This window comes from Pan paniscus, chromosome 22 (assembly GCF_029289425.2).
Source record: "Pan paniscus chromosome 22, NHGRI_mPanPan1-v2.0_pri, whole genome shotgun sequence".
NCBI lineage: Eukaryota > Metazoa > Chordata > Mammalia > Primates > Hominidae > Pan > Pan paniscus.
The window spans coordinates 41,105,005-41,393,362 of record NC_073271.2 but is presented as its reverse complement, the minus strand read 5'-3'; the positions used below and the strand labels follow the sequence as shown (position 1 = coordinate 41,393,362).

The following is a 288,358-nucleotide window of genomic DNA, read 5'->3' as shown; positions in this document are numbered from 1 at the left end:
CCTGAGTCCTGACCACCCTCCACCCTGAGGCCCTAAGTCCTGACCACCCTCCACCCTGAGGCCCTAAGTCCTGACCACCCTCCACCCTGAGGCCCTGAGTCCTGACCATCCTCCACCCTGAGGCCCTGAGTCCTGACCCCCCTTCACCCTGAGGCCCTGAGTCCTGACCATCCTCTACCCTGAGGCCCTGAGCCCTGACCCCCCTTCACCCTGAGGCCCTGAGTCCTGACCATCCTCCACCCTGAGGCCCTGAGTCCTGACCACCCTCCACCCTGAGGCCCTGAGTCCTGACCACCCTCCACCCTGAGGCCCTGAGTCCTGACCACCCTCCACCCTGAGGCCCTGAGTCCTGACCACCCTCCACCCTGAGGCCCTGAGTCCTGACCACCCTCCACCCTGAGGCCCTGAGTCCTGACCACCCTCCATCCTGAGGCCCTGAGTCCTGACCACCCTCCACCCTGAGGCCCTGAGTCCTGACCACCCTCCACCCTGAGGCCCTGAGTCTTGACCACCCTCCACCCTGAGGCCCTGAGTCCTGACCACCCTCCACCCTGAGGCCCTGGGCCCTGACCATCCTCCACCCTGAGGCCCTGAGCCCTGACCCCCCTTCACCCTCAGGCCCTGAGTCCTGACCATCCTCCACCCTGAGGCCCTGAGTCCTGACCATCCTCCACCCTGAGGCCCTGAGTCCTGACCACCTTCCACCCTGAGGCCCTGAGTCCTGACCACCCTCCACCCTGAGGCCCTGAGTCCTGACCATCCTCCACCCTGAGGCCCTGGGCCCTGCATCCTCCACCCTGAGGCCCTGAGCCCTGACCATCCTCCACCCTGAGGCCCTGAGTCCTGACCACCCTCCACCCTGAGGCCCTGAGTCCTGACCATCCTCCACCCTGAGGCCCTGAGTCCTGACCACCCTCCACCCTGAGGCCCTGAGTCCTGACCATCCTCCACCCTGAGGCCCTGAGTCCTGACCATCCTCCACCCTGAGGCCCTGAGTCCTCACCACCCTCCACCCTGAGGCCCTGAGTCCTGACCATCCTCCACCCTGAGGCCCTGGGCCCTGCATCCTCCACCCTGAGGCCCTGGGCCCTGAGCATCCTCCACCCTGAGGCCCTGAGCCCTGACCATCCTCCACCCTGAGGCCCTGAGTCCTGACCATCCTCCACCCTGAGGCCCTGGGCCCTGACCATCCTCCACCCTGAGGCCCTGGACCCTGACGATCCTTCACCCTGAGGCCCTGGGCCCTGACCAGCCTCCACCCTGAGGCCCTGAGTCCTGACCAGCCTCCACCCTGAGGCCCTGAGTCCTAACCATCCTCCACCCTGAGGCCCTGGGCCCTGACCACCCTCCACCCTGAGGCCCTGAGTCCTGACCATCCTTCACCCTGAGGCCCTGGGCCCTGACCATCCTCCATCCTGAGGCCCTGAGCCCTGACCATCCTCCACCCTGAGGCCCTGGGCCCTGACCCCCCTCCACTCTGAGGCCCTGGTCCCCGGCCTGGCTGGGCCCCCGAGCAGTGAGCAGGGCAGCAGGGCGGAGTGAGCAGGTTCCCCCAGGTGACCATCAGGTGATGCCTGGTCCTGGGCACCCTGCACCCTCCACTCAGCTCTCCCAGGCACCCTCTGTGCTTGGCCAGTGGCCCCTCCACTCAGCTCTCCCAGGCACCCTCTGTGCTTGGCCAGTGGCCCCTCCACTCAGCTCTCCCAGGCACCCTCTGTGCTTGGCCAGTGGCCCCTCCACTCAGCTCTCCCAGGCACCCTCTGTGCTTGGCCAGTGGCCCCTCCACTCAGCTCTCCCAGGCACCCTCTGTGCTTGGCCAGTGGTCCCTCCACTCAGCTCTCCCAGGGGCCTGGGCTGACCCTGGCTGCCCTAACCGTGTCGGTGTATGGTGCCCGAGGGCTCAGGCCAGACAAGTGTCTACCAAGGGCAGCAAACGCTGGGGCACCTGGCCCGAGGCCACAGGAATAAGCAGCCTCCCGCAGAGCCTGGCATGTGGGGGGTTGAATGCTCTCATCTCCCTGTTTAATGATTTCCTCAGCAAACACATCCTCGGGATTGCTCAAGGCTGAGGTCACTGTTCAGCTCAGCTTCCCGGGAGCCTGTGAAGACATTTGCAAAAGGGTCCACTGAAAACAGCACGGGCTGGGCTGCCAGCAACCCGGTGGGTGGGAGGGCAACCTCCAAAAAACCCTCCGGTCAGAAAACAAAATGGCAAAAAGACGTCTCCTCTGGGGGCCCGGTCCATAACAGATGCGCCTTTGAAATGCTGGGCCAGGCGTCTGTCCAGAGCAGTGAATTCTCCAAGGGAAGGCGGGGTTAGGATGCTGCACCCATCCCTGGCGGAATTCCAGGTGGAGCTGGGAAGAGCATTGCTCCTACCCACAAGAAAAAAGCTACAACTGCATGTCAACAGTGCGTGATCCATCCAGGAGCCCGGAACCAACCTGGAAGAGGCGGGTTCCTCTGCGGGTGGGACCCTGGGCAGGTGCCCGGCCAGATCACCGTGTCAGCTGGTGAGAAGTGTGAGCTGGGGATAGTCAGCAGACTGCGGCCTGGGATGGCTGCTGGGCGGGGTGGAGATCGTGAATCTCCACCGCAGGGGGACCTGCTCGCTCTGCCCTGCTCGTCTGGCCCCAGAGGGACCGGGGTCTTCCCACAGTACTGGCTGAGGGAGGGGCACCCTCCGGGGCCACGGAGCCCAGGGAGGCCCGGGATGCCAGGACATGGAGACGTGTGCTGTGAGCAGCGCACCTGGAGGAGGGGCCGGAGAACGCGGAGCACACCTGAGCCCAGGCCCACGGCGGAGGATGTCCCTCTGGGCTCTGCAGTGGGCAAGGCCAGGAGAGCTGGGAGGGACAGGTCTCTCTCTCTCTCCACCCCCTCAGGAGGTGAAGCCCCAGGGCCAGGCAGAGACAAGCACAGGTGTGGCTGGAGCAGCCTGAGGGTCGCCGTGGCCACAGCAGACATCAAGCCAGGGGACTCCTGCGGGGCTGGGCTCAGCCCCATGGTAAAGGCAGGCAGAGGGTGGGGGCTGTTAGGAGCTGAGCGGGGTCCCCCAAATCCATGCATCAAAGCCCTAACAGCCAGGACCCCAGAAGGTGACTGTATTTGGAGACAGCTTTTAAAGAGGTGATTAAGGTAAAATTCAGTCCTTAGGGCAGGCCCTGATCCAGTCTGCCTGGGGTCCTTATAAGGGGAGGGAGGACACAGACACACGGAGGGGTGGCCCTGCGAGGACCCAGGGAGGAGACGCCGCCCACAAGCCAAGGAGAGGCTGCGGGAGGAACCAGGCCTGCCACACGGGGACCTGGGACGTCCAGCCTCCAGGACGCAGAGAAACAACGGTCTGCTGAGGAAGCCGCCCGGCACGTAGCATTTGTGCTGGCAGCCCTGAGAAAACTTGAATAGGATGCTCCGCTGCTGGCATGAGAGCTGTTTTCCTCCAAGGCTGGGCAACTCCTCCACCGCTGGTGGATGGAAAATGGGGCGGCCGCCACGTGCCTGGTTTACCCCAGAGAGGTGAGGACCTGGGTACGCGCAAGCACACAAGCCTGTGTGGCAGTGTCCACTGTGGCGATGCCAGGACAATGATGGCTGGAAGGGACCCGAAGTGCCGCCCTGGTAATGGGGTGACAGACGGGAACATCTGAAGCAGGAGGCGGGGCTCAGATACTGGACCACATTGAGGCCTAGCTAACACAGGGCAGGGGCACAGGTAACTTTCCATGAGGCACGCCCTCCAGTGTGCCATGTCAGTTTACGGTTGCCACGGCAATACCTGGGCATTACTGCCCCTTTCCATGGCAACTACCCGACCATCCAAGAGTTACTACTCCTTCCCTAGAAGGAGTGTCCACCTCACACAAGGACCGTGCTGGGGCGGCGTCCGAGATGTGTGGGGCTGTCTGCGGCCTTGAGGGCCTCGTGGGCACAGTGCAGACTTGGACACAGGTGGCAGGGCTGGGCGCTCGGAGCTGAGGACGGGTCCAGGAGATGCCGACACCAGCTAAGCTCCTGCTGTGAGACCCCAAACCCGGGGCGTTCAGGAAGTCCACCCTTTCTGATCGCATCGCCCTCATGGACAGCCTGCAAGTCCAGTGACGTTGTCTCCATTTCACAGATGGAGAGGCTGAGGCTTGGTGCCGAGGGCTTCCCACACATCTGGGAGTGGGAGCTGTTCTCAGGCCAAGCCACCCTGGGTCCCTGGGAACTCACTCCATCCTGCGTGATTCCCTGTGTGTCCCCTGCCCAGACCCCTCAGAGCCAAACTCAAATGGCAGCTTGGCACCAACACCTCCCCTGACTACACAAAGGGAACATCCACCATCCCAGAACCCGCCCACTTCATTGCCCCGCACTGCTGCACACCCAGCCCTGCAGGCGGCAGCCCCAGGAGCAACAGACACCTCCTCACACACCTCCAGGTCCCCAGCATGGCACGCAGCCTCCAAGCACCTGACCACCGTGCCAGCTCCCGGTCCACCTGGCCCAGGCCCACTCCCCTGGGTGTTGGCAGGAGCCCCGCCTGGACTCTCACACCCCAGACCTCCAGTCTGCACCAGCATCTGCAAGCCCAGATCCTTCTATGGCCCTCCCAGCTGAGGACACACCCCAGGCCTCGCAGGGCCTGCTGGTCTCTGCCAGCACCTGCAAAGCTCTCTGCGCCTCTGCCCGGCAGCCTCCTCCTTCCTGCAGCTCCACCTCAGCCTCGGGACATTTGCCCAGCGTCCCCTCTGTCCCTCCACTCTCCCCTGGGTCTCCGTGCCCCCAGTGTCACCTGAACATCCCCTTGCTGACCTGCCGAGCAGCCACGTCCCCACCATAAGCACTGTCATTACGCCACTGTGTGGGTGTCTGCCTTGGGTCTCTGCCCCCGGCCGCCCCCAGGGCCTGTTCCTTGAGAGCAGGGCAGGTTCTGTGTGTTTCTTCCCCATGGTCTATCCCCAGCACCAAGCGCAGCGCCTGCCACACAGCAGGTGCTTCCCAAATAGAGTGGGGCAGGGTTTGCACCGTTTGACTCCTCAGGCCACCTGTTTCCATTGCACACAGAAGGGGAGGAGTCATTGCCACCCAGGCAGTCAGGGGAGGCTTCCTGGAAGAGGTGATTGGGGAACTGGGCTTTGAAGGATGCCCACACCTCACCAGGCAGCAAAGCCCAGAGGTAGCAATGCAGCCTGTGAGCTGTGCCAGGGTGAATGCCAGTGAAATGTTAGAGTCAACTGCAGCCAGGGGTGGGGCAGGAGGGAGAGAGGAGAAAAGAGGGGGCAGAGGTATCAGGAAGGGCCAGCGGGGGCCTCCACACCCAGCCACAGAGCGTGGGGCTGTCCTGTGAGCAGTGGGCATTGTCGGGGTGACTAAGAGATGACCAGCGTGGGTAGTATCGGGGGAAGCCAAGCCCGGGAGTTAGGGGGACCTGGGGCCCTGAACATACGGCTGCAGCACGTCTGGGGCAGATCAATGGGACCGTACGGGCCAGGGCAGACACTGGGCACCGGGTCAGGCGGTGACCTCTGACAGTGCGTCCCCACGGCCCACGCGCTCATGTTTCAGTGCTTTGAGGATGCTGTGGGGGCAGGAGCAGGGAACTGGACCCGAGTCCCACCCTGGGCATGTGGCGAGCCTCCTGCATGCATTCTTCCGGAAGCTTCCCCAAGGTGTCCGTACATGCTTTTCTGTGGAATTTCTCATCCTCTGCACCTCAGCGGCTGACTGGGGCCCATGCTGCAGCCTGGGGAGATGCAACCCCCAAGGACGAGCCGGCCAGACGGTCCCGAGGGCCACAGCTGGAGGAGGGTCTTCCAGGCTTGGGCTGGGGACAAAGCCCCTTTGTCCCTTCCTGGCCGAGGCCCCATGGAGGACAGAGCTCCTTTCAAGGCCGCCCTGCTCCTCCACAGTGAAGGCTGACTTGGCTTCGGGGATCCTGGGGCAACACCATGTGGTTGACACCACGGACTGATTAGAAACAGCTGGCAAAGGCACCAGGGCCCTGGGTTGTACGGGGTGGTTTCAGCCTTTTCTAATCTTGGCTCTGACTCAGTTAGAAACAGAGTGGGCCCAGAGCCTCCCAGGGGGCTGGTTAACCCCCCAACCCCGATACAAGGGCCCAGAGCCTCCCGGGGCTTTGCCAACTCCATGTGAAGATGTCTTCAAGGCAGGGGCCGTGTGGGACGAGCCCGCATGGCAGGGGAGCAGCAGCCAAGGCCAAGACACAGACAAGTGCAGGGTCAGAGGAGACAGCGGTCCAGCCAGGCCCCTTGGGGGGCAGATGAGAGCCACAGCACAGCCCACAGGGACCAGAGCCCACGAAACCACAGCCCACGAAACCACAGCCCACAGAACCACAGCCCGTGGAGGGACCACAGCCCACTGGGACCGTTGCCCGTGGAGCCAGGTAGAACCAGGTTGGAGACACCCCCGGGTGCACCGTGCACCTTACTCCTGGGCTGCAGGCATAGCAGTACCCCCCTTCACGGGGGCCCAGCCCGGAGTCTGCTGCTCACTGAGGCTGCTCGGGAATCCCAGGGTGGGAAAGTGAGGCCAGGTAGCAGAGGGAAGCACCTTCTCCTGGGGATCAAGTATTGCCACCTGTTGTGGGGGTTGGGGAGAGGAAGCTCTCCCGGGAACCAGTGGCTCCCTCCCTCCCCACTCTGCCCACAGCTCAGGCCTCCCACAAGCTTGGGCACCAGTGTCCTGCAGATAAGGGGGTGCGCGGGTTTTCCTACCGGAACAGGCCGGTGGGACTTGCTGGGGTGTAGGTGGCTGGGCCACAGGTGTGGACGGGTGTCGTGGGCGATGGGGGAAGCTGGGGTGGGAAGGATGTGCCCGCCTGCCACGCTGGGCCCCGGCTTCTCAGGGCTGTCCTGCTGGGCAGGGGTCCCCCACCCGCAGGGCACTCGCCCCTCCCCGCACAGTTCCTCCTTGGGGTCTTCCCTGCACCCCAGCCTCGAGGCCCCTCCGCACAGGCTCCTGGCAGCCCCGCCTCCCACGACTGTTTGTCCCCCAGGAGCCCCACGTGATCTGTCCCCTGCCCTGCTGGCACCGACTCTCTGGGATGTGAGTGAGCCCGAAGCAGGGGCACCGGGATGGGAATCGGGCGCTATGGCGCCATGGTGGCTGGGGATCCACATTAAGCTGGTGCAGGTGAGGAGGCCTCAGGCTGAGTCCGGGTGGCAGCTGGAATGGGACCCGCCGGCCTGAGGTGTTGAGGGGGGTCCTTTCCCCGCTTCAGGCCCACACTCTGTGGGGCGCACGGCCACACTGCGGATGGGCACTGCCCTCTGCACTCAGCCCCACCCAGCGGCCACTTCTGTCCACATCCTGCTGGCCAGAGGCCCAGGCGTCAGACACCCCCAGACCGCCTGCCCCATGGGTGAGCAGACCCCACCTTCTGCCCTGGGAATTTCTGGCTGGGTGTCAACAAGGGGAGCCTGGGGGTTCAGTGCCCAACTCTGCTCGGCCTACATCCCCCTCGGGACTCACCCAGCCCCTGGGGGCCTTGGACACTGGGAACACAGCGGACAGTTCACACTGAGCTTTCACCTAGACAGTCCCAACCCAGACGCAAATGCGGGAACTCTTCCTCCTCCAGCGTCCCACAGTCACCCAGGACGCACCACAGTGCCCAGACCCAGCTTCCTGACCCAGCCCTGCCCCTTCCTAGCTCAGGCCAGAGCCCAGGAGACCCCTCCACATCCCCCACCCCACCCTACCCCCTCACCTCCCTCCCACCCCCACCCCTTCACCTCCCTCCTGCCCCCACCCTCTCACCTCCCTCTCACCCCCTCACCTCCCTCCCACCACCATGCCCCTCACCTCCTTCCCACCCCACCCCCCTCACCTCCTTCCCACCCCCACCCCCTCACCTCCCTCCCACCCTGTCACCTCCCTCCCACCCTGATCCCCTCACCTCCCTCCCGCCCCCACCCCCCTCACCTCCCTCCTGCCCCCACCCCCCTCACCTCCCTCCGGCTCCCAACCCCCTCACCTCCCTCCTGCCCCCACCCCCCTCACCTCCCTCACCTCCCTCCCACCCCCACCCCCTCACCTCCCTCTCACCACCCTCACCTCCCTCCCATCCCCACCCCCTCACCTCCCTCCCATCCCCACCCCCTCACCTCCCTCCCACCCCCACCCCCTCACCTCCCTCCCACTCCCCTGCACCCCTCATTTCTGACTCCCTGGGAGGGTGACTCTGTCCTCAGTGTCCTGTCCACCTCCACTGATGTCTGCTCACTGCCATTCATTCAAGGGTCAGCCTTCTCAGCCCCCTGGGTAGGACAGTGCCTTCTCCCATCGCTGCCAGAACTCCCCAGGCAGTTTGCGTGGGTTTCTCACTGGAAGCTGCTGAGCCCCACCTGTGTGGGGTCCTGGGGCTGCCCCCCTCCTCACAGCAGGCTCAGCTCATGGTGGGTGCCGGGGGGTGGGGAGGCTGAAAGAAGGAACTATAGGTGAGGCACCTGCAGGTTGGGAGGGAGGAGGGGCAGGCAGAGGAGGCTTCTTTAGGATGAGCCCAGCGAGGGTGGCCCAGGGGAGACGGTGCGGATCCCAGGAGCCCACATCAGCTGGAGACCTTAGGGAGAGCTCCAGGCCCAGCACACCTGCCCCAGCCTCAGCCCAGGAACCCTGCCCTGTCGGGGGAAGGAATGTGTGGAATGTTCCAGCAAAGAGGAGGTGAGGGGCGCGGAGACCCTGGCCAGGTGAGGGACAATGAGACCCTGGTGGCCCCAGGAATGCTGTGGCCCGGGAGGAAGCAGAGGGGAGCTGGCCAGTGAACTGCAGGCCTACCCACACCCATGGCCCTGGCTGGGACCCCACGGGGGCTTGGGGAGGGCCCTCTGGGGCTGGTGGCCTCCCAGTTCCGGGAGTTGATGTTTTCACTTTCAGAGTTCCCACAAAAACGAGCTCACATCCCTGGGGATTTTCTGCTTGACCAGCATCCCACGAGGCTGCCCTTGTGCAGCTGCCAGCCCAGCCCTCCCTAAGCGCCTTCCAGGGCCTGGCCCCAGGCCTGCAGGCAGGAGCCTCCCGTGCGGGCAGCACCTGAGACCTTCAAGGTTTATTAAGCAGAGGTGATTTTGATGAGTGAAGCGCAGGGGTTGGAGGTGATTTTGTCCAAGGTGGGGAGGGTCCTGAGCTTGGCAAGAAGGCAGAGGGGCAGCTACATGGGTGCCCGTATGGCTGGCACAGAGCACCAGCCTCTGGAGGCCCACCCCGGGCTCAAGCTCTCGAGTCAGGGACGCAGACAATGGGCAGAGCTGTCCTGGCATCAGGGGGCGCCCAGACGCCTCCTCCTGACAGACAGCCAGACTCTTCATGCGAGTTTGGGGGCACCGGCTCCAGGTTCTGGGCCCGCCTGGAGTACCCGCTCTGGCTGGGATGGGGCCAGTTCCCTGCTTCCGTGGGTGTGGGCCAGGGCTGGGCACAGGGGTTGGTAAAGTTTGGGCATCTTCAAGAATGCTGAGGCCTCCCGAGAGCCCCCGTGCAGGACAGGACCTGGGTGGAGGCGAGACGGTGGGCGTGGCTTTCCCCCCACTCTGTCCTGAACGCCTCAGGGCTTGGGAAACAGCTCAGCAAGGGGGAACTCGGGCCCTGCCCCCGACTCCATCCTGGGGCACCGCCAGACGCTGTGAGGCTCGGCCAGCCCAGAGGTGGCATCAGAGGGACTGCCATGAGCAGAGGGCACCACACAGAGATCCGAAGAGTCCAGTCCCTGCCTCAGGGGAGGGTGGGTTCAGGGGACAGAATCCGGGCCGTGACCTTGACCTGAGGACTAAACACAGGAGCAGGGGGAGGAGGAGCGGGACCCGGAGGGCAGAACCCGTGCGAGGAAGAGGAGGGTGGGGCCGGGACAGCAGAACCCACGGGAGGAAGAGGAGGGTGGGGCCGGGAGGGCAGAACCCACGCGAGGAAGAGGAGGGTGGGGCCGGACAGCAGAACCCACGGGAGGAACAGGAGGGGCAGGGCCGGGAGAGCAGAACTCACGGGAGGAAGAGGAGGGTGGGGCCGGGAGGGCAGAACCCACGCAAGGAAGAGGAGGGCGGGGCCGGGACAGGAGAACCCACGGGAGGAAGAGGAGGGTAGGACCGGGAGGGCAGAACCCACGCAAGGAAGAGGAGGGTGGGGCCGGGAGAGCAGAACCCACGTGAGGAAGAGGAGGTGGGTGTTGTGTATGCACAAATATCATACATATGAGCACAAATGAGCCGTGAGGAAACGTACAAATCTGCATAAATGAATTCAAAAAGCCAAAGCAGGCATTCAGGGAGAGACCACAGTAAACAGAACAGCGCGGCTGAGCTGGGTGGCCCCGTCAGCCACATGGGGAACCGCGAGCAGCCTCCACTCACCCGTGAAGATAAAAGTGGCTGTATGGGCTCACCCAGCAAAACCCAACTCTATCCTGTCTACACCAGACATACCCCAGATCTAGCTCTTCAGAAGCCGCAGAGGGAAGAGCGTGCAGGATGGGGTAGGCAGGTGCAGGAAGGGGCCATCCCAGGAGACCCTCTGTCCCAGGAGCCAGCCTGCCTCGGCCAACAGCCCTCCTTGCCCGCTAGGAAGTGTGGCTCTCAGAGCCAGGCTGGGGCTGAGGTCTGGCCGCCTTGTTGGGGCTGCCTGCATGGGACAGGTCAGAAACTCAGGTCCACAGCAAGGAGGAGTGTCAGAGAAGGGGAAAGGAAGGACAGAGAGAGCCTTCTGCTTTCTTACGCTTTTTGGGGGGCAGGGAGGGGGGACAGAGTCTTGTTCCGTCACCTAGGCTGGAGTACAGTGGCTCAATCTCTGCTCGTCACAACCTCTGCCTCTCAGATTCAAGAGATTCTCGTGCCTCAGCCTCCTGAGTAGCTGGGATTACAGGCACCCACCACCACACCCAGCTAATTTTTGCATTTTTTAGCAGAGACGGAGTTTCACCATTTGGCCATGGTGGTCTCAAACTCCTGACCTCAGGTGATCCACCCGCCTCAGCCTCCCAAAGTGCTGGGATTACAGGCATGAGCCACAGCGCCCGGCCCGTTTTCCGATTCCTAATTGTGCTGGGTGGTCATGGCGTGGGGATAAGTAATGGGACAGTGACGTCGTTATGGGGCGGGAGGGGGATGGGAGGCTCCGTCGTCCGGCCCCCGCTACCTCAGAGCGTTATTTGGAGGTGGCTGAACCAGGCCCCCTAGGGTGTCTCCATCCTAACCTCAGGAATCGGCAGACATCGCCTTGTGTGACACAGATGCCATGAGGTTAGAATCCACAGTGGCAGAGTTGAGTTGTGACTGGCCAAAAAAAGCCTAAAATATTCATTCTCTGGCTCGTTACAGAGCAGTTTGCTGACCCCTGGTCCGCCTGCCCGCTCCCTGGCTGGCCTGTGGGCAGGACCTTGGCCACCGCCTGGGGCTCAGCAGGGGCGTGAGCTTCCCCCGAAACCAGCTCCCCCACTTCTCCCCCTTCAATGAGCCACAGATAAGCCAGAATCTGACTAAGTGCAGATGTGGGTTCTGGAGGTGCGACCCCAGGATGCACACGAGGGGACCCTGACCCCCCATGTACACATGAGGGGACCTTGATCCCCACCCACACACGAGGGGACCCTGACCCCAGGATGCACACGAGGGGACCCTGACCCCAGGATGCACATGAGGGAACCCTGACCCCAGGATGCACATGTGGGGACCCTGACCCCCCACGTACACATGAGGGGACCTTGATCCCCACCCACACATGAGGGGACCCTGACCCCAGGATGCACACGAGGGGACCCTGACCCCCACCCACATATGAGGGGACTCTGATCCCAGGATGCACATGAGGGGACCCTGAGCCCCCACCCACACATGAGGGGGCCATGACTCCCCACCCACACACGGCGTCTGAGTCCCGTCTCCTCAAATCTGACTTGCTCAACCAGCAGAAGTGAGACAGAGACTTTCTGGGGTTCCCAGGGTTACATCTTAAGGGGCCTGGCAGCACCCGCCTGGGTCTCTGGGGATGCTCCCACTTGGATCCCAGCTGCCGCCGGCTCTGCAAAGCCCCAGTGTGGCCACGTGGGGTGGCCTCAGCCAACAGTCCAGGCTGAGCCCCACCCCAGCCGCCTGCCCTTCCTGCCCTCCCTGCGCTGAGCCACTTGGGTGCCCTTCAGGAGTCCCTGAGCGAGAGCCACCGGCTGAGCCCCGCAGCTGCAGAGCCTGGTCTGGGAGGTTTCATGAGATCCACCACCCGTGTGATGGGGACTGAGGGTCCGTCCGCATCTCTAACAAGCCACTGGTGATGGTGATGTGGAGCAGGGGCCACGGTGGTGGGGTGAGGGCTCAGCCTCCAGTGGGGTAGATGCCTCTCCCAGGACAGGGAGGGCCAGCTGTTCTGGGTGCCTGCTGCATCTGGGGACTTCCTAGCAATGCCTCCTTCACCCAGTCCTGGGGAAAACTCGGCCCGCTGGCCCACCTGTCCGCCAGCTGCTGATCCAACGCAGCAGGGAGCTCCAGGGGATGCCGGGCTCAGTGCCAGGCCTCGAGGCTCTGATAGCAAACCAAAGGCTGCCCTGCCCTCCTAGGGCCAGGACGGTCACACTCTGGGTCCTGGCCTCCCATCTTCAGTGTGTGCTCCTGAGCCCGAGTCCCTCCGAGAGGAGGGATACATTTCCTGGGATTATAGCCACACGCTCCAGCTAGTCAGGTGCACCTGGGCCACCTGCAGGAGGAGGCCCGTGGCCCCAGGAAACCTCTCACTGCACTCACTGGTTTGGCACTTTCTCCACATCAAATGACTTACCATAAACTTATATTTTTGAACCACTAAAATACATGTGTTATTTGGGCCCAGCCCTGGTGTTGGAGTAAGAGCTTCTAAAAATAAACCCTTGCTAGGCTCCCACAGCAGAGCCTCCAAGGCGCAGCTTAGCAGGACCAGATGATCACCATGTAAGGCTGCCGAGGGCCAGCTCTGAGCTCCATCCCCCTCTTCTCTCCCAGGTCCCCCCCAGGCCAAGGTGTTGGTCAAATTCCTTCAAATCTTAGGGGAGACTCACAGGAAACAGGAGGGAGTCTGGACCCCAGGGCGAAACGGGCCAGGAGCAGCCAGGTGGCCGTGTGGCCCCACGTCCAGCTGCAGGCCATTGTCAGGGCAGACCTTGGCGCTCAGAGAGCATCTTGAGCCTGGACAGAGCCTTATAAGGCACTCCTGGGGTTGTGACACATGCTCCAAGAATAGCCTCCAGGCTTTGTCTTCCGACGGGCTGGCGCCAGGGTCCTGCAGAGAGTGCCCGGCGCCAACCAGGGGCCAGTCAGGCACATGCACACCGGCCTCCTTCCTGCCAGCCCACTGGGCTGGGGTTTCCCAGGGCTGCGGGAAGGGAAGTGGAGGAAGGACGCGGCACCGCGGCTGGCAGGTGCAGGCCGGGGCTCTCATCCTGGTGCTGACCCCACCTGGTCAGGCAGTGCCCACACGGGACCAGACTAGGACCCTCAACCTTTTCTACTGCACTTTGCTGGCCGGCGGGCAAAGCCTCTGGGCTCATGGAATGCCGTTTAAACATGTGTCGTGTAAAACATACAGGACCCTCACCCGAACATACTGCCATGTGGTCATAAAACATTTCAACTGTGTTGATGGAATACATGTGAGTCCGGTCTGGCTGCCACCACTGTCCTCTCCCGTCCAGCTTCACAAGTGGCCGAGCTCCTCCACGACCCTGCAGGATGGACCAGCAGCACGGCATCTCTCGGCATTGCCAATCAGCCGTCTGGTGGGGTCCCTGCGGAGTCAGGGCCATTCCTCCGACCTGTCCACCTGACCTGCTGCCTGCACACAGGCCTCACGCCCTCACTCACGCTCACACATGCTCCCTGTCCCGACTGCAGCAGCCCTTCCCCCTTGGGGCCTGGGTGTCCCTTCCTGTCTCCCTCTGCCTGAGGAGGGACCGGCGTCTGGTGCCCTTTGACCTTGGCCTGGCTCTGAAGTGAGTCATGGAAAACCTCGCCGCTGGGAAGGAAGGCGCTTGTCCTCCCAGACCCAGGTCTGCAGCAGTTGTGACCACGCCCATCCCAATGGCCCTGCCTGACAGCAGGGAGGCCAGTCCACCTCCAGGTAACAGGCCCCAATCCTGGAGCCCAGCCTAGAAGAACTGCCAGGGGGTGGACGCAGGGCCTCAAGGCTCCCAGAGCACGGCCTGCAGAGCAGATAGACACAGGGCCAGGGCAGGAAGGGGCAGGATGGGGGTGGGGGCAGGAGAGGAGGCCAGAGTGGGGCTCCAGAGGGGCCCGGCCTCACCCTGGAGCTGGGCCGGTGGGGGGCTGTGACCTCCAGGTTGGTTGGGCCCTGGGTGGGGAAAGGCACTCTCCATGTCATGCCCAGTGCATGCAGGGGTCCCCGAGAGGCCTGGGTACCCAGGGACAGCCCCCACCCCAGCCCACCTGGCAGCCACTGCAGGTGACCAGAAGGCTAGTCCCAGGCTGTGAGAAGATGGCCCAGGGCTTGGTGGGGAAGGAACATCAGGGGACGGGGCAGGAAGGGGAATGGAGCCCCTCTGGAGGAGCCTGAAGCCCCTGGGGTGGTGCACGTGGAGTTTCTCAGCCAGAGAAGTGGGGGCCAGAGGAGTGGGGGCGGCCACCCATGTCCTGGAGACGGTGACTGACCTGGAGGTGGTGGGGGGGTTCGATTTTTCATGAGTGGAGGAGCTTGGGGCTCCCCAAGCGCATGTCGGGGGGCACTTCCTGGTTCCTTGGCCTCTGGCCTGTGGGTGCCCAGCCCCTAGGACCAGCCTGGAGGTAACATCCAAATGGGGTGGGATTCCCTGAAGGCCACAGGGACCCCCCCCCAAGCCTTCTCCCAAGTACCCCCACCCTGGACCCTCTGAGCTGGCCTGAAGTGGGGGTCTTGGGGTGACCGTCTCAGCCCCTCCTCAGGTCCCCAACTCCAGGCTGAGCCAGGCGTGGCCTCCTCCACCATGACCTCCTCTGCCATGGGTGCTGAGATTGCCCTGCTTCCTCCCACCCTGTTTCTTCTTGAGATTGGGGTGGGCGGCCTGGCTGGGGACACTTGAGGTCACCCCCGGGCCCCCAAGGCCACTCACGGCAGGACTAGGCGTCCTAAGAGGAGGCGGAGTGGGGATCCGCTCACCAAAGCCACAGAAGAGGATCCCAGGCTAACCCGGGTCCTTGCAGACCGATGGGAATCCATGAAGTCAAACAGGGTGAATTTCTAAGACAAAAGCTGGTGTTGTTTATTTTTTGTGACTGAGTCACTCTTCCCAGCCTCTTCCCAGGATGGAGATGCCAGCATTGTTTCTCGCCCCCTCGCCTCTTTCATGTGTGTCCTCAATGCCCCAGTGAGAAAGGGAGGGACAGACAACAAGCTCAGGTCCCAGCCCCCACCCCACCTACATGCCCATTTCTGCAGCCGTCGGAAGCTGCGGTGCAAGTTCCACGCTAGTGGCTGGTGCTGTGAAGGTGCCACGGCCAGGAAGTGAGGTCCCAGAAGCAGCCTGGGCACCCCTGGGCGCTGGGTAGAAATGCAGAGTCCCAGGCTCCAGCCCAGACCTGCTGAGTCAGAATCTGCATTTTAACAAGAGCCGGCGTTCCAGGCCCCTGTTGAGGAGCACTCAGGGGTCTTCCATTGGCCCCAGCTCTAAAGAAGTGGTGCGGCCCGTCCCGTGTACAGGTATGACCATTTGGCCAAGGCTGCCCTTCTCAAAGACCGGGGTGGGACCCTTAGACGGCTCCTTAGAGGCCTGGGTGGACCGCCCCCCCCAACACCAGGGTCCGGGTGGGCCAGGGCACCTGCATTCCTACAGCACCAAGGGTGCCCAGGCTGCTGGTTGGGGCACACTTTGAGCCGCTCCCGGGCGTAAGACAGCAAACTCCACCCACAGGAGCTTTTGGCTGCATTTGGGCTAAGGATGGTTTGCACGTGTTTAAATGCTTGGAGAAAAATACAAAGAAAAACATGGGCAGAGCAGAGTGGGTGCACGGACCATGTGGCCACAAAGCTTAAATCCGTTACTTTCCAGGCCTCGATAGAGCTGGCTGGTCCCTGCTCTGAGTAACAGAGAAAGTAAAAGAGCCCCCTAAGAGAGCCGGTTCCCTTTGATAACCACAGCGCCTCACGCCCCGGCCTCCCCCACCTCCCCCGCCTCCGGAGATCACACTCGCGTGCCACTGATGCCTGGTGCCTTCACACTTTCCACTTTTGCCAGGATCTTCTCTGGCTACTATAAGCTGAGCATTCTTTAGCATCTATTATTCCCACGTCCACCACTGGCCTTCTGACTTGGTTTCTGGGGTCTTTTGTGATAAAGTTGTGTTAGCTCTGCTGCAGTCCCCTTTATCTTCTCCTCCTCTGCTCCATGTGGGGCTGCGTCTTTGTTTGGGAGAGTTGCTATTCTAAGGTCCATGTTCTCCTCTAATATCTTTTTGTTTTAAGTTCCGGTGTATATGTGCAGGTTTGTTACATGGGTAAACATGTCCCATGGTGGTTTGCTGCACCTATCAACCCATCACCTAGGTATTAAGCCCAGCACACATTAGCTCTTTTCCCTAATGCTCTCCACCCCCCACCCTCCCCCAACAGGACCTGGTGTGTGTTGTTCTCCACCCTGTGTCCGTATGTTTTCATTGTTCAGCTCCCACTTATAAGTGAATATGCGGTGTTTGGTTTTCTGTTCCTTTGTTAGTTTGCAGAGGATAATGGCTTTCAGCTTCATCCATGTCCCTGCAAAGGACATGATCTCGTTCCTTTTTATAGCTGCAGAGTATTCCATGGTCTATATGTACCACATTTTCTTTATCCAGTCTATCACTGATGGGCATTTGGGTTGATTCCATGTCTTTGCTATTGTGAATAGTGCTGCAGTGAACATATGTGTGCATGTATCTTTATAATAATTTATATTCCTTTGGGTATATACCCAGTTATGGGATAGCTTCTCAAATGGTATTTCTGGTTCTCAATCTTGGAGGAATCACCACACTGTCTTCCACAATGGTTGAACTAATTTACATTCCCACCGGCAGTGTAAAAGGGTTCCTATTTCTCCACAGCCTTGCCAGCATGTGCTGTTTCCTGACTTTTTCATAATTACCATTCTGACTGGCATGAGAACTCATTGTGGTTTTGATTTGCATTTCTCTAATGACCAGTGATGTTAAGCTTTTTTTCATGCATTTGTTGGCGGCATGTATGTCTTTTTTTGAGAAGTGTCTGTTCATATCCTTTGTGCACTTTTTAATGGGGTTGTTTGTTTTTCTCTTGTAAATTTGCTTAAGTTCCTTGTAGATTCTAAGTGTTAAACCTTTGTCAGACAAACAGATTGCAAAAATGTTCTCCCATTCTGTAGGTTGTCTGTTCACTCTAATGATAGTTTCGTTTGCTGTGCAGAAGCTCTTTAGTTTATTTAGATCCCATTTGTCCGTTTTTGCTTTTGTTGCCATTGCTTTTGGCAATTTCATGATAAAGTCTGCCTGTGCCTATGTCCTGAATGGCATTGCCTAGATTTTCTTCTAGGGTTTTTATAGTTTTGGGTTTTACTTTTAAGTCTTTAATCCACTTTGAGTTAATTTTTGCATAAGGTGTAAGGAAGGTGTCCAGTTTCAATTTTCTGCATATAGCTAGCCAGTTCTCCCAGCACCATTTATTAACTAGGAAATCCTTTCCCCATTGCGTGTTTTTGTTTGGCTTGTCGAAGACCAGATGGTTGTAGATGTATGGTGTTATTTCTGAGTTCTCTATTCTGTTCCATTGGTCTATGTGTCTGTTTTTGTACCAGTACCATGCTGTTTTGGTTACTGTGGCCTTGTAGTATATTTTGAAGTCAGGTAGCATGATGCCTCCAGCTTTGTTATTTTTGCTTAAGATTGTCTTAGCTATGAGAGCTCTTTTTTGGTTCCGTATGGATTGTTAAATAGTTTTTTCTAATTCTGTGAAGAATGTCAATGGTAGTTTAATGGGAATAGCATTGAATCTATAAATTGCTTTGAGCAGTATGGCCATTTTCATAACATTGATTCTTTCTATCCATGAGCATGGAATGTTTTTCCATCTGCTTGTGTCCTCTCTGGTTTCCTTGAGCAGCGGTTTGTAGTTCTCCTTGAACAGGTCCTTCACTTCCCTTGTTAGCTGTATTCGTAGTTATTTTGAACTCTATGCAAACAAACTGGAAAATCTAGAAGAAATGGATAAATTCCTGGGCACATACATCCTCCCAAGACTGAACCAAGAAGTTGAATCCCTGAATAGACCAATAACAAGTTCTAAAATTGAGGCAGTAATAAATGGCCTGCCAACCTAAAAAAGCCCAGGTCCAGATGGATTTACAGCTGAATTCTATCAGAAGTATGAAGACGAGCTGGTACCATTTCTTCTGAAACTATTCCAAATAATTGAAAAGGAGAGACTCCTCCCTAACTCATTTTATGAGACCAGCATTATCCTGATAGCAAAACCTGGCAGAGACACGACAACAAAAAAGAAAACTTCAGGCCGATATCCCTGATGAACACCAATGTGAAAATCCTCTATAAAACACAGGTGAACCAAATCCAGCAGCACATCAAAAAGCTTATCCACCACGATCAAGTCAGCTTCATCCCTGGGATGCAAGGCTGGTTCAACATACACAAGTCAATAAACGTAATCCATCACATAAACAGAACCAATGACAAAAACCACATGATTATCTCAATAGATGCAGAAAGGGCCTTTCATAAAATTCAACACCCTTCGTGTTAAAAACTCTCAATAAACTAGGTATTAAAGGAACATACCTTGAAATAATAAGAGCCATTTATGACAAACCCATGGGCAATATCATACTGAATGGGCAAAAGCTGGAAGCTTTCCCCTTGACAACCAGCACAAGACAGGGATGGCCTCTCTTTCCCAACATAGTGTTGGAAGTTCTGACTCCAGGGCAATCAGGCGAGAAAAAGAAATAAAGGGTTTCAAATAGGAAGAGAGGAAGTCAAATTGTCTTTGTTTGCAGATGACATGATCCTATATCTAGAAAACCCTATCATCTCAGCCCAAAAGCATCTTAAGCTGATAAGTAACTTTAGCAAAGTCTCAGGACACAAAATCAATGTGCAGAAATCACAAGCATTCCTATACACCAACAACAGACAAGCAGAAACCCAAATCATGAGTGAACTCCCATCCTCTGATATCTTATAGTTTCCCTTCCTGTTTAGGCTTTTACTGTCTGTGAAACATGTTTTTAGGAATGAAGTGAGGAATGGGAGGAATGGCTATTTATTACTGCCTCAATTTCAGAACTTGTTATTGGTCTATTCAGGGATTCAACTTCTTCTTGGTTCAGTCTTGGGAGGGTCTGACTTCACATGTACTGGGGAGTCCATCGCATACCCCTCATTTGAGAAACCGCCCTTATCACGAATGGACTCCCACAGTTGCGTGGAACTTTTCCTGCCCTCTCAACTCCACTCCGCTGGTTTATTTCTCTATTCCTGCTTCATTTACTCTCGCTTTCTTATGCATGTCTATTAACGCAGCTTGTCCTTCTTAGTTTTTTTTTAAATAGACTTTATTTTTTAGGGAAGGTTTAGGTTCACAGCAAAATCGAGCAGGCGGTACAGAGTTCCCATGCACCCTCTGCCCCACCACAAACATGCAGCCTCCCTCACCATCAACACCCACACCGGAGCGGCCCATTTATTACAAGCCATGAGCCTGCGTGGCCACATTGTCAGCACCCAAAGACCCTGGTCCACACGAGGGCTCGCTCTTGGTGCTCTTCATGCCGTGGGTTTGGACAGATGTGCAATGGCATGGATCCACCACTGCAGTCCCACACAGAGCGGTTCCGCTGCCCTGAAGATCCCCTGGGCTCTGCCTGTCTGTCCCTCCCTCCTGAGTGCTGGCGACCACGATATTGCCTTTTCCAGAGTGTCACATGGTTAGAATCACACCGTCTGTAGACTTTTCTGCATGGCTTCTTTCACGTAGTAATACATAGTCAAGGCTCCTGCATGTTTTCTCCTGACTGCTTGACAGCACATTTCTTTCTAGCACTGCATCATATTCCACTGTCAGGGTGTGCCACGGTCCATCTACCCCTTTCACCTACTGAAGGACATCTTGGTTGCTTCCAAGTTCTGGCAATTATGAATAAAGCTTCTATAAACATCTGCATGGAGGTGATTGTATGGAAATGAATGTTCACTTCCTTTGGGTAAATGCCAATAAATGTAATTGCTAGAATGTATAGTAAGAACACATTTAGTTTTGTAAGAAACTGCAAACTGGCTTCCAAAGTAGCTGTGCTGTTCTGCATTCCCACCAGTGATGAGCGAATGCCAAACTTTGCTCCACACCCTCACCAGCATTCAGTGGTCAGTGTTCTGGAATCTGACTTCCTAACAGGTGTGTGGTGGCATCTCATTGTTGTTTTAGGTGCATTTCTTACAATCTTTACATGTGCTTCTTTGCCATCTGTGCATCTTCTCCAATGAAGTGTCTGTTCAGGTCTTTTGCCCATTTTTTAATCGGGTTGTTTGTTTTCTTACTGTTGAGTTTTAAGAGTTCTTTATATATTTTGGATAACAGTCCTTTATCAGATGTGTATTTTGCAAACACTTTCTTTCAGTTTGTGGCTCATCTTCTCATTCTTTTGACTTTGTCTTTCGCAGGGCAGAGGGTTTTAATTTTAATGAGGTCCAGCTTATCACTGATATTTTTCATGGATCAGCCTTTGATGTTGTACTTTAAAAACATCACCAAATCCTAAGTCATCTAGATTTTCTCTTGCAATACCTTCTAGGAGTTTTATGGTTTTGCATTTGACATTTAGGTCTGTGATAAATTGTGAGTTAATTTTTATGAAGGTTTTATGGTTTGTGTCTAGATTCATTTGTTTTTTCTGCATGTGGATGTCCAGTTGTTCCAGCACCATTTGTTGAAAAGCCTATCTTTAGTCCATTGCACTGCCTGTGCTCCGGGGTTGAAGACCAAGTGAAGATATCTGTGTGCATCTGTGTGCACAGTGCTCTCCAGAGAAGCAGAGCCAAGAGGATTGGTGGATGGATGGATGGATGGATGGATGGATGGATGGATGAATGGATGGATGGATGGATGGGTTCATGTGTTCGTGCTGTCACTGGGCCCGGAACATCCTCCCCACACACCTCCACCTGTGGACATGCTGTGTGTGTGTGTGTGTGTGTGTGTACACATGTGTACACGTTTTCCTGGGCCACTCTGGTGTGGGTGTTGATGGTGAGGGAGGCTGCATGTTTGTGGTGGAGCAGAGGGTGCATGGGAACTCTGTACTGCCTGCTTGATTTTACTGTGAACCTAAACCTTCCCTAAAAAGTAAAGTCTATTTTAAAAAGCGAAGAAGGACAAGCTGCGTTAATGGACATGCCTAAGAAAACTAGAGTAAATGAAGCAGGAATAGAGAAATAAGTCAACGGAGCGGAGATGAGAGGGCAGGAAAACACGCACATGCATGTTTATATGTGTGTGGTTACATGAGAGAAAGAGAGACGTTTATTCTGAGGAGTTGGCTCACATGATTTTGGAAGCTGAAAAGCCTCACGATCTGCCATCTGCAAGCCAGAGACCCAGGAGAGCCGGTGTTGTGGTTCCAGTTTGAGTTGAAGGCCTGCACATGAGTGGGGCTGTGGGTTCAAGTCCCAGCTGGAGGACAGGAGAAGGTGCCACCTCTCAAGCAGTCAGGCAGAGAGATAATTCTCCCTTCCTCTACCTTTTTGTTTGTTTGTTTGTTTTGAGATGAAGTTTTGCTCTTGTCGCCCAGGCTGGAGTGCAATGGCGTGATCTCTGCTCACTACAACCTCCACCTCCCAAGTTCCAGCGATTCTCCTGCTTCAGCCTCCCAAGTAGCTGGGATTACAGGCACCTGCCACCATGTCTGGCTAATTTTTGTATTTTTAGTAGAGATGGGGTTTCACCATATTGGTCAGGCTGGTCTCGAACACCTGACCTCAGGTGATCCGCCTGCCTCAGCCTCCCAAACTGCTGGGATTACAGGCATGAGCCACTGCTTTGTGATGGGCTGGTGGGCAAAGGCCTATCTCGCATCTTCAGGAGACTCTAAGCCTCTAAGGGTGCCTCTGAAGCCCTGGAGGAGCCTTCTCAGAGCCATCTGAGGCTTCCTAAGTCCAAGGGCCAGGGAGCTGACTCATCCCTGCTCCCTGGGAGGAGAGGCAGATGCCAGGGGGCCAACCAACGGTGACAAGCCTCCCACAACCTCTGCCAGGTGGCGGGTCTGTCTCCCGGAACTGCAAGCCTCTGCCTCCAGAGCAGACCGGGCAGCTGGTGGACACGGATTTACCTGGGCTGACCTGGGCTGAAAGTCATCTTGGGACAGCAGAAGTGGATGAGTCTGTCTAGGCTTCCGTCTTTCTGCAGGCTCTGGGACCGGCCAGGGTGCCCAGCCATGCATCGGGGTCTATGGGTCAGCTAAGGAGCAGCCCGGTTCTCCGATGTCCTCACCTGGCTTCTGGGGATTTGGTCCTTAGGGCGGCACCCGGGAAGCAGAGGCCGGGCTGAGCTCGGGCACCGCCATCCTAGAGCTGCCCCCACCCGCCCAGCTCCCCCAGAACACCCTCCCCACCCACCTCCACCTGTGGACATGCTGAGTGTGTGGGGGCTTGTATGTGTGTATATGTGTGTGCACATGTGTGGGCACATGACTGCGTGTGCATGTTTTGCATGTGTGTACACGTGTGTGGATGTGTGTGCACATGGCTGTGTGCATGTGTGACTGCAAGTGTGTGCACCTGTGTATGGATGTGTGTGGATGTGTGTTCATGTGTATGGATGTGTGTATGGATGTGTGTGTGCACATGGCTGTGTGTGCATGTGTAATTGCATGTGTGTGAATGTGTGTGTAAGCGTGTGCATGTGCACATACGTGTTCCCAGAGTGTCTCCATTACCTAGGATGGTGCCTGACAAAGAGTGCAGTCCCATCTCTAGCCAGGGCCACCCCTTGCAGTCCAGGCCTAAGGCCAGCGTCGCTCACAGGCCCTGCCCCTTTCGTCGACAGTATCTGGGGATCCTGGGCTCTCCAGGGCGGGCAGGCTGCCTTGGGGTTGAGAAGCGGCTGGTTTCCCGGGGGCAGCCCTTTGACCTTAGTTGGGTCACTGCCCCCTTCTGGGATTCCATCTTCTCTCCCATTTAAGGACAAATAGGTCTTTCCCATGTGAGATGCGGTGCCTGGCCAGGGCAGGGATGCAGATATTGACCCTAACTTTGTTCAGAGGCTGGGCTTCCCCGGCCCTGAGCCAAGAGGAAGCCCCGTCCAGAAGCCAGGAAGCAGCAGCAGGGCCAGCCCTGGCACTGCCCAGGTCTCCCCACCTCGGCTCTGCTCAGCGCTGGCCTGGAGGAAACAGAACGGCAGCTGTCGGGGCTGATCCACGAAGTGTTGTTGTTTTGTTTTTAATTTTCTGATCAGGGTAGAGAGAACTAAAAGTTCAGGAAAAAACAGGTATTTTTGGAAATTGTAAAAGCCGTGACTCATTACTGGTAACTCATCTTCCTACAGATGAGTCAGATGAGCTTTTCTCTGAGCAGCTGGAATGTCCCCTCGTCCACAGTTTTGTGAAATTTGAATAAAATATGCTCCTTTGGGTCAAGGTGAGAGTCTGCATGTGTCCTGGGGCTGCGGTAACAAAGTGTCATGAGCTTGGTGCTTTCAGCATCAGAAATGTGCTCTCCAGGTCCGAGGCCAGAGTCTGAAAGGAAAGTGTCATGGGGCCACCTCCCTCCAGGGGTGCCAGGGGCTGCCGGGCGGATCCTTCCTGCCTCCTCCAGCTCTGGGAAGCCCCGGAGTCCCTTGGTTGGATCACGCCCCGTTCTCTTCTCTCTCCTAAGGACCCTTGAGATGTCATCTAGGTCCCCCCTCCAATAGACCAGACCCTCTCCTTGCCTCAAAAGGCTGACCTCGCCTCACCCACAAGACTCCCTCTTAGACAGGGTCCCACCCACAGGCTCCAGAGGTCAAACACGATGTAGGGGCGGCTAGGCTGGAGGAGGGCCAAGGCTGCTGGGGGGCACCAGTGCTGTGGACTTCAGGAAAAGGGTCCCTTGCGGGAAGAGGGATCAGCCGCCACCCTGCCCACGGTGCCACAGGACCCTTTCTGCCCCCCAGCAGCACGAGACAGCAGGCAGGCAGCAGTGGTCTGCAGATGGCAGCCTGGGCTCAGGAAGAACAGAGCGCCAGGCCCAGCCCAGCCTGCCAGGCACTGCCCCAGGTACTCTGGCCCCACCAGAGGCCCCAGCCTACAACTGAACTTCGGCTCCACATTTCAGACCCACGATTTTGCAATCTCCTCCAGTGTTTATCAGAGCCTCTTCCCACTGCCCCAGCACACTGTAAACTCCCAGGGCCCACCCGGCTCTCAACTGTGGTTTTGAGGGCAGTTTCAACAATGCTCCCAGTGCGGGTTTGGGGCCAGGCAGTTCATGGAGCTCCCACCGGCTGCCATTCTTCACACACCAGGACATTCCCTCCTGCTGTGCCCAAATGCATCTTGGGTCCCACTGTGCGAGAAGGACGAGAGTAGGGCACGGGCAGCCTGTGAGTGGGGCAGGTGAGAGATAGACCCTGAAGTCCCACTGCACTGCAAGCCCCTGCTGTCATGAGGCCACAGCTCTGCTGGGGCCGGCCGGCTGGGCTGTGGGCGTGAACATGTGAGTAAATGTCCTTAGGGAATGGGTTGTGTGTCTTCACTGTTCCACACAGAGCATTTCGTCTTTCTGTGCATTTCTACGTGTGCATTCCTGGTGTGTATTTGCACATCTGCCATCTGTGTGTGTTCTGGAGTGTGTCTGTACACGTATGTTCCTGGTGTATTGTTCATGCATATTCCTGGAGCGTGTCTGTGTATGTGTGTTCCCGGTGTGTATTTGCACATGCATGCATATTCCTGGAGTGTGTCTGTGCACGTGTTACTGGTGTGTATTTGCACAAGTATGCATATTCCTGGAGCGTGTCTGTGCACATGTTACTGGTGTGTATTTGCACAAGTATGCATATTCCTGGAGCGTGTCTGTGTATGTGTGTTCCCGGTGTGTATTTGCACATGCATGCATATTCCTGGAGTGTGTCTGTGCATGTGTTACTGGTGTGTATTTGCACAAGTATGCATATTCCTGGAGCGTGTCTGTGTATGTGTGTTCCCGGTGTGTATTTGCACATGCATGCATATTCCTGGAGCGTGTCTGTGTGTGTTCCTGGTGTGTATTTGCACATGCATGCACATTCCTGGAGTGTCTGTGCACATGTGTTCCTGGTGTGTATTTGCACATGCATGCATATTCCTGGAGTGTGTCTGTGCACGTGTGTTCCTGGTGTGTATTTGCACATGCATGCATATTCCTGGAGTGTGTCTGTGCACGTGTGTTCCTGGTGTGTATTTGCACATGCATGCATATTCCTGGAGTGTGTCTGTGCACGTGTTCCTGGTGTGTATTTGCACATGCATGCATGTTCCTGGAGCGTGTCTGTGCACGTGTGTTCCTGATGTGTATTTGCACGTGCACGCATGTGTGTGCCTGTGCACCCCGGCTCCGTCTTCCTCTCGTCCTCTCTGCCCGCCGCCCTCCTGGGCCAGACTCTCCTGCTCTGAGTGGAAGGCAACGAAGGCCGGGGTTGCACAGGCCCGTCTGGGGTCACAGGCATGTCAGGGCCGCCTGCTCCTAAACCTCCTGCACTGAGATGGGAACGGGAGGGGAGGCTGGCGAGGGCTCCTTCGGTTCAGACGCCTCCTCCCAAATGAACGGCAAATGTCAAATGCAGCCCCAAGGAAAATAGTTCCCACACCTAATCATGTCCGGGAGAGGTCGGTGGGGGGGCGCCGGGAGCACATGCTGGGTGGGAACAAGGGCCCTTTGTGTGCCGTGGGCAGCTGTGGCTGCAGTAGCGAAGCTAAGAGGACCGGCTGTCTGGCCGCCTGGCTGCCCGGAGACAAGCGCTCTCCTTGTTGCGTCAGCGCCCGAGCCCAGCCCCTGCCTGGGCTGCGGGGGAGTCTGGGACACTGGCAGCAGGGAGGGGCCCGTTCTCACTCGTGGAACATTCTCAGGCCAAGACAGTCACAAATGGGGTCACTTCTGATGGTGCTCAGCTGCCGCAGCGGCGAGCCATGAATCGCCCACGCTAGCTTTGGTTGAGGCAGAGTCCTAGGGCCTGAGTGAGAGATGAAGCAGGAGGGACAGTGGACCAGCCAGGCTCCCTGCGAGGTCCTCCCAATGGCACCTGAGGATGGGGAAGCAAGGGTGGCCTGAGGGACCCTGCAGCCTCTGTAGGCACCCCTTCCTCTGTTGCCTGGCCTGAGCACAGCTGCCCTAGGACCAGCAGAGCCTGCACCTCACCGCTCCCTCCCGCAGAGGGTGCGGCAGAGCGAGGGCCCACCTTCCACCAGAGACTCCACCCTCACTTCGGAGAAAGCTGAATTCAGAAAGACCCACTCCTTCCCACGCAGGCAGGGAGGGTGCCCGGTGGGGGTCTGGGCTCCATGGAGGAGGTATTGGAGCAGGACAGCGGGCAGCTTTAGGGGACGCAGCCTCTAGGCCGGTCTGAGCCCCAAGGGTCAGGAGACCGGTTACGCACAGGAGACCGAGCACGTGAGCGCATGCAGGGAGGCCGGCGGGGCTGACAGGAGGTGCGATGTAGAGAGGACGGCAGCCACAGCGGCGCACACGGTATTAGATTCACCTCGGAAGCACCGGAATGCAGGGTTCCCAATACAAATAGGTAGAAGAATCTGCAGATGAAATGTGTGTGTGCGTGCGTCTGCAAAGTAAGAAAATGCCAGGAAACATGGATGGAAAAGGCACAGATGCCAGCCTGAAGGGTCCCCCGCTGAGACAAACTTAACAACAAAATAAACTAAAGAAGGACAGGAACAGATGATGGCCCATGCATAAAATGAGACTCTGTGGTTCTATATAGATGTCAATATACTTAATTAATAAATGGGGGAAAAAGAAAGCTCACCCACCCCGGTAGAATTCCAGTTGATAAGTGACCGCATGAGGAATTCCCCCCGGCAGCCGTTGCTGTCACAATTAATTCAGGCAACAAGAACATCAGTCAGTGCCAAACCTGGTGGCGAACGTGGAGTGAAGAATGGGGTTTTACATCACCTCTGAGTGTCCCCACGAAATGTGCATGAATGACAGAGAAGGAAGGAATTTCCAGTGGAGACCCCTGCAGACGCCACGTTCCCCAGATGGTCAAGGTCAATGCCCCCTGGAGTGGACACATCGGTACGCCCACCTCCCAATCCAGATGAACCAGCTCCCTCCACCGACAACCTGCGTCTAACCATGAAATAAACTGAAACTTACAGTATTTCTCTTTTCCACAGAGTCAAGGTCTTAGAAGTCAAGGAGAGACTGAGGACTGTTCCAGGTTGAAGATGAGCATGAAGTCTTATAATCCCTGTAATCCCAGCACTTTGGGAGGCCGAGGTGGGCAGATCACCTGAGGTCAGGAGTTCGACACCAGCCTGGCCAACCAACATGGTGAAACCACGTCTCTACTACAAATACAAAAATTAGCCAGATGTGGTGGCACATGTCTGTAGTACCAGTTACTCGAGAGGCTGAGGCAGGAGAATCGCTTGAACCTGGGAGACGGAGCTTGCAGTGAGCCGAGATCGCACCACTGCACTCCAGCCTGGGCGACAGAGTGAGATTCCTTCTCAAAAAAAAAAAAAAAGAAAGAAAGAAAGAAAGAAAAAAGGCATTATTGGGACAGTTGGTAAAAACCAAATAGGTCTCTAGGTGAAGAATACGTACTCTTTGTACTATTCTTGCAACTTTTTGGTGTATTTGAAATTGTTTTGAAATAAAAAGTAAAATTAAAAGCGAGAAGCACCCTGTGTGGCTGGCACCCTGGCTGCTCGCATCTGCAGGAAGCATGGTGGGGCTGGGAGGTCCCAGGCTGCCACGGCCCCTTTGTGCTGCTGTAAGAAGGTACCTGTGACTGGGTGACTCATAAGGAGCAGAAATGTACTGCTCACAGCTCTGGAGTCTGGGAAGTCTAAAACCAGGGCCCCGGCAGGTTTGGTGTTTGGCGAGGACTGCTCTCTGCTTCCAAGATGCCCCTTGTTACCGTGTCCTCTCATAGCAGAAGGCGGGAGGGCAAAAGGGGCCTGGCCAGTCAGACAGCCCTTTCGTAAGGCTCTAATCCTACCCTTGACGGTGGAACCCTCACGGCCTAACCCTCCCGAAGGCCTCACCTCTGAACACTGTTGCACTGGGGATTAAGTTGCAACATGGATTTCGGAGGAACAGACATTGGAACCACAGCAGTGTCATCGCTCCCAGGCTGAGACCCCACCTTGGCTCTCTGCCCCTGGCATCTCCTCCCTGGCCCCTGGAGAGACACAGGAGGAGAGAAGGGCTGTTCTGTCGGAATCACAAGGCCGAGTGGACGCTCACCTGAGGGAGGGCACCTGCAGCCTGGCTGGCCCCAGGGATCTGTGGGCACGGAGCATGTGGCTGGGTGCCTATCACCTTCTTCCCCACTTTACCCTGGGCATCCAGCCCCTGGACCACGACTGCCAGGCACGGAGCAGGTGTGGAGGAGTGTCAGCACGATGAAATTCACCCACACCACGGCTGCCACAGATGGACAGCCTCATGGAGAGGTGTGGCCAGGGGAGCAGGGGAGGGGCCTGTGGGGTCAGGTGGTCCAGAGGAGAGCCTTCTGGCAGGGGGGCTTGTGAGAGCGTTCCAAGAAGGTGGGCAAGCTCAGCCAGGAGGGTGGAAGGGTGAGACGGACCAGGCCAGAGGACGGCAGCCGCAGTGGGAGGGAAGGTGAGAGGACCTGTGGTCTGGCTGGAACTGAACAGATGACAGCAGCAGGGGTAAACATGGTGGGAAGGTGGGGGCCCAAGCCGGTCCTTGGAGCTCAGAGAGCGTCTGGCTTTGGTCTGGGCTATGTTTGGTGTGATGGCTGGGAGAGTTGCTGAGGTGGGAACGCCCTTGAGGGCTCTACCTTGAAGGGTGGGATTATGCCTTAGGAAAGGGCTGTCCGAGGGTCCCTGTTTACAGGGAGATGGTTGATGTGGGAGGGAGTTCTGGCTGAACTCACAGTGCCCAAGGGCTGACCAATAACGAGCCCAGCCCAGTGTGGCCCAAACCTTGCTCGGCAGCTGGGACGGAGGACCATGAACGGGGGCTTGGCGTCCCACATCGATTCTCCCACAGTCCTGCAGGGTGGGGCCCACTGTCCAGGTGCTGCAGGGCCAGGGCCTCCGGGACCCCCCTGGCTGGCAGTCAACGGCTCCTCCCACCCTCCCAGGGCCCCTCTGTGCGCTCTGGGTCCTCAACTCCTTCTTGGGAGTCAGACTGGACAGGGCCACCCCAGTGACTCCCTTTTACTGTAATCACCTCCTTAAAGGCCCCACCTCCAAATCCAGTCCCACTCTGAGGTCCTGGGAGTTGAGGATCCAGTATATGGATTTTGGGGGCCCCACTCAGCCCTGACACTGCGCTGGACAGAGCATGCCTCAAATTCCAAGGGTGATGAATTCGCTGTGACCACACTTCTGTCGTTAAACATCAATAACCAGGTGCTGACATTTGCTGGACAGGTGCCGCCCACAGCCCCTCGCTGCCCTGGGTCCAGCTGATGCTCAGCTCCATGGTCCGGCCGCTGCTGGTGGCGGTGTTGGCCCAAGGGTGATGCTCTTCTCCCTCTGCCGGGAACACCCCTGGCAAGGACGCTGCCCACCCATCCCCGCACATGGAAAGGAGGTGAGGCAGCTGCGGCATCTTCACAGAACACGTACCCCCGACACGCACCAGGACATGGCTCGAGGCCCGGGCTTCCCACACACCCATGGGCTTCCAGCACGTCCTTCCCACATCAGACACCAGACAGAGCCGGTGCAGGTGGCTTCCGGGTGGCATGTCCCTTCGGATGGGCTCTGCCGTCCCTGTCATGTGCACCAGCTGCTGCGTCCACCTTTAGTGCCAGCTCTGGGGGCCTAAGCAGGAGCTCAGGGACATGGAGACTGTGGAGAGGAGGCATTCACTGTGGGGTGTCCCAGGGCTGGGCACCAAGGCAGGACCTCCATGTGCCCCGAATGCCGGCTTCCCTGGAGACTGCAGCCAGCCGGGATCTCTCACATCAGCCTCCCAAGACCACCGTGAGGGGGGCGCTTAGGAGCAGAAACACCCAGGCCGAGCAGGATGAGCAGGTGAAGCTGCCCAACGCAGGGGACAGGACATAGAGGCGACTCACGAGCCTGGGGCTCCAGCAGCAGCCAGGCGGATCCCACCACACCTTTCGCTCTCAGCTACCAGTCTGCCTGCCACCATCACCTTCCCGCGTGTGACTGGGGCCCTGGCTCCCCAAGCAGCCGCTGACTCCCGGACGCCTGCTGGCCAGGCCCCGGTCATGAGTGCATCCGGGGAAGGCTTCGGGCTTACAGGAACGGAAGGAAAAGCCATCCAGCCTCCCCGACCCTCCACACGGAAGCTGAGGGGTTCCCCACACACCGGCTGCCGGGGACTGCCTCGACTCTGGTTTTGGCACAGACAGGCCCTGCTGTGTCCGTCATCTCTGATGGAAGTGACAGCCGTTTCCCCTGCAGACAGGCCAGAGCGGCCCATCCACGCTCCACGGTGTGAGGCCAGTGGTGGCGTCCCCAGGGCCACAGCCCAGTGAGGGTGAGGTGGGGGAGCGTCCTGGCTGAGGGCTGGGCCGCCTCCCGCGTGCTCTGGGGAGCAATGCTTCCGCACCACCCCCGCCCCTTCCTGGCTTCTGTGAAACTGAACATCTCCAAGTAAATATTTTAACTGCTAAGCACAGGCCGCGCTTCGAGGCTTCGTGACGAAGACGTGGAAACCGCAACCCTGACCTCGCCGTCAGAGCCGGGCCTGCATTTCCCAGTCAGCACGTGTGTCCCTTCTCCTCAGCAACCGCCAGCCCTGGGACAAGCCCCACCCCACCCTGGTTACCCTCAGCTGCGAGACGGGAGGTGCCGGGCACAGCCAGGACTGCATCTGGTCCGTGCTGCGGGGATGCGGCCCCGCGTGGGGCCGGGGCTCAGATCAGCCTCCTGTCGGGTTGAGTGGGGAGGCGCACACCTGCCCCAGACTGCAGCTCAGAAGAGGCAGAGGCGAGGGTCAAGCGTTCCACACCCCGAGGTCCCCGGGGGCCCCGTCAGAGAAGGTGGGGGTCTCAGGGAGCTTTGGGCTTTGCTCTGCCTCCTGGGCCTGACCCTGGCCAGAGCTGAACCTTCTAGAAGCCAGGAAAAGTCAGGACCAATTCCTGGACTAGCCTCCCTGCCGAGCCTGCCCCTGAGTGCCCTGTGGCCTGGGTGTGGGAACCCAGAGGGAGACTGTGCTGGTATCACCGGGGGCCTGCTGGCGGTCAGGATGGCTCACAGGGAGGCACGGGGGGGCTGTGGCCAACCTGTGGGACCTGTCCACCCCCAGGGCTGCTGTGAGGCCTAAACGTGGCAGGGGCTCCCCGATGTGAGTCCTACAACGCTCAGTGTCGGACGGGGGGCAGGACCCACAGGCCCCTCTCAATGAAACCTACAGAGGCCCCTGCAGGTGACCTCGAGGGAGGCCACAGAGAGCACGACCCACGTGGGGGAAGAGAGCACCTGCCCCACAAAAGACAAATCAAGTTGCTGCCAAGGAGCCGGCGAGTTTGGGGCGGATGAAGTCACAGGATCACCCACAGCGAAAACAGGGAGGCAGCCACACACCCCCCACCTGGGGAGCCTCAGGGGCGGCCGGGGCCACGGGGGTGGCACAAGGCGGGCGACACCGGGCAGCAGGCGGGGGCGGCGCTCCGGGAAGCAGGGTCCGACCGGAGACGTGGGGATCTCGGGGCGGTTTGGGTTTTACTCTGCTTTGCCTGCGGCTGAGCACTGCTGAAGGGTGGTGTTGAGCTAACGGGATGCTGAGGCGGAGGAGGAGGGAGGAGCAAGTCCTGGGGGAGGCAGCAGGGGAAGAGCAGAGGCCCCCGGAGGGGAGTGGACGGCTGCGGGTGTGGGGGGCTTCTGGGACAGGTGAGGGTGTAGGGCGGCCCTCTGACCCGAGAGCCACCCGAGAGGCCCGAGCGACGGTCCTGGCGTCTTCACCTCCTGCAGGCGGCGCCCAGGACTCACTGGAAGTCAGGAGCTGCCTGAGACCCCGCAGGGGCACCCACTGCGTGCCTTGGGGTGGGACGTTCTGGGTAGGGGGGCTCCGAAAAAGAGCCACAGAAGGGGATGAACCGCATGAGGGTCTGAAGGACGGGCTACGTGGGGCCGAGATCCTCAGCAGAGACAGTTCCCAGGCTCGTCCCCCTCCCCCAGCGCTGTGCAGCGCCTGCCGGTGTTCAAAGCCATTTCCTGACTTTCTCATGGTCTGGGATTCCCAGTTTCATGAGATTAAGATAGAAAGTTGTGGTTTGCGAAACATTGTGCAGTTAGAGGATGAACATTCCATCGATGGGAGCCTCAAGTGGTCTGAAGGGAAGGCCAGCTGTGGGAAACCTCTCCCAGACGACTGTCATTGTGCAGAGGGGCGGGGCCCCAGGGACCCCGGGGTATGGAATGCTTGACCCTCACCTCTCACCTCTCACCTCTGCAGGTCCTGGGCGCAGACTTCACCTTCTGGACCTTCTCCTATCCGGAAAGTACGTGGCCCACACGGTGGTGCGAGGAGCCTTGGGCTGGGCAGCTGCTGGCCTGGATCCGAGTCCTGCCCTGGCGAAAGTGCTGATTACTTTACATACTTCTACATCTGCAGAACCAGGTGATTGATCCTCAAAGCCCAGCCAGCTCCAGCAAGCTCTGGTACCTGCAACCACGGGCCGCCCTGTGCCCGGCCCACCTTCCTTGAACCATGTTCCGCTCACCTGTGGCGCGGCCGCCCCCGGAGCAGCGCGTGCCGTGTGCCGAGGACAGAGGCAGACCCGGACAGAGTATGTGGAAGGGTAGCCAGTATCAGGGGCACCCCCGCTTGTGCCCACTGCCCCACCCACCTGCTTTTGCCTCTGACGTCCAGACATTCTTCTCTTAACCCCAAAGCCCCTGGGGTTCAGTTCCTGCTGTTGCAGCCCAAGGGCTCCACCAAGAGCTGGGGGCAGTGTCCACCTCCTGGGGGTCTCGAGGGGCTCCATAAGAGCCCCTCGTCCTGAGCCCCCACCCAGGCTGAGCACTGGCAGCTGTTCAGTCCCGGCTGGCTTTAATTGTTGTCGTTTAATATTCAATATTTGACATAAACTCTATTTTGATTGCGAAACCACTCAGCATTCCATGTCCTTATTCCTGGATTTTGATTCTAAGCCCCTTTAGGAAATGTCTGCCCCGAAGTGACCGTCTTGTCTGGAAGGTTCCCACAGAGCAGGGTATGATGATAGCCCGACGGGCTTCCTCCCAGTGCAGACACCGCCCCGGCGGCTCCGGCAGGAGCACGTTATCATCTGCAGAGGACAGACGCCGAAATGTGCAGGGGCCTGTAAGCCTGCGCAGTGTCACACACACTCAGCCCCAGCGAGCTGCACGCACACATTACCGTGTTTGAGATTAGTTTTACAGTGTGTTGATTGTTGATGTCCCCTACTTTTCTGGATTTTCCTCCAGTTTTGTTTTTTGTGGGTTTTTTTTTTGTTTTGTTTTTTGTTTTTGAGATAGGGTCTTGCTCTGTCATCCAGGCTGGACACTATCTCAAACAAACAAGCAAACAAAAAAAAATTAAAAGTGCAGCCCTCGCCTCCTCGGCTCAAGCCATCCTCCCACTTCAGCCTCCTGAGTAGCTGGGACTACAGTTGTCTGCCACCACCCCTGGCTAATTTAAAAAAATTTTTTTTTGTAAAGACGAGGTCTTGCCATCCTGCCCAGGCTGGTCTCGAACTCCTGGGCTCGAGCAATCCTCCCGCCTTCGCCTCCCAAAGTGCTTGGCTTACAGGCATAAGCCACCACGCCCAGCCATTCCCCAATTTTGAATTGGTATTAGTAGCTGTAATTCTGTTCTGTTTCTCTTACAATAAGCACCTTTCTCAACACATTTCCATCCATTGACAAAATAGGGAGAAAGGGGCATTTCCAGTGATTTAGACGGGTTACTTTAAAAAACATCTGCGTCATCTCTTTAAACTGTTCAGGAACTTCGTGTTGACAGTGTTTTCCTCTGTGCCATCAGACACATTCTCTACTGGTTTATAGAAATCAAGTTAAGAGCCATCTCTGGAATCAAGGTAACCTGGGTAAATGTTGAGACCTGAAGGGATTTGGTGATAGCAACTCTCCTTTCAAATTCTGCAGGAGGAGTGGATGTTAATCTGAGATAGCCACAGAGCTGAAGGTTCCTACAGGGAACGGTAACATGAGGCGTGTTTGTGGACTGGCCCCTGCTCCCCAGTCTCCACACAGAAGTCCTCGGGGAAGACACAGGCAGACACCTGGGACACACAGAGTCCCCGGGTCACAGGGAGAGAGGAACAAAGAACAAACAGGGCAGGTTTTTTCAATGATAAAACCACCATGTTCTGGCTTATACTGACACATTTTAAAAGCCAGGTTAAACAGATGATTTTCTTAGAAAATATAAAGTATGGCTGGGCACAGTAGCTCATGCCTGTAATCTCTGCACTTTGGGAGGCCGAGGCGGGTGGATCACTTGAGGTCAGGAGTTCAAGACCAGCCTGGCCAACATGGTAAAACCCCATCTCTACTAAAAATACAAAAATTAGCTGGGTGTGGTGACACACACCTGTAATCTCAGCTACTCAGAAGGCTGAGGCAGGAGAATTGCTTGAGCCTGAGAGGCTGAGGTTGCAAGGAGCAGAGATCACTCCAGCCTGGGCAACAGAGCGAGACTCCATCTCAAAACATAATGTAAAATTTAAAATCAACAACAAAAATGAAAATATAAAGTATAACATTGACTCAGGTAGAAATAGAAAATCTGATTAGCCCTATGGGACATGGGCAGGAAACAGAAAAAAAAAAAAAAGTAGTCAAATGATATCCTTTAAAAAAGCACCAAGCTCAGGCAGTTTTTTACAGGAATATGCAGGACTGATCTCTGCAACAGAGAGACAGAATGACCGTTTAGGAACCTGTCCTCTGAAGGCCAACGGCTCAGTTCAAATTCCATCTTCGCCCCCATGGTTGGTGACCTTAGGCAGACTACTTAAACTCTCAGCCTCTTCATCTGTCAGATGGACACGAAAGCAATACCTAGTTCACAGGGATGGCTTCCAGGTTAAAGACTTAACTCATGTAAAATACATAGAATTGTGTTTGTTGCAATAGGAAGAACTTGATACAGGTGAATTTTTACTAAGAATTACTATTATTTCCAGGCACAGACAAAGACAAAAGTATCACAATTCATTCTGTAATATATAGTTGTATGAGTCTATTCTCACATTGCTATAGAGAAATACCTGAGACTGGGTAATTTATAAGGAAAAGAGGTTAAATTGGCTCATGGTTCTGCAGGCTGTATGGGAACCTTCGGGGCGGCCTCAGGAAACCTTCAATCGTGGCAGAAGGTGAAAGGGGAGCTGGTGCGTCTTACATGGCCAGAGCAAAAGCAGGAGGGTCAGGGAGGTGCCACACACATTTAAACGACCAGATCTCGCGAGAACTCACTATTGCGAGAACAGTACCAAGAGGAAGGTACTAAACCATTCATGAGAAATTCACTCCCATGATCCAACCACCTCCCACCAGGCCACACCTCCAACACTGGGGATTACAATTCAACATCGGATTTGGGTGGGGACACAGATCCAAACCATATCAATAGTTAACCAAAAACCTGAGAAACTAATGGCAAGAATAACACACACACATCTACACACAATGATGCTGACATATTATTTATAATAGGGATGTAATTACCCAAAAATAAAAGTATTAACAAACAGAATCCAATCCATCAGGAGCAAGTAAAGTCTATCTCCAGAAAGCAAAGACGGTTCAACATTAGAGAATCTGTTAGTACAACTCACTACATGAAGAGACTAAAAAAGGGAAACTTCGGGCATCTCAAAAGATAGGCCCCTAAAAAGCATCTGGTAAATTTAATATTTAGTCCTAATTTTAAAGCACACACAACCACAAGATATTCAGAAAGCTAAAAATAGTCAGAAACTTCCTTAACCTGTAACAAACATTGTATTTAATGCATGAGAACAGATATTAGCAAACTTTCCCGTAAAAGCTCAGATGGTGAATATTCTAGGTTTTTCAGGCAATACCGCCTCTGTCTGGACTATTTAACACCACTGCTGTGGCGTGACAGTAGCCATCAGACAATATGTAGAAGAATGGGTGTAACTGTGTTCCAATAAAACTTTATTTACAAGAAGAGACCATTGGCTGGATTTGGCCCCCCGGCCACCAGTTTGGAAACCCCTGCATTAGAATCATTCGCATTAGTCAGAAACAAGAGAAAGACGCTTGAGTCCTGGCCAACATGATAATATATACAAAGTATAAATATTAGAAAGGCAGAGACACAACTATAATTATTTGCATAATTATATGACTGTTTACCTAAAAAGTTCAAAATAATGAACGGACAAACTATTACAAAAGTGACCAAGTGTAACATCAATATACATCAATCAACAGTGTTTACTAAAACAGCAATACAGAATTACAACATTTTATGGGAAAGTGTCCCATTCATTATAACAAAAACTTTGTGGATTTCATAAAAATCCATAAAATACTCAAGAACAAACCAAGAAATGAGCACATCGGACATCAAAGAAATCTTAAAAATTTTGCCAAAGCTCTAAATTCGTTGAGAGCTGGAATCCATTTTCAAGTAGTAGGACTCTAAGTCACATGAATGTCAATTTTCCAAACTGTCCCCATAAACTCCGTGCATCCCTTAAAACTCCCGCAGGACTGCTGTGGGTCTTGACACTGCTTCTAAACTTGACATGGGAGAGGAAACGTGTAGGACCCGCTGAGGAATGCTTCTGAACGGCCTCGGGGAGGGAGCCTGCTGTAAAGCTGTCACAGTTAATGCCAGTGCTACTGTGCAGAAAGAGAACTCAGCCTGTGAGTCAGGACTGAGACAGGAGAGACAGCAAGTATTTACGGGAATTTTATTTACGATGATGGTAGCATTTCATGCCAGTCGGTGGAGAAAAGATTCCTTTTTCAATAAATGATGTGACAACCGGCTATGTATTTGAAAAAGAAAACGTCAGACCCGTATCTCACATAACCCCAAACAAAATTCCCGCAGATTAAAGGGCTAACCATTTGTGATGGAGTGAATGCTGAAGTGTCCCCCCCAAATTCCTGTGTTGAAGCCTCACCCCCAGTGACACAGTATCAGGAGAGGGAGCCTTGGTTATGTTAGCCAGGAATCCCACCCTCACCAGGAACCTGACCGTGCGACACGGTGATCCAAGACTCCCAACCTCCAGAACCGTGGGAAGTAAGTTTCTGCTGTTTAAGCCCCACAGTCTATGTTATTTTGTTCTCAGCCCCGGCTGACGAGAACACCATTAGAACATCAGAAGCCACAGCCATAGAAGGACAGACGAGACGCTGAAGTTTGTTTTAACCGTCTTGCCATAAGAAATACCCTATAAGTCACACCTGAGACTCAGGCGTCCTAAGAAATAGGGGTGTGGACACTGCCCCCAGCACCTCTCGTGGCCGGGCTGGGTGACAGGCACACAGGAACTCATGGCACTCACCTCATAACTATTGTTCACATTAAACATGCACCAAAATTTACAATAGAACACCATCGACAAAGCTAAAAGGCAGGCAACGGATGGAAGAAACCATTTCCAAACTACCAGCATGGTGTCCCAACAGGAAAAGCTGGGCAAAAGATGCGGTTAAACAAGTCACAGAAGAACCCACAGGTACGGCTCCTGCAGAAGCTGGCGACTCTGCCGACACCGTCAGCGTGACGCAGAGGGGTCTCCTCCCCACACCCACAGCTCCGCGCGTCCTCCCCTGTGGGCCCGAGGTGGGCGTGTACTGATTCATCCCCACCTCTGTCTGCTCCTGAGAGCAGCGCCCTTCACGTCTGCGTCCTAGGCCCCACTAAACGCCGGACACCGAGGCCCTCGCAAATTTCTCGAATGAATGAACGAATGAAGGTCGTTTTCAAGACCTCTGGCCCTTCCCCTCTTAGAATCTCTAAATCTCACACTTGCACTTGCTCTGGAGGGGATGAAACAGACACTGCCAGGGCCAGGAGGTTTACGATGTTTATGCTGAGGCCCAGGGAGCTATGCGGGCTCAGGATCCATGTGGATTTGTTACCCTGAACTCAGCGGTCAGGGCCTGCGCGTGAATCAGCAAAACCTCCCGCTGTGCTTCATTCCAGGGAGGAAACCCAGCAGCCCCGTCCCCGTCTGCATTTCCGCTGACGCTATCATTGGAGAGGGAGACGAGGAGTCCTTGAAACCAGCCCTCCGAACATAAATAAGCAGCCGGGTTCAGTGAAGCACATGACGCCGGCTTCACCTCTGCCAGCGTTTCCATCCCAGAAAGTCCTGCGGGACAGATTCTCACAGTCCCCAGTGAGCCCCATCCGTGACCCCTGCTCGCCCTCCACGTTTCCCAGATGACGGCAGCTGGAGAGCCTTCCTCCGACAGCGGCCCCAGGCCACGGAGAGGCGGCCCCGCAGAGAGCGGATGTTTGTGAAGCTCCTCTTGGAGGGAAAGCTGCCCCCAACGCTGAACACTCCCGTCTCAAGGCACAGACAGGGGAGCGGTCACGAGCCGGCCAGTCCCTTTTACAGCCAAAATCGGGGGCTCAGAACATTCTTTAATGATTTCCGAGCCACCGAGTGCATTGGGCGGCCCCGTCTCTGTTTTCATTCCCTGAGATGTGGTGCTTTCTCTCCTGGAGCCCCGTGTTGGGGACGCTTCAACCGCAGGCCTTGCCTCCCTCCCACAGTGCTGAGGAAGGACAGGCCCTCCCTTCCCCAGGAAAGGTCAGGCTGGAGAAGCCCAGGTGTGGGGGGAAGTTCTGAGCTGGCATTGTCACCCCCGGGTCTAGTATCCCCACAGAGTGGACCCTGGCCCTGAGCCCAGGCTGTGCCTCCCCCATGTGCAGCCGCTGGGATGTGTCCAGGGCAGCACACGAGGCAGGTGCCCAGGTGCTCCCCTAGGCAGAAGGCTCGGGTTCTGTTCCAGGGCAGGTAGGCTGGCGTGGCCCTCGGGAGCACAGAGCCCTGACTGCAGCCCCCCAGATCCCCACAGGCGCCGGCCAGTCTCACCCAGGAGGGCAGGCCCTGCTGTGCTGCAGGCCCCCCGGGGCGCTGGTCCCCTCCCCCATGCTGACCACACGTGGCTTCCTTGGGATCAGCGCACCCCCAGGAAACCCTGGGTGCCTTCACGACTTGATCACTTGGTGACCTGGGACCCTCGGGCGCCTGCTCCGTGCACAGAGCTGGCCAGGCTGTCCGTAGGGAAGTGTTGACTGGGGGCCCCAAAGCTCCTGCTAAGAAATCCTTCTGAGCACGGCCTCTGGCTCTGGAGAACCAGAACTCCCTGCCCTGCCACTGACTCACAAAGTTGTCCCCTCCCTGTGCACTTCCAGGCACAAAAGCCAGGATTTGATTACTGGGGAACACGTGAACCTGGTAACTCACCTCGCAAACGGAGGAGCAGGCCTGCACGGGGTCCCTGGCGTTCGCGCTCTCGTCTCCTGGAAGAGTCCTCCTTGGGTCCTGAGCTCAGCGGTCCTCGGCCAGTCCACTCTCTGTCCTTCCCGCTGGCCAGCCCCTTCCGTGAAGGGACAGCTCCCTCGTCTCCATGGCAGGGTGGTCTCGGGGGACAGCGGCAACATCCCCAACTGCCTTTCTCTGCTCTTCACTGCCGACCCTGCTCCCAGGGCCGCCCCCACGGGGCCAGGAGGCTCCGAGGTGGTGACAGGTAGATGCTCCAGCTGTGCTGAGACCTGCCCAGCCTCTCCCCATCTGCACGTCTCTCAGGAGAGGACCCACATCCGGTCCCCACACATCTACCCGCTGTGGGTGTTCTGGCCGGGGGGCCTGTGACCCACAACTACCTCAGGCCCAGGGCTCACTCGGGGGGCTGGCGGCCTGGAGTGCCCAGACCTGACCCTGCTGAGTTCTGTGGGGACGGACGATACTCAGGGCCCAGCAGGGGTAGAAGGATGGGCTCTAACAGGTGTGGCCCCAGGACCACAAGCTGCACCTGCTGCGTCTGAGCCCAAACAGGGTCTCCTTCCCCTCAGGTGAGGTTTTGCAGGGAGCTGGGCGGGGCACAGAAGATCTGGGAGCAGGTCAGCAGTTGAGGAGTGGCTCCGGGAGGGGCCGCAGAGGCCCAGGGCCTGCTCTCAGGGGTCGCTGGGGACAGGAGAGGCTCCGACAGGGGCCGCCCAGTGTGCTCTTCTCTCATGTGCTGGGGCCTCTCTCTTCATTCCCTGCTGGAAACATCCATGCTGTGCTTGGCGGAGCTGCGTTTTCCCGTGGCACAGAGCTCCAGGGAAGGGCTCTCCTGCCCTCTCGTGGCGGCCTCGGGGCAGTGGCCTGTGGGGGCCGCCAGCCCTTCCTTCGCTGTGTGAGCCGCTGGTCACAGAAGACTGCGGTGCAGGGAACGGGGCCACTTCCTGATACTCAGGGACAGATTTTCTTCTCTTGAGGAAAGGCTCATAAGACCTCTTCCGGGTCATTCCTGATTAGGACTTTCATCCAGGGGTCAACAAAAGACTCCCCAACCTGAAGGAGGCTGCCCAGGCGGGGAGAAGAAAGGTCAGAGCCCACGGAGAGGCAGAGGGGCGCCAGCCTGGAGTGCCCCCTGCTGCGGCGCCCGGCACGTGGCTCGCCTGCTCTCCCGCCTCTGTCACCTGGGAAGAAACAGTGGGCAGGGGGAGCGCGCCCGGGACCTGAAGCAAGGCCGGGCCTTCGCCATGGACAAGTGACTTGGGCCTGCTGGAGACGGGGCATGGACCGTGGCCTCTAGGTGAGCACAGTACTGCCCGTAGGGCCCGGGTCTGTGGGCCCTGGCTGTGAAGGCCACTGAGCCCAGCAGAGCTCCACCCTGAGTCCTCACAATAGAGCCAGTGGGGTCAGGGAGGCCTGGCCCTGAGCGGCCCAGAGGCAGAGGCGTGGCCCGCTCGGTTCCGCTGTGGCCTTGGCTGTTCTGTGGATTTCTGGTTCGGGGTGACCTGTGGCCCCTTCATGAAGAGGGTCGGCTTCTGCTTGGGCGGTCACCTCCCCATCCATTAACCATTGACATCTGCAAGGAGAAGTATCTGTTCACAGAAACAGCAGCAGGCCTGTGTTCGGAGGCGGTGGCCTGGGCGTGGCTGCAGTGCTGTGGGACCCTGGGGGGGGGGGGCGAGGGCTGCAGTGTTGTGGGTCCCCGATGGGGGGGGCGAGGGCTGCAGTGCTGTGGGTCCCCGGTGGGGGGGGGCTGCAGTGTTGTGGGTCCCCGGTGGGGGGGGGGCTGCAGTGCTGTGGGTCCCCGGTGGGGGGGCGGGGCTGCAGTGCTGTGGGTCCCTGGGGGGGGGGGGCTGCAGTGTTGTGGGTCCCTGGGGGGGGGCGAGGGCTGCAGTGCTGTGGGTCAACGGTGGGGGGCGAGGGCTGCAGTGCTGTGGGTCAGTGGTGGGGGGCGGGGGGGCTGCAGTGCCGTGGGTCCCTGGAGGGGGGCGAGGGCTGCAGTGCTGTGGGTCCCCGGTGGGGGGGGGGGCTGCAGTGTTGTGGGTCCCTAGAGGGGGGGTGAGGGCTGCAGTGCCGTGGGTCCCCAGTGGGGGGTGGGGGGCTGCATAGGGAAACCCATCTCAAGGGGCTCTGTGCCCACAGGGCCCAGGCAAACCCCTTGGCCTGTCCGTGGGAGTGTCAGGGTCCCCAAGGCTGCACGAGGTCACAGCACCTGTCCAGGAGGACTCATGGGTGTGTAAGAAGTTATGTTCAGCCAAGTGGTGCCATTTCTCCCAGGTAAAGGCGAATGGCTGGATCATACAGCAGGTGTGTCCCCAGCTTCTGGCTTTCTGTGCCCTGACCACTCTGTGGCCCGGCCAGTTGCAGGTTTTCCCTGCAGGCCTGAACTCAAGCTGGGCCTTGAGCATTCCCAGGCACTGATAAAGGTGTTTAGGTCATTGCCCAAAACCCTGAAACAAAGCAGCCCTGGTCCAAATTCCTTAAACTCTCATATCAACTTGCTGCAGACAGACCTGGGTGGAATCCCCGTCTTGCCGTCTGTCCCAAAGATACACTATCTGTCCTATCTGTCCTGAGGATACACTGCAGCCCTCCTTATGCCAGATCCCCTAGTAAGTGCTCTGGACGGATCACCCTGGCAACGAGCGCCTCTCCCTGGAATCCCAACCAGCCCCATCTAGGAATGGTTTGAGGCACTCCCTGGTGGAAACTCCCCTGTCACTGTTTTTGGACAGACTCCAGCTGTGGGTTTGGCCAGGATGGAGCACAAACTGTGAAATGATTTCCAAAGGGTGCAGCTCCCATCGACCGTGTATGTGGGTTCCCGCCATTCCACTCACCCACCAATACTTGGTGTCCGTGTTTTTGACTATTCCAGTGGTGATAACGGCATCCCCAATGAGATGTTCACGTTCACTTCCCTTTCTGTCCATCGGCCACACGGGTTCCCTTCCTGTCCATCGGCCATACGGGTTCCCTTCCTGTCCATTGGCCATTCGGGTTCCTTTGTGTGTCAGGCTGGCTACCATCTTTATGTCAAATTACTGGATTTTAAAATATCTTTATATATTCTAGATACAGCCCTCCGTCAGATCCATTATTCTGAGTATTTTCCCCATCGATGGCTTGCCTTTTCATTTTAAGTGTCTTTCAAAGACCAGAAACGCTTATTTTTTGGTGAAGTTCAACTTATCTCTTATTTTTTCTTTTAAAGCTCCTGCTTTTGTGTCCGACTGAGGTCTCCTTTTTTTTTTTCCCCCAAGCGTTTGTCCATCACGTGGCATTTCTGGGAGCTCGGGACTCCACTCTGACGGAGGAGAGAGGCCATTTCTTTTACTGTCTCCTGTCTCTGAAGAGAAGGATGAAGTAAAAGTTGAAAAACAACAGGAATGAAGTCAGCGGCAAGACCAGCCGGTGCCACCGATGACCAGGCCTGAGGTTAAAAGATTACCCCCCCCCACTCTAACCACATGTGATCTCAATCTATCACGACCCTTTCACGTGGACCCCTTAGAGGTGTAAGCCCTTAAAAGGGCCAGGAACTCTGTTTTCGGGGAGCTCGGTTCTTGAGACGCGAGTCTGCCGAAGCTCCCGGCCGAATAAAGCCAAATCCTTCCTTAACCTGGTGTCTGAGGGGTTTTGTCCGCAGCTCGTCCTGCTACGTGACCTGCCTGTCTATCCTCTTACCCACGGCAACCTGCCTTGATTCCTGCAGCTTTAAAATAACCCTATCAGGGTTACAGTATTTTAATTTCTGCTTCACATAGTGTAAATCAAAAATAAAACTCTAAGCTTCCCCAACCCACTGAATGGACCCCCTCATCTCCACCAGGGGGATTCTGAAGAACCTGAAAAATGAGCTCAGGCCACGAAGGGACGGGGATTGGACATGGCTCATTATACCCACCTCCCTTTGGAGTTCAGGTGCAGCTGACCAGACGGACAGAGCAGACACCATAGCAGCAAGACACCAAGTTCCAATCTGACACTGGTATAGCATCACGTGACAACAGGCCCTCAAAGTATCAGTGTATTTTACCCCAAAATATATCTCTTTGACAAATTTTGAAATGGCCCCGCAAAGCTGTGTCTTGTGGGGAAATTCATATTCTGTAGACTCCCCTTCCCTTTCCAGCTCTTTTTCTGATCCTGAGGAGACTGGCTGAGAGTCTAGTGCCTTGTGAAGGTCTGAATAGGAAACATTTGCCATGTATTGCCTCTGAGGGCGGACACCTATGAGATTTCATCCACATAATAAGGACCTCGGTCTCCACAGCCCCTTCTCTTAACCCAGACACTCCTTTCTATTGATTCCAAGCCTTCAGATAGTAACTTAATTCTTTCAACCAACTGCCAATCAGAAACATCTTTGAATCCACCTATTACCTGGAGACCTTTCCGCTTGGAGTCGTCCTGACTTTCTGGATCAATCCAATGCACACCTCACATGTACTGACTGATGTCTTATGTCTCCCTGAAATGAATAAAACCAAGCAGTAAAACAACCGCCTTGGGCCAAGTTCTCAGGACGTCCTGAGGCTGTGTCATGGGTCATATTTGGCTGAGAATAAATCTCTTCAAGTATTTTACAAAGTTTGGCTTTTTTTGTAAACAATAGACAGATATAAATTCCATTTGCTAATTTTTTTAAATGCTGTGTCTTGGTTCATGAAAGACATTGGTCTGTGGTTCTACTGTCTGGTGATGTCTGACTTTGCTATCAAGGCAATGCTGGCCCATACATCGAGCAGGGAAGTGCCCCTCCTCGTTCATCGTCTGAGTGGCTGGATTCCTATTATTTCTTCTCTAAGTAGGATTCACCAGCTTGGCCCTCTGGGCCTGGAATTTTCTTTGTGAGAAAATTTGATAACAAATTGATCTCAAATTTAACAGATAATAAGCATTAGTATTTTCTTTTTTGGTAACTGGCATCCTTCAAGAAATTCGTCCAATTATACCGTTTTGGGGGCTGCCTGCACTAGAGTCAGCGTGGCGTCCCCTCAGAAGGCCGGGTTTGCCAGCGCCGCGCCCCAAGCCAGGTCGGTCGGCCAGTGCTGGTGCCCTCGGGGAACAGCGGGAGCTGCCTGGAGGCTGCGGGGAGCGGCGGCGGCGGGCACGCACCTGGCTCCCGAAACCAGACCTTTAATAACGCCTCGCAGAAGGGGCGGGGTGGGAGGTTGGCAGCGCAGGGGCGGCAGCCCCGGATCCCCGCGGGTCTCCAGATCACCCCATCGAGCCCCGCGCCCTAGCAGCACAGTCCCTCCAGGGCTCCTTGGAGGGCCAGGCCTCAGCCCGGGTGCCCCCTCGCCGGGGATCCAGGGTTGGGGGCACCCAGGAGGCCGCAGGTGTGGAGCTCGACGGCGCCCCCCGACTAGAAACCCAGGCTCTCATGCGCGGCTCCCGCCCCGACCCCAGCTCCAGAGGGGCGAGAGCACCCGGCGCCGACCCCGTCTACGGACCCCCTCCTCCGCCCCGCCCCCGCCGTCCAGCCCTCCCGCCCCTACCAGCCCCGGGCCTCCTCCCCACGGACCCGCCCCGCGCCACCAGCCGTCAGCCCTCCCGGCCCCCAGTCTCGCGCCCCCTCCCCACTGGCCTGCAGGGTCCACCGACTTCCCGACCCCGGGACCTCCCGACCCCCGGACCTCCCGGCCTCGCGGACCCTCAGGAGCCCCTGCGTGGGCTGCGCCAGGGCGCCCGCGACAGCACCGCCGCGAACCACAGCCACGGCCTCCGGGTCTGCAATGGAACCTCTAGCCGCGGCGGTCAGGAGGGCGGAGACTCTGCGCACGCGCAGTTCCCCCTCCCGCCCCTGCTTGCCGGTGATGGCGCATAACGCATGCGCGGGGAGGGCGGAGCTGGGCGTTGCCGTGGCTACTGGGAACGCATTTCACGGGGGCGGGGGCGTGGTTCCGGGGCGGGGCGCGGCCGCCGGAAGTGCGTGGCCGCCCGGGGCCATGGCGACACTCAGCTTCGTCTTCCTGCTGCTGGGGGCAGTGTCCTGGCCTCCGGCTTCTGCCTCCGGCCAGGAGTTCTGGCCCGGACAGTCGGCGGCCGATATTCTGTCGGGGGCGGCTTCCCGCAGACGGTAAACGCGCGTCCACGGTGTTAACGCTGGGGTTCCAGGGCAGGGTCAGAGGATGGGATGGGGGCGGGGCGGGGTCAGGGGCCAGGGAGATGGGATGGGGTCAGGGGCAGGCCCACGGGATGGAGGGTGGTCCGGGGCCAGGGAGATGGAATGGAGCGGAGTTATGGGGCAGGGGCCAGGGGGATGGGATGGAGCGGGGTCAGGGGGCAGGGGCCAGGGGAATGGGATGGGGTCAGGGTTCTGGGGCAAGGAATGTGACGGAGTAAGGGGCCAGGGTGATGGTCTAGGGGCAGGGGGCAGGGGCCAGGAGGGATGGGATGGGGGCGGGGCAGGGATCAGGGCGATGGGATGGGGGCGGGGCAGGGGCCAGGGTGATGGGATGGGATGGGGGCGGGGCAGGGGCTAGGGCCAGGAGGGGTGGGATGGGATGGGGGCAGGAACGGGGGCCCGAGGGATGGGATGGGGGCGGGGCGGGAGCCGGGGCCAGGAAGGATGGGACGGGGACGGGACAGGGGCAGGGGCAGGGGCCGGGGCCGGGCTGGAGTCTGGGGGATGGGATGGGGCGGGGGCTGGGGGCAGGGTCGGGCCAGCGGGTTGGCTGTAGTCGAGGCTGCGTCACTGCGGCCCGGGTCTGCAGGCGGGGTCGTCTGCGAGGCCGGGGGCGCAGCCTCGGGAGCCCAGGAAGGGGGCCGGGTTGCTCAGGCTGAGCGTGGGCGGGCTCCGGAGGCCCCTGCAAGTGACACGGGTCCAGGCCTGGGTGTGCGGAGCCGGGAGTCAGTGCCGGGCGGGCGCTCCGCAGTGAATTCTCAGGGCCAAGACGAGCTTCGCGGCCGCCCTGTGGCTGTGGGGTCTCCAAGCGGACCCCGGGAGGGGCCTGGACGCAGAGGTATGCACGGCCCCTCGTGGCGTTCGCAGGCCTGGGCGCTGCACGCAGCTTCACTCGCGACGATGGGAGTATGGAAAACCAGCGCAGAGCAGGGAAAGGAGAGCGCCAGGGACAGGGTTTCTGTAGCCCTTGGGGACTTGTCTGTGCCTTGGGGACTTGTCTGTGCCTTGGGGCGCTTTGTGTCCTTCCTCTAGGGCAGTGATCTTAAAGTGTGTCCTGGATCTTTGAGCTTTTGTAGCCGTTTTAATAGTAGTACCAGAGTATTATACGCCTTTTTCACTTCTCATGAGTGCACTGTGGAGTTTTCCTAGTTTTCCTTGATCCGTGATGTCACAACAGATTGAATGCAGAAACGGGTATGGGAATCCAGCTGTCACCAGACCCAAAAGAGATTTGCAAAAATTAAGAACATCATCACAGTTCTTCTCACTAATTCATTTTTTAAAATACACTTATTTTTTATTTAAATATGTGGTTTTTGTTAACATGTAATGGCTTCTTATTTTTAGCTGAATTAAATACTTGTAGCTTTAACGTCTAACAGAGGACCTATTAATAGACTTAGTGCACATAACCAGCTGTCAGTCATTGTTTCCAGTGTAAAGGGGTCTTTACACTAAACAGTTTGAGAACCATGTGGGTACTGATTCTTGGGTTCCAGTCACTGGGATTCCTCTGCCTTAGTGTTGAACTATTGCTAATTGTTAAAAGGATGTTAGCATGTCTGCTGCTTCTGCTTACAGGCTCCGTAAGTAACTGGTCATAGAGAAACAGGCCACTCACTGCCTTCACAAACTAGGAACCATTGTAAGTGCCGAGTCGGGCGACGCGCTGAGACTTGTGAGCAGTCGGGTTTTCCGTGCGGAAACCTCAGCATTTGAGACCTGTGGTCCTCCTTCTCCCTGCTCAGGTATCTTCTGTATGACGTCAACCCCCCGGAAGGCTTCAACCTGCGCAGGGATGTCTATATCCGAATCGCCTCTCTCCTGAAGACTCTGCTGAAGACGGAGGAGTGGGTGCTTGTCCTGCCTCCATGGGGCCGCCTCTATCACTGGCAGAGTCCTGACATCCACCAGGTCCGGATTCCCTGGTCTGAGTTTTTTGATCTTCCAAGTCTCAATAAAAACATCCCCGTCATCGAGTATGAGCAGTTCATCGCAGGTGAGGCCGAGCGGCACGCTGGGAGGCCGTGGTTGCTTAACTGGGGCCAGGCAGTCATTTCTAAGGTAGACATCAGGTTGGGCTTACGATTGCATCCAGCCTCACCAGCATCCTCCAGTGCCCAGTGCTGCTGCCTGAGGCCTGTGGCAGCACCTTCTCCGCTCAGGAGCACAGTCCCTTTCCCACGCTGCAGTGAGCTTCCCAAAATGTTTCTCGGAAATGGACCTGAAGTGGATAAGCTTTGTGCCCCCTCAGAGCCGCCCTTACACCCTAAGAAAGCGGCCACCCCTGGGTGTTGTAGTGACAGGACTCGGCTCCCTGTGCGAAAGGCTGTTTTACGTTCAGGAAGACGCACTGCGTGTGGAGTACGCTTCGTGGTGTCTCAGTGCAGCGCCAGGGATAAAGGTCTGTCTTGTTTAATTTTGTGTTGCTTAATCTTTTCATTTAATTTTAAGAGAAGAATTAAAGCTCTTCTTAGAATGAAGGTATTTAGAGCTTTTTGTGTTGCGTTGTTTGGAAGAGATAAAGGTAAGTGATGCTTTGCTGCTGCACTTGAGAGGCCTTAAAGACGAATGAGTTAGTTTTGAGTCAGGCTCCTGCTTTCTAGCATCTGTTGAGTTCTTACTCGACAGCCACTCTCAGGGCTTAGAGACCTTTGCTCCCTGCCAAGGAGTGTGGCTCCCGTGTCATCATTTTTCAAGGATATGGTTCTCGTTGCACCCTAGATCTTGTCACTCTGAAATGTTTTCTGTGTCAGGGTCAGTCTTGTGAGTGCTAGGGGCATGCAACAACAGGGGGTAACCTCCGACATCCTTGTTGATACCAAGTCAGAAAGTCTGCTGCTTGTAAAAAGCATTCCTAGAGTGCGTCCTTTCCTGAGTTGACTTTAAAATTTGCTTGTGAGTCCTGGAAGATGAAAGCTGTGGTTGGGTATTTGGTCTAACTAGCAGCCAGCCCTTGGTCTGAACATTGGGTTATAGGAACCCAGAGATGCTATCCTTACCTCCCTTTGGTACCAGTGGGTTTCCTGACAGGGAAGCGGACAGGTCTGGGCCTTGGGCATCCGAGTGCTTGGGAAGGTCTGGGAAGACAGACGCTGTGTAATGAGCTTCTGAGGCAGATATGCTGGTCTCACGCTTACCTGCCATCCACCAGCCTGGGGCTTTGCTGAGCTGTTTCCTCGCCTGTGAGGTGGGGAAGGAACTGGGTGCCTGTCCTAGGGCGAGGCTGCCAAGAGACTGCACATGGTGAGCTCCTGATGTGGCTGACACAGCGCCCAGCGTGCAGGATCTTCACCACCTCCCACTAGCGTAAAAGGAGTCCCCGCAGCTGTGGCCTTGGGCCCTTAGGCCACGCAGCCCTTAGCCCCCAGTCATGAGTGAGCAAAAAGGATACCAGAACTTCACCTGCGCGATGCTCCCTCCCGCTTTGTTCCTGCCCCCAGAACTTCACCTGCGCGGTGCTCCCTCCCGCTTTGTTCCTGCCCCCAGAACTTCACCTGCGCGGTGCTCCCTCCCGCTTTGTTCCTGCCCCAGAACTTCACCTGCGCGGTGCTCCCTCCCGCTTTGTTCCTGCCCCAGAACTTCACCTGCGCGGTGCTCCCTCCCGCTTTGTTCCTGCCCCAGAATTTCACCTGCGCGGTGCTCCCTCCCGCTTTGTTCCTGCCCCAGAATTTCACCTGCGCAGTGCTCCCTCCCGCTTTATTCCTGCTGCCTTTGAGCAGATCTTAATTGCTGACCTCTTGGGCGTCACAATGGCACCTTCTTGGTGCGGGTTGGGCCGTGAGTAAGAGGCACGACTGCTGCTCACCTGAGCTTCTGTCCCTGAGGGAGGCAGGACACCAGTGCAGTAGATGGTGGCCGAGGTGGTGAGGAGCGCTGTGGAAAACCAGGGGGATAGGGGACAGTGGCCTCACAGAGGGCCGGAGGGCGAGCCCCCAAGGGGAGTGGTCCTGGCAGGGAACAGCCTGGACCAGAGCGTGAGGGCCGGATGGGCTCATACGGGCCCTTGTGAGGATGGGGCCTGCTGCAGCCAGGCAGGGGTGGGGCCGGGGAATTGGGGACCAGCTCCACACCAGCCCCCGCCGGCTGCTGTTGCCGGCTGCTGTTGCGCGCTGACGGCCATGTGCCCTCAAGGCATGTGCTCTGCCCTGTCTCTGCTTTTGTGAGCCGCCTACAGCCCCTTTGGGAATAGGGTGGTGTACAGTAGTAAGAGTCAGCTGCTGGTGACTGATGCGTGCCCGTAAGTGAGCTTCCGATCGCTGTCACACTGCCTGGCTTTTCTTGGTGTCTTTCAGAGTCTGGTGGGCCCTTTATTGACCAGGTTTACGTCCTACAAAGTTACGCAGAGGGGTGGAAAGAAGGGACCTGGGAAGAGAAGGTGGACGAGCGGCCGTGTATTGATCAGCTCCTGTACTCCCAGGATAAGCACGAGTACTACAGGTGCCTGCTGAGGCTGCTCCCCCTGCCGCAGGTGCCCCCGCCTCCCCCTGCCGCATGCGCCCCCCCCGCCGCAGGCACCCCCCCCACCCCCTGCCGCAGGCGCTCCCCCTCCGCCTCAGGCGCCCCCCGCCCACTCCTCCCCACCACTGCGGGTGCCCCCCGCCCCCCCTGCAGCACCCCGCCTCCCCCCGCCACGGTGTCCTCAGCCCCCACTCCCCCGGCCGCAACCACCTCCCCCGCAGTGCCCTCGCTGCCCATGCTGGTTGCTGATGCAGCGTTCTGGGTGTCCCCTCCTGGGCATCCTGACAGTGTTGCGGCGGCCCTTGTGGTGGTAGCGCTTGTGGCTGCCCACACCGTTCCTCGTCCTTGACAGGCTGGTCCCCTTTGTGCTGAGGCCTGGAGAATGGGCCGTGAGGAACACCTGGCTGAGACCCCGTGCCTTTTTCCCTGTGTCTTTTCATGCATTTGGATGCTGCCACAGGGATGGAGGTCTTGTCAGTCCCAAGTGTCGATTGCCATTAAAGGCTCTGACACTGCCAGGCCTCCTGTGGAAAAGCTGTCAGTTAACAGCCTCCATGTGTCCAGTGCCAGGGCAGCTGGCTCTAAAGCATGGCAGGTGAGCTCTTGGGAAGGGCGCGGTTGACTTGGCTGACGGTCACAGCCAGGCTGGCCCTGAAGGTGCACAGGGCTGCCTCTGTCCGGCTCCCTCTGCCTCCCCGGCCATCCCGCCAGCCCCTATCATGGGGAAAGCCTCAGTGGTCCATCAGCCTGAGAGACACTCGTGGGCCTTTTAAAATTTTACTAGAATGTCACGATCTGCAGTCACGATCAGTAAGTTTTCCTAAAGCAGCCGCGTTTCATCAGGAGCAAGCCACAGTGTGTGCGTGTCTGGACTTGATTTGTTTTCCTCGTGAAAGCAAAATAAACTGATAGAGCTGCTGTGGGTTTTGTTTTCCAGAGGATGGTTTTGGGGTTATGAGGAGACCAGGGGTCTAAACGTCTCCTGTCTGTCCGTCCAGGGCTCAGCCTCCATCGTGGCGCCCCTGCTGCTGAGGAACACATCAGCCCGGTGAGTGCCCCGGTCCCCTCGGGAGCAGCCTGGAGGCTGTGGCGTCTGCTCCGTGCGTGCTGGGCTGGGGGCTCTCTACCCATACTCCCGCATCCCTGGCCCACCCACCTCACAGACAGCGGACCCTGGGGGCCCTGGGGGGTGGTGGTTAGGGAAGTGCTTGCATGTGTCTCTGTGAAACAGCCCAGTGGGTGCAGTGGGTGACGTGGACAGTGGGTGAGGGGCACAGAGGTGAGGGCTCGGCCCGGCCAGGTGCACGGGGAGGGGCTGAGCTGGGCTGGGCTGGGGGCGGCGGGGAGCTCACCATGAGACTGTTCTCGATTTGTAGCACTTGGGCAGCTTTTACCAGTACCTTCCCCCTCCCCACACCCAACACCCACTGTTTGATCTGTTTTCTGCCTCACGGGTCTGGGGAGGATCATGCAGCCACCTTTGGCCATGCGTCTGCCGTAAGTGGCCGCCGGCCTGGTGAGCTGGGCCTCGAGGGTCCACCCAGGAGGCTGGGGTTGCAGACAAGTCAGTACCTGATGATGTCGTAAACTCTGGAGGGAATTGTTGATGGCCACGTTCTTAGAACTTGCTGCAGACTGGGACCCTCTCCGTCACCTCCCTTGGGTCTTCTGAATCCCCCAGCAGGCGCTGTGAACATCTCCCATAGACCAGGCATAGCAGGGCATGGGTGCCCCTCGCACTTGCCCACGTTGAGGCTGCCTTGTCTGCTGTCGTGCCCTGTGTGTGCCTCTAGAGGCCATCAGCCACGATCCTGTTGCACATCACAGCTGGCTCGGTATCACCCTGGTCAGTAACAGCTGCCGCTGGCCCCAGCGGGCCGGGACCACATGGTCTCAGCTGCTCTGGGCCTTTGTGAAGGCAGGTGGCTCCAGCACAGGCCCGCGTGTCTGCTGCTCAGCCAGCCCGGCTGTTGCAGACAGAACTCAGAGGTTGTGGAGGGAGCTGGGCTGAATTGTTTTGGTTGTTGAGATGCAGCTTTAATGTTGTCCTGGGACTGGGTTCATTTCATGACAATATCCGGGTTTCGGAAGCCAGTCTGCCTACGTTTGGGGCCTGTGGAACAGTCTTGCCAGTCAGTTTTTTTGACTCACATTTACAGGTTAGAATGGAGCTGAGCCCAGAGGGGGCTTCCAACTAGATGGTCCTGATTTAGGAGAAACGCTTCTGCCGGGGAGCATGGGGAAAAGGCGCAGTGGAAAAGGAGGCTGATGATGGGCGGTGAGGTCATCTGCCCCCAGCACCCAGGGACAGTCTCTTCCGGGGGTTAAAGCCCTAATGGGAAGGTGAAGCTATCAAGCCGTCAGGAGAGGAGCCTCACCACCGTGGGGCAGAAAGCTTTCTTCAACAAGATGGGAAAAGCATGCACCAAAAAAGAAAGATTGGTAAAGCCAGTTACTTTAAAATCAAGAACTTTTGTCCATTAGAAAAATGGAGACAGGCCTCAGAGAGGGAGGTCCTGCAGCACATTTGATGAACTAAGGACTCTCTGGGATACAGGAGACGAAACCCAGCGAGTGAGGGACAGGCAGTCTGGGGTGAGGCGAGTCCAAGACGGGATCCGTGCAATTGAGACGAAACTCAGCGAGTGAGGGACAGGCAGCCTGGGGTGAGGTGAGTCCAACACAGGATCCATGCGATTCAGGAGTAAGGACAGCTGCTGTTAATGCGAGCAGGTGCCCCCGTTGCTGTCATGCTCGGGAAACCAACCGCCATCGGGAGGACAGGCCCGCAGGGGCTCAAAGCCTGCTCCTGGAGCAAGAATCTGGTAAAACCCTGGGAACCTAGTGCACCCTGAATGCGGGACATGCACCCGCAGACCCCTGCCCAGGAACCTTCATAGCCTCCCCAGACCAGGAAAACACGTGCACCCCTCAGCCACGCACTGGATAGAGTGTGGTAGATCCACAGCTGAAGATGGGCAAACTGCTGCCGTGTTCAACAAAGAGAAATCAAGATATAATGCCCAGTAAAAAAAAGAAAAAGATAAATGTAGTCATGTTCCATGTGCATGAAGGTCAAAGACAGTCCCATGCATCGGAGGGAGAGATGGGAGGATGCCGGGGAGGCCCCTGAGGACGGGGCAGAGCAAGTGTGTGAAGCGCTTTCTTCCTCCTTGTTCCTCCACCCGGGTGGGGGCTGCACCGTGTTCATTTTGGAGCAGTTTGTCTACCTGCGCCCGTGCGGAATGTCCTCTACCCGCGCCCGTGTGGAATGTGCGTCTTGAAGTGCAGTATTGCATTTCATAAAAAGCCCTTAAAACGGCATTAGAAGCAGGGCCGGAGGCACCCACTGAATCCAGCTACGCCCCTCTCTCCAGAAATCGCCTCACATCACCACCTGTGCATGGGGCCGTCTTTTGAAACACACGTGGAATCACCACACGTGCCCTCTCCATGCGGTTTTCAGTTTGCCCTTTCTTCCCACCCAGCCATTCACCTGGGTATTACGACACATGGACATCACCTCGTTCTTTTGCAGTTGTCTGTGTACAGATGGAAGAAAATGTGGCTTTTGGTTGTTTCCAGGTTTCTGTAGAAGAGTCTTTGTGTGAACCATGAGGGTGTAAAACTGTAGGATGCCACCCAGAAGAGGATGGCTGGGTGTGCCCTTGGTGCAGTCCTCAGAGTCCCCGCAGTGGCCGTGCACGGCTGGTTCCCAGGCAGCCACGAGGGCCGAGAGCTTCCATCTGTGTGGATCCAGTAGCAAAATGTGGAATCCTTGCTCTGTTCGTTTGTGTTTCTTTGATTTCAGAGTAAAACTACACTTTAAAAGCCTTTTGAAATGTTATTCTATAAAATGCCAACTTAGATATGTTGCTCATTTTTTCTCTGTAGAGATTAAATTTTTTTGTTTGTTTGTTTTTTGTTTTTTTTTGAGACTGAGTCTTGCTCTGTTGCCCAGGCTGGAGTGCAGTGGCGCGATCTCGGCTCACTGCAACCTCAGTCTCCTGGGTTCAAGCGATTCTCCTGTCTCAGCCTCCCAAGCAGCTAGGGCTACTTGTGGCATGCACCACCGCGCCCGGCTAATTTTTTTGTATTTTTAGTAGAGACGGGGTTTCACCGTGTTAGCCAGGATGCTCAATTGCCTGACCTCGTGATCCGCCCACCTTGGCCTCCCAAAGTGCTGGGATTAGAGGCGTGAGCCACTGCGCCTGGCCAAAATTAAAATTTTTATTTTTCCTTAAAAATTTCTGCGTTTTTGTATTCCAGCCTTTACCACCCCAATATTCAGGTCTATTTGCTCACGGTCCATTTTGTGTGTTTCGTTTTTATTTTGCATCAAGAGCCCTGGGGGGAGTTTGGTGAGACGGTTGGCTCAATGGCTGGAATAGGAGAGGCACTTCCCACGTGGAATTAGGTAACGTGACAGTCACAGGCACCAGGATGACTTGTCAGACCCAAACTGGAGCAAGGAAGGCACTGAGGAGGAGGCACCTGCCTGCGAGTCTGAGATAAAGGCCAGCTGGAGGGCTCTCTGAAATAACCCCAGGACGTTCCTCACGTGCTTCACGCACCTCAACTTTCACAGCCGCTGCTTCAGTCGTATGCCCGTATTCCTGGGACTAGGTTTGCCACCGGACAAGGGTTGCAGTAATTCGGACGAGACGCTGTGGAAAGAATGCCTGCCCAGGAATGGCGTCTCTACCACGGAACAGATGCAGCTCCGGCTTGGAGCTCGAGTCAGTGAATTTGTTTCCAGGCAGCTTATGTGAACCTCTCCTTTTTGTCAAAGAAAACCTTCCCCCACCCTCCCCTCCTCAGGCACGCCTGCAGCTTGCCATAGCCGTCGGTGGATCCTGGATTCCAAGCCTTTTGCCCACTGTCAAATACACTCCTCAAATTAGGAGATACTTTTCTCTGATGTCATTCTCTTAGTTGACAGTAGGCATTAAAGCCCCCTCAGAACCGTGGTGTGGCGGCCAGACGGCAGCCTGCTTGTGTCTCAGCCATAACCACCCAACGCGCCCTGGTTAGTGTCCCTCGGAGACTTGGTCTCTGCTTCCTCGGCCCGGGGTTCTCCCAGTTTGTGCTCTGAGAGTGTGAATGTCATCATCCTTAACTCTTATAACTGTTTATTCTTCTGTTGTTTAAAAACAGGTCCGTGATGTTAGACAGAGCCGAGAACCTACTTCACGACCACTATGGAGGGAAAGAATACTGGGATGTGAGTGTTTCCTCGGGAGCGTTTTTCTCAATTAGTGTATGTTGCCCATTATTTCGCTTTTGAAAATTTAAAACAGTCGACAGCTCTTTTTGAACCTTGCTGATTAAAACCATCATTTTAAGCCATGGATTTGGGCAACTGCGGTGACTCTGCGCCACCCCCAAGCCTCACATGGCTGCAGAGCCAGGTCCTCGGGAGCCCACAGGGCCACCCAGCTCTCCCCTCTGATGCCACAGGCCTTGAAGGCGGTGGCAGTGCCCTGGAGTCAGCCCCCGAGTCAGTGACTCCGTCAGTGGCTGGAACGTAGACCCCTCCTTTCTCCTCTCTTTAGCTTTGAAAGGTGGGACTATTCTCTGCAGCGGGTCTTTTCTGTTGGCGTTGATTTCCGCATTGATGGGGTGACTTTCCATAGCCACCCCTGGTTCTGTGAGTGAGTGGGAGCAGAGGGCGGGAAGCGGCTGCCCCCTCCCGTGGACACAGCAGGCCTGCTGACGTGTTCACCAGGGCAGCAGCTTGTAAAGCCGGAACCTGCCTGCAGGAGACACAGTCCCTGCTCACGTGGGACTTTGTGCAGGTCAGTCCCACCCCGTTTGGCAAAGCAGGATGTGCTAACCGCCTAAGCTAGAAGTCGAGTTGGGGAGAGACTGAGGGGAAGGAGCTGCACACAGTTGTGCCAGCCAGGGGCAACGGCCAGCTGAGCCCAGTGTGTGCCTCAGCTTCCCACGGCAGGGGCTGGCAGAGCCGGCAGGGGTGGGCGGCTTGCCCTGCGTTGGCTTCATGCAGGAGACCCTCCAAGAGCCTCCACCGTGGATGGCGCTGCTTCTCAGGCGACCGTGGATGGAGGACGTGTCTGAGGGGCTTGTTCCAGCTGCGGGGGTGGGTGGTGGCAGCGACAGGAGAACCCGCTCCGGGAGGGCTGCGTGGCGGGCGGGCGTGTTCTCAGCCGAGCCGTCGCCGTTTCCACAGACCCGTCGCAGCATGGTGTTTGCCAGGCACCTGCGGGAGGTGGGAGACGAGTTCAGGAGCAGACACCTCAACTCCACGGACGACGCAGACGGGATCCCCTTCCAGGAGGACTGGACGAAGATGAAGGTAGCCCCCCTCCCTTTTGTTAATTAGAGAAAAGGTAAAGTCTCTCTGGAGATGCCCTACACTCAGGCCTTCCATGTAAAGTCACAGCAGGGTTGGCGTGTCTGTGGGTGTGGATGCCTCGGCGCCTCTCTGGAATGTGAGTCACAGTAATGACCTGCTCTCGGGAGGCGCCGGGACCCTGGGGCCCTCGTCATGTGCAGACTCAGGGAGTCACTCGGCCTGGCTTTACCTTTAGTAACACGGGCAGTCATGGCAGGCCCAGCAGACTCAAAGGTGTTCTCAGAGCGTGGCGAGGCCAGGAGCGCGGAAGCAGGAGCTCGAGGTGGTCAGAGGCACGTTCGGCCTTTTTCCATCTTGACTTGATTGATAAAGAGAAAAAAGCAGCGTTCACCTGGACTCACCCAAAAGCACCATCAGTGCTGTTTTGGTCTAGAATCATCCTTTTTTTATTCTTTGTATATATTTTTAAGTGTTTTCTGAAAGTTTGGGTTTTTCTGTGATGTAATTTCAACAAATGTGTTGCTTTTTCAACTTGATACTGTTTTTAAGCATTTTCAGTGTCTGTTTTTAGCGTTTTTTAAACAAAACTTTCATAGAAGTGCCATTTTACTCGCTTGTTCTTTATGGGGTATTTGAGCTATTTCCAAATGGAATAGCATTCATTGTTCCAGCAATAATTAAGTTACTTGGACAGTTTTTACTGGGGAAAAAATATAGAAGATTTTTTTCATTTTTATCCCACTTGTGTTTCTTTTCAGTGTTTTTTATTTTTTTATTCTTTTTAATTTTATTTTTAATTTTATTTAATTAATTTGTTTTTGTTTTTGTTTTGAGACAGAGTCTCACTCTGTCGCCCAGGCCGGAGTGCAGTGACACGATCTCAGCTCACTGCAACCTCTGCCTCCCGGGTTCAAGCAATTCGCCTGCCTCAGCCTCCCGAGTAGCTGGGATCACAGGCGTGTGCCACCGCACCCGGCTAATTTTTGTATTTTGAATACAGACAGGATTTTCCCATGTTGGCCAGGCTGGTCTCAAACTCCTGACCTCAAGTAATCCACCCGCCTTGGCCTCCCAGAGTGCTGGGATTACAGGCGTGAGCCACTGTGCCTGGCTTATTTTATCATTTTTTTTTTTAGCCTTGATCATTTTTGGGGAGCAGGTGGTGTTTGGTTACATGGATAAAGTGGTAGTTTCTGAGATTTTGGTACACCCATCACCCGAGCAGTGTACACTGTCCCCAATGTGTAGTCTTTTATCCCTCACGCCCTCCACTCTTCCCCTCGAGTCCCCAAAGTCCATTGTGTCATTCTTATGCCTTTACATCCTCATAGCTTAGTTCCCGTGAGAACATACAATATTTGGTTTTCCATTCCTGAGTTACTTCACTTAGAATAATGGTCTCCAGCTCCATCCAGGTTGCTGCAAATGCATTCATTTCGTTCCTCGTTATGGCTAATATACCACATTTTCTTTATCCACTCATTGGTCAGTGGGCATTCAGGCCGGTTCCATGTTTTTGCAGCTGTGGATTGTGCTGCTATAAACATGCATATGCAAGTGTCTTTTTCATATAGTGGCTTCTTTTCCTCTGGGTAGATACCCGGCAGTGGGACTGCTGGATCAAATGGTAGTTCTACTTTTAGTTCTTTAAGGAATCTCCACACTGTTTTCCACAGTGGTTGTACTAGTTGACATTCCCACCAGGAGTGTCGCAGTATCCCTTTCACTGCATCCATGCCGACATCCATTATTTTTGGGTTTTTAAATTATGGCCATTCTTGCAGGAGTAAAGTAGTATCCTGTTGTGGTTTTCATTTGCATTTCCCTGATCATTAGTGAGGTTAAGCATTTTTTCATACGTTTGTTGGCCATTTGTGTATCTTGAGAATTGTCTATTCCTGTCCCTAGCCTATGTTTTGATGGGATTATTTGTTTTTTCATGCTGATTTGTTTCATTTCCTTGTAGATTCTGGATATTAGTCCTTGGTCGGATGCAAAGTGTGCAAGTATTTCCTCCCACTCTGGGAGCTGTTCGCTGATTGTTTCTTTTGCCGTGCAGAAGCTTTTTAGTTTAATTATGCCCTATCTATTAATGTTTGTTTTTGTTGCATTTGCTTTGGGTTCTTGGTCAGGAACTCTTTGCCTAAGCCAATGTCTAGAAGAGTTTTTCTGATGTTATCGTCTAGAATTTTTATGATTTCAGGTCTTAGATTTAAGTCTTTAATCCACCTTGAGTTGATGATCCAGTTTCATTCTTCTACATGTGGGCTGCCAATTATCCCCACACCGTTTTTGAATAGAATGTCCTTTCCCCACTTTATGTTTTTGTTTGCTTTGTCTAAGATCAGTTGGCTGTAAGTATTTGGCTTTATTTCTGGGTTCTCTTCTGCTCCACTGGTCTAGGTACCTATTTTTATAGCAGTACCATGCTGTTTTGGTAACTATAGCCTTGTAGGATAGTTTGAAGTTGAGTATTGTGTACTTCCAGATTTGTACTTTTTGCTTAGTAGTTTTGCTTTGGCTATGTAGGCTCTGTTTTGGTTCCATATGAATTTTAGGTTTTCGTATTTTCTAGTTCTGTGAAGAATGATGATGGCATTTTGATGGGAATTGCACTGATAGATTGCTTTTGTAGTATGGTCATTTTCACAATATTGATTCTACCCATCCATGAGCATGGGATGTATTTCCATTAGTTTTTGTTGTCTATGAATTCTTTCAGCAGTGTTTTGTAATTTTCCTTGTAGAGATCAAGTTTTGTGGGTTTTTTTGGTTGTTTTTGTTTGTTTGTTTGTTTGCAGCTGTTGTAAAAGGAGTTGAGTTCTTGGTTTGATTCTCAGCTTGGTTGTTGTTGGTGTATAGCAGTGCTACTGAGTTGTGTACATTGATTTTGTGTCCTGAAACTTTACTGATTCATTTATCAGATCTGGGAGCTTTTTGGATGAGTCTTTAGGGTTTCCTAGGTATACAATTATATCATCAGTGAACAGTGACAGTTTGACTTCCTCTTTACTGATTTGGATGCCGTTTATTTCTTTCTCTTGTCTGATTGCCCTGACTAGGACTTCTAGTACTATGTTGAATAGAAGTGGTGAGAGTGGGCATCCTTGTCTTGCTCCAGTTCTCAGGGTGAATGCTTTCAACTTTTCCCCCTTCAGTATAATGTTGGCTTTGGATTTGTCATAGATGACTTTTATTATCTTGAGGTATGTCCCTTCTATGCCACCTTTGCTGAGGGTTTTAATCTTAAAGCAATGCCGGATTTTGTCAAATGCCTCTTCTGCATCTATTGAAATGATCATATGATTTTTGTTTTTAGTGCTGTTTAGGTGGTGTGTCACATTTGTTGACTTGGATATGTTAAACCATCCCTGCATCCCTGGTATGATACCCATTTGATCATGTTGTGTTATCTTTTTGATATGTTGTTGGATTCGGTTAGCTAGTATTTTGTTAAGGATTTTTGCATCTATGTTCATCAGGGATATTGGTCTGTTGATTTATGGAGGATTCCCTCTTTCTCTGTCTTTTGGAATAGTTTCAGTAGAATTGATACCACTTCTTCTTTCAGTGTCTGATTTCAGCTGTGAATTCATTGGGTCCTGGACTTTTTTTGTTGGCAATTTTTAAATTACTGTCTCAATCTCACTACTTGTTATTGGTCTGTTCAGAGTTTATATTTCTTCCTGGTCTATATCTAGAAGGGTTGTGTATTTCCAGGAATTTATCCTCTTGATTTTCCAGTTTGTGCGCATAAAAGTGTTCATAGTAGCCTTGGATGATTATTTGTGTTTCTATGGTATCGATTGTAATATCTCCCGTTTTGTTTCTAATTGACCTTATTTGGATCTTCTCTCTTCTTCGTTAATCTCACTAATGGTCCATCAATGTTGTTTATCTTTTCAGAGAACCAGCTTATTGTTTCATTTAACTTTTGTATTTTTTTGTCTGTTCATTTCAATTTCATTTAGTTCTGCTCTCATCTTGGTTGTTTTCTTCTGCTGGGTTTGGGTTTGTTCTTGTTTCTCTCATTCCTTGAGGTATGACCTTAGATTGTCTGTGCTCTTTCAGATTTTTTGATGTAAGCATTTAATGCTGTGAATTTTCCTCTTGGCACCACTTTTGCTGTGTCCCAGGGGTTTTGATAAGTTATGTCAGTGTTATTGTTCAGTTCAAAGAATTTTTAAATTTCCGTCTTAATTTCATTGTTGACCCAAAGATCAGGAGCAGATTATTTAATTTCCATGTGTTTGTATAGTTTTGAGGGTTCCTTTTGGATTTAATTTCCAGTTTTACTCCACTGTGGTCTGAGAGGGTACTTGACATAATTTTGATTTTCTTAAATTTATTGAGGCTTGTTTTGTGGCCAATCATATGGTTTATCTTGGATAACGTTCCATATGCTTATGAACAGAATGTATATTCTGCAGCTGTTGCGTAGAATGTTCTGTAAATATTTTAGTCCACTTGTTCCAGGGTATAGTTTGAGTCTATTGTTTCTTTGTTGGCTTTCTGTCTTGATGACCTGTCCAGTGCTGTCAGTGGAGTATTGAAGTCCCCACTTATGTTGTATTGCTGTCTATCTCATTTTTTAGGTCTAGTAGTAATTGTTTTATAAATTTGGTAGCTCCAGTGTTAGGTGCATGTATAATTAGGATTGTGGCATTCTCCCGTTGGACTGATCCTTTTATCATTATATAATGTTCCTCCATCTTTTTTAACTGTTGTTGCTTTAAAGTCTGTTTTGTCTGATATAAGAATACTACTCTACTCGCTTTTGGTGTCCATTTGCATGGAGTATCTTTTTCCACCCCTTTCCCTTAAGTTTGTGTGAGTCCTTATGTGTTAGGTCAGTCTCTTGAAGACTTTTGCCTCACAGCTTTCAGGTGGATTTTTTTCCATTCTGCCATTCTGTTTCTCTTAAGTGGAGTCTCTAAGCCATTTACATTCAACTTTGGTATTGAGGTGTGAGGTACTGTATTCTATTCATCATACTAGTTGCTGCCTGAATACTCTGTTTTCTTTCTTTTTCATTGCGTTGTTTTATATACCCTGTGAGATTTATGCTTTAAGAAGGTTCTATTTTGGCGTATTTTGAGGTTTTGTTTCAAGATTTAGAACTTCTTTAACATTTCTTGTAGAGCTGGCTTTGGGAGTGGTGAATTCTCTCAGCATTTGTTTGTCTGAAAAAGATGATCTCTCCTTCATTTATGAAGCTTAGTTTTGCTGGATATAAAATTCTTGGCTGATAATTACTTTGTTTGTGGAAGCTGAAGATAGGACCCCAGTCCCTTGTAGCTTGTAGGTTTCTGCTGAGAAATCTGCTGTGAATCTGATAGGTTTTCCTTTATAGGTTACCTGGTGCTTTTGGCTCACAGCTCTTAAGATTCTTTCCTTCATCTTGACTTTAGATAACCTGATGACTGTGTGCCTAGGAGATGATCTTTTTGTGATGAATTGCCCAGGTATTCTTTGAGCTTCCTGTATTTGGATGTCTAGATCTCTAGCAAGACCAGGTAAGTTTTCCTCAATTATTCCCTCAAATAAGTTTTCCAAACTTTTAGATTACTCTTCTTCCTCAGGAACACCAATTATCCTTAGGTTTGGTTGTTTAACATAATTCCAAATTTCTTGGAGGCTTTGTTCATTTTTTTTACTATTCTTTTTTCTTGTTTGTTGGATTGGGCTAATTTGAAAACCTTGTCTTCGAGCTCTGAAGCTCTTTCTTCTCCTGTTCTAGTCTATTATTGAAACTTTCCAGTGTATTTCGTTTCTTTAAGTGTGTCTTTCATTTCCAGAAGTTGCAATTGTTTTTCCTTTATGATACCTATTTATCTGGAGTATTTTTCATCCATATTGTTGTTGTTGTTTTTTTAATTTCTTTAAGTTGGTTTTCACCTTTGTCTGGTATGTCCTTGAGTAGCTTAATAATGAACCTTCGGAATTCTTTATCTGGCAATTCAGAGATTTCTTCCTGGTTTGGATCCATTGCTGGGGAGCTACTATGATCTTTTGGGGGTACTATAGAACCTTGTTTTGTCATATTATCCACAATTCCTTTTCTGCCTGCTTCTCATTTGGGCAGACTACTTCAGTGGAAAGATCTGGAACTCACGGGCTGCTGTTCAGATTCTTTTATCCCACGGGGTTCTCTGTGGCGCTCTTCGCCTTCCCCTAGGGATGGGGCTCCCTGAGAGCTGGGCTGCAGTGATTGTTATTGCTCTTCTGGGTCTAGCCACCCAGTGGGGCTACCAGGCCCTGGAATGCTGCTGGGGAATGTCTGTGGAGAGTCCTGTGATGTGATCCGTCTTCGGGTCTCCCAGCCGTGGGTTCCAGCACCTGCTCTGCTGGAGGTGGCGGGGGAGTGAAGTGGACTCTGCGGGGGTCCTTGGTTGTAGTTTTGTTGAGTGCACTGGCTTTCTCGAATGCTGGTTATGCTGCAGTGAAGTTGTCACGTGGACAGACTCGGGACCTGTGGACAGCCAGGAGGTTGCAGGTGGTGGGATTAGCTGTTGCTTTCTCCTTCCTTGGAGCAGTGTTGTTGGTTAGAATTTGCTGTAGCCGTTTGCGTTGGTGGCCTCCAGCCAGGAGGTGGCACTGTCAAGAGGGCAGCAGAGCATTCTGGCTCCCAGGGAGTTTGCGGCTGTGAGCTGCTTTGTCCACAGGATCCATGAACTCTTTGTGGCACGTCCCTGCGGTGGTTCTCGGAGCAAAAGTTCACAGCGTGAGCCTCCACATGCTGTTCTCTTTTTAAATATTTTTCTTTACCTCAGATAAAATGATTTCTGGTAATTAATACTGCTTCACTGTCTTCTTAGAAAGACATCTGGTCGCCCCCGAGATTCCACCTGAATCCCTTAGACAGCCCTGGAGCCACCCCGTGGAGGAGGCCACATGGAAAGGGTCATCCCTCTGCGTCTCGAGTCCCACCCGGTGCCCAGGATGAGCCCCGAGCCCACCTGTCAGCTTCTGCATTTCCTTGTGGTTCTTTGCTAGGTCAAGCTGGGCTCCGCACTAGGGGGCCCCTACCTGGGAGTCCACCTGAGAAGAAAAGATTTCATCTGGGGTCACAGACAGGATGTACCCAGTCTGGAAGGGGCCGTGAGGAAGATCCGCAGCCTCATGAAGACCCACCGGCTGGACAAGGTGTTTGTGGCCACAGATGCCGTCAGAAAGGGTATGGAGCTTCAATGCTTTCGTTTCTTTCCTTTCTTCTTGATCCCTGGTTCCGTTCTGGGTAGACCTGGAACTACCAGATCCATGAAGATCTGCATGATCTTCAACTGTAACTCCTGGGAGGGTAAAGCTGAGTTGTGTGTCTGCACCTTTGGCGCCAGTTCCTAACGAATTAACCAGAAGCCAAGTACGCATGTCTGTCTGCTAAAGAGACACGTATCTGTCCTTACTGGAGGATCCCGGTTCAAAGGGTCTCTCCTTCTACTTTGCAGAATATGAAGAGCTAAAAAAGCTGTTACCCGAGATGGTGAGGTTTGAACCCACGTGGGAGGAGCTGGAGCTCTACAAGGACGGAGGCGTTGCGATTATTGACCAGTGGATCTGCGCACACGCCAGGTGCCTGCCCACGTCACTGTCGGCCGAGAGCGGGTCGGGTGGCTTTCAAAGGTTCTTCTGTCCCAAGTACTCGGTGTCAGAGCAGATGGTTGCCTGTGTTCACAGTGGTCATTTCCATACTGTTTGCCTCCTCGTCTGAGTCTCCTGTAGCATCTGGTTCGGTGTTTCCCTGGGCTGAAGTTAATTGTTCATCTTGCCCCTTTAGTTCTCACGCACAGAATTCCTCCATAGCAGGCTGTTGGCATAGCTGGCCTCGTCTCAGAACCTCTTCTTGTGTCTCATTTTCCCATCATTCCCAGTTTCTGCCCGTCTGCCCCCTGCCCTGAGAGTTGCCCGTGCCCTGGACTTGGGCGTGTCCTTGTTGCTATGTGTGTTGTTGAGCATCCGTGAGCGTCCCCGAGGCCAGGAGCGTAGGCCCTCGTGTGATCGTTCTCGTGGGGCTGCCGTGAGCGTCCCAGAGGCCGGGAGCATGGGCCCTGCGTGCAGTCATTCCTCTGGGGTTGCTGTGGGAGGTACGCCTGGGCCTCTGTTCCTCCAAAGACCTGCCTGCCCATCTGCATAGGAGATGAAGGCTGGGGTTAGGGTGAAACAGTTTGAGTTAAATGGGAAATGAAAGTAGAGGGAATGATCTTCCCTGTGGTTAGCACTGTGCCTGCGCGTGCGTCTCTGTGGGTTAGTCTGTCTCTCTCCTGCCCGAGGAATACTGAGCGCCCTGAGCCGGTGCCTCTTCACACCTCTGCTATTTCCTGTGGTGTTCTGGGCATGGTGTATAAGACCCACAGAGGCTCCGGGTGATGCTGTCTGCTGGGTGTGGGTCCCTTTCCCTGTTAAGCAGACAGGATGCAGCGCTGACTTCTTAGGTCGGGGCGGAGGTGTGCAGGAGCCCAGTCATGAGCTCGCCCCTGCTTCTCAGGTGTGGCCTTGGGATTTTGACTGCGACCTTGGTGGTGCTGTCTCCGCAGCCCAGGAAGCCTGCTGTGGGGAGGCTTCGCACTGAGCTCTCAGCCTCCTGCCCTCAGCTGCGCGAAGCGCTCGGCCCAGCTCACTGAAGCTGCCCTGCCTCCGGGCCGGCGCGGCCTGCTCTGGCAGGCCCGTGTGTGTGGGGTGGTGAGGGTCTCCCCACCAGTGCTGCACCCCGCAGCAGCATACAGGCCTGTGTGGCCTGCTGGCCCTGTGGCTCCGTGTACAGCGCTGTGCATGTTACATTTGCTCTGGAAACATCTCTGGGGTTTGCTTGTTCACGAAGTTCATGAAGTGCCGCTGGAGAGCCAGAGACCAGCTGCGCAGGAGCCGGAGGAACGGGCAGGCCGCTGACCTGAGGTCTGGAGAAACCCCTGGAGAAGGGTGTCCCCCCCAGCCCATACAGCGTGTGTGTGGAGGGGGGCCTTGACCTCCGTGATGTCTGCTGTGCCTCAGGATAAGGACCCCCCATGCCCTGGCTAGACAGTGTGTGGTTAGTAGGAATCTCTCATTGTTCACCGTGTGACCCCCAGGAGGTATTCGACCTGCACTGGCGTGCCTGGCCTGGGATTTGGTGACGGAGAGGGCTCCCGGGGGGACATGCGGCGGGAGAGGAGCGTGGCGGCTGCTGACTGTGGGGTGTGGATGGGGCTGCAGCACCAGGCAGAGCCCCTCAGGGCGCAGATGTCGAGGGCACCTGAGCGAGGGGTGCCAGCAAGGGGGCGGCCGGCTGGTGGGTGCTCGGGGGGCGGCCGTGTTGGTTCCATGTAACTGTGGAACTCATTTCACTCAGCTGCTCCTCTCAGTTCTCCCTGACTCTGGAACCTCTGTGACCCCAGTTCTCCCTGACTCTGGAACCTCTGTGATCCTTTGCAGGTTTTTTATTGGCACCTCAGTCTCAACATTTTCTTTTCGGATTCATGAGGAAAGAGAAATCCTGGGGTTGGACCCCAAGACGACGTACAACAGGTTCTGCGGAGACCAAGAGAAGGCGTGTGAGCAACCCACCCACTGGAAGATCACCTACTGAGGAGGATCCTCCGGGGCCGCTCCCCGGACCCGACAGGCGCGGGTGGATGCAGGTTCTGTCGCCGTGGAGTCACCGTCTACTGCCAGCCGGGAGCTGGGCGGACAGGACCGTCCCTCGCAGGGTCCCGGGCCCAGAAGAGGCCCCACGCCTCTAGAGCTGTGCTCCGTCCTCGGCGTTGCCAGCCGCCATGGCTGATGAAGAGGCTCCGCTGCTCTCGGGAGCGGCGGTTGTTTCCAGGCAGCGTCTGTGAACCCACAGCTCGGTTGCCAGCAGTGCCCGCGTGGTGACCCAGAAGCAGGAGTGTTTGTCAGGCTCCCGCTCTGGTCTTTCCAGCCACCTTTCATGTCTTCATATTTTAAGTTCATTGAGGATAGATGCAGGCGGGTGAGCTGCCCTCCGTCAGGCGGACCCGGGCTGACATTTCTCTGGGAGCTGGTGCAAGGAGAAGCGTCATTTTAAATGTCTGCAGAGCGACCAGGGGCCTCATGAATCCCTCCGTTGCCCTCCGCGCAGCAGGAGGCTGCCTGTGTGTTTCCTCCTGGGATGCGTGCAAGGCAGACCTGGTGCTGCAAAGGAAGGGCCTGAGGCCTCAGGGAGCCCCGTGGAGGGATGACAGTTCAGGCCCTACTGCTGGCACGTCAGAGCGCTGGGAAGTTTTTCAGTGATGTCTCTGGGGCACTCAGTGGATTGTCTGTAGGAAACTTGCAGCTCCGCTCCTCACACCAGGCCCGGCTGGCCACCCACCCTCGCCCCCACTGCCCCTCCCTCGCCCCCACTGGCCGCCCCTCCCTCGCCCCCACTGGCCGCCCCTCCCTCGCCCCCACTGGCCGCCCCTCCCTCGCCCCGACTGCCCCGCCCTACCCTCACCCTCACCCCGACTGCCCCGCCCTCGCCCCCACTGCCCCTCCCTCGCCCGGCTGGCCGTCCCTGCCCTCGCCCCGGCTGGCTGTCCCTGCCCTCACCCCGGCTGGCAGGTGCACATGGGGCCTCCGGGTCTACCATTCGCTATTGAGAACTAGAAATGAGGAAGGACAGTTACGCTAACTCCAAAAGGCTGTCTAGGATGAGCTGCTTTATCAGGGAGCTCCTCATACCCATTTTACAGAAATCATTTTTAGGTCTTTGTGCCACCACCACGAGGGGCATCTGCAAAGAGGGCAACGCTAGACACAGAATCCGTGGAAGGTGCAGCAGTGCCTCAGGGGTCCTCAGGGTCAGGGAGCCCCCCTCGCCCTCTTGGCCCGTTACCCTTTGTGACTTTCCACCATGGTGTCGTGTGACCCTCAGTCAGGCTGGTGGGGGCTGAGTCCTCACTGAGCAGCCACTTTCCACATCTGCTAGAGGAACAGTGACATGGACACCTGTGTGACAGAGAGAGGACAGTTAGGAGGGACAGACAGCTCTTCCCTTCGGAGCCTGGCTAGTCTAGGACATCACCTTGCTGTGTCTTCTCAAGCTTTTAAAAGTGACCCTGAACGTGTGACAGGGCCCTATGGTGTTACTCAAAGCTGTGCAGGGTAAATGATGACATATTTATTCTTTTTCCATTTGTTCTAGAAACAGTGCCTTTTTCATCAGTTGCATTTTCCAGGCTGAGAGCTGTATAAAACATTTTGGACTGTGACCATGTACCTTCCTTTTTAAGAAAAATAAACTGCTTTATGGTAGTTGGTAGCTGTGGAGTGTCGACTCATTAGACTCATTTCCTGCCACACAGCGGAAGGTGGAAGAACCTTTTCAGATCTCCCAGAAAGCGGATGGTGACCAGGCATGGAGGAACAGGGTAGGGGCCGCTCCTGCTGGCCTGCGAGTGCTGTGGCATCTACGTCAGGACACCACTTCTGCCAGAGCCCCTGGGCCCCCAGTGTGGCCTGGGTCTGCTCAAGGGGCCCTGCAAGGCCTCGTCATCAACAGCAACCAGCCCTCCTCTGTTCATTAGACTGCTGGGAGGCCTCTTTGGGGAAAGAATCCCTCAGGTGTAAAACTGCCAGGTTTTTAGGCACATAGGAGATGGCAGTATGGCCTTTGTGAGTTTAATTGTGGTGGGAAAAGACCAGCCAGTGAGAAGATTGTGTGGTCGGTGCTGGTAAATGCTGCAGAACTCGCGTGGAGAAAGCCTGGAGGTGGTGGGAGGTTGGGAGGGGCTCAGGAAGGCTGGGAGGGGCTATAACTCGCAATGGCCGGGAACAATGAATACAGAGGCCCCCAGGGCACATACGGCCAAGGCGGAGAGAAGCTGGTGTCCCAGATGGAGCAGCTGGGCCAGTGATGCATCAGGAGGATCTGTGGGTAGGAGGGCCGCTGCGGGGTCTGAGCAGCGTAGGGTGTGATGTGGCCACTGTGCAGGGAATAGCCTGGAAGCCGGAGGCTGGTGAGGAGGCTGTTGCGTGGTCCGGGTGAGACGCAATGGTCAAGAGTGTTGAAAAACTTTATGCTGGACGTGGTGGCTCACACCTGTAATCCCAGCACTTTGGGAGGTCAAGGCAGTTGGATTGCTTTAGGTCAGGAGTTCGAGACCAGCCCAGCCAACGTGAAATCCCGTCTCTACTAAAAAGAAAAAATAAATAAAATAAAAAAATTAAAAAAAAATTAGCCTAGTGGGCGTGGTGGTGCATGTGTGTAATCCCAGCTACTTGGGAGGCTGAGGCAGGAGAATCACTTGAACCCGGGAGGCAGAGGTTGCCATGAGCTGAGATTGTGCCACTGCACTCCAGTCTGGGCAACAGAATGAGACTCTGTCTCAAAAAAAGAAAAACTTTAGAGTTTATTTGAACAAAGAACAGTTCATGAATTGCACTCAAAACCGGGAGAGGTTCAGCGAGCTCCACTCAGCAGCACGGGCAGGCAGCACTTACAGACAGAACACGGAAGTGAGACACGGAAACAGCCTGATTGGCTACGGCTGGGCGTCTGCCACATGTGGGTGTGGTCTGACCCACTGGCAGCTTATGACAGACTCAGCTACTTGTTACAAGAATAGACTCATTAGGTTGAGTTTGTTTACATGCTTCGTTAGGTTGCAATTCACTAGGCAGAAATGCAAAGAATGGAGGCAGCTTTAGGCCAAATTTAATTTAACAAGAGGACCTGAGTGCCCGCGGTATCCCTGGAAGGAGTTGCTGGGTCTGAACATCAGGAAGGTGGGGCTGGGAGCCCAGGTGGACCCCAAGGGGTTGTCTTAGCTGCTGCAAGGATGATGGAACCCGCTCCCTTTTTTAAGCTAATGGTCTTTTGTTGCAGGAAGAAAAGATGGACTTGCAACTTGGAATGGATGTAAATCATAGTGTTTTCAGCACTGTTGGTAGTGCTGAAGTCCACAGCCACAGCCTGTTCTGCCAGCTCCAAGTCATGGTTCCAAAGGTTTTAAAAACAGTCCAAAGATGTTCCCTTGATAAAGGTTTCATTTTTAAAGTTTGTGTGAATGGTGGCAGCCTGACCCTGTTTCACTCCAGTGCAATGCAGATGACACCAAGCCAACATGCAGAGGCACGGCCGGAGTGTTGTCACTGTGAGTTGGGGCGCACACAAGCACAGGGGGCCGTTGTGTGGTGAGCTGGGCCCAGTGGCTCACCCTTCACCCTTTCTCCACACGTCTTCCTGAAGTAGACCAAGTGTGTGTTTTCAGTAAGCAGCTGTGACTATACTAACACATTGAGTTAGAACCATTTGAATAGGTTTTGAATCTGCTTTTTCATTGTTCACTTTTAATACTATTAAGCATTTATTTGGGAAACAAAGGATTGTGATTTGGGTAAACTGAGTCAGGGTGGCCCTGAGTAGTGTCCTAGAAAGCAAACACTGGAGACTTTGGTTTTTCTCTTTGAGACGGAGTCTCTCTCTGTTGCCCAGGCTGGAGTGCAGTGACGTGATCTCAGCTCACTGCAACCTCCATCTGCTGGGTTCAAGCGATTCTCCTGCCTCAGCCTCCTGAGCAGCTGGGACTACACGTGTACACCACCACACCTGACTAATTTTTGTATTTTTAGTAGAGATGAGGTTTCACCATGTTGGCCAGGCTGGTCTCGAACTTCTGACCTCAGGTGATCCGCCCACCTCAGCCTCCCAAAGTGCTGGGATTATAGGTGTGAGCCACCTCGCCCGGCCTGGAGAGATTTGTTTAGGGGATTTCCACAAAGGGGTTTTGGAGGTAGTTCATTGGCTGGGCAGAAATCCTAAATGAAACCCATTCTGATGGGTTAGTTCTTAAGGGCACTCCCAGCTGGGAGATGTGAAGGCCGTCAGGGGCTGACTTCAGCTGTTGGTCCAAGTCTACGGGCGCGTCCTGTGGACTGGCCGTCAGCCGTGTGAGTGCAGGCCTCCCGCAGCCGCCCAGTCCCACTTAGCCTCAGCATTAGTGACTTCATTTTCTTTCACATTTCCCCCTTTTGACCAAGTTCTTCCTCCAGAAAGTGTCACAGATCAGTTGGTGAATGTGATGTTGTCCCTTGTTGCTGGGAGGGACTTGTCCCAGGGAGTCATGTCCCTCGTTGGGGACGTGACCTCAGTCAAGCTCAACTGTCATCTGCTTCACCTTTGGGTCAGTTTTCATTTCAGGTGATTGTCCGAATTCCAGCAGGGGTAGAGGTTTCTTTAAATGAGAAACCTCAATCCAAGGGTCAACACCTTTTAGTTTGGCAGCACAGGGATGGGTAAGGAGTACCTGATGTGGACTCTTCACTGAGGTTGAAGGAAATCTTTTTGTAAATGTCTTTTCCAATAGAGAAAATGATCAGGCTGAAGGTTGTGATGTCTGGTGCCTTTATCTCCTGGGAACACACTGTGTAAAGATTGTCTGACCAGGGTATGACTTGCGTGGATAGCCTTCGTTATTCCTTTACAATACTGGAGCATGTCTCCTTTAATCAGTGGACTATTAAAAGCAGAAGGGACTCTATGCATTGGCCCTCCAGTGATCATTTCAAAAGGTGACAACTTGCAGTTTCCAAAAGGTGCAGACCTTAGATTCAGAAGGACCAGAGGAAGTGCCTTTGGCCGGGGCAATTTTAGTGCGTCCTGAAATTCTGCCAGTTGATGCCATCTGTGCTTTCCACCAGTCTGCAAGATTGGGGATGGTAGGCACAATGACAGTGCTGTCATGTGGACCAGACTTCACAGATTTGTTTTATGACCTGGCCAGTGGAGCTCCTTGTCACTACCTGTGAAGATATGCCCTTGTCACTTAGGGAGAATCTGTTCTTGTAGAGTTTGCAGCATCTGAGGCAGCGGCACATCAGGAAGGGAATGCTTCTACCCAGGAGAAGAACATGCAAATCATCACGACACATTTATGGTCTTGAGAGGCAGTGGCTGGATGAAGTCCATTTGCCAAACCTCAGAGGGTCCACTTGGCAGGTCAGAATGACCTGGGACTCTCCGAATTGTCTTTGCTGGGTTGAATTTTGGACAAACAGCACAAGGCAGTTGTGCCTCTTCGGCCGCCCTTGAAATGTTTCCCCACCAATACTGTTTTGTAAACGTGTAAGTTCATTAGTTGCCCAATGAGTCGTCTGATGTGTTCATAGATTCTGGTAACACTGGCTCATGGGGTGCTGGGGACAGAGTGTCTTTAATAACATCATTTACATCCTTTTTGGGAAAATTATCTTAGCTGTAAGGTTTTTGGTCTCAGTGAAACTCAAGGCAGCGGCTTTTGCTGTGGAATCAACCAAGTTTTTCTTTAGCCTCATCTGACTCCAATTTTGAATACCCAGAAATTTTGATTATGGCCAGAGGGAAGCCAAATTGAATTTAATAAACTACTGACAAAAGTGTCATTTTTAATTTGGTTCCCTCTGGAGGTTAAAAAGTCTGTTTCCAAAGCACACCAAACTCACGAACAACCCGAACGAGGGGCAGGAGTAGCCCTGGGCCCAGGACTCCACCTTTCAGTGCTTTATCAGCCTCTGTGAGTTCAGACGCTGTGTTTTGGAGAGAGGCAATGTTAGTTCTGATAGCATCCAGCCAGATGCCTCCAAATGCCCATTGAAACAAGCACCCCATCTGGACGTATGTATTTTAATACACAGCCACGGGCCGTTCTCTCGCTTCCGGAGGAGCTGCACCCAACGCTCCTCGTGCTCAGTATCTTTCCATGAGCACGCCCCCTTCCTAGGGCTCTGTGGCTTCCCACATGCTAAGACCCTTGTTTTGGAACCAAGTTCTTCTAATTTAGTTCAGAGAAAACCTAGGTTGGTGTAGCAAAGGAACCCCAGTTTGGCCAATGTAAAAAGGTCCATTGCTCCAGATAAATGGGGCTGGAGTCCAGAGGGGGCACAACTGTTACGAGGTTTAGACGCACAGAGTCCCATACTTAAGATAATACTACTCACCATTGGGAAAATCTCCAGTAAGCAGGGAAAATGTCCTCCAAGCTGAAAGGCTTTGCCGGCACAGAGGCAGCAACTGCCCCCAGATTCCCAAATAAAGGTATCAGCCTCAGTTGAAGGGAGGTGCTGGCCCCAAAGAAGGGGCGCGCACAGGGGCCTCTGTGTTGTGGGGACTTCACCCGATTCCAGAGAAAGCCGCTCAAAGGAGAGATCTTGCTGGGCCCTGCTCCTGACACCAGCTGTGTTCACGAAGAAAAGATTGACACGGAGGTAGAATGAATGACTGCTTATTTGGGAAACAAAGACTGCAGTTTGGGTACACTGAGTCAGCCCTGAGCAGTGTCCTGAAGGCAAGCGCTGGCAAGGCTTTTATAGGGGGTTCCACAAAGGTTGTTTCTGGAGGCCGTTCATTGGCTGGGCAGAAACCCTTAATTGCAAACCCGTGCTGATTGTCAGTTGGTGAGGATGCTCCCCGTGGGATGTGACTTCAGCTGTGTGTCTGAGCCTCTGGGCAGGTCCTGTGGACTGGCCGTTAGCAGGTGTGAGTCCAGTCCCCCCGCGGCCGCCCAGCTCACCTCAGAAAGCCTCAATGATTTCCTTTTGTCTCTCAGTAGAAATGATGTCCGGCTGTGCGCAATCGTCAGGAGGCATTTGAGAAACCGGCCAGCACGGACGGGGCGTTAATCATTAGCACGTGCAGCTCAGGGCCCTCCAGCGGCTCCTCATCACCCGGAGGACCCAAGTCTGTGGGACACAGCTCAACCTCGCGGGAACAGGACCACCGGCCAGTGTGTGCACACTGTGTGCAGAAGGTGCTTTTGACACTTAGTTTTGCTATATAGAAACAGAATGAATAAATGATCTTTTACTTTTCTGCAAGAGGTAAAAAAAAATTCTGTTTCATTCTTCTTGGGGGTGGGGTCGGGCCAGCTTTGGTCTGTTGAGCTCAGGGGCCGGTTGGACCTGGCCCTGCGGGCTGGGTGGGGCCAGCAGGTGGATGACCCAGGACCGCGGGAGGGGTGGGCCCGGAGGACCGTGGAGAGGGCCCTGGGTGTGCAGCTGCCCCACCTGCCCGTCCTTTGCTGACTGCAAATCTCCCGCCTGCCTCACGGCTCCCTCCCGTCTGAGATGGCAGAAGGTTCTAGAGTCTCAGAGAAGGCCTTGTCATTGCTGCACATCTGGGTTCTTTCAGGACCGATTGAGGCTTTCCCACAGCTATTGAAACGAAGAAAGGCATCCCGTGGTGCCTGAGACAACAGCCGTGGAGGCTGCTCTGATCCCGCGGGAAGCGCGTGGGCGGCCTCGGCTGTTCCAGGTGGAGCTGCGCCCTCCGCAAACAGTCGGCTTTGCGGACCCTGCAGCCGCCCCACGTGCCCCCGCGGTTTCCCACGAGGACCTGCAGAGGCCGAGGATGGCTCCTGCGCTGGCCAGCATGAGGATCTCATGGGCACTGCGGGCTTGTGCTCCTTGGTTCTGGGCGCGGCGCCCTCTCACCTGGTCTATAACCTGCCCTGTGGCTGCAGGCTGGGGCTCGGAGGCAGGTTCCCACTGTACAAAGCTGTCAACACCAGCCGGCACATGGGGGTGGGGCAGGGAGCTTTGCAGGCGTGAGAACGTGGTCCCCAGATGGTGGTCCAGGGCCAGGACCCACGGCTCCCCTGTCCCAGGACGGGGCTTTCCCCCAAGACCACAGTGGACATGAGGCTGTGTGAGCAAGGCTCCCGCGGGCTCTGCGGTCTGTGGCGGCCCAGAGGCACTCGGCAGGGTTCCCGTGGCTGCCCTGGGGCTGCCGAACTGCTCCGGATGGAGGGGAGGTTCTAAGAGACGGTGGGTCAGGGAAAGAGTCCAGCGTCTCACTGTGGAGATGAGGCCCGGGAATGGGGGCAGCTGTGTCTCCTCAACTGTAGCTTCATGTCGGGGTGGTGTCGCTTTGAGGCTCCTGTCTCAGCTGTGCCCCTGCCACACGCTGTCCCTGCCCAGGCCCCTGAGCCCGGCTGCAAGGGCTCTGCTCCCACCCGGCAGGCAGCTGTGCAGGGCAGGGAGGGCGTGTGTGGAATTGTCTTTGAAGCTGGGCTTTGTCCCCTGCTTCTAGCGAGAAATGTGTCTGCAGAGATTATTTTCTTACGATAATCAGTCTGATGCTCTCAGAGCCCAGCCAGGCCTCCGGAGATCTGTGCAGGGCAGATAACCTTCCCTAGAGCTGAAGGGGAAAGAAAGCCACAGCTCTGTGGCTTCATTACAGCTACAGACTCTCATGGTCACTGGCTTCCTGTGAAGCCGGAGCTTCTGCCACGTTGGCCTGTCAGCCGTGCAGCATCTGGGGGTCCCCCTGTCCCTGGGACGGTGAAGGACGAGGGCTCATGCTCCAGGGTTTCTCCTACTTGGTGGAGGGGGAACGGGAGGGTCAGATCTCACAGCCACTGTCCCGACCTGGAGCCACAAGGACCTGGAGGGGCCCCATGAGGACACGGCCAGGGCCTCCCTGGAGGGGCAGGAGGCCCACGCTCCCAGGCTGCCGGATGAGGCTGGGGTGCCAGGGAGGTGGAGTGGCTCCTGCATCACCCAGCGGTGCGGCCGCAGCACAGGCCAGGCCCAGGCTTCAGGCTCCACAGCCCTTCCTTCAGTTCCCGAGCCCGGGGGCAGCTCTGGGCAGCAGCTGCGCACCTGCTGTGCGCCACCGACCACAGACTCCTCCCCTGCCAGCCAGAGTCAGGGCTGCAGGGAGCCCCTCGGGAGCAGGGGACAGTGTGGAGGGAGAGGGGGATGGGCACAATCAGGGCATCCAGGCCTAAGCAGCCCCTGACCCAGCAGAGCCCCCATCAAGAATTACAGGTGCCCTCACCACAGGCTCTGATGTCCCCAGCCAAGCGCAGGGTGAGGGGAGGCTCTGAGCCTGGTGGGACTGCCAGGCCCCCTGCTCCACCTCGGGGTGGCACCCTGCAGACAGGACCTGCCACACCTCTGTCCCTGCCATCTTTAGTCACTCCCCTCCATCCAGGCAGCAAGGACCACGTGAGATTCGTCCTGCCGAGAGAGGGCCTGGTACCTAGGAAGCTCATGGGGCTTCCACGGCTGCCCCTCCCGTGAGGCGCCAGAACTGCCCCGGCCGCCACAGGCAGCACTGGGCCCTTCCGTCCTGCAGCCCTGGACTCCCCCGTTCTCTTGGAGTCAGGGCCACTTACTTGGTGCTTCCCACCATCCGTGCCAGACCCCTCAACATGGCTCTCCCCGTGGCACCAGGAGGCCTCCCGGGTCAGCACCTCTGGGCCCTGCCCACGAAGCTGTGCCACCTCCTGAGGCACCTGCCACCCACCCACAACCACCCCAGCACGTTTTCAGCCGCAAGAGAACAAAAGCCTGACCCAAGCTGGCTTTGAAGTTCAAGAGCACAACTTCCACCACTCAAAAGGCAGTGGGTGAGGTGGCCTCAGGCACGGCTGGATCCAGGGACACAGGCGGCACTGCTGGGATCGGCTCCGGGTGTGTGTGGGGGGCACTGCTGGGATCTGCTCCGGGTGTGTGGGGGGCACTGCTGGGATCGGCTCCAGGTGTGTGTGGGGGGCACTGCTGGGATCGGCTCCGGGTGTGTGTGGGGGGCACTGCTGGGATCCGCTGTGGGTGTGTGGGGGGGGCACTGCTGGGATCCGCTCCGGGTGTGTGTGGGGGGCACTGCTGGGATCCGCTCCGGGTGTGTGGCGGGGGGGCACTGCTGGGATCTCCTCCAGGCTCCTCTGCCACGGTGACAAGAGGGATGCCCCCACAGCAACAGCCACGTCCTCCCACTCCCACCCCCAAGCCTGGCAGGTGGAAGAGGCCAGCAGGAGTCACGCCTGACCCCACACAATCACGTGGCCCAGAGACACGTGGCCACGGCTGCCACCTGTGGGTGGAGTTACCACCCAGGCAGGCAGGAGAGCTGGGCTGGGAGGCGGGGCCCTGGCCGGCTATGGTTGCAGCTGCTCTCCTGAAGCAGGTGACGCCGCACCTTCGGCTCCATCAGGTGGGGGATCCTGGAAGCCCGTTCACACCCTGCCCCAAATACACCTGTGCAGTGCATGGAATTTTGGAAACTTCGGGACAAAAGCCACGTCTTCCGCCCTGTCTCCTTCCGAGACGGATTTAGTTTTCATCTCACTCTCTCTGCTACTGTGTCTCCTACAGTCAATGGAGCCTCCAAACTGAGGAAACAGCCTCCCCCATTCTCACCCGTCCCCCATCCACCCAAACGCCGAGCACATCCCCTCGGGTACTGAGTCCTATTGCCCCCAAAACCAGAGCTCCTGGCCCCGCCCAGGACCCTCTTCCGTGTCTCTTTCTGACTCTGTTTCCCCCTTCTGCTCCGTCTCTGTGCCTCTCCCCTCAGTCACTGTCTCTTTGAGTCTCTCTGTCTCTCCCTCTCTCCCCATCACTCCTTCTCTGTCCCTCTCTCTCCCCATGTTTCTCTGTCTCTCCCTCTATGTCTCTCCCTCTGTGTCTCCCTGTCTCTGTGTTTCTCCCCCATCTCTCCCTTTCTTTCTCCCTCTCTCTGTCTCTCCCTTTCTCTCCTGCACTCAGGGAAGAACACAGGCAGCACTACAAAGGGCCAACCCACCCAAGCCCCCAGGCTCCCTCTGCTTTCACAAGGTGGCCCTGCCTGTCCCCTAGCTCCGGGCCGCCAGGCTCCTCCCTGGCCCTCCTACCTGCCTGCCTGCCTCTGTTCACCCTTCCCTGAGTTCCCTCGGCCATTGACTTCCTCTGTCTGCTTTGTGTTTCTACTCATGAGCAGCAGCAATTTTTCCCGCAACGCGGCCAAAGAGAAAGACATTTAATGAAACTAAACTTCGTCTCTATGCTTGGCCTCCCGCTCACATCGTGTTGGCGCCGTCTCTCAACTCCCCGGCTGCGTCCGCTTTCTCAGGCACGAGGCTGTGCTGAGCCCTGGGAATCGCATTCATGGGCTCCAGCCTCGCGCCTCATCACTCACCTAAAGGCCTAACACCAGCTCACTGGGGTGTAAGATTTCAACACGTGAATTCTGGGGGACGCCGACACTCGGACCGCAGCAGCCCCAAGGACTGTGGGCCCAGGAGGTTACAATAAATCTTCACCAGATGTTCTGGGGAGGGAGGAAGGTGCGTGGGGTGGGGAGGCTAACAAAGGGCTGTGTGGGGTTGGGGTCCTGGGGGCCAGGTGGGCACCGTGGGGCCCAGCAGCAGCGAGCAACCCCTCGAGCACTCACCTCAACGTTCTCTACCAGACCAGGGGCTCATCCAGACCGGGGGCTCATCCAGACCGGGGGCTCATCCAGACCAGGGGCTCCACCAGACCGGAGGCTCACCCAGACCTAGGGGCTCCACCAGACCGGAGGCTCATCCAGACCAGGGGCTCCACCAGACCACGGGCTCATCCAGACCGGGGGCTCATCCAGACCGGAGGCTCACCCAGACCGGGGGGCTCCACCAGACCGGAGGCTCATCCAGACCAGGGGCTCCACCAGACCACGGGCTCATCCAGACCGGGGGCTCATCCAGACCGGGGGCTCCACCAGCCTGGGGGCTCATCCAGACCGGGGGCTCATCCAGACCGGGGGCTCCACCAGACCAGAGGCTCATCCAGACCAGGGGCTCCACCAGACCGGAGGCTCACCCAGACCGGGGGGCTCCACCAGACCGGAGGCTCATCCAGACCAGGGGCTCCACCAGACCACGGGCTCATCCAGACCGGGGGCTCATCCAGACCGGAGGCTCACCCAGACCGGGGGGCTCCACCAGACCGGAGGCTCATCCAGACCAGGGGCTCCACCAGACCACGGGCTCATCCAGACCGGGGGCTCATCCAGACCGGGGGCTCCACCAGACTGGGGGCTCATCCAGACCGGGGGCTCATCCAGACCGGGGGCTCCACCAGACCGGAGGCTCATCCAGACCAGGGGCTCCACCAGACCGGGGGCTCATCCAGACCGGGGGGCTCCACCAGACTGAGGGCTCATCCAGACCGGGGGCTCATCCAGACCGGGGGCTCATCCAGACCGGGGGCTCCACCAGACTGGAGGCTCATCCAGACCGGGGGGCTCCACCAGACTGGGGACGCCACCAGACTGGGGGCTCCATCAGACCACAGACTCATCCAGACCGGGGGGCTCCACCAGACCGGAGGCTCATCCAGACCGGGGGCTCATCCAGACCGGAGGCTCCACCAGACCGGAGGCTCATCCAGACCAGAGGCTCATCCAGACCGGGGGCTCATCCAGACCGGGGGCTCATCCAGACCGGGGGGCTCCACCAGACCGGGGGCTCATCCAGACCGGGGGCTCCACCAGACCGGGGGCTCATCCAGACCGGGGGCTCATCCAGACCGGGGGGCTCCACCAGACCAGGGGCTCCACCAGACCGGAGGCTCACCCAGACCGGGGGGCTCCACCAGACCGGAGGCTCATCCAGACCAGGGGCTCCACCAGACCGGGGGCTCATCCAGACCTGGGGGCTCCACCAGACTGAGGGCTCATCCAGACCGGGGGCTCATCCAGACCGGGGGCTCCACCAGACTGGAGGCTCATCCAGACCGGGGGGCTCCACCAGACTGGGGACGCCACCAGACTGGGGGCTCCATCAGACCAGAGACTCATCCAGACTGGGGGGCTCCACCAGACCGGAGGCTCATCCAGACCGGGGGCTCATCCAGACCGGGGGCTCCACCAGACCGGAGGCTCATCCAGACCAGAGGCTCATTCATCCAGACCGGGGGCTCATCCAGACCGGGGGCTCATCCAGACTGGGGGGCTCCACCAGACCGGGGGCTCATCCAGACCGGGGGCTCCACCAGACCGGGGGCTCATCCAGACCGGGGGCTCCACCAGACCGGGGGCTCATCCAGACCGGGGGCTCCACCAGACCGGGGGCTCATCCAGACCGGAGGCTCCACCAGACCGGGGGCTCATCCAGACCGGGGGCTCCACCAGACTGGGGGCTCATCCAGACCGGGGGCTCACCCAGACCGGGGACGCCACCAGACTGGGGGCTTATCCAGACCGGGGACTCCACCAGACTGGGGATGCTTCTTGGGCCCCCACCACGGCAGGGAGAAGCTGGGCCCATAAAGTGCATTTTGCAAGTAGAGCCCTGAGCCCAGACCGCCTGGAACCTTGACCCAGAGGACTGTGGAAGACAATTAAATGAGTGGTTGTTTATGCCATTAAGTTTGAGGGTGATTTGTTCTGAAGCAGCAGCTAATTGGGACACCTCGGGTTATAAAAACGAGAAGCAGGAACTGCTCGGGACCTTGGCGCCCCACACCTCCTGAGGGATTCAAGCCGAGTCACTCATCCCCAGATCCACTTCCAGCAGCACATGAAGCCAGGCTCCCCCTGCACCGATCACCCTCCTGTTTTCAGAAGTGCACGCCCTGCTCCTGGCAGGAATACCCACTTCCTCTCTGCGAGTCTCCGGCCCCAGCCAGGAGATCAGCACAGGCACCCAGCTGTCAGAGCAGGAGCCTGGAAGGGCAGGGAACAGGGGTGCTCAGCCATAGAACCAAGACATGGCCCCAGGAGAGCACAGAGTCATCAGGGACAAACTGCTGTGAGTCACTCAGGGCGGCTGTGAGAAAACACCACAGCCTGGGGGCTTCAGCACCAACACGGAGGGATTCTCCTGGAGGCTGGCTCCGAGGTCAAGGAGGGGCAGGGCTGCTTCCTGAGATGCTCCTGGACTCACAGACGCTGTCTCCTCCCTGTGTCCTCACGGGGCCATCCCTCTGCGTGAGTCTATATCCTCATCCCCTCCTCTTACAGGGACACCAGGCAGACTGGGTCCCAGCCACCCTGCTGATGTCCTTTGCCTTAAACATTTATCTATTAAGGTATTTGGGGCACTGCAAGGTTACGTATTGAAGGTGTACAATTTAATGACTTATGGCCTCCGTTTTAACTCAATCCCCATTTTTAAGCCCCTATTTCCTTTTAAGACCTAAGTCACATTCTGAGGTTCTAGGGGTTAGAGCTTCAACATATGAATTTTGGGGGACACAGTTCTGCCCTGACACCCCTTCCATTGCACACACCGCTTCCACCTCAAGAAGAGGCCAGGGCAGGGCTGAGTCAGTTTAGGCTGGATTCGCTGTCCTGCTCCTCAAGGCGGAGGGCAGACCCCCAGCCCACCCAGCCTCCCAGCCCCCAGTGTGGCAAGCAAGGCACGTGTGAGGCAGAGCCTGGACCCGCACGGAGGAGTGTGAGGGAGGCCACGGCGGGTCCAGAGGGGACCCCAAAGATGATGAAGGGAGATGTTTCCAGACCCCCCACTGCTGGGGCCATCTCCTCCCTGCACTCCAGCCCTCTGCCACGGAGTCTTCAGGGAGTGGGGGGCAGCCCAAGCGGGCCTGGGAGTTCAGTGACCCGGCCCCGACAAGTGGGAACGACAGGAGTGAATGGAGGGGCTCACATTTTGGGGGCGCCGTGGAGCCGTGCCTCTCTGCGGGACCATGCGTTCCAGACCCATCAGTCGTCACGGCCACATCAGCTCTGGCCTGTCACACATGGAGCCTCTCGCTCCTATGGAAAGGCCTTTTCAGGACACACCAGAGCAGCTTCACGGGCCCGGGTTCACTGCACTCAGGGTGGCCATGTGAGTGGTACGGAGAGTGGACAGCCCTGGGCCCGCAAGAGGCTGCAAGGCTATCAGTCCCTCCCCTCCCCCCACTGCCAACACGTCCCCACCCGTCACTTTCTAGAAAGGCTTGCACGAACACACATGCTTGCTGACTCCTGAGAAAGGCCGCAATGCTACAGCATGTGAGCTGGTCTGCAGAGAATGCCCCTCAGGAGAACGGGCACATGCCACCTGCACCAGGAGGCAGATGCCACGGTCTCCTGAGCCACCACGTGGCCAGCAGTGGGCCCAGGCTTGGGGTCTGAGTGTGAGTGGGGCCTGCCGCTGCCCTCCCAGGCCCGTCTCCTCAGGGAACATGGAGGATGAATAAACAGGCACATAAGTGGCCACCGGGACAGGGACAGTGAGACCACATCAGGGAAAGCTGTAGAACAAGTGACGTTCTGCATGCAGGGAGCAGGCAGGAGACCCACCGCAGTGCACAGGCCCAGCAGAGGCTGGAGAGCAGAGAGAGAAGATGAACAGGAAGGCCGGGCCACTGTGTCGAGTCCTTCAAATGCTGGCCGCAATGCAGTTCTCTAATCCTGAGGAGGTGGGCCAGGAACACCCCTTCCAGAATACAGCAGAAGAGATGGGGGAGGAGGTCTCCCAACAGACAGCCTCTAAAACCCGAAAATGCCCAATAACATCACATTTGAAAATCTTTTTGGGGAGAAGGTAACTTGAATCCCAAAAGGCCTGAGGCCATGGAGAAGCGTGAGTCCAGCTGGGCACAGCACCGTCTGTCCAGGTCCTGTTGATCCCTGCTGTCCAGGATCCGGAACATTAATGAGCCCCAGGCAAGCACAGAGATGAAGCCTGGGGCCTGTGTGAGGCAGGAACCCAGAGCAGAGCCCTGCAGGAAGCCAGGAGCCCAAAAGAGGGGCCGTCAAGAGTGAGCCAGGGAAACCCGCCAGTCACGGGGAAGTGGCAGGGACGCTTGCTGCATGAGCCTCAGCTCTGAAAAGAGGAGCAAATAAGAGAAAAAGTCTCGAGAATTTCTACCACCGGCCATCCTCAAGTGGGTTCAAGGTTTAAAGCATCCACACCCACAAAATGTACTTCCAAGTGGGCTGCTCGGGTCCTGGCAAAGGCAAGCACAAAGCCTCTGCGGGGATCCACCCTCGGATGCCTGAGAGTCCCACGCATGCAAATGTGATTTCACAACACAGAGGCACCACACGCACCAGGAAGCCGGCCACCATGGGCAAGTCAGCAGAAACTACCAAATGTACAATCAGACTCATCACAATGCAAATAGTGGAATAATCCAAGGCAGAATATACAGTAATGACGGCTAACATATTTACAGAAATAAGAGAGGGTATGAAGTGTGACAAAGGAACAAGATGTTATCAAAAATGAAATACAATTAGAAATTAAAATATCATTGAAATTAGAAACATGAATAGCAAATTCGACACACTTAAAAGATAATTCATGAACCAAATGATAAATCTGATAATGTTACATAGAATGCAGCGAAGAAAGTAAAGAGATAGAAAATCAAAGAAATATGAAAGGACACAGAAGAGAGAATGTACAGGCTTCATCTTTATGTAAAGAATGTTCTAGAAAGAGACAATAAAGCGTGCAGGAGAGGTCACATTCAAGGAGATGTCAGGTGAGGATTTTCCAGACATAAATCCTCACATTCAGAAGGCCCAGTGAATCCCAACAGGCTAAATCAAAAGAAACCCACATTTGGAGAGCGATGGTGAACCTGCAGAAAACAAAGACAGAGGATGCTGAGTCCCAGGAGAGAAAAGGCAGATGACCCATAAAAGAGCAGCAACAAGGCTCAGAGCCAGCTTCCTTACCACACTGGGTGCCGGGAGGCGCCAGTAATATCTCAAAGCACTTGGGGAAAATACTCTCAATCTAGACTTCTGTTATCTGCAAAACTATCTTTCAAAAATAAGAAGAAAATACAGATTACTTCCAGACAAAGAAAAACCAACACAGTTTACCATAAACACATCTCAGCAAAGGACCTTTGAAGATGAAAAATAATCCCAGAAGGAAAGTTGAAGACACAAAAAGAGATACTGAAGCAAGGGAACCATAAACATGAATAAAGTTAAACTCACTGTGTTAATAATCCTAACACCAGTAACAGCAATATCCCTGCTTGCTGGGGTGAGAAAAACAAGGTACGGCAAACTACCTGAGTTTCAGAAACTCTGGATGTTTGAGAAGAATGAAAAGAGACTGAAGACACTGAATAGCCTTAGACTTTTTTTTTTAAGAGATGGGGTCTCGCTCTGTTGCCCAGGCTGCAGTGCAGTGGCATGATCGTAGCTCACCATAGCCTGGAATTCCTGGGCCCAAGCAATCCTCCCACCTCAGCCTCCTGAGTAGCTAGGACTACGGGTACATGCCACCACACTCAGCTAGGTTTTTTTTTCCCCCTCCATATTTTGTAGAGACAGGGTCTCACTATGTTGCCCATGCTGGTCTCGAAGTGCTGGCTTCAAGTGATCCCCTCACCTCAGCCGCCCAAGGTGCTAGGATTACAGGCGTGCAGCATTGCTCCTGCCACTTTAGACTCTAAGATAAACAGTAGATTAAAGTTTTGAGATTCCCCACCAAAACAACAGGAATAGAGAATATAATTCTCAAAGTAGTGTGAAGGAGTGAAAGTGGGATAAGCAGAAAGAATGAATCAACCAAAAGAAGGGGTAAGAAAGGAGAAAAAAACAACAAAAGGATAAATTAGAAAACACAATATAGAGAGGTATAAACAATCCAAATGTATCAGAAATCACAATAAATCTAAATAGATACAACTTCTGATCAAAGGCACAATTATGAGATTGGGTTTTTGAAGCTGAGTTATGTGCTGCTTACGGGAGGCTCACCGCACAGCCACCGCCAGGGGCGACGAACAGGCGGGCAGGTCCTGCCCTACTGCGGACTGTACGGTTCAACGCAGCATGGGGACTTGAGGATTTTTCAGGCAGGGGCTCCTCATGGCCTCCACAGTGAAGGAGACAATGAAAGTTATCATGTAACTCTGGGGACGGTGCTTGGATTGTTACAAACCGAAAGGACTGAAACAAGTTTCTGAGGGTGATGACTGGGTTCTCTGCTTGGAGCCTCACCAGGCCAAAGGCAAGGCGATGCCCAGCCTGAGGTCTTGCCTGAGGGTGCTGGGGAGGCAGCAGCGACTGGGCTCCCTCAGGTTGTTGGCAGAAGCCAGCTCCTTCTATGCCAGCAGCAGCAGCAGCCAGTCTCCCTCATGCTTCGAGTCCCCGCCTTCCCCTCCTGCCCCCTCTCCTGCTGTCAGGGACTCACATCGCCCAGAGGATCCAGGCTCATCTACTTTAAGGTCAGCTGATTAGGAATCTTAATGACATTGGCACAGGTCCCTCTTGCCAAGCAACGCAGCATTTTCACGGGCGACCTCACTTCTGGGACGGCATTTGCCGAGGCTGGAATTCTGCTGCCCACACCTAGGAACAGAGCTGGTGGCCCTCCCTCTCAGATTTCCCGAGGGACCAGAGCTGGAGGTGAGCAGAGGTCAGATTCAATTCCAGAAAGGGAGCTTTATTAACCCTTTACTCACAGAGATCAATGAACCAGTGGGGTTTTTGGTTCTAAATATGCAGAAAAATATCATTTCCAAGTATAGTTCCTCTCCTTTTATCACCAAACTGCCCTCTCCTGCATTTATTCTGACATTGGGAGTTAGGCTGAGTCAGGAAGCAAAGGCTGCAGGCGGTGGCGCAGGTAAGCCCGGCACTGCAGGACAGCTTTGTCCTCTCTGTTGTAGGTGTTCATCTGTACCAAGAGGAAAAGTGACTCCTAAGACCTGACTGTCAGGTGTCCTTAATCAATCGATTTTCTGATATTCATCGATAGCTCATTGATCAGTAGCACAGAGTCCTAACACAATTGGATAAAGCCAAAGCACCGGCTCTGGCTTTAGCCCAGCCGACGTGAATCCACGCTCAGCCCTATGCCCCTGTGTGATTTGGGGCTACTTGCTTCTCTAACCCCAGTTTCCAAAGCTGTAAAATAAAATAGGGCTGTTCCGTGGGTTGTCATACAGATTATGTGTGAAAAATTCATGTTAAATGCTTACTATGGTGCCAGGAACATTAAGAGTTCAGTAGATGTCAGCTGCTGAGTATTATTACTAAAAATAACACATCTTCTGAAATTACAGCTTTTTAAACAAGTCAGCTATGGCAAAAATAAGTATCGGGCTGATGAGTGATGTTTTCTGCTCAGCGTCACACAGATTTTCTTTCTTTCTTCTATAAGATCCATAACTTGTTTGCATTAGGGGTGTGGTTTTGGTTTACAAAATTCTGGACGGCCTGAAACTCCTGATTCTCTTGAACCACCTTGAACACAACCTTTTTGCAAACAATCCTTTAAACATTTTTGTGAATTTTGGTAACACAGAGCAAAAGTCATAAAGATGTGCCTGTGCTTTGACCCAGTAATCCTACTCCTGGGGATGCAGCTTAAGAACAAGAATCTCACCTGAAACAAAACCGCCATGGAGATGTTCATTATGACATCACTTAAACGAAAAAACAACTATTTGACTAAATGTGCAATAATGGAGATGTTTTAGTAAATTACTGTACCTCTCCTAAATATACAACTAGGCAGTATTGAAAAGTATAATAAAGTTAGGCATGTAGAAAGGTATCTGACTTGAAGTGAAAGGGAGAACATTAAAATAACACAAATAACACTTTTTTTTTTTTTTTTTGAGATGGAGTTTTGCTCTTGTTGCCCAGGCTGGAGTGCAATGGCACGATCTCGGCTCACTGCAACCTCCGCCTCCCGGGTTCAAGCATTTCTCCTGCCTCAGCCTCCTGAGTAGCTGGAATTACAGGCATGCACCACCATGCCTGGCTAATTTTGTATTTTTAGTAGAGACGGGGTTTCTCCATGTTGGTCAGGCTGGTCTCGAACTCCTGACCTCAGGTGATCCACCTGCCTCGGCCTCCCAAAGTGCTGGAATTACAGGCGTGAGCCACCGCGCCCGGCCACAGATAACACTTGTATAACCATTCGATGACTCCATGGAATGCAAGGCGTGTGCAAACCTACACCAGTGTCATGTGGGTGGGTTACAGAGGGCTGCCTTATATTTAGGCTTATCTTTAATATTTCTGGTTGCCTGCTTCAAGAAATTTAAAGAATACTTTCTGATGATTACATTGCCATTGGCATCTATCATGATGTATCCATGAGATAAGACTGCCCTGAGCACTGAGCGGTTGGTTGAGTTGGAGACGCCCTCTAAAGCCGTACACAGTTAGGACTCACTCCGCATGACCCCAAGAGTTCATCCGCAGATGTGTGTGGGCACAAGGTGCCTCCCCTATGCTCCCAGCAGCCCCCTCGATCATCTTCTCCCCACGCGGAACAGAAGACAACTCCGGAAAGGTGAATTGGCAATGTCTGCCTTAAAAAAAGCAGGAAGGCAAAAAACGCTGTCAGGCCCCACAGCATCACAGAATTAACTTCCACAGTGGAGAGAAGTCAGCTGGGGCCGGCTGAGGCTGTCCTCTCCACCCCATTACCCTCACCATTAATGGGGAGGATTCAGACTCAACTGCACATCCAAAGTTTCTGTAGACAACCCATTTCTGCTTGAAGCAGATTCCCCTGCCATTAATTCAGGGAGGGTTCACAGCGTGCTGCAGTTACTTTGCTTTGTGAGTTAATGTCCCATAAGCTCAAACTTGTCACCAGGCTAACACAGAGGATGTTTACCTCGCCTTCTCGACTGGCTGTCCTAAAACACCTGCTCCTGTGGGTGCTGGTGGCTGTTAAGGGTCATTGGGTTGGGGGGCTGAGGAGGCGCTGCTTGCCCCATTTTTCTCCCCCGTCTGCCCCTCCCACACCCTCTTATGGCCACACCAGAATGTCATGCTGCTCTACCAAGACCTGAGGCTCTTCGTGTGGGGAAGGGCACACAATCTGGCTTCTGCTCCCTCAGCTCACGTCCGTGGGAGATGGACTCCATGGTCACACATGACACCAGGTCAGATAAGCCCCTTGTTTCAGGAATTCTTAGAGCCAGTGGGGGCATTATGACTGTCATGTGCAGACAGCCATGTGTATCTGGCCATAGAATTCTTTTCTCCTACTGAACAATGACCAATCTTTTACAGTATTAGTGACAGCATCACAATGAAGAGGACGTCTGTGCACACCTACAAGGCTGGCTGTCCAGGAACCCAGTTCCATACCTTGTATCACTCCTGTGGGGGTTTTGAGGTTCTGCCCTGGAAGGACTTGGGGTACTGACCTCAGTGTCAGAGGGTTGAAATCCAGCAGGGCTCTGATACCCTTGCCTGGAAACAAGTCTGAACCCGCTATCCAAACCAGCCTCCCACTGCCTCCCCACAGCTGAACTTATCCACCCCCGGGGCCTCCCCACCCCATAGGAGCAGAGCCTCTTACCCCCACCACTAGCCCTTAGGCACAGAGCCCTTCACTCCCACCCCATAGGCACAGAGCCCCCCACCCCTCACCCCCACCCCATAGGCACAGAGCCCCCCACCCCTCACCCCCACCCCATAGGCACAGAGCCCCTCACCCCTCACCCCCACCCCATAGGCACAGAGCCCCCCACCCCTCACCCCCACCCCATAGGCACAGAGCCCCTCACCCCTCACCCCCACCCCATAGGCACAGAGCCCCCCACCCCTCACCCCCACCCCATAGGCACAGAGCCCCTCACCCCTCACCCCCACCCCATAGGCACAGAGCCCCCCACCCCTCACCCCCACCCCACAGGCACAGAGCCCCCACCCCTCACCCCCACCCCACAGGCACAGAGCCCCTCACCCCCTGACCCCCACTCCATAGGCACAGAGCCCCTCACCCCCTGACCCTCACTCCATAGGCACAGAGCCCCTCACCCCCTGACCCCCACTCCATAGGCACAGAGCCCCTCACCCCCTGACCCCCACTCCATAGGCACAGAGCCCCTCACCCCCACCCCATAGGAGCAGAGCCTCTTACCTCCACCACTAGCCCTTGACCTGCACCCAGAGCTTCACATGACTTTACCCTGAGCTGCCAAGGGCCAGCGCTGGGGATGGAGATGGTGTACAGAGCTAGAAGAAAAAGGGTTGGAAACACAGCCAGTCCACCTTGTGATATCTTAACATCACCCAGAAACCTGTGACTTGTAATGACACTGAGAACTCAATTCAGCAGGTGTCGTGGCCCAGAAATGCACAGGGGCCAGTGCATAACTGGGCCATCTTAGACCCGGTGTCAGCAGACATCTCATGTGCCTGCTGGTCTCCCTGGCTCTGCTGTGGTGTGGGCCAAGCAGCCACTCAGGTTCCTGCTGACCTGCCTCGACCAACTCAGTGCAGCCAGGCAGACCAGCCACATGCTCCACCTGCCACTTCTGTGTCCTCATGAGATGCCACTCTGCAGCATGGGGATGTGGTACCCAGAGCAGCTGCTGAGGAGGCTGGGAATGCAACCCAGGGCCCCTGATTCCCTGCGGGGACAGCTTTGACCAGTGGAAAGTAGCCGCCAGAAGAGAGCCAGTAGATACATTCCGTTCCCCTCCTGTGGACTCCCTGGAGCCATCTTCCCATGCAGCTGACCCAGAGGCATCTGCCGAGCCAGGTCACTTCAGCCCCTTATGAAACAGCAGCCAGCACAGTTGAGACTCACATCGCATCACTGCAGGGAGGTCCTTCCTTGCCTCAATCTCTCGCACCTCACTCTCACAGTCCTGGGTTTACACTTCCCAAATAAAGCCCCAGTGCTTTATATCCTTGCCTCAGGCTCTGTTTTCTAGGTTAAGACAGATCCAAACCAAAAGGACATAGAAAGTGAAGAATAGCCTTGGGGATTATAATTCTTATACTATTGCAGATAAGATGCCCTGAACAACCCTCCTGAATAAAGTAAATAGCTGAATTCAAAGAAACTTATAAAACATACCACAGATCATTCATGAAAGCAAATAAACCACAAGGAACAAAGAGAGGGAAATCAAGAACCCCAGGAGACAAGCCATGCCAAATCCAACTTTCAAATCCAGGTTTTCTACAGAACCCTGCAAACACTGAGCAAGTCTGACAATGATAGAGGGCTGAGAGGAGAGGAAATAAGCCTGAGGATCTTCCCAAGGTGGGAAAAATAGAAGAGGACCCTTTGTACAGCAGAAACTTCAAAGGGTAAATGAAAAATTTCATGCAATTGTACATAGACATGCAGGAAATGTTCCTGTCTCAGCCCTAACATTAAACTGATAAGAAAAGATACTCCCCTTGATCTTAGCCAAAAGGCCAAGATACAGTTCAGCAGTAACATTGAGGAAGGAGAAAAAAATACCCCAAGAATTTATAAACTCAAGGCAGACCTCAATGAAGTTGATGATCCAAATTCAGTCTAACTTTGTGTGGTCCAAATTTTAAGTTGATTTATTTACAAAAATAGTCCTATACTGGAGACACCTCTTCCCCCCTCCCATCAAGGTGACAAGTTGAAGGAAATACAAATCTTTCTGGGGAAAATTAAGTCAAAGACTCAAATAATTCCAACTAATATATTTACAAAGCAAATGAACAGTTCACAATCAAGAATAAGAACAAAGGAAACAAATTACTATAAAATTCAATGTCTGAACAACAGATTTAGACACAGACGAAGAGAGAAACAGCGAACTGGAAAACAGATCCAAAGAAATTACATCAGAATGCAGTCCAGAGAAACAAAGAGACAAAACACTTAAAAACAGTTGAAAAACCATGGATGATGGAAACAGAGAACCTAACATACATGTAAAAGAGTTTTTGAAGGAAATAATAGAAATAACACGAGAGGCAATATTTAAAGAGACAATGGCTGAGAATTTTTCAGATACCTTAAAGACACTGGATAGATTCTTCAAAGAGTCAGGAAGCCCAATACATCCAAAGGAGGAGAAATCAAGGAAACAGAAAATCTTTAAAAATAGCCCTAAAGAAAAAAAAAAACAGATTATTTACAAGGGAATGACAATTAGATTGTTGACATCTCATTAGTATCACAGAAGCCAGAAAGTGGCATAATAATTACCTAAATGTTTATATCTCTTCCAAGACTCGAGAAATTTTCAGCTATTAGTTCATTGAATAAATTTTCTATGCCTTTCCCCATCTCTTCTCTTTCTGGAATTCCTAAAATTTGAATATTTGTTCACTTGGTGGTGTTCCATATGTCACACAGGATTTTTCTTTTTTTCTTCTGTTTTTTCTTTTCCTTTTCTTTTTTTTTTTTTTTTTTGTTTTTTGAGACAGAGTTTCACTCTTATTGCCCAGGCTGGAGTGCAATGGCACGATCTCGGCTCACCGCAACCTCCAACTCCTGGGTTCAAGCGATTCTTCTGCCTCAGCCTCCTGAGTAGCTGGAATTACAGGCATGCGCCATCACACCCGACTAATTTTGTATTTTTAGTAGAGACGGGGTTTCTTCATGTTGGTCAGGCTGGTCTCGAACTCCTGACCTCAGGTGATCCACCTGCCTTGGCCTCCCAAAGTGCTGAGATTATAGGCATGAGCCACTGCGCCTGGCCGTTATTTCTTTTTGAGATGGAGTTTTGCTTTTGTTGCCCAGGCTGGAGTGCAATGGTGAGATCTTGGCTCACTGCAACCTCCGCCTCCCGGGTTCAAGTGATTATCCTGCCTCAGCCTCCCAAGTAGCTGGGATTACAGGCATGTGCAACCACGCTAATTTTGTATTTTTAGTAGAGTCTGGGTTTCTCCATGTTGGTCAGGGTGGTCTCAAACTCCCCAACTCAGGTGATCTGCCCGCCTCAGCCTCCCAAAGTGCTGGGATTACAGGTGTGAGCTACTGCGCCTGATCTTTTCACTGTTTTTTTTATTTTTTTCAGTCTGACTGGGTTATTTCAAAAGCTTTGTCTTCAGCCAGGCATGGTGGCTCATGCCTGTAATCGCAGCACTTTGGGAGGTCAAGATGGGAGGATTGCTTGAGCCCACGGGTTTGAGACTAGCCTTGGCAACATAGTGAGATGCCACCTCTACAAAAAGTTTAAAAACTAGCCACGTGTGGCGGGGCACGCCTGTAGTCCCAGCTGCTCAGGAGGCTGAGATGGGAGGATCACTTGAGCCTGGTAGGTTGAGGCGGCAGTGAGCTGTGACCATGCCATGCAGCCTGGGTGACAGAGCAAGATTCTGTCTCAAAAACAAAACAAAACAAACAAAAAGTGCTCGTTGCTCTGTCTTCAAATTCAGAAATTCTTTCTTCTGCTTGATATAATAGATTATTGAAGCTCTTGGTTGTATTTTTGGTTCACTGAATTCTTCAGTTGCAGGATTTCTGTTTGGTTCATTTTATGAAATGTATTTCTTTGTTGAATTTCTCATTCAGATCATCAATTGTTTTCCTGATTTCTTTGTTTTGTCTTTCTGTATATCTTGCTAAGACTTAAGATTATTATTTTGAAATTCTTTTCAGGCATTTCACAGATTTCCTTTTCTTTGGGGTCTGCTGCTGGAGAATTATTGTGTTCCTTTGAAGCTGTCATGTTTCCTTGCTTTTTCATGTTTCCTGTGTCCTTAGGTTGATAACTGTGCATCTGTTGTAATAGTCACTTCTACCAATTTTATGAAGTAGCTTTCTTAGGGAAATACTTCTTTTCCTATAATTGTATCCATAGTGTCAGTTGGGTAGGGTACTTTAGCTTTAATTCTAAGTGGGTGCTGTAATGTAGTCTCCGTATGATTTCTGTGGCTGTAATCAACGTCAGTGGTATCTGCAAGTTCCTCGGTAGCTTAGGCTGTGGCTGTTTCTGGAGGCTGTGGTGATGCTTTGCTGGAGGCTGAAGTGCTGTGTAAGCTAGTCCTCATTACCCTGGGTGGCAGCACAGGCACTGGCTGTGGTGGCAGAAGGCCCTTTGCAGACTGGTCATTGAACCCCTGGGCATCTCACATGGGTGTTGATGATACTAGTGATGGGCTAAGCAGGTGCACCCTCATGCCCCCCGTGCTAGTGGTGGTGGCAGCAGGCAGGGCTGGCTAGCCCTTGGGCCTGTGGATGACGTGTGCAGGCACAGGACTGTGGAAGACATTCTTGACTTACTCTTTTTTAGTATTTATTATTGTCCATTTTTCCAATATTTTGTTGGGGATTCCAATTATGTGTATGTTACATTTCCTTTGCCTGTCACCTCACAGTGTATGAGGGTTCTCTTCTTCACATCCCTGCCAGCATTCATTATTGCCTGCCTTCTGGATAAAAGCCATTTTAACTGAAGTGAAATGCTATCTCATAGTTTTGACTTGCATTTACCTGATGAGCAATGATACTGAGTACCATTTCATATGCCTGTTTTCCATTTGTATGCCTTCTTTCGAGAAATATCTATTCAGATCTTTTGCCCATTTTTAAACTGGATTATTAGATTTCTTTCCTATTAACTTGTTTGACCTCTTTATATATTCTGGTTATTAATTCTTTGTCCAATGGATAGTTTGCAAATATTTTCTCCCTTTCTGTGGGTTGTCTCCTCACTTTGTTGATTGTATCCTTTGCTGTGCAGGAGGTTTTTAACTTGATGTGATCCCATTTGTCCATTTTTGCTTTGGATGCATGTGGTCGTGGGGTATTACTCAAAAAATTTTGCCCAGTCCAGTGTCCTGGAGAGTTCCTCAGTGTTTTCTTTTAGTAGTTTCATAGTTTTGAGATTTGTCTTTGTCTTTCATCCATATTGATTTGAGTTTTGTATATGGTGAGAGATAGGTGTCCAGTTTCATTCTTCTGTATAAGGATATCCAGTTTTTTCTCAGCACCACTTATTGAAGAGATTGTCCTTTCTTCCAATGTATATTCTTGTCACCTTTGTCAAAAATAAGTTTACTGTATGTAGATGGATGCATTTATTTCTGTGTTCTCTCTTTTTTTTTTTTTTAGATGGAGTCTCACCCAGGTTGGAGTGTAGTGGTGCCATCTTTGTTCACTGCAACCTCTGACTCCTAGGTTCAAGCGATTCTCCTGCCTCAGCCTCCCAAGTAGCTGAGATTACAGGCACCCACCCTCACACCTGGCTAATTTTTTGTATTTTTAGTAAAGACGGGGTTTCACTATGTTGGTCAGGCTAGTCTTGAACTCCTGGCCTCAGGTGATCCGCATGCCTTGGCCTCCCAAATTGCTGGGATTAGAGGCATGAGCCACTGCAACCAGCCCTGGGTTCTCTATTCTGTCCCATTGGTGTGTGTCTGTTTTTATGCTGGTACCATGCTGGTTTGGTTACTACAGCTCTGTAGTGTAAGTTGAAATCAGGTAATGTGATTCCTCCAGTTTTATTTTTTTCTTAGGATAGCTTTGGCTATTTTGGGTCTTGTGTGTTTCCAGATAAATTTTAAGATTTTTTTTCTATTTCTGTGAAGAATGTCATTGGTATTTTGAGAGGGATTGCATTTAGTATGTAGACTGCTTTGGGTTGTATGGGCATTTTAACAATACTGGTTCTTCCAGTCTATGAACATGAGACATCATTCCATTTTTTTGTGTGTTCTCTTCAATTTCTTGCATTGATGTGTTATAGTCTTCACCACAGAGATCTTTCACTTCTTTGGTTAAGTTTCTTCCATTTTATTTGTAGCTATTGTAAATGCGATTATTTTCTTGATTTCATTTCCAGATTGCTCACTGTTGGCATACACGAATGCTACTGACTGTTGTATGTTGATTTTGTATCCTGCAACTTTGCTGAATTTATCAGTTCTAATACTTTTTCAGCACAGTCATTGGGTTTTTCCAAACATAAGATCATATCCTCTGCAAACAATGATAATTTGACTTTCTTTTCTAATCTGGATGCCCTTTATTTATTTCTCTTGTCTGATTGCTCTAGCTAGGCCTTCCAGTGCTATGTTGAATAACAGTGGTGAAAGGAGGCATCTTTGTCTTGTTTCAGATCTTAAAGGAGAGGCTTTCAGTTTTTCCCTGTCAGTATAATACCAGCTATGGGTCTGTTGTACATCGCTTTTATTTTTTATTTTTTCTAATCATAAAGGGATGTTGAATTTTATCAGATACTTTTTCAGCATCAATTGAAATTATCATATGGTTTTTGTTCTTATTCAGGAGCACATTGTTTAATTTCCATATGTTTGCATAGTTTCCAAAATTCTTCATTATTGATTTCTAGTTTTATTCCATTGTGGTCAGAGAAGATATTTTATATACTTTCATTTTTTTGGAATTTTTAAAGGCTTGTTTTGTGGCCTAACATACGGTCTTGAGAATGATCCACATGCTGAGAACGATGTGTATTCCACAGCCATTAAATAAAATATTCTGTAAACAGTTATTAGGTCCATTTGGTCTACAGTGCAGATTAAGTCCAATGTTTCTTTGCTGATTTTCTATCTGAATGGTCTGTCCAATGCTGAAGGTGGGGTGTTAAGTCTCCAGCTATTATTGTATTGGGGTCTCTCTCTTTAGTTCTAATAATATTTCATATATCTGGGTGCTTCAGTGTTGGGTGCATATGTACTTAAAATTGTTACATCATCTTGCTGAATTAACCCCTTTATCATTATATAATTACCTACTTTTTCTCTTATTATAGTTTTTGTCTTGAAATTTATTTTGTTTGACGTAAGTATAGGGCCTCCTGCTCTTTTTTGGGTTTTCCATTTGCATGGAATATCTTTTTCCATAACTTTATTTTCAGCCACTGTGTGTCTTTATAGGTGAAGTGTGTTTCTTGCAGGCAACAGATAGGTGGGTCTTGTTTTTTAATCTTTTGTTGGAGAGTTTAGTTCATTTACTTTCATTGTTATTATTGATAAGTTAAAGACTTACTCTTGTCCTTTTATTATTTGTTTTCTGGTTGTTCTGTGCTCTCATCTTCCTTCTTTCCTTCCCTTTTGTCTTTCTTTTAGTGAAGGTGATTTTCTCTTGCGGTACATTTTCAGCTCTTGCTTTTTATTTTTTGTGTATCTGTTGTATGTTTTTTGGTTTGAGGTTACCATGGGGCTTGCAAATAATATCTTATAACTCATTATTTTAAACTGATGACAACTTAACACTGGTGCATAAACAAACAAGCAAAGAGAAAACGAATAAAAACTACATTTTACCTTCATCCTCCCACTTTTTAATGTTTTGATGTTTCTCTTTAAATCTTATTATACTGGCTGAGCACGGTGGCTCATGCCTGTAATCCCAGCACACTGGGAGGCCAAGGTGGGTGGATCACCTGAGGTCAGGAGTTCGAGACCATCCTCGTCAACATGGTGAAATTCCATCTCTACTAAAAATACAAAAAAAATTAGCCAGGCGTGGTGGTGGACACCTACTCGGGTGGCTGAGAAAAGATAATCACTTGAACCCGGGAGGTGGAGGTTGCAGTGAGCCAAGATTGCGCCACTGCACTCCAGCCTGGGCAACAAGAGCAAAACTCCATCTAAAAATCCTCTGTGCTATGCCTATTCACTCCTCCTGCTCTCAAATGCCTGACTCCTGCTAGTCTTTTTACTGTTTCCACAGTTTTGACTTTTTTCAAAATGTCATATAGTTGGAATCATACAATATATAGCCTTTTCAGATAGACTTATTTCACCTAGTAACATGCATTTAAGGTTCCTCTACATCTTTTCATTACTTGATAGCTAATTTCTTTACAGCACTGACTGATATTCCATTGCCCAAATGTGCCACGTTTCATTTATCCATTGACTTACTGAAGGAAGGACATCTTGGTTGCTTCCAAGTTTGGCAATAATGAATAAAGCTGCTATAAACATCCGTGAGCAGGTTTTGTGTGGACCTAAGTTTTCAGCTTCTTTGGAGCGCAATTGCTGGACCATATGGTAAGATTATATTTAGTTTTGTAAGAAACTGTCAAACCGTCCTCCAAAGTGGCTGTACCATTCGCATTCCTACCAGCAATGAATGAGCATTCCTGTTGCTCCACATCCTCACCAGCATTTGGTGTTGTCAGTGTTCTGGATTTTCCCCATTCTAATAGATGTGTAGTGGTATCTCATTCTTGTTTTAATTTGCACTTCCCTCATAAGATTTGGAGCATCTTTTCATATGCTTATTTACCATCTGTATATCTTCTTGGGTGAGGAATCTGTTAAATTATTTTGCCCATTTAAAAAATCAGATCATTTTCTTATTGTTGAGCTTTAAGAGTCTTTATTGATTTTAGATAATGACCCTTTATGAGATGTGTCTTTTGCAAACATATTCTCCCAGTCTATGACCTGTCTTTTCAGCCTCTTGGCTTTATCTTTTGCAGAGCAGTTTTTAATTTTAATGAAGTCCAGCCTATTGTTTCCTTCATAGATGTTGCCTTTGGTGTTGTACCTAAAAAGTCATCACCAAACCCAAGCCATCTAGGTTTTCTCTAATGTCATTTTCTAGAAATTTTGTAGTTTGTAGTTTCTGTGATCTATTTAGAGTTAGCTGTTGTGAAGGGTTTATGATTTGTGTTTACATGCTTTTTTTTTTTTCATGTGAACATCGAGCGCCATTTGTTGAAAACACTATCTTTTGTCCATTTTACTGCCTTTGTACTTTTGGCAAACATCAGTTGACTATATTTATATGGGTCTATTTCTGGGCTCTCTATTCTGCTCCACTGAGCTATTTGTCTGGGAAACAAATAGCTTGCACTAGGCTAGACACTCCAGACCTCCTCATCTGCCATGGCCTCATTCCTGGGAGCCCCACCCCTTGATTCTCAGCAGTTTACATCCAGGGTGGAGAGGTGCTGGGTCACAGGGCCTGACAGCCATGTTCCTCTGGGTGGCAGTCACTCAGCATTTGCTTCTCACTGCCCAGCAGAGCAAACCCAGCTGCACATCGGTCTGACTACCACTTCTACTTTCACTGTACTTCCTTTATCCAGCCCAAACTCCATCCCAGCCAAGACTCAAAGTGTGAGTTCCATCTTGACACCCTGAAGACCAAGCAAGGGGTGGCTGGCCAGGCTTTACTGTCTTTGTTTTGCAGAGGAGGAGGCTGACTGAGGTATATGGGAGCAAAGTTTTAAGCCCAGGTACCTTGATCCCCAGACCAGGGCACTTCCACTGTCACCCGTTTCTCCCTGAGAGGTACATGCAGTGCAGGGTTCCTTGAGATAGCCCCTCCCTTCCCTCCAAATTGTCCCAGTGCCCTGAAGGTCTGCCCACTTTCAGGATTCCTGGGGCTGGATGGGTCTGAGAAGCCAGGCTTCTGTTATGATGTCACTGACCTCATGGTGCACGGCGTGTCCTGTGTGAATCGCAGGGCTCCAGCCCCATCCCTGCTTGCCTGGGCAAGGGCTTGACATGAGGGATGCACAAGGTCACCTGAACCACCAAGGAGCTGGGGTGGGAGAGCCTGCCCTGAGGCAGGGACAACAGGGTGGCCCCTCCTGGCTGCTGCCACACTCACTGGTCACTCCAGGCATGTGCCTGGTTTATAAGCAAATTATCCAGGGCATTTTTCTCTCCAGGGCCCAAACATATTTCTCTACTACTTAAACAGAGGTAAATTGAATCCACTTAAAAGTACCTGCAGCACAGTTCCCCCCACCTATTTTTTCCCTCGGTTTTGTCGCAGAAAGAGGAGGCACCAAGGAGGCAATCGCAGCAAAACTGAGTGACAACAATGAATTCTAAAACAGAGGCTTGTCCCTTCAATGATCAAATCAGATTTGTCCACGGCAATGTTCATCTTCAATCTAAACACAGACAGGTCATCCTCAAGAGATTACTTCCGCCTCAATTCACATAGGACAGGTGATGGGAAGCGATAAGAAACTGTGTCATATCCCCAAATACACTGCATATTGACCCACAGATGGGTGAAAGGGGTGCGCAGCTCTCTGCTTGGCAAGTGACAATATTCAACGGACAGTCAGCATTTTTGCTCTAGAATAGCTACATATAAAGCAATTTGACACATGCCAGGAAGAGGCGATCTTCTGCTTATCCTTTCAATGATTTTAAAAAATAAACTACTTTATAGGATTACGTAGCATGAATTGACGGTTTATGAGGGAAGTTCTAGAATAAATAACAATGTACTCATAAGAAATGGATTTTTTTTTCTTTTATAAAAGGTAAACACCCAAATGAGATGGGTTCGCTATCTCACCGGGACACCCAGGCATCCATGCTAAGCTGATTAGTTCCAGGCAAAAGGAGAAAAACAAATAATAGTTTGAAGGTCGCCCTCCTCTGATTTTGTGTAAAAATATCCCGGCTCTGCATAAGCCCTTCTGTCCTCATTCTCCAGTTCAACTGCTTGAGGTTTGCTTTTCTGAGAAGAAATGTGTTCTCCATATAAATGAGGCTCGGGCGTGGACAGTAAGGACACACACACAGCACAGAGGCTCTGGCCTGGACCCCCAGCCCCAGGAAGGGCCCTGCAGCTCAGACATTCAGTGCCCTGCCTGCTGGTTTGCCGCACTGGCTGGTGCCAGGCCTCGGGGGCAGGCAGGCTGGGGTGCACTCTAGTGTCTTGAGAAGCTCAGGATTGGCTGTAAGTCCACCACTGAGTGCTCTGGTTTGGGGTGACTTACCCCTTTGCAGACGAAACCTGAGAAACAGCACCCCGTCCTCAAGGCAGCCCCAGAGTCCTGCAGCCGGGCTGGGCTGGAGAAGAGGCTCACAGGGAAGCGGGCTACAAGTTTTTGGTTTTGCTCCTAATCTCTGAATTTTGAAAACCCGTAACCCCTCATATGCGTTTAGCTCACAATTCAATTTTTAAATTATACAGTTGTTTTGTTTTATACAAAGGTTGTGATTTCTGTCCTAAATATTGATCTTTACTAAAAAAAACCTTTTGGTCCTCCTTTACATGTCCACGTTTGTGGCTCCTTCCACCGTGGCCACACCAACCTCTGCCTCCCCCTTCTGGGCACCCCTCACCACTCATCCCCGACACGGCCCCAAACCCCAGCCCTCTCTCCGCCCCAGCCCCTCCCTGCGCCCGGCTTCACCTCAGGCCACCTGGGACCTCTGGCAGTTACCCTCGAGTCCTCGCGGTGACTGAGACCCCCAGGGCAGGATCCGTCTCCAGTTTAGGAAAAGCTCTAGGAACCAGTGGTCACTCTCAAAGGAGAACCCACGACCTGTGTGGCGGGGACTGGGACTCATCCGGATCTGAACACGGTAAAGATGGACGCCTTCCGCTTCCGCCGCCGCTTCCGCCGCCGCTTCCGCCGCCGCTTCCGCCGCCGCTTCCGCCGCCGCTTCCGCCGCCGCTTCCGCCGGCGCCTCCGCAAAAGGCCTAGCTTTTGCCCCTTTGGAAGTTTTGGTCGTTTCTGGACTTGATTCAGCTTCTGTCACAAAATTTGACCCCAGTGCCATCTACTTTGCCTCCTGAAAGTCTTTTGTGCTTACCTCGCCCTACTTCTCTACAACAAAAAGCTTTAAATGGGGTCAAAAATTTAAAATTTATTTTGTGATCAAAAGCTTTTAATATCTCCTGAGTTATTTTCACAAGTAGTATCACTTCAGTTTTTCAGAAAACATATGTATGTTACAAACTGATAGATAACTATTAACACATAAACACATTTGATTGAAACTGCCTTGTTAATGAGAAGAGTGGGACTGTTTTTCCAGCCAATTGGTTCCCACACCCAAGGAACAAGAGGACTCAGCTCCAGTGTGGAAGATTCAGTCTCAAGTATATTTTTCTCTTCATTTTTATAGACCATGTTAGGAAACTTTGTTTGCATGAATATGTAGATAAGGAGGTATAGTATAGCAATGACCTTCAATTGTGTTCAGAACTCTTCTGAGTAATAGTTCCTAAATCGGATGATGATCTGAAATTTTAAAACTGTAAAAATTAGTTTAATGCTTTATCAGCTATCAACTCGGTTTTTCATTCAAGTGTTTTGAAAGCAAAGGATTAGAAACTACTTGACTTGCCAAAGGATGTGTTATCCAGTCAGTCTCAATTTCTGGAACATTTACTAAGAGGCTGTCCTTGTCTCAGTTTATCAAGGGACTGTCGTTTATCCCTGATTCTCTGTCACCTTATTTAATCTAATATAGTTTGAGGGGGTTGGGAACATTAAAATGTTGTTAATTTCATTGCTTTTTGGGGCCAATTTAATATTTTTGATAAAATGCTTTTATTATACTATTATTTTAAATGTGTTTTCATTGAATCCTTGGAGTTGAAGATGTAGTTCATTCTATTTATGGCAGATGTCCTCCATATACCCTAATCCTCCTTGTCAAACCAGTGAACCAAATTAGACATTTTTCGTCAGGAAAAGTCTGACCTACTTTTTCAATTGAAATAAAAGTGTTAGCACGCTTTTTCAAGGATATTAAAAAAAGAAAACCACTGAGAAATAAATTATAGAGGACATCTTATTAAATTACCAAAAGCAATAAAGTTATGATTTGACGTGTAGAGCTAATATAATTAATTGACCCACTTTATGATATGCCATTACAAGAAAATACATCTATATACCACTTTTCTTAATTTGTAACACTTTAATGAAGCATGTGGGTAAATGTTCAGGTCATGTACTAAGTGAGGACTTGTGTGTATATGTTTATTGAACATTACTTTCAGGAGCAAAACACTAAATAAGAATCAACTACAGGCCAGGTGCAGTGGCTCACACCTGTAATCCTAGCTGTTTGGAAGGCCAAGGTAGGAGGATCACTTGAGCCCAGGAGTTGGAAACTAGTCTGAGAAAGATGGCAAGACTCCTACAAAAAATTAAAAAATTAGCTGGGTGTGGTAGCATGCACCTGTAGTCCCAGCTACTCAAGAGGCTGGGGTGGGAGGAGCCCAGGAGTTTGAGGCTGCAGTGGACTACGGTTGTGCTACTCCACTCCAGCCTGGGTGACAGAGACCCCATCTCTTATTAAAAAATCAAGTATAAAAGTCATTTATAAACCCTCCCCCATTAATTTTGCTACGCATTACAGAAGTTCAGGAGGGGCTGTGCAGAGCTGGACCTCAGCCTCTGAGGCAGAGTGCTGCTGCCCTGCTACTGGCACCTGTGAAGGCAGGCAGTGAGACTCCAAAGCAACCTGCTGATGAGAACCAATGGCAGCTTTGCAGTTGCAGAAGCACTGCGGCTGAGCAGCAATAGCAAGCAAATGGCAGGAAATCACCTTCTCCCTCATCCTGTCTGCCATGGTCCCTCTTGTGCTACCTTTGGCAGAATATAAAGCCAGCAGAGAATGGGAACATCATATTTGCAGGGTCCCAGCCTCAATATTATAAAGCGGAACGTAAATATTGAATTTGGAACTGAGAGATAAAGCTTCATAACTGACCCAAGTGGTAGATAGCATGAAAGGTCCAATGTGTCTTCACTCTAAGTTCTAGAAGGAAAGAATCAACATAATGCGGAAAACTAACAAGTCCCGTAGCTGACAAAGTGTAAGGTGTGTCTGCAGTATTGTTTATGAGTATCTAAGAGTATTCAACTCATCCATAGAAAATAAGAGAAATGAGCAGACAGGCCAGTAGCCTGTGAGACACATGAGCCAGTAGACTGTGGAGAGGAAATGGGAGCATCAGAGAGATATTCAGTATTCATAAGGCATTCAGTATTCATAAGACATTCAATATTCATGAGGTATTCAGTATTCATGAAGCATTCAATATTCATGAGGTCAGACAAAATTATCCACCGGTTATTGACTTCTGTTTTGGCCCTGCTGTTTTCTGCCTGGGACAAGCAGATAAAAGCCCTAATTCATTTAATCTATTAGAGTTAGTCAATTTGTCAACGGAGTCAATTTTAACATCTTACCACTTCCCTTATTAACAGATTTTATAAAGATTAACATAAAATCTATGACCTTTGTTCATTAGAAAAATAATGGAGATTCCCATCTGTGCCCCAGTGGGACAGAGACTTAGACGTACTCTCATATACTTGGGTCTCCATGTCGCCCTGGCCTTATCACGTTGATATTACCCAGACTAAATTCTGGGTTATTAAAGATGTGTGTTGTTTTCTTTCACTTTAGCTTTCTTTTTTTTTTTTTTTTTTTTTACGGAGTCTCACTCTGTCCCCCAGGCTGGAGTGCAGTGGCGCAATCTCGGCTCACAGTGCAACCTCCGCCTCCCAGGTTCAAGCGATTCTCGTGCCTCAACCTCCCGAGTAGCTGGGATTACAGGTGCATGCCACCATGCCCGGCTAATGTTTTGTATTTTTAGTAGAGACAGGGTTTTGCCATGTTGGCCAGGCTGGTCTCAAACTCCTGAGCTCAGGCAATCCACCCACCTCGGCCTCCCAAAGTGCTAGGATTACAGGCGTGAGGCACCACGTCTGGCCTGACTTTAGCTTTTTAAGAACCACCGCAGGCCGGGCACGGTGACTCACGCCTGTAATCCCAGCACTTTGGGAGGCCGAGGCGGGTGGATCACGAGGTCAGGAGATCGAGACCATCCTGGCTAACACGGTGAAACCCCGTCTCTACTAAAAATACAAAAAATTAGCCGGGCGAGGTGGCGGGCGCCTGTAGTCTCAGCTACTCGGGAGGCTGAGGCAGGAGAATGGCGTGAACCCGGGAGGCGGAGGTTGCAGTGGGCCGAGATGGCGCCACTGCACTCCAGCCTGGGCGATAGCGAGACTCCATCTCAAAAGAAAAAAAAAAAAACACCACAAACTTACCAAAGTACTGATTTTTACACTGTAAACCTCTTGTAAGATTTCCTAAATTTTGTTTCTCAATTTAAGCATCTCATGCAAACCTGCTTCCCAGGTGGCAAAGCTCTGACACATGGTATGTCTGGGAACTTTTTAAATTAATTCAGAATATATTTATTTAATGTCTGCAGCATAGCAGGCTTGTGCCAAGTGAATAGCCATGAACAAACCAATGCCTCTCACCCCCTGATGTCTGCATTTCATAGTGGGACAGACAAACAAATGCAAATGTCATTAATCAGTGCTAGGAAAGAAAATCGACCAGGGAGAACAACATAAGATTCAGCTGATGTATAAAGCACTTGTTTCCACAAAAATACATTTAAAATGACTCTCTAAGGAAGTAAATGATTGCAATTTTAAAAGCTTCCTGATATTTTTCTTATTTTCTGTAATTTGGACAATTTACATTTTACAGCACTAAAAGTTGTTGCTTTTGTGTGAAAAAAATCCCACGAGTCCTTAGAGTACCAAATAAATGGCATTTAAAAAAATCTATGCTAGCACTTTTTAAATCTTCTTATGAACATTTGCAAACATACAATTACCAACACTTGGCCGGTATTGTTTCATCCGAATCTTCTTGTCTTCTCCATTAATGGAGCTGCCTGTCCCTGTTTTATTTATTTTTTTTTTGAGACCGACTCTCGCTCTGTCGCCCAGGCTGGAGTGCAGTGGTGCGATCTTGGCTCACTGCAGGCTCTGCCTCCGGGGTTCACGCCATTCTCCTGCCTCAGCCTCGCGAGTAGCTGGGACTACAGGCGCCCGCCACCATGCCTGGCTAATTTTTTGTATTGTTAGTAGAGACAGGGTTTCACCGTGTTAGCCAGGATGGTCTCAATCTCCTGACCTTGTGATCCACCCGCCTTGGCCTCCCAAAGTGCTGGGATTACAGACATGAGCCACCACGCTCAGCTGTCCCAGTTTTGTTTTTTTGTGTTTTTTTTTTTTTTTTTTTTTTTTTTTTGAGATGGAGGCTCGCTCAGTCGCCCAGGCTGGACTACAGTGGTGTGGTCTTGGCTCACTGCAACCTCTGCCTTCTGGGTTCAAGCGATTCTTTTGCCTCAGCCTCCTGAGTAGCTGGGACTACAGGTGCATGCCACCACGCCCGGCTAATTTTTGTATTTTTAGTAGAGACAGAGTTTCACCATACTGGCCAGGCTGGTCTCAAATGCCTGACCTCATGATCTGCCCACCTCAGCCTCCCAAAGTGCTGGGATTACAGGCGTGAGCCACCATGCCCGGCTCCTGTTGCTGTTTTAAGCCCGTCTCAGACACATCCTTTCATCTGTGATGCCTTCAGTCTGTGGGTGTGGCAAAGTCCATGAACATCATATTAGCCAGATGTTAGCACTTCTATCAGCCAAATATTTTAGTATTTCTATATTTTCTTTTTTGTTACCCTCTCCTTTTCCATGTGGTCTTCCAATGGTAAGTTCATTCCATTATTTAGTTCATCTGTTGTGTTCACTTTTTCAAATTCTGCTTGGTTCTGTTTTCTGATCTCTTCCTGGACTGTGTTCTAAAACGCTAGAATCTATTCTAATAGGATCTCTATTCAGTATTACCATTTTGAGCTTTAGATAGTTGTGCTCTGCAGATTTCTCATTTCTCCTTATGAGGTCATTTTCCCCTGGAGGCATCGGCTGCTTGGCCAGAAGGCAGAAGGTGGGACCTCAGTGCCTGAGGGCATAGCGGGAGGTGGGCCAACAGAAACACACTCACTCCTCATCCCTCAGGTCTGGCCTCACACTTTTTTCTCCTGCAGCTGTACCACACAGACCAATCTCACCAGTCCTGGAGGGTGGGATGGGGGAGGCACCTGCCAGAGGCTGATTAGTTCCCACCAACTCTCAGCCCCTCACCAGCACAGGGCCTTTGCACTGCCTTGATCTGTTCCCAAGGACATCTGGGACCCAGTGGTGTGCTAGTAAATGCTAAACAGGCTACCCTGCTCCAGTGTGGGCACATATATGTGTACATAAGCTTACTGTACATGTTACAGATATAAAAGGAGCAGCATGCAATTTAGAAACATGAATAAAATATACAGTACTGTTGTAAATCCCACAGAGCCAGTTTTTATGGAATGCTTTCATTGAGTCTGGCTGAGCCCTACATCTGAAGCCAACACAGGGTTGCAGCTGATGAATGAGTGTGGTTCTGACAAGAATGCTGGGGATGTTTTCACCGATGAGTCAGATGAAGGCGAAGCAGCAGGACGAATGCCAGAGCTTCACTTGTTCAGTGACTGAGTGACTTCTTTGCTTAAGTAGATAACAGTTTCCAGAGGCTGTGAGACAGTTTCTTCAATTTTCTGTGCCATTCACAATGTAACAGCTACATTTGCAGTTTGATCTGCATCTTCCTCCATCACTTGCTAGGTCTAGAGACAATCACAACAGTGAGTCAAGCCCTGAGTCACGGTGTCTGTGGGTATCAGTGGTGTGAAACCTCCCACCACAACGGATTCCAAGCCACTGATGTGAGTTCCCAAACGCAGCCTAGGAGGGGCGTGCCCACCATCGCAGAGTATGCACACAGTAAGAACACAGATTACAGTAAAATGCAGCAAAAAGTAGGAAGTGACGAGTTTCGAGTGTTTACCTTTGTTTTTAATATCATTCTGAGTTTATCAAATGTGACGTTAAATAACAGCTGCGTTCACCTACTGGTGGGCCAGGTTCCTGGCACTGCAGCCTCCAGCAGTGGCACACTGATGCCTGGTCCAGTGCTCCGGGCTCGCCAGGCCCCCTCTGGCTGACCATCTACCTTGCAAGCCTTCTCCGTGAGGCCACCCTGATCCCAGTACTTACCATTGCAGCCTGCCCCACTGCACTATCCTCACCTGCTTTTTCTTTCTTCCCAGGCACCATTCCCTGACACTGGCGTCTGGTGTGTTATTTGCTTTCCTGCAGAGCAGCAGCTATTTGGGGGGGAGTCTGTGTTGTGTTCACTGACCTGTTCCAAGCACCTGAAATAGTGCCTTCCGGGTCGGCCTTCATTACGCATGTACTGAATAAAAGCTCGAGAACCTCAACATTTACAGTCAGGCTCTACGAGATTCACTATACAGTATCTCGTAAAAAGCAAAACTTTCATCTTACGTGGTCAAATTCAGGACATTTCCCCAGTTCCATGACAGAATAGCGAGTCCGAGTATTCCATCCGGTGCGGCCCCCGAGGCAGCTCCCGAATCACTGTTCAAAGGATTCACTCATCAGGGAGAGGGTTCCCTTCATTTTTTTCTCTGAAGCTTGTTTTTGCTGCAACATATTTTAACGTTTTTATTGTGGGAAATGAAATAGTTTCAAAATTGATGCAAATGAGAAAATCAAGTTACCTGTCTGTAATAGTGCTTTATTACTTGTATGATGCTTTTGACTTTTCAAAATATTTTCCTATATTTGTTTTTCATTTAATTGTAGAAACATCAGACAAATGGATATGCTTTTTACATAGGAACACAAAATCAAAACCATCTCAAATCCCATGTCCACAGACCACGGCCAGACTCCCGCCTTAGCCAGCCTGGCCCACCCGTGCTTGTACAGTACGTGAAGCATATATACACTGTTACAGCCATGACACGGAAATGCCGCTTTGCTGCCAACTTTCCACTTATTGTGACTGTCCTTCCAGTGTTGTAACTAGAAATAACATAGTTCTATGGTGTCACTTAGCACCTGGTTTTTTTCACTGCACCTCAGCACCCGTGTCACCCTTGCCTCTTATTGAGTGTGTAGGTTCTTCCTGTGTTCTAGCCACAAGTAACGTGAGGGTAACGAGTCACACGGGCATGTGTCAACATCCATTTTATAAGCAGGATGGGAGTGGGGCAGCTGCCTACTTTTCCTCTACACCACCTTATATATAGGAGAGGCGCCAACACGCTCTCCAGGAAGACAGTGAAGAAATCAAGAATCTAACAGGGGTGGGGACTGAGGGGAGACTGTCCCAAGGTGGGGAAATTCCAGTAGCACTGGTGCAAGCACAGCAGGTGACAAGACTACGTGGAGGCAGAGCTGCAGCTCTTGGGCGGGACTCAGCCACCTTTTCAGGTTATGCATGTGGGTGTCCATCCCCAGGCCTGCTAGTGGAGCCAAGGGCAGAAATAATTTGAAAGGAAAAGAAAGTCTCAGCAACACCAGAGTAGTGAAACATTTTCTTTTTATTGAGAACATCTCAAATCCTTTGTCTGTATTTGACAGCGTCTCATGCTCAGTTCCAGCTGGTCTTGTGCGAGAGGAAGCTCATGCAGTTGTAACGTGTGGTGTATACACAGATTTACATACAGAGAACACTGAGGATTGCATCTTAGCAACATGTTTCTCAGCCGAATTACATTCATAGAAAGTGTCCAGATTCTAAAATCAAATTAAAAGCATGTAATCCAAAGCCTGAAAAAACAAACAGCTTTAGGGGCTGACTCCATTAGCGTTCCATAGACTGTGCTTTTAACCGTTCAGTTCATGTTTAATGGCCCATCGGTTCCTTACATACCATCAGCTTATGCTGTGGCCAAAAGAAGTGTTCTTGTGGCTTGGTACTCGTCCCTTCAAACAGTAAACAAGAAAGTGCAGACGGTGCTGCCAGAGACAGGAGGATTTTCACACGAGACTGAAAAAGCCAACACACCCTTACAACTAAGTCACGGTCGAGTCGGACCTGCCATCCACCTCCACCAGTCCCTGGAACCCGGCAGGTCAGAGTTTTCTCTAATTCTATTCCCCGGCATCAAGTGAACACTAGAACTCACACGGAAGGCCCCGAGCAACCACTGGCCTCAGGGCTGGGTGCACCCACTCCTCACCCAGGGAGATTGTCACAAAACACGCTAGGGGGCAGAGACGCTGTAAACTGGACACACACGGAACACAATACCCTTTCCACTTACACAGTGTGGGGATGATAAAAAGGAATCTTTTGAGCAAGTCTATAATTTTACAGAATTTAGAGGTGGGAAAGATGGCCAATTTTCCTTCTTTATGCCTGGGGCAGACCACCTGCTTCTGGGGTAAAGTGTTTGAGAAGGAAAAAGAGCCACTGTACATGTGTTTGTTTTGAGACATGGGCAGGTCCGGATGTGCAGTCTCCACAGCTTCGCTAATCCCATCCTCAGATCTGTGCACAATGTGAAGACGGAGCCGTCCCCTCCTCAGTGTACCTGTGTGAGATTACAAGGAGAGACACTGTCTTCACAAAGAAAGTGGCGATTCCACAGCCTGGAGATAAATATGGTTATTTGAATAAAAATAAATTCCACAGAAATCCACGCCTTGTGAGATACTGGCTTGCACATTTTAAAATAATTGCTTTTAATTACAAAAAATTCTCCAAAATAGGAAAAGATGATGAAAAGTTAAATTAAGACTCAGAATAAAAACTGCAGTTCTTTGGCGTCCCTTGCTGGGAAGAGGTGGGCCTGGCCTACGACCAGGTGATGAGAGCTGAGGAAGGTGGTGACGACATCCATCTGGACCTGTCGCTGCCTCATGGCACAGAACACACCGCCCCACCTGAGACCTCCCACTAGCAGGACTCTGTCCCTGGCAGAGCTGTACCTGAGTGGTCCTGAGGGACAGTGTCTTTGTGGAATTAATACTTCAGGTTTAGTTAACAAAACAAAACAAAACAAAACAGAAGCCCTCTCTTCCCCTACTTGTCAAAATGTCCTCAAAATGTAATATTTTTTCTTAAAAAATCAAGTTCCTGCTTGTGTCGAATTTTCTGCTAAGTCTCTAAAACCCACATCAAGGACACTGGATGCAAAATGACACGTCAATGAAACAGCTATAGTCTAATGCACACCGAGCGCTCAGAAGGGAGGGATTAAAGTGCTAAGTTCCCTGATCTGTCTCAGGGAGGAGTCAGCATTCTGTATTTTATTTATTTTTTTTCTGATTACAGATGAGCTGTCCTAGGAGCAGTGCAGAGCCTCTGGTCCCCTGCACATCACCTTCCTCCTCACAGCCGCCCCGCCCAGGGCTCCCGGAACCCAGTTCCTTCCTACAGCCGCCCCCCGCCCCGGCCCAGGGCTCCCCGAACCCAGTTCCCCCCCACAGCCGCCCCGCCCAGGGCTCCCCGAACCCAGTTCCCCCCCACAGCCACCCCCGTACACCCCCCCGCCCAGGGCTCCCCGAAACCAGTTCCTCCCCACAGCCGCCCTGCCCAGGGCTCCCCGAACCCAGTTCCCCCCAACAGCCGCCCCGCCCAGGGCTCCCTGAACCCAACTCCTCCCCACAGCTGCCCCCCCGTAGCCCCCCCGCCCAGGGCTCCCCGAACCCAGTTCCCCCCCACAGCCGCCCCCCTACACCCCCCTGCCCAGGGCTCCCCGAACCCAGTTCCCCCCAACAGCCGCCCCGCCCAGGGATCCCTGAACCCAACTCCTTCCTACAGCCGCCCCCCGCCCCGGCCCAGGGCTCCCGGAACCCAGTTCCTTCCTACAGTCGCCCCCCGCCCTGCCCAGGGCTCCCCGAACCCAGTTCCCCCCCACAGCCGCCCCCCCTACACCCCCCCACCCAGGGCTCCCCGAAACCAGTTCCTCCCCACAGCCGCCCCGCCCAGGGCTCCCCGAACCCAGTTCCCCCCAACAGCCACCCCGCCCAGGGCTCCCTGAACCCAGTTCCCCCCAAAAGCCACCCCGCCCAGGGATCCCTGAACCCAACTCCACCCCACAGCCGCCCCCTCGCAGCCCCCCGCCCAGGCCTCCCCGAACCCAGTTCCCCCCCACAGCCGCCCCCCTACACCCCCCCGCCCAGGGCTCCCCGAAACCAGTTCCTCCCCACAGCCGCCCCGCCCAGGGCTCCCTGAACCCAGTTCCCCCCCACAGCCGCCCCCCTACACCCCCCCGCCCAGGGCTCCCCGAACCCAGTTCCTCCCCACAGCCGCCCCGCCCAGGGCTCCCTGAACCCAACTCCTCCCCACAGCCGCCCCCTCGCAGCCCCCCGCCCAGGGATCCCCGAACCCAGTTCCCCCCAACAGCCACCCCGCCCAGGGCTCCCTGAACCCAGTTCCCCCCAAAAGCCACCCTGCCCAGGGATCCCTGAACCCAACTCCTCCCCACAGCCGCCCCCTCGCAGCCCCCCGCCCAGGGCTCCCCGAACCCAGTTCCCCCCAACAGCCGCCCCGCCCAGGGCTCCCCGAACCCAGTTCCCCCCAACAGCCGCCCCGCCCAGGGATCCCCAAACCCAGCTCCCCCCAACAGCCCCCCCGCCCAGGGCTCCCCGAACCCAGTTCCCCCCAACAGCCGCCCCGCCCAGGGCTCCCCGAACCCAGCTCCCCCCAACAGCCGCCCCGCCCAGGGCTCCCCGAACCCAGCTCCCCCCAACAGCCACCCCGCCCAGGGCTCCCCGAACCCAGTTCCCCCCAACAGCCACCCCGCCCAGGGCTCCCCGAACCCAGTTCCCCCCAACAGCCACCCCGCCCAGGGCTCCCCGAACCCAGTTCCCCGCAAAAGCCACCCCGCCCAGGGCTCCCCGAACCCAGTTGCCTTGGCTGCCTTCCTCCTGCCTGGACGGCTTGGGATAGGGTGCCCTGTGCCTGTCCTCAAGGCCACAGGAGTCCACCCCGGAAAGGTGCCTCCTCACATGGTCTCAAGGCAGCTGCTCAGGCCCCACAAGGTGAGGCACTCACTTATTTGGGGTGGTACAGGGAGCAATCATGCTGACTTTAGCTATTACCTGACAGAAGGGAAAAGCCAGACATACCGGGTAGTTTTGTATGTATATGGAATATATTAACACTAAACTTGGTAACCAAAATCCACGTATTTTTAAAAACTAAGTCCATCTCCCAATCCCCATTAGAAAAAAATACAATTTATCAAGACAATAAAAATGCACAGACTTACAAGGCGTTTTTTCTAGAGTGTGCAAGAGCCTGCTTGGGGGAAGGCCAGCGACAACAGACCCCTCTCCTTCTGCAGCACGATCTGCCTGAACAAAACCCCACTGTGGTGACGGAGCGGCAGAGACGCCTGCTGTGACTGCTTCAGGGAGACAACTACCCTCTTCGGTGGAGGAGGAGGCTGCTGTGGGGCAGATGTTCTAGCCGCTGAACCCGGTCATGTCCCCAACAATGAGCCCTAAGCAGCACCCCTTCCTGCCGCGCTGCGACGAGATCTGTGTGGACACACGTGGATGGGGCTCCCGACATCAGGAGGCACACCCCCCACCGAAGCCATGGTGTTTCAGTTTTGGGGTCTGAGCTCCCAGCGTCCGGTGGGAGGATGACGCCCTTCTGCCCCTGCTCTGGTTTCCTAGGCTCATCACGGACACACAGGTGCCAACACCCTGGATTTCGCTGTGGCAGGTGTATGCTGTGGGGTAAGGTCTGCACCAATCTCTCCCCATGGCCCCAGGAGACCCACCTGAACACCCTCTAGAGCCTTGGAGCTGGGCACTGCACTGGCAGGCAGAGCACTTCTCTCAGCTCCTCTTTCATCCTGAGCGGAGGCAACAAGGCACCTGGTGCAAATCTCTGAGCTTGGTGGAGGTGGTCCACACAGGGCCCTCGCCCGCCGCGCTCCTGACCTCCCGGGCTGGTTCCCTCTGTCGTGGGGCCGTCCCGTGCACGCTGGGTGCTGGGCAGCCCTGAGCTCCCCTGTCAGGACTGTCAATGTCTGGCCTACACTACGCCGGCAGCACGTGGTCTCACCAGCTCTCACTTGGATGCTTTTTATTTTTCAAACATGTCTTTGATAAAGCTGGAAACAATAATTTAAAACTATGGCATTTTCCAAGAATGAGTATCTACTGAAATCATTCTACTTCCAGCCTGTGAAGGCCTTTGGGCGGTCACCCACATCCATTCGATTCAGAGGAAGGAACAGAGGGAACTTAGGCCATGTATTGTGCAGTAGCCCTCGTGATTCCTTCTAGTCCATAAAAGTTAAATATCCTTTAAAAAACCTGAATGAATGGCCAGCCTGGGGTTACTGGCCATGTTTTATCTGTGATTACTTAGAAGTAAACTGAGAAAAGTTTTCCATGATCTGATCCTACAAGGAGTACAGAAGCTTCTAGAGGAGGCTGAGGGCTACAGGGGCCTGGGTCACGCCTCTGCAGGACACACAGTCACTGCTGCGGGACCCCATGTGCGTGACAGGGCCACGCTACACCATGCTGGGAGTCTGCTCCTCAGGGAGAGACTGTTACAACCTAGTGTGTGGAACTACCCAGGGAGGTACCTACGGAGAAAAGAGACCTAAGTTTAGACAGACGTGTGGCGATTTCCTTTAGGCTACTATTTCCTACCTCTATTTTCCCACCCTCCTCCATATATAGATGCTTTTTTGCAATTAAAATAATGTGGCATAAAAGTGACCTGACACAATTACTTCCTATTTTATAAACCACATTCCTAGCTCTGAATAAATTATTTATTCAAGAATTTCACACAAAGTAATTTCTATTTTCCTAAACTTAAGGAAGCCCTACTCAGTAGAACTCAATTTCTAAACGTAAACCGAGATTGAAAGCAGTCACTGGACGGTTCAGAAGGGGAAATGCTGCGGCAGAGAGATGCCAGGCGGCGATGCTGGGCCCTGACGCACCCCATCCCCTCCCCACACTGCGCACCTGCCCCAGGTCTGATGTGAGATGCTGGGGAAAACCGTGGACACCTGGTGGTCCCCTGTGTCCCCCTACTCCCTCCCCAAGGTATGCACCTGCCCCCAGTTCAGATGTGAGGTTCTGGAGGACGACGCTGGATGCCCACAGCCCCCTGCACCCCCCATCATGTCTGCCCGGGTCAGGGCGTGAGTGAGAACTGGTCCTGCTCGGTGGGCTTCTCCACCCAGGCCCCCAGCCCCGCCTTGATGAAGGCTGTGAACAGACGCGCCTTGGCGGCCTGGTACTCCTTTGCCGCCAGCTTGGACTCATGGTACACGTTGGGCTTGGTAATCTTGGAGCGTAGTAAGTGGGAGGGAACCTGTGAAGGATAAAAAGACAAATGCAACTGTTGACGCTGTAACTGATGAGAATAACACCTAAGAAGACGCCAAAACGTGGCCTTCAGAACGGCATTGGCTTCTGGGGAGAAAGCAACCCAGAGGAAGGCGCCTTCTGCCAAGGGAACGGCTTCACACAGAACAAGGTGCGGCGTCTCCTAAGGGCTGAGTTATCGCCACGTTCCAGTCTTGCTGGTCAAACAGGCAGCTACAGACCCCCGAGTTCTGAAGACATGCTTCTGGGAAACCACCAGTAGTTGATTCAAGTTTCATTTTTAACTCTAAGAAGCACCACGGATGTTATGTGTGTCATCACCCTGATGACCTCGGAGGCCTTCCCTCATGCGGCCAGTAACTCCTTCTGTGTGGACCTTGGACTTGTGGCAGCTGGCCTGGGTGCTGCCCCTGGTGAACAGGACCCTCCCGGGCACTGTCCCTTCTGGCTATACCTCCCATGCCAGTGCACAATGCTGGTCTCAGAATAAATAGATGCCATCTACTTGACTGAAGAATACACACAAACTAGTAATACCCTGACTTACTATATAGTTTTATTCTGGGGAAAAAAGGGCCCCACAGCTAATTCAAAAGGTTTAAAAACTCCACTGGAGGGTTATCAGAATCCAAGCAATTTTTATGTTGCTGAGAAGGAGGGGACAGCAGGGTGACTGGCCCTGCGTTTTGCATAATGACTTTCAATATCTGAGAGTAAGAGACGTTTCCACCACACACGGTGGCCTGGCAGTGGGTGTTACCCTGCAGCAGGGAGGAAAAGAGCTGCCTTTGAGATGGCATTAAGGTTTCAGGGACGTGGCCACACTTCTAAGCTAAAACAATCTGAAGGAACAATCATTCCAAGTGATCGTTTTCGGAAGCTGTGCATGATGACATGATGAAACAATTTAAGGAACAGTAGGTGTGAGGACAGACAAGCTATTGGGGAGGTGGAGCCGGCGCATTGCGGTGAGGGCGCCTCAGTACCTTGCCGTGCACACGCATCCAGCGACAGTACAACGCGTGCTTACACAGGCGGGACGCGCGGCCCAGCTCATCCTTCCCAGTCGTGGCGTTGATGACCTCAATAGCGGAGTCGCCTACCGTCCAGTTGACACTGAAGTTGGGGGCCTTCCCTGGCTGCCGTGCTTCTGCATTGCTGATGCCTGAAACGGAAGACACAGGAAGGTGGTGTGAAGCCCGCTTTCACCCCCAGGGAGGGAGCAGCCAGGGGCGGCACACTGTGCTCAGACATGGCCACAGAAGTGCGTGGTGGGGGAATTCTGCCTGCCGAGGAATACACGCAGACTTGAGCGTGCATCTGCCGTGGCAGTGGCCTCACACTCTTCCACGGCCACCAGAATAGGAGCAGTGCTGAGAAAGCAGAACTGACCCACGGGTATGCACTTGTCTGACAGGGCAGGTGGGCAGAAGATTGACAGAAACCTGAAATCATGAGACTTCCTGACAAGTGTGTCTTTTCTCACTCTGGCACTGACGGAGCCAGGAACCTTGGCAGCCTGAGGGTGGATGGGTGGGAGCCACTTCTGAGACTAATGCAGGGTCCCATGAGGTCGTGCAGGTGGGGGTTGCTCCTGTGTCACACCACCTCTGGCGCTCATGCCTGCATGTGCTCCCCTGCCACTGAGAGGCCAGGCATGTTGAGGTCACGTGGCTTTGCATGTGTGACATCCATGATGCAATAGGAAACCCTAATTCTTAACAAGTGTCTTGAAATGGTTCACAAGAGTCTTGAAAAAGTTCATAGAAAATGCTTATTATGAAAAAACCTCATGGATTTCAAAATTTTTTGGCACCAAAATAAACTTGTACTAACTTGCTGAAACATGTCTGAATAGGATCTAGTTTGAGGCACTAAGAAGATTAAGACATCTGTTTGAAAAGCGCTCCTATCAGAGCTACATGACTTCTGCTAAAATTGAAGCAAGAACAAACATCAAACAGGAGATAAAAATAGCTTTTACAAAGACAATCCTGAAGAAAATGCATAATCCAAAAAAAAAAAAAAAAAAGGCTACCAAGAGGCAGAAGGGGCCCAGTCAAAGCACAGGCTGACTGGCCAAAGCACAGGCCATGGCAGCATTTTGGGGATGCTCAAGGCGTTTTGCTTGTTGGGTTCACGTGGAGGGCCAAAGGATGGTAATATCTGCTTATGATGACAGTGTTTCAAGAAAGTGAGCCAAAGCTTTAGCAGAAACCCCCCTGGGGAAGCTTCGCCAGAGACCTTCACCATGACAAAGCGCCTATTCATTCCCCTCATCAAACAAGGGCAACTGTGTGAGGGTTTCGAGAGGAAATCATGAGCCGTCCACCTTATGGTGGTTGCAAATCCACCTCATTTGGCTCCTTCTGACTTCTTTTTGTTTCCTAATCTCAAAAATTCCTTAAGGGGCACGCTTAAGGAATTTTTCTTCAGTTAATAATGTAAGAAAGACTGCACTGACATGGTTAAACTCCCAAGACATTCAGTTCTTTTTTTCGAGACGGAGTCTCACTCTTGTTGCCAGGCTGGAGTGTGTGGCGCGATCTCGGCTCGCTGCAACCTCCACCTCCCGGGTTCAAGCGATTCTCCTGCCTCTGCCTCCCAAGTAGCTGGGACTACAGGTGCGTGCCACCATGCCCAGCTGGTTTTTGTATTTTTAGTAGAGATGGGGTTTCACCATGTTGGCCAGGATGGTCTCAATCTCCTGACTTCATGATCCTCCCGCCTCGGCCTCCCAAAGTGTTGGGATTACAGGCATGAGCCACCGCACCCAGCCACCATTCAGTTCTTCAGGGACAATCTAAATGGCTAGGATCAGCACTTACAAAAATGTCTTGAATTTGATGGAGCTTATGTTGAGAAATAATGTTTATATCTTTAAACATTTTTTTATCTGTTAACTTTATGAACTTTTTGAAGTACCCTTGTACTTATTTTCTTGCTGTGTTTAAACGATCTCATCTTAACTAATCACAGGCTAATTCTGCAGGGTTGAAAGTTTTTAAAAAGACACTTGCATAACTCGGAATTGAATACATGTATCTGCATTTATATATTGAGCTTGATAATTCATATCACATGGATGTTATAGGCCACCAAAATCAAAACTAATTTGGGATATGAATCTTTAGAACATGCTTAGAACATGGGCAGACTCATATTCTGAACCCAGACACTGAACTGTCAAGCCCACTGGCCAGAAGCAGCACACTGCACTCTCAGATGACTCAGTACAACTCACTTCGTGCCCTGTGGAGGCCACCCCCACCCCGTCACCATGCTCACTTGCTTTCAATGACCATTTATCCCTCCCTTGGAGAGATATCAAAACCCAGATGACAGTTCACTGTTCAGAGTAAGGAACCCAGGCAGAGTGTAGCAGATCCCCTGAATTGAGAGTCAAGGGAAACCAAGTCAGCCAGATTTCATAAGACAGAGTACCGGAAGGAAGAGACATGCAGACAGAGTGAGCCCTGGAGATACGCAGAGGGTGTCCTTGAATATCCTGTGGAGCACTGATCAGAGTAGGCATGTTACTCAATCAAGGCTGGGAAACAGCCTCCTGAGAGAATGGAAAAGTGCCTGACATTCACATATAGAAGATACAGACATAAAGATATAAAAAGGCCTAAGCCAAATTTCTAGAGAGGAAAACTACAATGTATTAGATAAAAAATACACTTGATGGGACTAACCACAGAATAGAAACCGCAGAAGAAAAGATTAGTGAACTTAAAGACACAGTAACAGAAACTACCAAAAATGAAACACAAAGAGAGAAAAAAAGAACAGAAAATCAGTGATATGGGGCAGGTTTAGGTAGGGTGAAATATGTGTAATTAGATTTCATGATGGTGAGGAGAGAGAAGGGGGAACGGAAAATATATCTGAAGAAAGATGAATAAAAAATTTCCAAATTTCATGAAACCAACAAACCCATGGATTAAAGAATTTCAATGAATCCCAAGCACAAGAAACATGAATAAAACTATACCAAAGCACAACAGAACAAACTGTTCAACACTAGTATTAAGAGAAAATCTTAAGCAAACCCAGAGCAAAAAACACACAGAGGAATAAAGATAACAACACATTTCTTACTGGAAACAACGCAAACAACAAGTCAGGGAAGCAATGTCTTTAAAGTGCTTAAAGGAGAAAAAGGACCCTGCCATTCCAGCAGAAATATATTTGTACAGCAAAATATACTTCAAAATGAAAGCAAAATACTTTCCCAGACATACCAAAGCTGAAATAATTCATCATCAGAAGACTTGTGCTACAAGGAATGTAAAAGGAAGTCCTCCAGCCAGAAGAAAAAATGATACCAAAATGGAAATCCAGATCTATACAAAGAATGAAGAGCCCTGGAAATGATAGCTACATGGATAAATATACAAGAGGTTTTTTTCTTATTATTTAAATTCCTTTAAAAGATAATTATTAAGATGAAAATAATAATAATAAGATGTGGATTTTTTTAACATATGCAAAAGTGTCTGAAAACAATACCACAAAGGTTGGGAATGGAAAAACGAAAGTATCCTGTTGTAAGGTTCTTTTACTATATGTGAAGTAGTATAATATCACTTGAAGGGAGATCGTGGTAAGAATGCATACTATAAACCCTAAAAACCACCACCAAATTAACAAAAGTTACAGCTCAAAAGTCAAGAAGGAGTCAAAATGGAATCATCAAACACACCCAATTAAGGCAAAAGCAGTAAGAAAATGAGGAAAAAGTGAACAAAGAACATATGAAACACGTAGAAAATAAGTAGCAAGATGAAATTTAAACCTAATAATATCAATAATCACAATAAATGTAAATGGTCTAAGTACCTCAGTGAAAAGGCAGAGATTGTCCATGGTGGGAGAGAGAAGCAAGATCCAAACATATAAATATATATAAATATATGTCTATAAGAAACATATTTTTAAGATAAAGTACTTTAATATAAAGGGATAGAAGATACACTGTGCTAACACTAATCAAAAGAAAGTTGAGGAGGTTATATTAATCTCAAAACAAATTTCAGAACAAACACTATTACCAGAAATAAAGAGGGTCATCATATAATGGTAAAGGAGGTCAGTTTATTAAGATAAACCAACAATCCTACATTTTTATGCATCTAATCACAGAGCTACAAAATACAGGAAGTAAAAACTCTAAAAAAGGGGAAGAAATAGATAATGTACAATTATAACTAAGAGATTTTCAATCCTGCCTCTCAATAACTAATAGACCAAGTAGAAGATCGGTAAGAATATAAAAGAAAATAAATAGTATAATCAAACAACTTGGCCTAATCAACATTTACAGATCACTCTACCCCAAAGTGGCAGATTCACATTCTTTCAAGTTTTGTGGAACACTTATAAAGATAGATCATATTCTGGTCCATAAAACCAAGTCTAATAAATTTAAAAGGACTGAAGTCATTAAATGAAACTAAAAAACCAACAACAGAAAGATCTCTGTATAAAATCCCTAGTATTTTGAAACTAAATAGCAGACTTCTAAATAACCCAAGGGACAAAGTATTTTAATATAAGTGAAAATGAAAACATATCATAATTTTTAAATGCTACAAAAGCAGTAAAAAGGGTCTTAAAACAATGACCTCAACTAGCACCTTAAAAAACTACAAAAAGATGGGCAATTGAAACACCAGGTAAGCAGAAAAAAAAGAAATAATTAAAGTCAGAGTAAAAATTATTGAAATATAAAACAAAAGACAAAAATCACTGAACCTAAAAGTTGGCACTTAGAGATGAACAGAATTGAAAAACTTCCAGCTAGACTGATCATAAAAAAACAAGAGAAGATACAAATCATCAATATAAGGGATAAGACGATATCATTAGAGATATCACAGATATTAAAATGAATATTCTGAATGCTTTTATGCCAATATATTAGACAAATTAGATGAAATGGACAAATTCCCAGAAAGACAAATTACTGAAGCTTACTCAAGAAAAAAGATAAAAACAGATAACATGAATAGCCCTAAATCTATTATAGAAAAATAAATTGTAGTTAGAATTTTCTTACAAAGCAAACTTCAGGCCCAGTGGTTTCACTGGTGAATTTAACCATATATTTAAAGAAATAATACCAAATCCAAACAAACTCTTCCAGAAAACTGAAGAGAAAGAAATGCACCCCAACTCATTTTATGCCTGACAAAGACATTAAACTAAAATGATAGACCAATATCCCTACAGACAAATATAAATACAAAAATTCTAAATGAAATTTTAGCAAACTGAATCCAACAATATATAAAAAGAATAGCACATAATAACCACATAACGTTTATCCCAAGATGCAAAGTTGGTTTAATTTTTTTTTAATGTCACCACTAGCAAACTGAAAAATGAACTAAATGCTCATCTCATTTTTTGTTGTTGTTGTTTCAGATGGGGTCTCACTACATTGCCCAGGATGGCCTCAAACTCCAGGGCTCAAGTGATCCTCCTGCCTTAGTTCCCAAGTAGCTGGGACTATAGGCCCAAGTCACTGCAATGACAACAGTCATCTAAGAGCAGAAAAAAAGCATATGACAAAATCCAGCATACATTCTTGATTAAAAACGCTGAGTAAGCTATAAATAGAAAAAAAATGTCTTGAGCTGATAAAGACATCTGTAAAAAACCTACAGCAGCCAGATATGGTGGATCATTCCTATAATCTCAGCACTTTGGGAGACTGAAGCAGGCGGGTTGCTTGAGGCCAGGAGTTCAAGACCAATCTGGGCAACATAGGAAGACACTGTCTCTATAAAAAATTTAAAAATGAACCAGGCATGGTGGCATGCACCTGTAGTCCCAGCTACTCAGGAGGCTGAGACAGGAGGATCACTTGGGCCCAGGAGTTTCAGGTTACAATGAGCTATGATCACGTTACTGCACTCCAGCCTGGGTGAAAGAGTGAGACCTTGTCTCTAAAACAAAAAACAACAATAAAAAATCCTACAGCCAACATCATACCTAATGGTGAAAGACTGAATGTGTTCCCCCAAGATGACATGTAAGAGAAGGATGTCTGCTGTCATCACTTCTACTCAACATTGTACTGGAGGTCCTAACCAGTGCAATAAGGATGTAGAACTGATGAGTGGACTATAAAATTGCTATGGAAATACAAAAAGGACCTAAGCAGCCAAGACAACTTTGAAAAAGTACAAAGTTGGAAGACTAACTCTACCTGACCTCAAAACTTATAATAAAACTATAGTAATCATGACAATGTAATACTGGCCTTTAGACAAAGAGATTAAAGGCAAACAACAGAGTCCAGAAACAGACCCACATGTATATATACATGCCAGCTGATTTTTGACAAGGGCACAAAGGCAATTCCATGAAGAAATGAGGAACCTTTCACTAAATGGTGCTAAATCAACTGGATATCTTACATGCCAAAAAATGAACTTCAGTTCATCCTTCATACCCTACACAAACATGAACTCAAGTGAAATATAGTCTTAAATGTAAAAACTGCAACTGTAAAATTTCCAAGAATATAAGAAGAAATCTTTGTAGTACTGACTTAGGCAAATATTTCTTAGATATAATATCAAAAGCATGATCCATCAAAGAAAATTTCTATAAATTAGATTTTGTCAAAATTAAAATTATGTGGTTTGTGTAAGACACTATGAAGAGAATTAAAAGATAAGCCACTGATTGGGAGAAAGCATTTTTCAAATCATATATCTGATAAAGGATCTGTATCTAGAAAATATAAATAACTCTCAAAACCCAGTAATAAGATGTTAAACAACTCAGTAAAAATGTGCATAAGTTTTGAACAGTTTATTGAAGAAGGCACAGGGATGGCAAATCAGCATGTGAAAGGGCATTCAACTTCATTAGTCATCAGAGCAATGCAAATTAAAACCACAATGGAATATCACTAAACACCTGCTAAAATGTCTAAAACAACCGTTCGTACTACGTGCTGGCATATAAGTGACAGAACTACAACTCTTGTACACTAGTGGTGGTAATGTGAAAATGGTACAACCATTTTGGAAAACAGGTCAATAGTTTTCTAAAAAGTTCAACATACACCTATCTTATGATTCAGCCATTCCACTCCTAGGTATCTACTAAAGAGAAATGGAAGTAAGCGCCCAAAGATTTGTACAGAAATGTTCTCAGCAGCTTTATAATATTAAAAGACTGGAGACAACCTAAATATCCATCAATATTTCAAGGGATAAACAAATTGTGGTTTATCCACACAGTGCAATGCTACTTAGCAATGAAAAGGAATGAACTATGGATAAACCCAACAACATAGATCAATCTCAAAGTGATTAAACTGAGTGAAATAAGCTAGACCAAAACGGTGCAAACCTTATGATGACATTTATGTAAAATCCCAGAAAATGCAAACTCATCTATATAGACAGATGGTACATACTGGAGATGGGAATGGGGATCGGGGAGAGGGAGGGATTATGAAGGAGTACTAAGACAATTTTGAAGTGGATTAAGTATACTCATTATCTTTATTGTGGTGATGGTTGCACAGACCTAAACATAGGCCAAAATCTATCAGATTGTATACTTTAAATATGCAGTTTATCATATGCCAATTATACCTCAATAAAGTTGTGAAAAGACACTAAAGATAATTTAAAAATAAAAAAAATTGTTCTCATTAAAAAAATAACATTTGCTCACTATGGACAATTCCAAAAATTCACACAAACCTTAGAAAAGAAAATTAAAGCTATAAAACCCAGAGACAGCCACTATATATTTTGTAGTTCTTAAGCAGATATGTTCAGTAGAATCAGATATGAGCTTTAAACAATAAGCACATTGAATCCTACCTCTGAGATTCTGATTGGGTAGGTTTTGGGCAGGACCCTGGCCACTGTCTTAAAAAACAAAATGCAAAAAAAAAAAAAAAAAAAATCCTTCATGAGTCTTTCCCCCTTTTTTTTTTTTTTTTAAGAAAAAGGGTCTTGCTCTGTCATCCAGGCTGGTATGCAGTGGCACGATCATAGCTCACTGCAACCTTGAACTCCTGGGCTCAAGCAATCCTCTCACCTCTACAGGCTCATGCCACCACACTCAGCTAAATTTTTTTTTTTAACAGATAGGGTCTTGCTATGTTGTCCAGCATGGTCTCCTGGCCTCAAGTGATCCTCCCATCTCAGCCTCCCAAAGCACTGGAATTATAGGTATGAGCCACCATGCCTGGCTGAGTAATTCTTAAAGACGCTATAGATTCTTAAACTCTCCCAAAACAATCCTTCCTTCCTAGATGAGCTTTGCCATTTGAATGCATATTCTTTTCGTGTATACACACACATGCATGTGTGAGCATACATATTCATGAACACATGCTGACTTCTGTAGAGCACTGAGATGATACGGATCCTTTCTGATAACCTTCTCATGGATAAACTATACTAACAGGTATAAAATGAAACTATACTTAGGTTCCTGGGCATATTGCTAAATTTGATTTTATAGTATTTCATTTAGGAGTCTTGCATCTATAGTCATAGGTAATTCTGTGGTTTTTCTTTTTACTTGCGTTTTGTCCAGTTTTGGTATTTGGATTAGGTCAATTGCTCTTTTCTATGGCCTGGAAAGTTTATAGAGAGGCAGAATTACATGTTCTTTGATAGACAGATTAAACCATCTGTGAATTTGTTGGAAGGTAATTTGTGGACAACCTTTTCTTTTTTTTTTTTTTTAATTATTATTTTATTTTATTTTTTTATTATACTTTAAGTTTTAGGGTACATGTGCACATTGTGCAGGTTAGTTACATATGTATACATGTGCCATGCTGGTGCGCTGCACCCACTAACTCGTCATCTAGCATTAGGTATATCTCCCGATGCTATCCCTCCCCACTCCCCCCTCCCCACCACAGTCCCCATAGTGTGATGTTCCCCTTCCTGTGTCCATGTGATCTCATTGTTCAATTCCCACCTATGAGTGAGAATATGCGGTGTTTGGTTTTTTGTTCTTGCGATAGTTTACTGAGAATGATGGTTTCCAATTTCATCCTTTTCAATGTCTTCTCTGGAAATTTCCTTTGCTATATATTGTATTTCTTTTTGGGTTAACTTTGATAATTTACATCTTCTTATTTTTTCTTTGTTGCTGTTGACAGTTTCAAATTTATAAGTATCGGTATCGGAGTTGAACAAAGAATTCTTTTGAAATCTTGATACATTCCAGGACCCCCACTGGATGCCTGAAACCACAGATAGTACCAAATCCTAAATAACTATGTTTTCTTTCTATACATATACACCTATGATAAAGTTTAATTTATAAATAGGAATAAGAGATTGACAACAATAAGTAATATTAAAATAGAACAATTACAAGAATATACTGTAGTCAAAATTATGTGAATGTGCTCTTTCTCTCTAAGTGCTATAGTATTTTCCGACCTTGGTTGGCCTCCTGGAGAGGGAAACTGCAATGAGGAGTGGGACTGTACCCTCCTCCACATCTGCAGATATCCCTCAATTTCCACTTCGTTACTTTTGTTTTATCTGATATTAGATTAGATAGCCCTGGCAGTGGTAGATCTGTTTTACTGTTCTTTGAAGTCAATGTCCCTCTTAGTTTTACTATTTTTTTTTTTTCTTTTGAGATGGCAGGCTGAAGTGCAGTGGCACGATCTTGGCTCACTGCAACCTCCCCTCCTGGGTTCAAGCAATTCTCCTGCCTCAGCCTCCTGAGTAGCTGGGATTACAGGCTCCCGCCATCATGCCCAGCTAATTTTTGTATTTTTGGTAGAGATGGGGTTTCACCATGTTGGCCAGGCTGGTCTTGAAATCCTGACCTCAGGTGATCCGCCTGCCTCAGCCCCGCAATGTGCTGGGATTACAGATGTGAGCCACCACGCCTGGCCAGTTTTACTAATCTTAATCTTTTTTCCTCTTTCCTGTATCATTCATTTCCTTCCTCGTCCCCCTCTCTGTCTCACTTCTATTTCCTTCCTTCTTCCTGTATTTCCTCTTTAGCTTTGTTGTGCTTTCCCTCCCAATTTTGGAAAAGAAAGGCTTAGTTCACTTATTTTTTTCTATTCATTTAAGGCCATGATCTCCTAAGGGTAAGTGGGGCTCCAATTCACCATTTTTGATATGTGTATTCTAAATAGTCAGTACTTTAAGTTCTGGTTTCTTGTCTGATCTAATAATTAGACAAATTTTTGCTTTTTTAACATTTCAAAAGTGACAGACTTTGCAGGAGAAACAGTGCTGACACCACCACCAAGCCTGTGCTCCTCAGTACACCCCTCCAAGCACAAACTTATACTGGAGTCTCTTTGTTTTGCTTCTCAAGAATTGTTCAAAATCATGCCTTAGTTTTGTTTGCTTCATGTCTGAGCCATTCCTTTCCTGAATAGCTTTTTTATGTTCCCTGGAGTTTCCACTCTCCTTTACCTTCTTTTTTTTTTGTCCACAAAAGAAGTGTTTGCTTTCACCCTACCATTCAGAGCATTCCACTTCTCAGTTAGGCTATTCATTAAAAATAAATTCACCTTCTTCTAAAAACATTCTTTTTAGTGTTGTCTAATATGAATCTCTCTTTTAATTTGGAAATTACTTTTCAAGCTTGCTGTGAATTATCCTTTTCAATTGTACTTTGGATTTATAAGGTATTCTTTCTTAAATTCAAGTTTTCTCTTTCTTAGATGTCTTTTTCATTTTGCTAGAGTATCCTCAAGTCATTTTGTTTCCTCCAAAAGTGTATGTCCTCTGAATCCTTGACTATCTAAAAATTATCACTTTGTCCCAATGCTTGATTAACATTTGGTTGGGTAGGAAATTCTACAATAAAAATATTTTCTCTTTAGAACCAGAAAGTCATCTCATCACTCCGTTCTGACTTCCGGTGTCCTGATAAGGGTTATATGAATCTGTAACGTATTGCAGCTAACTTAGAAGCTTTTAGGATCTTCTCTTTGTCCTTGGTGTTCTGAAACTGCAACGGGATGTGCTGGGCGTAGACTTTTCTCATTAATCCTGCTCAGTACTCAGTGCATACACTTAATTCCAATATTTGTGTTTTCCTCTGTACTGAGGAATTTTCTTCTGTTATTTCCTCCTCCCTACTTCCTATTTTTGAAATGCTATTAAATAAACATTGGGCCTTCTGAATAACTTGCCACATCTCTGAAGGCTTTTCTCATAATTCTGCCTTTCTGTTCCAAGTTATCTGAGACTTATCTGACTTCACCATCCCCCTGCCCTCATCAGAGCAAAAGCTCCATGAGGAAGAGGTTTTGTTTGTCCTGTTCACTGCAAAATCCCAACACCCAGAACCATGCCCACTGCACACTCAAAAAATACTGAATATTTTCTAGACCTTCAAATTAATATTTGATTTCAGCACTTACTAAATAACATACTAATAAGATTTATCATTACTTCTCTTGTTTTCTAAATTGTTTCTTTCTCTCAGTTGTTCTGTTTTCTCATATAGATCTTTCTCTTTTGTGTTATTTTCCTCATAAGTTTGATAATCCAAGTTTGTAAGTAAAATACTTTTATTCAATACAAGTAGCTGGCATGGTTTCTTCTGCTTGTTTCTTTGATGTGCATTCAATTCTGCAGAAGGTCTGAAGGAAAACAATCAGCCAAGATCATGTCCTCACGCCAAGAACTCAGAGCTCCAACACCGTCCTTCCCTGGTTGTCGGGGTGGTCAGGTGTGCCCTAACCACACACAGGGCTGGGCTGGCCTCATCACAGGCACTGGTAGGAGCCTCATGTCTTCCTGAGGTCACTGTTCCTGCATTTACTGATTGCTGCTGGGGTGGTTTTTACCACACGCTCAGGTTTCTCCTGTGGCACAGTTTTGCCAGTGGAACTGAGGTCATCCGTGTTACCAGCACACCTGCCCTACCTCCAGCACCTGCCTGCATGTTCTGAGTTCCTGCAGGTCCCTGAGCTGTCACTCTGTAGAGGCAGCAGCCCCAGGAGCATGTTCAAGGTCACACCCTTCAAGCAGACAGAATCAGGAAGGATTTCTTTTGCGGGGGAATGGCTAGAAGAGAGGGTGTCCATTTAAACTGCTGGGGAATCTCTGACCATAATGGAATTGAATCTTTCATAAACAAATGGATAACGCTTATATTATCTTCCTTTGCAATTCCACTACTTCTCATCAAAATAAAGGATTACTGTTGAATGATACTTAAACCTTAGAATTACAATATTTTTCACTAAAACTAAATGATTAACAAAAAATATAAGATCCCAATAGTACAAAATATTTTTTATATTTTAAGTTAAATCAAGTCCCATCTTGAAACAAAAATGGAGGAAACAAGGCAAAAAGAAAATAGCCCGAGCTTCCAATACTAACCATATGCTTTTTCTGGGGCAGAAAGCCCCTAAATGGTCATAAGTGCGTACGTCTACGAGTCCCTGAGGCCAGTGCAGTGTGGGGGCTGACGTGAGTGAGATGCTTATCTTTCCAGCCTGCAAAGAGGGAACTAGGGTAATGAGTTAATCCCAGGCCACGGTACAGAAACCAATAAAAGTAAGAACAACTTGGCTGGTAACAAGAATCCCTCTGTTGTTGTAAATTAAGTGTGCTGAATCAGAACTTTTAAAGCAAAAATACAGAGAAACTGTGAATTGGCCTAATAACTGCTACAATTAAAAAACTCAGAAGAGCTGGCATTGATGTTTTTTCTTATTTCTACCCTAAAGGTATTTTCCAATAGGTTCCTCATATAGTAGGGTAATCAAAAATGAATAATATACATAATGATTAATGGATATTTTAGGGTTATTGTGGGTTCATGTTATAGAAACTATCAGACATTCATTAGTGGATCAAGGAAAATGTGTACTTACAATCTCGACTGAAAGTGGCCTTTATTCTGCAAATAAGAAAGAGTCAAGACCTGGGCATAAGTTACAGTATAAGGAAAACTGTGCACAGCACCCCCAGTGAGGATGATACAGGCCATGCAACACAGGAGGGAGCCTCTGAGCCCCTCTGGGTCCAATACCAACCTGCCATTTAAGCTGAGAGCAGAGCACCTTTGAGCCTTTCATTGTGATAGTCTTAAGGGCAGCCCTTGAGCTGACAGAGAAATAAACACAAGCCATTAGAATCCGTACAGAGCAAGATGGCTGGGTTCTCCTGACCCTTCCAGCCCACTCCCCAGGGCTGCTCTCAGGCTTTCTCTGCCAGCTCGGAAGTGCCTTGTCCTGGTTGTCCACTAACCCCAGCCAGGTGCTGAGGGCTTTACACAGAGTACCTCTGGCCACATAACAGTCCTTTCTCAAAGGAGACCTCAGGGTTTTAAAACACCAGCTGTGGAAGGAGCCTCAGAGCTGTGGTCCTGAGTGAGGTGGGCTCATGTCCAGAGAGCTACATGGGCAGGAGATGCTAACTGGATGTGGATGAAGGGGAGCAGCCGGGGGAGTGGGGCTGAGAGGCTCACAGTGATCCTGCCAGCTCCTCCTTTTCCTGAAGCAGCTCCTGGGGGAGCCCCAAGGTACTCTCGTGCACTATCTTCGTCCATGGGAGGCAAGGCTTGGGGTGGTGAAAGGTGGGATGTGGGTTCAAGCTGTACTTGTCCTATGGACAGTGGAATATGGCTGTGAGCTGCAAGCCCCGTGGTGTCTGCCGGCTGCGGCTGCTTCCACTGTGAAGGGTGACGGCAGGCCCGGCCCACAGGGCTGCGGCGTGGATTCAGGGAAGCATGTAAGAATCTGGCTCCTGACTTGAGCACATGCATGCCCAGGAGATGGCCTGAGGACGGCAGTCAGTGAAGTATAACTATTATTATTTTTAAAAACCTTCAAAAGTGTCATTGATACAATAGGTAACTGTTCTGTACCATTACAGTCATCTGCACAGAGAATTTAAAAACAAGCAAACTGCACTCCGTAGGATCTTGAGTTTAGAAGACACCTGGAGATCACGTGGATTAATCCTTTCAGCCAGATCCCCTATCACCGTGTCCATAACAACAGTGTCCATCCAATTCCAACCTGAACACTTCCAGTCAGGGGAGCCCAATTCCTTTCAGGAAACTTTTCTAGACAGTTCCAATCACTAGAAAGTTGTTCTCTCAGTATGCAAAAGGAGAACTGAAAACCCAACAGACATGAGGAACCCCAAATGCAGCCACTGAAAACCCAACAGAGATGACGAGCCCCAAATGGAGTCACTCTCCCAGAAAGGAGAACTAGAGCGAGAGACGGAGCCGTGTGGCGGCCGTGGTGCAGGGAAGTGGGCCAGGCATGAGCTCCCGGGGAGCCTGCTCTGCGGGGAAAACAGTTCACTCCTGAGATGGTGACAGAGAAGTCAGGCATTCTCTTAGAATGCAGTACAGTCAAAAAAGCACATCAGATGAGAGGAGAGACACTGGTCACAGGCCTGTGAGTTCTGCTCAGCAGCATTTTCAGGGACAACAGAGAGGGCAGAGAAGATGCTTCTAGCAGAAGTGACAGGACAGAAGGAAACTTCTCAGAAGTGAAGACTCAACAATCCAGATCAGAGGGTTCAGGGTAGTAAGTAGGAAAGAAACTCAAACAAACTAGCCACACACCTAGGCTTGATCTGTTGAAATTCCTGAATTTTAGGGAAAATAGATAAATGTAACGCTACAGGAGAGAAAACAAGGAGGTACCTTCTAGAAAGGAAAGAAACTCAAACTGGCTCTGTGACAAAGGGTGACCATGGAGGGGTGGCATGGAGGTCTTGACGTGTCCTTGGGGTAGGGCAGAGCCCAGACATCCACAGTCCCCAGCCCACCTGGCGCACAGACAAGGGCCAGGTAACATCAAGATCCAGGGCCCCACCCACACAGGACTTTTCTCCAAAAACCAAACAAAAACAACCAACCAAGAAATCACCCTGTCACCCCAATTAAGGATATATTCCAGCAAAGTGAAAAATAAATCTGGATGTGGAGTTAAGGGCACGGGCACTGGCTACAGAAAACTGGTTAGAAGAGAAACCAGGAGCTCTTACGTCTTCGTCTAAACAATTGTTGATCATGAGGCTATGTGACTCATTACGAAAGGCTTTTAAAAAAAAAGCACGATAAAATGAGTTTCTAAAACTCAAGATGATGTCATCAGAATCTAGGAAGATGAGGATGGGAAGAGTGTGGAATAAAAATGAGCCCAATATTTCAGCTTTTCCCAAGTTTGGATCTTTACAAATATTAATTCTTGATGCCAACATTTTTTCAAAGTGATTTAAACATATTTGTTTTAAAAAATTGGGGTAACCACTGGTCAGAATAGAAATAAGATTTAGAACTTCCCACCAGTCGGAAGAAAGGGGAAAGACAATTTAATCGGTCCAGCAAAAGCAAAGGGGAGGAAAACAGAAAGTAAAATGGAAAGAAAAATTGTCAGATGAAAAGAATGATTCTGTACTTGGAGCCAAGCTTGGTGGTCGTTCTCTTCTACAATGACTCATGGCACGTTCACTCCTCCTAGAAACCAGGGCAAGGAGGAAACTCACATTACTGACATCTCTTTCCCACAACCCCGGTGCCTGCTCTTACCTGGAGAATACGCATACACACACACACACACACACACACAGGCACACTCTCATACACTCACGTGCACGCACACACATGCACACATACTCATACGCGCACACACGCACTCACACGCACACACGCTCACATGCACTCACACACACACGCACTCACACACTCACACGCACACATACACACACACACTTTCCACACTCTCACAGTGATGTTCCTTCTCTCTCACTCCAGCCAGGGCCTCATTAAACCAGCTTCCCTTGCTCTTCCTGCCCATAATGTCAAATGGTCTCGGGTGGACAGCAGCTCGGCAGGCACCTGCCTTCTTCCTGCCACACACCTGGGCCTGCTGCCAGCCCCCTTGGGTCCCTGTGCTGTCCTCCCAGAGACACCTAAATGTAAGCTCTTCACGAGGACCCTACCCCATCATGTAGCCTTGTTTGTTAACGTTTCGTGCCAACATTCAACATGAAAACCAGCAGGATAGGAAGCCTTGTCCGCCAACCCCGGAGCAGGCTGTCTGTCAACAAGGTCCCCAGAGCCATTGCATGGGGCATTTGGGCACCCTGCTCCTTCTTCTTGGTTTATCTTAGTGAGCCTTGGACAACAAACTGGGCCAGTTGAGGAGCTCACACTCAGGAGATCAATGGACGTAAATAAGAAGCTGGAATTGTCCTGAAACTTGCAAGTGCTGGATGTGAAACTCATTTGAGAGAAAGTCTGAGAAAGCTCGAGAGACTTCCGCTTCCACAGTGCTAAGCAAGGGTACCAAGTGTGTATACCCACAAAGGCAAAAGTGTCACAGCTTGGCACCAAGAACCTTTCTGAAAGTAAAACTAGTGTTCAGGCTGAAATGAAAATTAAATTCTTCTCACTTTAATCCTGACAGCATTATCTTTTTAAAAGAAAGCAACACCCTATCCCTACATTTTTACTTTGATTTGCTCCCAGTTTCAGGTAATCTTTTCTTTGTATTCATTTATGTCCATTTTTGTTCCTCCCTAAAGACACTACAATTCACTAGGCGCCGTCATACCTCGCTCTCTTTTTAACACGGGAATGACCTTTATAATAAAATGTGAGGTGACAAAGTGTAACAAACACGACGTGAGCTGTGAGGCACAGTGCAGATGCACAGCAAGGGGGCCAATGTCCTGGTAGCTCCTCTGTCCAGGTCACTTGTCAAATGTAAGACTTTTCTTTTAATGAAGTTTTGAGAGCTTTGCTTTGGGACCCATTTTTAAAGAGTGTGACCTCCCAAATCTATTAAGACATCAACATTTGCCTCTCCAGATTTTTCTTATTTGGTTCCTTTTGTCTCCAGTAACAGCCACAGCATTACTTGCCTTCGACTTCAATTCTGAAGCAGAAGCCTCTGCCCTCCCGTCCTGCTCCACCCTGTGGCTCACCTAATGTCCTGCTACGCTAGCCTGCTGATTCACAGGAGCTCTCGTCTAAAGGTGTCTTCTCCAAAGCTACTTGCTTTGCTGATCTGAACTCTCTTCAGGGAAACAACAACAAAAACCCATTTCCAAAATAAAGCATTTACCAAAAATAAGATATTTCAAATAGTTTGCATTTTGAAATAGACTTTGGTGCTAGAGTGACATTGTTTATTGGCTCAGATTTGAGTTAAGGTTCTGCCTCCTGGAGCTTGAGTGGTGTCCTTTTATTTTCATAGGACAGTGGCACATTTGTCCAGAAGGATTGCAAGGGGTGCCTGGTCCATCCCTGCCACTGGGCGTATGAAGAACCCGAGACACAGAAGCTTCCAAGGAGGCACAGCTGACGCAGGGGCAGCCTCATGGCTCCAACCCAGGCTCTCTCTGCTGCTGCTGAATCAGCTCGGCACAGCCCCCTGCAGCGGGGACCAGGGGAGGGGTTTGGTAATGTGCTTTAGGCTATCAAGATTAGAGATAATGGAGGCCAGGCACGTTGGCTCATGCCTGTAATCCTAGCACTTTGAGAGGCCGAGGTGGACAGATCACCTGAGGTCAGGAATTCAAGAGCAGCCTGGTCAATATGGTGAAACCCCGTCTCTACTAAAAATACAAAAATTAGCTGGGTGTGGTGGCACATGCCTGTAATCCCAGCTACTTGGGAGGCTGAGGCAGGACAATTGCTTGAACCTGGGAAGTGGAGGCTGCAGTGAGCCAAGATCACGCCACTGCACTCCAGCCTGGGCAATAGAGCAAGACTCTGTCTCAAAAAAAAAAAAAAAGACCAGAGAAGATATTGAGGAGGAAAGGATAAACAGCAGCATCAGTAACTTTGAAGTCTCTATCTTGCAGACACTATCTTTCAAGGTCTTTTAACAGATATAGATGCTTTTCACATAAGTGAAATATGATAAAAATACACTGACTTTTATAAATGAGCTCTACTTTCAATATCTTAGAAAATTTCTTTAGCAAAATGATTCTGTCTTTGCAGATTTTAGTTACGGATGAGATATTGCTTAGACAGCACTATTCAACAAGGCCCTAATTAACAACTATTTTTGAGTATCACCTATGTGTCCCATATTCCACACGCAATGTTTTAAGTATCTATGCATTTAAAAGATGAGTGACAGCTAAAATTAAAGCACTCTTTGCTCAAGTACAGAAAATAGAGAGCAAAGAGGGAAATTTTCTGAATCATGAGAAATTCACACACCAATACACAACAAAATACTTCAAAAGACATTGATGCTACAATTTCAACCTACCTACCATCAAGTTTTATCTGTCTATTTTGTTTTTCTTAAAACACAATGGTTAAGTTATGGAGCTGTAAAATTTAATTAAAGACAACTGTTTTTCCCCATCCCTGCCTCCTTCATGTGCTCTGATAGGCATGCTTTCAAATAAAATTCCACACTGCTTTTCCTCAAATTAAAGGCGTGCTAGTTGCCAGGCACTAGAAAACAAGGCAGCACAAACACAAGCACACACACACCCCAAAATAAACGTGTTTCAGGTTAGGATTATGGTTTTAGTTTTGAGCTTTTAAAAAAGTAGTAAAATTATATGTTTAAAAAGATAAAAATACCTTAACTGTGTCCTTTTAAATAAAGGTGAGCTTAGAAGTTAGGACCTTTGAATTCAAAAGCTCCTGTTCACTTTACTGTTAGCCACTGAAATTCTAAAAAAAGAAAAAAGAAAACCAGCAATGAAGGGAATCGAGGGTAGGTGCAGACACCAGGGAGACAGCCTCTGCCTGCCATTGGCACCCCTGGTTCCACCTGTCACCATCTCTCGGAGCCAACAGGGCCTCTCCAGGGAGCCCAGGGCAGGCTCTAGGCAGCTCACCACTGTGGACACCCTGGTGGCTCTAAGACAGCGTAAACGTCCCGGAGACCTGGCTCAGGGTTAGTCTGGGAAAGCCAATGCTGACATAATTTTCAGTGTCTGTTGAGTCTCTGCTGCTGAGACAGGAATGAATACAGTGCCTGAGTGAGAGGAAAACAGACAGGTGCCCAGCCCAGTCATAATTTCATTCTTTTCATTTTTCATTTCTTTCTTTCTTTCTTTCTTTTTTTTAAAGACAGGGTCTCACTCTGTTGTCCAGGCTGGAGTGCAGTGGTACAATCTTGGCTCACTGCAACCTTGACCTCCTGGGCTCAGGTGATCCTCCCACCTCAGCCTCCCAAGTAGCTGTGACCACAGGCGTGCCCCATCTCATCTGGCTGATTTTTTTGTATTTTTTGTAGAGATGGGGTTTTGCCATTTTTCTCAGGCTGGTCTTGAACTTCTGGGCTCAAGCAATCCACTAGCCTTGGCCTCCCAAAGTGTTGGGATGACAGGTGTGAACCCATCAATTCTTCTATGAATGGCTAGGTTTGTGATTGGTAAAGGAGATTAATCTTACAGAGAGACTCACTTAAAAGGCCCTAGAGACAAGGCCCGGAGAGCCTCAGAAACATCACCTTGGGTCCCTTTAGAAGGACTCTGATGTTCTTTTGATAGCCACAGAGCAGCTCAGGTGGTGTTTTTTTCATTCATGAGGATGAAAACATTGCAAAATCAAGACAGAGATTAAATCAGCACACTCTAGAGATACTTGCCACTGAGCAAAGGCTTGTTGAGGGTGTAGAGAGGTGGCAGGTCCTCTATGTTGGAGATCCGCTGGTACATGGCCCTGGAAAGGTGGTCCCCGTGGTAAAGGCTGCCCAGGATGATGCTCGAGAAGTAAATGGGCTCCACGAAAATGCTGAGCAGGGATCCCTGGATGCCCACCACGTTCCAGCTGGAGGGAGAAGAAAGCACAGTCTTCAGGGAGCTCGGACTCAGTGCCGACGCGGCCCAGCCCAAGCCTGCGTGGTTACAGGGATGCACTGGCAATTCCGCAGGATCCCAACCAACTGACGAAGGAGTGCAACAAAAAGTAACAGACTGATTTAGCGGCTTACGATCACAAAGACAAAAATCTACTTAAAAGTTATTTTACACTGTGTTTGTTTTTACCATTACGTTTTCCCACAATCAATGAGCCACATATGTTTCTTGTGAGAAATCTGTGGGAAATATCAAAAAGGAAATTACATATTTAATTATAGCAGGTCCCCTTATCTGAGGTTTCACTTTCAGAGGTTTCAGTTACTCACTGTCAACCGTGATCTGAAGATATTAAATGAAAAATTCCAGAAATAAACACTTCCAGACTTTCAACTGTATGCCGTTCTGAGGAGTGTGGTGCGATCTTGTGCTGTCCAGCCCAGGATGTGAACCATCCACGTTGCAGATGCCGCTGGCCCATTAGCAGTCGCCTTGGTGATAAGATTGATGGCCACAGCATCACCGTGCTTGTGTTCAAGTCACTCTTATTTTATTATTAGTGACTGTTAATTTCTTACTGTGTCTAATCATAAATTAAACTTTACATGGGAAGGTACTTACAGGAAAAATACCAGCACATACAGGGTTCAGTACTATCTACAGTTTCAGGAGTCTACTGGGGGTCTTGAGACACATCTACGGAGAAGCGGGGACCACTATACTTCTTAAAAAAGGACAGCTCTTCAAGAGGTCCTTCAAAACATTAAACTGCTTATTTCCTGTTCTCTGCAAGTGACAATGGCACTGAATGCACAGGCAGGTAGGGTGTGGGGATTTACAGCAACTGCACGTGTGCAGCTGACATGCATGACACCAATGATGCATGCCAATGGCAACTTAGGTATTCATTATCAGCTCCAACACACACATGCCTTCACAATATGCCTGTTCTCTCTTTCTGAGCCCCACAAAGAGCAGAGATGCTCTGCTCAGCCTTGGAGTTGCTGTGTCTGGAGCACCCTTTGCTGGGCGCTACATACACAGGGTGTGAGGTACTGGGGGGAGATACATCCCAGGAGCTAAACAATAATGCAATAAAAAGACAAATGAAGAACCATAAATTGAGGTAAAATCAATTTGGGAGAAAGGGCGGGGTTCTGTGAAAAAGAAAAAGGGGGGTATGTACTTGAAGGAATGCTCCTGGGGTGACCCTGAAGCTTAGCCCCAAAGGAGGGGGCTGTGAGGCTGAGGGAGGAACGCATGTCCCAGCCTGGGGGGCAGGGGACACAGGACAGCAGCAAGGGCAGCCAGGCAGAGGGGCAGGGCAGAGGGGCAGGGCAGGGGCCCCTAAGCAGCCAGGAGCTTGATGAGGGAGGGGGCGGTATTCAGAGGGCAGAGAGAGGCCTCTGGAGTGGCCCAATCTAATTTCATGGAGTGTCTCAGGGGAGGGGCTGGCGCATGCGCATTTTACGAAGTGGCGTCAGCAGTGTGGCACGTGCTGCAGGGGAAGACGCTCAGCACAGTGTGGCACGCGCTGCAGGGGAAGACGCTCAGCACATGCTGCAGGGTTAGACGCTCAGCACAGTGTGGCACAGGCTGCAGGGGAAGACGCTCAGCACAGTGTGGCACGCGCTGCAGGGTTAGACGCTCAGCACATGCTGCAGGGTTAGACGCTCAGCACAGTGTGGCACAGGCTGCAGGGGAAGACGCTCAGCACAGTGTAGCACAGGCTGCAGGGGAAGACGCTCAGCACAGTGTAGCACAGGCTGCAGGGGAAGACGCTCAGCACAGTGTGGCACAGGCTGCAGGGGAAGACGCTCAGCACAGTGTAGCACAGGCTGCAGGGGAAGACGCTCAGCACAGTGTGGCACAGGCTGCAGGGGAAGACGCTCAGCACAGTGTGGCACAGGCTGCAGGGGAAGACGCTCAGCACAGTGTGGCACAGGCTGCAGGGGAAGACGCTCAGCACACGCTGCAGGGGAAGACGCTCAGCACAGTGTGGCACCCGCTGCAGGGGAAGACGCTCAGCACAGTGTGGCACGCGCTGCAGGGTTAGACGCTCAGCACAGTGTGGCACGCGTTGCAGGGGAAGACGCTCAGCACAGTGTGGCACGCGCTGCAGGGTTAGACGCTCAGCACAGTGTGGCACGCGCTGCAGGGTTAGACGCTCAGCACAGTGTGGCACGCGCTGCAGGGGAAGACGCTCAGCACAGTGTGGCACGCGCTGCAGGGTTAGACGCTCAGCACAGTGTGGCACAGGCTGCAGGGGAAGACGCTCAGCACAGTGTGGCACGCGCTGCAGGGTGAGACGCTCAGCACAGTGTGGCACGCGCTGCAGGGGAAGACGCTCAGCAGTACAGGTCAGAAATGAGGGTCGACTGAGCAGTGTGGGGACAGGGAGGCCAGGGCAGATGAGAAACATTCGGGCTTAGATCTGCGAATGTGGCAGGACTTGAGACTGGAGGAGGCTGACGCCCAGACTGGAACCAGCCTCCATATATCCCCCCTCCGTCACTCACTCCATGGCACAGCCTCTGCCTGACAATGCCCACAGTTGTATTTGGAGGCCTGAAGTCTCAGGGCCACTCCATGCCCCCTCAAGAGCCTAGCAGGGCAGAGCCGGCAAGTGGGGTAGGCAGCACATGACAAACAGCCGCCAACCTCACCTGTTTACGCCTCATTCTGGATATGCTCCAGCACTGACCTCCAGCTGCTCAGTCCCCACTCTGGGGTCACCCTCACCCTGCTCATCCCTGTCACAGCAGTCATCAGCAGATCACCTGGGATCCAGTTTTGGAAGAGATATAGGACCTGACTTCTGGCCACTGCCACTGCTACGCCATGGGTCAAGTCATGCCCCCCTGCCTGTGTCATGACGCCCTCTCCTAAGGGGAACCCGGTGCCTGCCCCAAGCCCTCTCCTCTTGACCCCTGTGAACACGTGGGCCAGCACAGGCCATTCCCTGGCACAAAACAGTCCAGTGGCTCCCAAGAAAATGCCAGCAGTCCTCCGGCCAGATCCCCCAGCCCTGTCACCTCTCACCCTGCACCTGTCCCCAAGCTTCTGGCCACCCTCAGGGACCTCCTTGCTGCTTGCCCAAAGCTTCTGTCCACAGGTCCACCAGCTGGAACACCAATCCCAGAGGCAGCCACTGCTGCCCCCACTTTAGGTCCCTGTACAAAAGCCGTTCTGAGGGAGGCCTCCCTTCCCAGCCACTCAAGCCTTTTGCTTACCTGCTGCCTGAGGTCTCCCTTCCCTGCCGCCCAAGCCCTCCAACCCCATTCTGACTTCCACATAATTTACAGATCCATGTTGGACTCTCTGCTCCCATCCTACCCCAGTGCAGGAAGAGGTTTCTGTCTGCTTTCTTTACTGACCTATCCCAGCACTTACAATATGTACCTGGCACATACAGAAGATCAATAAATATGTGTCGAATGGACAAATCCTCCAATTCCTATGACACATTCCCTCCACCTTCCAAAATGGAAATGAAAATGAAGGTTTCCCTAACTTACAGAAAAAGCATGAAATGATTCAATACCTCTAAGAAACACAGGCCCCTTTTTTCTACAGATTAGAAGCCTCTATGGACTCAGCATCTTTAAGCTGAATTAGGTCTTCTGGGCAAACTTTAAAGCAGTGATCCTGCAGAAACCTTCATTTGTTAGGAGCCATTAATTCTGAACGTATGCTTTGTAAGATAATTCCAAGAGTGTCTACAGCTCTGCAGAGGCCCTGGGTGGGAAATGGTGTGGCACCAGCTTCCACTAATGCACCTCACAAAGGACAGCTGGGACAAACTTCATCAGGATGAAATCGCCTAGCGCCAGTGAGAGGGTGTCAGACACAGTCAGCGTCCATGCAAATAAAACAAGTAAAGCTCTGCCAAGACTGCAGGCAGGACATCTCCTAGAGATACCCACCACATGTCCACAGCCACCTGTCCTGCGGACCCCATGGGAGGTGCCCACTCACAGCGTGCCATGAAGTGTGTTTGGCTGACACCCAAGGAACCTACAGGTGTCCCCACTCTCGCAGCATGGCCTCGGCTCAGTGCACCCGGGTCTAGGCATCTGTGCCTGGCCTTCTTCGTCTTTCATTTTCCTTGTGCCATTTCTTTAGGAACAGAGTCCAGACTGCTATCATCTGATCTGTCCCCTGATTCAGTAAAGGGCCCGGCCTGAGAGACTGAGCTGCAGACAGACGTCGGCCAGACCACACAGGGCAGGAGAACTACTCTGACCCAAACCACAGCCTCCACAGCACTCGGCCCAGTCAGCCAGGCTTTCAGGAAGGACTACAGCTTCCTAGTGGTTGCCCCACGCCCATTCCTTCCTGCTTTCAACCCAGGACCAGCCAGAGATGCCCCTGGGTTCTTCAAGCAGCTGCACGGGAGGCCACCTTCTGCAGAGCTCATCTTGGCTTCCCCTACCTCCATCAGAACATACCCAAAGCCTCCCCCTTTCCCTACAATAAAGCCATCCCCCTTCCTGTGCCTGCCTTTGAGTCTGCCCAACACAGTGGTCTGGCCCCCTTGCCATAGCCGACTCTGAATAGACAGGCTGCTGGTCCTCCTCTGGATGGTCTTGTTTGTTCCCACAGCTCTGTGCAGCTGAGGACACAGGCCGAGGTCATCTGAACCAAGACTCTCGTTCCTTCCCACGGCTCCCGCGCCAACATAATCACCGTGGGGTGGCCAACCCCATGGGAGCCTCTCACCCCATGGTCTTGTGGACAACTCTCTGGGGCTGTATTCACCGCCAAACTGCCTGCCAGTGGGATGGACACCCTGGTGACCTCCAATGGCAGTGCTGTGGCTCCCACCCCACCCCCAACCTACCATGGCCCTGGGCCCTCTGCCTGCCACTGTGCCCTGTGTAAGGGGAACAGTTCAGCCTCACCCAGCCCCATCCACCTGGCCCTCCAAGGTGGCTGCTCCCCACTCTCCACTCTCCCAGAGCAGGGACACAGCTGCAGCCAACTGGCATCATTTTGGCCACCAGGGCTCTTTCTGGGCAACTTTTCTGGCCATTTGCTATTTCTTGGCCCACGCATGCTAGGTTCTATCAGCTTGTGTTTGTTTCTTCCTTGAGGTAAAGTCTAATTACTATATAATAAAAGGCTTGGATCTGAAGGGTTCAGGTCCATGAGCCCCGACTCCTGCATTTATGTGTGTGACATCCCCACGCCCCAGCAAGGATCCTCCAAATGGATGGCTTTGTGCTATGCAGGTGCAGGAGTCAGCCTGTAACCAAGTCGAATCCTTTGTTGGTCACATGAGACATCAGAAATCTCTTCCCAATATGTGGCTTTTCTTTTTCAAATATGTGGGTTATAGTAAATAATTCCTGACATTTTAATTTAGTCAAATTTATTCACTTTTCTTTATAATTTGGGTTTTCTGTGCCTTATTGAAGAACCCTGCAACTGCCAGGCACTGCTCTGCATACTCAGGTCCTTAACTGTCCTGGCATGTGCTTTGGATAGTGTATGGCGGGCTGCTTCTCTGCACAGACAGCTTTGGATAGTGTATGGCGGGCTGCCAGCCTGTTTCTCCAGGACTGGTCGTTGGCTACTTTGTCCATGTCTTCTGCGAGCAGCACGTCTAGCACAGACTGCTGGCTGCAGCCCTGCCTTTCTTCCCTTCCTCCTGCATGACAGAGCCCCAGTCCTCTTCCAGGTGGCTGAGTGTGTAAGCCCGGCCACCCCAGCTGCCCCATAGCGAGTGGAGCCCTGTGCCTGAGCTCTGGACGATGAGCTGAGCTGGCTGAAGTGTCCCTGTGCCTGGAATTCAGACTGGGTGCTCAGGGATTTCGTCAGCTCTAGGGATTACGAAGACCCTGAACTCAGAAGAGACCTCTTAGATGGTGCGGGACAAAGAGGGATCAGGCTCCAGACCATGGAGCCACCAGAGCTTCTCTGGGCCACCTATTTTTGGACTTAATTTTCTGTGAGAGAGACAAGCCTCCATCTAGTTTACATTTTCTTTTAAACACGGGCAGGCCTGATCACCAGTGCTGCCCCATGGTTCTGCAGGTCTTTTCAGATTGTATGTTGTGCCACTGTTCTGCTGAAAATTACCACTCACTTTTGATTACTATGGTTTTATATTGTTACTTTTCTATCTCCATGTTGGGATGCAACTTTTAAGTACTATGAAAAAATAAGATTTTTATTAAAATCACATTGAAATGATAGATTTAAGAGGAATTAATGAAGCTTTAAAAAACATAAAATAGAATTTGGCTTGCTAAATTTTTAAAGATAATGTAAGTGTATAAATGTGTATTTCCATGACATGTTGTCGTTTTGTTTTCCTTTACTGTCCTTGTCTGGTGTGGAGATAAAGGTTGTAGTAACCTTTGAGTTATGAGCCACACAATGAGCTGCAGAATTCTTCCCTACTTTTCTATCCTTGGAAAATATTACATAAAATGGGGATCATCATCCCACAAACGATGTCTAGAACTCACTCAATGTTGTCTGGGCCAACCACTTCCCCTCTCTCCACAGACCCTCCTTCCTTCTATTTTCTTAATTTCTTCTCTGTGTGTGTGTATGTGTGTGTGTGTGTGTGATTTAATAGGCAGAGTTCTATTCCAATTTTCTGCATATGCTTAAGTCACTTTTAGCAATGTACACTTTTCTAGAAAATGTTCTATTTTGTCTCAGTTTTAAAACCTATCAGTGCTGAAGTGTCTATGACTCTCCACTGTAGCAATCTCTGCTGGACCCTGAAGGATATCCGTGTTTTCATTCCAGATACGTTTTGGAAGTGCCTTCTGTCTTCTTGATCAGCCTCACCGGTTCTGTTGACTTTAATCAACCTGCCTCCTCTAAGTACTGACACCTTAGAGGCTTTGTTACTGCTCACTGCTACATCTTTGTTGCTTACAAAACTAATTTCTGCTCTTAACTTTACTGTTTGCGTCCTTCTAACTTATTTGAATTTTTCTAATTCATATAGTTGCGGTGCTTTCTGTCATTTACTTATCTAAGCATTTTCTCATGTGATTTCTTCCCCTGGAGTTACTGCGGTACAACTGACATACAATAAACTGCACACACTTAAAGGGACACTGTGGTAAGTTTTGACATTTGTATGTACCCATGAGACCTCACTCCCCAAACCTCCTGTCTCCTTACATCTCGTTCTGTCCCCACTAGGCAATAACTGACCTGCTTTCTGCCACTGCAGCTTAGTCCGCATTCTCCCGAGATGTATACAAATGGGACTGTATGGTAATTCCTCTTTTTCATCTGGCTTCTTTCACTCTGCGTAATTATTTTGAGATTTCTCTATGCTGTAGTGTGTATCACTGTTCTTTTTTTCACCCAGTAATACTCCACTGCATGGATATGCCACCGTCTGTTCTATCTATTTACCGGTTGATGGCCGCGTGGATTGCTTCCAGTTTTTGACTATTTTGTCTATTACAAAGAAAGTCCTACAAACATTCATTTACAAGTCTGCGTGGACATACGCTTTCATTTCTCTTTGGTAAACCACTAGGAGTGAAATGGCTAGGCTACATGGCAGGCATATCTGTAACTTTTTTTTTTTTTTTGAGACAGAGTCTCGCTCTGTTGCCCAGGCTGGAGCGCAGTGGCGTGATCTCAGCTCACTGCAACCTCTGCCTCCCAGGTTTAAGCGATACTCCTGCCTCAGCCTCCTGAGTAGCTGGGACTACAGGTGTGTGCCACCATGCCCGGCTACTTTTTGTATTTTTAGTAGAGACAGGGTTTCACCATACTGGCCAGGCTGGTTTCGAACTCCTGACCTTGTGATCCACCCGCTTCAGCCTCCCAAAGAGTTGGGATTACAGGCGTGAGCCACCACGCCTGGCCATATCTGTAACTTTTTAAGGAACTGTCAAACTCTCTGTTTTGTTTTGAGTCTTATTCTGATGCCCAAGCTGGAGTGCAGTGGTGCAATCTCAGCTCACTGCAACCTCCGCCTCCTGGGTTCGAGTGATTCTTCTGCCTCAGCCTCCCGAGTAGATGGGATTCCATGCCTGGCTAATACTTGTATTTTTAGTAGAGATGGGGTTTCGTCATGTTGGCCAGGCTGGTTTCGAACTCCTGACCTCAAGCGATCCATCTGCCTTGGCCCAAAGTGCTGGAATTAAAAGCATGAGCCACCGTGCCTGGCTGTGTCAAACTGTCTTTAAAAGTGATTGTTCTATTTACATACCTAGCCACAGTGGATGACAGTACCAGTTCCTCCATATCACTGTCAACATTTGGTTTGGCCAGTCTTTTTAATTTCAGCCACTCCAAGAGATGTGTTGTGGCATCTCCTTTGCATTTCATCAGTGACTAATGGTGTTGACCAGCTTTTCATGTGCTTATTTCACATTTGTGTATCTTTTTTTGGTGAAGTGTCCATTCAAACATTTTGCCCATTTTAAAAACTATTTTCCCCTTGTTGCGTTTTGAGAGTACCAGTGGATTGTGGATACCAATCGTTTATTAGATATATGATTTGCAAACATTTTCTCCCTGTTTGTCAGTTTATTTCTCACTGTTTAAACAGTGCCTTTTGAAAGAAGTAATTTTTAAACTTTGACAGTTTTTTTCCTTTTATGGAAAGTCTTTTTTAGTGTAGCTAAAAACTTGCCTAACTCAATGTCACAAACATTATCTCCTGTTTCCAGAATTTTTATGCATTTAGGTCTATGGCCCATTACAAATTCATTTTGTATATGGTGCAAAATATAAGTGAAGTCCATTTGTTTGGTTGCTTGATTTTTTTTGCTTTTTTTTTTCTGCGCAGGGATATCCACTTATTTCAGCATCACTGTTGAAAAGACTATTCTTTCTCCACTGAATTGCCTTTGTGCCTTGGTCAAAATTTAACTGTGACCAGCAATGAACAGCAGAATTGGAAATTAAAAACACAACATCATTTACACTAACACCCCCAAAACTGAAATATTTAGGTATAAATTTGACAAAGTATGTACAAGATCTGTATAAGTAAAACTATAAAATTCCAAAGAAAGAAATCAAAGAACTAAATAAATGGATATTCCATATTTATGGCTAGGAAGACTCAGCATTGGTTCTGTCCAACTTGACATAGAGATTCAACACAATCCCAATCAATATTTCAACAAGTTATTTTGTAGATATTGATGAACTGTTCCTAAGGCTGATATAAAAAGGGAAATCCAGAAGAGCAAACACAGTATTGAAGGAATATAATGAAGCTGTAATACTAACATTACCTGACTTAAAGACTTACTATACTAGAGTAATCAGGACAGCATGGTATTGGTGAAAGAATACACAAATAGATCAATGGGACACAATAAAAAGTCTAGAAATAGACCTACATAAATACAGTCAACTGATCTTTGACAAAAGAGCAAAGACAATGAAATGGACAAAAGGTAGTATTTTCTACAAACAGTGCTAGAACCAATGGACATAAACATGCAGAAAAAAAAAAAAGAATCTAGGCATAGGTTTTACACCCTTCACAAAAATTAACTCAAAGTAGGTCACAACCTAAATGTAAAATGCAAAACTATAAAATTCCTAGAAGATAACACAGAAGAAAATCTAGATGATCTTGGGTTTGGTGATGACTTTTCAGATATAACATCAAAGGCACAATCTATGAAAGAAATAACTGATTTGCTGTACTTTATTAAAATTAAAAAGTTCTATTCTGTGAAAGACAAGGGAGTGAAAAGACAAGCCACAGACTAGGAGAAAATATTTGCAAAAGACATATCTGATAAATCTATGAAGAACTCTTCCAAATATACAAAAAACTCTCTAAACTCAACAATAAGAAAATGAACAACCTGATTAAAAAATGGCCAAAAAAATTTAACAGACACGTCATTCAAGAAGATATACAGATGGCAAATAAACACATGAAAACATGCTCCACATCATATGTCATTAGGAATCTGCAAATTAAAATGAGATACTACCACATGTGTATTAGAATGGCCCAAAACCAGAACTGCTGACAACACTGAATACTGGTGACAATGTGGGACAACATTCATTGCTGGTGGGAATGCAAAACAGTGCAGCCACTTTGAAGGACAGTTTGGCAGTTTCTGACAAAACTCAACACACCCTCACCATACTACCCAGCATTCGTGCTCCTTGGTACTTACCCAAAGGACTTGAAAACTCATGTCCACAAAAAAACCTGCACACAGATATTTATAGCTGCTTTATTTGTAACTGCCAAAGCCTGGAAGCAATGAACCTTCAGCAAGTGAATGAATAAACTGTGGTACATCCAAACTATTATTTAGCACTAAAAAGAAATGAGCTATCAAGCCATGAAAAGGCATCAAAGAATCTTGAATGTAAATTACTATGTGTAAAAAGCCAATCTGAAAAGGCTACATACTGTATGACTCCAACTAGATCACATTCTGGAAAAGGCAAAACTACGAAGACATTAAGAAGATTAGCTGTTGCCAGAGGTTAGGAGGTGAGAGGGGTGAACAAGCAGAGTACAGAGGTTAGGAGGTGAGAGGGGTGAATAGGCAGAGTACAGAGGTTAGGAGGTGAGAGGGGTGAACAGGCAGAGTACAGAGGTTAGGAGGTGAGAGGGGTGAACAGGCAGAGTACAGAGGTTAGGAGGTGAGAGGGGTGAACAGGCAGAGTACAGAGGTTTGGAGGTGAGAGGGGTGAACAGGCAGAGTACAGAGGTTAGGAGGTGAGAGGGGTGAACAGGCAGAGTACAGAGGTTTGGAGGTGAGAGGGGTGAACAGGCAGAGTACAGAGGTTAGGAGGTGAGAGGGGTGAACAGGCAGAGTACAGAGGTTAAGAGGTGAGAGGGGTGAACAGGCAGAGTACAGAGGTTAGGAGGTGAGAGGGGTGAACAGGCAGAGTACAGAGGTTAAGAGGTGAGAGGGGTGAACAGGCAGAGTACAGAGGTTAGGAGGTGAGAGGGGTGAACAGGCAGAATACAGAGGATTTTTAGGGCAGTGAAACTACTCTGGTCTCACACTGTGATGGTGGATACAGGTCATTATACATTTGTCCAAAGCCAGACAATGTGCAACATCAACAGTGAGCCCCATTGTAAACTGTGGGCTTTGGGTGATGATGATGTGTCCATGTAGCTTCTTCAATTGTAACGAATATAGCACTAGAGTGGGAGATGCTGATGATGGGGAGGCTGTGCATACGTGAGGGCACTGGGTATATGGGAAATTCTGTATCTACCACTCAATGTTCCTATAAACCTAAAACCACTCTAAATAATAAGGAATCAGTTGTTTGTATACTTATCTTTATGCCAAAATCATACTTTCTTAATTACTATCTTGAAATCAGGTAGTATTAGCCTTTTACTTTGTTCTTCCTTTTGAAAGTTGTTTTAGCTATTCTATGTCCTTTGCATTTCCATATGGATTTTGGAATCAGTTTGTCAATTTCTCCAAAAAATCCTGTTGAGATTTTGATTAGGATTGCATTGAGTCTATAGATCAATCTGGTGAAAACTGGCATCTTGACAATACTGAGTTTTCCAACCAGTGACCATGATGTATCTCTCCATTTATTTAGTTCTTTAATTTCTCTAGGCAATGTGTTACGGTTTTCAATATACAGCTTTCAGTGTATTGCTTTACACATTTCAATTTCAACTACTTGTTGCAGGCGTAAAAAATATAACTGATTTTGTATTTTGCATTTTGGATCTTATATTCTGCCACAATGCTAAAATCATTCATTCATTCTCATAGTTTTGTATAATATCAATCTCATTTCCTACATAGACAAGTATGTCTGCAAATAAAGACAGTTTTACTTTTTCCTTTTCAATATGGATACCACTGATTTCTTAGGACCTTATAGCACTGGCTAGAACTTCCAATACAATGTTGAACAGAAGTGGGGAGAGCAGACAATCTTGTTTTGTTCCTGATCTTAGGCAAACACATTCAGTCCTTCCTTGTTAAGAATGATATTACCTGTAGATTTTTCATGTATTTCCTTTATCAGGTTGAGAAGGTTTCCTTCTATTTCTATTTTGCTATGAGTTTTTATGAGGAACACATGTTGGATTTTGCAAAATGCCTTTTCTGTGTCTTTTTAGTTTGTTAATATGGTGAATTATATTGATTTTTCAAATGTTTCATTTATCTTGGAATTCCTGGGATAGCCCCTACTTGGTCATGATGCTGTATTTGGTTTGCTAAAGTTTTGCTAGAACTTTTGGATCTATGTTCATGACACATTTTAACATGTAGTTTTATTTTCTTGTGGTGTCTTCATCTGGTTTTGGAACCAGGGAAATGCTGGCCTCACAGAATGAGTTGGGAAGTATTTCTTTCACTTCAATTTTGGAACATTTTGTGCAAAATGGGTATTTCTTCCTTAAATGTTTGGAATTCAATAGTGAAGCCACCTGAGCTTGGGGTTTTTCTTTTGTTGTCATTTTTGGTGGGAAAGGCTTTAAATTACAAATTCATTTTCTCTAATACATATAGAGAGCCCAAGTTATCTACTTCTTCTTAAGTGAGCTTTGGTAGTATGTGTCTTTCAGGAAATATGTCCATTTCATCTAAATTGTCAATTGGCATAGCCTTGTTTATAATTTCTCTTCACAATCCTTTTAGTATCTGTAGCATCTGTGGTAATTTCACCTCTCCCATTCTGATATTGGTAATTTTGTCTTCTCTCTTCCATTTTCCAGGTGAACTCTTTTCTTACACATTTGGTGCTTCACTGTTTCTTGCCCTCTCTCTGTCTTCAAGTGGCATCTCATCTTCCAGGGCCTCTCTACACGGAGGGGCAGCTTCTTATAGCCTGGTGGTCTCAAGGTAGTCACAACTCTCACATGGTGGCTGCCACCAAGAGGCAAGAAATGGAAGTTGCCAGGCCAATTAAGGCTATGCCAGAACTAGCACTGCATTACTTCCACCACATTCTCTTATTCAAAGCAGCCACATGACAGGCTCAGATTCAGGGGGATGGGACAGAGACATCACCTCTTAATGGGACAGTGGCAAGGTCACATTGTTGGAGAGGACTTTAGATGAGAGGCATTGGGGTGGGGCTATCTTTGTAAAATACAATACATCATAATTTTCAAATGTCCACCTTATTTGGTTACTCCTTCCCATACCTTCTCTTTGAAACCATAACCACAGAAATTATTGTAGCTCTACTATAGTAAAATTCTAGCATTCTTCTTTCTGACTGCATTAGCTGACTCTTTTTTAGCTCTCATTCTCTTACTACCACTACTCTATTCTCTAATTATAGATCCACCTTCTCTGCCTGAATGCCACAATCGACTGGCTTATTTCAAAGCAGCCTCAAACGTTCAAATTCTAGATAAATTTCTAGAATAATATGAAGGCTAAAAATTTGTTCTAGAAGAAACAAAAATTTAAGAAACTAGTAACCAGAAAAGGACCTGAAATTACAACTACAATATCTAGACTGGTCTCCTGCCAAAATGATGAGGATGACCATGAAGATAACTACAAAAAAAAAAAAATATATATATATATATGAGGACTGGATGTTTTCACTCTTGGGTTCTATACACTACTGTCTCACAGAAGAGACTTCAGAAAGTAGAACAAGAAGACAAACACACTTTATGAGGCTATATAACCTGGATTCCAAAATCAGATAAGAACAATTAAAAAGTTTAGAAAAAGTATAGGCCTATTTAACTTATAAACAAAAATCCTAAGTAAAATATTAGTCATCCAAATCAAACAGTATGTTAAAACAATGAGTGACTACAATAAAGTAAGGTTTATGTCAAAAATGCAAAAAGGTGGTCAACATCAGGAAATCTATTAATTATTTACCATTATTAAAAATAGACACACATAAAACATTTGATAAAGTTACATACCAATATATGATAATAAAAAGGCTCTAAGACAATAGGAATAGAAGAGAATTTTCCTAGCATGATGAAGGCTACCTACTAAAACCCTGTAGGAAAAACTGTACATCATGGAGAAACTTCACTCACAATCTCTCTGAGATTCAGGAAGAAAACAAGGACAGTGCTGTAACATATCATCCAAGGTCCTGGACAGCAGGAATAAAGAAAAATAACACTGGTATAACAAAAGAAGATATAGAACAGTCAATATCTACAGACTGTGACTTGGTACATTCAAGAACAACCAGGAAAGTATAAATAGAATAAGAAGTGAGTTAAGTTGCTGGCCATAAGGTTAACATTAAAAAATCAATGGTGTTTGGACTATGACTTCAACAAGATGGCAGTCTAGGAAGCTACAGGCCCTCTTTCCCCCATAGAGACCCTGAGTTAACAACAATATACAGACCAGAATGGCTCTGTGAGAACTCTGGAGACCAACTGAGAAGCTAGAGTATCCAGGCCGTTGTAAAACTAGGAAGAGATTCCAATGAAAGGGATAGGAAATTTCACGATGTTTGGCATGCCTGTTTGCACCCCTTTCCCTAAATAGCAAGGTGCCCCCTAACTGGGAGGAAGCCTCCATACTGGGGCTCTTCTCTTGGGATGGAAACAAAAGAGTGGATTATTAGTCTGATGTTCTGGCTGTCTGGAGTCTGCCCAAAGGGCTGGTTTCTGTCTTGCCTGAGTCTCATCAGACTCAGTGATGAGACTGGTGCCAGAGTTTGGGAGCCACTAAAAACAGAGGCAAGCAGCACATTAGAGCTACAGTTTTCCAGGAAGACACCAGGAGAAGCAGGAAATCAGAAAAAGCATAAGAGGTCCTAGATTTTTTAGCCAGCTTGTTAGTGAAGAATTTTCTCTGTACACAGCCAGTACACAAAGACTGGGAGAGGTGGTTCTTTTTTCAAATGCCCAAATATTAGCAAAGCACACAAATAAACAAGGCATACAAGAAACAGGAAAACATGGCCCAACCAAAGGACCAAAAGTAAATTTCCAGAAACTGACCCTAAAGAAATGCACATTAGCTGTCTAAAAAAGAATTTAAAATATCTGTCATAAAGATGCCTAATGAGCTAGAAGAGAACAAGGACAACTAAACAAAATAAGAACAACTTAGCAAGAACAAAATGAGCATATCAACAAAGAGATATTAGTATAAAAATGAGCCAAACATTCTGGAGCTGAAAAATACAATAACTGAACTGAAAATATCATTAAAGGCATGCAACAGAAGACTTGATGAGGTAGAAAAAATAAGACAGGTCACTGTCTTTTTTTTGAAATCACTGAGTCAGAGGAGCAAAAAGAAAAAAGAATGAAGAAAAGTGAAGCGAGACTAAGGGACTTATGGAACACTATCAAGCAGACTGATACAAGTATTCTAGGAATACCAGAAGGAGAAGAGGGAGAGAAAGGGGCTAAGAGCTTATTTGAAGAAATAATTGCTAACAATTTCCCAAATCTGTGGAAAAAAAGGGACCACACAAATTCAAGCTCAAAGAAATGAAATACAGATGAATCCAAGGAGAACCACACTAAGACACATTTTAATCAAACTGTCTAAAGTGAAGACAGAGAATCTTAAAAGCATCAAGTGAAAAGCCATTTGTCATATACAAGGGAGGATTCATAAGACCTGTGGCTTTCTCAGCAGAAACCCTGCAAGCCAGAAAGGAGTGGAATGATATATTTTAAGTGCTGAAAGAAAAAAAAAAAACCAACCCTGTCAACCAAGAATACTTGATCTGGCAAAACTGTCCTTCAAAAATGAAGAAGAAATTAAGACTTTTCTAGATAAACAAAAGTAGAGGGAGTACATTACCACTAGCCTGCTTTACAAGAAATGCTAAAGTGAGTCCTTCAAGTTCAAATAAAAAGACAGTAAATAGCAACATTAAGCTGTATGGAAAAATAAGGTTCTCCTGTAAAGGGAGGCACATGGACAAATACAGTAACCAATACTATTGTAATTTTGGTGCACAATATTTAAATGACAAAAACATTACAACTACAATGTATATTAATGGATATACAGTATATAAAGATGTAATTTGTGACTTCAATAACAAAGTGTGAAGGGGTGGAAGTAAAGAAGTAAAGTTTTACTACGTAATTGAAGTTTAAGTTAAAATAGAATGCTATAATTTAAAGATGTCTTATGTAATTGCAATGGTAACCACAAAGAAAATACCTGTAGAATATACACAAAAAGAAATGAGATTCTGTACCCCAGGGAGACAAAAGGAAAAAAAAAAAAAAGAAATGAGAATCCTATAGATATGGTTTAGCTATGTCCCCACCCAAATCCCATCTTGAATTGTAGCTCCCACAATTCCCACGTATTGTCGGAGGGACCCAGTGGGAAGTAATCGAATCATAGGGGCAGGTCTTTACCATGCTATTCTTGTGATAGTGAATAAGTATCATGAGATGTGATGATTTTATAAAGGGGAGTTTCCCTGCACAAGCTAGCTCTCTTTTGTCTGCTGTCATGTGAATTGTGCCTTTCACATTCTGCCATGATTGTGAGGCCTCCCCAGCCAGGTGGAACTGTGAGTCCATTAAACCTCTTTCTTTTGTAAATTGCCCAGTCTCAGGTATGTCTTTATCAGCAATGAAAATGGAAATGGACTAATACACCTATCATTAGAAAAAATAATGAAAGAAACACAAAGGAAGGCAGTAAGAGAATAAGGGAAAAACAAGCAAAAAGCTACAAGCATACAGAAAACAGCAAAATGGCAACAGTAAGTCTTCCCTATCAGTGATTACTTTAAGTCAATGAATAAACTCCCCAGTCAAAAGATACAGATTGGGTAAATGGATTAAAAAAAAAAACAGAATTCAACTATGTACTGTCTATAATAGACTAATTTTGGATCTAAGGATACATAGGCCAAAAGTGAAAGGATGGAAAAATATATTCCATGCAGATGGTAACCAAATGATAGCAGGAATAATGAATATGAAAAAGAATTCATTCAAACTATTAATGGATAAGAATATTGGGTCAGTAATAAAAAATTTCCCAATTAAGAAAAGCCCACGGCTGGGGGCAGTGGCTCATGCCTGTAATCCCAGCACTTTGGGAGGCCGAGGCAGGTGAATCACCTGAGGTCAGGAATTCAAGATCAGCCTGACCAACATGGTGAAACTCTATCTCTACTAAAAATACAAAAATTAGCTGGGCATGGTGGTAGGCGCCTGTAATCCCAGCTACTCGGGAGGCTGAAGCAAGAGAATCACTTGAATCCAGGAGGCAGAGGCTGCAGTGAGCCAAGATTGTGCCACTGCACTCTAACCTCGGTGACAGAGCGAGACTCCATCTCAAAAAAAAAAGCCCAGGACCAAATGTTTTCACTAGAGAATTCTACCAAACATTTAAGAATAATTACCACCAATCCTCCTGAGACTCTCCCAAAAAAACTAAAGAGAAGAGAACATTTCCAGGCTCACTCTATGATGCCAGCAGTACCCTGATATCAAAGCCAAAGACATGAAGAAGGGTAAAAAAAGCTACAAACCAGTATCTCTGATGACTACTGATGCAAAAATTCTCAACAAACCAAATTCAATAGCATATTAAAAGGATTATACATTATGATACTCCTGGAATGAAAGGATGGTTCAACATATGAAAATCAATTAATACATTACATTAACAGAATGAAGGGCAAAAGCCACATGATCATCTCAATTGATGCAGAAAAAGCATTTGACAAGACTTAACACCCTTTCTTAATAATAATAAATACATTCAACAAACTAGGAATAGAAAAAAACTAACTCAATGTAATAAAGGACATTTACGAAAAGACCACAGTTAATACTGTACTCAACGGTGAAAGACTGAAAACTGTTCTTCTAAGATCAGGTACAATGCAAGGATGTCCACTTTTGCCACTTCTATTTAACACAGTATTAGAAGTTCTAGCCACAGTAAGTAGGCATGAAAAAGAAATAAAGGGCATCCAAAATGGAAAGGAAGAAGTAAAGTTATATCTGTTTGCAGATGACATAATTTTATATGTAGAAAACCCTAAAGATTCCACAAAACTGTTTAAATAATAAACACACTCAGCAAAATCATAGGATATAAAATCAACACACAAAAATCAGTTGCATTTCCATGCACTAACAATGAATGATCTGAAAAGGGAATTAAGAAAACAATTTTCAATTGCACAAAAAAGAATAAATTACTTAGTAATAAGCCTAACCAAGGGGGTGAGTGGCTTGTACAATAAAAATTATAAAACACTGCTGAAAGAAATGAAGATACAAATAAATGGAAATATATCGCATGTTCATGAGTTAGAAGACTTAATATTGTTAAGATGTCCATATTAACCAAAGCAATCTATAGAGTCAACATAATCCCTATCAAAATAACGATGGCATTTTTTGAAAAACTTCATCCAAAAATCTTTATGAAATCTCAGGAGACCCTGGATAGCCAAAACGATTTTGAAAAAAGAAGAATAAAGGTGGAGGATTCAAACTTCCTCATTTCAAAACATATTACAAAGCTACAGTAATCAAAACAGCATGACAATGGCATAAAGAATAGACATATGGAATAGAACAGACAGCACAGTAATAAACCCTTGTGTATATGTACAAATCATCTTCAACAGAGTGCAAGACTACTCAAAGGGGAAAGGACTTGCAGAAGACACTGCATCTTTTCAAAGGGCTAAGGATTACAATATCAACTATAAAAGGAACTCTGAAAATCAAGAGGAAAAAGGCATGAGATTCAAAAGACAAATGAACAAATGATATTAACAGACAACTCAAAGAAGGTGTAAGATGAACAGTTAATATGTAATTGAAGAGATGCCCAACATTCCTAGTGATAAAGAGAAATAAAAATTTAAACTATGAAGATATCAGTTTACAGAATGTGGGAGAAGCTAACTTAATGCACTATTGGTGTAAGTGTCAACTAGTGTGACTGCCCTGGGATGCAATCTGATATTATTCTGTGAAGTTGTATATGTGCATAACTCCTGAATATATGCCCCAAGAAACTCTAGCAAAGTCTATAATATCGTGACGGAGTTTGCATAAGTTGAAGGATATACAGGACTACATGTATAAGGGAGTTAGAAGAAATCTGGGTGTCCCATCATGAAGGAAATGGCCCATGACTATGAAGGAAGATTTGCAAAAGTCAGTAGTGAACTGGCTGTTGGTTAGAGCAACAGAAATAGCTCCAAAAATATAGGTTGAATGAAAATGTAAGAATCAGATAGGATTTATAGCATAGTATCATTTCTGTAAATTAGCAACAAATACTCCAAATAATTCTACTGTGTATTTTTCAAGAGTACACCCCCCTCCCCCACATCACACACACACACAAAGTTGACATATGCAAGTGTGGAGGTGGACTGGAAGGACAAATAATAAGTAAACACATCACAGTGGTCACCTGGGCTGTGGGCAATGGCCCAAAATGTGTGATTAATCCAGCTCCCTGTACTTGAGGTTGCCTGACAAGACCCACTGAAGGAAATCAACACAAAGGGCATGCAAACAATGAAAAGATGTGCATGTGCACATGCATATGCATCAATTTTGACAGCTTCTGGATGGACAGTCAAAACCCACTCACTATGGGTGCCACAGTAGGGCTCTGAAGAGGGAGGTTTTAAACTTTATCATTGTATGCTTTTTACCATCTGCTTATGTTACTTTTTTTTTTCCAAATAAATATTAGTTTAAAAATGAAAACAAAGAACTACTGGAACTGATACCATCTGAAGAAATGGGTTTTCTATAATCTGCTCTGGATACAGGCTTCTGAAAGATGAATATCTCCCAGGTGCCTGCTGACTACAGAAGTGTGTTTGCAGGGCCCTCCTCTAAGCCTAACCCACACCCAGGCACAGAATGGCTGGGGATGCTCTCTGTGCTTAGAACACAATGCTTGTGACAGGGTTTGCATTACTTTTAAAATGCAAATATCAACTACCTAAAATGTTAACTGAATGATGAAAGTGACCACTGAAGTTACATCTACTACTAATGAGGAGAAGCCAGTAGTTTTAAGATGTCATGGCCTGTAGCCCATTAAAAACATCAGTTTAACCCAGAAGCCCACGTTAAAAATAAGTGTAAACTCTGAGACGCTTGGATAGGAATGTTAGAAGCGTGGAGCCTCCTGTGTCTAGGTCCTGCTGCTGCCCCTCACGGGGGTCCCAGCACCACCTGTTTAGAACCTCAGTCCTTCAAAGAATACTGTGGAACACCTGAGTGGGAAATGGGGCCAAAATTCAAATGGTTGTGGAAAAGGGAGGTTGGCAAACAGTACGGATGAATCCTGTGTGCAGGGAGGTGGCCACAGGGAGCCCCCGCCCCTTACCGTGCAATCTTGTCACTGCAGGACATGGTGAGCAGCCGCTCCCCTTGCAGCACCCCGTCCCACGTTTGGATGCTCGCATTGGAGCGCACTGGAATCGTCCCCTCACCAGACTCTATTTTGGTCCGTAGCTGTCCTCTTGCTTTACGATTTGGGTGTCTATCTGCTGGTTCTAAGAGAGAAAAAGAGTTAAAACCCCACAGGTAGTAAACCATCTATTTGATTTATTGAAAAGCACATTTAACAATAGCTTATAAATTTAAAATACAGTCTGTGCATATAAATGCATATGTTTATGCCATACATACAAAATACACATACAAAATAAGTATGTGAAGCTGAGAGGCTGGGTATGGTGGCTCACACCTGTAATCTCAGCACTTTGGGAGGCTGAGGCAGGTGGATCGCTTGAGCCCAGGAGTTTAAGACCAGCCTGGGCAACATGGTGAAACCCCATCTCTATAAAAAATATAAAAATTAGCCAGGTATAGTGGTACATGCCTGTAGTCCCAGCTCCTTGGAAGGTTGAGGTGGAAGGATCGCTTAAGAGCCCAGGAGGTCGAGGCTGCAGTGAGCCATGATTGCACCACTGCACTCCAGCCTGGGTGTAAGAGCGAGACCCTGTCTCAAAAAAAAAAAAAAAATTATATGAAATTGAGTAGGAAGGACATAACACAAACAAAATTCACAAAAGTGGTCTCCAAGGGAGTTGGGGAAATGGGGTTTTCACTTTAACTGAAATGATTTATTTCTATCATTAAAAATGCACTGAAGCAAATAGGACAAAATGCTAACATTTGCTAATTCTGGGTGATGGATACTTGGGTGTTTGCCATGTTATTTTCCTCTATATTTTTAAAATTTCCAAAATAAATCTAGACAGATGCAGAAATAAACCCATGGAAAGTATGGTAAAACATCCATACTGAGTATTTCTGGGTTACAGGAATATGGGTGATTTTAATGTTCTTATATTTTAAAAATAGTTAGCAATTTTCCACAGTGAGTATGCCTGTTGCTTTTATAAACAAGGAAAGTGATGTAATAAGACGTTCTATTTGGAATAAACAATGCCTAAGAGCTTGGGAGAAGGGATGTAGATACAAAACACTAAAAAACAAAAGTGCTAACCTCAAATGTAAAGAAGGATGGAAAAAAATATGATCACAATAGTGGTTTCACTTTTCACTAGTGTTTATCTGCTTCTGAAATATCAGGCAAATAAATACTTTAATTACACATTTAGCAAATTAGAATTTCTCAGAAATATGGAGGATCACATACACCTCTGATTTAGAGATATTTATTACCCAAATTTAAATACTGATACAATTTTAATCTAATATTCTCGCTTCATTCTAATTACTTGGTTAATTACAATCGGCATTTTTCATTCATTAAAGTTTTCTAATTAAGTTATTAATTGGAAAGAAAAAAATCCATGCTTTTATAGAGACTCTTATCAGATCCACATCCAAGTCTAAAAAGAAAGAGAAAAAAAGGAAAAGGGATATTAACATAGGTTAGTTTTTATCTGTTAACATTTTCTTGAGAAACTGGCTTGTTGAAGAATCTCGTCTCATACCTTCCAGGATTGGCTCATGTGGTGAGAAGATTCTGGCATCTCCACAGGGAGAGGTGCTGATGTACAGATGAAACTGGACATTCTCCTTCAGCCTAAACCCCCCTCGCTCTGATTTCTGAAAGATGGATCTTTTTTGATCATCTTTGTTACTGAAAGGAAAAAAGTTGCAAAAGTAACATTTAAAGCTGTATATAGTGAAATTTTAGTCTATCATTTTCAGAGGCTAGTATTTTCCACAAGGGAAAGATAAGTTTGAACTGGAATATTTATTTTACATGTTTAGGGTAATTAATACAGTTCTTGTCAGTCAATAATGGATATGTCATCAGAATGTGAGTAACCTTTCCTTCTTCCAATTTATGACTTCAGAACAGAAAGACCACATACAAAAAATGGCTTTGTAAAGAAAAGGAGTTTGGATACATGACTAGCTCATTCTAGAAACAGTGACTAGAATAAAAATTACCATCTTTACCTGGCAGTTTGGGAACTTCTATTTATACAGCATACAACAAAATCACATGGTCTTAAACACAGACTTGAAATTTATGACCATGTTATGTTATTGTATGTATGTGTGCATATGTGTGTTGAGCATTGTGGAAGAATGGGATCCAGCCTTATTGTTGCTAATTAAAGTTATGATTTTGAGAGATTTTCCATGATTACAGAAACAATGAAAGGTTTTGCAATGTTTTCTAATGGAAGAATATTTTTTAAAAAGAGCTTCCTGTCCTTATTTGTTTACTAAACTTACTTTAAGTAAAGCTCAAGTTGTGTATAAAGAAATCTGAGCAAGGATCTCCGAGATATTATTTCTGCATGGCAGTCATTTAATGCAAGGCCACGATCACTCATGTATTCACCATTAATACATTTTGTTCCTGTAGAAACACTTATCACCTTGGCATCTTTAACATCTGTGCCTGAAAAAAAAAAAAAGAGACACTATTTTCTGTAATTCACAGTAATGTTTGCCTAACTGTGCTCCTGAAGTCTGACTCTTATTCTCAGTGACTTAACTTTTCAGGGGCCAACAGACTTTTCAAGCTCATCTTCATGCATATTCTTACCACCTATTTTTTAAGTGGGCAAATGTATACACGCAAACAACCTCCTATTGAGGACTCACTTTGTGACATTTCTGGAAAGCCAACCATCGTCATTGCTTAGTGTCCAGACACTAAACTCAAGGAAGTCATTTCCTCTGGTATGCAACAGCATCTTTTCTTGAATGCTCACAATTAGAACACAGCTGGGCAACACTATGGAAAGGTGGACTAACTGGTCTGGTAATTAATCTTGACATCAAATATCAAAGTACTGAAGAGATTAGGAAGGAGGGGTTAACGGCACCCAGAGGAATAAGAAGGAAAACAGAATTAACTTGTGATGTTTTCATTAGTAAACTGTCACCATGTAACCACACTGGGAGTGAAATCACAAGTAGTGGTGAACTCCCACAGACAGATCACTCCGTCTCAACTTTGTGAGATAAACCACTGACCAGAGGTGTGATGCCAGGACCCTGGAAGTTACCTGCTGGGAAACTGGCATCCACTACAGCTGAACCAATGGTGTGCACACCATGTGGCAGGTATGCACCAGGTCTGTTAGGTAAATTGTCCTCACTGCATTCCCACGATGTCCTCTGAGGCTCATGCTACTAATGTCTCCACTGTATAGACGAGGGAACTGAGGCACAGAGGCCTTGTAACCTGCCCAAGGCCACTCAACCAGCGGAAGCCCCCTGAACCAGCTGTCTGGAGTGCCAAGTGCTCCAGCGTCCTGGCTTCAGATGTAAACTATGGCTCTGAGCAAGTGGTTTCAGGTGAAATATACACTAAGATGTAAGGTGTTCCCAGAAGGTGATCGGCCTCTTCTAAGGTGGTTAAAAACAACAACAACAAAAACAAAACAACAACAACAAAAAAACGATGAAAGAACATGACCAGCTCACTCACCCATGCCGCTGGAAGAGGCAGGGAGTCTTACCTAGGGAACTACTCTATTCAGTCGTTGTGGTGTTCACCTTTGATTAATGTAAAAGATAGCAGTAAGGAGAGAGGTAAAAGGGGGAGAAGATACAGGTACAAAACATTAGAATAGAAGCTGCTGTTCGGGTGCTTCCTCCTCCCTGGACACGGCACAGCAAGGAAACAATGGTCATGAGCAGAGCAGCCAGGTTTCTTAGGGCAGCAAGAGGTGGGTCAGTGAAGAGGGCTGCAGAGTCTGATAGAGGTGACCCCTCAGGGGGAAAGGACAAGAAAGTCACATACCGAGAACTGGGGGTTTCTCCGGGGCTGGTGGATGTAGACAGAGAAACTGTCCCCAGCTTCCTCCCTGACCTCTAGGGCCTGCTTCCTGCATCTGGCTGTCCAGGCTGGGCTGAGCAGATGCTGGGCACAGAGACGGCCCCACATGACAGGGGTCCTCTCCCTGAGTCTTGCTTCACCCTGGGGAGCCAGCCACTGGCCAAGGATGTGGCTTCCCTTCCCAGGAGCTACCCACAGAGAGATGCTGCTGCGTGTTCTCACTCCCGGGATATGGGGAGAGGATCGGGGGTTCCTTTTGCTACTGGGAACTTCTAGACTAATTTAATAGGGTTTCTTCTATTGTTCTAAATTGTGCTTTTTTTCCCCACGGATTTTCTACTCTTGCTAGAGCTTTCTCCCTCCTCAAAGGAAGTCACACCGAAACTTATCTGGCATCGTTAACATTAACTGATACAATAGATAGGCTCTACTTTCAAATAAAGCAAGAATTAGTAAGCCCCTTGCCATCTTCCAGAGCAGATTGAGGCCATTCACAGGATGAAGATGACAGGAATCAAATATTAATATAGTATGCTTTCTCCAGATAAAACAAACTTAGGTTAAAAAGATGAACATTTTGGGAAAAAAGCTTGTAAGTGCAGTTCGTAAACTTGCATACGGCAGACATTTTGAAGAAGAAAAGAAGTAACCATCTCCCGTCGGTGTGGCACAGTGGTTTTTGTCGATTGAGAACATTTCACATTTGTCAGACATGAAAACAGGCAGGGTTACATACAACACCAAGATGGTTACCTGTTGTCATGACGACTCCAGCCAGCACTTTTCTGCGAGCGTGAGGGGAGGAGAAGTTGTCGGTCAGGTCACCAAACTTACCCAGGACCAGGCGTGAGACAGCGTCAGCTAAAACCTGTGTGGGAAGCACAGATGCAGGTTAGGGGCCAGATGCAGCTGGGAGCAGGGCTCACTCTCTCAATGCTGCACGCACTCTCCCTTATGGAGTGACACAGGCTGCTTCTCATCTGGAAAACCACACAGGTAAATCTGGCAAACAAGTATGTGTGTCTGTTTCTTCCAGAACATTCCTTGGAAATAGACACCCCAGGATCCTGCCAGGCTCTGGCTGAGTCCTTTGCCACCCGCGTGGGGCCAGTGTGGAGTGTGGGCACCACACATGAGCATCCCTCCAATCCTCACCGCAGGCCAGCCCGGCCCTCAGGAGGAAACCGAGGCAAACAGGCAAAACTGCCTGCTCAGGGCCACCTGCCCACGCCTACGCCCACCTAGTATGGCCCTCCCACCCCCCTTGCCCTCTCTCACATGCACACACGGTGTGGCTCAGTCAGCTCCAGGGCCACACATAGCTGGGAGCACAGCCCAGGATGATGTGCAAAATCACAGGCAAGAGAAAGGGGCGGCTTGGAGATGCGATCCAGTGAAAGAAGCCACAAGCTGTGCACAGCACCTCCCTCAAAGGCGCCACCGAGAGGCTTCTCAGTCATTCCAGCCTCTCCACACAAATGCACTCTGACTCCGCTCACTCGCCCAGACGGTATGATAGAATCGTGTACCAGAGAACAGCACGGGGAGGGAAAGCGCTTAGACGTTCGGAACACCTGCACAGGTATATGCTCAGGTCAGACAGACATCTGTATTAAAGTGCTTCTGAGAACAGATGTATTTGTTGGATTTTGGACATGGTCTTATGGCTTATGATTTATCTTGGATATAATGAGCCCATGGCATTTTGGGAAATGATGTCTGCTGGGAGGTGGGTGTTAAGAGCCAGTTTCAACTCATGTCCCACCAATTTCACACTTGTCTGGAAAATCAAATGACTACTAGGAAAACCCAGCATCCCCAGGTTGGTCCTTAATAAAATATTTCTGAAATGAGTAGAAAAGATAGTTGTCAGGATGTTTTTCTCTTATCATTGCACCAGCAAGTATCAGTGAGCACCAGAGGACAGTGTTCAAGACAAGTCATGCGGAGAATGGACAGAGGCTTTGGTGGCAGGGATCCATGCACCCGCAGGCAGCGGCATCTGCAATGCAGGGGCGAGCGGACGCGAGGAACTGAGGCTGTGACAGAAACACAGGACGTGGCCAGGGTGCCAGAGGGAAGGGGCGACGCATTCCAATTGGCCAGGGTGCCAGAGGAAAAGGGCGATTCATTCGAGTTTGCAGAGAAGAAAAAGTCATAAGAAGATTAGGGATAAGCCAGAGGAAATAAAAGTTTCCATTTCATATAAGATTAGGCGAATCTCCAAACTTTCAAAGAGAGGCGAAGAACTTTAACTTCAGAGTAAGTTCCGAGAGCCTCACTCTGAGGTCTGGTGCTGGGGCTGATGCTTGTTAACGCAGACATCTGAGGCACGTGGCCAGGGCTCAGCACCCCATTGAGGGGATTACTGGTCTCATTAACCTGTATGGTTAATGAAGGACTTCCCTCTTAATTTGGGGGACAGATATAAGAACAAAAAAAAATGTTCTTAAGAGTTAAACCCATGCCACACAGTCCCAGGCAGCACCATTTACCTGCAATGACACGCAGGGATGACTGACCTACGTCCTTCAAGGGTTACTCTAGAAAAAGAGTGAGGGTTTTCCACCCATCCTAGAATGCACATTTGGAAATTTCCTGTTGAAAGACAATAGAGCCCACCAACAAAGCCCTAAGGACTGCTTCTGGGAGGGCCACCCGGGTCCTACAAGGAACACATGTCACATTCCGGGGCTATCCTGGGGGCTCCAAAGACACAAGGTGGCAGGTTCCACTCTGGCAGAGACTAGAAGTGCAGTTCCATCCCCTCATGCCCTAGTGGTTCTGGACATGAGGCCTAGAGCCTGGTGTTCAGCACCTACAGAGCCCAGAGGAACGTGGCGTCAGGGGGCTGAGACAGCCCTGCCCACCTGCACCCCTCCCCAGGCTGAAGCCCAACAGATGTCCCTCCAGCCTTCCCAAGCCAGGGGCTCTGGTCATGCTCCACACAGAAGTCACTGCAGGCGCACAGCCAAGCCAGGGAGGCAGGGGTGACATCTCTACTGGCACTTCGATCTGCGTCCGCCTAAGGTGCTCCCAGCCTACACACTGAAGGTTCAGATATCTGGGATCCACGGCATTTGATGTCATTTCAATGGTCTTATATGCCACTCTGTCAATATTAAGGGAAGACAAGTCACATCAGACAATATTTTGAACTCAGGCTTTAATATTTTAGCAAAGAGTAACCCTGAAAATAAAAAATCACATGGGATCTAGTAGCACTGATTTGTTAAAGTACAAATGGACTAATAATCCTTATAAACAATGTTGACGAGAGGTTAATAAGGGAAGCAAGTATTTGGTTCGTTAAAAAAATCAGTGAAATACCTTGAATATATTATTTTATATTGATGTTGCATTTGATTCCTTTAGGCAAAATAAAATACATTTCCTTCCTTTAAAACAGAACTCCTGGTCATCTCAGACTACAACTGCACAGAGGTTGTTCTAATTGTAGCCAACAGCAAAAAAGAAACTATAAGACACTTGGATTCTTCCATGGGAACACAAGCCACCTTCAAGTCTTGTGGTCAAGGGTAGTATACATGTTATCTTCAAAGTGAAGAAGACTCTGATACAAAGGAATAAATGAATAGAGGGTCAAAAAAATAATTTTTGCAATAGACCAGAAGAACTTTGGATTTCCAAGAAAAGAAGGAATACATAATCAGAGTTTTAGGATTTAGAGATGGGAACTAAAGGTGATTTTCTCCTTTACTTTTTCTCTTTCACGTAAGCCAATCTAAGCCCACCCTGGAACTTCCCCTTCCTTCATCCTGATTTCACTGGGCTGGGGAGGTCAAATGGAAGCGTGGCTGTCCACCTCCAGCCTGGGCATGCGGGGAAGTCCTCATACAGCCCATGTAGGAAATTCAAAGTAGAGACTCCCAGGCAACTGGCAGGCCCTAGAACGGTTGTTGGAGGCCCCTCCCTCCCTGCGCTCTGATAGGTGCTCACTGCTGTGCTGGCTCATTCGCTGCTTTGATGGGCTCCTCGGCTTAGGAACAGCAAACAGCCACCAGCCAGTCATGTGGGAGCCCAGAGGCTGCCATCCTGACCCAGACTTGGGTTTTCAGCTGCTGACGGGCTGGTGTCACTTATCTTGAATGTGAGATTCTTGGATGAGACCTTTGAAGGAAAATGGTGCTGAACTGGGGGCAAGGTTTCAAAGACTGGGCTCTTCTTCCCTCTCTCCTGCTAAAGGCTTGCTGTGGGATGAGGGTCATGGGGGGGTTGCCTAACGGGAAGGGAGTTATGGATAGCGTTGTAAACACTGCTCTGGTGGACGGGGTCTCAGGTGTCCCTGCCTTGCACTGCGACAGACCCAGCATGCACTAGGATGCAGACGGCTTCTCAGTGGCCACATGGCCATGGAAATCAAGCAGCCAGACTTACCAGTAACTCCTCCTGGTGGGGACAGAGTGATGTCAAGGTGGAAAGTCAACAGTAATGCTGAAACTAAAATGCTGTCTAGAAGCATTACCAAGAGCAATGACCCCGTGTTTTAAAGCAGCAGCATAGTTCCTCACCTGCGGTAAATGCAGCTGAAGACCCTCACTGGGAATAGGCTGGCGAGATGGCGTCTGATCCAAGTGCAAGTTAAAAATGGTGGCCAGGGCAGACTGCGCAGCCCGGGCCTTGGCAAGCTTCTTGTTTCTCCCCGAGCCTTCAAAGAACTGACCATCCACGACCACAGACATGACGAAGCTCTTGGCATGGCTCTCCCCGCTCTCGGAGAGGAAGTCATACTTGAGTCCTGGGCGCAGTTCGTTCAAGATCATCACGGGATTCTTCCCACTCGGGGGTGGGAATGGTGGTAAGACAGGGAGAGGAGGCTGGGCTAGGCTGGCAGGCACCGGGGAAGCAGACAAGCTGAGGTCCCCGCTGGAACTGAAGGAGTCATCCCCATTGGAGCCCACGTAAAAGGGAGGCTCCGCCTTGTCAGGAGTTTCAAAACCATTGAAGAGCGTGTCAGGGAAGTCGGCCTGGTCAGATGTGAAGTCCGTGTTGACAGACAGGGTCCTCCCCATGGCCAGGTGGGCCTCAGAGGCATTAGGAAACTGAACGAAAGACCTCAAGGCCTTCTCAGCAGCATGGAGTTTTGCCTTTTTCTTTGTGGGACCAGAGCCCTCAAAAACCTGGCCATTCACCTCCACAGACATGACAAACAAAGGCGCGTGCACGGGCCCAGTCTGGGACAGGAGTGTGTACTGCAAACCAGGCTTGATCTCATTCAGCTGCATCAGGGCGTTCTTGGGGAGGACGGGCCCTGGTGTTTTCCTCCTTTTCTTCAGGCGGTACTTGGAGTGGCCATTGCTGCCCTCCTCCAGGGGCCGCTTTCTGCCGGGGCCACCACCACCCCCATTGGAGAGCTGAGAGCCCTCGCCAGGCCCAGGTGTGCTGCCATCCTTGGGGGACACGTTGTCCAGATTGCGGTTTTCCTTCACATCAGTGCTGCTGGAACCTGTGGTGCCCAGAAAGAGTAACTTACAATGCCTTCGTTGCAGGATCTTGTAAATGCAAAATTTATAGATTCCTTTAGCTCTCTTTGTAACTGGTTAAGTGATGTGTGCTTATAAATTTTATTCCTTGATGTATACATGAAGAGTTATACATTTAGTTAAAGAACTACCAGCCTCAACTAAACAAGTAATCTGACACTTTGCTTAGTGACTAATACCATTTCTATTTAGTGTCACCAACTGCTTTTGCTTTAAAAAGTAAAATCTTTAAATAATTTTTTTTATAATTTAAAAATTTTTTTTAATTTTTTAAATAATTTTCTGAGAATATTATGAAGTACCTAGACTTTTTCAACCTTATCAAAATGTGGGATGATAAATTAATCCAGAAAGACCTTACATTAATAAGTCTAATGAAATGACAATTTAATATCAATATATGGATAAATATATGTTTATTTTAGCATCTTCCTTTCACTGTTGTTTACCCTCATGCTATCTAAGGGTTTTAAATTGCAGCGTCTCTCAGAAGAGAAAACTATTTAAAAACATGCATTCACAAGATAATTAGTTTTTCAGGTTTAAAATATTCAATCAATAAATACAATTATTTGATTTAGTTTATGAACCAATCTTTAAAAGCTGCTTATGTAATTGTGTAAAGTATTATGGCTTTTTAGTTGTTGTGTTTAGGAGGGTATGGTTTTATTTCTAGTATCTATTTAAAAATGAGAATATTATATATGGGGGCTGATTAAGTCTGAATCCTTAATATCGTTCCATGATAGGAAAAGTGTGTAAGAACAAGACACAAAACTGAAGCTGTAGGCAGGTTACAACTTCCTAACTTCATAAATACACTTTCTGCTGATTTTGTCTTTTTTAAAACAATTATTTGATGAATTTCCAGAATAATTTGTTTATCCTAACTTTTAAAGGTATTTCAGATTTTGAATTAATACAGACAATTTTAGAATTGTAAAATTACATGGCAAAATAAACATAATTTTTAAATTTTATTTATTTATTTATGTGTTTATACATGTATGTATGTATGTATGTATTTATTTATTTACTTTTGAGACTGGAGTGCAGTGGCGTGATCTCGGCTCACTGCAACCTCCACCTCCCGGGTTCAAGTGATTCTCCTGCCTCAGCCTCCCGAGTAGCTGGGACTACAGGCGTGCACTACCATGCCCGGCTAATTTTTGTATTTTTAGTAGAGACGGGGTTTCATCATGTTGGCCAGGCTGGTCTGGAACTCCTGACCTCAGGTGATCCGCCTGCCTTGGCCTCCCAAAGTGCTGGGATTACAGGTGTGAGCCACCGTGCCCGGCCCTAATTTTTTATTTTAAAAAGAGGAGTATAAAGTGTTCATCAAGCTTTTTAAAAAGGAGAAGAAGAAATAATTCCTTTCCATCATGGCTAGGCAGCTGTCACATGGAGCCCAGGGGTGAGGGCTACAGTGGCCTGCAAGGTTGTAATGTGAATGAAAGTTAAAGACATCTACCACTAGATTTCAAAAATCTGTATTTTTTTAAGTAACCAAAATATTACTAAAATTGTAAACCAATTTACGAGTGCCCCATATGGTGGCTTTAGGGTCTATTTCTACTACATGTGTAAAAAGGTAGATTCTCATTATGTTAAGCAAACTGAAAAGTTGTGAAAATATTCATCAGCTTCATCCATGGGAAGGTTTAAAGGGACCAAGTCCTCGCCCTTGGCTGCCAATTGAGGTTAAAGATCTCTAATTCCAGGGCTGTCATCATTCAGCCAAGACAGCAGAGCATAAACCTGGTTTAGACACAACCCATGGGAAAACTGATGCCACACTGTGGTAGAGGCTAAGAGATTTAAAACTTTCTCTACAGACATTATTTCTCCAAAATAATCCTCACACACACACCACTTCTCCCAGTTGACAAAGCTGATGGAATGGACACTAAATTTTCATTTATAACATCCTCCAGCAAAAGCTCGATAGGTTACTCCTTTCGGTGCTCAAAGGGAACAAAAGGTTAAAAAAAAATAGAGCCAAGATGGAATTCAGAGATTAATAAACTGAGCAAGAACATGACATACTAGATTACTGCTTACATTTTGACTTTGTTGCTAAACAATTATCAATATCAAAAATCAAATCATTATAAATGTATTTGGACATGCATTTAACCAAATATTTATAACCTCTGAAATAACCAAATGCTTTCCTTTCAGAAATAAAAATAATTACTATTGGATTGACAAATAATCTTGAGAAGAATACACTTTCTGTAACACAGATTCCATACATTCTAAATTCTTATTCACCTCAGGAGCACACTGAAATACTACTCTCACTGTCACTGAAAATGCTACTATCATAAAGGAAAATACTAAAACTAGAGAAAGATGCCACTTTCACAGCTTTTCTTCAACAGATGCCTTCTCTTTCTGTATCATGCTACTACACTTCATAAATGTAAATACTGATCATGACAGGGCTTTGCATTGCTTTCAAAATGATACAAATACAGGACCAGAATGTCCACGTTTTAGCACTACAACATCGGCTTCTCTTCACAGAAAAATGTGGGAGGATTCTTTAGCATGTCAAGTGATCACAGGATCAGTTTGGGGATAGTTCCAGAACCTACACGATCACGAAGCCTCTGTCTATGCGAGGTGACTGCAGCTGTAGGCTGTAGGCCACAGTCCTGACACAGAGGCCCTGAGGACCCCTGCACACGCTCCGTTGGTGGGCTACTGCACGGGCCAAGCACAGGTCACATTTTCTCAAATGAGGAGTATGGACGTAACCTCTCTCTTAAAACTTGTCACAAAATTGGAAACAGTGAGTAGAACTGCCCAGTAAAAACATAAAGCTGGGTTTTTAAAAGATCTCAAGAGCAGGATTGATGAGGATAAAAACCTGAAAAAAACAATCACCAGCAGGCAGGCACGGGCTGCGCACACAACAGCGGAAGTGAGGTGAGCACGCTGGTCCCGTGGTTCCTGGGTAGCACTGCAGGAGGTGGTCTCACCCTCACACCCCAGATGGCTGACTTCAACCAAAGCCAACACTTAGCACACAGTCCATAGAGCAGAGGCCCAGCCGCCTCCACAGCATCCACAGCACACCCATGGGGCAGCAATACCACGCAGAAATCAATACCATGCAGAAATCAATACCATGCAGAAATGCTTCACTGGGTCATGGTTTGGGTTCTACATGGTACGCAAGAGTGACTCCAAGACCCCAGATCATCGGTTGTGCGTAAAGTCAAAGGGAAAGTGCTAAGTTCTAATGCTCAATAATCACTCCCAGTGACATGTCACTCATCATTGACAGCTGCATGTTATTCCTTCAGACAAGTAAGAAGGTAAATACGGATATTTATATTAGTTAGAGCAATGATGCCTTTGTTGTAATTTCTCTACTAAACTCTCCCAACTTCCGTGGAAGCATCTAAACCTGTTTTCTGGGACTGAAGATGAACTAGAAGAGATAAGTACCTTCACCGAAACACCAACGTACCCCAGCGGCCTTCCACCACCCCGGCACCAGAGAGAACAGCACGGAAGGAGGAGGCCCACACCAGTCCCAGCTCTCATTAGCACCTTTGCGAACTTTAGATCAACAGACACGTGTGAATCCCCTTCCTTCAAAATGCAGCGAGAACCTGCATTTTGAAGGGAAATATTTCTGTCCTATTATTGCAAAGGACTGGGTATTTAAATCAATCTCAGACGTTATCTTCGATTTGTATGTGTGAATACTCAGAGCATTATTCTGAGAGGCATGCCGTGACAGGACTCCACATGAAACAGTGGGGCTTCATGAGATATACCCAGAAGCCCATTCCACGGGGCACAGTGATGCCCCACGACGATAAGGAGGAAGGAAAAACCTAGACATACAGCTGCAGGGAAAACGTCTGCAGCAAATTCTGACACCTGTTGCAGAGAACACACCAAAAATTAAAAACATGCCACTGTCAGTAGAAGATGTTACGGGAAAAAACACAATCCCCACACTGCTCTCATGAAATACATTTGAAAAAACACCAAAATGTTAACATAAAATTAGCTATCTGATACTACGTGATAGGCCTAGATCTTACTCATGTTTTCTTCATCTTCTATATCCATGGCAAAATACTTTTGAGGGTTTCTTGACTGGCGGAGACTGTTTCTGTCTGAAAGACAGTAAGAAAATAGCATTTAGTGTGCCTATGACAGGAGTAATATGAAGTAAGTCTACTCTAAGGAAATAATTACAACATTATTACAAATTGAAGGAAAAAAATCATAAAATAAGAACTAGGTCTTGTTACAGAAGTCAGATCTGCCATCTGGTACAAAATACTCCTCCTTGGCACATTCCAGTCCAGCAAAGGACTTCTCGCGTGGATTCCAGTCCAGCAAAGGACTTCTCGCGTGGATTCCAGCACAGCAAAGGACGTCTCGCGTGGATTCCAGCACAGCAAAGGACTTCTCGCGTGGATTCCAGCACAGCAAAGGACTTATCCCGTGGATTCCAGTCCAGCAAAGGACTTCTCGCGTGGATTCCAGCACAGCAAAGGACGTCTCGCGTGGATTCCAGCACAGCAAAGGACTTCTCGCGTGGATTCCAGTCCAGCAAAGGACTTCTCGCGTGGATTCCAGTCTAGCAAAGGACTTCTCGCGTGGATTCCAGCCCAGCAAAGGACTTCTCGCGTGGATTCCAGCACAGCAAAGGACTGCTCGCGTGGATTCCAGCACAGCAAAGGACTTCTCGTGTGGATTCCAGTCCAGCAAAGGACGTCTCGCGTGGATTCCAGCCCAGCAAAGGACGTCTCGCGTGGATTCCAGCACAGCAAAGGACTTCTCGCGTGGATTCCAGCACAGCAAAGGACTTCTCGCGTGGATTCCAGCACAGCAAAGGACGTCTCGCGTGGATTCCAGCACAGCAAAGGACTTCTCGCGTGGATTCCAGCACAGCAAAGGACGTCTCGCGTGGATTCCAGCCCAGCAAAGGACTTCTCGCGTGGATTCCAGCACAGCAAAGGACGTCTCGCGTGGATTCCAGCACAGCAAAGGACTTCTCGCGTGGATTCCAGCACAGCAAAGGACTTCTCGCGTGGATTCCAGCACAGCAAAGGACTTCTCGCGTGGATTCCAGCACAGCAAAGGACTTCTCGCGTGGATTCCAGCACAGCAAAGGACTTCTCGCGTGGATTCCAGTCCAGCAAAGGACTTCTCGCGTGGATTCCAGTCCAGCAAAGGACTTCTCGCGTGGATTCCAGCCCAGCAAAGGACGTCTCGCGTGGATTCCAGCACAGCAAAGGACTTCTCGCGTGGATTCCAGCACAGCAAAGGACTTCTCGCGTGGATTCCAGCACAGCAAAGGACGTCTCGCGTGGATTCCAGCACAGCAAAGGACTTCTCGCGTGGATTCCAGCACAGCAAAGGACGTCTCGCGTGGATTCCAGCACAGCAAAGGACTTCTCGCGTGGATTCCAGCACAGCAAAGGACGTCTCGCGTGGATTCCAGCACAGCAAAGGACGTCTCGCGTGGATTCCAGCACAGCAAAGGACTTCTCGCGTGGATTCCAGCACAGCAAAGGACGTCTCGCGTGGATTCCAGCACAGCAAAGGACTTCTCGCGTGGATTCCAGTCCAGCACAGGACTTCTCGCGTGGATTCCAGCACAGCAAAGGACGTCTCGCGTGGATTCCAGCACAGCAAAGGACGTCTCGCGTGGATTCCAGTCCAGCAAAGGACGTCTCGCGTGGATTCCAGCACAGCAAAGGACTTCTCGCGTGGATTCCAGCACAGCAAAGGACGTCTCGCGTGGATTCCAGCACAGCAAAGGACGTCTCGCGTGGATTCCAGCACAGCAAAGGACTTCTCGCGTGGATTCCAGCACAGCAAAGGACGTCTCGCGTGGATTCCAGCACAGCAAAGGACTTCTCGCGTGGATTCCAGCACAGCAAAGGACGTCTCGCGTGGATTCCAGCACAGCAAAGGACGTCTCGCGTGGATTCCAGTCCAGCAAAGGACGTCTTGCGTGGATTCCAGTCCAGCAAAGGACTTCTCGCGTGGATTCCAGCACAGCAAAGGATGTCTCGCGTGGATTCCAGCACAGCAAAGGACTTCTCGCGTGGATTCCAGCACAGCAAAGGACTTCTCGCGTGGATTCCAGCCCAGCAAAGGACTTCTCGCGTGGATTCCAGCACAGCAAAGGACGTCTCGCGTGGATTCCAGCACAGCAAAGGACTTCTCGCGTGGATTCCAGCACAGCAAAGGACGTCTCGCGTGGATTCCAGCACAGCAAAGGACGTCTCGCGTGGATTCCAGCACAGCAAAGGACGTCTCGCGTGGATTCCAGCACAGCAAAGGACTTCTCGCGTGGATTCCAGCCCAGCAAAGGACTTCTCGCGTGGATTCCAGTCCAGCAAAGGACTTCTCGCGTGGATTCCAGCCCAGCAAAGGACTTCTCGCGTGGATTCCAGCACAGCAAAGGACTTCTCGCGTGGATTCCAGCACAGCAAAGGACGTCTCGCGTGGATTCCAGCACAGCAAAGGACGTCTCGCGTGGATTCCAGCACATCAAAGGACGTCTCGCGTGGATTCCAGCACAGCAAAGGACTTCTCGCGTGGATTCCAGCACAGCAAAGGACGTCTCGCGTGGATTCCAGCACAGCAAAGGACGTCTCGCGTGGATTCCAGCACAGCAAAGGATGTCTCGCGTGGATTCCAGCACAGCAAAGGACTTCTCGCGTGGATTCCAGTCCAGCAAAGGACTTCTCGCGTGGATTCCAGCCCAGCAAAGGACGTCTCGCGTGGATTCCAGCACAGCAAAGGACTTCTCGCGTGGATTCCAGTCCAGCAAAGGACTTCTCGCGTGGATTCCAGCCCAGCAAAGGACGTCTCGTGTGGATTCCAGCACAGCAAAAGACGTCTCGCGTGGATTCCAGCACAGCAAAGGACGTCTCGCGTGGATTCTAGCACAGCAAAGGATGTCTCGCGTGGATTCCAGCACAGCAAAGGACTTCTCGCGTGGATTCCAGCACAGCAAAGGACGTCTCGCGTGGATTCCAGCACAGCAAAGGACGTCTCGTGTGGATTCCAGCACAGCAAAGGATGTCTCGCGTGGATTCCAGCACAGCAAAGGACTTCTCGCGTGGATTCTCCCACATGGAGGGATGAGGAGGGTGGGACCAGGTCCCAGCAAGGGAGGTTCAGGGCCAGTGCCCAGGGACCTCACACCACTCTGAGGAGGGTGGGTTTGATTCCAGGCAATGGAGGGCCATGAAGAGCGCTGAACTAGGGACAAAGGCACTGGTATTTGCACTCTGGAAAGACGCCTGCTGCAGGATGGACTAAGGACACAACACGCCATGACAGATGGCGACAGACCTCAGAAGGGCGCTCACATACTTGCCATCTATCTTTACTCTGGGTAGACTTTTGGCTTCCAGCTGTAAACTAAAGCCACACAGCAGAACCAGAACCTACAGCTTCTCACTTAGCTACTTCTCTCTCACCTTGAATAGCTCCTTATGCAGACAAAACTAAAGTGCACATGACTGCTAAAATTCAATCTAATTTCTTAGTTACATATAAGTATTATTTTGTTGGCAGGAGAAACCACAGGAAATCCTCAAAGAACAGGTATTACAATTTCTAGTTACTAACAAATTTAAGAGTTTCCTCTTCTTAAATATTTTAGATATACTTTGTCAGACTGTATTAATACATGTTCTATAATAAAGAATATCATCAAATTGCAATTGAGGAAAAAGAAGATTTGCAAATTTTATAATCACACGTTACTTTGTATACAAATAAAACTTATAAATCACTAAAAGGCAAATTCATTGCTCTTAGAAAATGGTGACTAAAATGTACTAAAACATGCATATATCTTATATATCTATATCAAATATCATATATCTAAAAATAGATATTTTATATATATAGTTTTTCATGAAATCATGTTAATAACTTTCAATCTCACTATATTTCAGGCAAATGTGTTGCTAAAAGTTAAATGAGTTTCTCTTTAGAATCCTTTATTCAAGAAAGTTTTCCAGATAGTTTTAAAAGCATTATTATTTTATAGTCATTAACTATTTCAAGATATATTTTCTGAGAATCTATTACGTGCAAAGCACTTGTGCTAGATACAAGAACCTAAATCAGATTCTGAGAAACTTAAATGTAAATACTGCCTGAACAGCTGATTATATTAAGGAATTATGAAAAATTATTTTAGGTGTAGAAATGGCAGTTCTCTTTTAGTGACATATACTGAAGTATTTACAAATGAAAGGACAATGTCTAGGATTGACTTCAAAATAATTCAGTGTGGTGAGAAAAACACAGATGAGGTGTAGACAAAACCAACAAATGGGCCCTGGTTGGTAATTACTGATGTGGCTGATGGGCATGCAGAGTTCTTGATACAATTGTATATTTGTATATGTTTTAATATTTCCATTACGGAAGGACTGATAAAAAGTAATTGGGTTAAGGTCTAGAATGGGAGGTGAGATGTAGGCACAGAGGGCAAGATCCCTGCAGGCAGGGCAGGTGCCCTCAGTAGGCTGTGGGTGCTCCCAGGAGCCTCCTGGCTGGAGGGATCAGGCCAAAAAATGAGGACATGCTCGTTAAACTGAGCTTCAGACAAGGGGTCTGGCTGAGCATATCATGAAGATGGAAAAACAGGTGGCTTGTGTGAGGGCACTGAGGTTATGCAGGCAAAGTGATGGCAAGGCGCTTCTCAGAAGCCCAAACTATAAACTGGAGGAACAACGAATAAGCCTGTCCAAATAGCTCTGTTCTTATTGGCTGAAACTGGTCTTAAATAGGCAAAGGAACTTCCTCAGTGGGAAGACAGAGTTCTTCTCCTTTTTCCTCCCATTAAACACAACTAAAAATCCTGGATATTACACATAAAACACACATAAAAAGACTGAGAGATGTAGAGAAAGCTGACAAGCCAGGGGGGCTCAGGACCTGAGAAGCGACCCTGCATTTTCCTTTTGCTTCATTTTCTCAACATAGAGCTGAGGAAGCCAGAACCCAGAAACATCAGCAGGCACTGGCAGAAACAAAACACACAAAAAGCTGCAACAAAAGCTGCTCTCTCTGGCCAAAGGACCAGGAAAGAGGTAGCCCAGCAAGACAGAAAACTTCTTAGACAAGAATTGCTTTATTCCAGCCAAACACCAAACAAAAAACCTCAACCACGCCCCACCCGTGCCAGGCTGTAAGGACAACCCCAGAGTCCCCTTGTTGGGTGGTGTCAGATAAGGCTGAGTGACAAGCCACAATTTTCATTTCCACCAGGCTCTAACAACCCCTTCCCTTCCCACGCCACAGTGTAGAGTCATGAGAGACTATGTGGGGAAGCTGGGCTCTCTTTCCACCTGGTGGAAACGAGGCTAGCCGGTGCTGCCAGTGAAGGCTCCAGATGGAGCAGTGATGAGGCTCTCTCACAACAGGGAGCTATCCGGGAGCCCCAGTGGGGAACTGGGACTTATCCCCCATCCAGCAGTAATGAGACAGCATCCCCGCTTCCTCTGACACCGTGGTGTATGAGAAAGTCAGCTAAAACAGAAGGCTTCAGTAAGATTTAGAGTCTCATAATATCATATAATCAGGTTCCAATAAAAAATCACTTGTCACATCGAGAAACAGAAGATATCAAACTAAATGAAAAAAGACAATGAACAGATGCCAACACGGAGATGACACAGGTGTTAGAATTCTCTTAGAAAGACTTTAATGTTAACCACCATAAAAAAAAATAAAGTGGGAGCAATCAGTCTAGCTGATCTCAGCATTTACTACAAAGCTACAGTCATCGGTACGGTACAGTGTTGGCAAGGGGCAGACGAGCAGATCACAAGAGGATAGCACAGAGAACCCCGAATACACCACACAAATATGTCCAACTGATTTTGGACAAAGGTGCAAAAGCAATTTCGTGAAGAGGCACAGCCTTATTGGGGCAACTAGAGATCCAAAAAAATGAACCTCAATTCAGGTCTCCTACCTTATTCAAAACTTAACTCAAAATAGATTATGGGCTTACATGCAAAACATAAAACTATAAAACTTTTAGAAAGTTACAGGAGAAAATCCTCAGGATCTAGGGCTAGGCAAAGAGTTTTTAGACTTCACACCAAAAGCACAATCCACAAAAGAAACAACTGATAAACTGGAAGTTAAAAACTTTTTCTCTGCAAACGTCCCTGTTAAAAAGATGAAAAAACAAGCTACAGACTGGGAGAAAATATTTGAAAAATATATATCCAACAAATAGAATATATAAGAAATTCTCAAAGCTCAACAGTAAAATAAACAAATAGTCCAATTAGAAAATGGGCAAAGGACACGAAGAGGATCTACAGATGGAAAATAAACTCATGAAAAGATGCTCAGGATCACGAGTCACTAGGGAAATGCAGCTGAGAACTACCGTGAGATAACTCCGCTGCACGCCTCTGAGAAGGGCTATTCAACATAGTGTTGCTTTAAAGACAGTGACAGCCCCAGGTGAAATGAGGCTGTGGAGAAAAAGGATCTCTCATAGACTGCTGGCAGAAATGTAAAATGGGATAGCTACTCTAGAAAGTAGTTTGGCAGTTTCTTAAAAATAAAATATGCAACTACCACATGACTCAGCAATTGTACTCCTGGGCATTTATCCCAGAGAAATGAAGGCTTATGTTCATATAAGTATTACTTCTTACAACTACATGTGAATCTATATTATCTCAAATAAAAAGTATTTTTTATTTTTTATTTTTGAGAATCTCGCTCACCCAGGCTGGAGTGCAGTGGCGCTATCTCGGCTCACTGCAACCTCTACCTCCCAGGTTCAAGCTGCCTGCCTCAGCCTCCCGAGTAGCTGGGATTACAGGGTCGTGCCACCACGCCTGGCTGATTTTTGTATTTTTAGTAGAGATGGGGTTTCACCATGTTGGCCAGGCTGGTCTTGAACTCCTGACCTCAGGTGATCTGCCTGCCTTGACCTCCAAAGTGCTGGGATTACAGGCATGAGTCACCGCACCCAGCCTTCAAAATAAAAAGTTTATTAATAATAGGCAGAAGACACACAAATGGCTAATTTAATTCTTATACATAATTAATCAATAATTGGTTTGCCTGAGAAGGCTGACTTCTCTCAGATTTCTGGGACCAGGAAAAACAAACTTTACAACAACAATAAAAGTGCAGAGGCACAGGAGTGAGCCCAGCTCATGTAGTTCACCTAATTCATACAGTTCACCTTGTTTTCCTGCCCTTACATATTAAAATTCTTTTAAAAGGACATGGAAAATGTCTCGCAGTAGAAAATAGTCATGCCGAGTGTGGTGGCAGGTGAGTACCTGCAGGTACCGCCCACATTAAGAATGGGAGCTACAAATCTCTTGCAGAGCAGAAGCCAACGTTTTCAGTTTTGATGAATGCCAACTCTTGTACCAAAGGTTATAAAACAAAGCAAAATAGCACATGCAAGCACTTTAGCACATTTCACAGAGCTATTTTTTCTTCCCTTTTTAAAAGAACCTCTTATGACCTGAACTACAAACAAATAAGAATTAAAACCCTATCAAATATCCCCTATGGAACAAAATTCCAAGAATGGTCAATTTAAAAAAAAAGACTTATTTGATAGCAATATTCAAAACAACCTCTTCATTTCTCAGAATGCCTCCTAATGCAGTAAGAAGACAGAGCTGGGAGGTGGTGAGTGTGGAAGAACATTGAACTTGACTGCAGAAGACCTGAGACTTCAGTTTCACTTGGTTCCAGGTACAAATCCAACTTGTTTTAATGGAACTAGACAAGCTGATTCTAATGTTTACGTGAAAAGGATAAACAGACTCAAATACTCAGGAAAACTCTGAACCAAAGGAGCAGGTGGCTTAGTCCTTCCTATTAGAAATAAAGAGCCTCAGTGCCTAAAGCAACACAGCGTGGCTCACGGACAAAGAGGGTCAATGTGATGGAAGAAAAACCTAGAATCAGACACAACACATCCAGACACAGAATATTTGGTAAAGGTGGCATTTTAAATCAGGGACATATGAACATGCTTTCTATTTTTAATAAACAGGACCAGACACTGGGTGCCGACATGGAAGAAGATCAAGCTGGATCAAACAAGGCCATTCCCTCACTGTGTCCTAATCATTTCTTCATGAGCTCGCTTTTGATTTCAGCTAACATGGTCAAATTGACAATGTTATACGTTTTGTACTGGGGGTAGGTAAATGATTGTTATATTATTCTTTATACCTTTTTATAGATACATTGCAACCACAAGTATAAACAATATATATAATGTTCTCATCAACTTTGGACAATGAGCATACCTACCCTTTTTCTCCCCTTCCCTTAATGAAAAAACATATCCTGGAATAAAATATTAAAAACATGACTTATTTACATTAAAGATGCATCAGAACTTGAATAGTTTCTATTGTGCTGGTAAAAAATGCCATCTTTAGGAGTCCACTAAAAGTTTATAGATTAAAAACTGTTTAAGACAACTGGTGAACTTGATTAAAATTACTAACATATATTACTGGATTAAATCCATTTTCCCCTCAAAAATGGATAGCTTTGAGAAAACTTTTACATATTCTTTATGACTGCTATGGGTTCCATATTTAATAGCTTTGAACTGCAAACTAAAAAAAAAAAAAGAAACAGTATTAAAGTGGAGATTATTCGTGTTCATTCTTTACTATACATCATACATCAAGCAGCATTCCAAAGCTAGATTAACTTTGTAGCAAAAAAATTGAAAGATGATTTGCTTATTTAACAAAAGCAACTGAAGTATAAACCTCTTACATCATTTGAACGAAAACAATCTGAAACTCAACAAGCGAATCATGCATGTTTAGAGATACACTTCACCTCATAATTTATATTTTGCTTTCAGTATTATCTAAACCAAACAATATCACTAAAGTGTTCCAAAATATTCAATTGATAATATTTTCAGTGAAATATTTTACCTTCTAGGAAACCCTCCCTGCAATCTGCTAAGTGAATCTTTATAGATCTTGTACACAGAGCAAGCAAGATTTGTGCCTAATTTTCAGCAAACGCATTTTTTCTAGTGCAATGCAAAAGGAGATAATTAAAATAAGAATAATAATGTACAATATTCATCATATTAAGTGGGAAATATTGATGAGAATAGGAATCTACTGAAACAGATGAGGAAATTCTAGCAAGGACAAATGACAGAAAGAAACATGCAGAGGTGTCAGTTAGGGCACCTTGCACAGGGCACCAACACCTCAGTGGTCCAGTCAGCAACTTCATCAAACTGTGGCTCTAGTTCCTTCCTCACTAAAAGGGATGCATCACGGGAGAACCACATGCCAGTCACACAGACAGTAGTAGACTGGCCCAGCAAGGCAGCTCTAGGGTGGCTGGGCGGGGGTGGGCCTGGTGAGGCCTGGGCGCTCCAGGGGTCCTCAAGTAAGGTGTTTTCAGCTTTGACAAAGGCCAACTCCTTGTTCACCTGGCCACCCCAGGCAACAGGTGTACCAATGCACATGTGTAAATCTTGTCGCCTCGCTGCACCCATCAGGCCAGACACCTGGAGACTACCTGGTTCTCTCTCCCCTCTCACCCCACACCCCATGTCACCAGCTCTTCTCCCAAAGTTGGGCTAAACACATCAGCCTGTCTGCTTCTGCGCTGCTGTTACCACTCAGCTTGTGCAGGAGCCTCTCTGCCTTCTCTTGACCCTGAGAGCCCCTCTCCTCGCAGCAGCCAGGGTTATGTCCTTATAAATAAAAAACGTCCTCTAACACATGCCCATGTGCTCATTGTCAGCCCTTCACCATGCCCACCAGAGCCTCTCCAACTTCCTGGGGTGCTTCCCTGTTCCCTCCCTGCCATGTCCTCGCGCAAGGCTTCATCAGACCCCACCTCTTACTGCTCAAGAGCACCAGCATCCAGCTCACACAGCACCAACCCACCCCAGCGCGCCCCTCCCTCTCCCTCCACGCACAGTGCAATCCACAATTTGTCTCCCTGTTTGTGGCCTGCCTCTCCCAGCGGGCTGCGAGGCCCACATGGCTGGGGCAGGCTCGGTCTCCTCCACCCCTCCACCCCGGGCGCCATGCCTGCCCCCACAGGCATGCTGTACACTGAGTTCCTCCACCCCCACCTTTTCCTTGGCAGCCCCAGTACTTGTGCCAACGCAGGGGCAAACTTGGGGCTTTCATGGCCTACTTCAGGCCCTGTGGACACATTCAACAGCTGTCCTCCCCTGTCCAGAGTCTTCACTTGGCTGCTACAGTTGTTTCCTAAAAATAAACCAATCCTCTGAGTGCCGTAACATCCCTGAGACACCTACACATCATGGATGGTGCCTGCGACGTGGCAGTGGCTCTGCAGCTTTCTGCTCTTTAAAATAGGGCCATTTGTTGGTCTTCACCAGAAGGAAAAAGCATGAACTTCTATCATTTATTATTAATCTGCAATTTTTATTGAAAGGTGTCAACTGGATGGCAAGTGTTCAAACGTACACTAGTTCTCACCAGTTAAGGGATCAGCAAAAAAAGCACACAGCCCAAGGTGACTGTGCCGAGCGAACTCAGCTATGGCAACATGGGACAGACAGCTACTCTGAGTCTACAAGAGCAGGGCCAATGGCCCCAAACCAAACACAGCAAGCATGGGGAGAAGTGTGGCAGAGCACAGAGGGCCAGATGTCCCTCGAGTTTCCCTTCAGTCACCCCACTCACTGCTGCCTGGTACTCAGCATCCCCCTGAGCAGGCCCAGGGAGCACACCGTCCACAACCCTGACTCCCATAGGCCCCAGCAGCCCCCAGGAGGTCACATGTGTGCTACCATTGTGGTGAAACTGCACAAGGCTCGCTGCTGTGGATGGAGCTGTGGATGCCACTGGCCTTAAGGGCCCAGAGTCAGCGTCCCCGGTGGGGGCCCTTGAGGGCCCAGAGTCAGCGCCCCTGGTGTGGGGTGGAGGTGGGGGAGGGGATTCCTGGCTCCTTGTGCAAAGCTGGTTGCCCCTCCCCGCTCACTCCCCCGCTGGCCTGACCACCCTGCTTTTCCCACCAGGCCCTAAGCTCTGCTAGGACAGACTCAAGCCTCATCCTCAGTGTCCACAGCTCTCAGCCAAGTGCTTCCTGTGAGGAAGAACGTGGATGCTTCCAATTGTGATGTCCTCAACTAACTAATCACAGCCAGGGAATGTTACCTGTGCCTTGTTGCCTTTTGGGACCATGTGGGCTGTATCCACTTTCTCCAAAACACATCTAAACTTGACTGCATACGAACTGACCTCTAAGTCCTTAAATCAGAAATATTTGTAAATGAAAGGGCTTTACATTGGTTACTATTGATGTGAAAGGGATCTACTTAGTACAATCCTCATTAACAACTGTTTTCCCGGGCAGCTATTATCGTCCTCTTCTAAGGAACAGAAACACCTCATGGGTCACTCTAGATGGGAAGCCTCTGACCAGCCTGCTGTCTGCAAAACGACAGTTGGCCGAGCGGGCAAGGGAGCACTGGGTGAGAGTCTGGGACTGAGCCTGTTTCAGGCCCTCGAGCTCTCCGACCTGGGTCTGAAGTGTCTGGTGCTGTGAGTTAAGATTCACATCTGGGTCTGAAGTGTCTGGTGATGTGAGTTCAGACTCACATCTTCTTGGAGCCTGTTTCAGGCCTTCGAGCTCTCCAACCTGAGTCTGAAGTGTCTGGTGCTGTGAGCTGAGAGTCTCTCCCATCTTCTTGGTTGTGGTTCTATAGGCGGAGCAAGCCCTGGTGATTCAGTGCTAGCACAGCACCTGCATGAAGGAGCGCTCATGGGCATCAGCTACTGCCCCTAAAGCAAGGAGTGGGGCTTTCGTGGACAGACCTGCATGCCCCTGCTTCCCCATGTCCCTGGTCAGGTGTTGCTCTTTTTGGTAAATCAGAACCCAGTGTCACAGGATCCTCAGGGTATCATTTTTCTGGCCAGAAACCTCCATCACTGGTGGCGCCTTTACCCGAGTTTTGCTTGGGCCTGCTGGGCTCATTCTGCCCACGCAGCCTGGCAGGCTGCGCTCGGCTCACACTTCCGCCAGGATCCCATGCCTGCCAAGGGGCAGCCAAGTGTGGAGAGGCAAGGGGTGTGTGAGTGAGTGGGAGTGGGGTCCAGCCATTGTGTACAGCCAGGCAGGTGAGACGGGCAGACCTAGGCACTCGCATGGACACTGGCTCCCTGCAAGGCTGCAGCTGAACCAGGCATACTACACACAGCTTCCATGGCTGAAACCAGGGAATACGGTAGTGCCCAGAAGCTTGGAAACACCAGGAACCGCAGGGCCCCAAAGGGGGCGTCACTGCCCTGGCTCAGGGAGCTCCTAGGTCTGGGCTCCCTGAAAGGCTGCAGCTCTTCTCTCCTTCTCTCCTGCTCTCCTCATTGCCTGCAACGTGGCAAGCAATGGGTGTGTTTCAGCCCTGTTTGTGTTACAGCTCTTTCAGACCTGCCATTCAGCAGGTCCTGAGTTCTTCTCCCATGTCCAGGAAGAATGAGGTGTGTGGACAAGTGGAAGGTGAGCAATGTGAAGAGGTGCTTCACTGAGTGACAGAACAGCTCAGAGAGACCCACAGTGGGCAGCTATTCTCCATAAGCAGGTCGTCCTGTCTTCTGCCCGAGTCTGGCTGAGTCCGGGGGTTTTTATGGGCTTCAGAGCAAAGTGTGTGCTGATTGGTGCATGGGCAGTCATGGGTGAGCCCTGAAAAAGCACCATAAGTTCTCACTCCGGTCTGTGGAACTGACAGCCTGGGCCCCAGGCCTTAAGCCCTCTGTAAGCTGAAGGTGGAGTTTCACCAGGGACCCTCCCCTTTCTTCCCAGGAGCTTGTCTGCCTCCAGCCACCATTATCCTGCCCTCCACAGTGTGCATGGCATCCAGAGTGTTCCTGCCGAGGGGTGGCTGCAAGGCCTGCGCTGTGCTTCCCTCAGCCCCGCGTTGGCCTCCCTCTCATGCTCGTCAGCACCCAAAGTCTGGGGGTGCCGAGGCAGCAGGGTGCTGGCATGTCAGCATTGCCCTGAGCAAACACGCACCCAGCCAGGTTGTGACAGTGCCCCAGCTCGGCCACAACTTTGATCTGAAACTGGAGCAGGTACTGGGAGTGGGGAGAGACCAAGCAGTGGGAGCAGGCACTTCTCAGTCTGTCGGGGCAGGGGGGCTTCCTGGGCCCCGGTGAGTGCAGGGATGCCTGGGTCCACAGCTGCTAATGGACGGCTGCAGCTGTGCCCAGGATGGCGGGGCTCCTGCCCCTCCAACTTGGAAGGGGGTGGGGCTTCCACCTGTTCCCGGCTCCCACCAACTCTGCAGAGCACAGAGCCCTAGCCTCCCCCGCTGCAGCTGACACCATGGCAGCAGCAACTCCAGACAGGCTGCAGCTGCCATCACCAGCCTCATCCACACTACAAAAACTGATATTGACTAAAACACTAGATGGTACTGACTACAGCAAGCAAATGCAGGCCAATTAATCCTGCCAAGTTATTTGCAGTATAAATCCTATAAAGCAGATCTTTAAAACCCTGGCTATTTATACTCTCAGAAGAATTACAGTAATTCTTACAGAAATATATTTTCAGTCATGTTTTAACTTGTTTTCTGTTAACCTTCTAGGTGCACACCTTCTATATAAGTCGATTACTTAACAACACAATGACCCTAACAGAAAATAGGATAATAACACAGAGTTCAACTTGTGGAAATGAACAAAAAAGGAGTAAAACCCAAATTCAGTATACGCTCTGTAAGGAGGACACTCACCATAATGAAATGATTAGAAGGCAAATAAAATTCTACCTTGTTTACAATAAAAATCCATAACGTTATGACTGCAAGTCATATCCAGGAAGATTTTTAGTAAGAATTCCAGACACATAAAATCTAGAACATGCTGCTTATATTTAATTAATTAACAATATTTAGCACTGAGATAACTAAACAGAAGCAAGCAACTGGAAGTATTTTAAAAACACAATCATCATGGCAAAGCAGTGCTGGGGCAACGCTAAGGGAACAAAGCTGAATCAGAGAGCATGGTGAGCGTTACAAATGTGCATGGAACATGTGAACACACATACGTCACAAGACAGTAAGCAAGAAGGCTGAAAGCCACTCCTTTTAATGGGAGTTAAAACAACCAAACAGAAAGAGACTATGCGAACGTCTGTAAGCCCTCCCACTGCAGCGGCTCCCGGCAGGGATCTCCCACCTCCTTCGGTCCAGCTCTACGAGGATCTGTGAAAATGATGGAGGTTAATTCCTTCAGTTACCTGCACCCTGAGTCCACTGGATAAAGACCATGTGTTTTCCTTCCATCTAAGGGACCTGGAGCATGTGCCTTGACAGAAGGCAGCCCCTACCCGATGGGCCTGAATGGAGGCAGACATGGTGACCTCCCTGAAAGAGAACCAGGTTTCTGTGGTCAATCTTCCAGCAGCCTACTATGATCGATAATTGTCTTTAGACAAACACCCAATTAAAAAATGTGAGCAAAATTCATAAAACAATAAATGCAAACAGGCTTTAATACGTTGACTTTTGAAAGTTTCATTTTGCAGAAAGCAAAGATAGTTTTCAAAGTGACACACAGCGCATGGAAGTGACAGGTTGGCTCAGGAACAGGGAAAAGGGTCACTTTCTATGGTAAGCAGCACCCATCTGGCCTCTTGGAAGCCAACACGGCCAGGCCTCCCATGGGGAGCAGCCCCCTTGGCCTGACATACCTTGTTCACACTGCTGTCCAGAGGGTAAAACAATCCCAAAAGTCAGAAGAGGCTGGCAATGGGAGAGGACTATGGTGGTTAAGAGGTGCAAAGGGGCCTATTCGCCTCCCATTGGACACCAGGAATGAAGCTAGAGGGATGCCGCCATCCCTCTTGTATGCTCACATCATCCTCCAAGGCAGAAGTGAGGCATTACTGAGCTCCTGGTCATAGTAAGACAAAAATATAAAGCCTTAAACACTTCTAAATCTAATTCTAGTACTACGAATTGGAAGAAAATTATTATGGTTTTGCTCCCATTCAAAGATTTAGCTTCAAGGATGATGATATAGTTTGGCTGTGTCCCCACCCAAATCTCGTCTTGAATTGTAGCTCCCATAATTCCCACGAGTGTGGGAGGGACCCAGTGGGAGATAATTGAATCACAGGTGCAGTTTCCCCCATACTGTTCTCGTGGTAGTGAAGAAGTCTCATGAGATCTGACTTTTTAAAAGGAGTTTCCCTTTTCGCTTGGTTCTCATTTCTCTCTTTGCTGGCTGCCATATAAGACGTCCCTTTGTTCCTCCTGCATCTTCCGTCATGATTGAGAGGCCTCTGCAGTCATGTGGAACGGTGAGTCAATTAAACCTCTTACTTTATAAATTATTCAGTCTTTATTAGCAGTGTGAAAACAGACTAATGCAGATGATCACCTTTGCTTTTTTGTAAAGTTTATTTTGTATCTATGTTTCCTAATTCTTACAATGAACATGTACTGCTTCCATAAGAAAAAAAATAAATTTTATTCTAAGCCTCCCTCCCACATACACGAATATGCCTTACTCTATACAGAATTCCACATGCAGTCTGGAAGGGGAGCAGACCCACGGGAGACTGAGTCACACTCCAACCCACCACAAGCTGTCTCTGCAGTCTTATCTGCAACCACCATCAACGAAAGAATGGCACACTTTTCCATGATATTACACAAAATATTGTATGCCCTGTACATTCTAGCATACTGTCAGGTCTCAGACAGCCTGTGCAGTTGGCCCAAATACAGGCAGAATAAATAGCTGCTAAGCAGAGGGACACCCGCGGGGTGTGGGGATGTGAGGAAGGTAGGACAGCTCAGGGTGCTTTGGTGGAGGAAACACATATGGGACCTGTGAGCCCTGGGCATGAGGCTGCTGCACAGTGGCCTCGGGGAAGTCCCTCCCCAAATCCCCAAGAGCCACAAAATGATGTCACTGGTACAGGACCAAAGATCCCTAAACTCTCTGACCCAATTTTGCAAATCTAAGGCATTTATTCCATACTATTATCACTACTACACATACTATATATTTTACACCTAACAAATTATGTGTTTTATAAGGCCTAGAGCAAAACTTCCAGATGGTCCCGTTTGCTTCCACATTCTGCCTCACTGTGTTCTACACTGACACCCTCTTCAGATGGGACTCTGGAGGCAATGATCAGAAAGAACCCCCAAAGGATGAAGCCAGTGGCTGAGAGAACAATCAATGGACAAGGGAGTTCCCCCCTCCCGCCCCAACCTGAGAAGAATCAGGGTCTGGAGAATGAGGATGCTCCCTGCTGTGCAGGGTGCAGGAAGCTGGCCAGACAGGGCCAGGCTGGACCCTTCCACCTCCTCTCCTGCATAATTGTATTTTATCGCAGTTACCCTGTCCCTGTGTGGCTCCCAGGCTGCTGGCCCACGAAGAGCCACGGCCAGACCAACGAAACAGCAATCAGGGATCACCCCGAGGTCTGGACACCAGTTGGAAAGAGGTGATGGGCAAGGACACAGGCTCGCCTCCCGTGGGGGTGCTGTGCAATTTGTGGTGTGTGCCACTGCATCTGGGCCAACTCACACAGCTTCCTGCGTGCTTCTCTGTATTCTTTCTCACCTTTCTATTGCTGGACTAGAAGCAACTGCCAGGGTGACTTCTGTTAGAGAACAGAGCTTAATGATGGAAGAAACCTAGGTCCCTGAGTGACTTCGAGGGCCAGCTGTGCCACAGAGGATCACCCAGCTGTGCCACAGAGCATCACCCTTGCTTCTGATGTGGTCACAAGCCCTGGCCCTTCTTGTCCCTCTCCCTCGTTACCCCCACCCTATGCACATATGTCCATACATGTTCACACCTACAGAGCCACACTGATCCACACGCTTGTTTCCCGCCTCAGTCCGGCATGCCTAAGCAACGGCAAGCTTTAGAAAGCCACATGAACTGCTGAAGGAGACATCCAGCAACAAAATCACAGGTCAGAGCCGGTGCGCGAGAGCACAAACCTTCACAGGGCCCTGCCTTCGTGAAGGTGCTCTGTCCTTCACAGTGCAAACGCAGCAGCAATGCATTTGAAAGACTGTCCACTTTGCTCTACTTAACACAACCTAAGTAAGTTCCTGCTTATTTGAAAATTGTAGTTAATTTTCTGGAATCAAAGGGAAAAAAAAGACAACGATGTAAACTTTATTTTCAATATTAACACTTATAACTGCACTAAGAATTGGCACTGTTCAATCTGCTTTGGATCCAATTTCCATGGTATTTCAAGTGCAATTTCGCAAATCTACTTCTACATGCTTACTTTAGAATTTCAACTGTTAACCTAGAGTGTATGCACCTGTGCTTGAAATGCACCCTGTAGCTGAGAGGAGCTCCTGCCCAGGCAGCAGAGTCTTTCTTGTGCTGTGAGGCCCATCAGCACAGATACAGTGAAAGGTACACACATAGCCATTAAAACAGGTTCTAGGAGATCTGGGCCTTCTATCCATAACGCTGCTGTCCACTGGGGGTTCAACTTTCCTTACTTGGGCCCCTCTCCTGGCAGACACTGCTAGAGAATGGTGTCTTCCTTTCTCACCAGATACTGGAGAATATCCCTCCCCACTACTACACATATAGTGCAGCAGTGACAAATCACATAAATCCATCCTCTTCACGCACCTAGTGGGATTTCAGGTGGCCCATTCCAGAACAAACCTCAAACCTGAAAGCTGTGGCTGCCCCCTGCCACTGCCATCCCATTACCCCCATCTTCCCTAAGCATGTTCAAACCCCTGGTGCCAGCATGCAGAAGGGTGTAATGAGTACTTGTTGGATGAACGGAACAATGGAACAACTGATGGAGAAGTGGGTGGGTGGGGGGGTGGATGGATGAATGGATGACAGATGATGGCTGATGGGTGATGGGTGGGTGGGTGGGTGGATGGATGGATGATGGATGATGGGTAATGGGTGATGATGGGTGAGTGGATGGATGGAAGACAGATGATGGATGATGATGAGTGGGTGCATGGGTGGATGGATGGATGAATGGATGATGGGTGATGGGTGATGATGGGTGGGTGGGTGGGTGGGTGCGTGGGTGGATGGATGGATGGATGAATGGAGGATGGATGATGGGTGATGATGGGTGGGTGGATGGATGGATGAATGGATGATGGATGATGGGTGATAATGGGCGGGTGGATGGATGGATGATGGGTGATGGGTGATGATGGGTGGGTGGATGGATAGATGGATGATGGGTGATGGGTGATGATGGGTGGGTGGATGGATGGATGGATGATGGGTGATGGGTGATGATGGGTGGGTGGATGGATGGATGGATAGATGATGGGTGATAGGTGATGATGGGTGGGTGGGTGGATGGATGGATGGATGACAGATGATGGGTGATGATGGGTAGGTGGATGGATGGATGGATGAATGGATGATGGATGATAGGTGATGATGGGTGGGTGGATGGATGGTCGAATGGATGATGGGTGGGTGGGCAGATGGATGGATGAATGGATGATGGATGATGGGTGATGGTGGGTGGTTGGGTGGGTGGATGATGGGTGATGGTGGGTGGGTGAGTGGATGATGGATGATGGGTAATGGGTGATGGTGGGTGGGTGGGTGGATGGATGGATGATGGATGATGGGGGATGATGGGTGGGTGGGTGGATGATGGATGATGGGTAATGGGTGATGAGGGTGGGTGGGTGGATGAATGAATGGTTGGATGAATGGATGATGGGTGGGTGGGTGGGTGGATGGACGGATGATGGATAATGGGTAATGGGTGATGATGGGTGGGTGGGTGGATGGATGGATGGATGAATGGATGATGGATGATAGGTGATGACGGGTGGGTGGGTGGGTGGATGGATGAATAGATGGGTGATGGGTAGATGCGCAGATAGATGGATGACTAGAGGGAGAGATGGATGATGGATGTGTGGGTAGATGGGTGGATGGATGGGTGAGTGGATGGATGATGGATGGGTGGGCAGATAGGTAAATGAGTGAACAGATGGATGATAGGTTGATGGACAGATGGATGGACTACAATGAGTAGATGGACTGGTATATGGATGGGTGGATAAATGCCATCCCGTCCTATACCTCCAGGTGCTACCATGCTCTGCATCTCACAAAGGGTTGCTCTCTTTGTAAGGTGAGAGTCATGGCTGGCACCAGAGAAGGAGGCTGGCACGACAGCCGCCTGCTTCCTCCCCTTGGCCAACTGGCTCTGCTCACTCTGTGAAGGATGAAGGTCAGGAGTTCCAGGGCTTCTCCTCCAGAAGTACTCAGGGGGAGCAGGCCTCTCTACGTCTGGACCTCCAGCTCCACAGAGGTCCCCACACCCTGTTCACCTCTATCCTGGAAACATGGGGGAGCCCAGCCTCAGACTAAAACACAGTTCAGAACTGCTGCCAGAGGACAGTGGTCTTCACATGTGCATACACGACTAAGCACAGATAAGGATGTTATCACATAGGGGACAAACAAAACACTCAGTGAGAAATACATCTGGAAATATAGGATGCTATTCAGACAGCAGTAGGGTGGGGACTGAAGGACTGCCTCTGTGTTCCCATCTCTCTCCCCTCCCACTGGTCATGAACTTAGCAGCAGTGCTGTGAGTGAATGAGGCTACAGCAGCAGCCACTGGGCACTGGCTGGGTGCAGGAAGCGCTCCATATATGGGCACTAACTGCTCCTCAGAATCCTGCCCTGTGGCTCCCAGACCTCTCCCAGGTCTCGTGCTGGCAGCATCTGCCAGGGTGGCAGTGTCTGCTTGATGGGGGCTCTGGCCACTATTTAAATGGTACATTATTCTTTAGCCCTATTTTCCTGATGATTAAGCTAATCCATCTGAGGCTCACACACAGTCAACAGTCAATTATTTGCCCTGTGGAAGGGAGTAACTGCATGTATAACTCAGGAGTGATGAAAAAAATCACTGAAATTATATTGCCACTGAAGCCAACTAAAACCCGTAACTTGCTACTACATTGTTTTCATCAAAGAATTACATTTTAAAAGGCGTACATTATACCAGTCTTAGGAAAAAAACCATGCAATACACATGATTTACAGTACCTTAGAAATATACAGTATAAAAGACTATTTTACATCTTATAAAACTTTGCCAGTTTGGTATAAATGTGATGGCCAATCTTAATAATATCCATAATTTCAAAGGTATTTTTATTAGTTTCAAAGATAATGCTTATTATAAAATATCAACAGCGAGAACTAACACATAACATGATACTGTTTAATAACACTCACAATGAACTTACATAGGAATGACCAAGGAACACAAGCCATTTAATATGTGGGCCTCATTGTTACATCTTATAACCCTCTCAATTTCTTATAACCTTGGTCTGAAAATGCAACATATTTGAGAGTGGTTTTCCCACTGCAGAATGAGATTATGGAATGCATGAAAAAGACATTTTAAGCTTGAATCACAGTAAATTCCAAAAGAATGACGACAGAATTATTCTTGTACTTCTCAATATTTTTCCCAACTTAAATAATTAGTGATGAGTATCCATGGGAAAAGTGGTGGTAATTCTAAATTGAGGGTATGTGGTAAAAATGTCCTTTAGTTTTTGCCTGTGCCTTTGTTTTACTCCCTATTGCCTGTCTTAGTGACATCTCAATTTCTAAAGCTTAACTGAGGAAACAAAAACAGGCCAATGCTGTGACCTCTTGAGGTGAGGGCAGAGGGGGCCGCACAGATCGGCTGTCCTGAGACCGCCCGTCAGTCCAGGAAAGCATCGAGGGTGTGGCATCCCCAGCCCTGGACACAAGCACCTGGCAGCATGGTGCACAGAGGGCCCAGGGTCAGGGGTTCCCCACTCCCAGACACAGACTTTCATTAGGTGCTGTCACCTTTGTTATATTACAAGGTACTATTACAAGATTGCTGACTTTGAGATTCATCTTTTCTTCTTCTTAGGAAGCCACACCAAAACACCGAGGTTAATTTTATTTCCTGAAGAAACAGCCATCTCCTGCCACAGCATGTCCCAAGGGCCCTGTGGTGGTGAAGCGCTGTACTCCAGTCCTGTCGGGTGGGGGACACTAAGGGGGCGCCCAGAAGACACAGAGGCAGAGGCACTGATCACGCCTGTGTTCAGCTGTTCTCCGGGCTAGACACATGTTTTCACTAAGGCATTTTCTATTAATTATTTCATATTATACAAAGAGAAAAAAAAAACATCAACAGCTTTTAAAGCAGCAATTTAGGTCCAAAAACCAGTAGCTTGTGATATGTATAGTCATGGACAACTTTTGAATCTGGTTTTGAGAAAAAAAATCTAGATTTTAATGACTTAAAACATTAAGTTGAATTAAAAACTGGTATTAACCTGGAGTGCAGAATGTAAGGAATTTGCTCTCCATTCTTTTAAAGGGGAAATATTTTCACAATGGTTGCTCAGCCTTGCTTTCTGCAGCATGAACAGTTTTAATGTAGAAAAGTCATTAATGAAGAGTGCGGCAAAGGAAATCTCATATAAGCATCTGTCTCTGGGAGAAAAACCTTTTCTATAGCTCAAAGCTACAAACTTTAAAGTTTTATAAATATCTTTCCAAAGACATACTCCAGACTCTGAAGCTAAATGATTTCTATTCATGTTTACAGACGTGTTTTTGAATCTTCCTTTTTAAGTGCCCCTATCTAAAATTCTATAAAATGCCAACAACAAAAAAGGCACTCAAAAAGGGAAAATAGGAAGTAACTGGCATCAGCAAGATTAATTCACAAAGCCGTCTATCCCAGAAAACACTTCTATATTGCATTAAAGACAAATGCTTCACACTGAAGAATAAAAACTAAATGAATTACCTTTCCTCTCAGAGCGCTTCTTGCGCCTCCTTTTATACCGACGCCCCATGACGCTGAAAAAGGTCCCCATGTGCAAAGGCCCAGTGGTGGACGACGCCATGCAGACACACCAATGCCAGCCCGGCCGGCCCCAGCCTCATTCTGTCCCTCAGTCACTCGGGGCAGCAGCACAGCGACTCACTTCCGTGTGCCGGCAGCTGCGACAACAGCAGCCCCTACCGACGAGGGAGCCTCCTTCTCTGCCTCGGGCCCATTCATCACACCGCAGTTAGGCAGAACTAGGCTGAAGGGGCCCAAACACCACAATGACTTCAGAGCACACCACCCAGAGAATGACATGTGACAGCTAACCGTTCAGTGCAGTCACAGATAAAACACCACGAGCAGAGGGGAGAGAACGATAGCCGTGAATCTTCTAGGGAAACCTCCCACAGCAGACGTACCAAAGTCCTGTTTAAATGGAAATCCTAATACAAAAAATCTACCAATAAAAGAGTACAGTTTAGAAAATAAAACTGCAAAAAGTAACAGGCTACCACACAACGCAATGCAGAGGCTCAGCAGACACCAGCTGATAAAAACAGCTCCATATAAAGTGCAGGTGAGTGGTCAGGATGTCACCAGTGAAATCCCTGGGACAGGAAACTGCAGGCCACTGACAAATGGATCCCCCCGCCCCCAGAGAGCGCTCTTCCTCCTCTCTTAACTCACGTGTCTCGGACCAATGCTGACCTGCCTTGTTCATTACTGCAGAGCAGGGGCACAGCTCATGCCCCAGGTGAATGACACACAGCCAAGGGAGGGGCAAATGCCAACATCTTCCCATTTTCCACTGTGCCTGGCTTGATCAGCACAGCCAGTCTGTGACTAGCACAGTACCATGGCCAGCCTGGGGCGAGCAGGGACACACATCACACACATGTACATGCACACACATCACATACACACATCATAGAGCACTTGGTGCCTCTGCCACTCGGGATCCAGCATTCAGGGCTGGCACAGCAGAACCCACAGCCCTCAGCCTCCTCTTGTCTAGAAAAACGCTGTTCAGGCCCGAGGGAGATACCTCCCCTGAGATGGCCTGTGTCTCTGGAACAAAGGCAGCTGCATCCAAATGCCCTGAAGATTAGGCTGTCTTGGAAGGAGTCCGATTATGGGGAGGAGTCAAGCAGAAGAAGCACTCATAGGCAAAAGAAAAAAAAGACAAATTAATTAGTCAGATTCTTTCTCTTAGCACAATGCAATTACTGTCTCGCGTAACAAAGTACCTTTTCCTAATAATGACCAACATCCACTTTCTAATTCATTATTCCAATTAGTGCAATGCTTGTGACAACTGCACATGGCACCTAAGGAAATTATGCCATATTAAGCAATTCTTATTACTCTTAAATTTGTGTGTGTCCAGACACACTCTGCGTAAGCATAGTGAATTCTTTTCATTTTCTATTGCCTCAGCATCTATCTGGAATATGAGCTGCACTTTCTCCTAGTAGCGGCAGAGTTCAGCCACCCCTGACACTTTGTAGTTCTACACCACACCCAGTGGCTCAAGCCAGTACCAGAGATGAGAACCTAGAGGCATCTTTCACTCAGGCACCTGCCCACACACTTCAAGTGACCCCACCCTACTCCCTTATTTGTTCTGCTGGTTGGCTGCAGTGCTCTCTCTCTCTGCCTGACCCTTTGTTCCTGCTTGCATGACCCAGGGACAGAGGACTGCCCTCCTGACTCATGGCACCCTCCCTGCTCAGGACCTGTAAGTAAAAATCTTTGAACATGTTTCCCCCATTGTGTGGTGTACTGAATTTGTGCCTGAATTTGTGTTGGGCTCCTGGCACGAGTGACGGTCAGGCAGGAATAACCTGGACATGGATCAGACAAGAGCCGCCAGGGCATGTGTCAGTACACACACATTTCCAGAGGGACCCCTTGGTCACAGGTGGAACAACGAGACATCAGGCCCGACCGCCAGGCAAAGCAGCATCTCATGAAAGCACTGGAAACAGCATGCCCAGCCCCTTCACTTCTCGTTAGGGTGGGGCTGCCAGCCACTCTGGCACTGGAACCCCAATGTAGCTGGAGGCCCTCAAAACACCGTAAGACTCAGGATCCATGTCAGCAATCAGACAGATGTCAGACATCAGAATTATCAATAGTTTTATTTCTTATAAAATTATTAATATGATTTAACTAAATTTTCAAAGTATTAAATTTAAAACTCAGCTTTAAACAATTTTGATTTAAACATTTCACATTAACTACTTTATATCTTATAACTTAATAATTTAGAAAAAATAATTTTTTGAAAACACAAAAAATTATAATTTTTGCTTTGTTATTTCCTTAAAATTCAAATTTTTGATAGAAAGATATTCAAATTTTGTATACTTCAAATTCAATGACATTTTTGTTTGCTTGTTTGTCTGAGACAGAGTTTTGCTCTGTTGCCCAGGCTGGAATGCAGCGGCAGGATCTCAGCTCACTGCAACCTCCACCTCCTGGATTCAAGCGATTCTCCTGCCTCGGCCTCCCAAGTAGCGTGCGCCACCACGTCTGGCTAATTTCTTTTGTATTTTTAGTAGAGACGGGGTTTCACCATGTTGGTCAGGCTGGTCTCGAACTCCCGACCTCAGGTGAACCGCCCTCCTTGGCCTCCCAAAATGCTGGGACTACAGACGTGAGCCACCGCATCTGGCCCAATGACATGTTTTATTTTTTAATCCTTTAGATCAAGTGGTAGCAAACATTTTCTGTAAAGGGGCAAAGAGTAAGTACTTTAGACTTCGTGGCCATGTCTCTGTTGCACTATTTTATTTTTTAACAACTCTTTAAAAAATGTAAACACTGCACAAAAACAGGATGTAGGCCGCTGTGCGCTAGCCCTGCATTAGGCCGTGAGCACCAACAGAACAAGCATTATCCGAAAATGCTTAATATAAAACATGATTAGTCATTTGCAGAAATAAAAACAAAATAATCAATGTTATGGGAGATATATGCACTTATTGATAAATCATGTCTCGATCCTGTTACTCAAACATGAGTGGCCTCTGAACAGAACACCTAGATAACAGTTAAATTAACAGTAACAGTTAAATTCAGTGGTCTTTGATATTTTGCCAACATTAATTCATATAAAAACCATAGGTCCCCATATATTTTTTCCATTTTGAAGATGTATTTGTCAAAGAAGAAGACACAACATATTGTATCAATAGTGCACTGGCTTGACTTAAAACTCTGGAAGATTTAGACAAGATATGCGGCCCCCATTTGAACTCTGGTGCCCCAACCCCTGCCAGTGTCAGGGACAGGCCCAGGGACAGCAGGGCCACCTGAGTGCCCCCAGATGCTGTGCACAAGGAGGTAGCCAGCCACTCATCAGCATGCATGGATCAGCAGCCGTGATGGATTTCTGCTCCATGTTCCCAGTACAGAGGACAGAGCTGGTGTCAGGATGAACTTCTGAGATAGAGTAAGGCAAGTGGGGAGCCTGCCGAGAGGAATAGGGGCCTAAGACAGGAACAGAGGCCACATCAGGAGCCAGCAGAGGCTGATGCATCATGGGAAGCTGCCCTGGGGCCCATGTTGTTGCACCCAGGAACATGCGGGTGTCAGGGTTGTGCCGGGCCAGACCTGAAAGGGCCTTTCACACTGAGGTGATGTCTTTGAACTCCATCCTGAAAGCCATGGAGACTCAGCAGGTTTGCATCCAGCAGTAAGGAAGGTGGACTGATTATGTGGGGATAGGTGAGGAAGACAGGAGAGAGGGAAAAGGAGACAGTCACAGCCCTACTTCAGGCCAGTCAGGGACGAGACAGCCTAAACTCTCCCATGGCGGCATGGGTGGAGAGAGAAGCTGGGGAGAAGAAATGATGCAGAGATCTCGCCAGGCCAGGGAGCTGGGCTGGGCAGCCAGGGAGAGAGAAACAACGCTCCCAGAGGAGGGGCGGATGTTAGAGCAAAGCCGAGCCCAGCTGCTGGCGAATGCATCTGTGATGCCCATGAGCAGCCGGGATTTCAGCTCTGCTCTACTTCTTGACTGCTGCAGAACTCAGCACCAGCTCCAGTGCCCTCAGAGCCCTGATTTTTCACAAACCGACTCCTCCAAGCTTCCCCTGTGGGCGGGACACACAAGCCAGAGTCGCCTTGTCACATCTCTTCTCTCTCCACCAGGTCATGGGCAAACCTTCCTGACATACTTTACGGCATTACAGCAAAGGGGAGCCCAGGCCCTGGTGCTAAGGCAGGAGCCTCGGTGTCATCAGGTGGGAGCCTCCGCTGCCTGTCCGGATTCTTTCCTTCAATGCTGACAATACTGGGGCTGTCCCAGGACAGTGAACTAGCAATGGGGCACCTAGGGCCAGCCTGACACCCATGGGCAATCAGCCACTGGTAGCTGTGACTCCACCTTAATTCCTTTTACCCAGCTCACACCCTCACGGAGGCTGCCATGGCCCTGAGGGCTTGGGAACTGGTGGGCAGGTCCGTGAGGGCATAAAGGAGTGAAAACCAAGGAGGAGGTGAGTGGGACAGAAGCTGTCTGCAAAGGCTGCCCCCACGTCTGGGGCAGGATCCTCGGGGAAGCAGAGCCTCCGTTCTCACAGATGCTTAGCTTGTGACGGGGGCTGGGAGGGGAGAACGCCTGTTTCTGACAGTGATGCCGACAGGCCTCTGGTGGGGTGAGTTCGAGAGGGCTGTACCGCAAGGCCCCGAACATCACTTGACGGAGCCTCACCAGGCAGTTGGCACAGGCGCGGCAGCCTCTTGGTCTCTCTCAGTGACAGAGGAGAAGTGGTGCTGGTAAAGCAGGAACCGCTGCGTGGGGCTCAGAAGAGAAGCTGAGAGGATGCTGGGAGCAGAAACAGAGAGAGGTGCCGGGGGCAGCGTGGGAGCCAGGAAGGCTCACAGTTGCTGACCTGCATGGCTATCACAGCGAGATGGGGGACTAAGGCCAGGGCAACTGCAGAACGCGCTGAGCAACACGCGGGGCACGACCCACCGCTCTGGGGCCGGCCCGGCTGCAGGAGCCCCTCCTTCACTGCAGCTGTGCTGTTCCTGTGCCCCCCGGGGGCCTGGCCTGAGACAGGTAAGATGACCCATTTTGGTAAAAGAGGCGTGTGGAAAACATCAGACCACCCCCTTCTCTCTCCAGTCCAAGGTAGCACATTTTACAGTTTCATATTACAAGTCACCTTGCACAAAATCCTTACCTAAGCACGCATCTGTGCACACATCTGTGCTTAGCTCCCTGCTGGGAGTTCGGGATCTCCTGTTAAATACGGATGCACAGTGTATCCCCAACAGACGACGTCAAAAGCAACCCACAGGATTAGAACCAAGAAACCACAAAAGGGAAACATAAATGTTCTTTAATTATTTCAAATAAGAAACAATAAAACCTCTTTGGACCTATTTTATAGTAGAAATTCACTTACTGTATTTGAAAACTGTAAGGGGGGATTTCTGTAGGTTTATTAATTTAATTATTCCCTTGCCATGCATCAAACAAGTGAGGTGCACAGTTATGAAAAATGACTCCACACTGTGATTAACCAGGTCTGAGAAACTGAGGACTAGCCAGAAGCTCAAAAACACCAGAGCACATGAACTGATCTGGCTGAGAAGACCTAGTCACCAGGTGAGCAGTGCCGTGACCCCTGAGGAGGGGCTGGCCAGGCCCAAGCACAGTGGCTGCTGAGACTAGCTGCACTGTGTCTCCAGCCGAAGCCCCAGGGGTCTCCTAACAGGGACAGAAACAATTTGAGAAGTGGAGCCAGAATTTCTAGAAAAGAAGCCAGAATTTTTACCCAGGAGAAAGCACTTAATATTGTCATGGTTTTAGGCAGTCCAGATCAAGCCAAACACAGGGTAAGAAAAAAGGAAAAGACAGATGGTAAAGAGCTGTCTGAGCTCTGGATTCTTTATGATGAAATTATTCTGGAGAAATAGAGTGCTTATAGAACTTCGATAACAACAAGGACTGTTGCTGCCTGGTTGCTGGACACACTCACGTTTTCAAAAGTCCAACTCTCTGCCTTCTCCCTCTGGGTCAGGGTTTTCATCTGATTTGATTTCTACAGGAAGCTGAGCTCAATAGTGGGCTTTAGTCTCTCTAGTTTACCCCCACATCCACCACATCCGTGGAAAGAGGTGGCCAAGACGCCAAGCCACTCCCAGGGAGGCTGCTGGTGGTATTCTGTGTCCTGCCGGCTCTAGCAGGACGCAGCCCCGGGAGAGTCCCGGTCCGGCTGAAACCAGGTTGCCTTGCAACTTCCTATCATCCCGTTTCCCAACTGATACATAACTCATGACTGTTGTTTTCCTTGAAATGAGAAAAGTATAATTTCCCCATCTCCATTGTAACTCTTACCTTAAAAGACCAAAACTTGTATAGCAAGCCATAATTCAGAAAAGTATATTCAAGAAACAACTTGCAAAGTATGCCTAAACTCCCATACTTTAAAATCCCGGCAGAACGGATCAGGTGAGTCCGAAACCGTAACCCCACCACAGGCAGTGACAACAGCCATCTGGCCGTAGGTAATCCCGGCAGAACGGATCAGGTGAGTCCGAAACCGTAACCCCACCACAGGCAGTGACAACAGCCATCTGGCCATAGGTAAAGGCTCCTAGTGAGGAGTCCACAGCTCGGTGAGAACGTGGTCAACATGACTGGCAAAGGTCATGTCAGCTGGCTTGTGTGTAACTTTTCCGGAATCTGGCAGGTCTACTAAATGAGATATGACTTTAAGTGAAAATACGCTAAAAGCACAATCTTCAGAGATATGCTGTCATTAAAAGTTAATCTGGGATGACAGTTAACATTGTGAAAGATACCACGGTAAGCTTGTTGAGGGATCCTGCCGGCATCCTCCTGCTGTGTGCCTGTCTTGAGCTCTGGGCACCATCTTGTCAATGAAGGCAGTTGTTCTGTGCTTTCTCAGATTCTGTATGTGGCAGTTAGGCATCCAGTCCTCACAGGATCAATTCTATTACGTCCATTTTCTTATTCCTAATGCTTTGGCATTTGTGGGCCTTACAGACACAGGGAGAGACTGGCCCTCCCAGGGCTTATAGCCAGCACAGGGTTCCAGGCAGGTGGTCGGCTCTACCCACCTCCCTTATCTAACTGCCCGCCTGCCCTAAATCACCCCAGGGCCTGGTAGCAGGCAGCTAGTGATCTCTCCTACAGCCCAGGGCCCACTGGAACTGTTCACACTAGCCATTCCTACACGGGTGCCCTGCCCTGCCTTTCCCACAGAAACCCCACTCAGGCTCTGTCCTGGGCTTTCCTGTGGCTCCTTTCTGCCCCTTGACTGACACCAGTGTGCCCCGTGGGCCTGCTTGGTGCGAGTGCCCCCCCTCTAGGAAACGCAAGTAATAAAAATCTCCTTTCAGTGGCAGAGGCCTCTTGGGATCTGGTTCCTTGGTCACCTCCACAGGCTACAATTCTATGGGCACAAGGGAGGCAGAATAGTTCTCAAGACCTCCTTGGTTTAACAATACCAAGTCTACTGGGGCTCCTTTTAGACTAGTCTATAAAACACAAAAGCATGCTACTTTCCTGACTATCACACTGTATAATCCTGTTTGATATTTGTTCTACATTCATATAAAAAGTTAGATTAAAATGGCATTTACATATATTTTACCTTCATTTTCATAAAGAGATCATTTGGTTTTTTCCTCATCAAATGACACAGCCCAATGCACAGTAAATCTTCCTAACATCAAAAATGCATATTTTTGGTTTCTTGAAAGTCAGAGTAATTTAGACTCTCCCGGCATGACAGGACAAGCGGTACCCTAATTGTGGTAAATCTGTGTGCCAGCAAGTGGAAAGGTGCCCTGGTGGGGCACTGGCTCTCTTACTGCATATTAATTCATTTTGTAGTCATTTCACATGAAGTTACCAGAGTTGAAGTAATGCCCTCACAACGTAGCTATGGTTCTCTTCCTTTTTCTTCCCATTTCTTTCTTCTACCTTTAGGATTATTGAAGAGAAACATAAAAATAGAATGTCTGATTCATGAGAATCCAGAAATTCAAAGCAGAATAGCAACGATTTACTGTATCAGGTATGGTTTCTATGATGATTAAACTGACAGTTTACAATTTTAATAAGATACCTTAAAGCTCTTTTTTTCCCAACTTTAAAAGTTCATCAATTTCTGACTTCAGCTGCCATGTCTTTGCAAGTTAATAACTGTTTAATTCTAGGAGAATGTCACAAATAGCCATACACCATTTAGCATCTGACATTCCTGGTATCTAATTAATTTTATTTTTATCTATGTCCTCAGAGTAAAGTTCTAAAATTTAATGTTCCCAGAATATTAATTTAGGAAAACTCTTAAAAGCATTTTTCTACTCTTATAAGAAGGGGAAATATGAGTTTATTAGAATTCTAAAATCTCTATGAGAGTAATTTACTCATTATTTACATAAAATCAACACGTGGGAAATTGTAACATTACTTAACGTAATATTAAAGTACCTCAGAAATGTCTGTCAATAAGAAAAGTAGCAAATATTCATTCATCTAACTATTTACTGAGCATCTACTATGTTACCAGTACTGTCCTAAATGCCTGAGATACATCAGTGAACAAAGACGTTAACATCTGCTTTCCTGGAGCTTATGTTCTAATAAGGAAAAAAAAAGACAACTGACAATGGGGACAATGGGGGTCATAAAAGATGAACTGCCATCAAGTGTCAGGGGACAACAGTGGCTGTTATTCTAGGACGATGGCTGGATGTGGGAGGGCAGTAGTGGCGATGCCATTGTGGAAAAGACTGCAACGAGGTGGTGAGGAAGCTGGCCGTAAGACAGCTGGGAAGAGTGTTCTCTTCTGGGAAGAGTGAAGAAAGGAAGATGGAAGGTTCTAGGTAGCCCCAGCACCTGAAACCGCCCAGGAACAGCCAGGCAGCCAGACTGACAGCAGCACAGTTAACAGAGAGTGAGAGGAGACGGAGGTCCAGCGGCTCTGCACATGGGACCTCCCGGGCCACAGTGAGGACATGGCAGTCATATGGGGGCAAGAGACTATGGCAGCATCTTAGACACGGGCTTTAATCTAGTTCTGACCTAGTTTTAAAAGGAACACTCAGGCCAGAGTAGGGGACAGGGGCACAAGAGGCACGTCCTGAAGGCACCGCCCACAGGCCTCCTGGCTGCCATGTGGGATAGAAAAGAAAGGATAGGCCACCTTCAGCCTGAGAGCCTGGAAGGAAGGAGCTGCTGAGATGGGAAGATTATGGCAAGGCAAGGGAATGAGAATTTGGATGTCTTAAGTTGTGGAGGTCTATAGATGCCTGAGAGAAGATGCTGCTGGACTTGGGGTCTGAGTTTGGAGAGCAGGGGGAAGGTGTGGGACTCACCTGCAGAGGTGATGCTGGGTGCAATTCCTGAGTGAGGAGCACAGTGCCAGGAGGTTAGGAGAGGAAGAAGCAGGGAGCCAGGAAGGGCACCTGCCAAAGCAGAGGGCACAGGAAAAGTCGGTTGAGCGATGGCCACCTGCCAATCACTACACATGCATTTGCTCATTTAAACGTCATCAAATCTCAGTAAAGGAGACTGAGGTTTCAGAGCAGCAGCCTGGACACGGCTGCTACTTGTTTTACAAGCATCACAGATGCCATTGGAGCTTTGGCCTTTGTGGGTGGAGGCTGCACAGCTGTGCAGCATGGCCATGGTGTTGGTAAAGCAGTAACCAGCACAGAGTCATGAGCTGGTCCCCCTGGTCAAAGCCCTGCTCCCTCTTCTATCAGCCAAGGGCCTTAGGCAATTTCTTACCTTCTGGGCCCCTCAGATCCCCCTGCAAAACACATGACGGAGCCAGGCCACACCCCTGAGTTCATGGGGGGACCAAGCAAGGACGCCGCTTAGGCCGCAGCAGCTGCACACCCAGTAGGCAGATCCCACACGGCTCCCACCACCTCATGGGGAGCAGCCTGGCAGCCAGCTGGGCTGAGTCACTGCCCAAGGTCACATGGTGGCCATGTGCTAGGATCCACTCCAAATCCAGAGCTCTCCAACCTGGGGACCCACACTCCACCCCGCTACAATGCTGCCCAGTTAAAGAAAAAACACAACTACTTATTTTCTCAATTAAGATTCCTTACAATATTAAGTCAAGTAACATATTTCTTTACATAAACACATTCCTGTTTTCTGAATGAGAATGGTTTCAAACAGAACAGACTAAGTATAACTTTCAGTCTACTTGCAACATTCCTCTACTTCTTCAAACAAATGAATTCAATTAAGCTTTTTCCATTGGCTTTAAAGGTGACTTTACCAGGCAACTTAGGGTTAAAAATCAAAGTCTACACTTCTCAAATGAGTATGGCGGGTGTTCGATTTGAAAAACAAAAAGAAGGCAGGAGCCCAAAAAAAGGAGACACTTGAATTGAGCAACCTTAATTAGCTGCAGTAGCATAATGTGGCTTAAAGCAAGCAAGCACCCACAGACAGTGACCAAGGGTGGCTCAGGTAACCCAGGGGTAGACAAGGTGACCCAGAGTGGCCAAGGTGGCCCGGGGGTGGCTAAGGACACCCAGAGGTGGCTACAGTGGCCCAGGGGTGGCTAAGTGACCCACAAACAGCTAAGCTGACCATGAGTGACTAAGGTGAAAGGGTGGCTAAGGTGACCCACAAATGGCTAAGGTGATCCTGGGGTAGCTAAGGTGACTCACTGGTGGCTGAGGTAACCCACAGGTGGCTAAGGTGGCCCTGGGATGGCTAAGGAGACCCTGGGGTGGCTAAGGCGACCCAGGGATGCTAAGGTGTCCCTGGGGTGGCTGAAGGGACCCACGGGTGGTGAAGGTGGCCCACAGGTAGCTCAGGTGGTACTATGCTAGCAGCAGAGGACAACTCAAACCTAGGAGGACTATCACCCTTGAAGGACAGCTCCATCCCCATTTACAGACTCTGGGAAACTTTTTAAATTCTTATGAGCTCTGAATATAAATTTGATACTAAACTGGAACATACATTGACAGGTATTTCTTTAAAGATTCTTAGGCATTATTTAAAAATAATGCTTTCTATAACTGGCTACTAAAAATAAAACAGAATGGCAATCCTTTGAAATATATTCTGTAAAACCGCTACTACATATTTAGATCATGAGAGTATAGGCTAATTTTTTGCATTTTAACATAATTATTATCTATTTGGAATATTAAGCTTAAAACAATAGAATCATAAAATTATGTTACACAAAGACTACACAGCAAAGTAACAACTTTTTTTTTGAGACAGGGTCTTGCTCTGTCGCCCAGGCTGGAGTGCAGTGGCACAATCTTGGCTCATTGCCACCCGTCTCCTGGGATCAAGCAATTCTCCCACCTCAGCCTCTCGAGTAGCTGGAACTACAGGCATGCGCCACCATGCCTGGCTAATTTATTTTTACTTTTATTTTTTGTACAGACAGGGTTTCACCATGTTACCCACACTGGTCTCAAACTCCTGGGCTTAAGCAATCCTCCTGTCTCAGCCTCCCAAAGTTCTAGGATTATAGGCTTGAGCCACCACACCCGGCCACAATTTTTAGAATTGCAAAAGATGTACAAAACCTCTCATTCCATAACACAATCAGCCCCTTCCGCAGACTTAATTTATTATATCAAATTTATAAATTACTTGATAAAATTTTATTTACAATTCAGATCACTCACTGAATTAAACCAGCTATAAGTATTCCATCTCATTGCTTCACAGGTCCTCTAAATGGTAAAAATAAAGCCAGGGAACAGAAAGTTTTCTGAAGGAAACTGGCTTCTGGACGCACACTGGAATGCACACACACATACACTCACGCACACACGCACAGATGGTGTAAAGACAAGGGGTCTGTCCTGGTGGCCACCGCTCAGAACGCCACTGAGCCTCCTCCACTGAGTCTTAGAAGCGGCCCTCAGCACCATCTGCTGTTCTGCAGAGGTCACTCAACGCTCCACACCACAGCAACCAAGCCAGGAGCCACCCAGAAGCCACAAGGCATGGGCTGCCAGGGGCGCCACACCACAGCAACCAAGCCAGGAGCCATCCAGAAGCCACAAGGCATGGGCTGCCAGGGGCGGACCTGTACCTCACAGCCTGGTCTAGGTGCTCTGCTGAATACAAACAATCTGATGGGACATCAACATCAGACAAGGTCGCCCTGGGCCCTGATGGGTAGGACATCTGCACGGGGTAAGAGGAAACTTTTTGGGGTAAGAGTATTCTCTACCTCAGCTGCTTGGTGGTGTGGCACTGGCATACATTTGTCAGAATATATTAGAGTGCACACTTTAGAAGAATGATTTTTGGCTGGGTTGAGGTGGGTGGATCACCCGAGGTCAGGAGTTTGAGACTAGCCTGGCCAACATGGCAACACCCCGTCTCTACTAAAAATACAAAATTAGCCGGGCGTGGTGGCGGGCGCCTGTAATCCCAGCTACTAGGGAGGCTGAGGCAGGAGAATCGCTTGAGCCTGGAAGGCAGAGGTTGCAGTGAGTAGAGATCATGCCATTGCACTCCAGCCTGGGTGACAAGAGCGAAACTCTGTGTCAAAAAAAAAAAAAAAGAGTTTTATTGTCTGTACATTTTACCTCAGTAAATCCAATTTTAAAAAAATCAAAAGATCCCAGAAAAAAACAAATTCTATAAGAAAGGTAAGTCTCAATTTGAAATAAAATAGAAAATACACATATTTCAAGAAGAATGAATTAAATGGGTTCCAATAAACAGAATGAATAAGCTGGAAAAGGCTGGCGATAGCATAAGAAAGGCAGTGGTCCCTCTCAACAAGAGGACACGGAGAGGCAGAAGTGCTGATGCTCAGGGCCCACGGGCGCACGCGGCCCCACACTACCACTCACCACGCTCGCTGCGCCCGACAGGCACCTTCCCTGCCCCACGTGACAGAGGAAGAAGCTGAGCATGGGAGTTGAGACACTTGCTCGACCGCTGGATCCAAACTCAACTCCATTCCCCACTCTGCTCTACCACTCCATGCCAGGCAAGAATATGGGAAAAAGAGAAAACGGAGCCAAAAAAATCAAGGAAACCAGGAGAAAGAGAAAACGGAACCAAAAAAATCAAGGAAATCAGGAAAAAGAGAAAACCGAACCAAAAAATCAAGTATACCAAATCCAAGTATAAAGCAAATTAAACTGTGGCATGACTTTCAGCAATCGTCATAATAATATAAGTGCCATTTATGAATTTGGAACTTTGATTGAACCAAGGTTACAGAACAGAAGAAGTTTTCTACTTTGGTAACACAAAAGACAAACAAGGCTGGAAGCGGTGACTCACGCCTGTAATCCCAGTACAGTGGGAGGCTGAAGTGGGTGGATCACCTGAGCCCAGGAGTTCAAGACCAGCCTGGGCAACACAGCAAAACCCCGTCTCTACAAAAACTACAAAAATTAGCCAGGCATGGTGGCATGCGCCTGTAGTCTCAGCTACTCAGGAGGCTGAGGCAGGAGAATCGCTTGAACCCGAGAGGCGGAGCTTGCAGTGAGCCAAGATTGTGCCACTGCACTCCAGCCTAGGCAACAGAGCGAGACTCTGTCTTAAAAAAAAAAAAAGAAGAAGACAACAAACTGACAGAGGTCAGACAAACTGACACCACCGAGGAGGTGAGGGCCAGGTAAGTGCTTCTGCTGCCTTCCACGCAGGAAACTGAGAGGCCGCCCAGCGCCCACAGGCCACGAGCACGTGGGCCACTCAGTCTCTAGGATGACCAGCAGGGGGCGTGGCTTCAGGCTTGGTAAGCTGATCCAGTGCTCGTCCTGGAGCCCTTTCCCCTACCCCTCTACCAAGGGTGCCACAAAAATGAAAGGTTCATTTTCTGTCTCTTTTGTGACTAAAGCTGGCCACAAAACACACTTCTGGCCAAGGAGAAAGACACAGTTCTGGTGAAAGACAGGTGAAAATATGCTGAGGGCTTCCACAATGTCTCTGACAAAAGGAATAGACAAGAGCTCCACGGCCTGCTCCTTCTCAGTTGTTCCTGCCTTAAACACAGAAGTGATGTCTAAAGCTGCTGCTGCTGTACTGCAGCGATACTCACCCAGAGCCCTAAGATGGCTGAACTCTGGACTAGCTCTAGCAAACTCCTCCCTCTGGATTACTTAACGACATAAGAAGTGCGTATATACATCCAAGGTGTGTAAGATACTGTGAGTCATGCTGTGACCTTCACCCAGAATCAATCCTAAATGATACAGGAAAAGAAGGTTGGAGAAACGTCACGGAGCTAAATCCTCCTCCACGTGAACTAACAGTGCACAGTTAATGTCTAAAGTTCATAAATCAAACAATAGCAAGTGCAGGATGCAGCCCTTTCTCTTGGTTAAGCTCCTATTATGTTGCATCTCTGTCACTTATAGCCAATCCTAATACTAATTAATATAGAAATACAAATATCTAAAATGCATTTTAAAAAATCAGTGATGCCACTGAGGAGGGCAAGAGCTATACTCTATCGCTTCTCATCAAAAGCCCTTCTAAGTTTGAGGGCATCACTCCCACAGAAATTGAAATTAAGCACAGGTCTGCCCTTTTCCTGCCCCCAGCAGGCCCAGCCTCTCCCTCCCCTCCAGCCCACCAGGCTTCTGGAGTCATATCCAGAGCCCCTCCTGCCTGGGGTGCCCACCTCCCATGCCATCTGCCTGGAAAACACACCCAGCTTTCCAGACTCGCTGCAACCCTACATCCATGAACTCTCCTGCCCTGCCTCCTGGGCACACCTCCTTCCATCCCCATTTTCCTCACAGTGCCACCATCATCACAGGCTTCCTCCCCTCCACACCCACCAGGCTGTTCACATGCAGTGGGCAGAGACTGTATCTGAACCCTCAGTGCCTCAACCAGGGGCAAAGCAGAGGCCAAGCTCCATCACTGAACGCAGACATCCTCACACCGTCCTCTGAAGAGACTTCAAATGTTTTATTTTAAATCGGATTGATGGGCCTTCACACATCAGGGGACTGTTGGTCACTAAAGCACAAAGCTCCTGGCACACCCGAAGGGCCACCCACGTACCCTCAGACCAAGGAAGGGCAGCCAAGGGGCAGGAATGGCCAAGAGCCCCATCCCCACCACCAGCATGGCGATGGCGTAGGTTAAGAAGGGGGTCAGCAGTCATCAGTCTTCCAGAACTCTCCACATATCAGGATCACAAGCGGCTGCAGGCTGGAACCTCAGCCTCCAGCACCTTACACGGGGGAATCTGCCCACAAGAGGGAGCTGCTGTGTCACTCCGAGTCCCTCCATGTAGAAAAAGCCTTTGGGAAATACTGAACAGAAGTAAATTCAGATTGTCCTGGATCTACACATGAATCTTCTCACTTCTTGCCTTTTACACACACACCAGTCTTCAAGGTCTGGATTCATTACTTTTAGTTTAGTCATGCTCAGAGCACAGCAAAGCTAAAAGAAAATTACCAATTTCTAAGAACTTCAGATATTTATGATTTTACACCCAACAGTGTGTATTTTGTTAAATTCTTATCTATTCAAGTCATACTTCTGTGGTTAATTGTGTACTTCTTCAGAACCTTAAAGCCACATATAAACTGGGAATCCAACCACTTCTTAGGAATTTTTTTAACTTGATGCTGTTTAAACCAAGCTTTACTCAGATTATTTTTTAAGTAGAAAACAATCCCAAGTCACAAACTCCCTTGTTCCACACCTACCTACCAGTGTCCCTGGCCCCTGTGGACACCAGCTGGGGGCGGGCTTCTCCCTGCAGTGCACACACCAAGCAACCTGGGGGAGAGCGGCAGGGTGCCTCCTCTGGGTGCGGGAACACCCCTGCTCTCCCAGCAGCCGCTGGCTGGTGGGGCAGCTCTACTGTTTTCTACCCCCGCCAGCTGTCACCACAGGACTGGTCTGTCCCCACATTTGTCCCCAGGCCTCGGTCAGTGCCTCCCCACAGGGGCTCAGTACATGTTTGTTGTTAAAGGAATGATTCTCTCTTGAGTGCTGCTACAGGTTCTGAAACATGGTGCCGGGCGTAGCAAACATCACGACTCCACAGCCCACTTCACAAGCAGCAGTTCCACTTGTCTGCACCACTTGACGTTATTTTCCTAAATCTGGTGTATCTGTAGTTCTTCCCTGTCATCTCAGCTTAGGCTGAGGCCCCAGGTCTGAGGAAGAAGAATGCTAAGGGTCCACATGTTTTTAAGAGCAGGGTCTCCCCGCCCATCATGTAGAGCTTGCTGGAAGCCTGGAAAGCCTGCCCGGCTGTCCCTCACTCATTCCCGCACGAGGGCACCTGACAGGAGGCCAGAACCAGAGCTCAGAGACAGTGGACCTGTCCTAAGAGAGCGAGTCCTCACAGCAGCTGGCCACCAAGAAGGGGAGGGAGTTCGTGGTCCTCCACTCCTTCCCCTGGTTTTACCCCCCTCCCTCCGATCCCTCTGATCCCTCCCACCCCCATGGGCCCAGGGACACCACAGGACGAACACAGGCGCATATGACTCACATTGTGTCCCTGCTCTGATGCTGCCTAGTCCCGTGGCTGCTGGCGGCCTCTAAAATTAGAAGGGTCTTTGGAAAGGGGCTGTGCATGGTCAGATTTTCAGGACAGCACTCAGCTTCACCCACCCCCATCACAGAGGACCCACCGGGGAGGGTGAGGGGCAGCACAGTCTCCACTGGGCCCACCTGCAGTCCAGGACCACAGGACCCACGGAGGGCCCTCTTGACTGTGGCCACACCTTTCTGCTGACATTCTACACTTCGTATGTTTTTTTTCCAATTTCTCTAATACATTTCGAATTGTGGATGGCAGACTTGTCAGTTCCAGAAAGCCTTTCTCGCACTCTGCCTTCATCTTCTGAGGCCTCACTTTGCTTTTCGACCTAAATTAGGTCCTGTCTCTTCTAGTCTTTCTGCTTCATTAGGGGCTACTCTGTCCATCTACCGCTCACGGTTTTGAGGTCACCAACTCAGGACCCCGTATCTGCATGCACTGACAGGCAGGTAGCACACAGTGGTCCTGCTGAAAGCAGCAGTTAGGTCTTTTCCTCTTAAATCACTGAGTCCTCTGAGATTCCCTGGAAGGAGATATTCTCCACCTGTTTACGGTTTTAACTCCCCTCAGTATGCAGCCACACTAAGGGGTGCCGGGAGGATGCAGACAGCTGACAGTTGTTGTCATTCTGGCAGGCCGGTCAGCACACGGAGTGTGGAGGCCTCTGCCAAGGAACAGGGCGGAGGGCTCTCTCTGCCCTGTGGGTTTGAATGCAGCCAAAGCATCTTGGGATCTGGAAATCCTACCCAGCACACAGTCCTCCATGAGACCTTCCAATTCTAGAATTAGTAGAACTGGCAATCCAGACAAGGCCCCACCAGCAAGCAGGCCCCTTAGAGCAGGTCTGCCCATTTCTATAAACCTTTGGCTTTGCAGACCACTCATGGTCTCTGTTGCAGATTCTTCCTTTTCTGTTTGTTTTATAACTCCTTAAAAATGTAAAAACCATCCTTAGCTTTCAGGTCCCAGAATCTGCTCACAGGCTACAGCCTGCCAGTCCCTGCCCCAGGAGACCCACCTGGGCATCTGCAGAGGTGGCTCTGTCCAGGCAGCAGGGGACTCACCCAGCTGTCAACGGCAGCCAGGGGTGTGGTGCTGGGTGCCCCTGACCACAAATGCCATCACCCACTGACCTGGCTGGCAAGGCGTCTTCATCCTCGGGATCTTCATCACTCATGGGCCTGGCCTCTAGGGGGTCCTCAATGCTCGCTGTATGAATGAGCGTGTGCTCATTGGCCATTTCAATTTCATCTTGTGTAAAAAAAACAAAAAAAATCTGTGCAAGTCTTTTGCCCCAAATTCTACTGTACTGCCTTGTCCATAGGGATCTGTAGGATTCTTCATGTACTATGGACCCTGAACACTAAGCCACGCCTCTGTCAGGCATATGCCTCTGCTGGGCACACACACCTCTGCCAGGTGCACACACCCATGTCAGACACACACACACGTCAGGCACACACCCCCCGAGTGTACGTACCCCTGCCGGGCGCTCACACACCCATGTCAGACACACCCGTCGGGCGCACACACCCATTGGGCACACACACCACTGTCGGGCACACACACCCGTCGGGCGCACACACTACTGTCGGGCGCACACCACTGTCGGGCGCACACACCCCCGTCGGGCGCACACCCCCGTCGGGCGCACACACCACTGTCGGGCGCACACCCCTGTCGGGCGCACACACCACTGTCGGGCGCACACCCCCGTCGGGCGCACACACCACTGTCGGGCGCACACCCCCGTCGGGCGCACACACCACTGTCGGGCGCACACACCACTGTCGGGCGCACACCCCCGTCAGGCGCACACCCCCGTTGGGCGCACACACCACTGTCGGGCGCACACCCCCGTCGGGCGCACACCCCCGTTGGGCGCACACACCACTGTCGGGCGCACACACCACTGTCGGGCGCACACACCACTGTCGGGCGCACACCCGGTGGACGCACACACCACTGTCGGGCACACACCCCTGTTGGGCGCACACACCACTGTCGGGCACACACACCCGTCGGGCGCACACACCAGTCGGGCACACACCACTGTCAGGCACACACCACTGTCGGGCACACACCCGGCGGGCGCACACACCACTGTCGGGCACACACCCGGCGGGCGCACACACCACTGTCGGGCATACACCCATCGGTCGCACACACCGTCGGGCACACACCTCTTTCAGGTACACACCTGTCAGGTACAGGTAAGACAAATTCTTTTCTCAGTCAGTGCAGTGTTAGCATCCTGCCCCTGGGGTACACACCTTGTACACTCCCCTGCCTTGCAGGCGGGAGGAACTGTGAACATGATGGGATATAGTGTTACATAAGGCAAAGGTGAAGGGATTTTACAGATGCAATTAAGGCATCTCATCAGCTGACTGAGTTCATCAAAAGGGAGATTTTCCTGGGTGGGCCTGGCCTGATCAGGTAAACCCCTGAAGGATGAGAGAAGTCAGAGAGGAAAGGAAGAGGGGAGACCCTGCCTATACGCCTTGAGAGGCAAACTGCCATGCTGGGAAGAGGGCCACAGGGCAGGGGCTATGAGCAGTCTCCAGGAGCCAAGCGCCACAGGCCTATGGCCACAAGAACTGAGCTCTGCCAAGAGCCAGTGGGCCTGAAGAGGACCCTCAGTCAGAAGCAACGGCAGCCCCTGCTCAATACAGGCACCTTAACTACTGACACTTCAAGGAACAGAATCAGGAGCTCAGGCTTCTGAACAGAGGCTGACACCCCTTCGACAACTGTCCGATTCCACCAGGGAAACGAGCCGGGCTCACCAGGGCTTTGCGCCCAGAAGCACATGACTGTGAAAACTTGACAGATGAGCCACCACCCAGCAGACAGGAAGGAAGGAAGACTGGAGGAGCTGGCAGGGAAACGCTGACTGTGGCTTTGGAAGATTGTCGGTATTCTCTTTTATGGTGTATTTTCTAATGTGCGCTCAAAGAAGCCCCTTCTCTTTCTTCTTCATCTATCTCTAGCCCTAAATCCAGTAGACTCTGCTTTCAAAGCTGAAATAAAACGCTGTCTAGGTAACATGTTACTCTCCTGAACTTTCAGAATTCAGGGGCACTCACGCTAAGACACTTTCCTCTTCCTGACAACGGAGTCTACTGCACAGGCTCAGTAAGAATCTGTCCTCCTTTTTACTTGCATGTAACTGGACAAAAAAAATGTGCCACCAACCCCACATCTGGAGTGTCACATCTGAAAGTGAATCCCTCACATCCCCTAAGCCCACCCACAGGAAGGATCTGTGCCCTGGGGAGCCAGTGCCCACCCAGCCCCCACAACGTAGCAGGCCTGGTCCCTGTTCTATAACTTACGGGGGCCCAGAAAATTGTGAGGGCCTCAAGTTAAAGAAATTCAACATTTTTAAAAACTATGGGCAAAACCTGGTGTGGACACATTTCTTGGGTCTGGCTTCCTAGTTCCAGGGTAGAGAACAAATAAAAGCAATCTTAAAACTCTCTGGAATGACAGAGGCTACTGGAAAAGCCATCTTAGTTCCTCACAAAGCTTCAGACAGAAATGAATCCTCTGACCTGGCCAGCTGCTCTCCCACTGCCGACCTTCCAATAGGACACCACATGCCTGAGCACCCCTGAGCTGATGCGAATCAATCAGGCCCAACACCACACTGACAGCTTCCTGGTGACAGGGGTCATGCCAGAAAAGCACATTCAGAGACTTCTCGTTCTTGGCCAAATTTTTACTTTAAAATTTCAGTAATCTTTTGGAATATTTAGATACTAAAACATCACCTTTGCTCAGTTGGTTATTTTAGTCAATAAATTACTTTGAAGGAAGAAAACTGTCAAGTTTTTGTCACAATATCTGAGGATCCAGAATTAGCATCCTTACAATAATGTGCTTCATTCGAAGGCCCTCATTGGCCTGACCATCCACCCGGACTGCCCATCTCGAGAACCTCCACACAGAGAAGAGCCCCGCAGAGGCTTGCGGAGCTCTGCGCCAGGACACCGCCAGGCACCAGGACAGAGGTCAGCACACAGGACACCCCAGGGAGGGCACCTCCACGCTGTGTAAGCCTTGAATGACAGCTCTTTCCTTCTGGCCCCAAGAGCCCCTCTGAAAAGTGCCAGCCCCTAAAGACGCAGCTGCCTCTTGGCACTGGGCTCCATGCCCCTCCTCACTTCTCCTTTCAGTCAAGGCTTCGAGAGAACTTTAGTTCCTGACCAGTCGGTCAGGTGGCCACACCACACTGTGCACAGAGCAGGAGGCGGCAGCGATGCCCAGTGGTAGCAACAGGTAGCAACATGAGAAGTGGCTTAGGCATCATAGTGATATGGGCACTCCTAAACCTCCTGGAGGGAGCAGGGCCACCCCGGAAACAAAGAACTGTCCTGCACAAAAGGACTTCCATGCAGGTGGAAAGGCTGCTCATAATTCTCTAAGCCCAGCCCAGCTGAGTTTTGGATTGACACAATGCATTTTTCTATACTTTTAACATACACTCAATGTTCCAGAAATACAGAGACTACCTAGAGACAGGGAAGACTGAACACTGCTTCCTTCAGGGTTGACCATTTCAGAAAGTAATGCCACTCAGCTCTATTGTTTATGGTTTTCAGGTCACCAGCTCAGTACCTACCCCACATCTGCCTGCACTGACAGGCCCACACCACTCAGTGATCCGAGTGAAAGCAGCAGTGCCTAAATGTCCATACAGTGGCATAGAAAACTATTTTATTATGTATCTTCAGTTTCTCTTTATATTACATTTCAGCATGACACTGCTTTTTAACATTATATGGCTATAATTATATAAGGTAATATCTTCTGTGAACTTCATTTTAAAATAAAAAGATGAGTTAATAAATATTTGTTACAAAAAGAAGATGTGGTGTGGGGTGGCAATGAGAAAGACTGAGAAAGCTTTCCAGGCTTCAACAAGAGTCAAGGTTTCCCGAAGCCCTCCTCAGCAATTCCTCTTGTGCAGGGGAATTACTATAGGAATTCTATCTATTGTATCCCCCCAAGATGTTCCAGCCTCAGAAGATAATCTCATGTATAAAAACACAAGAAATAACTTCAGTCTTTTCAAGCAAAAAGAAAGGCAAAAACAGTGAGTCTGCCTGAAACTAAGAATAACTCCCCACACCCCTGCAGTGTGACCTGTGGCTACACGGCACAGACAGCACTAAGGCAGGACCCGGGCGGGAGGCGCAGAGGGAAACCAGACGGTGCAGTGAGGCTGAGGACGGCCGTGCTTCCAAAGATGTTCCAGCCAAAATCTTTCATGTTTATTTATTTTTATTTAAACCACCCTGAAAAGGGAAAAGAATAACATGCCAAACTGTTTGCTGCCGAAATTAGCTCTTATTTTATGAAAGAAAGGAAATACACGATTTCTATTCGCAGCTAACATTTAGTAACACAGAATCAGGAGGAGGAGATATGACTCATCATGTCGTAATATTTTATAATTTCCAGCTCTTCAGTTTTGCTTTCTCAGCACATGCTTTAGATATCTCCTTCTGGCCTGATTATTTTTTCTATGCTTTTAAGAACAATTTATTGGTGCAAAGGATTATAAATAATTCATTTCTCCAATGCACAGCTATATTATATAAAAATACTTGCTATTTCACATGTATGGCATAATTAATGCAATGTTTTACTTCTGTGGCATGTTAAAAATAGGTAGTCACAAATCGACACTTAACTTAGCAATATTAAACCACAACGTCTCTTTCAGACTCATTCCAACTCTGGGATCCTCATTCTTTCAATAACCTCTGGTTACAGAGAAGCTGATTTCCTATCACTAATTAAGCTAGAAGAAGCGCTGTGGCTGAAAATAAAATTCCATCCCACAGCACAAGCCATGATAAAGGTGACCTGATTTTGACCTTCCCGTACTTGGACGGCCTGTGTACCCCGCAACAAAAAGCATCGCTTGAAGATAAAGCCTCCTTTAAAGGTCTCGCTAGGGAACCAGTTACCTGAAATTCCTGACATTTACAGACAGAAATGGCAAACAGGACCTTTGCGGGCACAAATTCAAAACCCAGTAGTCAGACATGGGCGTGTCTCTACTCCCCAAAGACGGTGTCCCCCCTAGGCTCCCAGCCACTCTCATCCATCCACGCTCACGCCCTGGTGACTGCCCCCTACCCATGGCTCTGCACCAGCCACTCCCATCTGTCCACACTCGCGCCCCGGTGACCGCTCCCTCCCCACAGCTCTGCATGCCATCCCGAACTCCCAGGTGGGAGCACGGCTGTGTCCAGTGAGCGGCTCACATGAGAGCTGCCAAGCGAGCGCCTGGTCCCTGCCATGCCCAGAGGGCATCTGAGGCCCAGTGGGCGCTCGTCAGTATCCACAGAGCAAATGGACACAGGAGCACACCCGCGTTCCTCCAGCCAGCAGCAGCCCTCTGACACCTTCTCTTTCCCCTCATCTCATCTGAACCCATGAAAAAGCTTCCCTGGAAATGTACAACTGGACTTCCTGAGTTAGTCACTCAGCTGCTCATAAGTAAATTAATCTGACACCATACTAATTTTACTGGGATTTTAGTATTTGTCACAACTTCTCTCAAAAGCAGACGCTGAATCATGAGATAGTCGCCAAAAATAAGTACTAAAGAAATGTTCTTCTTTTTTTTTTTTTGAGAAAGAGTCTTGCTCTGTCACCCAGGCTGGAATGCAACGGCATGATCTCAGCTCACTGCAGCCTCTGCCTCCCGGGTTCAAGCGATTCTCCTGCCTCAGTCTCCCGAGGCTGGGACTACAAGCGTGCACCATCACACCTGGCTAATTTTTGTATTTTTGGTAGAGATGGGGTTTTGTCACGTTGGCCAGGCTGGTCTCAAACTCCTGGCCTCAAGTAATCTGCCTGCCTCAGCCTCCGAATGTGCTGGGATTACAGGAAAATTTTCTTTTAATTACTCCTAAGAAAATAATAATTGATGGTAAAAGCTTTCACCAAGTCTAGTGCCTGGCATGAAGCACTGACTCAATAAATGCTGAACTGACCCCAAAGAGGGCAGCAAGTGCCACACATGCCACTGGAGGGCAGCAGGCACCACCCCAGAACCAGCATGAGGGACTCATGGGTGAGCTAAGGCTGCAGTAAGATTAGAAATCAACCAACAGTAACAGATCATCTGTGCCGGGAAGTATTCAACAAAGCATCTTTCAAAGGCAAGCCAAAAGGCTTAATTAAGCAGTTTATATCAAGAAAAAGGCATTTCTACCAGTCAGATTTGATCAGATCTTTACAGGTTTTTACTCACCTTGAAATTTTTCTAGCTTTATGTCTGCTCTGATCCCAAGGCAGCTTCCTTCGGTGCGAGCGGACTGAGAGAGTATCTCAGCAGGACTGAAGTAAGCAGAACTCCGCGCTCAGCCAGTGTGTCTCCTTCAGTCGCCCCTTAAGCTCTCCATGCCAGCCTGAAAGGCTCCACTCTGTGTAACAGAGAGATTCGGTAACTTCACACTTGTTTGATTCAGTATCAAAAGCTTTGTCACCATTTCAGAAGTGAACTCTATAACAATAAATACTCTCCATGAAAAGTCTTCTAAATACAAATTTAAGTTATTTTAAATGTACTCTTCCTAATCTGTAAACGGGATATGCGCAATCCATCACGTCTCCGTCCGTCTGCCTGCAGCAGGTAGAGGCACCTGCGACAGACGGAGGCAGATCGCTGCCGGTCCAACATCTCGGCATCAGCGGCACCAGGCCACACACTGAGGACTGGAGTCTCAGGCAGAATCTCACACGTACTCATCTTTTTTACAATTCAATATGCACACACCCCTACACATGCACACATGTGAATGTGAGTCCAGATACAGAGATGCACCATCCCTGCACGTGCTCTGCCCGGATTTGGAAGCTACAGGCCACCTCTGCTTCTGAAGCAGAGGTTGTGAAACAGTATCTCCATCTCGTTTCTGCTCTGTGTGAAAGCGTTTTCAACCAGCAAGCCATTAGAGAAAATGTTTCAACATGCTAATACAATTATAAAACCTCAATATGAAGTATTAAAATTTTCTTCCTGAAAAGCAAACTGATATCCAAAAGAAGGGGAAGTCTGCAATGGGTTTCTCCATTGCAGAGTTCCAAAGAGAAGTCTCTGGGAGGTGTGTCCAGGGGAGAGCGGGTTTCTGAGTGGGAACCTGGAGGAAGGAGGTGAAGTGTGGGATAAGGTGCACGTGAAAGTGGCTCGACTCTCGCTATGCAGACTTGGCCAGGCCATCACAATGCGTTCCTGCTGCCCCGGTCGCTGCTGCAGTCCTCAGAGGAGATTGGAGGCTACCTTCCAAACCTCCCACCTGTGACCAGCTGACATTCATCTAGAACACACGTCAGCTCGTCTGCTGGGACAGACCTAAGACACAGAGACAAGCTCACCTGTGTCCTGCACTAGCACCATCAAGTCAAATGGGCTGTCACTGAAAATGCTCTATCAGCCTGGAATTACAGGTCACAGAGTCATCTTGTCCAGCACAGAGAATGAGGGCCACATGTCCAGAACTGTCCCCACTATCAATGACCCCCATCATCACCACAACAGATTCAAGCTCCCAAATCACCCTCCCCAGCGGTCCCAATCACCACGCCTGGGTGGAGAGTGTCAAGAAGTGCAAGGACGTTGGCCTCTGACCTTCAGCGTTGCCTCCACTCAGTCCGAATCCAGCTCCACCACAGCCCCTCCCCAGTGGGCAGACAGCAAGGGCCCCGAGTGAGCACGAGCTGAACAAGCTTCTCTGGAGATGGCACCTAGCCCCTCCCTCAATCCAAAGAGCCACAAAGAAGTAAAATCCATTCTAGAAGCTTTACACACCAAAAAGTCCACCGCCTAAACAGAGAAAGAAAAACACAGCAGAAAGGACATGAAACCAAGATTTACAGAACTGGGTTCTAGTGCCCACATCATGTCCCACCAACTCTGCAAGCCTGGCCAAGAAATCTGACCTCCCTGGGCCGTCTGCAGGATGGGAAACTGCATGGGAAGCCCAGCCACTTTGAGGAGGGAGCAGGTGATATGCAGGGTGGGTTTTGGAAGCTGCGAAGTCTAAACATCAAGTGTGAGAATGGTTGCCTCCCATTTGAGGACACTCATACCAACTGAGGTAAAACTGCCATACTTGCCAGGAGTATTGCAAGGGGTTTCAGGAAAAGCATGGCTTCCAGGAAAGAGGGGTCCAGGCCACCACCCTAGACCGCAGCCTTGCAGCCGTGTGACTTGAACAGTGACTCAGCCCCTTCCAGGCTTGCTCCTATGAGGACAGGACGAGGACACAAGGAACACCCGCCGCAGATGGTGCCGTGAGGATTAAATGGAGGAACAGATGTAGAGTGCTTGGCCCCGTGACTAAGATCACAGTAGGGGCGCAATGAAAGATGGTCAAAAACACCGGAGTCTTTTTGTCATGGAGGGAGTGGAGAGGAGCAGGTGACAGAGACAGCAGACAGCGGCTGAAAAAACAAAACAGTGGAGAGATGGGTGGAGAGATGGAAGATCTGCACAACACAATTAACAAGCTGCACGGCGGTCACATGCAAGACGCTGCTCCTAACAGTGCATCATACATCAGCTCCTCAAGGACACATGAGCCACTTCTAAAAATAGACCATATCCCAGCCGTAAAGAAAATCTCAACATATTTCAGGTGGCTGAAATCAGACAGAGCTCATCCTCTGATAGTAATACAATGAGCCTAGAAATTAATAAGCCAAGTATAACTAGAAAGTCCCCATGTTTGAGAGTTAAGCAGTACACTTCTAAATCATCCATAGACAAAAGAAAATAATCACAGGAGAAAACAGAAAATACTTAGAACTTAAAACTAGAAAAGATTATGTACAGAATTGTGTGGCACACAGATAAAGCAGTACATCAGAGGGACCTTTATAGCTCGGTGCTCAAGCTAGAATAGGAGTAAAAAAATTAAAGAGTGCCTACCTGAACAAGTCAGGGAGAGAAGAACAAAGTAAGCTCAAAGAAAACAGAAAAAGGGAACTAGTAAGAAATTCAACCTGTATTAATTACATATAACGGCAGGGACACAAAGATAAACATTGGTTCTTTGAAAAGACAATGCAGTGAACCAGTGATCTCTGGCAAGACTCATGGAAACACAGAAAGGGAACACAAGAGAAAAAGCCCAAATTAAACAGCCTTGGAATTGAATTGGAGGGCAGGAAGGCCTGATGGCCACAATGTGACTCTCCTGTCCTTGTGTGGGAAGATCTTACTTCCCCCAATGAGTCCCGGCAGGCGGGTGACTGCTCTGGCCCATTGAACGCAGCAGGTGTGGTACTGCCAGGTCCAGACCAGCACCTGAAGAGGATGCCAGCTTCCACCTCCTATTTCTGGGAACACTGTCTCTGGGGAGCCAACTCAGATGCTCTGAAGAGATCACAGGGGCTACATGCAGAGAAGGATGTCTAGTCAGCCCCAGGCGGGAGCCAGCCACCTCACTGAAGAAGCCTTCTCATACAGGACATTGAGAAGAACCAAGAAAGCCACAGCTGACAGCCAGAAGCAGAGCTCCAGACACTCAGGCTACCTGGCTGAGCATTAATAAAGCGATTGTTGTTTATGTCACTAAGTTGGGAATGGGTCATCAGGCGGCAAGAGAAACCAAAATGGAATTATCACTTAAACTCTGACAACACTAAAAATATAGTAAGAGGCTTTATAAACTTTATTCCAAAAAGCTTGTAAGCTTAGGTTAAATGAAGAAACTCCAAGAGAAATACAACTTATTAGGCTGGGTGCAGTAGCTCACGTCTGTCATCCCAGCACTCTGGGAGGCTGAGGCAGGTGGATCACTTGAGCCCAGGAGTTCAAGACAAGCCTGAGCAACATAGCAAAACCATCTGTACTAAAAATACAAAAATTAGCCAGGCGTAGTAACACACGCCTGTCATCCCAGCTACTTCGGACGCTGAGGTGTGAGAAATCACCTGAGCCTGAATGGTCGAGGCTGCAGTGAGCTGAGATTGCACCAGTGCACTCCGGCCTAGGCAACCAGAGTGAGACCCTGTCACACACACACACACACACACACACACACACACACACACACACACATCACCATTTAAAAAGAAAAGAAATACAACTTATTAACACTAACTCAGGAGGAAACAGAAAATCTGACAAAACTACAAACATTAAAGAATTAGAAGCCAGATGCAGTAGCTCATGCATGCAATCCCAGCACTTTGGGAGGCCGAGGCAGGCAGACTGCTTGAGCCCAGGAATTCAAGATCAGTCCTGGCAACATAGTGAGACCTTGTCTCTACAAAAAAAAATAAAGAAAATTAGCCAGGAGTGGTGGCTCACGTCTGTAATCCCAACTGCTCTGGAAGCTGCAGTGGGAGGATCACCTATGCCTAGGAAGTTGAGACTGCAGAGAACTGTGATCACACCACTGCATTCTGGCCTGGGCCACAGAGCAAAACATTGTCTCAAAATAATAATAATTATAATTAATTATACACACACACACACGTAGTATATATTAGATGTGTCATATGGATGAGGGGGAGTTATCGTCAGGGAGGAGCATGAAGGAAACTGTGAGGTACACAGTGTCTATTTAACCTGGGTGAGAGTTACATGGACATGCAATTAAAATTATTCTCTTATATATGTGTCCATGTTCATGAAAGGTATCTCACAATAAAAATGTATTAGAAAACAAATAATCAGGCAACAGAACAAAAAAAAAATGCCAGCAATGACAACTGATTTTATACAGTACTATCAATAACAATGGGACCAAGTAGCTGCTGTATGATCAACCATATGAAACAACTAACCAACCAGTGCAACCAGCTGTCTGCCTGCCACGGTCTCAGATAAGAGCTAAGGAACCACAGGTGCAGAAGAGTTATGAGATTATGCGAAAAGGCAACTAGAAACTTTATCTTCCTCACACAAAAAAGAGAGACTGAGGAGACTACGTTCAAGGAGATCGTGGTTGGAGGTGCTAAGAGGCAAGCTCGCAAGCTACGGCCAAGAGTTTCAACCTGCGCCGTTTTCTCCATTTGCCTTGAGCCATCCTGCGAAACTGGTGGGGAGTGAGCCACCCGAAAGGGTGGATGGGGAAAGGGAAGTACTGTGGGATAGGCAGCTCTGCACGTCTCCCACCTCCGCCCACTGACATGCCAGGGGCCAGCAGCTCAGCTTCAACCCCAGCACCACCACCTTTCCAGAGCTTTCTCTGGGTGACTGCTCCTAGTCGCAGGAAATCCTCTTCTGAAAATAGCATGACTCCAAATTCGTCAAGCTGAAGGGGTTTCCACAATGGGTTTATACCCCACTATCTCCTAACAAAGGGAAATGCCAGTGCCACAGCAATGCTATGAAAAGAGGGACCACTGAGGATTTAACATGCCTTGTACCAACAGCAAGTACACTGCAAGTTGTATTAAAACACATTTATCATTCACAGCACTTGATGGATTTGCTGTGCCAGTAATAATCATATTGATTAAATGAAGCAATTGTTTCCTTTTAAAGTGATATTTATCATTATAATTTAATTAGACTGTGGAAATTGGGGCTCTGCTCTGCCAAAAACTAAGTACTCTCATTTTCTACCTTGCATAAAGCCAAGACTATGCACGGGTGTGCAGTTAAACAAATATGGGCAACTGATGAGATTTCACTATTTCGAGACAGTAATTACTTCAGGAAGTACAGAGGCATGATATGCTCGTGGCAAGTAAAGTACAGGTCAAGAGAAAGTAATCAACTGGAGGCTGCTACGGCAAAGAAGCCTTCTTCCTAACTTTTGACAGTAGCTGCCATTTGAAGTGCTTTATTAGTCCTAAGAATTAGTAGCAACAATGGGGAACAAAAAGTTGATGGCCCGAGAAGAGGGGATACAGCTGGGAAAACAGCCTTGAACATGCTGGAAAAGTCAAACACACCATATACGAACAGAAAACAACGGCTAAAGGAGATACAAACAGTTAGTAAACAGGTAAACTAAGAATGACCAATTGGACTTGGCAGGACAGGGAAGCAGAGAGACCCTCCAGAAATAATAGCTATAATGACTAATGCTAAAAGCTCAGTGGACAGGTTTTAGCAGCATATTAGACACAGTTAAAGAGAAAATGGCCAAACTGGGCAGTAGAACCGAAGCAATAACCCAGAAAGCAGTGCAGAGACACACGAGAGACAGAAAGTACCAAAAGCATGGGAGCTCTCACAGAAACAGATTCGGCCAACTAACCCGCAGCAGAATAAATACAAATAAGAATGAACCCAGACACAGCACAGAGAAATGACGTGGGAGCACAGGGGGTCAGGCTGAGAGCGGATGCCCAGGGCCCAGGGAAGAGACCAGTAGTGGAGCAGGATGAGATCTTCAATGTGCAGATGGGAAAGTAAACTCCCCACCTAACAACAGTCTTTCCACAATAAGAATAAAGATGTTTTCACACAAATCACACCTGAGATAGTTAATCCTAAGGGACACATTCCAGAAGAACTGTGCTCTTGTAGAGAAAGAATATGTAGCAAAAAAGAGTGGCTATAAAAGGAAGCAGCATGTGAAAGCACTGGCTGAATAAAGGAAAAGCACAAAGCTTACACATACCGTTCCAGCGAACAAAAAACAGGGAACATCCCCAACTTGTTTTACGAGACCAGTATAATCTCGGTAGTAAAATCTGTCAAGAATGTGCCAGACATGAACTATCAGCGGCTTTTACAAATGTAGACACAAAAATCATAACAAAATTAGCACATTTAAATCCAGGGACATATAAAAGACAGTAGGTCACACCTGAGTTGAATACACACATACCAAGAATACACAGCTGGCTTCAGATGTGAGAATCGATCAACGCACTGAACAGCGACATTTCTATTCAAGGGTTCTTTAACTTAGATTTCTCAATCATTCAAACTGGTATTTTTGTAAATTTCCATTAGTAGAATAAACCTCACACTGTTCTCAAAATATACACTACCTGTGGAAAATAAAAAAACGGAGGATAAAGAAAGCTGATAAAATGAAAACAAACATTGTCGCCAATAATGAAAGTAAAGGCCCAGCACACACAGCTTCTCCACATTCCTGCCCTTGCTGGAGGAAGACAATAAACTTGGAAGTTGCCCCCAGAGCAATGCGGTGGCAGGGGTGGTGTCCTCAGAGGGTCCTAGTGTGTCCGTGATAAGGCCATCATGAACAGAACCAAAGAAGGCAAAAGGGAGACATCTGGCCTTCGCAGGCTTCCTTAGCGTGTTTTCCACACCTGTGAGGATCCTGAGCGAGTGCCAGGAGGAGACGGAAGAAGTGCGGCTTCACACTCCTCTCCAGAGCAGGCATTCAATCAACAGTTCACGAATGGGCTTCAGGAAGACAATGAGAAGTGTGAAATCATATATGAAATGATGTGTTCATATGCACAGATGAATTTTTCTAATGAAAATGTAAATGGATTTAATCAGATATTCAAAAGAACCCAATACCCCACAAGCGTGCCAACATCTGACATGCAAACTTGTCCGTGCGGTAGAGGCCAAAGACAGCCCTCACCATGGGCTGTGAGATGACCCAAAACCCAATCCTTTCTTTGGCACTTCACCAACAAAATTTCATAGCCTTTCTTTTCTCAGTGCAACTAAGGGCTAGTCCATGGTAACCTACGAAGTGAATTATTACGGGGCACTAAAATTTAAGATTTATAACCTAAACCTGAGGTGTTACTAGGCTTTATAGAGGTCTAGTTCAGTATCAAGAAGGGAGGCTCCTGTGCAGAGCTGCAAAGCTTGGTAATGCGCCCACGTGGGGGACACAAAGTCCTCATCCTCAGAAACAGCATTTCGTGCGTTACCAATGACAGCTTTATTTATAATGGATTTCAATTACCAACATTCTTGCTTTTATAATCTCAATGTCCGTTTTCTCATTTTCACAGCAGTTTAATGTGGGCTGTCTGGGTATATACCACCATGACAATTCATAGTTTCAGGAGCCATGATTTTTCAACAACTTATAAGTATCCTAAGTCATCTCCGTCTTTATTTCAAAACAGATGTATAGAACCTCCCCTAAATTCTGATACAGTAGTAACATTTTATTTGTTGGTGATGTGCTGATTAAGAGTATATGAAATTTAACTAACTTGCAACACACCATCAAGGCAAGTGTAACAAAGTTACCCAGCTATTTTTAAGTTTATGGCCACACTCTTACATAATAAAGAACAACACGTCTCATAAGAACTTCTGTATCAAAAGTACCTAAACTGGTTCATTTAATTTCATCCCGATTCTTTGATAATGTTGAGTGATATTTCCACTGGAGAGCAAGAACAGCTACTGGTAAAGGTGACCAAGGCACTAATTTTGCCACTGAGAGTGATCTAAAAAGGCTTTTAGGCTAGGCACAGTGGTGTGCTCAGCACTTTGGGAGGCCAAGGTGGGAGGATGGCTTGAGCCTAGGAGTTCGAGACCAGTCTGGGCAACACGGCAAGACCCCACCTCTACAAAAAATTTAAAAATTAATCAGTCAGTGTGGCACGTGACTGTGGTCCAAGCTCCTCAAGAGGCTGATAACAGGAGTATTGCTTGAGCCCAGAAGGTGGAGGCTGCAGTGAGCCACGATCACACTACTGCACTTCACCCTGGGTGACAGAGCGAGACCCTGCCTCTAAATTAATTAATTAAAAGGGCTTTTAATTAAAAATGGTGATAAAGTACACCATATCTTCTCTCCATTCTTCCCAGAGCTCTGTTAAAATGTCAGAAAAGGTACTTTTTGGTGGTGAATGAACCATAATAGTGCACGGTGCTAAAAATTTACAGAGGGATTTAGCAGAACACAAGAAAGCCTGCCAGGGCTTTTAGAGCATAAGGCAGACGAAAGCAGGTTGATGCGAGAGAGCAGAGGAAACTGCAGAGCAAGACAACAGAGGTGAGGGGTCTTCCCAAGAAGCAGGAGCCATAGGGAACGCTTTTATTCCTGGGCTAAAACCTGAGAATCGCTCTCCAAAGAAAGCCTGAGGTTTTCTAAGGGGTGATCCCAATATGGGCATGCGGGCTGGAAGAGAAGCAGATCCGGGTTTAGGGTAACGAAAAATCAAACCGTCAGGACATGAAGCCCAGGGAGGGAGAGAAGGAGAGAGTAGAAGATGTTTACCTGCAGTAGAACAAGGATCAAACGGATATCCAACTTCTCATTAACAACACTAGACTCTGGAAAATAATAGAGAATATTTTCTGATTTCAAAAGGAAAATTATACGATCCTAGAATTCTAGACCCTACCAAATTATCAATAAGTATGAGAACAAAGTAATTGCATGTTTGAACATTACGTGCAAAAACCCAAGAAGTCTGTCAGCCATCCATTCTATAAGGAAGTGAATTAAGAAGTCTGTCAGCCATCCATTCTATAAGGAAGTGGATTAAGAAGTCTGTCAGCCATCCATTCTATAAGGAAGTGGATTAAGGAGGTGCTCCAGCAAAACAAAAATAGAATCCAAGAAACCAACACCATGGGATAGGAGAAACCATGGCAACTGAGGCAGCTAGAAACAGCAGACGCCTAAAGAGAAACTGGGAGTTCCATCTGAATATTCTCCTTTTATTGGCAAATGTTTGGTGAGGCAGAATTACATTTCATACCACTTGGTTCTATGGCAAAATATACTATCATAATACTATAAATGTTACTTTTCTTATATTAAAATGTTTAGACTACACTTGCAGGAAAAGCACAGGGAGCCTAATGATAGATGGGAAACACTACAAATGTTTTAAGCCTTGTCAATATAAATCTCATCAAAACTCAAGAGTGTGAAGGCACTGTTGACTTCCACATGAACTCACAAACAGAAAAGTTAAAGCTATAATGGTGACTACAAGAAGAACTTAAGAGAAGACAACACAAACTGTACATTGTTTACCTCTGGAAACCGGGCATGGGGTGGGGAGGGAGAAAGAGGAAATCTCCAACTTAATTTATACCCATTCATGAGCTGCAATGTGTTTTTTACCATGTGCTGGTATTACTTCCATTTTTTAAAATAGTTACACTAAAAGGGCCCCCTTATCAATAGGCGATCCATTAAATAACTGCAGTACATCTATAGGACAGAATAATATGTTCTTGTAACAAGTGAAGTAGCATGAGCATTGTGTTAGTTACATAAAGTCAGAATTTTAAAGAAGCTTTTTTTTTTAACTGTGAAAGAACAAAGATAAAGTGTCACAGTCCTACGAAGAGAATGGCACTACCTGTACTGACATGCAGGATGTGACGGGACAGCTGCGTTATAGAGAGATGTGCACAGAAAACCCCTGTGTATCTCAGCAATCCCATATACATAACAGAAACTCCTCATCTATTATTTATGCCAGAATCCAGTGCTGATACAAACTAGTGGGTACGTACCCTTCCATATTTTTCCCATGTACACACACACAACATTTTGTAAGCCTAAAAAGCTGGCACAAAAAGCAAACCAACTTCACAAGGACAAGCCAGAGAGTCCTTGGGGGATGTCCTCCCAGGAAACTCAAAACAGCAGCAGCTAGGTCTCCCTGGAGAAGGAGGCTGGGAAGAGCATCTGATAGAACTGCTCCCTTCATCCTTCGAGGGAGCAATCCAGGAAATGCAAGGCTGTCTACTTCACATGGTTTCCTGAGGATATGGGTAGAAAACATTTCCAGTAAAAGCTTTACTAAAATGTTATACAGTGAAAATTAAATACAAACCATTCCTCCATGTGCCAGTGTCATCTGCTAATTTGTACAACATCTTGTTTCAATGACCTGAGAGGCCTACACAAATAGGTAGAGTAACCACAGTATATCAATTATGCCGAGAAAAGAAAAAAAAAAAACATATACATGAAAAAAGACACAGATATTGTTTGGCCATGTCCCCACTCAAATCTCATCTTCAATTGTAGTTCCCATAATCCCCACGTGCTGTGGGAGGGACCCAGTGGGAGGTAATTGTATCATGGGGGCAGTTACCCTCATGCTGTTTTTGTGATAGTGAGTGAGTTCTCATGGGATCTGACGGCTTTGTAAGGGGCTTTTCCCCATTTTGCTGGACACTTCTCCTTGCTGTTGCCATGTGAAGAATGATGTGTTTGCTTCCCCTTCCGCCATGATTGTAAGTTTCCTGAGGCCTTCTCAGTCATGCTGAACTGTGAGTCTGTTAAACCTTTTTCCTTCATAAATCACCCAGTCTTTGGTATGTCTTTATTAGCAGTATGAGAACACACTAATACAGATACAAAGGAAACATACAAAATAATAACAAAAGTTGCTTCTATGCAAAGGGACTAATATGTCTCTTCCTAGTTTTGCATTTCTGCAAAGTATGCACAGTCTGTAATAAGCATACTGTTTCTAAATAAAAAATTAAATCTTTCAGAAGAAGCTTGGCAATGTAGAGTTTTCTCCAAAGACTTAGCAGCCGAGGCAAGGGAAGGCACGCAGGGGTGCTGCTGCGTAGCAAGCACAGGCGCAGGCCCTGCCCAGGCCAGCCCCACCCTGGGGCTGAAGATGGAGAAAAGGCCAATTCCAAGACTGATCCTGTTCAGAAGACAAAAATGAGCTCAAGCAGCTGTTCCTGCCACTGTAACCTGAGGAATTCCGCCCTGGGGACACTGAGAGATGCATAGCGGATACCACCTTAATCAGCATCCCCAAAAGCACTTACCTTTTCACCCCAGGATGACCCAACTTTGCACAAAGGACTTAGTCTGCACTCAGCAAGAATGCAACACACAGTTCCTTAAGGAAAGAGGATGGATGACAAGGGTGAAATCAGTTAATTAACAAATATGTATCTCTTCAGCATTTTGCTTTGCAGGGGGAAAAAATACCCTTAAAAGATGAGCAAGCATCCCTACTATTTAATGTGGTGACATCATGGCCCCAGATTTTAGGTGAGACACTAAATCCCCTTGACCCACAATACTACGTGTTATGTAACAGCACCAGAAACTCACACATTTGAACTTTAGAGCAAGTGAATAATTCCTTACATGCATTATAGATGAAAGAAGAAAAACCATATGACTTCTGCAAGAGTCCTTGGGTTTAATGGACACAAATTTTAAAAGCTACCTCAACTATTAAGTTTAAATAGTAAACATGTTAAACATTTACATAGTAAACATCCTTTAAAACCCAAGGATGCAGAAAAAGGGGAAGAGATTATGCTGAAGTCAAAAGATGTACACCTATAAGAAATCAGTGATCTGTCTGCTAATTTGACTGGGATGTAAATGGCATCTGATGATACAGACAATCTAACTGGGTTTCTTATTCCTTGCTCTGTCAGGGACAAGTTGAGTGATCCAGAGACATCGCCCTGACCGGCTAATGCCCCGTGAGGAAGCGGGTGCACTGCTGAACCAATTCAGCAGACAGCTTTCCCATCACAGCGGCCCAGCATTCACTCACTCTGTGACTCAGACTGAACCAACTCAGCAGAGAGCTTTCCCATCACAGCGGCTCAGCATTCACTCACTCTGTGACTCACAGACGGTCATTGGCACCAAAGCAGACCACCTCCTCATGCCCACCAACCAATGAGGTCAAACATCCAAAACCATGTATTTCTGCATTTCTGGGGTAAAGTAATAGACTAATTTCAAATATTGTTTGTCACTGGAAGTTTGGTCGCCTTAAATCTTCCCTGGGCCCTTAACAAGGCAAGAGGCTCACAAAGCCTGTCTGTGAGTGGATACATGACTTGAAAAAGTGTATTCCCAAAAGATCATGCCACTTTGCTGTTGTTTCAAATAAAAGCTCTCCAATCCATTCCCCATATCCAGCTCTCTACAGGTCAGTGCGACCCCATGACCAGGATTATGAACACAGAGTTGGCAGTTTGCCTGCTTGAAGATCCAGCAATGCAGCCCCCTGGCTCTGAGGCTACTGTCACCCTGCAGCGTCTCAAGCGTTCCCTCTGGCAGGAGAAGGTTAGTAACAGTGCCTGCTGCAGATGGCTGCAGCAAAGGCTGAATAAAATAATGCAGGCAAAGAACTCAGCACAGTTCCTGCATGGAGGAAGAACTCAGTAAATGTTAGCTATTACTGGAGGTGATGATGACAATGCTAAGGTGACGATGACAACCTCAACAATGTTATTAATAGCAACCAAATTACTGGGCCAATGGGAGAGCCCAGATAAGCTCTTAAGCAATAAAAATTAAGTGATGTTGAATATTTTTTAATGTTTGTTTCAGTATAGTCGGACCTTTAAAAACACATTCAGCCTAAGCCTCGAGACTCTGCAAAAGCAAAGCCCTCCCCTGACCCTGGCATCCACCACACAGGCTACGCACCGGCCCGGGATGACGGATGGGCTTGAGCATCAAGGCTTTATGAACAAAAACACCAAGGCACCACTCTGAGAGGGTGCTGGGGTTATCTGCAGTGTCTGTGGACAAGTATGTCACAATGGTGCTTGGATATCTTCCTGAGTTCAGCAATGTGAATGGGGATGCATGTGTCCTGACTTGACACAGCTGATAAGCCACGCTTCCTTTCTGTTACTATCCATGTCTTTTCTATGACTCCATCTAAAAGCTGGTAAGCCTTTTAAAGGGTAGGAGCCAAAACAACCTCCAAGCCTTCCCTGGTGTAAGCCACCGCCTAATATCAGAACGTGCTGGATATGTAGTTTTGGTTTAGGACGGCAACCTCTGACTGGTATGTAGAGTATGTCTACTAAGCATAATATTTATTAAAAGAACACTTAATGCCGCATATGTGTTAGATGGCATGGCTTTCCTCAATTTATAAAAGAATTCTGGTGCTTTAACAGGTGCTCAAAAATATTTTTAACTAACTGAATTATAAATTTTCTTATACGTGCTATTCATAACAGCAGACTGCTTGCAAAAGTAAAAGCTACTTGTGACTTTCAGTTTGAAATATCTGAAACATTTAGAAAGCAGCTGAGCTAAAACTGATCTCCGCACTTGTCCAAGAGGGGTCACTGGGCTGCAGCTGTGCTCATTCACTGTAAGGGCTCCCTAAACACCGACCAATACTGAAGAACTCTCACATGCTGCACAGGCTCCTCTGGGCAGGACTGCTCAAGTATCAGAGAGCTCGGCCAGGTTCAACTCTCAGGGCAGCTTCCTAGTGGCTGTTAACAGGTGACGCTGTACAGACAATCCCCTTCAGGATGCTTTAAAAAACAGACAAAGAAAGAGTTCAGAGTAAACTGAAAAATTCACATGTCAACATATATATATATATATACACACACACACACACACACACATACATACACACACACACACACACACACACACACATATATATATTGTTTTGTTTTGTTTTTGAGACAGAGTCTTGCTCTGTCGCCCAGGCTGGAGTGCAGTGGCACGATCTCAGCTCACTGCAACCTCCACCTCCTGTGTTCAAGCAATTCTCCTGCCTCAGCCTCCCGAGTAGCTGGGACTACAGGTGTGCAACACCACGCCTGGCTAATTTTTGTATTATTAGTAGAGATGGGTTTTCACCATGTTGGCCAGGCTGGTCTCGAACTCCTGACCTTGTGATCCACCCACCTCGGCCTCCCAAAGTGCTGGAATTACAGGCGTGAGCCACCGAGCCTGGCCATTTCAACCAATATTTTAAAATTCACTGTCACATTTTAGTCCCCAAAATATCCCTAGGAAAGGCATGCAAGCAAGGCAAGTAGATTTCCCTTTTCACAGACAAATAAAACTCAACTAAGTTTAGTCAATGAGTGAAATACTTAAACATTCTGCCTCCAACTCCAGCCATCTTCCTATGACTACCCACATGGCCCCAGCACCCCTTAGGGCCTGTGTACACAGGACACACGTGGCCCCTCACAACTCACAGAGGGGCATCCTCCCTATGACACTCTCCATCTTTGAGATCATAACTCTGGGGATCATGACCTGATCTCCCCAGAACTTCCTCGTTATCACATGTCATCTTGGGGTCATTAATAATCGCAGGCCCTTTCACTCTCAAAAGTGTCCCTGTTCAAGCAGTAAATCACATGGTCACCTATTTATAACACAAGCCTACATCCCCCAAATGGGAAGTGGGACCAAAGGTCTGCAGAGGCTGCCAGCTCCTCACACCAGGGCAGACTGACCAAGAGGAATGTGGGTGACTCAGGACCATCCCTGCTTTATTTCCACCCAACTGCATTTAGAACAGAAGCCGAATCTCACCATGCAACTCTACACAGAGATACACACCGAGAGGAAGGCTCACCCCCGACCCAAGCCCTGGCCCCAGTCCAGAAAGTCCAGGGAAGAGAAGAGGGAAGGGTTATGAGGAGCCCCAGGGATGGGGGAAGTCCACCAAGGGCCTTGTGTGCATGTCTAGGCAACCTTCACTCATCTATAGCAGATATGAAGTCCCTGTGCCTCTTTACACCGAATAAAAAAGGCAATTCCAGAAAAGACACCTGAGCTAGACTCAAAAATCATGAGTCAATTTCTATCATTTTCAGGGAGAAAACCAGTATTTTCTTGAAGAAGGATGTAGGCAAGACATGAGGTGTGCAGAGACACCATTCCCATACCTGCTCCTTGCCTGATGACAGAGGCTGTAGCTGGGCACTTTGGGAGGTATCTCAGAGAGTCCAGATGACCATGAAATGTAACAAAAGCTCAATCTCACTAGTAAGCAGGTCCATGAGAATCAAAACTACAGAAAAATACCACAAACACCTGCCCAGAATGGTAAAAATTAAGAAGACAGAAACTTCCAAAGCAGTTGATGCCACATGGGGAGTGTGGTGAAAGCAGGCAGTTGAGTGCCCAACCAGGCACCATGCCAGCATCACCCACTCACGCTGAAGTGCATGTGCTCACAGCCAGCCCATCCACCCCAGCAACACCTGTGCTTCTTTACCAAAACACATGTATCAGTATGGTCAGAGCAGTTTTGCTTATAATGGCCCCAAACTGGAAACCGTCTAACTATCCATCGTCAGCAGAATGAATATATGATATGGTCAGACAGCAGACTACTATGTACAGCAGTAAAAACGAACAGGCAACAACACAGGCAAGTCTCATCACACATGTAATACTGAACAAAAGAAAACACACAAAAACACATCCTTTGACTGCATTTATATAGTTAAAAAATAGGCTAAGCATAGGACTTTAAGGGCAATGAAACAATTCTGCATACTGTAAGGATGGATCCATATCGTCATAAATGTGTACAAACCCATAGAACGTCCAACACTAAGAGTGCACCCTCATGGAAACCATGAACTCTGGGTAATGAGGTGTCAACATGGGGTCATCAACTGTAACAAATACACGGCTCCGGATACGGATGTTGATAATGGGGGAGGCTGTGCCTGTGTGGGGGCAGGGGGCATACCGGAAATCTTTGTAACCTGTCCCTCAATTTTGCTGTAAATATAAAACTGCTCTAAAAAATAAAGTTTATTAAAAAGTTAAAAACAAACAAACAGGCACGCCTAAACAAACAGGTTGCAGGATACGAGCTCAAGTGACAAACCTGTCACCCACAGAGGTCAGTGGCAGGCACCCACGCTAACAGGAGGAGCCTGAGGAAGCCTTCAGGGACTGCAGCGCTGCGTGTGCTGGCCTGGGTGGAAGGCACAGCCCGGCGGGCTCTGCGATGCTTCACTCAGCTGCGCCTTCCTCTTATGCGCTTTCCTGCTTGTGTAACGCTTCTCAACAACACAGGTAGACCCTGATTGTCTTCCAAGTCACTGCTGATGAGCTGAGAGATGAAGGAGCACCCCAGCCCTCTCGACCTGAGCTCTCACTAGCACCATCCCCTCACAGAGCAGAGTATGGGAAAGGGATGAGTGTCCAAAGAGGATGGACAGATGGGCAGAGCTCAGCACAGCACTCAGGAGTACCTTCCAGCAGGTAAAAACTGACAGAGATGCGCCCACTGCATTTAGGAAGCAGCACAAGAATCTTGGCTTTCTGTCCATGAGATCTGATTAAAATGTTTATTACTTTTTAAAATAATGGTAAGAAACTAATTACCCAATCAAAATAAATGAATCCTGACAGCAACTATAACTAGAAATATTTAAAGAGCCATAAATGCTAGCAACTCCTTGAATATTACAATTTCCAAAAGGATTGACACATGCTTAAATAGATTAGGCTTATTAATCAAACTGTTCTAGGTGAGGAGTTCAATCTCCTAGGAATTAAAATACATCATTGTCAGTAGCAATTGTTTAGTTCAATTCCTGCAGAAAAAGGTAAGTGAAAAACAAAGGGCAAACAAATTCTCCACACCCCCGCCTCACTGGCTCTTTGACAACGCGGTCCCCAAGTCACCACACCCAGGTAGAGACTTGCCGGATGGTCGAGAAAACACAGCCATTACTTGGCACAGAAATGTACTGGTTTTCAAATTCGTGGGAAATAAGAAACTAATTATTTCATAGAATAAACAGATGAACATTTTAAGGTTTGTTTCGTGAATGGAAAACGCTAAACATGCTACCCTGAGGTTATCTCCACCTCTTTCCAAGCATGACTGAAAATGGTTTCTCCTCAAGGAAGAAAATTATGCAGAGGAAAGAGTCTCACATTTTCTTCTCAAAATGTGGAAGTGAAAAGGTCAAGTAAAAATAAATACAAAGTAAACTGACTAATTTGAGCTTCTTTCCTCCCTGCACCCAGCTAATAGAGCAGAACGTTAAAAATAAAAGTGGTCAGAATTTTTCAGAGCGAGGACTGTGAGGTAAAAATAGATGCTCACACCGCACTTGCAGCTGAAGCGTGACTAGAGGCAGCCCCCACGCTACTTGTGGCTTTCCACTAATGTCTATAGCGACAAAAAGAGAGAGAAAGGCGCCTCCCAGTGTGGCTGAAAACCACATACTGATGTACAACCGCATACAGAAAGTTTTCAAAGGAAAATTTCAGGAGCAAATACATGATTTTTGCTTAAAACCAGCGTGATTTGGCTTCTCTATCACCAAAAGCATCCAAAAAGAGGGGCATCAAGACGTTAGTTTTAATAGTAAACCTGGAAACAACCAAAAGGTGCATTGCTAGGTTATAAAATACCAAAGCCCGTCCATTTATTCTTCAACAAGTATTTGAGGGCCTCCTACATGCCAGGAGGATGGGACAAAAACAAAAGTCTCCATCTACACGGAGCCTCCAGTCCTGGGGGGCGCAGAGCCCCGTGCGCCGACATCAGGAAGTGGTGACGCAGGCGACGCAGAAAAAACAAACCAGCCTCCAGACTGATAGGAAAGGTGGATACTTTTCCACCTTTCGACCAAGCCATTAAAATCCAGGTCACAGAAAAACAGCCTACAAAATGGGAAACTGCTCTTGACTAGTTAAACGAAAGCGTTCATGACAACTCGGTGGTGCCACAGGACTCATGGGCACACACACGTGCACACACATATACGCACACGCGCGCGCACACACGTGCACACACATATACGCACACGCGCACACACGCACACACATATACGCACACGCGCGCGCACACACGTGCACACACATATACGCACACGCGCACACACACACACGCATACAGGAGGAGGCAGCAGCGCAGACTGGTGATTCCCGCATGAACCCCAGAGCCTGGTCTGGTCCTAGCTCTGTAGCTGAGAGCTGTGCCATCCTCAGCAAGGACTTACTCAAAGTCCTTTTGCCTCTGCTGATTCAGCCCCAAAAGTAGAGTCCTAGCAATGCCACCTCCTTCAGGTGTGTTTGCAGGGCCCTGCTCAAGTGACCCAACTTCTGGCTGGCTTGGCCTGGGCTGCAATCACATAGCCTTCAAAGACAGAATGCTATCCTAACTAAATTCTGTGTTTAATCTGTATCAGGTACCTTCCAGCCATGTGACTTATGAAATCCATAACGAATACAGAGCCATCCTAAGAAAAAAGGTCGAAGTGTGGAAACTACCTAAATTTAACAACCCCTAGGTGTGCTACCTAAATTTAAACCCCTAGATTTAGGGATGTGGGTGTGGTGGTTGGAAGGAAGGAGAAACAGCCTAGAATAATCCACAGTAGAGCGGGGGCATCCTGGCAGCCTGTGCATGCAGGTGCATGAGAATTTGGTACCTGCTTCCTAGGAAATCTAGGGAGAGTTAGTGCTGCTTTTGTTATAAAGTCTATTTCAAAGCACACTCAGAATAAATTTAGAAGTTAACAGTCATAAACTTTAATGCTCTTTCAAGCTGAAAAGGCAACTGCCTCTTCACCTTTATTTAACACACCATTTCCAATTAAGCATGTACATGAGAAATAGAAACATTATTAGAAATAGCTATCAAGTGAGACTTGATTATTTGCACATCTGTAAGAAATGGTATCTTGGTAAAGTGTATGGGCCATGTTTATGTACGTGTATATGTGCATATGTGTCTGTTCATACCTTTTTCCCATTTTCCTAGGATTTTGGGTTTCTTCTCCCTCAACTTTTAAAACATTTATGATATGCTACAAAGGTTTTCACACAATTGGTATTTTTGTCTTTTGACCTTATTGTGTTTTTCTGTTTTGTTTTTGGTCAGGCAAAAGTTGTTACTTTTTTTTTTGAGACAGAGTCTCGCTCTGTCACCGAGGCTGGAGTGGCACCATCATGGCTCATTGCAGCCTTAACCTCCTGGGCTCAAGTGATCCTCCCACCTCAGCCTCCCAAGTAGCTGGGACTACAGGTGTGTGCCACCACACCCAAATTATTTTTGTATTTTTTGTAAAAATAGGTTTTGCCATGTTGCCCAGGCTGGTCGCAGTATTTTGGAATGCAGTCAAATTCATCCATCTTTTCTTTGTTGAAGCTGAATTTTGAGTTACGCCTTTAAAAAAGCCTTTCCCAACACATAGGTAATATTCAACCATGTTTGTGTCTAACACTGGAACAGTTGCCTTTTTCACACTGAGTTCTCTGACCCACTTGCAGCCTATTTTTGCATGTGGTGTAAGCTATAAATCCTAATGATGTATTTTACAAAATGGAGTCCAATTGTCCCAAGAACATTGACTCTAACAATCTATCTTTGACCCAACAATCTGAGATACTATCTTTATCATATACTAGATTTCCATCTATATATGGGCTTATTTCCTCCATTGGTCTGTCTGGCTCTTCATGCAACCTTGCCACACTATTTTCCATATAGCCTTTGTAGTATGTTTTAATATCTAGTAGAGCTATTCTCCTTTTCTTGGCTCTTTCTTTTCTAAGTTTTCTAGGTATTCACGCTATTTCAATTTTAGAATCGACATGTCCAGCCCAAGAAAAAAAAGCTGAGTCTTTTTGCTTTCCAATATTAGCATCACATTAAATTTGAAAATTACCTGACAACTGACATCTTAATGAGCCAAGCCATCTTAACCAAGAACAAGGTGTCTTCACCTGCTCAAGGTGACTTCTGTGTCTTTCTCAACTTATTGTTTTCTTCACTTAGCTTTTGAACAGTTCTCATTACATTTATTCCTAAATATTTTCTCGTTGTTGCTATTATTAATGGGGTTGTCTCTTCCATAATATCTTCTGATTATTTTTGTATATATGAATAACATTGATGTTTGCGTATTAATTTTGTATTTCTACTGGACAGGACTGCTCTAGGGTTTTCCAGATACTCCCAAAAGAGGTAGTTTTATTTCTTCTTTTCCACATGGTATGCCTTTGTTTTTTCTTTCCTTTACTCAACATAGCCAGTGGGTGCATTAGGATTCCTCCATATTGACTAATGAAACTGCACATCTGTGCTTTGTGCAGCCTCTTCCTGCCTTGCCACAAGCCCTGCTCTGACGCACTCAACTCCAGCACCTATTCCTTGCTTTGGGGAGATACAACTGACACAGAGAAGAGACAAATTTGCATCCCAAAAGTGCATCCGGCTGTATTTATTCTCAACAATATCTTCTTTACCTTTCTGGCTCTTGTTTAACTACAGTTAAGTTAAATTTGTGTACCTCCCACTGGAAGGACCCTATCATAGATAGCACTAAAAATGGTTTATTAAAGTAAAGTGAGCTAAATATTTTAAGTTGCTCGGAAGTTCCCAAGTCACTCATTATCCGGAGAGTAAGAGAAAAGGGGGACAACTAAAAGCCCCAAGGCCTGTGGCTCCCCAGAGTTCTCATGGGTTTCCAAGCGCAGACTCACGGCTAAGAAACGGAGTGCAGGCATCCCAGCACTTGGCCTAGCCACCCCCTCTCTCTCCAGGTCACGTATTTAGGATGGCCTTAGAGACATGATGATAAACACACTGAGAGCAAGGCTAAGTTAAGTGACAGATGATATCTGTACTTAATACACGAGTCTAGGTTGAAACATTAAACACAACCACAACCCACGCTGAACACAGAGGGCTTTGTTAAATATCATAAAAAGGCTTTAAACTCAGCAGGCAACATAGCCAAGTAGAGAAAGGACCTATAAAAAAAAAAGCCTCCCACGGGATTTAACAAGCCTGCTCAAGATACAATTGCATTAAAGGCAAAGAACGGAATACTGCTGTGGATGAGAAAAGAAAGCAAACAGCTAAGAACAACTTCATCAGGTTGAGAAGCAAACAGTCCTAAAACACGACATGACATCAGGGTAGCTTGTTCTTACAAAAGAATTTCTGCACTAGATTGTTGGTATTCCTTTACAGTTGTTTTACAGAACAAAGACAACACTATCACTAGCAAAAAGCCTAAAAAAGCAAAGAAGCTGATTTCAGCCAAAATTCCTAGACATGGGTACACTATAAAAAAAGAACTCACTCAACAAGTTCATAAGCATAAAGACTGGACAGTGGTGAGTTTCTTGGAACTTCACCTCTACAGACAGACGAATCATGTTTCCAGTCCCCTATCTTCTTGCAACCAACAATACATTTTCACGAAGGAAGCCAGTCCTTGAAATCATCTGCATACTGAGAAATATACTCATATATGTGTGTGTGTGCATGAAGCAAATTTAGTAAAGAACATAAAAGCAACACAATGTTAGAATGCTTTTAGCTTTAGTGTTCAAAATAATTCCTTATTTCCTTAGGGCACTTAGGAGTTTTCTCTTTTAAAATATATTCAGTTAATTGTGATCTGAGAAGGAACAGATGAGGACCAGTCAGGAGCAGCTGAAGGAAACAGAGAAACCAGCCTTCCACCTCTTGTATCATACTCAGGCCAAAATGAAACCAATGCTTCTCTAGAAAATCATAAAATACACAAATATTAAAATACAAAGAAGCAGGCCGGGTGCAGTGGCTCATGCCTATAATCCCAGCACTTTAAGAGGCCAAGGCAGGCAGATCATCTGAGGGTCAGCAGTTCAAGACCAGCCTAGCCAACATGGTGAAACCTCATCTCTACTAAAAATACAAAAATTAGCCAGGTGTGGTGGCGGGCACCTGTAATCCCAGCTACTTGGGAGGCTGAGGCAGGAGAACTGCTTGACCCCAGGAGGTGGAGGTTTTGGTGAGCCAAGATCGTGCCACTGCTCTCCAGCCTGGGTGACAGTGCCAGACTCCATCTAAAAAAAAAAAAAAAAAAAACAACGAAGCAGCAATGATGCATGCTAAGCATAACAGAAAAATCACCTGGGAAGTAAAGCCAAAGCTTCACATGCCATCCTTGTCTCCACTTTAACCCTGTTAGGTAAGTTTCTCCAACTCAACCTTTTTATCCAACTCTGTTCTCAGAACCTGGGTGCTTCATACTTGGGAGCATTTCCCCAAGGGAAACACAGAGACTTTATATCAGTGTCATAAACATCTAGACCCCTTGTAGCCAGCGGGCACCCCAAGAAAACTTCAAAGAGCAGCTGTGGAGCTGCTCTGTGTGAGGCCACCCAGGACAGCAGGAAACATCTATGGCAGCATGGGCTGCCTGCCAGCGCCAGGGAAATTCCCTACTCCCCAGAGGGCACGCTTGCCACTGCTGACATTTCCCTGCTTCCAGCCCTTCACAGGGGGCCCAGCAATGCCATGTCCGTTTTATTTAGCCAAAACAGACCACCTCAACTTTGCTAGAGGTTATTGCTAGTAAGTATGACGGGAGTTTCATCTCAACCTTTGAAGATTCTGTTCTTGAGAAACACCTCCAGTTCTGGGTTCGTCCCTCATTCTTTGTATCTCCAAGCTGCAGCATGGCCTGTCCATGCCCTGACCCCCACTGTGTCTCCACTGACCCAATTCTTCCCTGCTCTTTCTTGGAACTCACTCTATCCCAGGAGTCCCCAGTCAAATGGGTACAGTAGCAACAGCATCTCTTCCCTGACAATGCTCCTTTACAGCCTCCACTGCACAGGACAACTCCAGAATCCAAGCTGACAGCACCCGGACAGCACCTAACTCTTCACAGAAGTGACTGCAGCACATAAATATACCCCACTGCACCAAAACTAACCACAGCCATATCACAGATACCCAAGGTTGCCAGGCACAAGGAGACAGATGAGAAAGGGGAAGCCCAAGTGGAAGGAGAGGGCGGCAGGCCTACCCCGCTGAAGGGAACAGAACACACTTGTGAAAAAGTATACGAGCTAGCTGAATGCACTGCTCCAGGAGGGACCCCCCTCCCCAAAAGTGAACCCCTTGGAGATCAACCGTCACTGACCCCTGGGGCCTGGTTCGATAAGTGTGCCCTGACTACTCGGTTTTCAAAACCAAAGGATATACTGTGTAAGGGTAACAGATAGAGTTAAGAAATCAAAGAAAACTAGTGGAACCACTTACACAAAAGTCAGGATAATTATTTATTTGGAGCAGAAGATAAGGACACAAAAAAGTGTTTTTGAAAAAACACTTATTTTTAAAGTAAACGTTATTTTTAGAACAATTTTAGATTTGAAGAAAAATCGAGCAGATGTGACAGAAAGGCCCCACAGACCCCACACCCATTTTCTATTATTAAGATCTTACATGAGCACGGTTTAATACAGGAGTCCCAACCCCTGGGCCATGGACAACTAACAGTCCATGACCTGTTAGGAACCGGGCTGCAGAGAATCAGTTCCTGCACTGATTCTGTCAGATCAGTGGCAGCATTAGATTCTCACAGGACTGGAACCCTATTGTGAACTGCGCATGTGAGGGGTCTAGGTTGCACATTCCTTATGAGAATCTAATGCCTGATGATCTGCCACTGTCTCCCCTTACCCCCTGATGGGACCATCTAGTTGCAGGAAAACAAGCTCAGGGCTCCCACTGATTCTACATGATGCTGAGTTGTATAATTATTTCATTATATATTACAATGTAATCATGGAAATAAAATGTACAATAAATGTAATGCGCTTGAATCATCCCCAAACCATTCTCCCAGCCCCCACCTTGGCCCATGGAAAAATTGTCACCAGTCCCTGGTGCCAAAAAGGTTGGGGACTGCTGGTTTAACGGACCAGTATTAATTAACACATTGTTATTAACTGAAATCCACACTTTCGTCAGATTCAGTTGTCCAGGATCCCACGTGACATTGAGATGTCATGGCTCCCTAGGCCCCTCTTGGCTGTGAGTTTCTCAGACTCTTCTTGGTTTTTGACTGTTCTGAGGAAGCTGTCCCTCAGCTGGGATCTGTCTGATGTTTTTCTCATGGTACAGGAAGGGACTGAGTGTGGGGATGAAGCCCCCAGAGGTGAAGGCCCACTGTCACTCCACTGTATCAGGCACACCCTGTCACCGTGACTGACCACTGTGAGGCTGACCTGACCCCTGCTGGGTTGAGCACCCCTCCCCACTACCATGCTGTCCTCTCTGGAAGGAAGTTGCTCTGCACAGCGCTTGCCTTGAGGTAAGGGTTGTGCTCCACCTCCTGGAAGACACAGCAGATACAGCAGATACAGAGATGATCTGGAATTGTGCTGGAAATGGAGCTTTGTCTCTTCTCCTCATTTATCAGTCATTTATTTATGTCAGTCTGGACTCATGGATATTTATTTATCTCTGGGCTATAATCCAATACTACTTTGTTTTGTTGTAGAAATTGTTCCAGCTTTGGCCACTGGGAGCTCTTTCAGTTGGCTCCTGGGTCCCTTTGACACCACCCATTGATGTGGGTGTGGTTATGTTTGTTTCTCGGCATTTCCTTGCCATTTCCTTGGCATTCCTGGCACTTGTGTTATTTCCTGCCCAGTCCTAGAATCAGCTATTTCTCCAATAAAGAATGCTCACTCTATTTTTTATATGCTCTTTTATGGAACATGCAGCTACATGTTTAAAAAATATAGTTGTGGTAACGGCTGGTTTTGCTGCCTTGAATCCATCCCCTTCTTTCTGATAACAGCACCCCAAATGTGCTGAGGAAATTGCCTTCTCCCATTGAACTGCCTGCGTAATTACTTCCAAGAAATCAAAAATTATTTTAAACCCTTGTGCTGATAACAGGCAGACACCAAGGTAAGGAAGATAATTATAGAAATTCTGATTTAGAATTAAAATAAGCACATTGGCCAGGCATGGTGGCTAACATCTGTAATCCCAGCAATTTGGGAGGCTGAAGAGGGAGGATCGCTTGACCCCAGGAGTTCAAGACTAGCCTGGGCAACATAGCAAGACTCCGTCTCTACAAAAAATAAAAAAAGTTAGCTGGGTGTGGTAGTGCGCCTGTAGCCCCACAGTCCCAGCTACTCAGGAGGCTGAGGTGGGAGGATCACTTGAGCCTGGAAGTTGAGGCTGCAGTGAACCATGATTACCACTGCACTCCAGCCTGAGTAACAGAGTGAGACCCTGTCCCAAATAAATAAATAAGCACAAAATATGTTCACTTTAAAATAAACCATGTCTGGCAAAAGTATGTCCACCACTGTAACTACTGATCCCTTACACAATTTTAAGCAGCACTCATCTCCCACGTAACAGTCAGCAAGACTGGTGTGCTAACATACCCAGCATTCAAAAACTCCAAAAGCTTGCGTATTAAGTATACACTATCCAGAAAATTTCACAGGCTTTCTGCTTCGGGAAAGAAATATTAAAGCTCTAAGATGGTGAAGTTCATTACGATTTCCAAAAGCAAAAGGATCACTGATTACTTAAGAAGCAACGCTTCCTTTAAACTCCAGTACAGGAGGTAAATGTTAAACACTAGCAAAACTTTTGAGAAGCATTAAAAAAGGTTTTCGTTACATCACAGGTATACTTAATCATAACGTCAAAGCCTCTAAAACAAAAACTCTGTGCACGCACTTCAGGAGTTTTTCCCACGTGCCGCGAAAGAAGGGAGCCTAGGTGTCTGGAGAGATCCTCTGCACCCAGCACTCGGCGACTGGCAGCGGGCATTTCAGCACCTGCTAAAGCCCGCTGGGCAGCTTGGCAGCGCCAGGCGCGGGGCTGCGGGGACACGGCCCGCCCGCGCGCAGGGCACAGCGAGCACGTGAGCGCAGAGCCAGCTCCGGAGCGCTACGGCGCGCGTGGCGGCACACCTGCTCCCCGAGGCTGATCGTTAACAGCCGTGGGCAGGGGTTGGGCCAGGGTACAGCTGTCAGGACCTCACTGGACAGGACCGGAGAGGACCCCGCGTAACCGCGGAACAGACACTCCCGGCAGTGGCCGCCGCCGCGGCACTGCTACGGGACGAGCCGGAGCGCTTGGCCATGGCGGCCCGATCCGCACTGGCGCTGCTGCTGCTGCTGCTGCCAGTCCTGCTCCTGCCGGTGCAGAGCCGCTCAGAGCCCGAGACCACCGCACCCACCCCTACCCCAATCCCGGGTGGCAACTCATCAGTGAGCAGGCCCCTGCCCAGCATCGAGCTCCACGCCTGCGGCCCATACCCCAAACCAGGCCTGCTCATCCTGCTGGCCCCGCTGGCCCTGTGGCCCATTCTCCTGTAGGGACGCCCAACCAGCCACCTCTAGGCGGCCGCTGGGACTGGCCTGCCCCATTGAGCAACAGAGACGCTTGAGAGCCGCCCGCCTCCATTCCTTGACTTCACTCAGAAATGGGTCCAGAAAACTGAATCCCACCAGGACTGGTTTGGAGCAACCAGAGACCGAGGTTTCACCTCCAGGGATTCCATGAAGAGCCTCAATGGAGATGCCACATCCTACTGAGTTAAAGATGGGCTGAGGAACTTGGGTACCCACAAGTCTGCCTTGGGAATCAAAAGAAAATATTTACCTTTAGTTTGGTTCATTAAATGCATGAAGTCAAAATATGACCAGGTAGTGTGCGAGGCCTCCTTGTTCTGGGTAGAGCTGGGAAGGGCAGGGATGGCAAGCACTCCCTAAGTCTGCCACCTGTAGCCTTGCAGAGTTCTCTAGGAAATGCACTGCTGCTCTGGTGTTCAGTGCAATGCAGTATTTGACTTGGGAACAGTGACTGACGGGGGCCAGTGCAAGCCTAGTTAGTAAGCCCAGCCTGTCTACTCCACTCTCACCCACACATTCCCCATTCTTCCAAAGAACCTTGTAGCTATCATTTCAACCTAGTTCCAAAGAGCAGACATACATAATCTCACATAACCTGCAATGCTGCTTTTTAAATTTCTGTATATGTTGAATAATTTTTACAAGTTAAAAGTGACCTTTTCAAACATATATTTTTAAATCTTTAACACGGGGGGAGAAAAAGGAAAGTTTTGGAAAGGGAAGACTGGAAGCTTGGCTGGTTCAGTTCACACAAGTTTTACACTATTTCTATACATGTGTTATCTTTATAAATCCACATTTGGAATACTTCCCATATAAATATCTTTAGATAGAAGCTGAGACTAAGCCTTGAGTAGCTTCTGGAAAGTAACACCAACACCACCACCAAGTTGCACACACACCAATGTCCAGCATCTAGGAGGGCTTCAGGGCCCCCACAGCCCAAGACGTGCCAGCCCAAGAGAGCACTCCCAGAAACTCCAGATCCAGCCAGCCTCAGAACAGCATGTGAACACTTCACACGGGCTTACTGTGCATGTTTTGGATTGAGCCTTGTGTTCAGTAATTATGCTTGGATTTACATAACTTAAAATGACATATTTTAACATAAATTGTAAATTTTTATTTTTTATTTTTTTGAGACAGAGTCTCACTCTGTCACCCAGGCTGGAGTGGTCCCCTCCCAAGATTCAAGTGATTCTCATGTATCAGCCTCCTGCTCGCTGGGATCACAGGTGTGCGCCACCACACCCAGCTAATTTTTTTTGTATTTTTAGTAGAGATAGGGTTTCACCATGTTGGCCAGGCTGGTCTCAAACTCCTGACCTCAAGTGATCCACCCGCCTCGGCCTCCCAAAGCGCTGGGATTACAGGCGTGAGCCACCCACCGCGCCCGGCCTGTAAATTATTTTTTTAAAAAGGCTTGCAGAGCAATCCGAAGACCCTAATTTAACAGGCTGTATACTAGGCACTGAAGGATGATCAACTATAGCTTCATTAAAGGAATAATGAAATTGCTGCTCTCCCACAGGAAATTACAGTTCCCCGGTCACCAGCCCTACCACCACCCCCTCCTCAAGGAGAAATGTGGAATCAACAACCCTTAAGAGAAATCCTGAGAGGGAAGACATGCGTGAAAATCCCATTCAGGCTATGATCCACGGCTAAATTTCAGTCCCAAGCATCTATCACATGTCACCTCTAAAGCGCCATCTGTCTGCTGGTAACACTACTACTGAAGCATTTGCTCCGCTGAGGGAAAACAATATGCTCCTATATTAGGGGTCATTTCTGCTCTACAGGGAAGAAGGACTCTGTCTGGCCTTATAAACCTAGAATACTAAGAATAACCTGACCCCCAATTCTGAGGCAGAGGCAGTGAGCTCAGGTCAAGGATAAGCTCTGACAGTTGTCCAGTCAATGCCAGAGAAGTCTCTGTCCTAAAAGAGAAACACGCACAAATATACACAAGATTGAAGGCCGAGGAAAGTGCTCGAAAGGAGGCTAAGAGCATATGTGTGCAAATAGCCCAATGAGAACAGCCTCCAGCTCCTGCCTAGCACTCGCCATCCCCCACACTGCCACGAACACTTTACCTAATCATGTAATCCTCACGGGAATGAGGCAGGTTTGAGTGTCCCCATTTTGCACATAGGGAAACTGAGGCCCAGCACTGCAGCTAGGAAGAGGCAGGGTGGGGATGATTCAAACTCAACAGTTTTGTTCCAGGGGCCAGGCACCCTCCACTGAGAACCTAGAGGATGCCTCCATAAACAGGCAGGTCAGGACGGGATGGGAGACAACAGTCATATAATGAGCTGGGGCAGAAGGGGCCATCAGCAGAGGAAGAGCACACATGGAAAGCCACCAGCTGGGAATAAGCAAAGCCCAGGCAAGAAACTTCTAGGAAGCTGTGAGCAGCCCCTAGACAGAGACGGGGAGAGTGGTCCAAGGGAGGAGGCCATGGGCCTGCAGCAGACCTGGGAGAGTGCTCCAAGGGATCTGGAGACAGATGGGAGCCGGGTCAAGAACAGCCGTGGGGTGAGGAGGAAGTCACAGTTGTATTCCAGATGCCCTGGTGGGTCCGTGGGGCCTGCAAGCACAGGGCAGGAATGACTTGCCAGCTGCTGGACAGCAAGGAGACGTGGAAAGGCAAGCACCCGGGAGGGAAGCAAACGCAGGGACAGCAGGCACAAATGTTCGAGGGGACTGGGTGTGACGGTGAGGGAAAGCGAGGTGGCTAGGATGACTGCCAGGTTTCCAGCAGCTGGGTGGGTGTTGGTGACGTTCGCTGTAAGGAGAAAGGCTAGGAAATTTAGGAAAATGAAGCTCTGGTTTCAGATGTTCATTTTGTGACACCTGTGTGACATCAGTGGGGAGCAGGGGGAGGCTGCCTAGCAGGCTGGGCCAGAGGACCACATGGAGCTCAGGTTGAAAGGCAAAGGCACTCTCCTTTTCCTTTAGGGAGCAGCGGTTTGTCTCTGGAATTGCTTCCACCCAATGGCCTCCCTGACAGCTCCCCTTGAGTGCCCCCAAGTCAGCATACCCAAACAGACCTGCTAGTCTACCCTCCCCATCACCACAGTGGGCTCCCTCCCAGCTGTCCAGTCATAGGCAGTGCCTTCCACCTTGCCACATGGCCAGCACCCAGGCATCCTCAGAACCTTGCACATGTGTCTGAAGTCCCCACCAGCCATGCTCCATCACTCCTGCCTGGACAGCGGCCCCTCGGCGTCTGCTCTCCACCTGTTCTCCTGCCACAGGGACCCTTCCACGGCACAACTCTGAGTTCATGCCCCCAACCACAATGGCTTCCCACCTCCAGAAAAAAAAAAAAAAAAATCATGATTCTCTACCATGGCCAACGCCTTATACTTTGTACCACATCACACAGGGCCTCGGTATCTCCTGACTAGTTTTCAAATTGGGAGGGAGCACCAATCCATTAGCCCGAAAATCATGTTAGCCTCCCTCATTTGCACACCAGGCTTCCCCAAAGCTCATAAGCTTAGTTTTTCCAGCATTTGCTCTTTTGTCCTGCTACCAAAGAGAAGGTATGTGACCATCTCACAGTGGAAAATACTCTCCTTAAAGAATGGAAAGGGCCAACCCCACCCGTCTCGTACCTAAAGGGTGCTGCTGAGGAAGGAGGGGAACTACATCTAGTTCCCAGCAGAAAACAGGAAAAAGAAACCGGACTTGAAGAGGAAGCTATTTGAGAACATTTAAAAAGAGGAGAAAGGCCGGGCGCAGTGGCTCACACCTGTAATCCTAGCACTTTGGGAGGCCGAGGTGGGTGGATCACAAGGTCAGGAGATCGAGACCATCCTGACTAACACGGTGAAACCCCGTCTCTACTAAAAATACAAAAAATTAGCCGGGCGTGGTGGCAGGCGCCTGTGGTTCCAGCTACTCAGGAGGCTGAGGCAGGAGAATGGCGTGAACCCGGGAGGCAGAGCTGGCAGTGCCACTGCACAGCCTGGGCGACAGAGACAGACTCTGTCTCAAAAAAATAAAATAAAAATAAAGAGAGGAGAAAATTCCTCCGAAGCCCAAGCTGGCTTCCCCAGAGGTTCCCTCATCTCTCAGGAGCACTTCTGGGTGACAATGATGGGTTCTTTCTATAGCATGATCGCCCCTAGGAACGACCAGGGAGGCCTCGAGGAAGTACACGGGGACAAGAGCAGTTCTTTCTGGAGGGAAGGCTCACCAGAAACAAATCCAGAGACAGAAACCCTAAAGGGAAAGGAGAGTGGATGATGAGGGGGAGCATTGGGGCTGCCCCTCCAACAGCCTCAGGGCAGGGCGGTGTGAGGACACAGGCCCGCAGCAGCCAGCCCAGACCTGCAGGAAGACAGGCAGGGCCGGCACAGCTGGTGCAGGGAGCGAGACTGCCCAGCTTCCAGACTTCCAACAGGAGACATGCAAAACCCTTCCTCAGAGCAGAGGGGGCACTTGTCCCTTGCGCTTCTGTTCCCTGTGGACAGACTCCAACTCACGCACTCTCTCCTGCAGAAGGAGGCATCTAGAAGGAGGAAATGGGCAGCTTAGCCCAGCCGCTCCTCCTCTCCTCTTGGGCTAGGCGCACCCACACCAAAGTGCTAGGGTTTCTTCTCCTGCCACGTGGAGGGGGCTTGCCCCCAGCCATGCTCGTTACTAGGTGGGAAGTTTGTCTAATTTGGGATAAAGGATTAGCAAACCCGCTTGGCCAGTCAGCCACTTTCTCCAGTTGCTTTTATCTAAAACAGAGCCTGTATCTGATCTCCACTTGCCTATCTACAGTGTGTGCGGCTCTCTCAACTGGTCTGGAATTTGAGAGGGTAAAAAATGGGTGCTAAATATAAAGCCCCAACAGCCCCACTTTTTAAGCCTCCCTCAGTCAGGAACCAGACTTACAGCCTACAGCTCCTTGTTGATCTGGCTGTGGGAGACCCTTACTCACAGAGCCTGATTTTCTCAAGCACAGACCCTGCCCCAGGCATCTGGGCAACCAGAGGTAGCCGTGTAATACTCTTCCAGCCAATGAGAGACACTGGGTTTCCTGAACTCCTTATCGCTTTCCTGATGCAGAGACACCCCTTCCTGCCTCACCACCTCTCAGCTGGAACGTCAGGCTGGAGACATGACCCAAGGAGCCAAGCCCAAGAAGGAAACGTGCACCCTGAAACAGCGGGATGCAGAACTCTGAAACAGCGGGATGGAGAGACAGAAGCCTCGGGAAATGCGGATGACAATGTGAGACCCCTGTCCCAGCCCCACACCACTGGGGGAAGAGCTAACAGAAAAAGAGGGCAGAGAAAAAACACCGGGTTGAGTTCCAGGCAATGGTCACTGCGGGAAGCTGAAAGGGGGCAGGATGGACAGGAGCCTGGGGAAGGGATCCAGAGCTCAAGCAGGTCTGTGCTGCACTGTGTCAGAGCTCACGGCAAAGGCCGGGGCATCACACACAGAGCAAGCAGGGAGCGCAGCCTGGGCTGGGGGCAGGTAGGCTGCACCTGCAGGGCTCCTGGTGACTGGGGGACCTGCACAGAAGACTGAGCCAGAAGGATGCCAGGGTGGCACTGCCCACGGAATCCAAGAGGTTGGCTAGTTCTGTACAGTCCTGTTGAGACACTGATTAAGACCAGGACAAAATACAGGCCACTGACCTTAACAAGAGACAGATCATTAGTGACTAGCAAGACCCATTTCAGAGGGATGGAAGGCCAAAACTTGAACAGAACAGACTGAAATGTCAAGGAAGTCGTGATAGTGGAGAAGGTCCCCAGCACATGGGCTGCAGAATGAGGCTGCCACTTTTGGGCAAGGAGACTGAGTGCAAACCTCGCCTCTCAGTGAGCGTCCAGGCCCCTCGGCTGATGGAGGTCTTCAATTTGTCTTCCTTCATCACAGTTATGACTTTACATCTGTTTGTGTGATTACGTGATATACAGACATCTGCATCACTAGAAATTTCCATGAAAGCAAGGACCATGTCTCATTTGCCCCCCCTCTCCCCTCAACATGATGCGAGAGGTTGGATGGGAGGACAGGAAGGGGAGCTGTGTGGACAGGAAGCCCACCAGGTCAGCTGTGTGAGGAAGCAGTCTGGGGCCTCAGCAGGGCCCACATGCAGGGCAGTAGAAACCTTGAGAGCAGAAACACAAGCAGACATAGTGCTCGGGGCTGCTTCCATGTACAGAGGATGTTCCCTGATCTGGCGGGGCGCCTGGCAGCACGTGAGTGAGGCTGATGGTAGTGGTGCCAAAACAACCAAATGTATCTCCCCCAAACCTATCATTCAAAAGTATCCTAGGGGATTAATCAAAAACTCTCAAAAATTTTACTTGAAGATTTTCCAGTTTAAAGGTAATTTCAGGCAATAAACTAGTATTGGGTCCAAAATGAGCTGACAGTACCTGGGAAGCCACACTACTGCTCGATAAAGACACGGACCAACAGCCTCACAGAGGTTATCAGTGAGGGATCTTGAACAGAGCTCTAATTGGGTACACGCTAATTGCTTTAACAGACAACTGCTTGCAGAGTTGGAAAAAATGCTTTTGAATGTTTCTGAACAAATAATTTGATATATTCTATTTCTCAAAAGACCCTCACTTTTTAAACACAAAGTCATCAAAAAACCATCTTATGAAAGAGAACGTTAAATATAACATTAAGATCAAGAAACTATCTTTTAAAATTCTGTAAATAAAAAAAGTTACAATCAGGATGGGCAGACAAATAATTGGATCAATCACAATCACCTCAATCAATGACTAACAAATCACCAGTAAAAACGAAGTGCTAAAAAGCGAGTTATTTAATTTTATTTTATCAGACACTTCTCTGAGGAGCCCCCATGTGCTGTGCAGGGTCGAAAAACCCAATCCTAATGTACTTAAAAGGGCAGATGAGAGACATTTGCCTGAAATTAAAATATAAAGTAATTCTGTTCTGGGACTTTATTTGAAAATCCAGAAGAAGCCCTTGGCCGGAAGCATCAGCCTCCAGGGCCTCTTCACCCTGACATTCCTGAGGCTGCAGCACAGTCACCCCATACCCCTGGTGAGGAGCCCCCTGGAGAAAAGATGCACCCATGCCTCCTCCAGGCACACAGTCAAAGGGCCTCTTCCTGAGAGAAGAGGACAGAACTTCCCAACACCCCGAACCTTCACTCCAAACAGGGTAAGACCTAGTTCCAGAGTCACAGCATGAAACGCAAGAGGCGGCAGAAAAACCCACAAGTCAGAGAACAGCAGCTGTGTGGCCCAGAGGGCTCGGCACCCACAGAAAGCCGGGTCCTCTCTTCCTCTTGTCAAGGACGTCAGGCAGATGCCTGTGGACACCTGCCAATGGGAGCAGTCACCAGACCTAGAAGAGCCAAGCCCGGTGCGCCCTCGCCTGGAGTTGTGAGAAAAGTCCCTGTAGCCCCAGATCTAGGGCCTGCAACACTCTCCTACCCGAGACTCCTACCCGAGGCTGCCCTGGGAACTGGTGAGAAAAGCCAAAGTGCACCCCAGCAAAGTGCCTGGATCAGTCCAGGTTCCTGAAGCCAAGTGCCGGTGGGGCGAGGTCCAGGCACAGAATGGGCAGTGGCCATGCTGCTTCCTTCCTGGGGAGGCTGCTTATTTCAGAGACTAATTTCCTGGTTTTCACTGTGCCTATTGTGTGAATATTTGGGGGTGGGGTGGGGTATAAGCTGAGACTCATCAGAAGGGTTTCAGGGCCTAGTAACAGATTACCCTGTTGGCTATAGAAATGGGACTGAGATAGCCTCGACTTTAGAAAATGGAACATGATACTAGTTTTGACATCTTTAAGACTTGGGCTCCATCAAGAAAAAAAAAATTAAAGGTACAAAAATGTGTGATAACGAATTACTCCTATTTTACAGGAATGGGAGGCTTGATTTATAAAATAGTTTTTAAAATTATTATTCAGGTAAAGGGTTAGATTTAAGCTATAAAGAGCTTGACTGGTTTTCCTCTGCCTTGTCTGCTCTGTTTTGGAATAATCCCTAATATTGTTCATTACTTCAAAATTTACAGAAAGATGTTTTTGTTTTTCCTGTGTCATACTATTAGTATCAGTCTAGTCAAGTGACTTGTAAATACCAATAAATAGAATGTATCCATTTTTAAAAATCCAACAGGAGCACAATAGGGAAAAAGTTAACTTTTGACTAAAGCTGAATTCCTGATTCTAAGATTTAAAGGTCACCTACCAGGATTAAGATTTGGTCCTCACAACTGTTACCTGAAGGTAAGAGTAAATTCCAATGGTATAACTATATAAAAAAAAATAGATAACAGATATTTCCATAAAAATTGTTTATGTTCATTTTTAAAATCTCTCTCATCAAACAGTTGTAATGCAGTAGAGAGAATGAGAAGAGAGAGAGGTCAGAAAGTCACCCAGTAAACAAAAGGACCACAGATTTTTCTCCATCCTCAACAGAGATTCCAGTTGATGAAGAAGGCTGCCATGCAGGCTCAGGGCAAGGAAAGGGAATGTGCTGCTAGCACTGGACCTCAGCTCCGGGCAAGGCTGCACCTTCTGAACCGACGGCCCAGAAGCAAAGTGACCCATACTTCCTCCAAAGCATCACTCTCCAGACATGGTAATCCAGGCCCAGAAGCAAAGGTCAGTCCCACTGTGCCTGTCACACCTGTCACACACTCTGCTCCTCTACACCCTCCTCTAGGAAATGAAAGAGGAAGGATGTTGATCTCTAGGGTCTTTTAAATTGTTCCAAATAAATAAAATAGAATTATTTTCTCTTACTAAAAATAAAACACTGATTTTCATATTAAAGACAAATTAATTTTGCAAAGGACTAAAAAAGCAGAAATCCAAATCAGTTTAGCAGAAAGATGAACAGATGGATTTCTGAGGTCCACTGGCCTGCATCCAAATTTCGCAGCCTAGCCCACGGTTAAACTCGATCTGGAGTCTTCCAGCTCCTCCTCCTACAGGGAAACCCCCACTCTCCCTGGACTGTGGTCCACAGGAGAACAAGGAGCTCTACTCCACAGGACACCAGAGCATGAGCAAACATGTGGCAATGCTGTAGGATGCTGGTGACCAGGATCCTGCCCCTGGGAGCCACTAAGCTGCCAGAAGACACAGTCACCCAGGCAAGGCTGTGAATAGCACCCCATATCCCTATTGCTCTCCCTCTGAGCCATAGACAAGAGATCATGCTGGTGGGGAATAAGGTCTCATGATGTCCAGAACTATAGCAGAAAACTGTAAGCTGATCTCCTGCTCCTCATTAAGTGATGACAGTTCACACAACACAAAAAGTGCCATTTCACCAAACTGTAGTATTACAACACTTTCATCATTAACCTTTCTAAAGTAAAAATCATCAGATTCAAGTCTTCTGTTTTTTCATCATAAGAATTCAATAAAAGCAGAAATAATTATATAAGCAGTTAAGCCAAACGTCAACTAGCATTGAAGCAGTGGAAGAAATCGGATTGATTTAGAGTTGATTTAAGATAATACCAGGGGCAAAGACAAGTGGATGTCTGAGTTAGGGGAAAATTGGCAAGGACGGTCAAATAGAAAAAACACGTGACTTAAAGACATAGCAGAACATATGCTCTGTGAAGAAAGGGACTGAGTTATTTCATTCATTGCTAAACCTTTGGTATCCAAAGTGCTCAAAAAATATTTATTCAATGACTGCATAAACACATGAATGAAAAACGTCAGTTTATATGAAGTTGATGAACTTCATGAATATAACATGGCAGCAATGCCCAACATTTAAGAAAAGTTATCACAGAACCTACATTGTTTAATAAAGCCAGTGCCACAATAATAATCAGATGCTCAATTTTTCAATAAAAATCATTACAAACCCTGCATTTCGCTATCTACAAATGAGGTGGCCGAGGTAGTTCTTGGGGGGAAAACGTAGAGCTGCATGTGCACAGAAGAGAAAACAAGGATGACGTGAAAATAAACAAGGTATTCAATCCCCAAGTGAGAACAAAGGTGGAGAGAGGTCAGAACCGGGGTCCTCCTGGGGAGGGTAGGAGTGCTGAGCTGCACAGGTACCAGGAAGCCTCCGGGTTGATCCCAGTGATGGTTGTGTGAGTGCACACAGATATGAGAGTCACCAGGCTGCATACTCAGGCCCCACTGGTATACTTATACCTGTTCATGAGAGAAGACTGTCACATTTTCAGGAATTTTGTAAACCAGTTGACAGCTCATTGGTAGCTTGAAATAGGGCATGGTAGGGACATTTATAACTTGGAAATTGGCAAATGCTACAAATCAGGGGTTTCCATACACTCCCACTCCTCCTTCCCACCAAAAGCCAGGTGTTAAGCACTTATACCACTATGTAGCTACTACAGCATGTAAACTACATGAAAAAAATGAAAAGACTAGGGGTAGGGCTGGGGAGAGACTCATTTTGAAAAAATAGAAGGTATTAAAATAAATAGCAATTTTAATTTTGCACTGTGTTAAAAACATGATTTTCCCCAGAATGCAGGAATGTTTAATATCAGGAAATCTATTAATGAAATTTGCTATATTAACAGACTGGAGGGAAAACCACGTGATCATTTCAACAGATGCACATATGGTAAAATTCTACTGCCACTCATGATAAAGATTATTTTGGACAAACCAGGAAGAGAAGGTAACATGCTAGACAAGATAAAGGGTATGTACAAAACAACTAGAGTAATGTCACACTTAAGGATGAAATACTGGAAGCATTCACGTCAAAGACAACAACGAGATGCAGCCTGCTAGCCATCACTATGATCCAAACACTACACTCAGCACAGTACCAGAAGTCCTAGCCAATTAATACAGGGGAAGTACAAAGCTTAGAAAGGAAGACGCATGTTCCCAAAAGGATCCTCCATCTAGAAAACATGAGACACAAATGACAAGCTGTGGACACAACATACAAAAACCAATCACTTTATCACACAAGAATAATAAGCAATTTGAAATATCATTGAAAGAAAACATTTAGTAGTGATAAAGGTGATATTTCTGATAACTGGGCAAAGGGCAGACTACTCAATGACAAAGGCAAATGATTAGACAATTGAAAAAATATCCCAACTTCAAACTGTACAAAAACAAATTTCATATAGATCAATATGCTAAATGTGAAAAACAAAATATAAAACTATTAGAAGAAATTAAAGAAAAATATGAGTATTGTAGTAGGGAAAGTACTCTTAGGATTCAAAACCCAAAAGCCATAAAGGAAAAAAACTGATAAATTTGACTATATTTAAAATTTCTTTTTAGAAAAAAAAAATTGACCAAATCCAAAGACCAAGATAAACCAGGTAAACACCTTCACATGGGAAGAAACAGAGACAGGGGCTGGTCCTGCCATTTCTGCCATTCTCCCATCATATTCTGCCATGGGTTTCTTTTTCAACTTTTTATGTTGAAATTTTAGGCTTATGGGAAGGCTGAAAAATAGTACAGATAATTCCCCTATGTCCTTCTCCCAGCTTCCTCTAAAATCATAGATTTGTAAGTTGTGAGCATGAGGAGAAGTATGTATCAATCACAGACCTATATGTTGTGAGCTGGGAGAAGGATATATCGAAATCAGAAAATAAACACTGGCACAATACAATTGGCTACACCACAGACCTCATATGAATTTCGGTGGTTTCTCCACCAATACCGGCTTCTGTTCCAGGATTCTGCCCAGAATCACAGGCCACAGTTAGTCATCAGGTCTCTAAGCTTAGACCAATCCTCGGTGTTTCCAGTGTTCATGACCTGGACACTTCTGAGGAACACTGATGAGGTATTTTGCAGGACGTCCCTCTACTGGAGCGTCTGACATTTCTCCATGACTAGACTGTGATTGTGCATTTGTGGCAGGAGTCCCTGACAGAGCACATGCCATGTGGTGTGGGGCGGCATATGATGCAACTTGTCTCGTCAGGTGATGCTGATCTTGATTGCCCAGGTGACGTGGTGTCTGCTGGCTTCCTCCATTCTAAAGTTACTATTTTTCCCTTTTTAATAAATAAATAACTTGAGGAAGAGATACTTCGAGACTAGGCAAATATCCTGTTTCTCTCCAAACTCTGGCCCACTAATCAGCATCCTCCCGCAGAACTCACCTGAAGTAACTATTTCCATAGTGCTGCCTGAAGGCGATTTTCTATTTTCTCACTGCTCCTACACCAATTAATTGGAATGTTTCTGTCAGGAAGAGATGTCCCTTCTCCTTATTTTTTCAATTTCTTCTTATATCAATAGGTAGTGATACTGACTTTGTTTTATAGATTATACACCTATACTATCATTACTCATTTCCTTGCTCAAATTGACCCGCTTTGGCCATGGGGCCCCTCCAGGTTGCTTATGTGCCCTCTGACACACCCCATCCTTTCTGGCCACTTCCTTATTTCCAGCATCATCAGAGGTTCCAGACTCATCTTCTGCAAGGAGCCCTGCTTATTTTTATCAGCAACTGATATTTAGGTGTGCTCCCTGTTGCTGGAGGTCATTGCTTCTAGGTCTTCCCAACGGACAAGGCTAGGAGATGCATATGTAGGTGTATCACTAACCCATGCATGTAACGCATACACCTATGTTTACTCCTGCGCTGTACATGCATCTATTAAAGACCACAGAGTCACACTGACACCTATCCCAATCCAACAGCACGGCCTCCCTCTGCCATCTTCCTTTTGTTATTTGTAACTTCTTCCTGGGACAGTGAGAAACCTGGCTCTCATTATCCACTACGATTCTGCTTATTTGTTCAATCCCCACATACACATAAAGTCGTTTCACATTGCTCACCATTAACACTGAGAAAAAAATTTACTACTATTTTGTACAGTTCTCTTCAGCCTCACAGAATCCAGTCAACATATCATTTTCCCAAATAAGGTTAACACTTTCCTTTCCACCACCTTTGCTGTGGCCCTGCCGCTTTGTACTACAGTGAGATGTGTGTTTTCTGCTTATATTTCATTTTGGGTCCCCCACATCCTGGCTGATATTAACCATCTATTTTACTTTGGAGTATATGAAGTATTGCTGTGGTTTCAAGAGCTGGGCCGCACTAAAAGGTGTACTGAGAGCAGCACTGCACCCCACCTATGACCTGGCACCCACTCCACTTCCCCGCCCCCTCACCCTCTGCACCCCACCTATGACCTGGCACCCACTCCACTTCCCCGCCCCCTCGCCCTCTGCACCCCACCTATGACCTGGCACCCACTCCTCCTCCGTCCCCTCGCCCTCTGCAGTCACCATCTCTTTTGTTTCTGGCTCTGCCCTCCTGTATCTCCTCTGCACAAGTGTGCAGGGAGCGTGTGTCTTCCTGCATCCCCTTCTTCTCACATCAAGGGCAGCATTTAGATGTTCTTTGGTACTTGCCTCATTCACATCCACGTGCCCTGGAAACCACCTCAAACCAATTCACAGAGTTCATCTTCAACAGTGGATGTGGTTGTGTGGCTGTACTAGAGTTTACTCAACCCTCTCCTGCATATGGATATTTAGGTTATTCCGAATGTATTTTCACATTGTTGGAGGTCTATCTTCTGGAAGGATTCCTAGAAGCAGAATTGCTGGGTCAAAGGGTAAGTGTTTCTGGGGTGTTGTAGGCTGAATGCGGTTTTAATATGCCCAACCGTACTTCACCGACTTCCTCTTCTGATAAGTGGGGGGAAAACATCAAACACCCGGTAAGAACTCATCTGCTGAGGACCTAATAGTGTGCACAACACAGGTGGTCAGCTTAAGAAATGCTAATAGCTTCTGCTCGACATTATAACCATATTTCATCCTATAATAGGCTCATACAATTCAAGAAGCACAATGCACATCACAGAGACAGACTTCAAGAGCAAGCCAAATAAATGGCCCTTGCTAGCATTATCAGTATCAAACAAAGGCTTCTGTCTTAAACTCCATTTCGAAGCTCCTACGAACTCCTAGGAATCTACCTATGAGAAATGAAAATACACATCCACACGCAGACATGCTTGCTAATGTTCAAAGTCACATGATTCATAATAGCCAGAATGCAGAAACAACCCAAGGTCCATCGCTGGAGCGGAATAAACGAACATGCTACGCCAATACGACTAAAAGGAGCAAACTACTGATATGTTCTACAACACATGGATGAACCTGAAAAACATGTTAAGTGAAAGCCTGATGCAAACGATGACACAGGACATGAGCTGCTTCCCATGAAATATCTGCAAGGCACATGTGGAAACAGCAGGCAGGCTGCCTGAGCGGTTGCCTGAGGCTGGGCTGGGTGCGCGAATCAACTGCAGACAAGCGCAGGGAACATTTGGGGTGACAGGAGTGTTCAAGAACTAGACGGTGGTGATGTCTGCACAACTCAGACATTCAGAAAATCACTGAATTGTCCTCCTAGAGAGGGTGCATTTCATGGCAGCTGTTTAAAACAAAACAAAACCGCCTCAAAATGCCTTTCCTATGGTTTATTTTCTCCCCATATTTTCCCAGAGCATTCTAAAAAGGTGAACACTCAAAGCATTATTTGATCATAACTTGCAATTTGCATTGTTTCCTTCAACAATCAATAAGCCCAGGAAATCATCTAGACAAATTCTCAGTGCAGTGTGAAAAGGCACACAGGGCAGGTCTTCTGTCCAACAGCACCGCCCTATCCCAGCTTCACACATAGCAAGCAGCGTCTGGTAAATCAAAGCCTGCCTTTTCCAGTCTACACCGTAGCTCAAAATCATTGTCCAGGAAAGGAAAAAACCTTCCTTTTCCTACAGCGAGGGCTTCCAGCAATAAACAGAACTAAAATCTACCAGGCACTTCTTGCCTGTGCCACACATAACACGTGCCTATGGCTGATTCGTGCATGGAGAATTCAAGGTGAGCTGCACGGGAGGCTCTATGTCAGTTCTGCGTGAGAGGCACATGATCAATGACGTCCTTTAGGTTCATGTGACACCAGCCTTTTCTGTGTCAACAGAATCAATTCCTCACAGTTTCATTAGAGGGATAAAATTAAAGAATTGAAAGCTTCACTATGTAACAAGATAAATATGTCACTCATTCACCTGCATGTGGGTGAAAACATCTACTACATGACACCAAAAAGTGCAGAGGGAAAAAATTCCAGAGTAGAAGTTAGAAGGTGTCATTTTAACCCTGCTCTGCTCCTGGGTACATACATACATAGTATGTAAAGGACTCAAATTCAAAATGACCAAGACTAATAAATATGCATTTGATGTGACTACTTTCATTCATATCTAGAATGGAGTAGACGTAAAGAGTCCAATCATTGCTGTTTAACTGCAGCCACGGCGCTGAAGTTTCTGGAAACTGTAACCTCTGTTTAAATCGACTTCACACTATTTATGCTTAGGTCTAAACCAAGTGAAATGTGTAGATTAACACTAAGTAGTAAGTGTTTTCCACCATTCTTCATGTAGAGGTCAGAGGTCACGTCTGTAGCTCCCCAGCATCTTTTGAATCTCCTCTCTCTACCTGGGGATATCCCTAAGACCAAAGCCAGAATTCGATTTCCTATTCTCACAGCCAGGGTGCACTCAGCCAGTCAGATGAACCAACACGAAACCTCACCTCAAATGATAGAAATTTGAGGGAGCAGGTCCCTAGTGGAAACTATTCCTGAAAAGGGAAAACAATGAGACAAGAGAGGGCTTGGGGATGCAGCAGCTGGCAGAGGGCCCACCAGCGGCATCCGGCAGCCCAGGCTCACTGCACATGGTCCCAGGGTAACCCAGTATTGTGTCTGACTCCAGAGCCTCACGAAGACTACGAGAAGCCACTTTACATTCTTGAAAAGATTCCTTTTTTCAAGGAAATCAACTCACTCTAAGTGACTTAACACTGGGTGGGTTGGATACCTTGTGCCCAACTGTTACTAATCAAAGAAAAAGAAACAAAACTGGGCTTATGTGCACTGCCATAAGTAAACACACAGGAATAAAATGCAACTTTCCAACTTACTCTCCAGCCTGACTGATATATATGTTAAAGACCTCCACTTCTAACTTTGTAATTTTAGAAGTGAGGGTTAATGAAATATTAACTACTACTGAATTACCTCTGGTGGCTTATGATAAACTCTGGACTTACAGAAGTGAAAAACAACCCCTGCTCAATTTAATTCAAGACAACTAACACAGTCTAGTCCCCCTAAGACTGAGGAAACAGAGAAAGGGATCAATTCTAATCCCCTGGAGTTTCACGTTTTCTCTTGGACTCTGAATCCATCATTCCACCTCTCTCAATCCTGCCTCCTAAGCCCGCTTAACCCCTAAGGCCTAGGCCCTCCCTTCCTATACCTCACCTCTTTCCACAGTTACTGAGTCAAGAGAAGGGACAGGACTCTCTGCCAAGTGCCAGCCTCACGTGAGCCTCGGCAGCCATGGCAGGAAGTGACGTAGCACCACCTACCATTAGACAGGACTACACATAGGTTCTATGATGAGTATTTATTGGACAACTGAATGAATGATTATTTGACTCTGACTTACAATAGTCTTCCAGAAATGGAGAGAACCTCGGCAACAAGCAATTCAACTGCCCTCATTCTACATCCAAGGAGCCTGCAGCAGAACCATGAAGAGAATGCACCATCCTGTTCAGAAGCAGGGCTGGGATTACAATCCTGATCTCCCAAATTCTGGGACACTTTCCTGTTTGCTCCTTGGCCAAAAACAGCTTATAAGAGATGCTTTTTTGGCCAGGTGCAATGGCTCCGCCTGTAATCCCAGCATTTTGGGAGGCCGAGGCAATTGGATCCCTTGAGTCCAGGAGCTCGAGACCAGCCTGGGCAACACGGTAAAACCCTGTCTCTACAAAAAATACAAAAATTAGCCGGGTGTGGTGGCATCCACCTGTAGCCCCAGCTACCTGGGAGGCTGAGACTGAGGCGGGAGGATCGCTTGAACCCAGGAGGTTGTGGCTACAGTGAGCTATGATTGTACCACTGTACTCTAGCCTGAGCAACAAAGCAAGACGCTGTCGCAAAAAAACAAAAAAGATGTGTAATTCCTTTAAGCCTCCACAGTTGAATCAAATGTATTTTTTCACATTTTATTTGGCTGCCTTTTCCTGAATCCTCCCAGAATTATTTGAAATATTCTTGTTTCTGTCAAGATGTAGTTATAAGTATTATTTCAGAGAATGCATTTCAACTGTATCTTGTCCAAAAGGGGTTAAAATGATGCTGGCAGGACAGAGCTACTTTTTCAGGATGTGGCCTCCTTGTTTTCAACAGATAATTTACTATGTCACACTTTATGGTTTTATAACAATTTTGAATGTTTTATAAATGTTTCTATTCTACACAGAAAAGTGTGGAAATCTGGAGATAACACAGACATATGGGGCATAAATATATGACTGATTCACCAAGTACAATAGGATGGGGGGGCAGTGTAGGGAGGCAGCAAAAGCATACGTTTTCAGAAGCAGATAAACTTAATGCAGGTTCTACTACTTACTGCCTACAGAAAAAGTAAGTTAAAGTTATTCTCTCCTTCAGCAAAGGCTTACAAGTGTCTATCTGCCAGGCATTGCTCCGAGCCCTCAGGACAGATTCAGAGCAATAGCCCTGCCTTCCTGAGGCTTTCATTCTGGCCAGGCAGGCTGTGTGGGGAGGAAGGGAGTGGTGGGTACAGATGGCAGAAATAAACAGAACAGTGAGCAGGGCACGCAGCACACAATGGTGCATGAACACTGAAGTGAGGGCTAGCTATAGGTCCCAAGACAGCTGGAGCCAGGGCTCTGAGTGGCAGGAAGGGACAGCAGGAAAGAAGGCCGCAGGGGGACTCTGAGCAGGAGAATGATGTGATGTCTTCCATGTACAGGCTCAGATCCGACTGCTGGTCAAGAACAGACTGAAGGAGACCAGGAGTGGAAGAAGAGATCTGTTAGGAGGCTACTCAGGTAAGCCAGGCCAGTGTTATCAGTAAAAAGGGATGATGACAGTGACCCTTAATAGCAACATCCTAAGATCATCATGAGGATTAAACTAGATTAAACTCATTTTACCATGTCTGACACATGGTAAGAGCTTAATAAATGTTAAACATTATCCAGCTTTCCTAGGAAGTCACTGAGCCCCTTAGCATCAGTTTCCTGATCTGATAAATAGGGGTAATGGACCTCCTACAAGAATGTCATAAGAGGAATAACTGACTTAATTACAAGGACCCTGAAGAAGAGCCAGTTCTACCTAATAAAAGTTTAAATGCACGTGTCTGTGTTTTACAAACAATGCATTACAAATTTTGTAGGCCGTGGGAAGGTACAGACAGACGCTGGCTTACAACAGTCTGACTTATGATTTTTTTACTTTATGATGGTGTGAAAGTGATACATATTTAATAGAAAGTGTACTTTGAATTTTGAAGGTTAGGTGTATTAAATGCATTTTCAACTGACAATATATTCAAGTTATGAACCTCATCGTAAGTTGAGAGATATCTATACAAACAAATATTCTGCTAGTCACATATTAGGTGACAACTGCTTTGCAGACTCAAACAGAACCCAATACAAAATGAGGTCTCTAGTTGAAGACTCCTGACCTGAGATCCTCTGGAACGTGGCATCATCACATCATCACCATCCAAAGAGCTCCAAGAGCCCTTCTTGGTCCCTCCACTTCCCTTGTCTCCAAGACCTGATCTATTGCCCACAACCAAGAATTCACACCTGCTCTCTTTTCTCCAGTTCTGCCACCTCTGCCCCGCTAAATCATGGCAACAGTGCCAACCCAGGCCTCCATTCTTCCTGTTGCACTCTTGAGAGTCTGCAGGACCTGGCCCCTGTGTCTCTGCAGCCTCACCTCCTAGCCCCTGACTGGACAATGGTTCTGGTCCTATCCTGGCCACTCTAATAAGCAGGCTCTCTGGCAGGCTATCCTTCTAGCCAGAAGGCTGCTGTCCCCCCTCCTGACATGAGCTCATGCTTTCCCTCTGGGCCTCAGCGTACCACATCGCACTCAGAGAGGCCTTCCCAGAACATCATACCTCCACCAGGAGCCACCCTCTTGATGCCACCTACCTCAGCCGTGTCTCCTCGGTCATGCCGATAAAGACAGCACAGGTGCTCCTTGACTGACGGTGGAGTTCCGATCCTATGAACCCATCGCAAGTTGAAGACATCCTAACCTGAAAAAGCATTCAATACACCTACCCTACCAAACATCAAAGCTTAGCCTAGCCTACCTAAAAGGTGCTCAGAACACTCACATTAGCCTACAATTGAACAAAATCATCTAATACAAAGCCTATTTTATAATAAAGTACTTAATATCGCATGCAATTTATTGAATGCTATGCCGAAAGTGAAAAACAGAATGACTGTATGGGTACCACAGTCAAGTCAAAAATTGTTACTGGAACCATCATAAGCCGGGTCCGTGTGTAGTTGCGAGGCACGGTGTCTGCCTCTGTGATCTGTTTAGTTTCCCCACCAGAATGTCAGTTCAAAGAAGCACAGACCTCCTCCCTGTCCTTCTCCACCGCATCCTCCCACGATGACTCACACAGAGCAGGCACTCAGGAAAGCCTGCCCTGAGAGAAAAGAGCAAAGGGAAAATGTTTCCACAGCAGTGGGAACTACTCTCCACTGCACAGATGATGGAGAGAATGCAAGGAAGCTGGGGAAGGCTTCTTCACATTTCATCGCATTGGCTGAACTACTGAGAAGATGGGTGTTCTGAAACTCCAAACCTGAAAAAATCAAATAATCACAAAAACAAATCAAAACTCATGCAATTAAGATATTTTACCAAGTTAACAGGCAACTGTGTTTCACTGAATGCTGCTGACCCAGTGGAACATAAACATATACATGCAACAGGCCCAAAGCAACAATACCTGCTTTCCTCTGGGGGTAGGGTTGGTGAGGGAGTCATCTTAAATGCAAAACTGAAATTCCCAGCTAGGCAAATCAAGCACAAATCAGGCACCGAGTCTTCTAGTCCTCTGAGTACTGAATTTGGTGAATAAAGGTGCCAACCTCCAGGTAACAATACTTTTAGAGAAAAGTGAATTTTTTAAATAAATAAAAAATTCCATTTCCACATGTATATTTCCGTAAGTACGCCCCATGGCATGTTCAGCACAAGCTGGTAAGAAGCTGGATCCTGAGTCCCAGGGTGAGATTCCGAACTTTTTAGGACTGAGGACAAAACCATGATTTATTTCCTATCCTCCTTTCAAAAGGGCAGCATGTCTTGAGGAATATTTCTGAGTCCAGGCTCCCACGTGCAGAAGTCCCGCCTCCCTCCTGAAGTCCCGCCTCCCTTCTAGAGCTGAGCATCCCTGCTCTTCCTGCCTCCCTCTCACCTTCTCAAGGACTTGGCTCCAACATTATCCTCTTTCCTGGCATATTATAAATGTTTCCCTCTACTGGATCATTCCTATTAGCTCATAACATGCTATCATCGCTCTCATTTAAAAATACAACTAAAAACTTCCTGTACCCATGTCCCCTCCAGCCACCATCCCACGACTCTTCCCTTTTAACAGAACTCCTCTAGAGAGTCGTCTACACTGATGTTCCCACCTCTACTCTATTTGTTTCCTCTCCCCACCACTCCAAACCTATCAAGGTCACTCACAACCACCTCTTATCAAAGCCAATAGGAAACTCTCCAGCCCACGAAGAATAAGAAGAAAAGAACCCCTCGTTGTCCTGGTTTCCAGGCCACTAGACTCTCACTAGTTTCTTCCTTCTTCAAACAGAGTCCTTTTCAATGGCGTTGCTAGACCCTCCCTCCCAATGTGGACCCCTTGCCGAAAGCTCCCAGGCCATTCCTCATCTCCTGCTCCTCTGTATCCATACGGTATGCCTCATAGATCAGCAATATGCAAATGACTCCCAAATTTACATATTTGGCCCCAACCTCTTCTTGAACCTGACCTTGAATTTCCATCCATATTCACCTTTCTCTACTCAGATAACTAATCATAAAAATAATAAGCAAAGTAAGCCCCATTAAATACTGTTAGTCAGGTACTATTTTAGGTACTTTACATTAGCAACTCAACAACCCTGACAAGTTGCTTTTATTCTTCCTAATTTATAGATGAGAAAACTGAAGCACAGAAAGATTAGACTGCTTGCTCAAGATCATCTAGGAAGTAGCTGCACAATGACCCAACCCTCGTCCTCCAGATCTGGCCCTTGAGTGGAGCTGCTGAGCTGGGCTGCCTTCCAGTCACAAGCTCCACATGTTCAAATCCTAACACTGGCTCTTCCCAGACTTCCCTATCTCATACCTGGCACCAACGCCAAGTCAAAAGCTGAGTTGGAAGAATCAGATTCTAGATGTGAAGAAATTTCAGAATTACTTTGTTTTACTTGTTTTTTCCTTTTTTATGAAAGTGCATGAATTATATGATTTTAAAAGTCAATGCTTAGTCTAAGCTCTTTCAATGAGTATAAATGAATGCTGGGTAACAAGAAAGCATTGTGTCACAATCTAGTTGGCTACATTTTCCCTTTGTTAGCAGCATAAAAAATGATGATGCAACTTAAAAATGATGGCATCTTACAAATGCTGAAATTCAGTAGGCTGAATCTGATCTCACCACTTCCGCCCTGGTCTGAGGTGCCGGTACAGTCACCCAGCTTTCACAAAAGTCTAACTGATCTCCTTGCTGATATTCCTCCTCCAGTCTGCAGTAGTGGAGGTGCAAAAAGCAAGCTGCAGTAAGGAGGTAAGGGTACATCCTGCCATTGCCACTTCCTGTGTGACCTTGGGTAAATCACTTAACCACTCTGTGCCTAGGTATTCCCCCCTGTAACATGGGAATAATGATAATAATGCCTACTTTTTGGACTGTCATAAGAATAAATGAATTAATATATGTAAAGCTCTTAAAACAGCCTGGCATATTGTAAGCCCAACAGCCAGAGTGGTACTTTTTAAAGATAAATCAGATCATGTCATTCCCAAGGAAGGAAGAAAGGCTCTCTTAAGGCTTCCCATCACACTTAAAATCTAAATTCCTTACCACAGCCTGTGTGCTCCAAGATGCAGCTCTCCTCCACTCCCATCTCACTTCCTACCACTCGCCCAGCCTCTCTGGCAGCAATGGCCTCCCTGAGGTGACCACCATACTACAAGGAGGCTCAGGGACTTTCACCCGAGAGTTCCCTGTGCCTGAGAGGCTGCTGCTGCGGTGACCTCAGCCCAGCTCACTCCATCCTCACCACCTATTTGACCTTCTCTCACCTACCCTGCCTCATTTGCCCTTTGAAGCAGTTAGGACACCAAATGCTTGTTTACTGCTCTCCTCCTTCCCAAGAAAATGAACCGCTTGAGGGCAGGAACTCTCCTCATCAGGCTCATCCTGAATCTCCAATACCTAGAACAGTACCTGGGCCAGGATGCATGGGTGAATGCCTGTTGGATGAACAAGCAAATGAAATGGAACCAGGTTCCAAAATCACCAAACTAGAAGCAAGTAGAGCTTCCATTTCACTGTACTTCCAATAAAAATACAAGGTATCTCAGAGTTACTTTCATCCCCCTTCCTGTTTCATCACAAAGACGTTAAACCTAAAACCAAAGTCACTTTTCTTTGTGTACGCCTAGGACATCTTATAGGCATACAGGTGGAAAAGTGCAGCAAGCAGTACTAATCAAACTACCAAAAAAAAAATGTGATAATTTGATATTAATGGCCCTAGCCCAACAGCTGTCAAGCTATGGATGAAGCAAAACTCTGCACATGGAAGGTGCGGTAAGCCCTGCCACGAAGACCTCTGTGGGCTACCGCGCTGTCCCTGTCCACACCCCAGATAAAAAGCTGTCACCTTGGAAAGAAAAGTCACTCAAGGAATAAGGAAGGAATCTTAATGATTTCGCTGGACAATTTTTAATTTTCCCATTTGCTTTTCCTACCTCACATATTATGAACATACAAAATAATATGGGTTTTTAACACCACCATTTCCATCACACCAAATTACAGATTTAGAAATTCCTATTTTAGAAAGTTGACACAGAAAACCACTGAGTTTTCTTTTTTTTTTTTTTTTTTAGACGGAGTCTCGCTCTGTTGCCCAGGCTGGAGTGCAATGGCACGGTCTCAGCTCATTGCAAGCTCCGCCTCCTGGGTTCACGCCATTTTCCTGCCTCAGCCTCCCAAGTAGCTGGGACTACAGGCGCCCATCACCATGCCCGGCTGATTTTTTATATATTTTTAGTAGAGATGGGTTTTCACCGTGTTAGCCAGGATGGTCTCGATCTCCTGACCTCGTGATCTACCCGCCTCGGCCTCCCAAAGTGCTGGGATTACAGGCGTGAGCCACCGCACCCGGCCACCATTGAGTTTTCTAATAAAATTGGACCTCTCTGAGCTTTTTGGTTTCAAACTAAGCTTGATAACTTTGCTAAACTTTTTTATAGGCTGGTAAATGTGTAACTTCATCTATTTCTTTCCAAAGTTAACTACCTCCTGTCTATTTGAATTATATTGTTTGATCACAGAGCTAATCACAGCATTCAAGGGAATAAAACCCAGTTCTTAAGTAAAACTTACAGCTAAGAAATTTTGATAATAACTAATTAGTAGGCTTTGCTTGTACCCACGTGTAAGAATATGCACTATAGCAAGGTTTGTCATATATTAAAACATATACAATACACACTTTGACTCCTGCTAGGACAATACACAATTGGGTGCAGCCTTTGAACCAAGTGCCCAGGGATGGAGTGGAATGAGGCTTTACCTTTCTGTAGGTACTGTGTGCTTGCTTATCTTTTTAAATCTATCAATACAAATGTACTGCTTTATGCCAGAAGCATTTTTGATCTCTACCTATCTTGTTAAGTACTGTATCTCCTAGGGCCTAAAACAGGGAAGGCCTAGCACATAACAGGCCACAGACAAGTATTTGTCAAATGGATTAAGTTTGTTTTATGCATTCACTGGACAAATAGAAGTTAAAAAAATTCTTATTCCAAAAATCTAAAAGAATTCAAATGTTTTACAATACATAAATTCACGAGGAAGTGAAATTAGCCTCTGAGCCAAGATGTTTTTTGTGGAAGATGTTATCACTTCATAGCTAATCCTTCCCCCTTGGCCTCCCAGTAACAACTGCATGAGCACGTCACACCAGAGACACATGTGTCATCAATTTCTCAGAGCTGGATCGATTATTTTTAAGCCCCTGTCCCTGCAGGAGGGCCTCCTTTTTTCCTTTCCAACTACAGCTTCAAATTTGATGTAGATGTAGTGGGATATACCCAGTCTTAGGAACCCTCAGACATCTAACAGGGCTTCACTCACAGACAATGCATTCCTTTCAGAGTCTGTGTGAGTTCATCCTCTCCACCGCAGGCAAAATATAGGCACCCAGCTCAGCCTGTCTCATCAAATATTTATCGAGCCCCTGTTGTGGCTGTCCATGCATACTGGACCCTGTCCTCTGGAGGAACCGCGCAATGAGAGACAGTTAATTCTCTTATCCAAGAAGGAACTGTATCAGCCAAGCTTTTATCCTTTCTTCCTTCTCCCTTTCCCCTCTGGGAAACCCTCAGCAGGCAAAAAGGATACAGCAGTCTCAACCCCAAGGAAAAGATGGTCATCAAAAGACAATTAGCTTTTCTATCTCCTAGAAACAACTGCTCTTAAGACAACCTAGCGTTTTGGAAAATGCAGCTCTGGGTGGCACCTTTCGAAGCAATAAAACATACGGCAAAATTTAAGAGGAAACAAAGAGGATTAAATACATATTTGTATTCTCAATTTAAAAAACTACGGTTCTATCATCTTAATTATGGAGCTAAACGTTAAAGAAACAAGTTTGATATCACGCCACTTTTCGTTATACTTCGAGAACGGAATGCAATAATGGTTAGTAAGAAGGAAATAAAATGCCTGTATCAGAAGTAACAGCCCAAACCTGCTGACCAAAAATATTAACTGGGAACTAAACACCACGGTGCAGATCTCCGACATAGAAACCTGGACAGGAACACGTTTTAGGTTAGGTTTTCCAGCATGTAAATCAGGACTCCAACACGTTTCAGCGTCCACAGCCCAATCTGACACCTTCCCTCGCACCCATCCACCACGCAATAATTCTCCTTCTCACGTGAACACGTCAAAAGTCACCTCAGGCCCCCAACTGCCCCAGATTGCTCCCGATCGCTGCAGACGCCCGGCACCCGCAGGAACTTCCCTGGCCCGGGCCGCCCGCGGCGCAGAGCATCCCGCGCGGACACTGCGCCCTCGGAAGGAGACGCAGGACCGTCCAGGGCGCAGACTCGTCCCCAACGCAGTCTCCACTCCCGTGGCACAGCGTCCCCTCCCAAGGCAGCCTCCCCTGCCCGGGCCCAGCCTATCCCGGGCGCAGCCTGCCGTCCCCCGGCGCAGCGTCCCATGCCGGGCGCAGCGTCTCCCCAGGGACATAGCCTCCCGTCCCCAGGCGCAGCCTTGTTGCCAACGCAGCCTCCCGTCCCCCGGCGCAACCTTGTACCCGGGGCAGCCTCCGGTCCCCGGGCGCAGCCTCGTCCCCAGCGCAGCCTCCGATGGGCACACCGTCCCCTCCCCAAAACGCAGTCTCGGTCCCCAGGGCGCAGCCTCGTCCCGGCGCACCTGCCCTCCCCGCGGCGCGGCGCATCCCACGCGGACTCGGCGCCCTCGGGAGGGGACGCGGGGCCGCCCGGGCGCAGCCTCCTCCGGGGGCCGAGCGCCGGAGCAGACGGGCGCCCCAGGAGGGTGGATGCAAGGCGGTGCCACGGCACCCTCGCTTCTCCGCGGGCGCCCTCCGCTCCCGGGACGGCCCGCAGCCCCGGCCCCACCACCAGTCCCTGCCCGGCGCTTACATAAACGCCGCCACCGCGGGGTCCGGAGCCCGCGCCCGCCCGAGCCGCCGCGGCCCCGCGCCGCCCTCACCTCAGCCGCAGCCGCGCCGCGCCTGGTCCTCCGCACGCGCGCCCCACGCTTCGGCCGCAGTCTCGCGCCGGGCGGCGCTCTGCCTCGTTGGTTGTGCGCAGCAGCGCGGCGTGGCCGTGGCCTCGCGCGGCCCGGAGCCCCGGCCGCCAACCTGGCCGCTTGGCCGCCGCTGCCGCCGCCGCCGCCGCCACGGCCGCCTCAGCGCCTCAGCCCCGCCGCCGGCGGCTCCGCCCCCTCCCCGCCCCTGCCGGCCCGCCGGGCGCGCGCACGCCGAGGGGGCGGGGCCGGCGCAGCGACGCCGGACGTGCACGCGCTGGGGCGTCTGTGTCTGTCGTGGGCAGCCGGGGCTGTGGCGCCTCCCTCACGACCACCTGCGGCGGACGGGCGCGGGGCCGTTGGGGCTGGAGCGCGGCCGGAGCTGAGAGACCGCAGCTGGGCGGCTCCGGAGCGTGGGGCAAGAGCGCGGGACCGTCCTGGCGTCGCGGCGCCGCCCGCCCGAGCGCGGCTGAGGAGACCCTGCCCGCCTTCGTGTCTTCCTCTGGATGCGCGGCTGCTGCGTTTTGGGGACGGGGTCTCACTGTCGCCCAGACTGGAGCGCGGTGGACCTCCGAGCTCACGCGATCCTGCCGCCTCAGCCTCCCTGGTAGCTGGGACCGCAGGCGCCCGGCGTTTGCGTTTTGCGGAGGTGGCGTCTCGCGGTGCTGCCCAGGCTCCCGGGCCCATGCGCTCCTATCTGCAGCGGGTGCTGCCCCGCCAGGCCCCCGCCAGGCCCCCGCCGAGCCCCCGCCGAGCCCCCGCCGAGCCCCCGCCGAGCCCCCGCCGAGCCGCCCCTGCTTCTCCCTCTCCCGGAGTTGCCTGGGACACGCGGGTCCCGCCGGCCCCCTCTCCCCGTCCGTCATCCTCACTGTAGACTCTGGGAGAAGCAGGTCGCGGCCCAGGACCCTGGCTGGACACGGTTCCCGCCGTCTCCCGTTTAGTCCGCACTGACACTAGCAGCTGCTCCAGTTACCAACGTTTAGGTGATGGTGGTTTTGTTTGATTTTTTTTTGTTTTAGGTTGATAGTAAAAGCATTTTTTTATAGCATATGCAATAGACTTACTCTTCGATTTATCTATATTTACTGACTGTTCCACAGTTATACCAAGAAATGTTTACACAGATGATGATAAGCATATGTAGAAATGCAACGTTTTCACTGACCGGAATAACCAGCTCCAGGCTGCAGTTCTCTGCACGAAGATAAAGTTTGATAGGCAAACTTGGCAGCTCTTGACCGCGGCGACCTGAGCCCAGAGGAGCAGCCGGGGGCGGTGGGCAGAGCCAGGTGTGGACAAGCGGGTGGGTCCTGCACCTGGGTGGGGGAAGCGGCAGGTTCCAGGGTCAAATTGAGATTGTACTAGCCCTGGCCTCCAAACCTCAGGCGGCCCACTCTGCCCTCGGCCTCTTTCCTCCCTTGTAAAGTGGGGAGTAAGAGACCATCACAAGCCAGGGATGGGGTGGCGCACACTGTGATCTCAGCCACTCTGGAGGCTGGGGCTGGGCGGGGGGCGGTGCGGGTCGCTTGTGTCTCAGAGCTGGAGCTGTGGTGTGTGAGGCCGAGGTCCGCGCCTATAAATGGCCGCTGCGCTCTGGCCTGGGCAACACTGAGACTCCGACTCTGGAAAACAGCAAAACTTAAAAGACGAACACAGATGGAAGTTTGGGAGCCTGGTATGCGGTAAGCACTCCGCAGGTGTCAGCCGCCAGCCCGCAGTCCCGGACAGGTCAGGGGAAGGCCCGCGGTCTGCAGCAGGCTGCCGGCTTCAGTCACTGCCTGGTGGAAAACAAGCCTGTCTTTGGGGCCAGCCAGCTAACAAGTGAGCCCTTCACCCCATCTGAAGGCGAAGCACCCAAAGGGGCAACCGTGGACGGCTAAATAAAAATCAAGACTCCTGGGACACCTTCTCGGGACACATTCTTAAAGAGATACGTGCCTGAGGATGTTGTGTGTATTTCTGTGTAACAGGCCACCCCAAACCTCAGAGGGCGAAAACCTCTCTTCACTGCTCATGACTCTGTGGGCCTGCAGCTTAAGCCGGTTCAGCTGGGACGGCTTGCCTCGGCTCCATGGGGTGTCTGCTTGGCCCACTTACGGGCAGGCGCCCCGGGCAGATCCGGGCCACATGTCACCCACCCACCGCAGGCTGGCCGGGCCTCCCTCCCGTGGTGGCTGGGCTCCGTCGGCAGCAAGAAAAAGCAAATCCCCATGGTGCTTCCCTCCATCTCCCCAGGAGGGTGAGATGGCCGGGGCCTGAGTGGACGTGAGGCACCGCACAGGGGACGGGCACGGCAAGCATGGTTCATCGGGGCTGTCACTGCAGCAGTGTTCCACAGGCCTTCGCTGAGGTGCGGGTTGGTGTGGGGAATACAAGGGAACTCCCCAGAATGGAGGCTGCTTGTGCAAGTTTCAACTTGTCCTTTTTCTCCCTCCAGAGCAGCAGAGAGCAGATGGCGCCCAAGGCCGGGACCCTCTGCTGCTCCCACAGGCCTCTCAGGCGGCTCTGCAGGACCAGCCAGCAGCCTCTGATGCTCCCTTCCTATTCCATGGCTTCAGGTGCCATCCTCTCCACAGAGACGGTTTCTATTGTGACGCTCTCCCTGACTTGGAAGAATGGCACTGGGAACATTCCCCTTGGTGCTGATGTTGGGGAGGAAAGCAGTTTCCAGTCGCCTGGGGCCAGGACATGGCGTTCCCAGCTGTTGTGGAGCATGAAGCACCAGGATGCCCATTCAGGTGCCTGCTGAGATCAGGCTCTTTGAGAAGGAATCCTGTGGTCACCTGAGGAAGTCCAAAAAAATTTCGAGGACATCTCAGCCATCCATCCCCTGTTCACTGTGGAGGTTGAACACCGGGGCTCCTGGAGGGGGGGCCCTGGGTCTCCACAGAAGTGCTGGCAGCCACCATCCACTTCCTGGCCTTCTGTGCCCGCTCCACCTCTGTTCTGTTGTTTACCGTCTCCTTTGTGGGAATTATGGAATAAACAATCACTCTGGTGTCCTGGAAAATAAACCTGATGCTGGAGGGCTTGAGTGTAGGAATCCAGCTGGGCTCCCGCTGTCTGCCCCAGGGTGCGGAGTTAGGCTTTGCATAAGCATGTGAGATGCCACCCGCTATGAAATGTGGTCTACACAGCACCAAAAATCCATTTCCCACGTTTTCCCTTCAGTGCAGTTAAATGGCATGACCCTGTGACTGTCTCCCACGAGAAGAACTAAAAATTACGCCGGTCCTGCCAATGCCTACAGGATACGGTGGCACAAAATGATTTCCACGGTCTTAGGATATAGACCCAGGCCGACTCGAGAGATTAAGTGGATTTCAAACTGTGGTCTTGAGCCTTCTGGGAACTGCCCGAAAGGAGGGGAAGGCGCCAGCCTCGGAGTGGTCCAGCTGCCCGGCCTGTTCACACACTGGCCTTTCAGTTGAAGACAGTGTTCAAAGCTTACCCGTGTAAATGCCACTGATCTGTGAACCCCCTTCCTGTCATGCCCAGGGCCTGGCAGACTGTGGCTAGAAGGGTGGGATCAGAGCAGTGGGTCACGTGACCTGCGCACAGGTGTGCTGGCCTCCCTGGGCTGCGGTGGCCAGGACAGCCTTCCTTTCCCTTTCCAGCCACACAGGGCAATCCATGTGCTCAGATTTCTATCTCATCAATTACAGAGCGAGCTGCCAACCTGCTGTGCTGAGACTGTGGCCTGGTCTTGGTCCTGGTGTCCTAGGGCTGATGACTGACCACAGCCTTTGTGCTTTTGAAGCCTATTTGACTATAGTCCTTGTGTGAAACTAAAAATGTAGCTTTAAACAATCTTGCTTTGTTTTAATTCTGCCCAATCTATTTGAGAAAGGACACTCACAGGTACTTTTTAGATTGTAGCCTAAAGTGGATTATTGATTTCCTTGTTTCTCAAACGTCAGGAGGAGCATAAAACTGCTAGTAAGGGGTGACCAATACTCGGTGATACCGTGATTTGAGACATAATATTTTTTGCCCTATATTTTAAAAATAAAATAAGAAGACATGAGACTGGAGTGGCAAAAACCAGATGTTGCCAAACCATTCGGTCAGCAGCTGCCATGGTGGTGGATACCATGTGTGAGACCTGCCCAGCTCACAATGTGCCACTGTCTCTAGGACAACTCCCAGCTCCCACAGTGACACAGCAGGAACAGTCTATCTGTGCTCTGTGACAGGCACACAGCACACCCCCCCACAACCCACTCCAGGACCTCAGGCGGGATTCTGACTCCCAGGATGGCCCTGGGTGCTTAGAGCTAGCATTGAGACAATCGTGAGTCTCTCTTTGTGCCTAGGCCTGAAGGGTTCAAATCCAGCACAATTAGGATGGTCTCCATCACTGGCCAGCCTGAAGAGAGAAAACTGGGGTAGACACACAGGGGCAGGAGAGAGAGGACGAACTGATGGCCTTTCAGCGCCGTAGGCAGTGTCACGTGCATAGGTCAACACGTGGCAAGGAAGATGTCTTTGCTTCAGGGCGTTCATGTTCTAGTGGGGAGATGGTGTCAGGGAGCAGCTCAGTGTGATAACTGGGCGTTCATGTTCTAGTGGGGAGATGGTGTCAGGGAGCAGTGCAGTGTGTTACCTGAGACACCGTCCAGGGCAGGAACAGAGGCGTGACAGTCAGTGCGGACCTGGCTGTGCCATGCAGCACTGGCGAAGTTGTTTGGCCTGTCTGAGCCTGTTCTGCATCCAGAAGAGGGAGACGGTGGGTGGAAAAGCTCCAGTGGTGATGTACAAATGCAGGCTCCTAATGAAGAGGAGTGTGAACGGTTGCAGGAGTCCAGGGCACTGCAGCTGCACCGCTCAGGAGTGTCAGAGCAAGCTGCAGGAAGCTGCACTGAGCCTTGGAGGATGAGAAGGCATTGACGGCAGGAGTGCCTGTGGCAGAGGAAAAAGCACTTCCATGGCACATGAAGTCAGAGAAGAGAGGAGGCTTCTGCTACCATTGGTCAGAAGAGTCCTCCTGGTCAGGCCACTTTGCACTCTGTAGAGACCAGGGAAAGGGAATGTGCTGCGTGGTTAAGTCAGAGGTGGGCAGGCTGAGCCTGGGCCCATTGGTGTCCAGTCAACAGCTAAGAATGAACATTAAACATGTAAAGTGTTGGGGTGGATGGGGGCTTATGAAGAATAGATGCAGTGGGCTTATGTGGCTGGTAGAGCCATAGATCTTTGCCATCTGGCCCTTTGCAGAGAAAGGCAATCCCTGGTTTAGCCAAGTAGGGCCTAGCTCTGGAACTGGGAGGTGGAGCAGCTGCCATCGAAGTACATAGACTGTCTGGGAGTGGGAGAAACACAACCCAAATCAGCACCCCGGTGAGGGGACAGAGGCTCTGACTTACCTGGCGGTGTCTGCCTAGAGCTCAGGCATGCCCGCAGCTTCCATGCAGAAGACCTTCATCAGGTGTTGACAGTGGAAGTGGAAAGAGTTAAGAGGCTTTTGGAATTAGACTCAACAGGACTTAGTGATAGAGTCACTAGAGGGGCCTGGGGAGGAGAAGCATCAGGGCTTACCCAGGATCCTGGCTTGCACATATTGGCGGGTGATGGTGCTCTGGGATGACACGGGGGATGGGGGGACGAAACCAGGCATTCCTTTTGGGTGCATTAAGTTTGCAATGCCTACAGGATGTCTGAGTGGCTGTGTTGGGAAGATAGCTACGTACAAAAGACTGATGTCCGGAGAGGAGAGCCGTGCTGGAGACGGACACTTGAAACCCTTGAAAATGGAAGACGTCACCGATCCCCTAAAGAGAGAATGGAGAAAGGAAAGAAGGGAACCTGGCTCCAGACCTGAAGAGCCTCAGCCTAGCATTAGAGGTGAGCGTAGAAAGAGAAGGGAGTGTGGGAGGCGGGAAGGCCCAGCAAGGCAGGAGAGAAAAGACGGAAGCGTGTTTCTCTGGAGGCCGAGGCAGGGGGACTGCTTGAGGCCAGGGGTTGGAGGCTTCAGTGAGCTAATACCTCACACAGGTTGTATTCTTTTGTGTCTTGATTATTTCACTTGATCATGTATAAAGAGAGGAAAGGGAGACATAAATATGGTTATATAGGCAGATAATTTTAAATCTACAGCCAAAGTCTTAGATCTAATTAAAATTCAGCAAGATTATTGAGTATAAAATTGGCACACATGCACACACCCCCAAAATGATTTCTATATATTGGCAGCAAACAACGTGTAATTTGGAAGATGATACTGTACAACAGTAACAAAAGTATGAACTAAAAATAGATTTAAAAAAAAGTACATGATCCTTGAGGAGAAACTCATTTTTAAAAATTATTAAAAGAGCAAGCGAATATAGAGACACACCAAACACCTCAAATTCTTTGTGGGATGAGTATAAATATATAAATCAAACAAAATTAGCAGCTTCACCAACTTCTTTTGAATGATACTAGATTTTTAAAATAAATCAGATGCAAAAACAGTATGGCTCCTGGTAACATACTACTCTAAAATAATGGACTAGAGCCAGGAAAAGGAGATTTTTTTTTTCTATTTTGCTGAGTTATGTCTTAATTATTATGTTAGCAGTCTTTCCTGAGAAGCTAAAAGGTAATTAGCAACTGAAGCCAGGCAAGAGGGGGGAGGAGGGAGGGCGTGGGCAGGCCGCGCTCTGCTGAATCTCCAGGAGCTGTTCTGGAGGGGATGGAGGCTGGAGGCTGAGCCTAAGTACAGTTGGGTTAGTGACAAATTCGATGGCTCATGTGGTTATTTAAAGCCTTCTCTCTAGGGAACTTTCAACTACCATATATTCAAGATCTTGCAGTTGATAGTTTTAAACTGGAATCTCAGGGACTTGGGCTGACTGTTACCTATACAAGCCACTCAGGGATACAGCAGCTGTGAACGGTGGTGTGAAAAGTGGCCATCATCATGTATTTTCAAACTTTTTTGAGATATAGTACATACACCAAAAAGTATCCATATCGTAAGTGTACACCTCAACACATTAGCCCAAAGTGGACACAGCTGTGAAACCTCCACCAGGGCGAGCAGCGGAACGTGACCAACTCGGAGTGTCTGGCGTGCCCCTCCGTAGCCACAGCTGCCTCTGGGCCTTAAAGATAAGCTCTACCCTGACTCCTACCTCCACAGATCGGTTATGCCTATTTTTGCTTCACATAAGTGACATCACACAGAATGTATTCTTTCGTGTCTTGATTCTTCCACTTGATGCTGTGTTCATGAGATCCATCAACCTGTGCCTCTGTGAACCTTCTCTTACACCTCTCTCAGTGCGCATGTGTGTTTGTTTCTGTTGGGTTGTGTACCAGGTCACAAGAGACACATAGGCCCACTCCAGAGGGGACACTGATTTTCCAACGTGTTGAGCCACTTTATACTCCTACCAGCAGGCGAGGAGCTTTCTGGCTGCTTCTTGTCCACATCAACAGTTGGTGTTGACACTTTGTCCACCCTGGAGGGTGGTGGTGGTTCCTCACAGTGGCTTTAATCTGTAGTTCACTAATGACCAGTGAGGTTGAGCATCTTTACATGTTCTTGTTTTCCGCATGCACATCCTTTCTGGTGAAGAAGCCACAAGTTTTCTTTATTATTTATTTGTAGAAGTTATTTATATATTCCAGACCCAAACTCTTGGCAGCTATATGTGTTGCAAATACCTTCTCTCACCCTGTGTCTTGCATTTCCATAATCACAGTGGAGTCTTTTGTTATACAGGAGTTCTTAATTTCAATGTGATCCAATTTATCTACCTTTTTTTCTACGGTTAGGGTTTTTTTGTGTCCTGTTTAGAAAACTCAGCTACTCCATGGTCATGAAGGAATGCTTCTGTTATCTTCTGGAAGGTTTATTGTTTCAATTTTCAAATTTAGAGGACAATTCACCAGGAATTGTTTTTCTGTACCATGTGAGGTAGGGGTTCAGAGTCAGTCCATAACTGTTGTCTGTGTTTGGTGCCCAGTTGACCTAGCACCATTTACTGACATGATTTCCCTTCTCCCTGCTGCTCTGCTGCAGTAGCTTTGTTGTGAATTAAGCATCCATATAGGCATGGGTTGTTGCTTTTTTCTGAACTATTTTGTTAGGTGCTGAGGACTGGCCTTGAACTGCTGTTTCCTGTCCTAATTACTGAAGCTTTCTCATGAGTCTTCTTTTGACACCATAGAATCACCTTGCAGTTTTTTTGTTTTTCAAAATTTTCTTGGTTATACTTGGTATTTTGCATTTCCATTTAAATCTTTGAATTGGCTTATAAATTTCCTCAAAATATTCTGCTAGAATTTTTATTAGAATTGCATTGAAGCTATAGATCAATTTGGTGAGAACGGATATTCTCACACTATTGAGTGCTCCAGTTCACGTTTAGCCCTACATTGATTTAAATATTCTCCAGTTGCTCTCATTATCTTCTAGTCTTCTGTGTAGATATTACACACATAGTCCATTAGATTTATTCGCAGACATTTGGTGCATTGGATGATCATTTAAAATGTTCCCTATTTTTATTTTGTGACCACTGGTTTCTGGTTTATTTAGAATGCAATTGATCTTTGTGTATTGACCTTGTACCAGCAGTGTTTCCAGATTCACTTAATAATTTCAATAGTTATCTGTAGATTCTATTGGGTTTCTTATATACATATCATTTTGTTTGTGAATAATGACTTTGTCATTTTTTCCTTTCTGATCATTTTATCCTTTATTGCTTTCTTCTTGGCTTACCTCACCAGCCGCTGCTGAAAAGAAGTGTTAGTGGTGAGCATCCTTATTTTTTTCCTGACCTCAGGGGGGACGCTTTCAGTATTTCACTAATAAGTGTGAGATCTGTGGTAGGATTTTAAAATATAGATCCCCCCGATGAGATCAAGGAAGCTCCCTTCTATCTCCACTTTGCTAAGAGTTTCTTTTCCTGAATGCATGCTGAGTTTTATCACATTCTTTCTTCTGCATTTATTGAGATGATAGTATGATTTTTCTGCTTCATTATATTAATATGGTGAATTAAGTTGATTAAAGTTTAAATGTTATACCAACCTTGCATTTCTGGAAAAAGCCCAACTTGGAAAAAGCCGGGGAGATACCCCAGGATCCTTCTAGCAAATCCCCCTCTCTGCTTGCCCACCCGCCTTGCTTCAAGGACAAGAAGTGGAAGAAACAAGGAAAATGGTGAAGAAGCCCAGACCTCAGGGCTCCACCTGGCCCTGCTGTGGCCTAAGGCATGGTGGGGGGTACTTTTGTGGCTTGACTTGGGGGTAGTGGGGGTCTGCTGTGGCCTGGGTGGTTGGGAGTCTGTGACCTGGGTACGGGGCATTGTTGACTGCTGTGACCTGGCCCCCCTCCCCAACTGCGTCCTGGCCATGGGGGTCTGCTGTGGCCTGGGTGGTTGGGAGTCTGTGGCCTGGGTACGGGGCATTGCTGACTGCTGTGACCTGGCCCCCCTCCCCAACTGCGTCCTGGCCATGGGGGGCTGCTGTGGCCTGGCCCTGCCTAGCAGATGAGAGGCTTCGGGCCTCGTTTTCTATTGAGTGCATGGAGGCAGCTCTGGTTGATGTAAGACCAGGTCACTTACTGGACATGGGTCCCTTCCTTGGGCTTCAGTCTCATCAGAGAGGTTATCTGTAAAGTCATGAGTCAACAAAATATGCCTCAAGCAAAAACTGTGTAAAAAGAAAGTATAAACTAAGCATTAAATATTCCATCAGCCACAGAAATGTGAGGCACTGTTCCCGCCTGCACTGAGGTTCAGAGGCTCGCCCCTCCCCAGCACCCTCCACCGTGCGGTACAGTGCTCAGTGTTTGCCAGCAGCCTAGGGTCTTCGAGGAGAAAAGTCTCTGCCGTCCTGTGCGGGCCACCGTGGAGACTGGTGATGGAGCTATTCATCAGTTCTTCGGTCAGTCTCTTTTCAGGGGCAAGGGTCTCCCGTCGGTCATCAACGCCTCAGGGGACGGAGGGGAGGGAGAGCACATCTGGAGGGGTGCAACCCCAGATGGCCCCACGAGAACCAGGAGGGACCCTGGTGGCCGCAGGAGTTCAGGCCCAGGAACAGGTCCCAGGCTCCCTCTTGTCCTGGCTCCTTCCCCGACCTCCTGGGAACACAGCACACATTCCAGAGAGATGAGAGCAGTCATAGTCTATGAGGGTTTGCTTGAATGGCATACAAGTATAAGCCCACCTATTTTTGTTTTCTAGAATTCCACTTCTATTTTTGGTGGAATATGAAAGTTTGACTATTTCCCAAAGTGGAAAAACACATTTTTCCTTGACTGTCTGGTAATATCTTTGTTGCTCATTAAATAAGTGCATGCAGTCTCCGTGGGTGCTTGGTGAACCCCCTTCCCGATCCCCTGAGCATGAGCTGGTTGTGTGCACCATACACAGAGCCTTTCTCAAGCCCTCCTGCGTTTTATTTATTAAAGCTTCAGCACTTCACACATATCGCAGTGGGTAGATCTGAATAAGGGCATCAGATATGCCCACCACTCTGCAGCTAAGGACTCCAGGGAAGCCTCTCCATGAGGATTCCAGTGCTTAGGTCCCAGGCCCCACCCCTCATGTATCTGTAAAACACAACAGGAGGAGGAGGAGGGAGAGGAAGAAGAAGGGTGGGAGGGTAGGAGGAAGGGGAGGGGCGCTTCCACCCCTTCCACCCCTTCCACTGCCTGGAGGATGTGTGCGGTGGACACTGGGGTGACTATGGAAGGAGCGCGCTCACCTGAGCTCACTCCCACCAGCGTATTAGCCTCCGTTACAACAACTAATTCCTTCGGTATTTGGTGACAGGGTTTCACTCCGTTGCCCAGGCTGGAGTGCAGTGGCACAACCATGGCTCACTGGGGCCTCCACCTCCCCACTCAAGCAATCCTCCCACCCCGGCCTCTGCAGTAGCTTGAGACCACAGGTGTGCAACACCACACCCAGCTAATTTTTTCATTTTTACTTTTTGTAGAGACAGGGTCTCCCTGTGTTGCCCAGGCTGGTGTCAAACTCCTGGGTTTAAGTGATCTTCCCACCTTGGCCTCCCAAGGTATTGGGATTACAGGTGTGAGCCACTGCACCAGGGCTTAGTGGGTCTATTTCTTGACTCTTTATTCTGTTCCATTGATCTATTTGCTTTGCTTCCCACAGACACCACATTGTCTTGAATCCTATAGCTTAAGGAAAAGAAGCTGGTGTCATTCCTGTAGGCTGTGTGCAGGATTGTTTGCCCCCTTCCAAGTTCTTTGCCTTTCCATTAAACTTTTAGGATCAGCTGGTCAATTTCTACAACAAAGCCTGCTGGAATTTCTATTAGAATAATATTGATATTTCAGGAAGGATGGACAGCTTCCTAATACTGAATCTTCCAATCCATGATCATGTTATGCCTCTCTGTCTCGGTCCATTCTGGTAGCTATAACAAAGCATCTTTGACTGGATGGCTTATAAACAACAGAAATCTATTTCTTACAGTTCTGGAGGTTGGAAAGTCCAAGGTCAAGGTGTCTGGTGAAGGCTCAGGCTCCCCAGCCTCTGGCTGCAGAACTTATACCCTTTGCCTGGTGTTCTCAGGCCTTTGGTTTGACTGAGGGTTTTATCATTGGTTTCCCTGGTTCAGGGGCTTTTGGACTTGGACTGAGCAACACTGCCAGCATCCCTGGCTCTCCAGCTTGTGGACAGCTTGTAGTGGGACTCCTCAGCCTCCACAATTGACGATGCCTTCTTGCTATGGCCTCATGTAACAGAAGGAACTAGATAGCTCTCTGCAGTGTCTTTTTTTTTTCCTTTGAGATGGAGTCTTGCTCTGTTACCCGGGCTGGAGTGCAGTGGTGCGATCTCGGCTCACTGCAACCTCTGCCTCCAAGGTTCAAGTGATTCTCTTGCCTCAGCCTCCCAAGTAGCTGGGATTACAGGTGCCCACCAACACGCCCAGCTAATTTTTTGTATTTTTAGTAGAGACGGGGTTTCACTATGTTGGCCAGGCTGGTCTCAAACTCCTGACCTTGTGATCTGCCCGCCTCGGCCTCCCAAAGTGCTGGGATTACAGATGTGAGCCACTGCGCCCAGCCTAGTGTCTTTTATAAGGAAATTAATCCCATCATGAGGACTCCACCCTTATGACCACACCACCTCCCAAAAGGCCTCACCTCCAAAAACCGTCACCTTGGGAGTCAGAACTTCAACATATTGAGTTTTAAGGGGACAGAAACATTTAGACCATAACACTCACAATTTGTTTAGCTTGTCTTTAATTTCTCCCAGCTGTGTTTTGCAGTTTTCAGGGTAAAGGTCCTGCACATCTGTGTTAGGTTTCTCCAGAGAAATGGAACCAATAGGATGGGTGGATAGATGGGTAGATGGGGAGAGGGAGAGACAGAGAGACAGACAGGCAGACAGGTAGATAGACAGTTGAGAGGGGATTTATTAGGGGAATTGATTCACATGACTGTGGGGCCTGAGGAGTCCCACTACAGGCCATCTGCAAGCTAGAGACCCTAGGGTGCTGGGAGTGTGGCTCGGTCCAAGTCTAAAAGCCCCAGAGCCAGGCAAGCTGATGGTAGAAGTCTCAGTTCAAGGTCAAAGGCCTGGGAACCCAGAGGCAGGGGATGAAAGCCCTGGCACCAAAGGCTAGGGAGGCTGGCCTTGTTGTCCAAGGGCAGGAGAGGATGAGTGTGTCCCAGCTCCAGCAGGGAGCTCCATACATTCACCTTTTCTCTGTCTCTGTTCTCTCCAGGGCCCCAACAACTGGATGGTGCTGTCCACACTGAGGGCGAATCTCACCCACTAGTCCACTCAGACTCACACTGATCTCCTCTGGAAACACCTCACAGACACACCCCAAAATAACGCTTTATCAAGTTTCTAGGTATTTCTTAATCCAGTCAAGTTGACACCTAAAATGAACCATCACAAAAACTTTCCGTTAAATTCATTCCTAAATATTGTGTTTTTTATTGCTAGTCTGAGTGGTATTTTAAATTTTAATTTTCCAGTTGTTTCTTGCTAATGTATAGGAAAGCAATGGATCTGGTAATTGATTGTATACCCTTTGGCCTTGCTGTATTCACTTACTAATTCTAGTGCTTTTTTGTAGCTTCTTTGGGATTTTCTGCATCTACATTTATAATCATATTGGTTATGAATCTACACAGATTTGCTTTTTCCTCTTCAATCTGTATGTCATTTGTTTCTTCTTCTTGCCTTATTGCATTGGCTGGGAACTGTGATACAGTTTTATAGAGAGCACTTGCTGTGCCCACATGGCAGAGTACATAGAAGGGTGACACCAGGAGGTAAGTTCAGAGGTCCCAAAAACTAAGCATAGTACAGTCATCCCCTCTTATCTGTGGGGAATATGTTTCAAGACACCTACTTGGTGCCTGAAGCTGCAGACAGACAGATAGATAGATGGATAGATTATAGACAGACAGACAGACAGACAGACAGACAGACAGATAAAGAGGGGATTTATTAGGGGAATTGGTTCACATGATTGTGGGGCCTGAGAAGTCCCACAGAGGCCATCTGCAAGCTAGAGACACTAGGGTGCTGGTAGTGTGGCTCAGTATAAGTCCAAAAGCCCCAAACCAGGGAAGCCAATGGTAGAACTCTCTCCCCAAGGTCAAAGACCTTGGGAACCCAGAGGCAGGGGGAGAAACCCAGGTTGTACAGAACACTATATGTACCATGTCTCTTTTATCTGACTGCCAAGAGGGCTGCTAAGTGACTAACAGCGGGTAGCGTAGACAGCGTGAATATGCTGAACAAAGGGACAATTCACATCCTGTGCAGGACAGAGCAGGACGTGCAAGATTTCCGTGTGCTCCTCACAGGGTGTGCAATTTAAAACATGTGAATGGTTTATTTCTGGACCCTTCCGGTTTATAATTTTAAAATGCAATTGACTGTGGGTAGTTGAAATCACAGACAGTGAAACTGAGGATGGTGGAGGCTACTGTACATGATTTTCAGGTCCTGCCGACTTCTCTAGTTTCATTAAAGAGCAAACTCTGGCAGGATATGTCATGTTTGTATAATACTTGAGAGCTGGGCTGGCTACATAATTTGCAGGGTGCACTGAAAAATGAAAATGAGACTGCTTCTTCATGAAACATGAAAAACGTTCTTTCCTTTTTTCCAAAGTCTGTCTCTGTCTGTGCTCCTCCATCGCCCTCCCCTGCCCTCTCAATCTGTCACAGTGATTTTTACGTGCCATTTACTGCCGTGCTCCCTTGAGCATGGGAATACCTGCAAGACAAGGAGGGGCCTTCACAGGCAGAGGCGTCAGGGTCAGAACCGTGGAGTGGCCTCGGGTGAGTCAAGGCTGCGAGCCCCATTACTCCATTGCCCCACAGGGCTTCACACATTCAATAATAAAATTGTTAAAATATCAAGATAACAACTGCAGAGCACTCAAAATGCAAACACCGTCCTCCCGAGCATGGAACCCTCTTGAGAATAAGTCCTCCTGAGCACTGAGTCCTCCTGAGCACCGAGCCCTCCTGAGCACCGAGCCCTCCTGAGCACCGAGCCCTCCTGAGCACCAAGCCCTCCTGAGCAGAGAGTCCTCCCAAGCATGGAACCCTCTTGAGAACAAGTCCTCCTGAGCACTGAGTCCTCCTGAGCACCGAGCCCTCCAGAGCAGAGAGTCCTCCTGAGCATGGGGTCCTCTTGGGGGTCTCCTGAGCGGCTCCCAATCATACACCTGCCTCGCACACACCAGTGCCAAGGGCCTGTGTGCTTGGTGCCCTGCCAGGTGTCTGGGGCCCGGCTGCTATCTTGCACTCACAGCCTCACATTCACTTATGATGGGCCAGGCGTTTAGCAGGTGAAACTGCGGCTCTGAGAGCTCAGAGAGCTTCTTTCACAGTAGCAGCTGCTCCCACAAGGGGTGGATTCTTCCCTCTGTAAGAGGGCAGCGGAGATTGTAAATTCTAACAATGGTGGGGTGGTTAGCAGTCGTTGCTTTAGTAATGGACACGTATTCTGTATTCACTTTCATGGTCAGATGTTTTCTTAAGCTAATCTTAAACTGATTAAGAATGGTAAGGTGTGGCCAGGGGTGGTGGCTCACACCTGTAATTCCAGCACTTTGGGAGACCGAGGTGGGTAGATCACGAGGTCAGGAGATTGAGACCATCCTGGCTAACACAGTGAAACGCTGTCTCCACTAAAAATACCAAAAAAAAAAAAAATTAGCCTGGCATGGTGGCGGGCGCCTGTAGTCCCAGCTACTCGGGAGGCTGAGGCAGAAGAATGGCGTGAACCCAGGAGGTGGAGCTTGCAGTGAGCCAAGATCGCGCCACTGCACTCCAGCCTGGGCGACAGAGCGAGACTCCATCTCAAAAAAAAGAATGGCAAGGTGTGGGTCACACCCTAGGGAGAGACAGTGGGCCCGGTGGCTGGGACAGCAGCTGGGACAAGCCATTCAATCACCCAGGGTGGCAGATTCATCGCAGACGTGAGAGGTGCTGTGGTCAGGCAAGACTTCTGCTTGGCCAGGTCAGGGAGGACTTCCTGAAGGAGACGACATTCTTACAGGACCAGTAGTCATTCCCCAGGTCCAGAAGAGGCCTGGGGGAGAGGCTGTGCCCAGCGGGCAGGAAAGTGATGTGGACCCCAGCCAGGAGAGCCCAGGGAGCCAGTGCCTGTCACTCAGGTGCCTCAGGGGGCAGGAAAGTGATGTGGACCCCAGCCAGGAGAGCCCAGGGAGCCAGTGCCTGTCACTCGGGTGCCTCAGGGGGCAGGAAAGTGATGTGGACCCCAGCCAGGAGAGCCCAGGGAGCCGGTGCCTGTCACTCGGGTGCCTCAGCGGGCAGGAAAGTGATGTGGACCCCAGCCAGGAGCGAGAGCCCAGGGAGCCAGTGCCTGTCACTCGGGTGCCTCAGGGCTTCCTGGAAGGGAGGGCCTGGCATGGCAGGGGCCAGGGGCCAGTGAGGGCAGGGGAGGGACTGGGGAGGAGAGCAGAGGAAGACAGGTGCAGCCAGATGGGAGGGTCCTGAATGCCACTTCTGATCCTGCCTCCCTCCCACCACTTACCAACCTGCAAAATCCTCCATGATCTTTTCTTTCCTTTTTTTTTGAGACAGGATCTCACTCTGTTGCCCAGGCTGGTGTACAGTGGCGCCATTTCGGCTCACTGCAACCTCCGCCTCCCAGGTTCGAGTGACTCTCCCACCTCAGCCTCCTGAGTAGCTGGGACTACAGGTTCGCACCACCACGCCCGGCTAATTTTTGGATTTTTTTGGTAGAGACAGGGTTTCACCATGTTGGCCAGGCTGGTCTCAAACTCCTGATCTCAAGTGATCCGCCCATCTTGGCTTCCCAAAGTGCTGAGATTACAAGTGTGAGCCACCGCACCCGGCCAATCTTCTGTGTTCTAATCAACCCTGATTAAAAGCCCACTCCCTTGTCCCCCTCCTCACTAGCCGCCACTGCCCCAGCACCCCTCCCCATTCCATGTCCCCATCCCCCACACCCTTCCCCCTCCCTGCCTCCCACTCCCCCACATCTCTCCCCTTCCCTGCCCCTCACTCTCCACACCATTCCTCCAACTCCCTCCCTCCACTTCCCCCACACTCCCCCCTCTCCCTATCCCCACTCCTCCACACCCCTCCCCCCTCTGCCCCCACTGCCCACACACCTCCCCTCCCTGCCCCCACTCCCCTCCCCCCTCCGCGACCCCCTCCTCCACACCCCTCCCCCTCCCTGAGCCCCACTCCCCCCACCACCCTCCTTCCTCCACGCCACTGCCCCACACCCCTCCCCCTCCCTGCCCCTCATGGCCATCTTCCTGAAGGGCAGCACCCTCTAGACTTTCTGGAACTTTGCTTTGTCCACCTGCCTGTGTGTCCAAAAACCTCTCAGACCGGTGGACACCCCCAGCTCATCCAACCCCCTCCTGTATGTGGATGCTCAGATTGTCACTCGTGTTTTGCAATTACAAACAGCGCTGCAGAGGAAGGATGTCAACCACGGGCGTCTTCGTTTTGGAAATTGGAGACATCTTCCCGGGGTCAAAGGTAAGTGTGCATGTCATTTTGTTCCGTGTTGCCAACGCCCCTCTGGGAGAGCTGTACCCAGTGGCATCCCCGCCAGGGACTGGGACCTGCTTCCCACAGCCCAGCGGACGGATGCACGGTCTTCTCGTGGATGAGAGGTATTGCCTGGCCGTGGTTGAAGTTTGCGTTCTCTAAGGATGAGTGAGTGGACAGGTTTCAAGTGTTTAAGGCTCATTTTAATCTTTTTGGGGAACTGTCTCTTTATGTCCTTTTTCTGTTTGTCTCTCTGATTTATGGTCCTTTGTCCTCAATTTGTACGAGTTCTTCATTTATTAAGGATGTTGGGGCTGGGCACGGTGGCTCATGCCTGTAATCCCAGCACTTTGGGAGGCCGAGGTGGGCGGATTGCTTGAGGTCAGGAGTTCGAGACCAGCCTGACCAACATGGTGAAACTCCGTCTCTACTAAAAATACAAAAAAAATTAGCCGGACATGGTGGCACACGCCTGTAATCCTGTAATCCCAGCTACTCAGGAGGCTGAGGCAGGAGAATCACTTGAACCTGGGAGGCAGATGTTGTAGTGAGCCGAGATCGCGCCACTGCACTCCAGCTTGTGTGATGGAGCGAGACTTTGTCTCAAAAAAAAAAAAAAGAAAGAAAGAAAAGAAAAAAGGACATTGGTCCTTCATCTGTGGCTTATGTTGCAAATATTTTCTCCTAGTTTTTCAGTTGTCTTTGTGGTGTTTTCTTTTGGCTGTGCAATATATTTTTCCTTTTTTATACCCATATTTACCAATCTTTTCTTTTCTTTGAGTCATGGTTAGAGAGTCTATCCCTGCACCCAGATGACAGAAGAATGCACTCATGTCCTCTTCCAGGACTTGTCTGAGCTCCCGTTTCACATGTGGGTTCCCGAGCCACTGGAAGTGTATTTTTGTGTGTGGCGTGAGGCAGACTTCTCATCTTTTCTCCAAGCCTATCTGGCGTGCCCCCCACCCTGTTATTCAGAGTCCACTTGTGCTCCAGAGGTTTGAGGCACCCCCTTTATCTCATGCTGACCTCCCAGGGGCACGGGCCTCCTTCTGGGCTTCCTGTCCACCCTGTATCTGTCTGTCCGGCACAACCCGCTGGAGGACGCCATACTGTCAGCAGGGCTGAGGCTGTCAGGAAAGGGGTACAGGTGGCGGAACTAGGCTTTCTTTTTCAGGGGTTCCTGGCTATCCTTGAGGGATAAGTGTTTCTTGGGATAAGATTCATTTATGTGAAGTTTAGCAGTCCTTCAGTTTTACTCCATTTCTTTTTCTTCTGTTAAATTCAAGGAAAATCCTAAACTTTGCATCTCCTCAACGATCAGCTTGCGTGTTCTGTCCATGTCTTGCACAGGGCCTGGCCTCACCCAACATGAATGAGGGGCGTTTCTGGGCAAGGGGTCTGGCAGTGACATTCATGGTTTGTTGTTGCTTTCTTTTTTGTAACTCTGGGTATTGTTTGCCTCTTGACAGTATGCATGCATTCTTCCTGTGAGGAAACCAAGTCATTATTCCAGAGCGGAATTTTTCCAGGAAGGAGCCAAGCGCTCAGGTGGCTCTGGCTAGGGGAAGGGATGAAGTAAATCGCAGTCTGCAAATTAGAGCTCAGTGCATTAATATTTCCTAAAAATATCTCTCATTTGCATCTCCTACGAGCAAATGTTTTGCGGAAAAACCGTCTTTATTTCGGGATCTCTGGAGTGGCGGCGGCGCCACTCCGCCGCCGGCGAGTGGCCTACATCTTCTCCTTCTGTTTCAGCTCATTCTCTCCTTCCACGAATACAAGACGCTGGAAGGTGCAGGAAGAGAGAGGAATGGTGACGAACGGAGCAGTCTCTGTCCCACGTGTCAGCTTTGGGGTTTTGTCTCCCTTTTTATCATAAAGAGATGTTTTTGTGTGTTTCTTTCTCATGGCTAATTTGAGATTCTGGTTATTTAAGGAGCCCAGAGATGGAAGCCAGATGACTCAACTCCAGATTGGGGAGGGATTTCCTTAAAAGACCTCTCAGTTTGTGGGAGCACAGACCAACATGACCGTGTACCGTACATGCTCATCACGCCTGGCTACCCTGATGTTCTCAGACTCCCAGCCGCTCTGCAGAAAGTGGAGGCTAAACAAAATCATCTTCCCTCCCACCGTGGCTCTTGTTCAATAAAACCAACAGAAGCCACAGGCTGACAGCATCTGGTTAAGGGAGGGAGGGACCTGAACGGCTGCGGCGTGGTGACCGCTGCACCCGTAACACGGGTTGCTGGCTGCGCCTGCGGAGCGTGGCCGTGTCTGGCCCCATCCTTGTGCTCGTAACCTGAAGTCAGGCCTCTATGCTCTGGGACTCTTCTTTTTTTTTTTTTTTTTAATCATTATACTTTAAGTTCTAGGGTACATGTGCACACAACGTGCAGGTTTGTTACCTATGTATACATGTGCCATGTTGGTGTGCTGCACCCATTAACTCGTCATTTAGCACTAGGTATATCTCCTAATGCTATCCCTCCCCCCCCCCCCACCCCACAACAGTCCCCGGTGTGTGATGTTCCCCTTCCTGTGTCCACGTGTTCTCATTGTTCAATTCCCACCTATGAGTGAGAACATGCGGTGCTCTGGGACTCTTCTTAAGATGAGCTCTTCAACTCTGCGGCAGCTGCCTTTTCTGGCGCTGCGGGCCCCGCCACACTGGCCGGTCCCTCCACATCACGCCTCCTCCTGGATCTTTGAGAGGCTCCGGACGCCCATGACAGTCACCTGCTGTGGTTGGGAGGGGCATTCTCAGGAGCAGTCCTGAGAGTTCCTGAGAGTTCCGGGTGGGCCTGAAGGCGCGGGGGCTCAGAGCTGCGCTTTCTTTGCCGGCGTGGTCCTTCCGTGCACTCCCCGGCGCCAGCTGACTGCGTGGGTGTGGAAGGGAGGCCTGTGGTGGCCTTTGGAGGCTGGTGCTTCCCTGCCGGACTCCCTGGCAAGTCTGTTCTTGGAATTGTCCATCCCGAAGCCTCCTGCGTGGACTGCACCCTCAGCAGAACCCGCAGGCTGCGGCGTGGCGTCCAGGCTCTCTCCGCCCCAGCGCCCGGGCTCACAGTGCCCTGCTGTGTGCTCCAGCTCTCCCCGGCCACATTACATGAAGTGGGAAGGTGGGCTCCAGCTCTCCCCCGGCCACATTACATGAAGTGGGAAGGTGGGCTCCAGCTCTCCCCCGGCCACATTACATGAAGTGGGAAGGTGGGCTCCAGCTCTCCCCCGGCCACATTACATGAAGTGGGAAGGTGGGCTCCAGCTCTCCCCCGGCCACATTACATGTAGTGGGAAGGTGGGCTCCAGCTCTCCCCCGGCCACATTACATGAAGTGGGAAGGTGGGCTCCAGCTCTCCCCCGGCCACATTACATGAAGTGGGAAGGTGGGCTCCAGCTCTCCCCTGGCCACATTACATGAAGTCTCAGACCCTCCCGCAGGGCCACCCTGGGCTCCGACACGCCAGGGCTGAGTTCAACGCTGCTGCCAAGCACTCAGCCTGCGGGCGCTGTGTCAGCCGGTGTTTTGAGGAGGCTCACACGGCTTCATTTCTGAGAGTGTGTTATGTTCTACTCATAAAAGGCAACGCAGTGGGGGCAAAATCCTGGGGCCATGGCTGTTTCCCTCCCAGCGGGAGTGGGGCCCTGTGTTCCAGAAGGTCGTTTTCTTAGGAGCTCAAGGTCGGCCTATGAATGGACTTCCTAGGCTTCCCCTCCCTGCTCCGCCGCCTTTGACACTCCAGATGGTCGGCTGGGGCAGCTCAGGGCGCCCCGTCCGTCTCCTGTGGCTCGGGCAGAGCTGTCCCTCGTTGTCTGATGCTGGTATCTTGACACCTCTTGTTTCATGTGGTTTTTCTCTTTTGATTTGTTTGGTTTTTCAAGCAGAAGGTAAACATGGTTCCTGTTACTCCACCTTGGCTGGAAGCAAGTCTCCTGTTCAGATTGTCTTAGTTCCTTATTCTCTACTGTGAACAATCTCCTCAGACCCAGAGAGTTCCAAAAACCGAGGATACAGGCTCTCCTTGGCCTCCCCATGTCCCCATGGATACTAGGGTAACGTCCTTCTCTGCCTTAGAGCAGAGCATGGCCTGACGGGCTCAGTATAGGACCTGACATCTCCTGGACTGAGGCTGGCTTCCAGCTTAGACGACCTCCCACTAAATGGCCCCTGGGGCAGCCCGTCGCAAATTCTCATCCAAATAGCTCTGAAGACAGAGGAAAAAAAGGTGAAAATTCATTCCAACAGGAGGAGATCTGGCTGGCAACGTCTGGGGGCAAGTGTAGCACAAAGGAGTGCTAGTTGACTAAGTGGGTGAATGTGCTGAGTCCGAAGGGTGAGCTCTCTCCAGCATGATTTCCACCTCCTAGGTGTGGCATTCAGTACTGTTTACAAGCTGGGCAGAGACAAGCCCTGCAAGGCCCTGCCCCAACGCCTGCTCCCACCCAGCTCCCTGACCCCTGCTCCCACCCAGCTCCCTGACCCCTGCTCCCACCCAGCTCCCTGACCCCTGCTCCCACCCAGCTCCCTGACCCCTGCTCCCACCCAGCTCTCTAGTGGCTGCTGCTCTCCACGCTCCCATGCACTGCCCAGTGTACCTGCCCAGCCCATCACCCTCTCCTCCCTGTACCCAGCCCAGGCCACCTTGTTTTCTTGGGGCCGTCTGCCTCTCTGACTTGAGCCACAGAGCTGCCGTCCTAGGAGTCTGTGGTAAGGAGACCAGGCATGTGCCACCAGGTGGAAATGTCACAGCCTGACCCAGAGGCTGGCCCCAGAGTTTCACTTGGTGTCCGTCAGCTGCAGGCTGATCCCCTGGAGCCTCTTTCACTGACCACATGGCTCCGACCTGGCCAGGGCAGACTGTGGAAGGGAGGCCAGAGCGCTAAGCATCTGAAAATTCAGCCTGGGGAGGACCCTGTCTGTGTGGTCACCAGCCCAACCTCATGCCCCTTCTCAGCACCTCCCTCAGGCCCCAAGGTGCCCGCTGGACAGTTTTCAGTGCAGAAACTCCTTAGAGAGTGGGGGGCATTTCTTAGGAAATGCCTACTCCAAACATTTGGATTGTGGGCGGGCTTATCTGTTTAGAAATTCTGAATAGGTTATAGTTGGCTCAAACATCAAAAAGTATAAAGAGACATACAGTGTCCAGTGTCCCTCCCCCAAGCTCCTCCTGCCTGGTTACTTTCTCATGTAAACCTATGTGCAAAACTGCAGCTGTGAGCAATCTTCTATTTTTGGAAACTGGTAGCAAGTTGATACCCACTGATCCTCACCTTGAATTTTTTAGCGCACAGCGTGTTCACGCAGATAGAACCAGCAAAACGTGATGCTAGACTGGCGTGGGGGCATGGGAGAAAGGCCCAGAGATGGTCCAAGGACCCGCCTGTGTGATGGCCAGCAGGTCTGTCCTGTCCTCTGATGAGCTTGGGAGAGAGAGCGGATGTCTGTTTCTAACTACGTTGGGGTGCCTGTTAGCCAGCGAGGTGGAGGAGTCCTTGTAGGTGGCTCGGTGTTGTGATGGTTACTTTCATGTGTCACCTGGACAGGGCCAGAGGGTGCCTAGATATTTGGTCAAACATCACTTTGGGTATTTCCGTGAGGGTGTTTTTGGAAGAGATTAGCATTCAAATTGGCAGACTGAGGAAAGCAAGATGACCCTCTCCGTTGTGGTGGGCCACATCCAGTTGAGGACCTGAATTCAATTGAGGGTCCCCTGAGGACCCTGATGAAAGCAGAACTCATTCCTGCCAGCTCTGTGTGAGTGGAGCTCATGTTTATTTTTAAGAGACAGGATCTCGCTCTGTCACCGAGGCTGGAGTGCAATGGTGCCATCATGGTTCACTGCAGCCTCCAACTTCTGGGCTCAAGTGATCCTCCCACCTCAGCCTCCTGACCAGCTAGGACTACAGACATATGCTCCCACGCCCAGCTATTTTTTTTTTTTTGTAGAGATGGGATCTCGCTATGTTGCCCAGGCTGGTCTCAAACTCCCAGGCTCAAGTGATCCTCCCGCCTCAGCCTCCCAAAGTGCTGGGATTACAGACGTGAGCCACTGTGCCCGGTGAAACCTAATGGC

General features: G+C 48.9%; 3 protein-coding genes and 1 non-coding gene across 25 annotated transcripts; 2 read left to right on the top strand and 2 right to left on the bottom strand.

The window, feature by feature from the left end:
- Nucleotides 1-31,887: 31,887 nt before the first annotated feature.
- Nucleotides 31,888-40,915, top strand: LOC134729729 (putative uncharacterized protein encoded by LINC00205). Its single transcript, XM_063601331.1, has 4 exons — nucleotides 31,888-31,999; nucleotides 32,081-32,166; nucleotides 32,565-32,610; nucleotides 38,496-40,915. Exons 1-4 carry the CDS (start codon nucleotides 31,888-31,890, stop codon nucleotides 38,999-39,001), a joined length of 750 nt encoding a protein of 249 aa, XP_063457401.1. The 3' UTR covers nucleotides 39,002-40,915.
- Nucleotides 40,916-45,512: 4,597 nt separating this feature from the next.
- Nucleotides 45,513-67,742, top strand: POFUT2 (protein O-fucosyltransferase 2). Of its 4 annotated transcripts, none has more exons than XM_063601361.1 (10): nucleotides 45,521-45,688; nucleotides 47,485-47,735; nucleotides 48,081-48,140; nucleotides 50,032-50,176; nucleotides 51,135-51,245; nucleotides 55,355-55,421; nucleotides 56,388-56,513; nucleotides 63,510-63,690; nucleotides 63,962-64,085; nucleotides 65,922-67,742. In XM_063601361.1, the coding sequence occupies exons 1-10, from the start codon at nucleotides 45,558-45,560 to the stop codon at nucleotides 66,073-66,075; spliced, it is 1,350 nt and encodes a 449-aa protein (XP_063457431.1). In that variant the 5' UTR covers nucleotides 45,521-45,557; the 3' UTR covers nucleotides 66,076-67,742. The 4 variants fall into 4 exon arrangements, with proteins under 4 accessions (XP_003823863.1, XP_063457431.1, XP_063457432.1 ...); XM_063601362.1 differs by having other exon boundaries at nucleotides 45,526-45,688; nucleotides 50,032-50,207; nucleotides 51,196-51,245; XM_003823815.5 differs by lacking the exon at nucleotides 48,081-48,140 and having other exon boundaries at nucleotides 45,513-45,688.
- Nucleotides 67,743-89,139: 21,397 nt separating this feature from the next.
- LOC112438102 (U2 spliceosomal RNA) lies at nucleotides 89,140-89,325 on the bottom strand. Its single transcript, XR_003026587.1, has one exon. It is a non-coding gene; the product is annotated as a U2 spliceosomal RNA (small nuclear RNA).
- A 17,502-nt stretch (nucleotides 89,326-106,827) lies between these two features.
- Nucleotides 106,828-265,457, bottom strand: ADARB1 (adenosine deaminase RNA specific B1). 19 transcript variants are annotated; one of them, XM_063601271.1, is made up of 15 exons: nucleotides 221,667-221,722; nucleotides 212,783-212,954; nucleotides 206,640-206,757; nucleotides 198,347-198,436; nucleotides 167,161-167,235; nucleotides 162,122-163,056; nucleotides 158,343-158,457; nucleotides 156,032-156,200; nucleotides 155,275-155,423; nucleotides 154,191-154,310; nucleotides 153,693-153,861; nucleotides 133,209-133,390; nucleotides 113,608-113,786; nucleotides 112,518-112,607; nucleotides 106,828-107,841 (listed from the first exon to the last, which is right to left on the bottom strand). In XM_063601271.1, exons 3-15 carry the CDS (start codon nucleotides 206,674-206,676, stop codon nucleotides 107,833-107,835), a joined length of 2,319 nt encoding a protein of 772 aa, XP_063457341.1. In that variant the 5' UTR covers nucleotides 206,677-206,757; nucleotides 212,783-212,954; nucleotides 221,667-221,722; the 3' UTR covers nucleotides 106,828-107,832. The 19 variants fall into 19 exon arrangements, with proteins under 19 accessions (XP_063457341.1, XP_063457345.1, XP_063457348.1 ...); XM_063601275.1 differs by having other exon boundaries at nucleotides 113,652-113,786; XM_063601269.1 differs by lacking the exon at nucleotides 106,828-107,841 and adding an exon at nucleotides 265,250-265,449 and having other exon boundaries at nucleotides 110,388-112,607.
- Nucleotides 265,458-288,358: the final 22,901 nt, after the last annotated feature.

What these genes read in the sequence shown, in the direction of transcription:
- POFUT2 (XM_063601361.1), top strand. Translation starts at nt 45,558, where the DNA reads ATGGCGACACTCAGCTTCGTCTTCCTGCTGCTGGGGGCAGTGTCCTGG. An exon ending in GGGGCGGCTTCCCGCAGACG is followed by an intron (nt 45,689 to 47,484) that starts GTAAACGCGCGT and finishes CTCCCTGCTCAG; the next exon opens with GTATCTTCTGTATGACGTCA. An exon ending in AGGACTGGACGAAGATGAAG is followed by an intron (nt 56,514 to 63,509) that starts GTAGCCCCCCTC and finishes GTTCTTTGCTAG; the next exon opens with GTCAAGCTGGGCTCCGCACT.
- LOC134729729 (XM_063601331.1), top strand. Translation starts at nt 31,888, where the DNA reads ATGCTGAGGCGGAGGAGGAGGGAGGAGCAAGTCCTGGGGGAGGCAGCA. An exon ending in GTGGGGGGCTTCTGGGACAG is followed by an intron (nt 32,000 to 32,080) that starts GTGAGGGTGTAG and finishes CACCTCCTGCAG; the next exon opens with GCGGCGCCCAGGACTCACTG. An exon ending in CTTGGGGTGGGACGTTCTGG is followed by an intron (nt 32,167 to 32,564) that starts GTAGGGGGGCTC and finishes TCACCTCTGCAG; the next exon opens with GTCCTGGGCGCAGACTTCAC.
- ADARB1 (XM_034948038.3), bottom strand. Translation starts at nt 206,676, where the DNA reads ATGAAGATCCCGAGGATGAAGACGCCTTGCCAGCCAG. An exon ending in TGGAGTCGTCATGACAACAG is followed by an intron (nt 156,201 to 158,342) that starts GTAACCATCTTG and finishes TTTTTTTTTCAG; the next exon opens with GCACAGATGTTAAAGATGCC. An exon ending in CAACTTGAGCTTTACTTAAA is followed by an intron (nt 155,424 to 156,031) that starts GTAAGTTTAGTA and finishes TTTTCCTTTCAG; the next exon opens with TAACAAAGATGATCAAAAAA.